The sequence below is a fragment of the Dromaius novaehollandiae genome, chromosome 3, assembly GCF_036370855.1.
Source record: "Dromaius novaehollandiae isolate bDroNov1 chromosome 3, bDroNov1.hap1, whole genome shotgun sequence".
NCBI lineage: Eukaryota > Metazoa > Chordata > Aves > Casuariiformes > Dromaiidae > Dromaius > Dromaius novaehollandiae.
The window spans coordinates 80,494,628-80,782,985 of NC_088100.1; the positions used below are offsets into that span (position 1 = coordinate 80,494,628).

Genomic DNA, 288,358 nt, shown 5'->3' on the forward strand with positions numbered 1-288,358 from the left:
AGTGAAAATGAGACCTTCTGAAAATCTTGGGTGGTGGAAGTGTGTGTGAGTGTGTGCCTGCATGTGTGTGTTTTTCTTAGTGGTTGACTTTTGCGAAATATCTTGATTTAGGCAGGAAAGAAAAAGGTTTTGCTAAATATGATATAACAGCTCTGGTGGGAGACATATTCCCTTTCTCCCTTCCCTTAGAGAAAAGTGGGAGCTGGAAGAGGCAGGCACAACCTCTTTTTCTCTGTTTATCCCACTGGGCAGGGGGAGAGAAGACACTTAAAAAGAGGAGATCCTCCCTGTGGAAGAAAGGAAGCCCAACTAGAGCAGAGTCTGTTTCCATCAGGTTCTGGTGCGGCTCATCTTTTGATTGGAAATGTTGAAGCAGCTTGAAGCCAAGAAGCAGCTGCTCTGGCTCCCCAACAGCTGAGCTTTCATCCTGATCAACCTGCATCTTCTTGCAGGGGTTGGGGGGGAAAGAGTGAGTTCTGTGGCATTGAGTCTCACCACCGCTCCTTTTGCCTGGCCCAGGAAAGATGGGGAGAGAATTCTGCTTTCCTTTTAGCAACAAGGACAGTGACACCATCATTTTCGCGTGCTCCCTTTCACCTCAGCCTCTGGGATCACCTGAATGTTTCTATGGTCTACATGCTCAGTGCCATTTTCTGTTTGCCACTTCTTGCTGAGGGTTATTTGGCAAATGCAAACTTGAAGCTTATGCAACCTTTGGCCTTCTCAGAAGGAAAAGAAGTAGGGCCTGAAAGTCCTGTTGCGGGACCTTGAAAATAGGGAAGGAAAATAGTACGCTGTAAAATGGGAGAATTTTCTGATCTTCTTTTTTAGTCTGTTTTCATTTAACTTGGCTGGATATAGCCTTGTTTGCCATTGTCCATATAAATTGAATCTACATAATTCAACTGTCACTCACTGAATTTGCCAAAAGGGAAGACGAAAGAGTATAATCTTCTAGGAATATCTCCTGGATAGGATGTGTCTATAGGAAAGCAAACTCCATCTTCCAAAGAATCGATCTCAACTTATCCAAGATATGAGAAAGTGATAGAAGTAGTTCATGAATGATGATAAGAAAGAGCTACTCTGAATAGATATCTCTGAGTTCATAACCTTGAGTTCTCTTTAAAATCAAGGAAGAGATGTTTTCCTCTCATGTATCCAAAACTGGTCAGATGACTTATTCCTGAAACTGTTGGTGTCTTTCCAGTGCCTGTGGAGAGGACCTAGGTCAGTTTAGCTCAGCTGTAAATGTATGTTGACAGATGTCTAAAGTAAGGTCTAATGAATCCCACCCTTGATAGCTCTAAAGCAAAGCGGAGTTGAGGAAAAAGGGAGTAACTGTTCATATTAGGCACAACTGATAAATCAGTCTTAATTCAGTGAACTGCCAGTAACATCACGCTCAGCACAAAAGGAACACATGATGTTTCCTGTTCTCTGCGCACTTTTTTTGACATGGGAAAAAATCTGATATACCATAAAATTGTCACAGAAGACTTCATATGGCTGATTCCTTATATAGGTTAAAAGGAAATTCCCATGACCACATTTGACCTTCCCATTTGTTTTAAAACACAATCTGCATCCATATTGTTGTGCACCTGTGTATCACCATGTGTTTTGCACATGACGAAGCTGCTGAGTTATGTTAAAATCGACAAGATGCAAGCTGATATACCTGCCAAGGCAAGAGAAAAATTAAGATGTCTGTAAAATTACTTGCTTTCACTTTTATGCAAACTTGTTTCAGTTATTGCATGAAACACTCATCAGACTGCTGGATAGAGTAGTCATTTTAATGAAAATGGAAAGAATATGCAGAGTGGGTTTTTGGAAATACACACTCTTGATGTAATTCCCTTGCTAGGGGATTTTCTCTGGGGAAAAACATTGTTCAAGTTCCATTTTGCTAGCACATCATCAGTGTATTCATCTGAGTTTCATGCAGTTAGCTCCATTTTTCTTCTGTGGAAGGAAAATCTTATTATATAAAGGATAGGCTCTAAGCCACTATTTGACTACACTAAAACCCATACTATAACTTGAAGCACAAAGTTTTGGGCACTTACTGGATGATTATTACCTTACTAATAGGAGTAGACTGCAGAAATACCTATGCTGATTGATTGATTGGGGCCAGAACACCCATAATCTTGCAGGATTTAGCTTTTGATACCCAAACCAGCAAAATTCATACCCACACTTAACATTAGGCACTGTGAACAATCTTCTTGACACTGCTGAAGACAGTCACCAAATATTTTTAAGCACCCATAGAAGTCTTTAAACAACTGGGATTTTAGCTTCCAGGTTAAGAAAAGTATATTTTAAATATAGCACTAAACCCACCAAAGGCTGAGTTCTAGTTTCCATTCAGCTCTGGACTAACTGGTATTTCACCTAGGAAATGAATCATATCTCAAAAGAGAGGTGTACTGTTTGACTGAATTGTGCAATTTGAATTCCCTGGTTACAAAGTACTCAGGATAAAACAGGCACTTCTATAAATGTTCTGAATTTAACTAGGATTTAGGAATCAAACTTGCCTTTCTTTTTTTGATTGACAGGATCATACCTTTGGTACTGAAGAGCATACATCCATGCAATCGATGCTGCACTTTATTTGCTCTGTCAGTCATTTTTCTTCTAAACATTTTACTGAGTTTTGCAGTCACAGAACTGGCTGAGCACTGGGGATGCATCTGGTCTCTGGCAACTGCAGTTAGTAGCACCACTGTCCCAAAAGAAAGAGTGGGCATTTACATATTGCCAATGTCAGGCTCACATCCAGGGATCTTTAATGGCATAAGATCAGGAAGAAAACTGTGGGACGGATTACTGGAGGCAAAAGTAGGATCAGAAACTATTTCAAGGAAAATACAAACGGCTTTGTTCCAGGCCTTTGCTTCAGAGATTTTTCCTGGGGGGAGGAAGAGGATATGTGATACCTCTGCAGTGTAGGTGCCTGCCTTTGAGCTAATCACCCTGAGCCCCCTTCACAAGGAGTGGAGAGAAAAAGGTGCCTAAAATTCATAATTGATTTGGCCTATCCTACCTAAGCGCACCTAGAAAAGCCTGTTTCTCCATTGACTACAGTGAGGCCTTACAGGATAGCTGAGGTGTACATGTCCACACTGCAATTATCTGCAGTTAAGGGAGGTGAATACTACCCCTATTGCATGAACACCTCTTGTCCCAGGAGCCCTCTCTATCCCTGCAATTGAGTCAGCAACCAGATAGCAATGTTCATTGGCTGTGAATTACTTTCCTATCATTCCTTTCCTAATCCTCATGCTGAATTTTCTTCAACCTCCAATTGACAAGGAAAAATGCTTTCAAGAGTCCCCCAAGTGAATCAGGTGAACAACTTCAAGTTAGGCATATACTTAAATTACTTTGTGAGTTGATATCTCATTGATTTAGACATGACTTATCCACCTTCAAGCAGGCAGTGGGGCAAAGCACTCAAACCCCAGCCCCATCAAACACTTACATGGATAAAATATTACATCATAGATGGAGTGATTTTAAATTGCTACAGGCAATAAGTAGCTGGTAGTTTTATCTACTGCTATGAAGAAACTGTTGGGACCAGCCTTCCAAAGCCTTCATTGTAACCACATTACAACATTATTATTTTCTCTGAGGGTGGTTATGAGAATGAATTAGGCAATAATGCAAATCCATTTGAAAAGGAAAAATAAAACATAGTATCATTGTTTCTGTGCCTTTTGTGTGGTAAAGCTAAAATAAAGACCCAAGTCTTCTTGCTCTTCTTTCCAATGGCCTGTCTCTTTCCACCCTTAGTTTTATGATATTCTCAAGCCCATAAATCTCATGCAAGGGGTAAGGATGGTAAGGAGAGAAAAATATCTCTATCAGTGGGTGAATTTACATCATTCCTCCTTGTTGCACTTGCATTCAATTATTTTCATCCTTAATGGTCTTGTTGTTTCCTCTGTATATAAATCAAGCTACAAAAACATGCAGAATTAAGTATAGGAAAATCTACTGCTTTCTCTATTGTCTGATGAGGATGGGCTGCAGAGATACGCGATACTACTAGCATCCAGGAAAAAGTACCTGAAAAAGAGTTGGCTTTTTGTGTGAAATCTTCTTGGTATCATCTGCACTTTCTAGCCTACATAGTTAAAAATAAGAAGACTGTGATCTTGTGCCTGTTTTATTGGCCTGTGGATCAGTGGGCACCTTGGCCATGCCACTGGACAGCTGACACACCTTAGGTACTAAGTTTCTTCACCTCTGTGACCCTTTTCTGTCTAAATACCTGCCTTTTAAAAGGTCCTAGTATTTTACAGCAGTAAGACTTTTTATTTGCAGCTACTTCAGTGAGGACAGGTCATACCTGAGCCCTAAATAATAATTCTTTTGCTATGGCACTCTTCATAAGAAGCTGAATGGACAATTCTGGAGAGAGGGAAGATTTTCACTTATCTTTTTCCCATGGGAGTTTTTTACTCAACAAGTTGAGTTACAGTGTAAAGTTCTGCTTTCTGGGTGAGCCCACAAGATTACTTAAAAGAGCTGGCAGAGTTTCCTGCCTCCTCTCCATTTTATCAACTAGAATGATGTCTCAAACTTAACATGAATTGTTGGAACATGTCCCAGTTCCCTCATTAGAACAAGCCTGATGATGTTGCTTCCTCATCTTCAATTGTAAGCTTTTCCCAAATGATTTCCTTTTCTTGTACATTTAAAAGCACTAAAGAGAACAGGATCCTTATTCAAGTGAAGGCCTTTGGGCATTGCCATATTCCAGTTGCAGCAACTTTTGAATTTCTGCAACCTTTCAAGCCACAACAGTGTAGGTCAGATATTTGAACGATGGTAGGAAATGTTAAATGCCATGTTGATTTGGAAATTGTATTTCATACCGTTTTGAAAGATGGGACTGCATTTCACCTGGTGTAAAAGTCATAGCTTTGTTGAAGTTAATGGATTTCATACTAATTTAACCATTTCTATCCATTCAACACACACTGACCTGGAATTAACATGTTAGCTAGAGATTTGTCCATTATAGATGATGTCTCTTCTACATGTCTTGAAAAAGACCAAAGCTTAGAAGGAAAGAAAAGACAGACACTATAAAATAACATTAGCCTGAGAAACCAAAGCATCTCAAAGGAAAAAGATGTTGAAGCTGCAGGAGTCAAGATTTCTGTTCAGGTTTGGGACAGTCTAATTGAGTAAGGAGTAGAAATGGATATTTTAGTCAGCTTTTTAAGAGGAAGACAAAATTCAATCTGTTCACCTTTGTGCAAATCAATTGCATATTTTGTATACAGAGATCTTGGCAGCAGCACTCTATGGGTCAAAGAACATTTGATTGCTTTCAAATGATTTTCAAGAAATGAATGTTATTTTGCTTTGCTAGTGCCTAGCTATCATTGCATGTAATTCTCTTAGGAAACATACTAGCTTTGTCACTGATTGGCTTTGCTTTGTCTTGTTTGGTTTGTTTCTTTTAATTTTTCAGTTCTTCAGTTCTTCTTTTTCTGCTGGGGTAGACTTTGTACTTGTGCTTCCCAGTCTGTGATACTGAAATCTTTTACTTATTCATAGAACATCTGTGACACAGGCCACATTTCCATGCTCCATCCTGGCATGTTTGTGATTACCACTTTACATCATCCACACACCTCTGGCCTCTCTAGCTGTCATTTGGCAGTGCCAACTATAGCCAGCTGTGATGGTAACTTTTGCATCATGACCACATATCTACTTTGTACTAGATTGGCACTACTGGTTTATTTAAGGCAGAGCTTCATATAGCCATGGGACAGTAAAAATATGATGAGTTTATTGTTCTGGAACTATGACACAGGATAAGAGAATCTGTAGCCCGTAAGGTCACCTGCTCCGTTCTACTTTGGCTGAGAGGTACCAGTACGGTCAACACCTGGGAGGCTGACTTACAATGTCCTAGCTCCATACGTTGTTGCCCCACTGTTTATTTACCAGAGTAAACAAGTTCTGTGGTTAAAACACTGGACTGAGATCCAGGAGAGACAAGGTAATTCTCGTTTCTGCCAGAGGTGTTCCTTCTGGACTTGGAGAAGTTGTTTAGTGTTTCTGTGTCTCAACCCTTGCCCCTCGCTACCACCAAAGGGGAATAATAGCTCTTCTCTGTCTTTCAGGAGTGTTGACAGAGGAGTAACTATCTTGTTTATGGCTAAGGCTGTGCATGCCTGAGATGCAAAAAGCAACAAACGAGAGAAGGTGGCAGTTTTCTGAAAGGGATAGGCTGAACACACAGGCCCAAGGCAATCAGCCTACGTCACTTGGTTCTGTAAAGATAAACTCGTTAATCCTTATGAGGTGTTGAGGTAAGTGAGAGCCATAAAAAAGCTCAAATATAAATACACTGACTAACAGGGTATCTACTTGCACTTCCATGAAAAACCCTGCCAGTTACTTTTTTGAAACTGGACCTAGTGCTTTCACCATTTGTGTTTTTATCTGCAGAATTACACAGCACAATGTTCAGAGCTGGGAAAAAATGTTAAATTGAAATAAACCTCAGGACTGAATTTTTGGCTTTAGGACAGACCTAACTGAAACTTAATTGTATCCTTGGAAGCTAATGTAATGGCCATTTGCAGTGTGAGGACACACTGGGTAGTTTTTTCTGTTCACAGCTTTCTTTTCTAATATATATTCAAATGTAAGAGCAGCTTCTCATTTTAGAAATACATCTAGGAGTAAATCCTACTCCACCAGTGCAGTAATAGAGCTGGTTCTGGGGGTGATGTGTTACACTTGCAGTTCTTCATTTACCACTTTTGAAGGTGTCACCTTCACACAAAACATCAAAATTTTTCACGGTACAGAGGCTGGAATGGCCTTTGCTACCTGCAGAATGTACCCCATTTCTCCTTCTCTACCACTTCCACATTAACCAAGGTTCTTGGCATTGATTTATTTAATTGCCCAGATGAGATTTGAATGAAAACTGAAATATTATGGGTTCCAATCTAACTGCATAAGCCTAAAACACTATTGCCTAGGTTTTGAAAAAGCTCAACTACCATTAGACTTTTAAATGAAATAGCCATGTTTTCATAAGTTCTCTTCATATATGATGCACAGTGATGAGGGAGGAGTGTCTGTGTTTTTCTGAATATCCACCCAGGGACATATATGAAAAGAGTCATATGTCTAGCTGACCAGGAAAGCACTCCCCTCTCCCCCTCCCCCCAAGTTTCGCCAGTATTTCTGGCAGCTGTTGGGTCTCCGTTCAGCCTGTCTTTCTCTCCCACTGTTTTCTCTTCTTTCTTTTTCTTTCCTTCTTTATTCTGTTCTCATTGTTTGCTCACCTCTGTCTTTTCCTCCCTCTGCTTGTGTTGTCACCTGCTAAAAAAGCTGCTTGCCTCAGGATGGCATCTATTGGCAACTCTGTGGGAATAATACACTTGTAAAAGCACAGACACAAAACTTGGCCTTACAGAGTGCTCTCTGTCCATGTACTCTGGTGTACTCCATGTCCATGAGCTATTGTTGCGATGCTATTAGAGCTTGCTACCCAAAGGAGCAGAATTAAGCAGGGAACCTGAAGATGCTCCCTTCTCTACTCTCATCAGGTGTGTTAGCAGAGAATGAAAACATGCCCTGTTTCTCTCATGTCCGGATCACGCTGGATTATCCCATCTACACCATGATTTCCCTACAGTGGAGGAAATTACCGTTGTTTATGAACTCTGCTTTGAAGAGACCAAGGAGTAGAATGGAAAGAAGTTCTATACAGAAATCAACACTTCCACCAAAGGTTAAGGGAAATAATCAGACAAGTAATCTGTCCCAGTGCATCATGTCCATTTTGCCTTAAGAAGAGCAGAAAATCACATATTTTTAGTCACATTGTTAACAGTCAAATTATACACAAAATAGCCAAAGCAGACCACAGTCCTTTGACTTCAGGTTGGGCTAAGATCCTAGTTTCTACCAATCTATTCTAGTTTGAGAATAATTCTTTTTATTTCTTTGCTATCTCACTGAAAAACTGTAAATTCTCAGTCAAAGACTTAACAAAGGCAGACAGAGGCATATTCATCCTAAATCTGTTGAATTTTGCAGCTTTGTAAAAATCAAAACATTTCAAAGTATTTTTCATCTTCATTCTTCTTTCATTTGCATTCATTCATTTTCAGATTTTCAGATGAGCATTCCTGAAGTGCAAGGCCTTATGGTCATTTCTGGAGAGAGGAAATAAGAACAAAACAACACAACAAGACTGAAAGGGGAAAAAAAGCCAAATCCCTCTTTAGCCTTAAAAAAGAAACCATTTTGATAAGATTGCTAGATTTGTGATGTTCTGCTTTTGAAATTGCTGATACATTTTGATACATCTTTTTCAGAAACAGTTGGTCCCAGGTAACTCTGCCTGAAACACTGGAAATGTTTTTGTTCATTTGTAAGGAAGTGCCTTACCTCTGTGGAAACAGGTAGCTCACAGAACATGAACACCTGTCACCAGAGGTAGATAAGCCCACCATACTTGTCCCATTTGTTTCTATCCTGATGATGCTGACATGATAATTCCGTGCATTTTTTAGTGAAAAGAGGTCAGTCTTAATTGTCACTTTGAATGTAGTTGCGAATTTCAGCTGAACATTTGAATTCCTGTTCCAGATCTGTGTTCTTAAGTGAAGAATATCTCATAGCCTTGATTTCTACAGTTTTGACACTTTCTTTTATGAAGGTGTCAGCCTCTGACTTGTAGTACAATCATAGCAATGACACTGACACCTATGTATTGGTGCTATTAACACTTCCATTTCATGTCCTCTAGATAAGAGCTGGCTGTTGGAAATCCTTTTGTTGAGCTATTTGCCCAAGGTGCCTACAATGCAAAAATAAGCAAACCATAGGACTTTCTGGCTTTTTAAAGCTGAAAAAAAATCTTGGCTGTCTTTATATGTGACAGATTCAATGTGTGCTAATTTTCAGTTGAAGCTGCATTTGTGATAGGTGTTACTTAATGTGGTGGTGGTGGTAAAGAAAAACAGAGGATTAGAATAGTTCATATTAAATTCCTGAAGGAAATTTCACTTTAAAAAGTAAGAGTCAGTTCAGACTGTCTCACTAGGTTTAGAATTTGGCAGTGGTTTCTTCTGGCTGACTAGCTGTTTGGACTTACGCTCCATCGACTGGAACGAGAAGGGAGGAGCTGGAAGCCTCTCATGGCATTCCTTGGCATTTCCACATGTGATATGGTATGGCTATGTTTAAGAGAAGATATTATTGCTGCTCTACACAAGAAGCTGTCCTGGGGGGGCAACAAAGAAGAAATGTTCTTACTGTGGAATTTGTTAGTGTCCCTAGAACACTAGTAAAACTATAACCATCCAAGTCTTATCAAAAGCTGATTAAAAAAAAAAGTTTGCATTTAATAAGCTTTTTGCTTTATATGATTGCTTTAATTTGACATAAGCTTGTGCTGCTACTTAAAAAGGTGTTTGTGTTCCCCATCCTAACCCTTACTATTTGTGCCTGCTGCTGCCTCTTCTGTGCTGGCGTGAACATTGATGTGATTCATGGTGAATCAGATGGGAGAACTGATCCAGCTGAAAAGTAATTTAGCTGAAAGTACGATCTGCTGGATCACTAGCGTGTACCTGCCCAACACTGGTCCAGGCACAAGGCAGATACCAAGAGCAAGGAGCTCACTGGCCATGGCATTAGTTTATGCATTGCAAAGAATAAAGAATGTGCACTTCGATCACAAGACTTCTCAAAAAGGGTTAAACTGGTCCGCCCACAGAGAGCAACTGGGTGCACAGGCTTGGTCTGTCTAGTCAGAAGGATGCATGAGGAAGAGTCAAGGATTCCCAGGCTGCAACCCTCATGCCAGTTCACATGACTCAAGTACACAGAGGTGTACCCAGATCAACACCAAGCTCAGACCTTTGCATGATGCTGATCACAGTGCTCACAAAGCACTTAGTTCAGTCTGAATCAGAAGCAGCTCTTTCATAGTCAGCACACTTAAGCTAACATGAAACCAGCATGACAGGAGAATCAGGTCTTATGTTGATAATTATCCAGTTTCTTCACTTTGAGCATTTCCTACTATTTTAGCAGTGCTTTCTGTATCTTCCATTCTTGTTGCTATCTCCTCTGGCAGCCTGGGGTTGTTTGATTTTCTTCTGGTGCCCACAGTGGCTCTCAAAATCCCTTTTGTGGCTTTGTTTGAGGAGCAAAAGGTTCCTTAAAAGGGTTGCCCAGTGCTGCTAGTTGGTTTGGCAGCCTCCCCTATCTGTATTCAGGGAGAACAGATAAACAATGCCTTAATGGCAATGTGGGAGAGGATGGATGCCTTGTGCTCATTCCTGTGCTCTGATCTGTACTCCAGCAAAAGTCTCTTAACATTGTTTAATCTGAGCTGACCTTTCAAACTGCTATTTCACTAGTTTGAAAATGGTTTCTGTATTAATTAATTGATCCCTCCTCTTGAATTTTTCAAATCAAACGGCTTACAACACACACACACACACACACACACACACACACACACACACACACACACAGAGTCTACCCTGCTTATTCACTGCTATTAATAGATTTATTATAAAGATCCTAGGTAGACTGCAGTTTATTAACCTACATCAGGTAGCATAAAAAGAGGATAAATTAGCAGTTCTAATGTGAATGTCTTTTGCAGGAAAATGCATTCCTTCATGCTGAAAGCTGCTGAAATAGCAAGTTTTCATAAGCTTGCATCCTCAATTCTTTTTTTGCATGTCTTTCTCTTTCCACAGTGCTAGTTGTGTGGTTTATTTAAGAAAATGTAGCACACATACCTTCTTCTCCTTGCAGCCTCCTGGCAAAAGAGTCAGTGTTCATCTCAGAAAATTCAAAGGTGCATGACTGGAGTTGCTAAAGGGCTTGACTCAACTTTTTTAAGAGTTCATTGAACAGGAATTTTTTTTAGCTGGAGGAACCGTCAGATGCAAGGTAGCAGATGTCCAGCTATCAGTGTCATCTGCTGCCTTGCCTCAGCAGATTTTTGAGACTAAATACAGTGCCTAGTTTTTTTCTCAGCTTTTCTTTTTCTTTTTTGGACCGCTTCATTTACATACCCACCATAGCTTTTCATTGCTGCCAGATGAATGAAAGTGAAAAGCCGAAGTTAAATCTAGGTGTACTGTCTCTTTTGGAATACGTTTAGTATGCAATCCCTTTTCTTTCTCAACTCAAGCATTGCTTCTAAGGCATATCTGTGAATCACTCTTGTAAGCATCAGCCACAGCCATTTCAAAGCATCATCTGCCTGACAAATTTAAAGTAGATTGACCTGCTTCCCCATGCTAAAACAGTTTCACTGATTTGTTCATTTTAGAGGATGTTTCCAGAAAGTAGCCTTCTTGTTTCTAAAGCCTGATGGATCTGATTTTGATGCCTGAAAGTCAGTAATAACTTCCCTCACATGCACTAACATATCATTAAGTGTGAATAAGAGTATCACCATTGAGAATTATGTAAACTTGTTTCAGGCTCACCCAGTACACTTTATTTTGTTCTTTCCTGGTTCTTCCCAATCTTCCCTTTGATTTTCTTATAATCTTGTCAGTTGTTTCAACAGCAGATCCTGTCCTGTGTCAGAGCTTTCTCCTTGACTTTCCGAATCATTCCAAACTGGATCCTATAGTAATGAAACCAGTTGTTAGTCTGCTGTAACATTTAGGCATTGTTAGAGAAGCAACAAATGCTGGTTTTTACATCACTCTGGGATTCCTCAGTGCTAGCTGATCCTCCAGAGCCTCCAGGTGTGAGGCTGGCAGAGAGCTGCAACAGGTTGGCCTATGCAACTCTACTATGATAGAAATATCCAAAAAACTATTCTGGATATTGAAAAGAAACATGGCTTGAAATAACGGCAACACAGATCTGGTCTGCTGCTGAGACCTGTAGGAAACTAGCTGGGCAGAGCACCATGGCTCAGCCGCCATGCCACCTTGGCTTTCTCTGCCTAGCACTGGCTGTATACTGTCACTGCAGGCTGAGAGAGGGGAAGCAGAGTGAGATACTCGAGACCTGCATTCATTTCTTGGATGTGTCAAGGATTTCCTGACATCTTGAATATGTCCCTTACTTATCTTGTGTCACTATTTCCAGCTGTAAAACAGGGAGAACCTGTTTCAACTGATTGGTAGAATAATTGTGAAGGTAAATCCAATAAAACATTCAAATGCTATTATGGTAGGTACCTGCATATTCATAATAATGCCACTAATACAATTTATGAATGGGGTGGATTTTTAAGTTTCTCTTTCTACAGAGGGCAGAGCTTATTCTCATTTCTTTTCCGAGTATTCTTTACTTTTTTTTAGAGATGCTTCTGATTTCCTAATGAAATAGTCTCAGAAAGACAGCTCTCCTCCCCCACTGCAAGCTCACTGGAACCTCACAGCAGAACGCAGACAGCTCGTGTGTAAAGTCTGTTGGTCACAGTATCTCTTGGGGTTTGGCTTAAGGCAAAATGTGCATGCAGCCATTTAAAAGAAGACCATGATATTTAAATAAAAAGTGGCGTTTTGGTGTCATGTGAGATTCAAAAGGTTATCTCTGTCCTGGGTTTGATCCTGTTCCTATTGGAGTTGATGAGAGGTTTGCTGCTGATTTCACAGGCAGCAGGGCAGGGGTGAGTAAGCTAGCAGTGAGATTTAAAGAGAAGCAATGCCAGGTAGGAAATCACTACCAGAGTGCTGGGGAAGGCAAGCACGTTTTTTACCTCTCTGTTTGAAAACATGAGAATCTGACTAGTCAACACAGCCAGGGCAGATTGCTGAAACTAATTAGTCCCCCTTGTTGGGGTTTGCTAAGCCATTTTGCAAGGAGACTTCACTCTCCCAAGGGTGCTTTTGTCCTCCTCTGCGTTCCCTGCCAAAGCACCACAGCTAGTCCCTTTGAAACCTCCTTCAGGGCTGCGTCCTTGCAGTATGGGGCTGCCAAGAGGCAGCAGCAGAGCTGGGGCAGCTTGCTGAGGAGTTGGGGGGTTGTGCTCCGTGCCACACATGAGACACTTGCTGGGCTGCTCATGAGCCCTGTATTAAACTGTTTCCAAGCGGTTCCCGGCACACACCTCCCAGTCCCGCTCTGGGGTAGCTTTGGGGAGAGAGTCTCTGCTTGCCAAGCCGTAGTATCTGCCTGCCCTGGCTAGGATGCCTTGTGCTGTGCTTGTCAGCAAGGCTGGCAAATGTGCTTCATTTCCTCAGGGGTGGCCCATGCACAAGAGGCTACTGGCTCCCACCTTTTCTCTGCCACTGTGCAAAGCAAGTCAGCAAACAAGTTGCCACGCTGAGTGCCATGAAAGTAGCTGTGTATAAGGAGCTAGGCAGAGACAACAGTGCCTAAGCAGGGTTGCTATATTTGGCAGTTAGCCAGAGTGAGCCCCAGTGTGCTCATAGGGTGGATCATCCTCACCACTCAGGACATATTTAACAGTATGCACAGCAGCACTATCTCATGTTACCATGTCTTCATTATTTCAACAGTGGCCTGTTTCAACTGGCTGTAAGACAGCACTTCAGGAGGTATTAGGTATAATTAAAATTAACCTTCAGCTGCCAACAAAAATAACTAGCCTAAATGCATTTTCCTCTCCTTTATGTTGAGTTGCCTTTGCTCCATTACTGAGTGGAGTTTTTTGATCCTTCCTGATTGTTTTCCCAAACCTCCTCAAGTTTGGAGCAACCTGAAATAACGAGCTCTTGATCAGTCCTGCAGTGAGCCTCTGGGCTTGGCTCCCTTCACAGCGAGAGCATATGCAAAAGGAGTTGGGAGTTCCTGCTTGGGGAAAGGTGAAAGGCACAGTGCAGAAACAAAAGCCAATTTACAACTTGTCTGTACCTCACCATGGAGTGACATTGTTTTGACAGGTAAGAGGCAGTATATCTCATTGTACTGAGGTAGAAATGTCTGGGTAGCCAGAATCTCCTTTTGTAATGTGTATGAGAAAGAAAGTAGGCCAGAGAAAGAAACAGTTCTCCCCCAGTACAGTCATGTTAGCCAACAAGATTTAGAATATAGCATCTACAGAAATACCAGCCTTTCAAAAGCAACAAGAATTAGGAGATTACCTGAGGGGCACTATCTCATTTACTGAATCTGTGGAAAACTCTCTGGAAACCTGATCCACATGCCTGTTCATTTTTGGCTATTATGCAAAGAATAACTACACTATCAACCAACCAGTAAAGCAGGTAAAAGCCGTGGTGAATGTTATCGTGTCCATTGCTCTGTTTAATGGATGAATGGTCTTTTCATTTCTTCTGCATCTGACTCCAGAATAATAGTGATAAAACCATGAAAACAAAAATGGGAATGTTCACATTGTTCTGTGAGTCATTATGCAAATACCTACTTTTGCCCAAGTTTGCAGTGATAAATCCATGTGAGTAAATTTAACACTGTGTGGACCCATGTGTCCAGGAAGCAGTAAAGCCCTGTGACTGTGACACCACCAGACCCCACAAACTTAGCCCCCCAACAAGGCTTACTATTTTGGGCATGGCAGTGCACAGTCTGGCTGAAACACCTCCTGCTCTGCTGCTGGGGCAGCCTCCCCAAGCTTAGGCCAATTCCACGGTGATTTGTAGATGTGCCCAAGCTCAGAACCATGTGACATTTTTCACGCAGGAAGGAGAAGACAGTGAAAGGAACAATGATCTCTCATGTTTGAAAGCTGTTTACCTTACCAGATCTCCCTTTGTACCAGATTCTTGCTGTAAGACTCTGATATAAGACCCACTGAAGAAAACTGAGAGACTCCTACAACATCAATAAGCTTTCAGTCAGGTCACAAGAGCAAGGTTATGTGGTTGCTTGGCTGCTCCAGTTTTCCTATGTGTGCTGTGGCAGGCTGTCAATTCCAGTAATTCAGCTAAAATAACCTTATAGCATAAAATGGAAAAAGCAACAACAACAAAAGGAAATGATAAAATAAAACTGAGAGAAAAAAAAGGCAGCTGAAGTGTTCTGAAGTTTCTCAAATACACAAGTATTTAAAGGATTAAATAGCTGCAACTGAAAATAACAGGGCTCAGATAATGCCATGGATGTCTGTCATAACCCTCCTGTGGTGCCCCACCAGTGTGATCGGCCAACCCTGAGGACCTGAAATGTCCCTCTTTTCCAGGGCTGGCAGTGTGAATGTGTCTCCTAGCGACTGGATCATTTTGCAAACTCTGGCCACCTAAGTAGCTGTGGGTAGCTTAGTTGCTCAAATTGACACCAGCTGGCTGAGCAATAAAGCCTCTCCTATAATATTCCCTCTTGGGTTGACTATCCCAGACGTTTCAAACCTGTGCTGTCCCTGTGCAAAAAGTCTGCCTGAGTGGGCACAAAACAGTTTAAAGCTGCCGTCACCCTGGCTCTGTTGGAATGCCAAGCCTTGCTGCAAAAGTCGTGTAAATGATGCTTTGGTGCAGAACAAAATCAGGTCAAAGAAAATCAGAATTTGGCCCGAATCATTTATAACTTAAAAAGTAGGAAACCGGAGGGTATTTAGACTGTATCTTTTGCGGTCTGCTCATTTCTGAAACGGAGTACTCAGAGAATTCACAGGTTTTATTGCAGCGTCAGAAGAAACATGGAAGTAATATTGTTATACTACTCAAAGTGCTGAGAGAAGAGCCATAGCAGAAAAATAAAACTCACTGAACTGTTAGATGTCTCATGACGGATGAGTCAGAAACCCTTTGTTTCCTGCAATGCTGTTACCAATTTAGCAGGCTTCAAAAGGAGAAAATGGAGCTGCGGATGACATAGAAGAGACAATTTGTGAAAAAATGCCCACAGCTTGTGGGGTAGATGAAAAACAAGATATAGCAATTACAAAATACCAGGAGACACACTATGTGGGTAAAGGGTGTGTCCAGGCTCTTCAAGCATTTGAGAAATTAAATTCCAAGTTACCATTCTTTCCAACAATTTCCAGTGAGCAGAAGCAGGGGCTTCCTCCAAAGACCACTATTAGATACATCAGATACATGTTGCCTCTGGCACCAAAAGAAAGATAAAGATACAGGCTCTGGTGATCCTACATAGCTTTGAAGCCTCAGTTCTCATCCTTTGTGAATTCCAGGGGGGAAAGCGTTTTCTGCTGGTAAAGTTTAGAAAGTAGTGCTATTGGTAGAATGTCACAACACAGAACAAGAGCAAAAGATCACAGGTTATTATGAGGCCGAGGTTCCATATTACTCACCCTCGTTTCTCTCATGTGAACCAGACTGAGTTTACCAGTGAAATTCATTTCATATATAAATGATCCAGGTAAGGCTTCATCATCTACCACTTAATCGCAAAGCAAAAAGAATTATATGCAGTTTTGGGCTGTGTTTGGACCAGTGCAGTTGCATTTTGATTACACTAAATATATTTTGGTGGGATAAAACAAATGACTTGTATAAGATTTGTGAATCCTGGAAAATGTTCTGGATTTCAACTCCAAACACTGGTCAGCTAAGTAGCTTTATATAATAGGTCCATGGAATAAGCCCTGACTGTTTCTTGTCATTCTGCTATTTCAAATTCAATGCCTTAAAAACAAGAACTGAAAGATGCAAGTGGGAGCCTAGATTCTATGGGAGAAAGTTGAAAAGTAATTAACAAACGTGTCCAATAGCTACTTAACAGAGATCCACACTTGAGGAAGACATCTCCATGGGGCGCTTGACAGTGTAGCATCTACATTCTCCTGTAGTTCTGGAAGGAATTAGAAAGAGCTCAGAGGACACCCTGTGCAGAGAAAGCCATTAGAACTGTTATGAGAAATGAAAAACCTGGTTCAGAATGAAAAACTTTGAGCGCGCTACTTATTTACTTTACAAAAAAATTGATGGAGGAATAACTCTGGTATGATCTGTATGTATGACTAGCACTGAGAACATGACATGAATGAACTTTTCAATATAGTGGACAAAAGTATAACAAGATCCATTAACTGAATGCCAGACAGTTCAAACTAGGAATAAGGCACACATTTTTGACTGTGGATGTAGCTGAAACAATTTGCCAAGGACTTCAGTGAATTCTCCATCACTGACAGTGCATGTAGCAAGACTGGAGATTTTTCTAGAAGACACCTAGTTGAAACAAGAATTAATTCACATAAATTCAATGGCATGTCATGTCAGACTAGATTATCACAAATGGGTCTTTAGAGCTTTAAAGTCTAAAAATCTATGGGATATTGAAGAGGTATTAACAAATTTTCTCCCAGCAGAATGTCCTTAACAAAGATCGATCTTTCTGTCTATCAGTGAATTTTCCATACTTCCATCATTGCCTTTCTCAAATAAATTAGATTAGTGTAGTGAGATCAACAGTAATTTCGTAGTGTCTTTTCTTTTTCATTCTGCCTTCCTTATTGGAATATTTATTCTGAATATATAAAATGTTATGTTTCATTTGAGAAACAACCTATCCAATTATATCTCATAAAAACACCTTAAAATAATACATAAGAAAGTTTTAACAAACATTGTAAAACTGCCAACTGAGAAATGTTACAACTTTAAAACTTCTTCAGGAATAAGTTTCAAACATTTTTTATCAAGAGCTAATGCATTTTACAAAATGATTATGTTTACAGTTTCCAATTTCAGAATTTTTGAGTTAGTTAAGTGCAAAAGTTCTGTCTGGACCATGTGGCAAAATAAACTTTACACACTTTAATAGCTCAGATGATTTTCTTCCGTCTTTCAAATACTCCAAACTTGTCATATGCTAAAATGAAGTCTGGAAAATGTCAGTCCCCCAAAACATGCTTGTCACAATTAAGAGTAACTGGAAAAGGAGTAGTTGTCTTAAAAAATGAACTTAGTGATAATTATAATGGAATTGTTGTGCACATTATCAGTTTTCCTAACTTAAGATGCAGACACTAAGAGACCTGCCAGTAAAAGTTGTCTGAGAGATGGGCTGAAACAGCCTGTCTTTCGATGCCTGAGCTGTCTTTTCTCCCTGGCTGACTTCATTCACATGCCTCATCACGCCAGTTTTCTCAGTCCTTTACCCCCTGCCCAGCAGAGTAGGATGTTGCAGCCTATTCACAGGGAGGAGATTGCCTTACTGAGTGAACTTTCTGTTACCTGGCACAGAAATTCCAAAGGAAAGAATGAAGTCTCACTATCTGTGAAGCAGCTAAGGGATTAGAGGTGTCTTTTCAAGTTACTGAAATGTTCCTGATAAAGGGCACAGCAGCACTCTGCAGGAAGTGCAGAAGAGTACTGACCCCAATAAAGATATGGGGGATTTTTTGCAAGTAGAAACTGATTTTCTATGTTTGATTTCGGCTATTTTTGCCCCTGCTCTGGTGAAAAGTGATATGATATATGGGACGGTTTCACAGGCATTAAGCAAGTCATCTGCACTGCCGCAAAGTGTCTATACGTTGCACTGCATGACAAAGTATAGAGAATTCTGACTGGGGGCATCCATGGTACAGTGAGATCAGTGGGGCCCAGGAGGAACCTGCCCTTTTCTGCTTCTGTCTGCTTCTTTTCTTGCACACCTTTGAGGCCTTGTGTCCACTGAAAGATCTTCAGGTGGAACCTGCAGCAGAAATGTATTGAGCCAGGCACACTCCTGTCCGGCCTCTGCTGGAAGGAAGCCATTTGGTCTTCCCAAGAACTCCTCAGCAGAGGAGAGTCTGCAGCTGCCTTGCTCTACCATAATCTTACCCTTGGGCATCTTTCCATTGCCAGGACACCCAGGTTCTGCATCCTACTACCACTGACTATGGTAGATCTAGACTATTGCATATCTGTGGGGGGGGGAAAAAAAATTGCCTGTCCTGAGTGAAATAGTTGGGGGTTGGGATGTGGAATTAAAAGTATGCCTTCTTGCCACAGTGAATTGAAGCCAGAATGGCTGTGAATCTCATTTCAGAGTCTAGCAAAAAGACTGCTAGCATGGTTATAGTAAAGATGATAACTGTATGTTGTCTAATGTTATCTGGATATGTCCCCTCTAGTGGTTTCCTGCTGGTAAACCACAGAGAAGAAAGGCAGTAGTAAGTAAACTAGAGGAAGTGAGATGAAATATTGTATGCCCCTTTGGTTAATAGAGGATTCATTTGAAGGATATTGCTAATTAAAACCAATAGTATTTTCCTCCATCTGGGCTTTCAAAACCAGCTTCAGGTGATAACAGAGGATGTTATGTTTCAGTGCATTGCTTATGTAGGGAAGCCACTAGAATGAAATATTAGCATTGCAGTAAACTGTGTACGTGCTTTAACAGCAATATGTGAAATAGACACTTTACAGAGTGTAAGCACATGATTTCACCCACATAAAGTCTAAATGAAAGGACAGCTTGGGGTTAGAGGAGCCAAATCCATCCTCAGACTACCCTGAGGTGCAAGAAACTGCTGAGCAGCTGTGGCTCCTGGAATAAGAGCCGCTGTGTCCCCAGGCTGTGTGTGTGGCTCCAGAGCTGCTGGATCTATAGAAGTACTCTGGGGATTCACCTCCAGTGTTGTCCTTAGCACCAGCCCACGAGTGGCATGGTGATTCCCAGCGAGTATGTGAAGCCAGCAGCTGCCTCCCTACTACCGCTCACAGCTTTCCTCTGGTGTGAGGTGATGGAGGGAGAGGAGGTTGCTCCAAAGGCCTAGTCAGGATTCCTTTACAGAGCACTTCCACTCATTAACTGCATCAGAAAATACCAAGCTATGTCAGCAAAAAGATTTGTGAGTGAGATTACGTCTTTATGCATTTGTGAGGTTTTACGCTGAGGTTTTACTTCACCCAGATTCTAGGCTGGTGCCTAAGGCTGAGGAAACAAACCTAAACTTTCTTCATCTTGCCTATTCATGAGTGCCTTGTGTCAGCAAAACATGCCTCATCATGCAGCTACCGGATGCTTCCTCCACCTCCTGCACCACTTCCAAGCATCCCACTCAGACCCACTTCCCCCAGAATGAATGGAAAAGTCCACTTTTGTTCTTAGAGTTGTTTTCATGTCACTGGAAACAAACAGCCTGTAGGAGATGTTGGAGCACCCTGTGTGCTAGCAGTATCTGAACACTGACTTCAGATGTGGCCCCTACTTTGAAATTAAATATGAAGGGGAGAGGTGAGGAGAAGATACTGCAGGAAAAAGTTGGTATCCCTCTAAATCAGAGCTGTCCAAACTGTGGGATGCCTTCTGTCTGGCTTCTGTTTATATGCTCTCTGACCCCTGGCTGAACTGCTTTAATATGTCTGAGTCCATATTGTCAAAGGTTGGACTGTTCTGCTCTAAGTGACATATCCCAAATCTGCAGTAGGTGAGTGTCCTTGACTAGAAATTTCAAGTAAAGTACAGGCATCCTGGAAGAATTAGGAGCTCAAAGAAAAATCAGTCTCCTCCCTGCTACCCACTCCTTTCAATTACATTTTTATGGTTTTTAGTTTTTAGTTTAGGTAGGGGATTCATCTTATCCCGTTTGCTTTTGTGCTCCAGAGGCCTGAAGAGCCCTTTATATTATTGCAAGAAGCTCCTGTTTGCCTCTTTTCACCTGTGTTCTGTTTTCTGGCCCTTGTTTTTCTCTTGTTGACTCCCTGAGGGTACACAGATGGTAGCCTGGAAGCCAAATGGAATGATGCTGGAGGAGTGAGAGAGAGAAAAAAAAGGGGGGGGGGGGGGGCGGGGAGCAGTAATCACAGCAAGCCTCCAGACTCTGCTCCTGACAACAAAACCCTAATACATATCAGTGTCCTGGATCTTGTGAAGATGCAGGTAATATAAAATTTTAGGAATGCCACCTACACACATTTAGTTTGTTAGCTGTAAACGTTCAGACCTATTAAGTAAGGTAGCGCAATTCCATCATAAAGTGCATTCAGTCAGTTGAGAAATATCTTTTCATTCACACACAGTGCCATAGTTAGTCTGTTCTTTAATGGTGGATTTCAGCCTCAGGCACCACATCCGCAGAATGCCTAAGCATTTCTCATGTTCAAATTAAGTAAGTCCTCTTAAACAGGTTGTGGGCACACTCTGCAGAGGGGTGAATTCACCCTACGTGCAGGAAGGAGTTAATTTTACCACTGCAGACTGAGAGGGATTTGACTAGCATTTCTTTAGAGGATAAGGAAATGCCAGAACTTACAGAAGACTTCAATCACTTTTCTTTAGTATCGTGTTCTTCGGGATAGTAGGTGAAACACCTGAATATTGTTGGAGAAATCTGATTTGCATCCAAAGTGCTTTATGAAATGAGTCTTTAAAAAGAAAACCCAGTAAGTAAATGCAAATATGGTTCTTAGCATGCAAAATATTACAGCGCTGTTACCTGTTAGTGCAGCGCTATACCAGCTTCATAAGTTTGCACATGGAACGTAGCCAAGCTTATAAAAGAACAATTTAGCTGCACTGCCGACACAGCCAGCAGAAAATCAGCCACAGTAGAGGTAGGTTAGTCATTAAACAGACAAGTTTAACAAAACGGAATAAAAAGAACAAAGTCCCTGCCCAGAGCTTGGAGCCAGCGCCACACCACTCAATTGATAGAGGACACCTAGTGGTGGTTGGCAGCGGGAGCGCCTTCCTCGAAGGGATGCTCGTAAATTGTTGCAGACACACACTCCTGCTGCTAGTCATCTTCCCTGTTTTGTCCAATAGTGAATTTGGGCTGTACTGTGGGGTACGCAGCAAAGCCACACTGCACGATGCCATGGGGAGAATTGGACAATGGGTTTTGGCAGGGCCTGCAGAAAACAGATGATCAGTCAAATTCTGCTCGGATATACAGCGTTGAAGGGGTAGTAATACCAAGAACAGAACTTGATCAAGAGTATTTTGCATAGCTTGATATTAATGCACATTTGTCAAGTGGGGGATATTAATGATGGTGCAGAGAGATGTTTTCAAACCTGAGCAGAAGGATCAAAAGGAGTAACATGATATAGAGGGGGTGAGGGTAGGCTGAAAAGAGGGAAAAAAAAGAGTGAAAAGGAGAAGAAAAGCCAGGAAGGACTTGTGAGAACTCTTTCTAAAAAAGATCTTGCAAGAGTCTGGAGAACAGTTTTTCTGGTGCTCCAGTTTTCCTGCAGAACAAGACATGTAGAGGAGAATGTGAATGACAGTAAGGAGAGAAAATTCAGTAACTGTTGCGAAGAGTCTGAACTCCAGAGAGGCAGCTGGTTTTCAGAGTGAAAGAGACTCATTGAAATAAGCAGCCAGAGCACTACAGTAATGAGAACTGGATAGTAAAGAAATTACAAACGAGTACTGACTACCATACTTTGTGTACACTTACATCTCCCTTAATCCCTTATCTTTCTATTGACATTTCCTGGGTTAGGTTTTAGAGGAATGGTCAATCCAAGAAGGACAGTGTTTATAGCATGGTCATAATGGAAAAATACATTGCTTCCTTCACTTGCGATATTTTTTTCTGAGGCTCCTTGTCCGGACGATAATAATATTATTCCTGTGGTCTTGTTTTAGTACAGGGATAGTCTATCTGTACTAGTGATTTTGGTTAGAAATAATAATATCCAAAAATGTTTTTTTTTAACTAAAACTATAACACTCAAGGAGGCATCCAAACACTCATAATGTGTGTGATGTGATGGAATTTACCAATGTGGACTGTATTTCGTGATTTAAAATGCATATTAAAGGAACAGTTAAGCCTGCACTGGGTGTTTTGGATCTTGGTGTACATGTGGCAGCTCCTTTCCACTACATCCTTCTTCTCTGTTTCCAGCAAAAGGTAGGCAGTGAGGAGACGTTTACAAGGCAGTGGAATAATTGTAAATGTCAACATGCAGCTTGCTCACCAGAGCTGAGCAAACTGGTACGACCAGAAGTTACATACTCATGAGAGGTGGGTGCGGGCGGAGGGGAAAGCAAGCAAGAGAGGACTAAAGAAAATAAAAGAATCATGAATTGTTTCTGTAGGGCTCTGTAGGAGTAGACTTTAATTCCAATGCTGTTGCAGGCCTCGTAATTTGGGGTAGCAGACGGGAGCAGCCACATCAGTCATGATAACATCTTTTATGTTGCAACCTCTGTGTAGAGGTGGGTCTTACGACTGCAGATGTGGCCCCTTGCAGAACTGTCCCACAGAGCAGAAACAGGGAAATTCAAATTTCAAAACCAGACTTTGGTTTGCTTACCAGAGCTCATGGAGGAGGCGGAGAAAATGCCGATACCTTGCCATGGCTTATTTGGCAGGCAAACTAAACATGCTCAGAGCTGTACAACATGGAAGGAAAGCACCGCTGTATATGTGACCATATGCAATTTAAAAGCCGCATGCAGGAGGCAGAACACATAGGGCAATTCAGAGGACTCGGCTGCCGTGCATTTACTTATTACAGGTATTTTTGGTTTGAAGTTATAGGTGAGAACAACAGACACTAAAGGACGGGAACAAAACCAAAGACTTGGCAGGAGTCGCTCCCCGCTGCGAGCCGAGGGTCTCGCACGGCAGTGCCGATTGAGTATGATTTGATTTTCAGGGCTTCCACTGGATAACGCAGAGCTTTTGAGGGTGACACAGGGGTCTCCTTGCTACTGGGCGGGTCCCGGGGAGGGGGGGGCGCCCGGCCCGCGCGCAGCGGCCGTTGGCGCTAACGGCCGCGGGGCAGGCGCCGGCGGTCGAGCGGCGGCCCGGGGCGCGGAGCCGGGCCGGGCCGGGCCGGGCGGCGTTGTCCAGGGTCTTGAAAGCGGGGACGACGAGCCGTGCGGGGTAGGGACGCGCCGCCGCGCTGCGGAGGGCACCGCTCTGCCCGGGCCGTCCGCGACGGCTCGGCTCCGGCACGGCGACGCCCGAGCGCCCGAGTCTGCCGAGGCACCGGGGCGGCAGCCCGCGCTCACTCTGGCTCGTTGCCGGGCAGGGCGCTTCCCGGGCTGTTCGCCCCAGCTCGCCCCACCTGTTGCTCCCTTCCGTTCATCAGCCGGCCGCCTCGCCCCGGACCCCACGGCGCACCGCGGAGCCCGGGCCGGCGCGAGGACCCCTCCCGCGCACCCGGCCTGGGTGGCTGAAAGCGGGGAGGGGGCCGGCGGCGGGCACGCTGCGGGGCGGGGCCTGGTGTTTTGGTTGTGCGACAGCGCGAGTGGCCAATGCGGAGTTCGTATTCCCCCGGGGCCGAGCCGACCGAGCCAATGGGAGGAGGGGCGGGAGAAGGGGTGGGGCCTCAGGGTGTGTGAGGGAAAGCGAGAGCGTGTGTGTGTGTCGGCGCCGCTCCCTCCCCTCCCCTCCCCTCCCCTCCCCTCCCCTCCCCTCCCCTCCCCTCCCCTCCGCCTCTCTTCCCTGTCCGGCGGCTGAGGCGCACTCGAGACCCAGCGCCGGGAAGAACGTGAGGGAGCGAGCGCGAGGAAGGGGGCGGGGGGAGCAGCGCGCGAGACCCCAACGGACGCTCCCGTTACGTTAACGGCTCCGCCGCCCCGCGGACAGTTCGTCCCGCGGGAGAGGCGAGGAGCGCGGCCGCTCGCAGGGAGCAGCGCGGGGAGAGGCGAGGCGAGGAGCGGGCGCGTGTGTGTGGAGAGGGGGGCGATGGGGATCCCGCGGCGAGAGCAGCCGCAGCGAGGGCAGCAGCAGGTAAGGAGCGGCGCCTGCCACCGCGTCCGTGCCCCGCGGGAGGAGTGCGTGCGGGGCGGAGCGGGGGACGAGACGGGACGGGACGGGTGGGCGAAGGAGAGCGGAGCGGGCGGGTGCTTTCCCTCCCGACAAGGGCTACAAGGGCTCGGGGGGCAGTTTGGAGAGGGGAGGCGGTGGGAGGGGACCCCTCTCCTGTCTCCTCTCCCCTACCTTTGGGGAACCGCCGGCTGTGGGGGAGGGAATCTCGGTTTCTCAGGCGCTCCGTGGGGCGCCCCAGCTGTGAGGACGGCGGTCTGCGGGGGGAAGCGGCGGGTCTGCCGCCCTGCGGAGCGGGAAGAGGAGCCCCCCGCACCGGCAGCGGCGCCCCCGCCTGGGCCACGGTGTCGCCCTCCCCCCTCTGCGCGCTCGCCCTAGCCCGCCGCCCCGCTCTCCCCGCCGCGCCGGAGCGGGATCGCTTGCTCCCGCACGTCGCCTTTATAAATAGCTTTGTGACCTGCCAACTAAATAATACTCGCGAGGGTGGCCGTGGGGGCGGCACGGGTGTAAATCGGGTCATCAGTCACTTAGAGAGTGCTCTCTGACCGTCTCTAACAGCTCTGCGCGTAGTCACGTTGTTTCGGTCTTTGAAGCCCACTTAAAGAATAATGGCAATTACAGAGTAAGTTTGTCGTCATAGGACATCTCTGGGATATGGCTTTGTTTTTCAGAGGGAAGGCAGTAGAATGGGGACCAGGCATATAAAATAACAGAGAGAAAGATTCTTTAGCCCGTGTCGTTTTCTTAAGTGATTTTAATGCAATTTACTTGTTTACTTGTGTCTGAGACCCAACCGTATTTTCAGCTGTATTCTTTGCACTCTTTGTTACATTGTAATGCTTTACTACGTGTTCGGTGATCCAGTCTCCAAACTGTTTGATTGATTAAATGATAGCCAGTTGAGATCAACTTTGCTTTAGATTTTCTCTTTTCTAGTTACATAGCTCATCTGTGGTGCTGCACAGCATTTTGCGTAGAAGGTACATGTCTGCGTGAATGAGGAACTAGCGTTTAGCCAGCTCTTGACAAAGACTACTCTGAAGTTGACAAATTTCAGATGTGGCTATTAACATTCACAAAATAGGTCAGTAAGCTAGTTTAGTACTTGATGCTGGATTATTTTAACACATTAGTAGTTTGGATATTCTGGCAGAAACTAGTTTTATTACTAATGATGCAGAAGACTTGCAAAGTTAAAGAGAATTGCTCATATAAATTCTCCCGAACTCTTTTGTGCGCAATTTTCACTTCTAAAAGTTAACACTAGATGGCTTTCTTATATCAGACATCCAACAGAGAAGGAAGGCCTCTAATCTGTCTCTGCAGCCTAGCATTCTGTATTTGTCTATTTTTTCCTTCCCATGAATACTAAACTACCTTCTTGATCAGTTCTGTGCCGATTAGACCAGAGCAGAATTTAAAGTTTGCCTGCTAGCTGACATAATTCATTGTTTTGATCAGTGCTTCTTACTGTTTGTAGACATCATTTTATATGTGTACTCTCAATATCCAAAGCAAGTTTAGTCAGAAGATAGTTCTGAAAAATATTTAGGTTGTTTTAAAGGAAGGCAGCTGGATGGGAAGGGATGTTTTAAAATGGAATGGAACAATAATTCAATCTGTTATTACTTAGTTTGACAGACTTGTCTTCATTTAAAAGAGGACCACAGTGTGTTAAAAATATGCTCATTCAGCTGTTTTTTCCCCTAGATTCTCTACCTGACTATTTTAGAGTGATGCATTTTGGGCTTGAATTGAGAAACCTAATGCATCACGGCCTGCTGGATATAAGAATGTACCCAGGCCTGATGCAATTTATTTTCCGTATTTTTCCCAAACTATGAGTGGACTGAGTGGAATACATTATTTGCTTCTGTATTTGCTTCTTGTGGTAGTATCTCTGGAATAATTGAATCTTAAATCTGATCTTTGAAATATCTTTTATTATTGATGCAAAAATGTTTAAATCATCAAGAGATATAATGCATTATGGATATTTAAACGTCACTTAGGCTCCACAACAGTTGATTTATAATTTATGTAGCATACAGATAAAGCAAGATCACGGGAGAGGTCTTTGAATCTATTGTCTTGGTTTTGCATGCCCAGTGAGTTACCTTTCCAGGTCATGCAGCACTTAGATGTAACAGGAAGGAATACTTGTAAGGATGCCAGACTGTTTCACCAATCATATTGGATCAGTTAAAGATCATGTCATCCATATATACCAAGGGTATAATGTGAAACCTAGAATTAAACAAAACCTCAATTCTTTGTAGCTGGTATTTGCTTACTATGCAAATCAGTATATTTTTAGAGGTTTCTGCTCTATTTTCCTGAAAGAAAGATAATATAGTCTTTTTTTGTAGACATGTAATGATCTACACCATTCCTTAAGCACATTGTGAAATATACTTGCAAATGTAGAGAGCCAAATGAGGAGCTAAGCAAACCAGCAGTGAAAGCAGCCAAAACCATCCATTTCTTCTGCAGTCTGATGACCTTTACAAGTGAACTGAGACAGTTCATTTTTTTCACTTTCAGCTTCATATTGGATGTATTAGTCGGGCATTGCACCTAGGATTTTTATGTGCAGATCAGCAGTTCTATCTGCAGGACAAAATAAATATTTTCTCCTTGCCTTGGCTGGGATTAAGATTATATTTAGATGGATGGATATTAATATATTTTCAGTCGATTCCTAGCTTTTACAGATGAGTGATCTAGTTTGTTAATAATGAGTGAGAAATGCTATGTTATTATGAAAATATAAGATCCAAGTTACAGATACAGTGATTGTGGAAAGAGGGTGGGGCACTGAGTTATCTAGTTTCTCATGTTAGTCATCCAAGATTACCAACAGTAGTTGTATTGACAGCTTGAAATGGAATCATGTTTTGATGAATGTGTCTTTCTCTTTGAACGTAATTTTTGCTTTGCAGTTTAAAAGGTTTTATTTCCATATTATGTTTACACTCAGACTTGACTAGTGATTGGTCAAGCTGGGTTTTGAGTCAGTGAACGAAAGAGGAGATGGCTGTGTTTATTTTATATACTGCAGTATTGTATTCAAAGTTAGATTTTCTGCTGTGTTAAGTAGCCTAATTTGTATCTGACTGTTTAGAACATTACTTCTAGCAAGCTTAAGAAAATTAAATGTTAGTGGGTCATTTAATTTATTTATTTTTAAGGGAGATTTCATTCTCTTGTGAATCTGAACAGATCAGACTGTTGAGGCTAGGGGTGCCCCTCACCACCTTTTTTATCCCATTTTTTTGCCTGGATTATTTGGGGAATTATTAGGAGAACTGACTACCAAATCCAGCTGCTCATAAGAATTCATGAAGACATTTATATAGCTCTGATTCTAGAATTTGCATTTTGTAGATGGAAAAGTAAGGTTCACTTTTTTGTACTTAAAAATACTAGTTTTTCACATAGCTTGTACCAAGAATAATATTAATTCCTTATGACATTCAGAGATATGATGCCCTATGACTGTTCATTTTTTTAAGAAATGTTTGATAATGTTAAAAAATTCATTTTTTGCCATAAACTAAAAAAGAAAAAAAGAAAGAGTTAACTGAATGTTAAATATCTGATTTATCCTCAATATAATTGGTAAAAACTAGAGACTCTGCCTCTTTGTTCCTTTATGATGAAGCAGTGACTCTAGATTTAAAACCATTTTTAGGCATAACTGAATGAATTGAAGATTGAGAAGATTATTGTAATTGGTGGTACTCTTCTATTTTTTTCAGCTAAAGATGGAACAGCAGTAGGTAGACGTGTCATTGTGATTATTTTGCACCGTGGTTCTTACTAGAACCTATGTAGACTCTTGTTTGGGTCATGAATATGAAATTACATCAGCAGTTAGCTACTCATGATCTGTAAGTGGATTTTTCTAGTTTCTGGAATTTTTAAAATAGTGATCAGTTCATACATAATTAAAGATCTTGTTTAAAATATGCCCTGAATCCTTGTGGAGATAATCTTCTGAACACTTAATAAATGTAAGCAGATGCTGTCCCATTGTTTGAATCTGCAAGCAGGCAGCTCTAATGAATCTGATGCTTTTTAAGAATAGTAGATGCTTGAAAGGAAGCAGGCATTTGTTTTAGTTACTGTTAATTGGGGATTCTGTGTTCCTTAGGAAACAGACATATTCACTTTACTCAAAAGGTTTTTTGGAAAGCTCTGAGAAGTAGCATAGGAAGATAGTGTATCTGTTTTGGAGGTAAAGGGGAACCAGAAGGAGGCTGGAGGAGAGGTAGGAAATTGTACTGTGTAGTAATCAGGAGGCTGGAAGTTGGGGGGAGTTGAAGTTGTCATGACTTTCCCTCCCCCTCAGCAGCTCTGCAAGTTTCAGATGTGCAAATAAAATTCTCAGCACAAGACTTGGAGTTTTGCCACTGACTTTGAATCTTTTCTTACATAATGTCTTTATTTGTTGTCCTGGTGCCTGAAGGGTGACATATCAAACTCTGCAGACTTTTGGATAATCCTCCTAATACTATTTGCCCTTTCTTCCTTCCTCTCTCCTTTCCTCAGTCTCCCTCTCCCCCCCGCCCCAATTCTCACTGGCACAGTGGCTGTGGATTGTGATAAAGGCTACCTGCTACCTTTTAGGTAGGCTTTTGAATAGTAGGTATTTTGAAATATAACTTTTGAGAAATTAAGTTATATGAAAAAGATTTGATGGAATCTGTGTTAGAGGACACATAATAGAAATATAAAGCTGTGAGGTGAATCAACAATTTGCACTTCCATTTTTCTCTTCCAACCTTTATTTTAAATCTCATATAATCCATGATAAAGTTATAGAATTGATTTGCAGATTACATAACAACAGATTACAAATACATTTTGTTAAGTACTGTAAGGAAAGATACTCTGAGAATACAAAAGGTTCTGTGGCAAATTAATTCAAATGGAATTAGAATATTTTTTTAAAACCTAGTATATGCTCTTGAACCCCTTCATAAATATCATCTAATTCTTTGGTCTTGTTTGTTCTGTGTATATGAGATGGAAAGGCAATTTTGGCTCACCTTTAGAATACTCTTAATTTGTATTTCATGTGGGATTTTACATTTGCTTCAGTCAAAACTCCTGGTAAATTGTTAAAGGGTATGAAAACGGAGTGGCAATTAAGGGAAGTAAAGACAGAACAAAGCTTTTTATAGATGTTAAATGTACATGTTGTTAAAATATTTACACTACTGTTTTTTCCTTTTGCTTGGAGGAATAAAAGGGAATCCTGCAATTAATGCATAGTTAGCAAAACTCTGCCACCGGAAAAGCAGTTCTGCTTTTTTCCTTTTATATTCTATGGAGAAGGCATTTTTTTCAGTGTATGTTTCTTTTTTTATTTTGTTTTTCACCACAAGTCACTTAATCAAACTTTTCCTGTCTGGTTGCTTTCATTTGTGCCTTTTGGTTCAAAAACAGTATTTCCTACTTTAGATATCTAGATATCAAGGGAACAACTACCCCTTAGTATTTTTATAGCCTCTCAACAGAAAGTGAATACTTGACATGTTTTAGCCAGAAATCTCATTGAAATACTAGTGTGGCACCAACTGAAGAAAAATTGTGTGGCTGTGTATGTGCATGCATGCTCATGCATAATGTGCGTATCATACCTAGTGTGTGGGCAAACACAAACAAAAATATTTGCTGTGCTTGCCTTGCTTAGTGCACGGCCAGCTGCTCTTGACAGATTAGAAGCATTTAAGGTGATGAGGTTATCCTTGCTGTTCTGTATAGTAAAGTAAGTCTTGTTTTTGCTCTGTGAGGTTGTCAGGACAACAGATTATTATTATTGTTCCTAGTGGTTTTTTTTTTCTTTATCAATGGAGGGAGCTGTTTAAAATGGTGAGTGACTGCCTTGCCACACTGGGGCTGCAAGGATTGCCAGCTGTGATTGGGGATGAGTGGTATGCTCTGGGTTTGTCATGTAAAAATTCTAATTGATGATGAATACAAACCCACTGTGAGAATAATTTTGTTCATTGGACTAATGCAAAACAACCCATTGTATTTACAAACCCATGCCCTATTTTCTCAGCAGTATTGTCATTATTCCCCTGTTCTCTTCCATCAGAGACTCAAAGAAAAATGTTTTATGTTTGATGGTATGGAACCTATGCTATGAGTTGAGACAAGATAGGAATTAGTTTAAGGGCTGTAGTATGTCAGTGTGTTCCAGTCGGACACTTGAAAGCTAACCAGTGAAACCACTGGGAATTTCTACTAGGGTATTTTGTTTTGTCTTCTGCAAAAATGTCTTATGAAGTTGGTGTCCAATGATAAATTACTGTTCTGTATTACATGGTAAATGGAAAAAGAATGCCTCTTACTACACAAAAAAGCTAAGTCACTAAAAAGGTGCTCTCTGCATGTGGTCATTATATACATAGGATGAAATAATTTCATCTGAAATATCTTTTAGTTTGGTATGTTCTGGGACAGGAGGATTGTTGGGATGCTCAGTAAGGAGTACTATATGAGGAAAGCTACCAAATAACTTTGAAGAAAATTTTTTAATTTTGTAAAATGTGCTAACACATGGAACTTGTTTTGACACTTCCACAGATTCCTTTATATTGCTGATATAAAGATGTCCCTTAGTCTGATCTTGAAGCTCTTTGATCTGGGTTGATCTGTATTTGTCAATGAAGTGATGTCCAGCTAGTTAAAATACTTCATCAAAATAGTAATCTTCTATTTCAAATTCCTTTTCCAGAGAACTGGAACAAATGTCCATTCACAGAGTATTTTAGCAGGGACACATAGGCATCTATGTTCAGTTGTGGAACCTGTCTGACAGAATTAGAAGCTATTGGGATAAGCTTGTAAATGCTCAAAATGTTTTCTCCTTTACCTGGCTGCCATTTTTTGAGATTGGCCAGTAAATTATCATCCAGAGGTTATCATCTTCCCCTTCTCAACTCCTCTGCTATTGCCTGTCCTTCACCACCCCCTGCCCCAGCTTTCTTTGTATATTTCTACATCTCTCTGAATCACACAAGCCTTGTTTGCATAGGAAAACATTTTAAAAGATTATTTTAAAGATCATGAGAAAAGACAGAGTGAATAGTCATCAGTATAATCTGTAACAATGCAGGAACCAGGCTGGCTTATTTCCCTTTATCTTCAAATGTAGAACTTGACCAGTTTGCTAAGAGAAAGAAACAGAATAGATGAGTTCCTTTGAGCTGGTCAGGAGCTGTAGATGTGGTTGCTGAGGGTGCTATACCAAAAACCAGCCTGTCAAATATCAGCTGAGCTTCAACCATGTTTTATAGATGAGATGAGATTGTTACTGTTAGAGCAGAGGGTTGCTGGGGTCCTCAGCTTTTGTTGATTTCTTACCCTGGACGCCTGAAATCCTTATTGTTAGTGGAGCTTTCTGAATGAAGGGCAAACAATACTTTGTTAATCCATGAGCTTCTGAGCTTTGATAACTTTGCTACTGTCAGTGCTTCTCCAACAGTAGGAATGCTTAGTGCCTCTTCTCTGTGGCTGTGTAATTTTTAATGATGTTTCTGTGAGCATAATTATCCTTGAAACTCTGTCTTTCTATCAAATTTTGCTGAGTCAAACAGCAGGCTCAAATCTTGAGAGGGAGGAAGTAGTTATACTGTATGATTACATAAGCCTTGTTTCCTTAGAAAATAATTCTTAAAAAAAGCTGATCTTTCTTTCCATCACACTGGTCTGTAGCAAATGGATACTGTATTCTGTAAAGTGTTTTGTTTTCACTTTAAGCTTTACTGCTGCATTTTTTGTCTTGTTAAATATGTAAGACTGTATTAATACTATAAATTATAGAATGTACTCTTGGACCAGGTAGTGTGCATTCAATCTCTGTATGCACAAATAGTCAGTTGAATAACTTGTGTAGACTGTACCCAACAATGTCACCATTCGTGTTCACTCATTTCACTACATTCAGCATGCCTGTAGGTCAGAGGTGTTCAAACTTGCAACTTAAAGAGATTCTCAAGAACCACTTTTCTTTTCTTTCCAGCTGTCTGAACCACATCTCTTACTACAATTGTATGAATTCTTTATGGCAGCTATAGAAATCACTGCGTGGAAAAGTAATAATAAGAGACTGCTAAAATATGTTAGATCCTTCTCTTTGCGACTTAGCAACAGGTTATGGAGTTGAAAAAACAACTTCAGGAAACTAACTATTCTTCATTGCATCTCAGCAAGTGCTCTCCAGACTCCTAGTCACCTATGGGTTACAGTGTGAAACTTTTGCTCATCCGGAAAACCATTAGTAAATCTCTTAAGCAGAAATCAACATTTCTGTTGCAGCCATCTATGAAATCCTAATCAATTAAAATGATAAAGAATTAACTTTTGTTTAAGTAATCCTGCTTTATCTGTTAAGTAATTCTGTTTTCCCATTGCATCATTCACGTATGAGTGAGAACTCCTTTGGGTTTCCCAGATTGGGTGGTGAAATTAGTATTTCTTCTAATATGGAAGATATATTCTAGTGGAATATATCTACAGCTTCTGCAATTGTAAACCTCTCTATTTTATGCATAAGCATATTCTTTATTTCTCGGTTTTGTTCCTCAAAAGGAAGAAATCTAGAGCAATTGTATTTTTGCCCAAATAGTAATTAAAAGGGTCTTGTATGGAGTCACTGATTGTTTTTTACATGTTGTGTATTGATAGTCTTGAGACCTTTCTGTATATTGCTGAAAGTGTAAATGCCATCGGATTAGATATAATGTTCCTTATCGCAGTTTGTATGCCATCTGCCATGACTTTTTTGAGGCTGTCAGCATGATTTTTCTTAGCATCCTTATAACCAAGTTGCAGTGTTATAGGTTGAATGAGAGGACTGCTAGGGGAGTGAAAAGGTGGCTGGATTGTCAGGCTCAAAAGGTAGTGGTTAATGGTTCGTACATATCTGGAGACCAGTTACAAGTTGAGCACTGTACTGAGATCTGTCCTGCTTAATACCTTTCTCAATAACTTGGAGAAGGAGAGGAAGTGTACCTTCATCAAATTTGGGGAGTTGTCGATAAGCTTGAGGGCACTGCTCTGCAGTTTAGAGAGGCTGGAGGAGTGGACCAATATGAACCTACCATGAAATTCAACAATGATAAATATTAAGTCTTGCACCTGGGACGGAAGAACCCCTTGCAGTGCTACAGGCTGGGAACTGACTGCCTGGGGAGCAGCTCTGCTGCAAAGGACCTGGGTGTCCTGCTGGACCTAAGTTAGCAGTGTGCCTGGACAGTGAAGAAGGCTAGCAACATGCTCTGCTTCATGAACAGAGGTGTAGCCAGTAGGTTGAGGGAAGTGATTATCTTCCTTTACTAGGCACTCATTATACCATATTAGGAATGTTGCATCCAGTTTTGGTTCCCCAAATACATGAGAAACATTGATTAAACTGTAGTGCATCCAGTGGAGAGCCACCAAGATAAGGGGGTTGGAGCACATGAGGAGATACTGAGGGAACTTGGCCTGCATAGCCTGGACAACAGAAGGCTTAGGGGAGACCTAATAACATCTTTGTGATACCTCAGAGGGGGTTATTAAGACAGAGACAAGACCTTTACAGAGGTACATGGCAGGAGGACAAGAAACAGTGGTCATAATCTAAAACAGGTAAGGTTCTCGGCATTAGGAGGGGAAAAAATCACTCTGAGGACAGTAAGAAATTGGAACAAGTAGCCCAGAGAGGCTGTGGAATCTCCATCCGTGAAAGTTTTAAACACCAGACTCGACAAAGCCTTAGTCTGCCTGGTCTGAATTCAGTGCTTTGAGCATGAGATTGGACTAGATGATGTCCTGAGGTATCGTCCAATATAAATTATTCTATGAAACATCATGATTTTTGATTGGTCTAATAACTGAGAATTTTAGTTGATATGTACTATATTTCTGTACTGTGTTTCTGCTTTATATTTATTCTAGTAAAAAAAAAACTTGTCATCATAATAGAAAAATATTCCTTATGTCTAAGAACTGGAATATTATGTACTCATATTGTATGTTCTTTGGTTGAACCAGTTGACAAGAATTCCTAAATAAATTACTGGCAGTTATAAAATATTTAACTATAATCCTTTACTCAACAAAAGAATAAGCACTTAAAGAAAATAGCATCTTTTCAGGTTTTGCTTCAGATATACTTTGCTCACCTTGTCACTGAATTCTAAAACATGAATAGCAATGCTAGAATTTGAATGTGTGAACATCTACTGAGCTACTTAGTTGACTTTCTTCCAAAAGATTGTTTTACTGTTAGAAAGAGCAGGACAATTTGAGTTTGAAATTGGCTCTCAGCCAGTCAAAGCTACATTTGTATTTAATTCTTTTGCACTGACTATTAATTTTAGTATTGTGAAACTTTTGATAATACATGCTAGAGTTATCCATATGGCTGGAAAAAATATGCTGAGGCTTGTCAAATTATTTTAAAATAGGAATTAAAGTGGTTCAGCTCTGTAAACAGCTTCTTCTTGCACCTTTTTATGTTTAGTCTTACCTGTTAACTTTATTGACTATAAACAAGAGCCAGCGGAACCTCAGAAGACTGAAGCAATACTTGTGCTTGCTCATCCAAATTCAGAGTAATTATACTATTAAATATTTCTATGCTTAGATGCTTAGTAGAGTGTGAACCAGAAGAACAACAGAAAAAAGAAAAAAACCAAAAACCTCCAAGCTTGATATTCAGGTCCCTGTTTTGGTTTTTATATACCATTTTATTAAGTGTTTAAAAATTCAGAGTTTTGTATAACATTCAGCTTCAATATGAAAAAGGTTGTAAATGCATGCTGAGCTAAGCGTAACAAACAGGAAAGGGAATGGAAATAATTTCCTTTAGGGTAAAATTCTTCAGAGCTGAAATAACCTCGACACTGCTTGTCAGTTGGCAGAGAGGTTTACTGCTTATGTTCTGAAGATTTTTTTGCTAGAGGTGAGAAGGGATCTCTTTTATTTGTCATCCTTTTCGATGGTTTTGGAGAGGATTTGGAGAAGCTCAGTCTGACCTCCTATCAAGTCATAGTTTCAAGAAAATGTGGTAAAATTTTAACTTTGTTAAACTGATGGATTTGCAGAAGTGCTGAATTTTGAGGCTGAAGATAGGTGCAGATTGGCAGCCCTAGCCTGAAACCTTTGTCCTAAATCAAACCAAATGTGGGAAGCAACAACATGCTAAACTCAATTACTTTGTTCCTTTCTAGTCATGTTGCTATAGAAAGAAACTACGTCATTGATCTCTTTCCTCAATCAGTTGCACTCCATTTTGAATTATGGATGGGATGGGTTCCTGGGTTTGTTTTCGTTTGTTTGTTTTGTTTTCTCCTGTCTCACACTTGTAAAGGAAGGCTGTTCCAGGGACTCATCTTACTGAGGAGCAGAATTTTCTACTAACTTGCATTGGAATACATGCTGAGATTGCTGCCCGTTTGTTCAGTTTTACCAATATCCGTATTTTGCTTAAATGCTTTATTCCTTCCTTCCTGATGCTTATAGACAACTTGGTTTCTGACCTTATTTTCATAGGTTAAGCTAGCCAGATATTTAGTCAAACTTCAAACAAGCTGAACATTTAGTTTTCCTCTTATAAAGTAACATGACTGGGGAGCAAAGACCCTTCTTTGCACTTGTTATGTTAGTGTGTTTCTGATATGACTAAGAAGAACTTATGCGATATGCTGAATCAGGTCTTGTCTGTGGCAGATACAATGACATCAAAGCTTTGTCTTTACTGGAAATATCTTGTTTGATGCCTCCTGAGATAAATGACACTGGTCTGTTACATAAAGGTTCAGTTGTGTCCTCATGTTGAGTACAATGTCATGTTCCATTGTTTTAAGCTGATGAGCTACTAGACTGATCAAAATTTTCTGCTATAGTCCCTGGGTGAATGACTTTGCACATAAGATAAATGTGGAATGGAATTGTTCCTGAAAGATCACTTTGTATTTTGACCTTCCTCTGCAGTGGCAGTGCTTCTCAACTTTGTGTTGTCTTCAGACTTCATTAGCAACTTCCACTTTTTGTGTCAAGGCCATTATTGAAAATACGAAGTAAGACTGATTCCAGGATTGATCTTTGACTTCATCTAGTGAATTGTTTTAGTTCTAGTTTCTTTTTCAGGACAGTCTACTGTTCCTCTATTTTCAGCATGGTCCTGTATCAGATACTTTGTTACTTCCAAGTTGGATCAACAAGTATTCGTTTTTTGTATGTTGTTGATGAGCTGATCTAGGGAATCTTGCTCCTGTGTAAAGCTGCAGCTCCAGATCCAGCCGCTCTGTGATGCTTGCAGGAACCCAGTTGGAGCAGCAGCTCTTGCTGACTTCCTAAATACATCCTAGTGTGGCTTATATGCCAAACAGTGACAGTATAGTAATTTAAAATAAAATAGTAGTGGTATGGCATACTGCCCAACCTCAACAGTAGTTATTGAAAGTAATCCGTGAAAAACACCTTTCTGAAATCAATGTGGAATCATTAAGTCTTTGGAAAGTTTGGATTTTACTGGTGGTTCTTTATTTTAAATATTCTTTCAGCTTCAACATGAAGAGATGTGTTAAACATGGGAGGGAGAATGACAAGGGAAATGAGATTGAGTATTTGTAAAAGAATATATAAGGGAAAACAACATGAGAGGGGGAAAAGACTGACTGTTATGGTCAGTCAGGAAGTATTGTTTGGGATGGTACTTCACATTTTATTAGAGTTGAAGGTGGCATTTCTAAGAAATACATATAATCCTTTATCTAGAAGATTACATTTAACATCACGTTATTTTTAGTAAACATCCATTAAAAAAATGGTAGGTTATGTATAGATATTGTTTCCTGGGTCATCTATTTTTTAGCTTAGCAGAGACTCATTGTATTGTTTTTATAAAGCACTTTTGGAAGGATTTTAAGCACTTCTTCAAATAAAAGTTGGACATTAAAGGATGTGCTCCAAATTAATGCCTTTTTTTTTTTTTTTTTTTTTTTTTTTTGTGCAGAGTAGCACCTTTAGTGCAGGCAGTGCATCAGGTTCTAATGAATTTCCTTGTCAACAGTGCAAAAAGGAGGTTTTTGCATACAGAGTAGCATCCAGGATTGTATAGGGCCCAATATATTTACATCGTCTGGGACTGAATGCTCAGAAAATGGCAGTATTGAATCCTGATTTCTTATGATGTATTTTGTAAACTAACTGTTTTGCCGGGCCTTTGCAGGACCTAATCCTAGCTGCTGATATCAGAATCAGTAACTGTCTGTCATAGCCTAATGTGTGCTCTCAAACCTTTACCTAAAGTATGGAAACAAGTAGAGTTAACAGCTTGAAAGCTGTAAAAGTACTTGCTCACTTTGTGATATTCTGCTTCCCATGTGTGACTGTATGTTTAAATATGTAAAGCAGTAACTGATACTTGGTAAGAGATGTAAAATGAAGTTGTCAAACTGGAGAACCAGAAAGTTATGGTAAACTATTGGTTCCCGCTTACTAAAATCCCCATTTTTTGAAGGTGGCTAAATTTAGTCCCAAGCTGTGTGTCACCTCAAAATTTATACAAACTGCCTAGAATTTTCATAGCTGTGAAATTGGAGCTGCTTTCATCCAAACTGTATTCTTTCATACAGCCCAGCTAAACTCTTGATTGTGTCAAAAGGCTGGTAGAAGTTTGGCTCACAATTGCTAGTGGAATACACAGGAGGAAAAGCAGACCTTCTCAGAACTTAATGTCAAGCCAAGATCTGCAGCTGGTGAGCTCACAAATGAGACCCTTCATGGTTACAGATAGTTATGGACAGACAAGCGAACCTTTAAAGAAAAATGCTGTCTCTTTACTATTATAAAAGTGGTGTTTGTAACCAATAATACAAAACCAAAACTCCTGTAAAGACTGTCAGGAGGTATAGTTTTAGGCTGTACAGTTGCCCAACTATTCTGGAGACTGTGATGTGACAGAAAGGGACAAAGATATTAAACCGTTAATGCTTCCTATTGACAGCTGACTAAGCTTTTAGTGACAAAATACTCTGTTTTCATGTATTGGTTCTACTAGTCTTCACCCATAACTTTTTTTTCCTCTGTATTTATGATAAAGTGTTGTCAGATATAACTCCATCTCGAGTCATGAAGGTGAGTTTTCTCGTTTGGTGGATGCTCTGAACAATATTACACTCAATTTGCACTTCTCTACCACATCAGAAGAGAATAACCTTATGTTGTCTATGCCCTGTTGTCTTTCATGTGTTACCTATATGAAGAAAAATGTCAGTCAGAACATCCTTGTGTTTATTTAAGCATGGAGGAAAAAAATAAAAATGTAGACACAAATAAAGTTACCAAAGCATTGAGCCTTTTGGAAATGTAAGTTGTGCCAAGAGCTGCATGAACAACTCCATGCTAGTTGTTCAGTATCTCAGAGGTATTTGTGTTCCGTTTTTCGGAACTTGAGTAGGATGGCGCTGCATTGTGCAAAGACTAATGACGAAAATACCAGCAGAAGCCTTTACATTGATGAAGATCAGTCCTCTAGTTTGTTGCTCCAAAAGGGTCAATATCGAATACTGAAGACCAGTCTGAAGATGGTGATTAATTCATGCCCACTAACATAGTTGCATTGTCATGGATGATAAGATGATTCAGACCTAGTTTTTAGTTAGTGCTCTAAAACTTCTGCTGGGGTGAGAAAAGAATGCCCGTCCCCTCCCTCGTTACAGCTAAGCATCATGCAGTGCTGCATTATGGGTGTGCTTTGTGACATCCCAGTTCTTTGGATGTGAGGTATTGCCAGAAACATGCTTATGCACTTTGTAGACTAATGGTCTGGTATAGAAAACCCTATATTTGTAGCATAAAAATCTCATACATAAAAATAAAGATAAAATAAAGACCTTGTTTCAGTGCAAAATAGAATAATTTCCTTTTACCATTTAAATTTTTTTAATATAAAAAGCCTGCAACAACTTAAAAATGAATAAAACTTGTGGACCAAATGTTCATCTTACATGTTCTATTTTAAATGGAACTGACTGATATGCTGTACCAAAATACATGGTTAAAAATTTGGAGGGTAATTCTGCTAATTCATTGATTCAGTTTATAAACTCATGTTACCAATTTGTTTTGGAAATATTAGAAAAATCATGTTTTATATGTAAATATGGATACAGTAAAAGACAGTGATTATGGAAGTGCTTTTGAAACTGTTTAAATTGGTATGGGTTTACAGTAAGGCTCTGTACTTATGTTTAACGTATGTGCATACAATAATTTAACTCAGGAAATATACAGCTACATATGGTACTTAGGGAGTTACTGTGACTTTGAGTTAGTGACTGAACTAAGAATTACAGCTAGTGGTTTTGCACAATCTTAAAGAGCAAATACTGTTTTCCACATTTTAGTCTTTTATTTTAAGTTGTAATGTGATGTCATTTTTTGCTATTTAAAAATTTTGGTTGTCCTTCTGGATTTAAAGAAGTGTTACTGATGGAGTGGGCTTATCATGCTAATTTTATGCTAATAACCTAAGCATCTGAAAGGTTTATGGAACTTTCTTAGTGATAAGAACATAGCTGTTTATGATAACTCTAAGAGTAGATAGGTGCGTTTTTGAACTTTGATCTAATTTGGGACTTCTTATAACTAAGAAGTTACAGACAATTCACTTTTAGCACCTGCTGTGGAAGTTTGGGAGGAGACCTCCTCAGCTTCCCCTAATCTCCTTTGTCTGAACATTGTGAAAGAGCTGTGGTGCTTGGTCAGATACCAAGTGCATCTTAGGATTCTCAACCTTTGCACATTTTTTTTTTCTTTCTTTTCCCTTTTAAACATCAAAATGTAATGTTAGTGTTTTGAGAGAGAGTAGAAGGACTGCATGAGGAATCTATAGTATTACATGGTTTATGCATCTTTTTAATAGATTCTCTTACCTACTGCCTGTACTGCAACACTTCTGTGAAATTTTATTTTGCCTCCAAATTCCACTGTACCTCAACTGACTGATTTACCATCCCCATTAAGTCTTCAGTGCAGCATAAATATGATACATCCAAAGCAAATCTTACCAACAGTTGCCTGTATGCAAATAATATATAAATTACAGAACAGTGAATACTGGAATTCATCTAGTGTACAACTAACTCCACAACTCCATTAGCTTTCTTGTTAGAAGAATAGAACTGCTCCTAAGACTTAACCTCAGTCCATAACCTTCATAAATGAGACCATGATGCCCCTGATTTTCAGTGCAGGGTCTTACAAGTCAACTGCTTACATAATGATTCTCCCAGGTTAAATGTATGTTCACTTGCAGAGCAAAGTTACCTAAGATCTGGTCTTTAATTTTGAGGGCATTATTTAGAATGAAAGGAGTGCAGCAAAAGTTAGTGTTACATTTATGTCAGAAACATTGTCCAAGAAGACACTCCTTGTCATCTTTTGCAGTGGAAACAGTGAAATAATTTCATTAAGAAATAAGAGTTGTTCCATAAAAAAAAATTCCTCTTCTGCTTTTTCACTTGGTGGTTGTAAAGAGCCCTTTCCATATTTTGTAGACCACTGACTGTTTATGAAGCAGCCTTTTTCTAGTCTACAGAGAAAAGATGTAAGGCATGGAGTTTTCTCCAAACATAACCTTGAACACTGCATTTATTAGATACTTTCAAGGCCCTGAGAGACATGTGTAGCACTGTGAGTGAATATGAGTCATATTCCCACTTCTAAGCTGGTAAATGTTTATGGAGAATGTCTAAGAACATTGCTCACAAAAGCTGATGCTTTCTTTAGGAGTATGTTTCTGAAAATTTTTAAAGAATATAGGAAAAAAATCCTTGATGCAGTACAGCTATTTTGTAAACTGTGAGGAAGTTTGTAATCTCTTTCTCACATGAAGCCTATTTTGCTTTAGCCATCAATTGCTGTTCAACAGTATCTTTTTGTGCTGCTGGCTTTCTGCCAGCTCATCTAAATTGTTGCCTATGTGAAGGAGATCAGGGAACATTAAGTAATTTGGAGAAAAACAACTATGGAAAAAAAAGGCAGATAGAGAAGTTAAGATTGTTCACCAAACAGAAGCCTTTCATTAAAGTATGAGAAAAGATAAAGTAATCATCAAACTTAATTAACACACTGTGATAAAATTCTGTTTTCAAAGTACTGCTCCACAGTACTTCAAAACTCTCACAGTATGAAGTAACATGGATAAACTTTTTTTATAGAACAAGAGAAATATATATTTAAGTTACTCTTCCTGCTTTTTTTCTCCTGTCTTCCTTTTTCATGGTACTGAACAAAAGAGCACAAAGGGGAAGATGGCTAAAGGGAAGGCTGTGTAGATAATTTTAAGTAATTTAAAATGTACAGAGCAGAGGGTTATAAAAATGGGAGACTATTCTCACTGCTACTAATATTAATTTTTATGGCAATAACTTTTTAAAAAAATCTTCATATAGAAGTGATTTCTTTCCTTAGCTCATAGATTGTTGGATGAGGTAGAGAGAGGCTGAGACACGGGATGGGGAACGAGGAAGGGTGGAGGGCACTTGCGTATAAGATCAGGGGTTGAACAGCGTCTCTCTGTTTAGCCAATGATAATTTCAGAGAATGGCCGTTAGTGAGATCTACACTTTTTATTCACTAGTTAAGAAGCTCTTTTTTCCACCTCTTCTTTGAAGCAGGAATTTTAACACCTACCTGCTCATCTAGCTTTCAAATGCTGTGTTTCATGTAACAAAAAAAATGTATCTTCCCCCTCCCCACTCAAATTTACTGTTAAATATTTAGTTATTTCAAATCTTAATGGGATTACTTATTTGGGAATAAGTTAATAGAAAATACTGTGCTGAGCCTTTTGGAAAGAGAATCTTAGGTAGAAACACTACGACACAATGGCAACTAATTGCTAGTAGCCCTGTTGATTTATAGCAATAATATAAAAATTCTCATAGTTGAGCTGACCACAGTAAAGCCCTGCAGTTATGAGATGTTATGAAACCTAAAACTTGAGCTTCTAATGAAATGTTTATGGCCTTCAACCTTTTTGGCAATAAATTGAAAAAAAATCTGCTTAGAATTCATTTTTTCTTAAACTACAATAACATAATTTCTGCTCTGATATTCTCCTCCCACATACAGTCTGTCTTTCTTCAATAAAACTCTTATTGTCTTTTGCTCTCTGCTCTTTTCTGTCTCTCATACCCCTCTATTGCCTTGCTCTTACCCACTTTTGGAACAAAAAATTGCTTTTCTTTATGGGCCTGTGGTACAACAGCATAATGCTGCTAAACCCTGGATGTTTTACTGTGCCCAGAGGGGCAGAGTGTGTCATTTGTCTGGCTGGAGGTTGGAATTAGTGCATACCTCCTGGTGAAAGATGGCTGACTGTCAGCTCATGTATACGTTCTGGCTTGGAAGTGAGTGCTAAGATTTGCTTGCTGCCTGTAGCGTTCCACGTTTGCTGCTGTCAAGAGGACATGCTCTCAGCCTCTGAGTAGGCCAACAGAGGTTGCCCCTTGACCACTGACAAATTAGTGAAATTCCTTTGCCAGCTCTGTATTGAGTGGATGGGTAGTATAGTGTATAATGCAAGAGAACTGAGAGCAGAGTGAGTTGCTTTGCTGCTTTGTTTTTAAATTCTCCTTCTTGTGATAGAATATTCTTTTAAAGATGAACAGATAGTAGGTTGTGTGGTTTTTTTGTTTGTTTGTTTGTTTTTTGTTTTTTGTTTTAATTTACAGAGAATGATCTGTCCTTTCAGGCTAGTTACACTTCAAGTGATTTTCTATCTCATTAGTCAGAGGAAATAAAACATTTCAAGAGGGTTCCAAAGATCAGGAAGTCCATCTGTGGTTCACCAAGACGACGATTCTTTTTTTTTTTTTTTTTTTTTTTTCTTGTTTATTCCTAAGTCAGTGGAATTTAAATACCTAAACACTTTTTAGGAAACAAATCTTGGATTCTTTGTGTTTCTGTTCATACCCACAAGATTAGCACCTTTTTCATGTGGATGAATCATTAAAATAAATAAATAGTCTGACATTCAGATATTATGGTGATAAAAGCTTCCTGGGCTCTGTATGTCATCAATATTTTGAATGATTTGAGGTTTTGTCTCCTGTAAAATCAGAGGGTTTGTGTGTGTGTAATTTTAACAAGCATCTTGTCTGGTCCTTGCAAAGTATGTAGTTGGTATGTATATTCTGCAGCTTATTCAAAAGCTTAATGAAAGCCCTGGTATCCTTGATAGAGATTTCTTTTTCCTTCACTTCACTTCACTTTTCTTTTTCATTTTTTTCCTCTCCCTCTTCCTATTGGACTGCTGTAGCCACTAGTATGTTTTGATAGTATTTTTATAATAAAAGATGAGCAATTTGTAAAGCTCACGCACCACTAACATGGAAAAGGCAAGTAAACAAGGCACCTTTATCTTACTAGAAGAGTTGAAAATATTCACATTCAAGAGCTAACAAGCTGTAAGGTTATGTTTTATGGGAAGTTAATGACAAACTAATAGGCTAATATGTTTAGTTCACCGTATTTATGTACATTGTACTAATATTTGTTGCCTTCAAGATGCCCTTAAATAGAGGCAGAATGAAAAAATCAAGTGAATGGAAAAGCATAGGGAATATGAAAATATTTATTAAGAATACTCATCAAATACACAACATATATATAATATATGTATATATATAATACACAACATATATATATATATATATATATGTATGTATGTATGTATGTATATGTATATACACACAGTTTCAGAATGCTCCCAATTTGTCTGTTAGATTAAAAGAATTGTCCCTCTGGGAAAAAAAAATCATGTCTGGTTTCATTTTTAGATGTTAAGATGAACCTTAAATTAGAGCTAATTATAACAACCAATATTTGGAAAACAAAGAAAAATTTCATGACTCAGAAAACACACATTGAAAGAATAAGTTGTTCTGTTTCTCTAACTTCAGTCATTTGCGTTCTGTTTCATTGAGAACTGATTTGAACATATTGAACTATAGTATCTTAATGTATTTGCCTAATTTTATATTTACATTTATTTTGAAGCTCTAAGCAAATATGATCAAAACTGCTTGTTATTGTTTTATCTAGAAATAAGTTGATATCAATCATGCTGAAATCTCTGTTAAAGCTTAAAGAATTGATGAAGTTGTAAATTGAGATAAGCTCCTTTTTTAATACTGGTGTTATTTCTGTGGTGCATGTTGATTTCCAAATAGTGTGTGTGCAAAAAATACAGAGAGTGAGAAGGAGGTTGGACTGCATGACCTCCAGGAACCTCTTTTAGCCAGCACTTTCATGATTCTTTGATTTAAATTCTAATAACTAAAATATATGCTTTCGGAGATGAGGTCCTCTGCATAGCTCAGTGAAGAGAGGCAGGCTCCTGATTTAAGCCCTTCCTTTGTAAACTTCTACCTCTGGGCACTCAATGCACCTAATTTACTTGCATAGTGTAAATGCCCTCTGGAAGTTCAATGCACTTGTGGGTTTAGATTCTTGAGACAAGCATTATAAAAGTCAAATTTCATAAAATAAATCTTTCAATATCTGGGCACAGCTTTTTTTCCAAAATGTTCCATATTTGTCCTAGTGTGTAGGTGTTGGTCACTCTTCCTCCTTTGCCTCCCGACAACCCTTAGGAAACTGAGCTCCAGTGGGCCTGTTCAGGTATTGGATTTCTTGCAAATGAAATGAATGGTAAAAATTGATAATACTAGCAATGATAGAAATGCTCTTTACACTGAATTGATAAAGTTATTTGCTTAGTAACTTTGAAAACTTTAGTATTTGCAAGAAACAGGTTAAAAACATGTGAATAATTATAATTTTTTTAATGGATGATTTAAGCTCTCAACCTTCTACTTAAATGGTTGTGCTGCCACCAGAACAGTAGTAGCAACTCTTAAAATGTTATCTACATATGTTTAGGTTTTGTTCAACCTCTATCCTCTTTGTTTTATTACCACATTCTAAAGTGACTGTGGCTTGCATGTTTATTTGAAAAAAATAAGAACTCTGTCAAAAAGGCATATTCTAAACATGCTGAGGCATTCTCAAACGGTATTCCCCAAACTCTGCTCTTGTTCTGAAGAGAAACCAATAATACAAAAAAAAAAAAAATTCATTGATATCATTTGAAAACCACTCTGCTTTCCACTCCTGAAGAGAACAGAGCTGATAAAGAAATGTTTTGGGGTTTTCTCTAGTACTTAACATCTCAGTTTTTCACTGGAAAAAATAACAAAAAATTTTCAGCCCAGGCAAAAGTTACTGGCAAATAAAATGTTGAGCAGTTCTATAGGAACAATACAGAAAATTTCTTCTTGTTTTTTATGTAAGTAATATTCACAACATTGCAATTTAGTTAAGTTTATTTCGTATTTGTTTTATGACTTCTGAATAATTTTGGTGTCTTTGCTGCTTTTAAGCAATTGCTCTAAGTTAGTTGCCTACAATCCTCTTATAGTTAATTGGAAATTGTCAGGTACTACCTGCTCGTCTTGCTGACTTTTTTCATTTGCTTTCCTGTGGATACTGTCAATGATTTCTGCCTTGGAACTTCAGTTCCAGGCTGGTAACTCATGTCTATCATTAATATTTTCAGCATTGATGCTTTCATGTTGTCTCCTTTTTTGTGTTTAGTTGCTATCAAAATCACTGCAAAACTCCTATTGCTATACACCGAAAACATAGGGAGGTTAGGAGTCCCTGTCTCCTTCATTTTGTGGTGTGATACTCAACTTTGCTGTGGTTATACCAAGCCACTCACATTTAAGTTGTTTACCTTGTCATTTCTGTAATGAAGTCTGGGAAAATGCGAAGTAAAAAAATATGAATGTGAGGACTAAACACTGAGCTATTTCTGGCAGAGAACGGAGACGCAGCAAAGATGCTCAAAACAAGGGGTGACAGAACAGATCAGAAGGTGGCTATATTATCAACTGCATTTTCTATAATTTGTGGTCAAAGCATGATATTTTGTAGTGCCAGAATTGATATGGTTTAATGCTGTCTTTGTTACCTTGATTATTATGTGCTATTGCTCTGTGGCCAGAATGAAGTGTTGTGAAAGCAGAAAGGCCTGAAACTGAACATTGTTTCACAGAAGAAAAGTAAAAAAGTTGGGAATGAAGATGATGATCACATTAAGTACATGAATGGCAATGTATGAGGCAGCATGTTGAAAATATAAATGATTAACATTTAGCTCTTTGTTTATTACCTTTTCTTGAGAATAATTTAATTCCATATTAATTGCAAATTTATTGTAGATAAGACATCTAGCTGAAATGATGAGCAACGTGGAGTGTTTTGTTCATTTTTGACAGAATGTTCTTGGTGTAATGCACAATCCCTTTTCCACTGGAGAAGTCCAGAGAGTAGACCACTCTCTAGCTTATATTCTCTGTTTTCATCATGTAGAATATTCTTTCTATGAGGTGATATTCTAAACGTAATAGAATTCCTCCATGTAAGAGTAGGGCTGGTTGATTTTGTATTCAGGATGTGGGTATGGTTCTATATTGAGTGTAAATTAAAAAAATATATATATATTTGTCTAAAGATAGCCTATTTACATTGCTACTTGTATTGGAGTGTGGGCCAACTGTATATTATACGCTGTCTACCTTATATGTTTCTTAACAAGTGTTCTTTATTCATCTCGGAGAAAGGATTGTCTGAAATTATACTTAGCTCAGCAGGTTCCATAAACAACTCTGCTCAGCAGTCAATCTGAGACTTAAGCAGACAAAAGCTTAATGGATATTGCTTTTGAAATTAGCACTACTGTGTAGTTAATTGCCCTTAATTAGCAAATCCTTTCTTTAAGTATTCATACTGCAATGATGTAACTTGTTTCCTCAGGTCACTGGTCATGTAACATGACACTTCAGAAAGCCCTTTTTAAACAAACTCCAAGTAATTGCATGTTTCAATAAAAATGTTTTGATTAAAACAGTGTGGTCCATCTGATGGCCCTCAAACTGTATTTGGCCCACCCAGTCCTGTCAGTTGTCTTCCTGTCACTTAGAGATATGAGATGGGTGTTTAGGCCACGTGTCCTCTGGTATTTAAATGCCATTCTCCATACTGCACTCAGCCAGTTACCTGGAGTCTGGCACTGCATCCATTAGGGAAGCATCCCTCTGTTGCTGCCTGCACAGGGGCTGGTGCAAAGAACTAGGAGCAATATTTACTGCATCAGTTCAGCCTGTGATGGCAGAATTTCCCCAAGCTGACCTGTAGCCAGTGAGGTTGGGCCAGCCTGGATCAAATAAGTATCATTTGCATAGAGAGGCATATTTAACTCTGTGATAGTCTTCACTCTCAAAATTTCTTTTTAAATGAAGTGGTACCTGTAGTCCACTACATGATTAGTGGTATTGTTTGCCTGACTTTTTTTAGAATTTTCATCTTCCAAACAGCAATGGGCAATAGAGAATTACTGATCTTACAGCAATGAATTCCTCCTATGACAGATGTTAGTATTTTTGAAACCCTCAGGTATATAAACTGAGGTGGCAGGCACCTTGAACCAACACAGTTTATTATGTTCTCTTCCTTGTGTTCATGACTTACAGCAGTTCAGGATAGGGAGTCCAAGCAAAATCTATGGCATGGGTTCCAGCATGAGTTTTAAATGGAAACAGCAACATTGAGACTGGAGTTTTTATTAATACAGCTTGTCAAATAAGGGAAGGGGTTTGTTTGTAGTCAGAAGTGGATCAGACCTTGATTTGTGCACTTGATATTGGCAGCATGAAATCAAAAAGAACTTACAGATTCAGAGGGAAAGTCCTGTTCACAAGTCAATGTATAAAAGAACTGCACTGTCCAAAGCAAGGTTTGTACAAGTTCTAATGCAAAGATGCTACCTTGTAGAGCTTACATTTTCAGACCTTGAAAAAACACTTGGTCTGATTGTGTTATAGCAGGAACTGCACAGAAAAGAAAGACGGAGGGTGGAGTTTGGGAGAGAGCTGGAATGCATACAAATGAAATGACTGCCTGATAAGGGATATTTGTTGCTTTCTTGAGTCCATACTTTTTTTACATTTTACTTGTTGCTTTTTGTTTTTCTGTGTCTCATACAGGACTAAGAAAAAATTACATTGAGCTTACTTATAGCATGTTTGCTGTATATTTTTTTTTTCTTCACTTCCTTAACCCTATTGTTTTATACTGCTTGGTCTGTGTTTTGAAAAGAAGCAGCATGTTTTCTCTCTGAAATAAGGAATTACAATAGATTTCATGTATGAAACACCTGCGCAGTAGGAAATGAAACAAAACTTTTTAGCTCTCACTGTTGCATGGCAAGATTTCTGTTGCCTTTCCTTCCTGTAAACAAAAGCAGTCACTTAGAGAGTGGGAAATAGGCTGTTTACAGGATGTTTTCTGTATGAAAGGAAGGAAAAGTGCCTTGACGGAGATCAGCCTATTGTGTTGGGAATATTGGAAGTTATATGGAGTTAAACTGAGTTTAGTTTTTGGAGGGGAAATAAACATCAAAATCCATGTAATCACTTTAGTCTTGACCCTGAGAAGTGCTGGGCAACTATATTAGTTGCTGAAATCAAAGCAAGGTGTTCCTTCAGTTTGGTCCCAAATCCTACCTTTAACTTCTGATCATTTTAAGAACTTGACTAGATACAGACTACACTTCAAAATAAAAGCTCAGTTTATGGAATATGAATCAATATTTTATTTGAAAACAAAACACTTCTGATATTTGTACTATATCATAACTGCATTTTCTTGAAAGTAATGGTTTCAAATATGCATACAGAATGTCCATATTCTCAAATTCTGCTTGACCTGTGAAATATATTAACTATAGCACTGGTGTGAATCGGGAGTCTTATTCTTGCCTGTGTTTATAAAATTAATTTTATGTGACTAGCTATTTGATTTTCATTTATATTCTGTAGCACCAGCAAGAACCGTTACCACCAGTAAGAACTGAGATTAGGTATTTAACTCTAGCAGAATTTAAAATATTGTAGAATAGTCTGGCTTTCTTGAAGCCTTAAGTGTACAGTATATATAAGCTGATAAGACAGACAACAGTATAAAACTGCCAATAAAACTGAGCAAGGTTGACATAAATATGCGTACACTAGATACAGTTAATGACAAGTAAAGTTCAATCTGCAGTTCTTTTACTCTAGTCACACTTCAAAATAGAATCTGCTGTAGCAATTTTTGTCCATTCTTTTACTCCATATGTTAAAGGCAGTTAATAGTTGAATACCAAGAAAAGGCAATTATAAGCATGGAAATGAAGAAAGTAAAATTCAGCCTGCTTAATACATACTAACTCCATCTTTGGCTTCAAAGTGTATACTTAAACATTGAATACCTAACTAGTAGTGCTTCATGTTACAGAAATGATTCTTTTTCCTGTATGATGGGTCTAGTTCCTCGAACAGAAGTCCTAATGTCTGGGTAGTTGAGTCCAATTTGGCAGATAAGATCAAAGCATGTGCGTGTGTGTATGTAAATGGAACTGAGAGTCTTTTGACATGTCTTGATGAACAGAGCATGTACCCTACCCCTGTCTTTTTCTTCATGCAAGAAATTCGATGATATATCCCTTGCTGGTTGTATTATTTCTGTTCCTTTAGGCCAGAAGTTTATTTCTTTTTCTATTTGTGTTTTTTGTTCTTTCTTTATTTTGAGAAGAGTGTAACCAGAAGGGCCTCTGGAAATGTGAATGAAACTGCCTAGGTGTGGAGGAAAGTAAAAGGATTTGTCTTAAAAGTTTGGAATGTTCATGAAACAGACGCCAACAATATCCCACAATCTAGAGTGAATGACTCAATGAGGCATCAGCCAAGCTTTATGGTGCTATGCAGAATTTACTTTATTTTGCTAGACTATTTATGATTTTGAACTTAACTTTTTTTCAAGGTCAGTGGGATCACGGAGATAATTATATTCTTGTTGTGAATGTTTTTTAATGAAGAAACCATTACATTTTTATTTCACATAAAAAAAAAAGTTCCTTTCTTTCTATGTCCTGCAAACATAATAAATTCTGCTCCTTTTGGTATATATGGGAGTTCCCTCTCTTCCCTCAAGTGTCTCAGCAGAAATATGGTTCATATCTATGAGTCAAGCATGTCCAGGAGTAATCAGACTTACTATGTAGACTGACTGTACAGAAAATGTGCAATAAGTTGGTATTCAGGATATACTGAACCTGCTGTAGAACTTATCTCTGCAGTGACCAGCTGTACAGGATTTCAGGACTTTAGGAAGCCTACTTGAAACTAGGCCCTTCTGACTAGTATGCTTCCTATCTCCCCAGTCTTTCTGGATAGCAGTCATTTTTTTCTGTGCAGAAAAAACTTTTGTGTAAATAAAGAAAACTTGGCTGGAGAAAATCAGATGTCTGGTACTGAGGCTCTTCTCTGTTTCCACCTTTTCTGTGATAGCAAAATAGGAACAGAAAATGTTGAAAGATCGGATACAAATAATACCAAAGATTTGTGCAGAAAGTGTTTTCATAAAGGTCAAGGACAGAGGGAATGTATGGTGGTTTAACGTGCAGCATTGAGCTTTGCACTCCATCCTCTTTATTTTTATTATTTTCTATATTTTTCTGCTTTGTACTTAAGAGTTGTAGTTTTAAAAATTTGAGAACAAGACCAGCATATTTCTTACAGTTGAAAGTGGGGTGCAGTGTATACTACGCAACAGTGTGAATGTCTGGTCTTCTGCCAAACAGGAGTCCTGAGAAAGACTGGCTTTCCTAGTCTACTCAGGAAATGCCGCGTCTACTTGCATTTCTCCTCCTTACTTACTACTTAGAAGAGACTCCTCTTTGCCTTGCCATTGGTCAATCTGGCTTCATCATAGACATTTCCTGTAGAAGCAAGGCCCTGGTTTTAAATTCCAGAGGACATTTAAAAAAACAAAACCAAAAACAACTAACAAACCAGATGCATGTATTACTTCCCCCCCCCCCCCCCAAAAAAAAAACAACCTGAGTGGGAGTCTGAGAATAGTAAAAGAGGAAATGTCCAGAAAAAATGGACGTATGATAGCCTTATACACAGGAGTCCTATGAAGTCTCATATTTTGTTACAAACAAGTTTTAAAGTACATTTAAGAAAACAGGCATAGTTTCTCCTCACTTCTGATTTTAACTTGTTATGTCTTGTGGAAGTTTTGAGTATTTCCTCTTTTGTAGATCTTCATGAATGTAGGGCAAGCTGTTACGAAGGAAACTCTTAGAATGCTGGTAGAACAAGAAATTATTTTTTAAAATATAATTGATAATTTTTCTTTTTAGTTGTAACCCCTTAAAGAGTTTTTTTTTTTTTTTAATGATACAGTGTTCTGTGTAAGAACTTTGGATTTAAAAAAAATATTAATATGCAGACAAAGCCTAGCATTTTCTCATTTGGCTGCCTCATGAAAGAACTCCATAATCCTCTAAATCCTACTTTACTGTGTGGATGAATTGATTCCACTTCCTATGCCTATATCTGGAATCAGGCAATTGTCTTCGAGAGATATTTTTTGAAGCTTGCTCTTTGGTATGGAGGGCATGAAGATATTTTAAATTTTTTTGAAAGACAAAATTCGTTAGGATGATGTTTTGGTATGTGTTATTTCTGCACAGAAAAATCAGTAGTTAAGCTTCATAAAATCATAGCAGTTTAGTTATAAGAATTTTTAAGTGGCTTCTTTTGTGTTCTGGGTTGGTTAATAGCTGCTGTTTGCTGTTACCTAGATAATACCTCTCCTGTTGGAGCATAAAGGTGGATTTTTTTCACATCCTTGATTTTGAATATTCTTACCTGTCTTACTGGGCTTATTTTATATACGTTCATACATAAATAAAAATATATTTATATTATATATATGTAAATAAGTATATATACTTAGTTTAGTTTATGATTCAATTTCAATTTTAGATTGAAACAAGTGTTATTCATCTCCCAGTGACACTGTGAGACTCCAGTTTGGGCTTGTGCAGATATAGAAGTGTATGTATCATTTATAAGCTTTAATAATCCTTGTTTTAAATTGCTGCCTCCATTTTGCCAGATCAGACTGAAATGCATGCCAGTTTAGAACTTGTGCACAGATATATAGTTTTGCTCACTGTAATCTAGATAAGAAAAGAAATATGTCCTGTTGGACATATTCCTTAGCTGTATAGTTTACCATATGCAAGTATTCTTTAAAGCTTGGAAAGTTTTGTTTTGTTTAGGACTCCCATAAAAACTATACTTGCAAAAGTATTTTGCATGAGCTCTAGGTTATGACTAAGCCAGGAGATTTTTGCTACTATAGGCATACTGGCAAAACTAAGCCTAAGTGGCCTAGTTTTGGCTAGGACTAGAATGAAGATAATAGTAAACTGCTCAGCGTTCCATCTATATGCTTATTTTTGTCTATGTTACGACTGTCTGTAATACCAAGATTTGCAGCTGAATTAGGATTTGGAGGCTTTTTACTCTTTTTCATTGTATACACTATTCTGTCAAATACTTATTAGAATTTTTTTTGTTCTTACAGTGGTGATTTAGTACAGGAAATAACATCTATTCCTGCTGTGTTCTTTTTCTTTTCTTTCAATAGGAATATAACACTGAATTTTCGGACTAAATTGTAATGTTTGAAGTTATACTAAAATTAACTAAAATTAATTCTATTCTGAAACTGTGTTAACAGGGATATTAGGATAGGATAGAAAGCCAGGTCACCTTACTGGAACTTGCAGTTTTATGTTCTAAACCTCTGTATGTTGATCAGATAGACCAATCTAAAATATTTTTACTTTATATATCTTTTTAATATTTTCTTTTATTTCATCCAGCAGTAACAATCTTTCCTTATGTGTGTGCTTGAGTCTTCTGCAGTTTAGGCATCTTTGTTAATATTTCAACAAATTTCTTTTTGTCAGTAGAATGTGAAGTTTCAACTGTTAGACATATTGTTGGCCGGAAAAAGTGACACAAATTTTAATAATGTTTTCTATACTTTTTGGATGAACAGACTACTATCTTTCCTCAAAATGTTTTATGGAACTACATGAATTTTTCTCAGATTCGTAATTGAAAATATTACACATCTACTTGCTTTTTAAAAATATGGTTCTAGGAATAGCTGTGGACCTTTGAAGCAGGGCCATGATGAAGCAGTCCGATGGTTCGGCTGCTTCTTGTTCATCATGTCTCCTCCCAGCCAAGCCTTTTCCAGTAATTGCTGGGAACCAGTGTAGATAACAGCTTTAAAATCTTGCAACACATGAATGTGATACGTACTATACTGTGCTGAGTTTTATAGCCTTTTCATATTTTTTGGTGTTTTATTGCCATATATGTTAGTAGATTCTAAATTTACACAAATGATCATTTAAGATTATTGTTTTGATTTCCACTTCAATACTGTAAGTGGGCATGTTCACCTAAAAAAAAATCTGAATCTTTCTCATTTGGCTTGCAGATATCTCCATTTTACTGATAGTAGAAAAAAGTGAATCAAGTTGGCATCCTTTGAAATCCTTCTAACCAAAGGTAAGAATAATTTTTAGCCTGTGGCAAATATATTTTAAGTGTATTTGTAGTACACCTTTCAAACAGACTGGCAGCTGACATTTTGCTGGGTTTGTTAAAATGCTTCTGGAAACCCTGAAGAGAATCATTTATGTAGTTAAGTGTACAAGTGAAGCTCAGTCTTTTTTGAAATCTGTTATTTGGGAGATTACCTTTCACTAAAATTTGAGAGTATGGTTCAATCACATGGAAGCAACTTTTGTTATATAGCTGTCATTATACAGGATGATTGCATTTCCTAGTGTGTTGGATAAAGTAAAAATAAGTTTGTAATTTTGGTGATTTATAAATCTTAGCTTGGTCTTTCTCTGGAAAAGAGCTGATATGACCAGAAATGGACACTAGCTTGATATTTTGAGTGTTCTTTGTAAGGGCTAATTACTCTGTTGAAAATCTTGAGAATGCAGTTACCAGCAGTGATGACACCTTGATATTTTCTGTAATAGGAATTAAGAGGTTCTTCTCCTCTAACTCTTAACTCTAAACTACTTGATCTATTCTGAATGAATTGCTTTGTAATTCTAACATATGGCTCAAGTTTAGAAGCACTTCATGTTGTCTGAACAGAGAATCTGGCTTTTGTCTAATGATGATGTGCTCCCTGCAGCACAGTGAACAAATTAGTAATTTACTGAGGATGAACACCTGCCTCTCTGTGTGTATATATGTGTTTATTTCTGGATAACTGACTGCTTTAATGGGAATTTATGGAGAAACCGTTTACTTTCAAAGATATGCAAACATTTAGGAATTATTTTAATACAAACTTGGACAACTTGATCAAATTCATCCCTTCTATTTTCATTCCACCTGTTCATCAAGAATAGTATAATCCAGAGAGAAATCTGCCGCATAACTATATTTTTTAGTTATTCTGATTTTAAGTTAATATATCTAGTAATCTGGCCACAGTCAGGTGTTGTAAATATACACTGTGACTACTCTCATTTGAAGAATGGAATATTATCATATTGATACTAATAAACAGTGGGAAGTGCATTTTGTATAGTTGTGTGAGACACGAATACAAGCCTTGGAACTGTGCTTAGTTGCTTGTGGTCCAGATAGATAAAACTTTCATAGTCTTTTACAAACTATGTGCGGAAAATTAACTTAAAACAAAAGCAGTAATATATGCAAAATTAGTTAACGTTAATAAAAATTCTGAGAAATTGGTCTATTTTAGCTTTTTTGGTGATTGTTATAATTGAAATGTTGGGTCATGTAAGAGTAAGTTAAGCTTATGTGTATATATAGAATTATAAAGAAATTATATCAAATAAATTACAAATAAAATAAATTACACTTAATATTCTTATTGTAGTCATTCTGGTCTCTTAATTTCCAGTTTTTTTAAGCACTATACTCCTCCAGTAAATGTAGTATTCCACTACTGTAGTTTGTGTTACACAAGAACAGTGGAAAAGATTTTTACTGAAGCTAGTTAGAAACTTCCATTTTCTGGCAAAAACTTATTTTGCATAATTCAATATTTTTTCTAATATATTCCTATTTTGCAGCATATAAAAAAAAAAGAAATATTTCAATTTGGAACAGTTTGCCTGGTAGGCAGACTAACCTTGTTTTTTTTTTTTTTAAAAAAATCATTTTAGAGTATCTAATGTCCATGCTGATGGCCAGCTTTTCTGGCTAAGGCTGGTGTCAGGCAAAAGTTTTCTTTCTGACTGAGCCAGTTATTGTCATGCAGTTCCCATAATGTACGTCTGCTTCATAGTTGAGATATCTGACTAGCAAGGCCAGCCAAACATGGGAGTCAGAGCAGAGCAAAGACAGAGTTTCTAACGACAGCTGCTTATGAGGTACTTGTCCATGTTGGAGATACAGGACAGGACTGTCCTTCCAGGATATCCCAGGTGTTCCGAATGAGGCTTGAAGATGATTTCTACTTTGCAATTGCAGTTTGTGCTTTTTTTCCAGTATGGTAGTTTCATATCTGTATCATAACTTTCATTTCTGACCACATGTTGTTTCCAGAAAAAAAAAATCTTCCAAAAGAAGAACTAATTTTTTCTTTTTTTCTTTTTTCTTTTTCTTTTTTTTTTTTTTTGTGGGTGTAAAACTCATTATACATTCAGAAATTTCTATGAGGATATCTACTTTTGAATTCTGTACAGGTTTGCCAGCCTAGAATCATAGAGTTAAGAGAATCTGAAAAATTGACCTCCCTTGCCGGTGGCTTAGCATGGTTGGCTTAGGCCTTGATGCAGGAAACAAAACTGAACTTTCAGTCCAGCCATCCGAGCCCCTCTGCCCTTTGTGCTCTACAGAGTTACCCTAGGTGGATGCTTAATAGCTACATGTCATAGCTTACCCAGTTTTAAATGGCTTCCTCTGCTCACATCAACTTAATAGTTTCTTTCCCCTTCTCAGCAAAGACTCCATTCTTAATAAATGGCCAGTTCTGTAGTATGAAATGAGATCACCAAACTCTTGTATTACCGGGCATGATAAAGCTCTGCTGTATTAATGGCATATTAATATAGTGTAGAATATACCTCTGAAAATCTTAACTACTACTTTTCAAATATGCAGACTGTTTTTATTTACATATATAAATACTGATCTGATGCTTTGGCTGAATAGAGCTATGCTTTTGCTTGGGAAATAGATTGAGAGGACAATAGTATTATAGGTTGTCAAAAATATCTGCATTTGAATAGTGCTAATTATGTAGGAAATGAGAACTTAAGCTGGTAAAGCTGCATTAGTATTGTGCAATGACTTGCTAGCATTGCACTTGCTTTACCTTTTGGCTATATAATTAGCAAAGACACAGTAGCTACTTGGACAAAATCAGAAGAAGCTGAAAAAACAGTTCAAGTGTTCCTCTGTTTTGTTCTCTTTGTGGTTTAGAGTAATAGTAGTTGTGATATAGTATTGCAGCAAAGAGAATAGAATACAGAACAGATGTCTAATCCTACATGCGCAGGTATATTAATTAAGCGCATTGTTTTTCTTTCATAACTTGCAAAATGTGTAACACAAGGAACATTGCTGGTTACAGCTGGGAGAAGAGACTTCTGGTTTGCTCATCCATGAGCTGATACACCTTGTTTTTTGTTAGTTTGGTTTTTTAATCCATGTATTCTGCTAAAATGTTTATGCCAAAATATTTCTCCAGGTATTACTTACAATCACATTACTGTACTTACATTATTAAATGTTTTGGTAATTCTGATTTTGAAATATGTAAACCTGGAGTATATTGTAGAACATAAGAACTTAGTCTTTTTCTGTCATAAAGAAGTAGGAACAAATTGTTGATGGCAGCTATTTTTCTTATTGTAGAAAATCAATAGTGGTATTGCAGGAGAAGAAAGTTAAGCAGTACTAGCCATTTATTAAAGAATAAAAAGACGAAAAAGTCATAAATATTTAAAGTTTGTTTGTGTTAAGAGGTATGTAAAAATGGTCATAATAAGATTAAATATTTGAGATTTGAAATTTATTTTATTTATTTTATTTTATTATTTGAAATTATTTATATTCCTATTATAATCCAAACTAGTTAAAAAGGAATCTCAGGTACTATTAGGTTGTATAGCCCTGGTAACTCTCCCCAAGCCTGCATTATGCTCTGTAGACATAAGGAGGAGCTAATAAAATTAGAGACTGTACATTCATTTAAAGCATGTGTGTGTCAGATTTAAATGATAAACTTACTCTTATCTGACTACATTATCATCTACTTCCTAGGTGAACTTTTGATTAGAAGTATGTGTCCAAACATTTTAACTTAATATTGAATCAGCAATGTGACTAAATGCAATGTCTGCTGTTTTTTTGCTGCCAGTGGCAAACTTCCTTTGGAAAAAGAAAACAAGTCTGCCCCTTTTCACCATTAGCTACTGACAGAGAACCGCTATTCAACTGGTATTTCTGATAGTCATTGCCACAGGAGCACACATATTTGGGAGAACTTATTCCATCTTGAAATTTTTGTAGATGGGGTGGTAAGTTTGGTATTCTGGTCATATATCTGTGACCTTGGAAGGAACCTGCCTCTAAAGGCTTATGTATTAATGTGAATTCATGAAAACATAAACTATTTACTGTTTGTATATGGTGTTGAGGGTCAGGGTATACAGGTAGATAAATAATGTAGTTTATGAGTAAACATACCATATTTTTCAGAAACTAATGCAAAGCAAAAATGTTTATACCAGTAAATTTGATCCAGTAATGTATGTAAAGTATTATGTGATACAACTGTTCATGGAAAACAAGCTGTGCATTTGTCTCAAATATCCCTGTTCAGTCTCCAAATTATTACTCTTTATTTCCTCTGTGAGAAGAACTAAGATATTTTATTTGTACCTGACTAATTATATCAAGCCACTTTGTTTTTCAAAGTATGCTGTGTTTGTCCTTCATTTTGGTGGTTGTACACGGTCCTATTAGTTCTTTCACCTGTGACCTGAGTGGAAAGGTCATGGACAAGTGATTCAATATTTTGTTGAAAAGTTATTAGATTACACACTACAAAATACTATTAATGCTCTGCTTTTTTTAAAGAAGAATTATATCTTAAAAGCAATCCTTGGAATATAGACAAAAGTGGAAACCAACAGTCTGTCACAGGATGGATTAAATTTTTGAAGTGGGTCATTGTGGCAGCCTTGTGTGATTCAAGAGAATGGAGGGAGGGAGAGGGAGAGCAGCTAAGTCATTTCATGCTGTAGAGCCTTGTGGCCCGAGGATATTCCCACCGATCTGGGAGCTGTGAGTTGGTATTGATGGGATTGGCAACAGTGTATTTCTGTGAACACAAGAGAAATTAATAACCGCAAAATATCATGTAACAGGGAAGGAACTAGCAGGCAAAGACTGGTGGTACAAAAACTGAACTCCCAAAATATCTAGGGAGATTTTTAGGCTGATTGCTGTTTGGAAAAATCTTGGTCAAGGAAGCTAACTTTAGTTTTGAATTGTATGGTTTTTATTTCATTAAACGAAGTGGTTTAAGGAGTGTTGTTAATATGTATGTTGAAATATACATGCTTGTATATTGAAAAATCTGTAGCAGCTAGTTTGTGAGTAGTCTTTTGTGGAATTTAAATGAGCTGTAAATGCAGAGGTGTTCTAGACAGAGTCCTTTAAATAGGACTAGCAGTAATTATGCTCTAGTCATGAGTGAGGATAAGAACTGTTCCTAGGGTCGCATGTCTTGTCACTGTGGAGATAGAGTTAATAAAGGTCAATAAGCCATGCTCATTAGGGAGTAAACTAAGTGTAAAGTCCTGATTCTGCTGTTTAATAATAATACCCCCAAAAAATTAAGAATAGTTAAAAACTGTTCTTTGAGGACTGGTATAGATTGGAAATATGCTTTTATACAAGGGCATTAAATAATCAAACATGAAATGGGAATAATAATTTTCCTAACAGAGGAACAAAGGCACTACGCTTACTTCATGTGTGGCGTGCTTTATTTCCTACATAAGCAGACACTGACTTTTCTGTTTTTACAGTAAAGACATCTTAAACATGTTTCCTTTGTGCGTGTAGTAACATATGATAAATACAGGCATGATGATATGATAAATACATACATGACAGATAAAATTGCTGGGAGAAATTAAAGAAGAGATAAATGAACTCTACAATCAATAATTGGAATAGAGAAAATATATTGAAACCACAGAAATGGAGTGGAAAAGACATGGAGGAACAAAGTAGAATTTTTTTTTTTTTAACCATCTTCCTAGGAACCACACATCTAGAGTCAGCTGTGTTATTTGTGAGTAGAATATTCAGTTTTCAGGCAACCTGTGCTGCAGAGATGGTCTTTCCAATCTGGTTCCATGATTCCATCCTGGCTCTTACAAATTGGGCAGGACTTACTAGATCAGGCACAGGGCCATTTTGGTTCTTAAAGCCACTGAGCTGGAGACTAGGTTAGACTAGCTCAGGTGTAAATACCTAAGCTATGTTAGATTGCTCAGCACTGTGCTCCACAAAGTCTCTGGTTCTGGGAACATTTGTTAGGCTGGGTGTAGTGTCATGAAATGTGAGTGTACTGCTTCCAATCTCAAGCTGGATCTGTCTGTTCAGCTCACTGAAGCTTGGAGAGTAGTAGGACTCTCTCATTTATTAAAATGCCATGTTACTCCGAATAATAAGGAAAGAGCAGTAATTCAACACCTTCTAAGGAATACCTTTCACCAAAATTAAGAGTCAGATGGAGTACCATGCAGGTTAATAAAACAGGAATGCTTATTTGTGTTTTGTGCTGGTCATTTTGGAGGGTTCATGGGAAAAAGAGGGAGTGTTGGGTATAAGAAAAGGCAATCAAGGATCAAGAGTTGCAGAGTGATGGATCTTAGACGGGAAGGGAGGATGAGAAAAAGGGGACTATTTTCACAAGTTGGGAGCAGCTAGTCTAAAGCATTCATTTCTTAGGCCTCAACAAATGCAGTAAGTGTTTTGCCATTGAGGAAGAGGCATATGAACCCCTGCTGTGTACTAAGAAGATCTGAGAAGAAAAAACAAATATGCAAGTAACCAAATAAAAATAATTGGAAGATAGTTCTCAGAAAAGAAGAAAAATGGATATACACCATCTTGATCTGTTACTTTATATAATCTTATTTATTTTAGTAAAATCAGAGTTGTATATTGTTCTTTCATACAAAGCAAAGGATTACAATGAATTATCTTAGCTGTAGTCCTTTTTCTGGCTCATGCAAAAAAAATCTCTAATTAAATTTTTGAGATAATTAAGAATTACTGGAAATACTTCTGAAGATAAACAAGAAGAATAGGTCAAAAACATATCTTAAGAGCTCGCTTCTGGTTGGTACCAGAACTGTGCAGGATGAGTGGGCATGTTAGAAAAGAGAGCTATGCAGCTAGGAAAGAGAGGCTTGTCATAGAAAATGAGAGAAACAGAACCTGTGACAGGATAGGAAAGGTGAGAAATTGAGAAAATACAAGAACTTTAAAATTTCTCTCCCCAAATCATTTTCTAGGGAAAGGGAAGAAATTGCTAGGTAGTTTCCAAGCAGGAAAAAAGCTAAAACAGATGGACAAATTGCATGAATTAAAATGATTAAGTCAAAGCCACTTGTAGTTCTTTCTTAATCAAGCTGTAGGGATGATGGTTAGGTCATTTTTTCCTAGGTTAGTGAGCTTAGCAGGGCAGTAGACATCAGGTATATTTTTCAGGCTCAGTTCATTACTTTTTGAATAGCAAAAATTTAATGAGGTTTTGGAGGCTTTTTTCAGGATGAAAATGTATTGACTGAAGTAACTGTCAGAGTGTACCAATGAAACTGGTTAAGCTATAATGTTTTTACCCTGTGTATGAAATGTCTAAGTGCTTGTTTTCAGTAAATTTTAGTCTTAAAATATCAATAATGTGATACAGATGACCTTTTGTTGTATTTGGTCTTTTCTGGGGTAGCCTGTTCCATCCACTCCCTATCTAAAAAATGCAGACAGCTTAAAATAATCTCCTGGACGCTGACCTGGTCTGGTTATTAACCCAGCACACTCCGAGCCCTGTCTATTTGCAAAGGCGGGGTGGGGGGGAAGGGAGAAGTATCTAGTTTCAAAAATAGCAGTATGAAAGTACTCAGTCTATCCTTGTTAGTCCTCTAATAAGTTATTGTTTTGCTCTTAATAATATGTAATAGTTCATACCTGTTAGATTTTTTTATATTTTTTCCCTGTTTTGTCTTTTCACTCTTGTCATTTAGCCTAGTCATTTGATCTGCTGCTTCGTCAAATTCCTTCTTATGAATGGACTGTGTACTCTGTGATGCATCTTGGTGCTGGTGGGGATACGAAATTTCCCCAGATCTTTCACTGCAGCTTGTTTCAGCCTGTATACAGTTCTCCTGTTTGGTCTTATTGCTACTGGAGGAAGGTAATATGAATGGTGAGGGATCATGCTTACAGAAAATAAGCAGGAAGATTTTTGTCTTGAAATTTCTTGGAATTTTTTTCTCATCTTTAAGACTAGTAAAATTAACTACCCTGGACAGCTTAAGGAAGGGCAGAGGTGCATGCCAGCAAATGCTGATCAAAGACCTGTGCGGTGGCAAAGTTTTCTCCAAAATATAAACTAAGTTTGTAAATATTTTTTGAAGTGGCTATTTCCAAGCGAGAGGCTTAGGAACACATGCTTCCATTTCATGTACCTTGTTAAGCCTATATACTAACAGTCTCAGAAGAAAGAAGAACTTTAGCCATTTCTTCCCTTTTGTTACATGTCTTTTGGAGATTTTAGAAAAGTGATCTTCATTACTGTTAATGATAATAACTGCTAATTATGTTTGGGGGACTGACAGCTTAGTTAGACCGTCTATTTCTGCTTTGCCTTGTCTTTATTTTTCAGTTGGCTCCAAAGCGCCATTCAGCAATACTTGATTTCTCTGACTTAGTGAAATTAAATCTTTCTCTTTTGTATCATGTTTAGAAGTCAGATACAAAGTATGTGATTTTGACTTTTGACTGATTTTTTTTTTTCATCTTTGCCTGAAAGAGGATTTTTTTTAGAAGAGAATGTTTACAAATAATTTTAAAATTTAGAATACACTTGTAAATGGATTGCTGTGGTCTTTGCTGTTTCTTTCTCTTTGGTAGGGCTTGTTTAGAATTTTGAAGGTCGGAGTAGGCTGTAGGTTTAATTCAAAACTGTTTTCTAAGAAGCAGATAAACTGATGTCATAGTCTAACCCTTTTGCTTTACATATGCTAATTTTTAGATTACATTTGGCAGTTGGTAGCTTGGAGGAGGAGGAGTGTAGATTATATGACAGCTGTATGCATTTCAGCTAGTTCGGTCTCCAGGGCAGCCAGCATTTATGTTACTTTAGGTTTAGCAAGGTAATGTTGGGTCTCTCTTATTTTGCATTTGGTATAGTTTGACCTTGAAACAGTGTTCTGAAACACTTATTTGTATTGAATAGTTTGATATACTTGTTTTTCTTGAAGGAGCAGATTAGAGTATATAATCCCAATAGATTTTAAGTGACTAAAATTTGCTTTTATTGGAAGAGGTAAAGGGAAACTTTTTCCTTCATGGGATTATTACTAGTATAGTAAGTTGTTGGGACCGATGCTTGATATCAAGGTACTGAAGTGATGTAGTTAAAATGAAAGCTATTTTCAGTTTAAGCTTTCTCTTTTTTGTTAGCAGAGTGCTTCTGTAAAGAACTCTGCTGTAACTATGAAAATATAAAAATTGACAGACTACAAACTGAGTTTATATTGTAGTTGAGAAGTGTGTTTTATGAAATTTGAAGATAGTTTTGCTCTTCAACTTTCCTGCTTATTTTCCGCTTGCCCTTGTATTTCTTTTTGTTACTAAGCTCACAAAGGAAAGTAAAATACTGTTCATTCAGTGAAGTAGTCTTCATTGTGTTTTTAAATGTGCTTTACTCTGAGGTATTGTGCACATGGCTTCTAGAATTACACACTGAAGTAATTATTTCATTGTTAGAAACTTCACCCTTCCTGGTTTGAGAAAATTGTGCTAAGGTACAATTTTTAAACCAGACACATACATGACATAGAGGAACATTGTGACACTTACCACTGTAACAGCTGCAAGTCTACAGAAAATATAAAGTCTATAGAAGTTATACCGATGGTTGTATTTCTGAAGCAAAAATTTAAAAACTTAGATACATATTTTGATGCTTTTCTGATACAGGCTATATTTAATAACTTTCTGCAGAGAAATAGTTTGTTAATTTCTAAATGTTTAAAACCATTATGCAGTAAATTTAAAATCTTCCTTTTAGTTCAAGGAGATTTAAATGTAGGTATTAGTTATAATATGAGAGTGAACAAAGGTAACTATTTTAGGAAGATCTTGTAGAAACAAATACCAGTGAATATTCTGGCAAGAAAAAATGTGTTTTGTTCAGGGTCACACAAGATTTAAACCTTTGCATGTAGAGCATTATCAGGAGATTGTGGTGTCTTGGAGTTTTGGGATGAAGGGGGAGTTTCATCCAGGGAAAATCTTTTATTTCGTAATATCTTCTCTTGTCTCTCAGTGAATATCCAGCCAAAACAGATGATGTAGTATTAAGGTTTCTCTCATTTGGTTGATTGGAAAAAAAAAAAAAAAAAAAAAAAAAACCAAAACACAACAACAAAAAAAACCCAAACCCTAATTTTAAATCTGCTTTGGTGCTGAGGGAAATATGAATAAATCTTAACTAAATAGAAAGCTTTTTAAATCTTTTTGGTAGAGAAATCAATCCCTCATACCAGCTCCAGTGCTAGCCACAGACTTGATGGACTATGATGAAAGATAGGTGATAGGGTGGAGTATTTCCCTCTACTCTCTGCTTTTTCCCCACTTTTGGAATCCTCCCTCCTGTCTCTTATCCCTTCCTTGAGATAATTGTCCAAGAGCTTCTTTTCCCTTTCCTCCAGTAAAACTAAAAGGCAACGTGTGCTTGATCCATGAAGCTGCTAAAGAGGTGGTCTTTGGCCAAGTGATACAGCTGGAACATGCAAACCGCCTGGCCATACTGGTATGTACATATGTATCTGGTGTATACATTTAGGCATATGTGTTCATATACTTGCCCAGCCGAGTGATCAAGCAATCATGTCTTGCTTGGTCCCTGGATAGGAGGACCACAAAATGGATTTTGGTGCTGTGTTGCGTGGGCATACAGGTAGAAGGAAGCAATGGTAAGGAAATCATAATTTTAGTTTAGAATGAATTGGTAGTGCTTAATTTAACTGTCTAATCTTATTAAAGGCATTTTCTTTTGCAGTTTTTAATGGTTAATTTACTTTCTTTTCCCTCTCTTTCCCTTTTCTCTCTCTTTTTTTCCCGCTTTTCCATACTCCATTGCTCTGGACCGTTAAAGCAGAATGTACTTTTTTAACTGACAGAGTTTTGGTTGCTCTTACTAATTTCTAAGTGTCAGAATGTACTTACTGTCTCCTTTCAGTCACTGAGAACTGTGTTGATTTGCATGCAGCCAGCAACCTCCATGATTTTGATTCAATGTTACTATCTTCATGCTACTTTATTGTTACACAGTAGGTTTCCCTTAAGTATTCCTCCCAGCAACTGGCCAGCTGTGTTGGGTATGCTGATCAGTGAAGATTTTACTAAAATAGTTTTGTATTACTTGTGTTTTCTTGTCTGGTTTGAAGAAGTAGTGCTAAGCACAAAATAAATAGATGTTTATTTATCTTGAAATTACAGACTGTTGCAAAATTGCCTTGTTTCATAGCATGGAAGAAGGCCTTATTGGGTATCCTGTGCTCTAAAAGCTATTATTATGATGGATTGGAGGTGAGGGGTTGCTTTTGTTTGAGCACTATCGGCTCCTGTACTCCATTCCAAACAGTACTCTGACAAGGGCAGGATAGATGTGTCTGCATGTATTCTATGGATAGATCTTTGCAGTGTATCATTCTCACTTAATTTACTGATTCTATAAAGTACATGATGCTGCCTTTTTTCAACCGTTTTGAAATCTGCTTATTAATTGAATCAGAAGACGTCTGTTTTTGATACTGATTCATGTTAAAAAATCTTGCAGTTAGCCACTTATGTGGTCTCTCTGGTGGTATTCATTCTTTCTCTGAAAGCGTTCATTTCTGGAGAAGTACTGTATACATGTCCATTGCCCAGACTTCTGTTCTGTCATCTCCTTCCTTGTCTCTCAACTCAGTCTGTCTTTCAGCCTATATGAATGTTCTGAACAGCTCACCTATTCCTGCTTCATTAAATTCTAATGCTTATCTTCTTTGCTTGCCCATTCTGTTCCTCTGTAGAGTTATATCCCTTTCTCAGCAGTGCAGTGTAAATTATATTTTTTCAGCTACCTGTAGAAACATGGCTATGCTCTCTCTACCATCTTCATCTTTAGATGTAGTCTAAGATCTACTTCTGCTGTAATGTCTGTGATTATTAGGTACTGCTGATGGCCAGAACTGGTAAGAAATCTTTTCTTTTCTCCCCCCCCATTATGTGAATACTTCACAATTTCTGAATGTTCATGTTTTGGGTAAGAATGAAACTAAGATCTGTCAAACTTTCTTCTTGCCTTCCCACTTCAGCGTAGCCAATAGCTTGGTAGTTCAGGCATTTTACTGAGGTGCTGATTTCGGGGGTTCAGTTTTGTAGACTTTTTGCAATAGTGAATTTATTTCCCTATCTAAATTAAATTCGTTCGTATTGTAATCTGAGTAACATTGCAACACAGTGGGAATACGTAGTTATAAATAATATTACTCAGAACACACACTGTATATTGGACAAAATACTCTTCCCCCCCCCCCCCCCCCACTTTAATAAAATGACTTTAAACAACCTTCAGATTCAATTCCTTATATGGTGTTTGACTTGCTCTATGAGTCAACCTTTTCTCAGAGTATTTCAGGGTAGGAAGTTTTCATTGTGTTGTACTCTGTAGCTGCTCTGGATAACCTTTCTTCAGTTCTGCATTTTTCCATAAAGCTGCTTTTCTCCAGTACACTCAGAATTTTTATGTTAATGGAAACTCTTTCCCCAGTCACTTCACAACTGTCACTGAGGTTGCAGAGAGTTCAAGGAAATAATGCCTGTCTTGTTTTGCTTAAGCACAATATGCTACTATTCTAGTTCTATCTAACTTTCTTATGTGCATATCAGCTTGCATGCTATATTGGATTCTGTCTCATTCTGACGTTGAGTCATTGGGAATGTCAGAAAAATTGAGTATCAGTAAAATGCATTGAATTTACATGCAAGTTTGTTTAATAACGGGAATTTTTAAAAATCGCTTACAAGTATTATTATTGAGATCTTTTTAAAAATTTTAAGTTTGTTTAAAATTTATTTAAAAATTAAAATAGGTTCAACAAATACTCATTCAAGGTGAACATTATTAGAACACCAAATACAAAAAGAACTGTTGCATTAAGCTGACCTAGTTTTTGTAGCTTCTAATTGCTCTTGCCTAACAGGAAAGTCAGTTCTAGTAACAGTTTAAGACAAACTTAAATTATCCGTATATTTTTAAAAAGTTAAACTTTTTTTCTTAAGTAGGTGGAAGGGAATTAGATGGACTCTTTGCTTTACCTTCAGATGAGTTGTCAAGTATCTCTGAAACAATGTGTGGTCTTGTGGCAGTCTTATTGTTAGCTGCTTGTAAAGACTTACAAGGAAATTACATTCCTAGACAAAAACACAGCAGGAGAGAACTATTCCCTTCTAAAATTCCCCACTGAGTAGTTCCTGTGTACAGGAGGATCACCTCTCATGTGCAGTTGGTACTATACTGTAGTTCTTTCATGAGAGTCTGTTTAAATAGGAGAGAGACCTTCATCTGAAATGGGGAGGAGGAGATTTGAACAAGACAACTGAGGAGCGGCCAGTGTTGTACCTGAAAAACATGACTTTAGATTTTCTTTTTAAATTTTCTGCAAAGACTAACAAATTGGAATCTTGTCTGCTGCCTGTTGCTATGACTAATGCTATTAGTTCTATCAAACTCACACTGATTGGAAGGGAATAATATTTGGCTTAGCTTCAAATATTTTAGGACTTCCAAATCTTTTATTAGAATGGCAGAGCTGATTGAATCATTGGTTAATAGGCCTTTATTTCTTTCAGTAAGAGTTTTATTAAGAGGGGAGAGCGCTCCACATTCATTCAATCAGTGGAAGAATTGTCTTGACTGGAACAATAAATCTAGTCTGTGACAGCTATTTTGAAGTGCCTTAGCAACAAAAAGCAAATTCCAGCTAACATATTATTCCTTTTATGAAACTCTGTTTTCCAGGAAGATGTGGCAAACTAATAGAGACTCACATTTTATCTTCAAGACGAACTCTTGTATTCATACAGCAGTTTGATCCAGAACAGTTATTTAAGTTTTTCTCTTAATACAGGTGGTGTTATTTTTTTTTCTTCATATAGGTGTTCCGTTTGTTCAAATTTTTTTGTGTCTTCAATATACATCTGTGAGCTTTTCACATAATGTCATTGTTTAAACTCAAAGATTATTCGAACCATCTTCAAATATCTGTCTTCAGTTTTGGAAGTCCTGAAATATTTTTTTAAAATCAAAGAATAAGTATTTCTATATTTCCTCTAGAAAGAGTAGCTGAAAATTGAGATATAAATTTTGTTTTGATACTTTTAATAAAATAAATTTGTATGGATATGGTGCTACAGGGCTACTATACATTGTTTTTCATGTTAATATCTCCCTCTAGTTTAGACAAACAATTTATAATTTATAATTATAATTTATAAGATCTTACTTTACGTATTTTCTTACTAGGCTAGTCTGTTTTTGTAGTTGGAAGAGTGTTGCTGACAGTTTTCTCTGAGGATCTTTGTTCTCTGGATTTCTCTCTAGACTGTTGTTTGAAATGGATCATTTGCTGACTTTAAGGACACACTGCACATACTCATTTTGCCCGGGTTTTGACAGGAGATGAATGGACTAAAGTGTAAGCCAACATATGCAAAGTATTAATTGTTGAGCAATGGGTTCAGACCATTCTTATTCAAAATAAAAGAAACAACATATATAAACATACGGTACAATTGAAAAAAAAATCTGATAGCTTCCCTCATCTCCTGGAAAGAAGGACAGAGGAAAGTAAGGTCAGAAGTTGTAATGGATGCTAGTGATGTACAGTGTGTCATCTGACTGTCTTGGATACCACAAAGATGGACCTGGGTAAAATAGAAAAGACTGATGGGTGATACTTTAGGAAGTTATTAATAAGAAGGAAAAAATATTGAGATAAAGGAAGGAGACAGTGGAGGAACAGTAGTGAGATCAAAGAGGACAAAATATTCAAAGGGAAAATTAGTAGTAAAACTGAAAAATGAAATAGAACCTGAAGTGAATGCTTTTAGATAAGACAGCTGAACTCAAATGCTAAGTTGGAAAGCTGGGCTTTTCTCGGGGTAGTAGACCATTGGAAAAATGAGGAGATGGATATTTATATAAGAGGAGGAAATGGGCTTGGGGAAAGAGTACGATGTAAGACATTTCTTTTGATTTCAAGATATTATAGGAGGCTGAACTTGCAGGGCCTCACTCACATGACTTTTGATAACAGATGTTTTCAAACATGAGATCTGATTGAGATCTGATGAGAAAAGAGGAAGCAAAGGGGCACACAGCATTCTCGACATGTGAGGTAAAAATGGGAGAGCCAAAGACTCTTTCATTACAGGGGAAATGATGGAGCAGAGATGGGAACTACATTATGAGAGGCAAACAGGGCATGCAAATGCACACCATCTCTCCTTATGGAAATTAATAAATCATTGGAATGGAGGGGAAAATGTACATATGCTATGTGTTTTGTAAATATGAATTTGCATTACTAAATCTTCCCACTGAAATATGGACAACTTAGTTTAAGTTTCAGAATGCTGCTAAAGGCTGGAAAAACAATTTGTGAGACTTTGTGGCACAGGTTTTTTTTCCTCAGAATTTTTGGATTAAAAATACAAGGAGATTCATAAATAAGACTGATAAATAAGTCTGAAAATATGCAAACTTCTTTTAAGCAGAATGGCATCCTTAAAACATAGTTTTAGCTGATTTTCCCCCTTGCCCTGCTGTTCACAGAGCAGTCTGCTGCAATTTACTAATGTAAATTTGTATAGGTACCACTGCAGGCTCCATGTAGTCAAACCTGCTGAAATACAAGTGGCCTTGAAGTTTTCTGAATATGGCTGTAGACAGTTAGCAGATTTGCACCTGTGTGCTTTGGCCCAGATTGCTGCCTGGGCTTTTTGTTTTGACATAGTTATATAGCAAGAGAAAAAACACAACTGGCTTGCTTTCTGTAAAACTGAAACTGTTGACCGAAAGTTTAGTCTGTGTTTTCAGAAGGGCATTTATCCTCTAGGGTAGAGAAGCTGTGTCCCACCCCTGATACTGCAGGTTTTGAAAATATTCTATAGATTTTATGGAATCTTTGCTTAGTTCAATTTAAATCTATTAAACATTGTTCAGAGTAGTAGAAGAATAAGATGAGAGAGAAGTTGTGATTAAAGTATTTTTTACTTTAAAGATATTACTAAAACTTTCATGTTCTGTTTTTTTCAAGATTAGTGATAACATGGACCTACAGACTAATGACAGTATGTATGCATGTGTATGTGAAAATATTTTTGCTTATATTATACATGCACTGTAATGTGAGCACCCATATTGAGGAATACTGCCTTGAACACGCACAAAAACTTGTTTGCATACAAGATCAGCTGGAATAAATTCAAGCAACTGGAGCATTGAGTACTGAACTGCATACTTACATAGAAACAGAAGTATTTATCAAAATTCCGGATATCTTTGAGTTTAGTTTTTTTAATTTAAAATTAATTGGATAGCAATTGAGAGTTAGTCAGTCTCTGACTATTTTGATTTTATTGCCTTTTGCCTTACAATAGCCTACTGATTGTATTTTATTCACACTGGTAGAAATTCCTTACCTTATTATATAGGTAATGTTTTTATACTTTTTCAAATTGTCCTTATTTTTTTATTCACATATGCATTTATTTAAAAAATGTGGAAAAGCTGTTTGAGCAGAATCTGTAGAAAATCCTTATTTCATTGCTGATATTCTGCATAAACTGTTTAAAAAAATCCTATAATTTCAACAGTTATACAGTGCATTTTTGTCTCAAACACTTGCCTTATAAATTGTCCTAGTAAAGATACTGTTCTTGAAGTGTCATACATAATGTTGGCACTGTAGTGTCGTTGACCTTTTAATTTATTGAAGAATATGCAAATGCAGTTTGGAGGAAAATGTTTCTCTAGGTTATCAAGAATTTTTTTTTTGATAATGTCCTGAATTTTTTGAAAAAAAAAAATCTGTGGATGTTCCAGGAAAAGATGGTGAGTATGGGTTGGGAAGAAGAAGGAATGCCATTTATTTAAATTATATGTCAAATGTATAATTTCTTGTATAATTAATATGAGCTTTCTAAGAGTCAGGAGCTTAACAATTTTGACTATTCCTTTCTAAGCTTCGATTTTGAAATCAACTGTGTAGTTTCTGTTTCTGTAATGTACATATGCTGCAAAAAAAAGAGGAAAGTACGCACTGACATCAAGTAAAAACATAGTTCCAGAAATGTGCAGTCTGTTTTAATGATATATGGTTTGTTGGCTGAGCAGAAACTTTATGCTAAATCAAGGCCAATAATAAAATTCAGAGGCAAATTTTTCACAGTGCTCACAGAGCATTACTATGCCAGTGCATTAACTGTTTAGATCAGATAATCACACCCAGCTATTTGAACACCTTAATTTACATAAGTGCCAGAACTTGGTTAGTCAAATACAAAATTCTGTTTCTGGGTTATTGGGTGGGGTGTTACATAATCAGTATTTAAAAAGCAAAAGTAAAAACAAAATTGGCCATAGTAAAAGCAAACTATCATCTTCCAGATGAATGTGACCCTGTAATTAGCATTCCCTGTGCTTACCAACACTTGACCATGCTTATATTATTCATACTTCCCAATGATGTTATTTCATCTCTGTCCAGATAAATGTTTAAAGGCAAATTACTGAAGCAATCAAATGTGAGTTTATTGGGACTGTTTTAGGCTTTTGATGTGTTCATTAGGTCACTCAGTGTCACTGATAGCTATTTTTTTTCCAGTATTTCAATAAGTCATATCGTAAAGTAAGTTTTCTTACTGCCGACCCCCAATTTTTGTCTTTTGACCCTATGTCATAAAGAAGGAAAGTTAGGGAGATGGAATCACACTTATGCTAGCCTGCAGTTGTCATACAGTGTCATCCCATACAGAGTTTTTGTGGAATCCAAAGAAAGAGATAAGGCTGGGAGTAAAAGGGCTGGGGGTGGAGAAAGAAGCAAGTTTCTTGAAATATTAAGAGCTTATCTTTAAGATTGTAGCTTCTAAAAGTCTGTTTTACTCCCTTGTCATTATGCTAAATATCAAGAAAAGCTTATGGAAAAAATTGTGATGCCTCTCTAACAAGGAGGAATATACCATTGAACCTGTATTCTGTAACCCATTCATGACTGGGGCTTTATCTGAGAAAGCATATGTACTGGGAGAAGTCAGTAAGATTCTGTTTTGGGTGGGAATTTTTGAAAGAAGTGTTACTTCCACACTGTAATTTTGAACACAGTTATTTTCTTCCTATTTGAAATGAAAATATATAGCATGCTTTCTCAGCAGGACACCTTAAGAGTTCCCTGCTATGTGCTTTAACATAACATAGTAGAGGCAAAACTGTAGAGTGATGATTACGCTATCTAAATTCTTTTTTGGGCAGGGGAGGGAGGAAGTGTTTAAAAAGCACTGTACTGCAACAAAGTTTTACATAAAACTAATTTTACCAAAGTTTTCTTCCCTTTACAGTGCTTTTAAGTCTCACTGAAAACAAGTTAGTTTCAGACAATGACTTGATTCTAGATAAGCCGTCGAATAATCACTGAACAGATGATAATGACTTTTCATCATTATGAAGTTGTGCTGAATTGAATGGACTGCTAAGAAATGAAGAACAATAATCTGCTGGCAACCTTCTCACTCTAGTTCCCCTACCTATAATTTTAAAGGAAAACAGATGAAAGGGTCCCCCTCCCCCAATTAAGAAAGAACCATGACTAACCTTATCAAGTTATTTGGTAACTACCAAGATATTCAAGGTATTTTGTTGATGTTATGAAATCAACTTTCCAAATTTACACTGTAAAACTAAGAACAATTTTTTTTTAATCTAATAAGACTGTGTGAATTAAGTGCATTGTATTCACCATAAATTTCAGCATATTTTCTATATATAATTTGTGTTCTTTTGATTCAGATAGGCCTTGTTAAAAGATGGAAGAAAAGAAGTGAAATCTCTCCTGTCAGAAAAGAGCTTATTTAAAAGATCTTGATGTGCAGTGATGTGGAATAACACTTCATCATAATAATACTTGTAAAATAAAAGTGATGCAGAAGTATACAAGAAATTACTTGCTGACATCTGAAACTGCAGAACTCCAGTCACTTTGTAAGCTACAGAAGATTGGCCAGTAATGTGTCAGTTTATGCTACCTCACAGTTCACACAGTCAGTAAATAGCCAAGGTCAAACTAAAGCAGCTTCCATAAAAAACAATGAAGATAAAGGGTAATGTTTCCTTTTTCTTTCTTAAAGCCTATTTCATTTTAATCAACCCCTTCCTTCTTTATTACCAAGAATAATTCAAAGCTCTGACATCAGAGGCATTTTACTGCCAAATGACATATCATAAAAAGTGTTTTATGTCTGTTTTACTCCCTCGAAAACACAGGAAGTAGAAGCAAAGCTAGTATTTCTAATTTTTCCATAAAATGTGCCCTTTCACAAGCACTCCGTACTCTTTTCTTAGTGAATATTTTAGATCTTGTCTACAGTAGGATGTTCTGATTCTTTCAACAGTCCATTTGTTGTCATAGGCAACATGGCAGGGTAGGAGGTGGAGGGTGGCCCTCTGCTGTTGCAGGATAAGTGGCCTGTACATGTAGCGGTTCTATTGGCCTGCTCCAGAGCATCATCAAAATAGTGTTTTTATGGATTTTTTTTTCCCCTCGCAGAAGAAGCTGAAACACTTAAATTTGTGGGAACCATTTTAGTAGACACACAAATTGGGCACCTGTGGTAGACCAAACTGAATAACCGATTCCCAAGCTTTATTACAGGATAATTCACAAAAAATATTAAAATGTCTTTTGTACTTCTTATATGGGGGGGGGGGGGGGGGAAATATGAGGACAACTCCACACAAAATCTATGTTTAGCCTAGCTTCTCAAGTTTTATTTTAATCATTGCAACATAGATTCCTGCTGCCATTACCTCATTTTTCTTCTGTTTCATGATGAAGGAGTGACTATTATTCCAAGAGCGTATAACATTTTTTTCCCATCTTGTTGAAAACTGAAAAGGCTTCTATCGTCTCTTAACAAGAGTCCTGTGTCACTTGGACTGTGTATTGTACTTTCTTTATTCAAATGAAGAGCACAAAACTAGTTATCAGACACAACTAGTCTGATAATCAGTTGTACCACCTCTGTCTGAGACACTTTAGTGTTGCCTCCTCTGAAGTTGTCTGTATCTGTCATTGCTCCTCCAAAGGTTTCCAACCAGTACTTGGGCTGAAAGAAAGGAACTTTCGCCTGCCTCTCAGTCTTCTGCATTTCAGTTTGTGCTGTCTTTATGTTGATGATGAAAGTAGAATTGCAAATAGGGCTATAAATACCTGCATTTGCTGCCCCTGCTACAAAGGAAATAATACACAGCAAAACAGTGAGGAAGACAGCTAGGAGCAATGAGAACCTGAAGCACTGTGAAAGTTCTCTGCAGTACGTAACAGTCGGTCCCCAAAGAAAGGGGCTTCAACTGCAACGGTGTTTGATCTTACTTGTAACTTCCCAGCAGTTGTCTGAAGTGCAAACTGAAGTAAGATTCAAATTAATCTAAACTCTGATATCATCTAGGTAGAAGCTTTTTTTCTTTTCTTTCTCCTACAGGTATGGCATACACCTCATTTGGCATTTGACAACTGGAAGGCTGAGATGGTTGGAAAGACTTAAATTGTTCTACAAAGTATTGATTTATTATGAAAATGAGAAATTTAACAAATTGTTATAGTTGTGAGAAAAGAGAATATAACCAATATTGACATGTCTGCCTGAATTTGAAAAGAGCTGGAATTAAGTCTTGAGTGGCAAAGTTTATTATTGGCATCAGTATCTATGAATTTAACTGTCTGTGATACTAAATACCAACCTAGCTACACACTATTGAGTACTGAAATACTTTAAGAAAGGAGAGAAAGCATATGACATCTATGCTAGCTTTCACTAACAGTAGGTGGGATATGTGTGTGTAAGGCTGTCATATATTGCATGCAATTCCTTTTGATTATTCGGAAAAAAACATTAAGAATATTAGCATGGGATCCTTCTGGGGTATCTGAAGAAATGGCTGTTATTGGAAGGTTGATAAAGAAATTTGGACCATTATTTCACAGTCGGAGGTAGAAATTTGGTAGCTGTACTGAAGCTGAATAAAGACTCAGGAGTTGGAAGAGGAGAGATTGTGCAGTAAGCAGAGAAGATTGCAAGCTTTTTCCCAATCAAAATCCATTGGGGAAAGTACTATGTCAAAAAGGGTCTTGTGGAGGAAATGCATTATTTTCTTTTCAGATAATATCCTTTGTAATTTGAACCTTTACAGAAAATTGCAATACATTTGTTCAATACATTGTACACTCTCATACAGACTATCTTTTAGCACTAAGTGCATTTGGACTTCAAAACAAGGCTTACAGCTAAGTCGATTTGAAGCCAGATCCGTAAACTCTGAGCTAAACAATGGGAAAATATGGTCATGACATATGTGAAATGACTTTTTCAGTCGTACTGGTTGTAAACCATGCAATGATAAGGAAATACAGACAACTTTCCTGCTTTAGAGGATCTCTTGTTCTCCCATCAAGATCATCGGGATACTGGTGTGAAACAGTGACTTGTGGGAGAAGCAGAATGAAAAATATAGCCTAACTTTCATAAAACTCACTCTAAAAATTGGCTTTTTATGGGCAGCATAGCAGTCACATTGCCTTGATTTATATAAGAAATATATATATGTACACATACATACACATATATTTTACACTTTTAAAAATCCATGTTAGTTGGATCTAGGTTTGGCATGCTACGTTGAACCATGTTTAGCTATTCCATATGAGAGCTTCTGCATTCAAAGGTACTGAATGTTAGCTCACCAGTTTTAGATCATGTCCTAACAATGAAAATGAAGCAAGTAGGAGAATATCATGCAGACTCAAGAAAGAAAGGATTTTAAAAGTGAAGCCTCCACTGATAGTGTTAATATGGGGGCACAGGGAAAAGAAAAAATGACCTCACCTTAGCCCTGAAAATCCAGCCTACTTTTCAGCTCTCCAACTGAAACTTCCTGTTAATTAAATGAAGATACGTGTGAAGGGTACTTCAGTTTGCAGTATCTCAATGTCTTCTTCCTTCTTCAAGCTGACAGGGTCATGCAGTTATCTTTGAAGTCTAATCTCTTAGAGACTGTCTAAAAGGAATGCTGTCTGCAAGTTGTGTTAGAATCATTAACTTGATTTATTAATGTACAATAATTATCGTTTCTCAGTCCTAATCTAAAACTATTCTCCAGATTGCTGTGCGGAGAACTGAAAATCCTATCATATGCTATTTTTATCTTCAAGAAAAATTCCTTCCTAACTTCAAAACTGGCAGTTGCACAAGCCTAGCAACAGCATTGGTGTTCTCTTCTTTCCATATTCTTATTGCTACTCTGATACATTCTCCTTTTATGTCTATGAGGGAGGAAGACCCCCAAGCAGCCAAACTTAACCTCCTTTCATTCCTAGTTTTCTCAGGACCTTTCAGTCTCTACTGTCAGTCTGCTTGAAGTCTTCCTCCTCAGGCCTGTGAAAATAGGGCATATAAGAGCGAGCAGTTACTTTTCTGTATATTCTGTCCAATTCGGGTCCTATCTTCAGCAATCTCATGAGGAAAGCATAAAATAGAAACGAAAAAATACTGAGCCCCCCCCCACCTTAGACTTCTCTGATAAGTATTTTTAGAAACTATGCAATGATGCAAGTGCATTTTCTTTTTTTTTACTAAACTGGACAGAACCTTTCTTAATATTCTGGGGTGTTTTGGTAGGTTTTCTCTGTGCTTACTCTTGAGCAGAGTGGTCTTCCCTTGGAATTTGAATAACTGTCCTATGCACTGAGCTAGAATGATAAAAAGAATGATAATTTCTGATGTTACTAACTCTGGGAGAATGTAGAATACGTTCTTTTCAGTGTTTTTATAAAACAGAATATACTTCATTATTTCTTCTAACCCACTGAATCACGTTTTGTTTCTGCCTGTATTTTACAAGAACTGTATTATTAACTTTTAGCATTTTTAGTGTTATAATATGCATTAACAACTTGAAAGTAAAATGTTTGCTTTGGTATTTAATATTATGTAGTACGTTCCTTTCTCATGTAGCATGCAATATGAATGTTCTCTCTGGGTAGTCTTCAGCTAGTCAGTCTACAGATGCTGAAGTTTTCCTTTGAATGGTACCCCAACCCATGCAGTTATCTGTCAAAACTCATTTTCATGCGACAGGTTATTCAGAAACTACTGATTTTTCCTTTTGGATTATGCAAATATGATTGCTTAGAATCAGTATAAGATAGTCCTTTTGCTTGTGCTCAAATGAGTTGAATATGCGGTGCAGAAATCCTCTCTTCACGTTTCTAAGCCTTGCCTCTGGAAGTGACTTGGTACAGTTGTTTACTAACTGGATTATCATAGTATTTAGCATTCTGTACAATGGAGTTGTCATATGGGGATGTTGACAGTTGTCCTGTTGAAACAGGACAAAGAAATAGTCCCTGCTTTGGAGATTATCCAATTTAAATGACAATATATGCATTCAAGCAGGAAGGAGCAATTTAAGAATCAGTGGACACATGAAAATTTCTGAGCTTGTAAACGCTACTGTTCTTACTGAGGATTCTGAGATTTTGCAAGTTGCTTGAGGAGGACATGGAAAATGACTATTTATTTATTTATTTGTTAAGTGGAAATTGCTTCAGTGTAATATTTCAGTATTGTGACTGAAAGTTCTAAGAGGAGATTCGATCCTGCTCTGTCTGACCTGACTTCTCTAGTGAATAGGTAGGTTCCAGTGGCTGAGGTGAAGTCCATGGCAGTTCTACAGATGTTCGCTTTGTCACCTTTCAGACCATGGAAACAGCTTTCGACTCCATACTTTGTAAGCTCTTGAACTATGTTGAATATGTAAAGCAGTATTAAAAATTTTCTTGTGTTTATCTACTGATTGGTATTTCTTTGTGGGTATCTTTTTGATGTCATACCCATATCATTCTGTGTTAAAGGCTCTTTGTTCTCAAAGGTAAAACTGGAATAAAAGTTCTGTATGATTAGTTGAGGATAAAGTTATTTACAAGGAAGTTATAGTTATAACAAAATATTGCAGGCACAGAGATAAGGACATCTAAATGCTTTGAGTCATCCAGTCTGCCATACTTCTGTCCTGAAGAGATAACATGCATAAATTATGTTCTGGATGTCATCCTAGTCTCACTGTAGCAAATAAATTATTTAATGCTAAATAAGTAGGGTCCCTTTTTTTTTTCTTTTGTTTTGACCTTTGACACCTGGATTCGTGAATGAAAAGAACGAAAGGCAACAAAGACACTTTTGTGGGTTCTGTTTATTTAAAACTGACTGATTCAAGAACTTGATGGACAGGCATATTGCCTTCATTTGCAATTAGTCAAGTGTCAGACTGCTGAAGAAAATGGCATTAGTTAACAATACTCTTGGAGGATTTGGAGTTTTTCTTTTGGTTTTGTTTTGTTTTTCTCCTGACAAAATAAGTGGTCAGTGCTTGCTTGATTTTTCGACCCTTTCCTGGAAAAAATCCTTGATCTGAGAATTTCATGTTCAGATATTTCTCCTTTACCTCATAAATTGCATTATGTTATAAGCATTAGTGTATTTTTTGTTAAGTTCCATAAATTCAGTTAAAAATAGCTGAACTGAATTGCAAGAGTACAAATGAAAGATGCTCTCAGTGTGTGTCAGTGGTAGTTTTTCTATCAGTTTCAACAGAACTAGGATTTCACTTTGCGTGGTTCAACCTGGGCAAGACAACTTCAGTTCCAGTTTTAATGTTAAGCTCTGCATAGGCTGCATAATTAAACTGTTTATGATAGAGTTGTAAGAATAGCAGGATATCCAGTTTGGTCTGGAAATTCAATTAGCCTTAATTTATCCAGGTGTCAAAACTTTTGCTCATGGAACAATAGAATATTGGTATTCATATTGTAAGAAAATACAATGCTAACAGAATTGGAAATTTATCTAAACTCTTTTTTGGGGGAAGTCACCTTCTGTTACTGAAGTTTTAAAAACAGAGATGGTAGTATTATACTAATTAATAGCTCTGGATAAAATATCAGTATTTCCTGAAAGATCATCCAAGTTGCTTAATGAAAAACTTCAACTGTATTTTTGATTAAACAAAATATGAATTGAGCTACAATATTTAACTGTGATAATTTAGTGAAAATAATAGAAAATATGCTAAAGAGAAGGTGACACAACTTTGTGATAGGCATTATTTTGTATGACAAGTTATACCCAACAAAGTATATATTTTATAACCATGTTTTTAGTTCTGTTTCAAAAGTGGCGGTAGGATATTTTGAAAAAATAATAACAATGAGTTTAGTATTTGGAAGGTATGGTTTATTACATTATTTTCTCTGGAAAATCAAAGATGACAGACAGAAATCTTGTCCATAAGACAAGCAGATGTCTAACATTTTTAAGGGTTTGGATTTTTTACTGTTAATTCCAGAAGATGATGATAAGATTCTTCTCATCCTATCCTCTCCCTTAAGCCTGAAAGAAAGCATGGTTCTGATTTCTGAAGGTGCTTTGATTTCTTAAAACACCTTTCAGTGAACAGTACCGAGCAGTTACGGATTTCAAGGTTCTGTTCTAAAGATCTATTGCTCCAAAATTAAATGTTGCATCTTTGTCTCAGTGTCTACATGGGTCTGCTACTTCTTTGTTGGAGAAGGGAACCATACTGGAAGAACAAACGAAATGCATTGTCATTCCCCCCTTCCGCCCCCCTCCCCCGCCCCGCCCAGCTCTTTCAGTTGCTCCAAACCAGTGTAATTCCACTGTTTTGGTAAAAATTGTAATGGTCTTACACCAGTTTTGAGAATCACGTAGACTGTTATCGCTCTTAGATATCTCTTTCTTCCCCCTCCCCCCTCCCAAATCATCTAAGCTGTGGTATAATACAGATGTGCTGCTAGACTGTTCTTTAGGTACATTTATGAAATTTTATTATTTCAACAGAGGGCTGTCTTCATTTTCTACTCTTATATTTCTCTTGTAACCAAAGACTATAAATGTGAAGAAGTAGAGCACAATTGAAGAAGTGTGTAACAAATACTCACTATGCAGCAGCTCATATGTGTTCCCATTAGTCAAATGAAGGGCTGCCCGTCTGTCTTCTGCCTCTCGTCTGTGTCTGCATATTAATCAAAAGTCTGAAATACGCATGTGAGAAGTAACCATTTATACTGTAGTAGTTATAGCTTTAATTGTAAATTTGATGTATAATAATTGGAATCATTTTTTCATGAACTGTGCTCATAATTTGTTCACTGTTACTATTTTCAATCCATTTTCTGCAGCTGCAATCTGAATAAGTGGCTCAATTATAGCTAGTGTTATCCTTTAATATTCACTATGTCTCATGGAAAACTTTGAAAGGAATATTCTATTTAAAGACAATTATGCTTAAATATCATGGTTTTCTAAAGACTTTTGCATGAAAACAAATCCTGAAAGACCTAATTTTTCCTCTTCCATACTCCAGTATAGGGTGATAATTCTCCGGTGTGACATCATAATCACCTGTCATAGAAAGGGCTGTGATATCATAGTTAAGTATGATCAAAATTTTATGGCTTGGACACACAAATAAGTAGCATGGTTTAAAGATCAGGCATAGCCCTCATTTTGTTTCTGAAAGTGGGGTAGCTTTGATTTAAGACTCCAATTTGGAAACATTCTCTACAGCTTTAAGAAATAAGTACTATTAATAGATATACTAAAAATGTTTGAATCTAAAAATATTTGCTGATATGGACTGTTTTTGAAAACAAGCAAAATGAAACAAGGCAATTTTGAACTTGCATAAAAACCACATTATTGTATATTTTACCCATAATTTTCCTCTTATTCAAGAATTACCTATTTCTTTTCAAGGGGAAAGCTTAGTTTTAGGAACTAAGATACTGTGTCAGATTTGTTCTATAGGTTGTCTGATATAGAAATTTGAAAATAAAAGTGATTTATAAACTATGTGCATTTCTACTTTGCACTGTTCTTTTTCATTGTACTTAAAAGTGTGGACCTGAAGGCAGAATTTTCCTGCACACTTTGTATTTCCCATAACATAGCCATTATGTAACTTCTACTCTTCTATACTGGCAAAGTACATAATACTACTCATTTTCAGCATGTTTCTCCGAAGAGTGGAAACTCTTTCAGCACACAGAAAATGCTGCATAGAATCAGTCGAATGCAAATTAAATGTCTGATCTTCAGCTTTTGGCCTTTTTTTTTATTATTCCTGCCTATGCTCATATTTTGTCAAATTGCATTTCCCATTTTTTAAGATTAGTAGAGCTTGAGAGTCACGATTTATAAAATTGTCATCTTGATAAATAGTATAGAGATGAATGCTTTCATCCAAATTACGCATTCTTTTTAGGATGATAGCATTACATAATAATAGGGGCAGATTTCCAACTTCTTGATCAACAAAATGATCACAGAAAGACTTCTTAAATAATTCATTTCCATCTATCAAGGCTGACATGAGGCAAGGTTACTAAACAGCCTCCTTTTGACAGGATAGTCCAATAGTACAGTTCTTATTCATTGCTCTGCTACTGGCACAGGAACATTTGTGGGCATACGTCCAGGTCCCCAGGAAACTTGGAAACATTCCATGTTAAAGAACTGTAACTGTGGCTAACAAACCAGCTGCTGTATTGAGCTCCGAAGGAAGTCTTTGTAGCTGTGTGGAAGGAACTTCAGTTATTTGCATAACATCCAGCAGCCTTAGTGGGAAGGATTGGCAGGAGCACAACAGCAGGGTAGGCATCCAGTTTTTATCTTCTGGCCATATCTGCCAGTGATTCCGTTCTTAAACGCTAGGATGAGATGAAAAAGAGAGAAGTGAAGAGTTTGACCAAAAGGATTTACAGGTCTCAAGGGAAGGATATTCGTGATTATATTGACAGCATTCTTTCTGGAAGTAATATTTCATTAAATTCAACAAAGAAAAGCCTTCTATAACAAATAGTATTAACGTAATCTGTAAGTGGGTGTGTGCAAGTTGCTAATTTCTTATTATAGAGAAAGAAAAACTATTCAAGAAAAACAACAAATACAGGAAAATAGAGTGCTATTTATCAGCATAGGTCAGCTGTCAACCAAAACACCCTGTTTTACTGAGTTACGGGAATTTATAGGAATGGCCAGTACCAAAACATACACATTTTATTTTAAAAATAGGCATATTTTGTCAGTTAGGCCAATTGCAGAAGTTTAAAAATCAACATAAAAAATGCAATGTTCTATTTACTAGTATAACTTAAATGTACTGCACAACTTCTTCAAATATTAGTATTTCCAATATAATGTCAATCTACAGTTTCATACCAGTCATTTCTTTCATCATCTTTCACACCGACCGTAGTATTGGCTGCTTTTTACATTGTAAAATAAAATAATTCTCTTTTAAATACTACCTTTTGCAATGTAGTTCTGCTTGAAAATGGTTATACCATAGTCTAGTGAAGTATTTAAACTAACACCACTTCCAAAAGAAGCAGTCCTGCTTTCCTGTGGCCTTCAGGCTGTCTCCTGCCTCGCACAAGTAAAGGTGTTTGTAAGGCTAAATGGTGCACCATATTGTGGATTTGGATTGCAAATAAACAAGGGGGAGGTATCCGTTTGCCCTTTCCTCTTGACTCGCAGCACCTCCTCCACAGTTTGATTTCAACCTGCATTATGTCTCTGATCCAGTTCACTACTTTTGCACAGATGCTTGTGATAGGAGGAGAATTAACACTAGGGAAGAACAGAATGGAATTGTTGCAGGATAGCTGTTCCTGGCCTTCTATGTATTTCCTCATTTTGTAAGAGATTAATTTTGATGTTAAAAAATAATAATAATTGTGTAGAGTAATGACTTCCATGAATGTTTTTTTGTGTAGGGATAGGTAAGAAGTATAGAAGATATAATTCACCATAACTTCAAAGAAAATTGAATTAATCTTCAATAAACAGTTAAATATCTTTCCAGACATGTGAAATTGATCTTTCTTTCCCCTCACTACTGCTTTATATTCTTGCAAAACCAGAAAGATGATTCTGGAATAGTTTAGTCTTACTTCAGTGTCAAAGTTTTCTTACATTATTGCTCTTATGTGAAGAAGACTCAGAGAGAATAAATAAAAAACCTACGTTTTATACTGTCAGTTGCTCATGTTAATATATAGCCCACAGAAGTTTTCTTATATTTTATCTCTATGATAGTATTCTATAATAGTATAATAATAGTGCCCCCCAAAATGCTAGGCGTATTGACTGATGTTTTCCTTTTTTGCATTATGTTTTTGTAAGTCCATGTTTAAAAAGCCTACATGCTCCTTTTGAAAGATTTTTTTTGAACAGGTCAATTGTTTAAACAGTTTTGGGGGGTATTTTAAGGAACCAACACCTTTGTTTTAACAGACAGCATTGGCTGTCAGATAGGAGTTGTGGGGAATTCATACATAGTGAAAATTAAATGTGATGATATGTTTTTATCAGTATTGTGATCCATTCTTGGTAATACAGTCACACAGAAACCATGTCAACCGTGACATTACTATACGTCTCTGAGTTGTGTTCATTAACCTGCATCCATAAAAAAGTCTTCAAGTTTGCTATATCAAGCACACCTCAAACTCATTTTTTCTGACAGGCAAATAAAATACTGCATGAAGTTTTAAGTTAAATTACTCCTTTGTTTCCTTAACACTGCCCTCCCCCTTTATTTTTGAAAGGGAATTTTTATAGCATTAAATGTATGGAAAAAAAACAGTTATTTTCTGAGCTCCTCTTGCTACCTGATGTCTTCACTGATATAAGCGGAGAATTCATATTTCAGTCTAATTTGACCTGGCTTCTTATAACTTTCATTATTGCACATTATGCTTATTTCCAGCATCTTAAAAGATCATCATGTTGCTGTTTTTGCTCAAGGAAGAAAAGCTGATAAGCAGATAACGTACAGTTGTGTCTCATTTTTAATCTAGTTTTATGCAATGGGGTAAAGCTCCGACTTTGTCTGCAAGTGCGTCTTCACAACACAAGTCATGGTCATGCTTAAAATCATTAAAAACAATTGAAGAATTTTCTAATGTCCAGGCAATTCCAGTTTTATAAGTGAGTTAATACTTATCAGTACGGCTACTTTTTTTTTTTTTAATATCTGGAAGACAGTAATCATATGAAAGTAATCATGTTCTCCAGCATTGTAAGTGGGTAATTGTCTAGGCTTCCAACCAGAGGAATATAATGTAATAGAAACAAGCTAAATAATAGTTTACATTGCAAGTAATGAAATGTAAAGAAAATTTTCTTTGAAAAAAGTGAAAAATACATTTATTCACTGAATTAATCACAATGGAGAGATTACTGTACACTAAAATGTTCTTTTTAAATGGGGCAAAGCATTTTTCTTCATCTAATGACCCATCTATTCCATATATTTTGCTTATGTTTTCTATAAGGTATCTGTCTTCTCCCAATAACTGCTGCATTTATTAGCCATTTTCAAGCAAACTTGAAAAAGATGTAGGAGCCTTAGAGATGATAAAGTTCTTTCATGTTATGGAAAAAATGGTGGTTAGATAGAGAACAGGCACCTAAGTTATTATCACCATTGAAGGAAAGGTAGACAGCATTGGATGATTATATATTCTGTCTGGCAAAATTTGATCTGCCATTCAGCATGCATGCACTGGCTGGCACATGAGCAAGTATGTAGGTCCAAACTGCTCACAGCCTGCAGGCATCATAGGGGAAACTGGGATAATTGCATTTGGGAGGATTTAGGAGACAAAGAATACAAAACCACAGAAAGCAAGTCTCATTGGTTCCAGTTTCATGGGGTATTGTGTATATATATGAGCAATATCGGAGGCTTACTGTTATTGAGTATAAATATTTTAATACTCTCTCTCTCTCTCTCTCTCTCTCTCTTTTATAAACAGATACAAGAAATTTGTCTGGATTACTGCTGAACTAAATGCTTCTGAACTGAAGGAAATGCTTTAAGATTGCTCTCCTGAGAGAAGTTGTACAAAAATGGTATACTGAGGGTTCTGCTTGCTCTTCTGGGAAGACTAACTGCACTTTAATATTGCAGTTTACTGCTCCATAAATGACAATGTAATAACAAAAGTAACAGTAATTTACGTAACATTAACAGTTTCCCTCTCACTGACTGGACATGAGTGATCAAAGGCCTTCGCAAGAAGAGAAGCACAAAGTAAGCAGGTCTTCCTCGAAGTTCAGGGAGTCTTCAAGAAGCATGCAATCTGATGATTATTTTGCTAGAAAACTTAAAGCTTTGAATGGTAGCATGGGTCCTCCTGTTTCTTCAAATGCACCTAGCAAAACTGAAAATAATCAAACAAATGGTACACCAGCTGTGCCTAAAATGGGTGTTCGAGCAAGGGTATCTGAATGGCCTCCTAAAAAGGATTGCTGTAAGGAGCTGAGTAAAGCTGCTTGGGAAAGTAGACCTCAAACCAGTTACGAAAGCGTTGGATCAATACTTCCAAATGGACAAAATGACCAAAGTGATGAGCAGCAAGAAGAGCTAGAATTGGAATTCACAGAGGGCAAATACACTATCGGAGATCTTTTTGTTCATTCTCCTCAAAGAGGACTTCATCCTATAAGGCAAAGGAGCAATAGTGATGTGACGATAAGTGATATTGATGCTGAAGATGTGTTAGATCAGAATGCTGTTAACCCAAATACTGGAGCAGCTCTCCATAGGGAATATGGCAGTACTTCTTCAATTGATAGACAGGGCTTGTCTGGAGAGAATTTTTTTGCAATGCTAAGAGGATATCGAGTGGAAAATTTTGAACATAAAACCCTTGCTCCGTTTGGATTTTCTGAGTTTTTCCACTGCGATCCTACAGTTTCTCCAAGTCTTCATGCTGCCGCACAGATTTCCAGGGGAGAATTTGTCAGGATTTCTGGCTTGGATTATATGGATAGTGCCCTGCTTATTGGTCGAGACAGGGAAAAATCTTTCAAGAGGAGACTAAAATCAGAAACAGTAGAAACTTCTCTATTTAGAAAATTGCGAACAGTTAAAAGTGAGCATGAAACTTTTAAGTTTTCATCTGATCTGGATGACAGGCTTGACAGAAATGTTCGTTCTTGGAACTGTCAGAAATGTTTTGCACATTATGATGTTCAGAGCGTTTTATTTAACATAAACGAAGCAATGGCTACCAGAGTAAATGTGGGAAAAAGAAAAAATATAACCACTGGGGCTTCAGCTGCATCACAAACTCAGATGCCAGCAGGCCAAATGGGAAACTGTGAATCTCCTTTGGGAAGCAAAGAGGATCTCAATTCAAAAGAGAATTTAGACGCTGATGAGGGTGATGGGAAAAGCAATGATTTAGTATTGAGTTGCCCTTACTTCAGGAATGAAACTGGTGGGGAAGGAGATAGACGGATTGCACTTTCTAGGGCAAATTCAGCATCTTTTTCTTCAGGTGAAAGCTGTTCTTTTGAGTCTTCTTTAAGTTCCCATTGTACAAATGCTGGTGTTTCAGTACTGGAAGTACCAAGAGAAAATCAGTCAATTCACAGAGAGAAAGTGAAGCGTTACATCATAGAACACATTGATCTTGGAGCGTATTATTACCGCAAGTTCTTCTATGGAAAAGGTAAATTTTCCTCATGCAATTATTCTGAGATACACATGCATTAGAATTAGCTTGCTTATTAAAGAATTTTTTCTTCTCTATAGAAAGACTTCAGTATTATTGAGGCTCTTGCAACATTGTATGAAAGTTGAGCCTCTTAATATCCCCCTGGAAGAGCAAGATTTAACAACCAGTGGATTATAAAGCTCCACAATGCCTCCCTAAAGTCACTAAACATGGGGTAGTTTAATGCAGAAAATAATTAACTTCTCTGTACCAAACTTTCTGGGAGGGCAGGGAAGGAGGAAGATGCTTGCATCCAGTAAATGCATTGTAAATACTGATACCCAGATTGGATATCAGTATTTCCTAAAAAATACCTCGAAAAGAGGAGCTTTTATTTTTGAGGCTTCTGAGTCCCTTTTCCAGATTCTGCTGTCTTCCAGTGTCTCTTGGGGCCTTTCATACTGTATACACATATATGTACTTCTGTCAGTACCTTAAACAGAGAGCTTCTGATGATACTTAGTTTTTTTCAGCTTAAGGAAGATTATTTTATGTCTTTCTCATATAAACCATTTGCCTGTTATTTTATGATATATTCACACTGCAAAGTGCAGGATACTCTTCTCAGCAGAGTAAACTAACTTACCTTGAATCCTTATTTAGATAAGCAATTTACATTTTGTGACTTGCTTTGGCTGGCTGTAACCTCTGTTTTTGTGGGTAGGGAGAGCCCCCAAATACTTCTCTCTAGCCTTTCTGTATTATAAGTTACAGCTTGGTCTTTCACTGTTATTAAAAGAAATTTGCTCTGTCCTTAAAAGATCGTTTGATACTGCCTGAGTCTTCCTCAGATCATACCTCTTCTGTTTTCTAACTATATCTGGACAGCAGGAAATACTACAGTAAGCACTGTATTGTACTGCTTCCTCTTGTGACACTTTACAAGGGACTCGAAAGAGGATCCAGTGCAATGCTTGTCTTCACCAGACTGTGGAAACCTAGAATAAATAGGTTGTAAAAACAGTGTGTTTAAAAGAAAAGGAAGAAAGAATCTGCATCTGTGATGGAGGAGGAAGAAAAAGACCCATAGTTAAGCAAGGAAGGGCAGTAAATTCAAAGACTCAATATGGTTTTTAAGCTGGATAAGTTGTAAATGATCAGAAGGTGTTGGCAGAGTTCAGGTGGAAGAGAGTGAAGGGAAGTTTGTGACACAGAGGCACCATATGTTTTGAGGGTTTGAGAGAAGAAAGGATTGGCTTTGATGTAAATGAAAGTTGTCAATGGACAAAGGTGGTAGTAGGGGAGAAGAAAAACAGAAAAAGACAGAAGTTAAGCCAAATAAAAGATAATTTGTTTGTGAAATGCTGTTAGAATGAATGAGTTACAGGTTCCAAAAGGGCTGTATACTTTAGTATACTGTAAACAAACCTAAAGACTTTTTTGGAACACTGATACAGATGTAGTTAGTTTTAATAAACTTCTGTTCTGGTGTTATGTATATATGATCTCCTAACTAGAAATAAAGCATGTTTATGTTATAGTATTAGAAACATAAGAAATATCTGAATTTTATCCCATATAGTAAAATATTGGGAAATTTGAACTGTTATTGTCCATGTTATCAATTATTCTGTGGGTAGAGTTCTTCAAGAGTAAGTATCATACATGACATGCAATGTTCAGTAATAAATACTCTCACTTTTACAATGATATGTAAGCCATTCCCTTTTTCATGTTATCTTCCTATAGAGCTGTAACAGCAGCTACATGAGAGAAATCTGCATTGGATGGCTCTTATGAGGGAAACAGCAAGTTAGGCAAATGTGTTGATGGAACCAAATACTTCATTTTCAGTATCTATTTCCAAAAGGAATAAAGCAGGCAGGGAATCTCCAGGTTACTTCCAAGTGAACATGGCTCTTTTCTAAGCAAAATTTATTTTGGGTAGAGGAGAGAAAACGGGCATTTTGCCTTGGGCACTAAAATGTCTTGCTACGGTGCTGATCTCCTGTATAAGACAGAGTAATATTTATATGCACACTGAGTCTTACTTGATGCTCTTCCATGACAGTGAACTCTCCTAGCTGATTGTTCATTGAATTGTAGATTTAATAGCACAATTGAATTTAGCAATAGAATTGTGGAAGGATGAAATAAAAATTTAGCAAACAATAGTCACTTGTTTATAAAGACATATGCAATGCCACTGATTTTCTTTGCCTTTAACAAGATATCTGTGAAAGAGAAATAACTTTCTGCATATTTGATTTAGTTCACAGTTTTATAATTGGCACTTGTCAATGTACAAGTTTTATTTCTGTTTTAAGATGCATGGAAGAAACACCCTGGCATGTGCAGCACTAATTATTCCCTCCCTTTCAAGAAATGAGAGATTTGGAATTCAGTGTCTTCTGAAATGAGCTGTAGTTTCTTACTGCACATTTATAAGCTTTGTAACTATTGTTAAAATCAAATCCCACACGACTGATGTAAAATATGTTACTGTTTATGGAAAATATCTTCTCATTTTTCAGTTAAGGTTTGCAAAAGCTAGAATGTTTTATTTTACCCCATAGTTTTGATTTATTAGTGGTGTCCTTTCCTGAACTATGTTTTTGTGGGATAAAAGAGGATGGGAGGGGAAAAAAGATATCTTAATTTTTAAAAGGATAATTGAAGCAAGTTTTTAGTATTACTGAGTTGTCTATTGCCCTTTTGCAATTATCCTCATAATACTCAAGACTGACTGTTAATACAATGCATTTTATTTGTGGGATGCTTGCAGCCACTTCTTAATATGTTACTGTATCTATCTGCTGATATGAAACTGAAGAAATTTCTTGAAAAGAACTTTAGAGGATTAGCAGGCTTACATTATTAACTCAGTTTTGTATTCTGCAGCTTTGAGACAGTCTCTTTTCCTTGCAGATTGAATCTTACAAATATGAGGTTTGCCCACTTATAAATAAGACCTTTTATTAGAAGGAAAGTTGTCCATTATTCTTCAAAATCAAAAAGTTAAAAATGAAGAATATTGTATTACCTGTCTTTAAAGAGCTAGGGAATAGCTTATTTTCCTCTTCTCTCCAATTCCTACTTTTAAATGAACATAAATACATCTAAATGAACTTAATGATTTTGTACTTTGACATTTAATTTTAAAAAGTACCTTGAATTAAAAATATTTTCCCTAAATCCTGAAATATCTGTAGCCATGTAGCCAACTGTTTAATTTACTTCAGCTTCTTATCTCCCATTCTTGAAACTGATTCACCAAGTATATTTCTAATATACATTAGTAACTTCTTTGGGTTTGTATCTCTTGTGTACCAAAGTCAGAAGTCTACCAAACTTGAATCTTTCTGTGCAGTAATGCTGTAGTCAAGAAATCTAGTAACAGTGGGATAACTGTCTAGACTTGTATCAATATGGAGGGCTATAGAAACCTTAACTAAGAAGTTTACCTTTCTCAAAGCTTGAATAGGCAGCTGTGAAGAATTTTTATATTGCTGAGAAGTGTTTGGCCTCTGAATATCGCAGAAGAAAACCCTCAATATATTGTCGTTGGTCTGTAAAATTCCATTCCCCTTGTTTGAAAAGTTTACCCATAAAGGCTCAAAATTTTAATTCAACACTGTGCCCCATTGACAGTCCATGAGATACAATTTATCCGTTCAGGCATAATACCCCTGGTGGGAAAGGAGGGAAGAAATATTTCCAGTGAGCATGAGCAAATAGTTTAGTGTCTGTGCTCGTTGCACCCCAAATGTTTCTTCCCAAAGAAGGATCGTGCTGTTATTCATTTTCTCTTCACTGAGGAATGGACTGTGACCACCAACATAGCTCTAGACAGATCCTTGAAAGGCCACTGAACACTTTATTTAAACTTGGGTTGAGAAATAAGACTGTCATTTGAATGGTTACTTAGAGATAACTTTGTCTTTTTGTATTCATTCTGAGAGTATGGATGGCTTCTCGGTGAAACACATTTTGTGAAAAATTCCTTCTGCATTTCTGTAAATACATTATAAGAAAAGTATCAAAACTAGTTTAAAAATACGACCAAAGTGTTTTTAACCAGTACAGTCTTAAAAAGAAGTCTATTACCTCATTGTTATCAAAACCATGAAATCATAGCATAATTCAGTTAGGTATTCGAAGGTACCTTTAATGTGAGAGCAGATTGCTCAGGACCTTGTACAATAGGCTGGTGAATATCTCCAGTGATGGACATATCACAGACTCTCCAGGCAACCTGTTGCTGTGTTAGATTCCCTCACTGAGAAGACTGCAACTTGTGGTGGTTACATCTTGTCTTTTCTCTCTGTACCTTGGAGAAGAGTCTGACTCTGCCTTTTCTATAACCCCCTATCAGGTAGTGGGACACTGCAGTTACTCCCCACCTTAACCTGCTCTTCTGCAGGCTAAACAAGCCTAACTCCTTCAGCCTCTCCTCATCTGCTATATGCTGCAGCCCCCTGGTTGTCCTGGTTGCTGTCTGCTGGACTTGTCCCGTTCTGTCCAAAACTGGACACTACTCCATATGTGGCCTCACAAGTGCCAAACAGAGAAGAATAATCTCTTCTCTCAGCCTTCGGGCTATGCTCTTGCTAATGCAGCCCAGTATGTGGCAAGCCTTCATCTCTGCCAGGGTGCAGTGCTGACTCCTGTGTCACCTGCTGCCCTAGAGGGTGCCACAGTCCTTTTCTGCAGAACTGGTCCTGAGACAGTTGGTCCCCAGCCTGTGCTGGTACGAGCTTGTCCTGTTCCAGCTACAGGACTTTGTTGCTGACATTTGTGAGTTTTCCGTCAGTCCCATTCTCCAAATTGTCAAGATCCTTCTCAACAGCAGCCCTACCCTCCAATGTACAACAATCCCCCAAGAATTTGATCTTCTACATGAACTTGCTATTCCACCCCATTGTTTGGATCAATATTAAGTAGTACTGTCCCCACTATCAACTTTTGATGAACCCTTTAGTTACTGGCCACTAATTAGAATTCCTTTTGCTGATCACACTCCTTTGAGGCCAGCTGTCCAGCCAGTTTATATCCATCTTGTAATCTGTGTGTCCAAACTATATCTTTTCAGTTTAGCTACAATGATGCTATGGAAGACTGTGTCAAAGGCATTGCTAAAGTACAAGTAGATGACATCTATTGCTTCTTCCTCATCCACGAGCCAGTCATCTCCTTATGGAAAGCAACTGGGTTGGTCAAGCATGATTTGCATTTGGTAAATCTGTGCAGGCTGTTCCTAATCAACTTTTTGTCCTTCATGTGCCTGGAAATGGCTTCCATGAGGATTTGTTCCTTAATCTCTGTGGGGACTAAAGGCATGAAAGGGACTGGTCTGTAGCTTCCCAGATTCTTTTTCTTGACCTTTTTAAAGATGAATACAATATTTGCCTTTTTTCCAGCCGTTAGAGACATTTGCCACTCACTAGCATCTTTCAAAGATGAAGAGTAGCCTTAACATGACATTGGCCAGTTCCTTCAGCACCCTTGGGTTTATCCCGTCTGGTCCCATGGGCTTGAGTATGTCCAGGTTGCTTGATCTTCCTCTTCTGTAGGTAATGCTTCACTCCCCCAAACTGTGTCAGTGGGCTCAAGGACCAACCTAACAACTCATCGAAGATTGAAAAGTTTCTATCCTCAATTCAGTTGTCAAAGTTGAATTGCTGCATGAAATGTTAAAGCTTTGAGTAAGAACAGCAATAAACGGAATGAAATGAAAGAAGGTAGCCCTACACGACACCGTATTTATTTGAAGACTCTTAAATACTGCAGCTAGATACAGTTGCTCACTGAACTAGTTTCTCACTGCATAAGAGAAAAAATGATTATTGCATAGTAGCAGTTTTTAAGCAGTTACAGTTTATTATGAATTATGTGATATGACTGACCATCCTGATCTCATCAAAATTAGCATGTTTTGATTTCCACACTTGCTGTGCAGTACAGAAGATCACAAGCCTGTGTATTGACAGACTCATAGCTCAATTAGAGAATCTGTGGTTTTTAGTCAAACCTAATTCAAATGCTCCAAAGCTGTTGTGTGATCCATGGAGATACAACTAATACTTTCCTTCTCACAGCAAAATTTTTTGATGAGATTTGATGGACATCATCTATGGGACTCATACTTCATTTTTCTCTTTTCTCTTCATTCCTTCTGTTTTTCAAAAGAGCATCAGAACTACTTTGGAATAGATGAAAATCTTGGACCTGTAGCAGTCAGCATCCGAAGGGAGAAGGTTGAAGACTCAAAGGAGAAAGAAGGATCTCAGTTCAACTATCGAATAGTTTTCAGGACAAGTGAGGTAAACTTCTTTCATTCATTGTGCAAAGGAATGGAAAAAGATAACTTAAAGCTTAGGATAATAGTTTCTCCTTTCATTTGTCTATGGATAGATTATTAACTTTAAAAGACCTCTGTGAATGGGAAAGGGATATTTCTTGTACCATTAATAAATATAGCTGGCCTCTGAAACAAAATTTCTTTCTTCTCTGCTACATAAAATTCTTCTCTTTTTGGGTGGACACCCAAAAGGAGGTAAATTGGATGAAGATGTATATATCTGCAAAGGTCAAGCAAAGAAACAGATGATAAGAACAAAGCGGAAGATAAGTTTGGATCCAGGTGCTTGATGTTTCTTGTGATAGGAAAAAAAGATTAAGAAGTTTAGGAGGAAAAAAAAAGAAGAGAGAAATATGAAAGCTAGTATTACCACTTAAGTGAATTTGTATGTGTTTGGTTTCCGAATACTCTGTATTAGCACTTGTATTTTCTGTGAGGAATTCCTTTTTTGTATATTTCTCTTGTACATACATAATTTGTGGATGGAATATTAATATGTTAATAAATAAATGTTGAAAGAACACTTTTCAAGTCTGACCACAACTTCTATTTCGGGTGAATTTGTATTCTTTGCAAAAGTAATTTCTTCTGTATCACAGCAATTAACTTTGATTTGTATGTAAATATACAATGTTACCGTTGTAGCAAGCAACCATAAACTTTCATAATCCATTGGAATTTTGCCTTCTGTTGTTGGTAGGAGACACAGAAGCACTAGCTAGACTTCTTGATATATCTGGGCTTATGTGTTTTTACTGAACGTATGTATACATAGGTTTTTCAGGCTAGATTTTTCGTTTTTTACCCAAAAAGGTGTGTCTATATGTATGTATGTGGGGAGTGGTGATTCAGCTGGCTGGCTTCTAAGCAGCATTTCTCTTGTTGCAGAATCCAATGAGGATAAAGCATGGTAGTTTTAAAAGAATAAGTGAATGGGATAAATAAAGTTGCTGTTAACTGTGGTTTACCTGGCCTAGCCAACCTGACATTCAAACTACTGTGTCTGCTGGGGTAGTATGGCATTATAACTAACAATTTTTAGTTATCCCAGTGCTTAAAATTTTTTTTTCAAAGAAGAAATAGTCTTAGAAATTAGAATAAGTTAAGATGATTATCAGTTAATTTTTTAAGCAAAAATCATACTTGTCACTGAGAAAATAAGAGCCTGTATCCTCTTTGTTTAAAAGTAATTTACTAATCTTTGTGCAAGTTTAAAAAAAAGTAGGATGTTTTTCTTCCCACTCATTCTCTCTTCCATACTTTTTTTATAGCCTGATGATCATATCTTTAAAAGTCATCACAGTATTAGAATTAAGAATATTTTATATGCTTTATCTTTACTGCAGCTTACTACACTTAGAGGAGCAATTTTAGAAGATGCTGTACCATCCACTGCTAGGCATGGCACAGCAAGAGGCCTGCCTCTCAAAGAGGTACTAGAATATGTAATACCGGAGCTGAGCATTCAGTGCCTGAGGCAGGCTTCCAACTCACCGAAAGTCCCTGAACAGCTGCTTAAACTGGATGAACAAGGGGTATGTAGTGTATGAGTCTCTTTAAAGACTGTTAACTTAAAAGATTAAACTTTATGTCTTAAATATTTTGCTGGTGATATTAATAAACATGGATCTATGATACAAACTGGTCACTTCCTTGATTTTGGAGATAATTACTCTCAGCTGTGTATCTTCATTGACAAAATGAGGTTTGCTTTTCAGCATGGCAGTATGTAAATGGTATTATGTTTACAGAAATCAACTTTTCTTCTTTAATTGTATTTAAAAATTAGAAATAATAGTCTTATTTTCTAAGCAAATTGTTTTTAAAATACATTGAAATGTAGGAAAAAAGGACTAGTCTATAAAGATTCTCTTTAGACCAGAGAGTGAGAAAAAGATTGTAACTAAACTTTTAATTTCTGTAAGTAGTAGTTTTTACAATTTGTATTTGCCCTTTTCTATGATGAAACACTGAGTGCAAATAAAATGCAAATGAAATGCAAATGAAAATAAATTTAATGTATTTTATTAATATTGATTTTAGGTAGAAGAGGCAAAATCCTGAGGATATAATGTGTTAAGTCTCTACATTGAAAGTTTCACAGTTTCTTTCTTTTTTTCTCTCTCTTTCTTTTTTTTCACCTCTTTCTTACATTAACGCTTTCTGATTCACTTGTAGCAGTCTTTGTTAGTAGACTGGAATGCTTCTGGGTTCAAACAGCTGAAATTCTAATTGGAACTATCTACTGAATTGACACTGCATCAGCAATGAAACATTAATACGCTTTAAATTCAGAGAGAAAAATGGTGAGGTCTACTGGGTGCAGTGACGTGAATCTGCCTCATTCAAAAACTAGTGAGGAAATTTATAGCTTCTGAATAGTTTGTGAAGGACAGGCATGTAAAGGCTTTTAATACAGTTTTAAAGGATGTTTTAAAAGATGTTCATTTAAAGGAAGTATTGTGTTTTCTATGCAAAAGTCAGTATTTGTCTGTTGAAGTTGAATCAGCTGATAGATCCAGCTGATTATAACCGTGGGATAATTATTTTTTGTGCTAATTCAGCTTCAAATGCAGTGATTGTGTCTTACATTTTGGTGTCTACCAGAATTCTTCTGTCTTGTTGTAACAGTTGCTGAAAACCAAGTAAATGTAGACAAAGGAAGAGAATTTATTTTTTTGTCAAGCTAGTTTTATATGTATATTTTATTCCTTTTGTTTGTGGTAGTCTTTGAGGAGAACTTTACTTTTAATTGAAATTTCATTTTGCCAAATGTCCCTATTTTTTCCTGTGTTTGTGCTTCTGATAAAACTTTAAGGGGAAATTAGAAGCAGTCAATCAGTCCTGAATCGAAGAACTCCTGATCTCCTGTCGCTGGAGCTCCAGAGTGAATTTAGATTCATCTAATAAATAATATTAAATGCTTAGAGAAGAACTATGCTCTAGGCAGTGTAGAGCACTTCTTTATTTGACCTGAATGTAATATTTGCCAAACTCACTATCTTTGCCCATAACCGGAAATGGAGTTTGTCCATTGAACTTACCAAAGTGATTTCATCACATCATCAGCTCTTAATTTTGAGAAACAGCAGTGCATAGCTCTTCTTTTTATTTTGGGTGTTCAATTTTGAAAATTCATCTCTGTTGTGAAATGGGCTGTCACCAGGTAGAATGTATCTTATGTGCTGCTTATTATGAGATAATCACTTGAACATAGACAGAAAGCTTGTGCATAGAACTGGCATGCAATCCATTTATGCTTTTAATTCCCTTATGTGCTTGATGCTTTGATTTTATTAATCAAGCAAATATAAAAAGAGTTATGCTTGGCAGATGAAGGTGATGACTGGCTGAAGTATCATGAATTTAAAAAATATGAATAATGACCTACAGGATTAATACTGTCAGCAGAATAATATTTATTTTAGATTTTGGTGTATTAAATATTTGCATAGTTCTTCAGCAGAATGAAGACAGTTTCTGTAGGTAGTGTTTTGATTTCATTTCTATATCAGTTTCATTGTTTTCAGTGAAATCCATGAATGGGCTGAGGAAGAAATGTGTGGCTAAAACTTTTTTCCTAAAATGACAGTAGAAAGTAGATGTAAACTGGATGGTTGACCTGATTTGAGAGTGTAAATAAAGAATCAGCATTTTCCCAGTTATTCTGGCATCTGATGATTAGCATTAGATTTCAACATAAATTTGCAGGAAAAGTCAGCTGTTTATCTAAAACAGTGGGAATGGATGGGAATATTTTTGCTCACTCTTAATTCTCCCCTTGTTCCACTTCCCTATTTCTGCTAATGGCAGAAATCAGGTTTAATCTGTGTATGTTTTTGGTCCCTCTCATATGCCTCTGGGAGTGTTCACTGTTTTCTAGGACAAAAATTGAAGTTCACAAAAAGTCCGGAGAAATTAAGAGCTTTGGTTGCAATGATATATAGTGTCTGTTGAGCATGTAATTTCTTGAAGTTCCTTGCCAGAAAAACTCAAAAATCTGCATGCGGTAAAAGTCATGAAGTTGTTATTGTATGGTAAAGGATGTACTCTAAAAGAAGCAGAAGAGCTGCCAAGATTTAGCAGTGAGTGATCCTGACTAGAGCATAGCCATTTTGAGTCAGGCAGGACTGCTATGCACTTTTAATACAAATCATAATACCTGAGTAGCTAAACAGTTTAGAAAATAGTTTCTACTGTCACATTACAGAATGATTCTCAGATTAAATGTGAGATTCCTCATTAGGAAATCATTAAATCAGAACCATGTCTGAAATTATTTGCTTAGGAAGACTTGGGGCAAACATGGAATACAATTTGAAAACTAGCAAAATTTATTAATTTTAGGTAATCTGTTTTTACGCAGGTTAAATGCCCTGTGTAGGATGCTGCCTAAGTTCATTTAGATGCTTCTTTCTTGGGTCCTAAGTTCTAAGGGTACATAGATGTCTGCTTCTGCACATGCCTATGCAGACGGACACAGGCTATTTCTGTGACCGAGAGTGTTCTGTTGCTCAAGTCTTCTGAAAGGCAGGGGTGTTCCTAGCACGCTGTGAGGGGATTAAGATTACTGCAAATGCACTTGCAGCTGCTGCCGTGTTCAGGAGGAGTGCTATTGGTAGAATCAGCTTTGTATGTAATTGCCTAGTGTTTATAGTACTTGTCCATGAAGTTAAAACCCGGATTAATTCTTTCCCTAGCTTCGGAAGTTTCAGATCCTTATCTTTGCTGTTTCTTAGGACAGTATTTTAACCATGAGGCGATAGGTTGTATTGGAAGGTAGAGATATATTCCACTTCTGCTTGAAATTGTACTGAGATTCAGGAGCTAGTTCAGGAGTCTCTTGAGAAAGGATGAAGGAAAGTGACTGAATATTTCGACATTGAATATTTTGCCCAGATGGTTTGCTAACTTGCCATTCATATTGTTGAAGTCTTAACCGACCTGTCTTCTCCTACTTCCTTCTGCTACTGAACTAGATGATCAAATCATTCCAGATTAACTTGAGTCACTGGACTCCCAGTACCCTAGGACAAGTTGGAGACCAGATTTTTGTGTAGTGTGACTAGACTATGAGATATGATGCTGGTAGTTGTTGCTCCAACTGCTGGTGGCTCAGCACCTTACTTCTCCAGTCCTTAATTGTAGTGTAAAGTCAAGTCAAGGAAATTAACTTAAACTCCCTATGGTTTAAGCTAAACTATTTGACACAGCTGGAACAGAAGTGGCAGTGTGCTCACAACCAATCTATGTCTCTGCTGGGAAGTGTGAAGTAGCAGCACCACTTTCTATAATCTAATGTTTATATAAGCAGTTCTGTTCCAGTCTACTCCATGAATTGTCCAAGCTATTTTTCCACTGAATAAAACAGTCTCCGGTGTAGAATCTGGAACCTTTGTTAGATGCCTACCTCTCTCCAGGCAGTGCTTCAAAATGGGGACCAAACTAGCAAGCACTCTGGATGAAGAATGTCTAATGCCAGTCAATAGGAAATATCAAGAACAAGCTGGTATCTTAATGCTGCTCTTCTCCAGAATTTAGAGGTCTGACTCAGGCACCTCCTACAGTGATCTGTAACCTAGAATCTTTTCTTATTTCTGTGGAAGGACCTCAGTTATTTGAAAGAACTTGCTTTTTTTTTTTTTTGGAAAAAAAAAAAAACCTATCATTGGAAGTTCAGGGTGCCCAAATCCTGTACTGAATCTGCATATGCTTAGGTAGGAAAAAAAGTTTTATTTGCTGTTGAAATGAAGAAATCTTTTTGTATTGGATATGTATTGTTCCGCAGATCTTTTTGTCCTCATAAATTAATTTGTTGGCCAGTTTCAATTATACTTGATGAAGGTCCTAAATGTATTGTATTCTGACATATGTCACGTAAATTTACTACTTGAATAAGGGGAAGAGAGCTCAAGGGAAAGGCAGTAGCATAAGTTCAACTGTATAGGGCATCAGAAAACTCAAATAGGAAAAAGGTGACATACGCTCTAACCACAGAAAGGATTGAATGAAAGCTGACATCTTATCAGAAACTGGGTAATCTAGCTACAGGAAGCACTTATAAGAACAGCCTTCTCATGGAGCTACCTTTTTTGTGTAACGGTGTATAGAAATTTCACTACAAGCAGAGGCTAACTTTGATCAAAATAGGTCTTCAAACCATTCTGTTCCTCCAGGACGTGAGTGTTTTTCTTTGTTTGGGCTTTTTTTTTTTTTTTTTTTTTTTTTGTCTCTTGGCAACTGCCTTACATGCTACCCTATTCTTGCAATGCAGAAATGCAGAATTTACTGAAGTGGGAAGATTAAACATTATTTGAAGTTCAGAATTATGTTTGTGATACTTTTTTCTTTCGTGTATGTATGTTTTTATGACTAGACCTTTCAGTGTTTCCGTCTTGCAGCCTTTCCTAGATATTGTTGTGATAAACAGTGCAATAGCAGGTCTATGAGTCTGAGTTTTGCATTATGCTTTACACTGAAGACCTTGTGTTATGTGTCTAAGGTGAAGCAGACTGTTCTTACCACCTTTGCTTTAATACAAGTGGTATTTCTACAGTCTTTACTTGGGACATTTTAGACGCTAATCCTGAAGTTTGATAAAGAGAAGACTGTACAGCTGGAGAGTTGATTTGAGTAGTGTATATAGTCTTAAGGGAATCTGATGTGACTGATAGTCTCTGCCAGTTTGCGAAGCTGTAGCATTTGGCAGTAAGAATAATAGGACTAATGTATTCACATGGAGGTTTCCTATTTGTCATCATAAATATGTATAAAGGCTAAGAAAAGAAGACAATATCTTGGTCCAGATATAATCACCTCATTTTATACTAATATTCTAGAGTTGACTTTAATTCATTTAACAAAACTATTCAACTGCAATCTGATTTCTAGTTTAAAGTTTACTGTATGTTGGTCAGATTGTGTTTACATGGTAAAACCTTTGAAAATGGGGAATGATTTTTTGCAGAAGACAGTTTTTTGGGGAGGAGAAAAGATGTATTGATGCATATAAGAGAAATTAGTGTTGTGAGAGTCTGTTCACAGTGCCTTGTGAGAAGCAGGTCTTCTGAATGGCTGCTTTTAGGTAATTGGAAAGGTTATTGGGTGGCGGGAGGGAACTTCACATGCAGGGACTGTCTGGCTGAATTTTAAAAAGTAAAAATAGATAATTTTATTTGCTCTCTGTGATGACTTAATTTTCCAAATCACAACACTTATTTCTGTCATCCTCAAGTTACTCCTGCCAGGCATTGTAACAGTGTTAATAATTAGTATTTGTTTTCGTATTTGCTTTCTTTTGCTTCTGTAATTTTCCTTTCTTTTTTTATTTCAGCTGAGTTTTCAACATAAGATTGGTATCCTTTACTGCAAAGCAGGCCAAAGTACAGAGGAAGAAATGTATAACAATGAGATGGCAGGGCCAGCATTTGAAGAGTTCCTTGACCTCCTGGGCCAGAGAGTACGGCTAAAAGGGTTTAGTAAATACAGAGCTCAGCTAGATAATAAAAGTAAGTTGTGTTTCTGATCTGTGGTAGAAACTGTAATTCTTCAGTGGTAAGCAACTTCTGCAGATCGTGTTTTGTCTGCTCATGCTCTTGACTTTGGGATAGACTAGCAAGATTATAGGCTAGATGAGGAAGATGAAGTACATGATAAGAACAGTATATGCATCACACCTTGTCTGAAAGATTATTTACTTTTCCTGTGACAGAAAAAAGATTGGAAAACCAAAACAACTTGTTTATTTCATTTTCTTGCACTTAATAAAGTACTACGAAGTATGTGATTCTTGTTTATTTCAGAATTTTGCAGCTACGTTTTACTATCTTATCTTTAAAAAGACATATTTTGAAATGTGCAGTCATAAGATGGGACTGTTTTCCTTATTCCTCTTAGACTTCTGCATTTCTGTTAATCAGTGTATACCTTAGTGTTTATGTTTGAGGAGAAATCAAGTTTTCAGCAGCACATTAAACATGTTACCATTCTCAGTTAACAAACATTCATCTACCTAACTCTTGTGTTATTTCTGCCTCTTCAGGACAGTGCGCTAGTATAAGAAATTATCTGTATAGTTTTTTTTTTTTTTTTTTTTAGCAAAAATAGAACCCGAAGTATTGCTGTTGGCAAAGTCAGTGGTATGGTTAATGGCTTCTTCATTTGCATTGTTGGTCACTGCCTTTCAGTTTTTTCTGAGCTTCATTTACAGCTGACCAATTAGTACATCATTAACTTAACTCATTCTCTTAGTTTACTGTGGTGTTAACAAAATTTTGACAACTGATTACTATGAGGTGTGATCTACAGATATCATCCACTCATCTACTTTATTGTAACATACTGTTTGAGTCATATGCTTATTTTTTCTGTAGCCTGTCTATTACATCCTGAAAATAGAGTTTTATTGCATACTATATGTGGCCTAAGTATAACAAAAATGGAATATTTTCATTAGCCAAGTACGTCTGTTTAGGTTACTAGATCCTGCTACTCATGTACATATTCTATTTACCCCTCTAATCGAATGGGAAAGTTGGATGAACTGCTAGAAATAAGCTGCCAAGAAGGCAGCTTTCTAAGCAAGAAGCTTAGAAAGAAGTACATAAAGGAAATTAAGGGAAGATCATCTTTTCTTGCAGTGGATGTTTGCCTTCTGGCTAGCCAGAGAGATGTAGGAATAGATATGTCATCTTTTTTTCTGCTTCTCTGTTCCTCGTGCCACTTATCCACCTGATTTAATCTGGTTCTTAGGAACATCTTGCATGTTTTGCTACTTCATCATTAGTCTTAATTAGTCTTAACTGGAATACCTTTTTTGTTTGTTTGTTTTTTGTTTTTTTGTTTTTTTTGGAAATAGTACATTTGAATGCTGACCAGTGTCATGTCATGGTCATAAAAGAATTTTCATTCTGGTATCAAACTGGTAGTACCCTTGATGGTCTGTCATCTGCTGTACAGCATTTGGAGTGAGACTTAATGAGTCTTATTAGAAATTTTTGGGGAATGTCTAGTGAGTGCAGCTTGTGGTTGTACTCAGTGCAGATAAACTGTCAATAGTCCGATCTCCAATGGGGAAAAAGTTCTGAGAGGTTGGTGATAAATCTCAGGCTTTTGGAATGAAGGGAAACCAGCTCTGCAACTCCAGAAATCTTTCACCTTCTCCATTCCCTGTACTCAGGGGGGAAATAGTGGAAAAGGTGAGCTGAATCCTAGGACGGACTTTTCCATTTTATGACTTACAAGGTGGAAAACCTGCAATTCTGTAGCCCTGTCAACCCACTTAAGCACCACATTTTTTTAAAGTTAAAGCCTCTTTGCTTAAATCTTGCTTGTTTCACTTTAATAATCCAGGCTTAATATTGAATATTGCATCCTGTTTCAGTACAGACTAATAATTCATTTTTTAAAATTATCTTGTAGAAACATTTATTAACTCACCATGGTTGTCTGTTCTTTAGGTTTGGTTCAAGATTACAGAAAGAAATGACACCTTGGTCTGAAAAATTTGAGGGGATGGGGGAGGTGTTTCTTTTTCCTTTTTCCCTCAGTCAGAGCATGACCAAATATCCCCTGGTAATTTCTGCATAGGAATATATATGCTGGCCTGTCAGCTGATGCACTTTCTATATTCGCTGTGCTTCAGTAAGAACATAAACTGCTGATTGGCTTTGCTTACACATCATTCAATAACACAGTTTTGGTGTTTTACTAATGCATAATTTTTTTCAGGTTTAGGGCAGCAGATACAGTATGGTTACTGCTGAGTTTTACATTTAAGTGTATGTTTGTATATTTTGAACAAGGGAACAAACACAGCCAAAAATTTGTTTTAGGAATACAGTTATTTAAAAAAAAATACAGTGTAGAGAAGAGTGCTGGAGAATGTTTGCTGGTGTGGAAAGTATGAAATTATTTAAAACAAATGAGCAAACATTGGAAAAGGGAAGAATAATTGATAGTTGCCTTGTCTCACTAGGGTCTTCCCAATCTCCTACTTTCAAGTTAAATGCGTTTACCTAAATAATCCAAACACATCAAAGAAGGTGAAGAAAAAGGATTAAGTTATGAATACAAAGTAAACCCCATCTAATTTGCTGTAAAAATTCTGAAATGCAAACTGTATTGCTAAACTTTCTAAATACAAATATTGAAAGTCGTATCATATTTGAAAATGTTCTTAATTCTAAAAGATCTGAAAATTCCCAGGAAAAATTATTTTACAGTATACCATAAGGTACAATGCATATATTTTATGTTTTTAGAGTGTCTCATCTGCAGTAAGTGTTTTAATGTGAGATCTGGAGTAACATTATCAGTAATTTATTTTTAGTAAGGTATAGGATAAGTCAATTGTTATTATTAACTTTTTAAATAACAGAAAATATACACTGTACAAAACTATACTTAAGTAGCTAAGTGAAAGTGACTTGTTCTTTTTCATAAGATACTAAGAGTTTATATGCTTGCCAGTGTACTCAAAATTAAGTCACTTCGGTCCTAATCTCATAGACAGCAAACTCTTTGGGCAACTTCTTGCAGAAACCATCTGTTATAATATGAAACTAAAGAGTAGATCTTTAGCTGATGAAAAATGTTATAGACCTGTTGAAATAAATTTTAAACTGCATTTGTAGATTTAAAATTGTTTCTTAGACATAGCATGCAAAGAGTGGTGTCCTAAAAAGTAGTATGAATGCTCTCTTTCACTGACGACCTTCTTGCAATTTAATTCATTTTCAGCTGATTCAACAGGAACTCATTCTCTCTATACTACCTATAAAGATTATGAGTTAATGTTTCATGTATCAACAATGCTTCCATATATGCCCAATAATAGGCAACAGGTATGTTTTTACCTTTCCCATTTTCATAGTAATTTTACGTTATAAATATTTGAATATACTTTTGTTTGAAATAATACTGATATAAATCTGAATTGTTTTATATGAAGTATGACTCTTAATTGGAATTGTTTGTTGAAATACTATAAGGTATTAAAAACCCATAGGATTTTTTAAAAACATCTTTATAATTCAGGAACTTATCCTATCTCCTCCATTTGATGATGCTATTAAACAGTATTGGTGCCTGTGGTGAATGAAGTATCTTTAATTTGAATTGAATTTATATCATTTGTATATTTTAAATATTAAATATTGACTGTAGTCTTATGGTTAAAATATATGTATAATAAGATTTTAAAATGATTCTGCATAATCCTCCTATTACAGATCTTGAAATTTTTATTAATGTACCAGCTCAGTCACAAATGCCTTACCATATCCTTCAAGGTGTCTGCTTGGGAAGACAGAAAACTGCAGTGTATTTATATTATTTCTGGAGAATTCGCTTTGCTTATGTAATAGTTCTGAATATCTTTAAAGCATGAAGGATGGCTAAAAAACAGCACAGCATCCAAAGTGTGCAGAGCACCAGTAAGGTTACATTGTCTTTGCCTGTCTCAGGTATTTCTTCTGACTGAATTAAAAACTACAGGCACATTTGGTATAGTATATCAAAACTGGCACTTAAAAAAGGTGGAAGATAGAGCTGCTCATAGATCAGAATGAAGATAAGTCTGTAACTTTCTGCCTTACTACTCTACATTTTTCTATTTCTGCAGAAATAAGCATTAAAGAGAATTTTTAAGAATATCCTCTCATTGCAATGCAAGATACAAAGATTTCTTGTATCTTGTATCTCAGTCATAGTGGAGGATTGTCATGAAATAAAGATGCTCTCCAATTTTATTTTTGAGCAGCATACAAAAGTTGTGGTTACTGTTTGTTAAACTGTATGTGATTTGCATCTTTCATGTCTACCCTATCAATAGGTGTTGTGGGAAGAAAAAGTGATGTGTCAAGGCAGCAACAAAAGATAAAGAAAACAATTAAAATTCTTGACAAAGGATAAATGAAAGTTGAAATGGAAGAATGTATATAATGTATTTATGTATTTTAAGTAGTTAGTGCATAATGTTCTGAACTGTTTGAAGAACTGTTCCGACTGAGCAGTTAAGATAACTGCAGAGTTTTAAGCCATTACACTTAGGCTTTAGATAAGGTTTAAAGAAACTGTGTTAGGAATCAAAAAGCAGAAATCCTCCACAGTACGAATAATATGAATGTTTTGACCAATCATGTCTTAAAATATATATGGCTTTCAGAGGAGAAAATGTTCAGCCTTATCACACACTAAACTGTGCTAATATCTAGTAATCAAGATACTGGATCATTTTCACTGATTTGAAATAGCTCCATTTCTCTGAACTTTCACTTATGTATTATTACTATACTGGATTAAATTATTAAACACACTAAGAGTTGCTCTGTTTAGTACTCAGTCAAAATGCTTTAGTTGTTAGTTTAAATGTATAATTTAATTTGATTTATACACAAGAATACTTTGTTTTTACACATAATTGAAAAATACTTCAGGTTTTCTTGAGATACGCTACCCTTTGAAAAAGAACTTGGTGGCTGAGGTTCTGAAATCACATGAGACAGTTCAAAATATTGTTATATTTTAAATCAGGTATAATTTGCATATTTATCTGAAAAAAACTTTACAAGTTTTCAAGGCACAGATGCAGAACCCATTGCAATAGTAGAATATTTCTGAATATATTGATCTTTGACTGGAAAACATATGTAAATAGGGAAAACTGTATACTATTAAGATATAATATACTGAATGAGCTTGCCTTATAATGAAAAATGAATATTTTCATAGCTAATCACAGGCACTGACAGTAAATATGACCTTATACGGAGTTTATTACCTTTGGCATTGTCTTTCACAACTTTCCCTTTTTTGTGAGAATAGGATATCCTCTCGCCATGATCCACTAATTCTTGTAAATGTTTGCTGTTTGTCTCCTTCGCTGCTGTGTTGCTCAGCCATTCCTTATTACTGTCCTTGCGCTTCTTTCTTTGCTTTCCTTTCATTCTTTTCATTTCCTTACGTGTCTTTCTTTATAGACAGGTGTCAATTCTTACATACTGCAAAATCTTCCAATGTTAATTCCATGATTTTGCCCAGCAACAAACACTCCTTTTCACAGTGTTTTAGCAGGCACTTATCAGTAATTGTCTGGTTAACAGTTTCAGTATTTACTAAGATAAGATTTACTAAGATGTTGTGATTCATGGCTTTCTTGGGATCAAAATAAGGTGGCAGTTTTCTAAGTTGAAGCAGTATGCCTGTCTGAAGACCCACCATATCATTATTTTTAGATGCCAGTATCCAGCCATATTTGCACAGCATGGACACTGTATAATGAAGTGTGACAAGCACAAATGACCAGAATTTAGCCAGCCTTAATGTGCAATAATCATTATTTAATTTTCTTCTATTACTGTTTAGTTTCAAAATACATATTGGAATATGAAATGAATCAACAGTGTTATCTCTCACAAGCTAGGATAAAATTGGATTAGGTCTTTTTCCTTGAGACTGTATCGATAATGAATACCACAGATGCACTTGCTCATGTCCTCAAGACAGAGAGAGACTTACAGGTGCCTTGGAATATGAACATTGCTTGTCTCTGCAGGACTTGGCTCAGTAACTCTACAAACCGAAATTAGGGGAACTTAGAGGCCACAGTAACTTTCCTTTTAGATCCTATTACTAATGAAGACTCCCATATCAATAGTTATTTTTTGCTGGCATATTGTGTATGTACTGGCAATGAGGTTATTGCATCCTATCCCTATGTCACTCCTTTAGTAATGACTGGGCAAGATAATGAGCCAATCTTCATCATCTAGGTACAAGACCTTCAATGAGCAAGTACCAAGCTTTTCTTAGATTCCAAATACCTGTTAGCCAGAAGTAGGCCACACCAGAATTGTTTATTGCTTCTTCCAGGACTTAACTACGCCCTGCTTGGTCACTGATCAGGACATCCCTCTAGTTTTAGAGCCAGCAGGAGATCCAAAGAGCAAGGTAATTTTCGCTTTGGCCGCAACATAGGCTGGAAACTTTCAAATCAGCTGCTCCTTCCCTAGGACAGAAAGCACGACCAGCCCTGGTGTGGCCAGTTCCTTCTCCTTTACTGGCCTTTTCTCGAAATTATAGTTCAAGGCTTTCCCCTTTAAACTTTACCTTTGCAAAGTCCCTTTCCAAATCATTCCCTTGCAAGTTTCCCATTCATGCATTTGCAGTCTGCTTGTGTGCACCTAGTCAGACCTGATTAATCCAAATCAGTCTAAATCATCAGTTTTCATCTGGTTTAGTGGAAACTTAAAAATAAAACAGATATGCAAGAGTGAAATAAACTTGTTGAAGCTAAGTTTCTGTTAAGATCTTTGAGATAACCAGACATATGGCTATACCAAACACAGTTTAACCAGGTCTGATGAAATATCTTTGACATTTGTTCTGTTTTTGGTACTGATTAATAACCCAAATTGAAATTAGAGCTTTTTAAAGCCACTTATTTTAGAAACATACTAAAATAAGTTTGAAGGGTTTTGTTTTTGTCTCTGAGCATCTCATCATTTAATTGAATGAAGAATATTTTTCCACTCCTATTTACAAGGAGAATTCCTTGTTGTTTTGCAGTTTGAATAGGCAATTAAAATTCCTCAAAAATGTGTAGATTTCTATGGCTCTGCACAGCCTGTAAATGTGCTAAGTTTTACGAGAACAAATATTTTTCCTTAGAGATGCATATCTGAAAATTAAGAATTGACTATCATAGTTAAGATCTCATATTTAATATAGTAACTGTTACCTTGTATAACTATTTTTAATTTAATGGATTCTGCTTTTCTAACATATTTACCTTACTGGACTTCCCTTTGTGTGTCTTGAATTCTTATATAAAATTTCTTTACTGATTTCCTGTTGACTGCCTGTCTTACTGTATTGGGTTCATGTGCATATTCTACTATACTGGTTTAGACTGATTCTAGAATGATGTTACGGAGTGTTTGTTATCTACTTACTGTAAGTAATTCTCTGTAATCTGTGCACCCTGTTGAGAATTCCTAATGTGCTCTGCATTGGCATGAGATTCTTTATATTATGTTAGAAAGGCAGATTTAAAAAAAAAAGAAGAAGGAAAAACCTGAGCAGACCTCAAAATGGGAGAGGAAGGGGAAGCTGAGAACCTGAAAAAAAACTAGGAGATGAAAGTTGGGAGGAAAATACAGGTCATAGCATGGAAACTAGAAAAGGGGTTGTTATAAATCTTTTGCTTAGTTCCAGTTTCCTTCAATTCCTCTTTCATTTTCAGAATGCAGTCTTTATTTACATTTTCTAGGGAAGTATGAGTTCCTTCTTTTTTCTCCATTCAATAGTTTCTTCTTCTCCTATTCCTTTTTCCTATCCAGAGCACTACTTTCCATCCTCCAGATCACTCCAATTTACTTCCCTCCCCTTTCCAGTTCTTTGCATTATGATTCCCTGTACACAGACACGACTGTGTTTTGCCGTTGCATTGTGTTGAAGTTCACTGACCACTTATGCATGACAGTTGTTTATAATGGTGTTACATTGATTTTATTTTAAAATGTTGAAGAAGTCACTCAGATCTCAGCAAGCTTGGTAAGGTTCTAATAAATGGTGACCTGGCTTCCCATTTGCTATTTTTTGTGCCTCTTCAGAGATTTAAGTTCTAAAAACAGGTGTTTAGGGAGAGGATATGAGAACTACCTTCATTTTTAAAAGACTGTTATTGCTAGTACAATTTCAAACACTTCTAAAACTTGTCTCTTAGTAAGTGACTGTTATTCCTGCTTAAGCAACCTGTAACTGTAAGTAGAACCTCCTAAAGATGTCTGCCAAACCAGAAAATGTTCTTGAAAACAGTGATTGTCTGGAGAAATAAATTTAATTTTAAAAAAGGTGTTGCTTTCTAATTTTCCAGTTTTGCTATATGAAGAGTTAGTTATATAACAAAGGCAGCAATGAATCAGCTTATACCTAATAATTGGAAGGTTTCTTACAAATTTAACTGCAGTTTAAATTCCAACCTGTAAGATAATAATAACCCCTAAACATGAACTTGTGCTTCACTACTACAATCTAATGGTTGTATAAACCAGCTTAACAAATTAAAGTATACCTGACATACCTAGTTCTGTTCCCCATAGTGGGCTTTTATTGTAATTGGTATGCAACAGGATGTACATCTTAAGTTGCTCAGAGAGTCGGTTATTTTGGGTTTAGTCTTAAAAAATCTGAAAACATGACTTAATCTCATGGCCTACACCAAATATTATTTTATTTCTCATATCTGCTCTGAAATTTCATCATTAGTCTAGTTTATTTAAATTGCATTTGGGATTTTGATTATGTATAAAATCATATAGATATGTTAACTGAGTGCTTTAAAATTGTGCTTTTGGCCATTTTCACTAGCTTTAGAATATAAACCTCTGTGTTGTTTTAGGACAAGTAATGAAAAATACTTATGGGTCTTAGGCTTTAATATGTGCAACTCTACCTCTTTTGTGGGTAGCTGAAATACTAGCTTTTAATGCAACTGAGAAAATACAAGTGAATACTCTTTTATTGGAAAGATTATATTCTGTAAAATCAACCTGGTATAGAAATTTTTCCTTATTCTGCCATGAAGTTTTCAATTAAACTTATTCTTGTATCCTTTTTAGTTGCACTAAAGCTAAAGAGCCAAGGTATAACTATGCTAATAGTTGACAAAGCAAATTCCTTCGCACACTTTAGGTGTATAAGACATTTGCAACCTAGCACATGCTAGACTACTTCTTTCCCTCTAGTGACATAAATGGGTGTTTTTCTAAGCAAAGTTATTTTAAAAAAGAGGTGTAAAAAATTTGAAAGATATTATTTACTTCCATAAGAAAATTAAGTATCATTTTATCATTTTTTTTTTTCTTTTTTGGTGAGAGTAGTGGTCCCTTATTGCTGGATGCATTTTGTAGTTTTTATTAGTTTTTTTAAACTGTAATAATTATATAGTACTTTACATTTTTTGTTAAATATGTTTTGATCATAAAGTAAAGTACATAAAGTACAAGAATGAGTTTTTAATTAATAAATGAGTTTCTAATAGCTGCTGTTCGTCCACAAGTCTTCTGTGTCTCAGCTTCATTCCCAAGTATACAGTATTTAAAAACTGTGATTAGTATTCACAATAGGCTATTTTTAAAAAGCGCTAAAATCACAATATTAAGGGCCAATGTTTAATAAAAATGCAATGTGCAAAAGGAATGTGTATTGGAAAAGAAAATCAATATTACATTTTTCATATAAAAGCAGGTATTACACTATAAAAAGGGAACTGATGTACAGAAGTATACACAGTGATAAAAGTGATGTAACATATATTTCTTATTACTACACTCATGCACTAAAATAAGAGAAATAAATAAAACCAGCAGAAACTGACCAGAACTAGTATGGGGATGTGAAAGAAGTCACTGGTATTTTTGTGATCTTAGTCCAATTTCATTTCCCTGTCTTTTTGCAGTTCAGCCTGATATTCTTTACCTGTAGCTATCCAGGATACGATTAATTAAATGATATTTTATGAAAAAAATAAGTTTCTTTTTTTTGTTTGTTTCTCTTTTGCTAAAATGAAAGAAAATATAATTTTTTTAATAACTAATTTTTCAATGCATGTTTCTTGTCCAGCTGCTAAGGAAAAGGCATATAGGAAATGACATAGTTACCATTGTCTTCCAAGAGCCAGGAGCACTTCCTTTTACTCCAAAAAATATTCGTTCCCACTTTCAACATGTATTTGTCATAGTCAAAGTGCATAATCCTTGCACTGAAAATGTGTGCTATAGGTGAGTAGAGCCTTATAACTATTTAAATTTGCTATTAACTCTACAATGAAATTGTCTGTTCCAACAGTTTTGTATTTCCTAGAGATATGTGTACAATTTTAAAATTTCTGCTTCATTTTCTGTAAGTCTGAGACTCCAGTGAATACCTTGCACACATTTGGAATTATGGGCATAATTTGTAGAGTCAAATAAGTAGGTATAGACCTCTAGGCACAAAAAGGGGCAATAATATTGTGAAAATAAAACTTACCGATACAACAATAGAAACTAATTTAGAATTTGTATTGCATGCTTCCTTTTTCATAGAATAAGAAGGTCATTTAAAATAAAGTATTTTAGAAGGCTATTAACATATATATAAATCCCTGGCTGACTATATGACACCAGGATGAGTCACAGCCTTTAAGCACTTGAATCAGGGCTTTTGAGGAGCACAAAAGCATCCCAAATTTCAGTTCGCCTTAGCTCTCACACTCAAATTAAGGCATCATGAGTTCTAGCAAGCCAACCTGGGTGGAAGAATAATTCTGAACTAGTTGGGAATTGTTCAAATAATGATCAGGACTTTAAGACTAATGCTGCCAATTCAGCAGGTATCATGCTGGATTTATGCTTTCTTTTAGAAGCTGGGTGTGTTTAAGTAACTGTTTTGTGTTTATTAAATAATACATGGCATATTTCATAAGTTACTTTTTTCTTATTACTTTATGATGGCTGTCTGTAATCCCAAATGTGACTGTACTTCAGTCAAACTACTAGTGGTTGTACATAGTTTCCACTGCATTTGGAAATCCTTTTTCATTTGAAATATGTTGTGTGTCACAACATATATATGTATATGTTGTGTGTGAAATATGTTATCAGTTGTAGGTATAACTGTGTATCAAATATTTCCACTTCCTTTATATCTTGCTATGAACTGTCTAGGTATTTTTGAAAATCCATCGTTTGAATTGCAGATATTTTGAAATTCCATTCACTTAGAGTAGGCAACTTAAACTGATGCAGAATGCAACTATTATAGATATGTTTGACACTGGTACTTTTTCCTCTGTTTTCATGCTTCATTCTTGCGAGATGTCTGAGGATTGAAATAAATTTTATTTCTGGTTATATATTTCTCAGTTGTAAGATCACGCAACTGAGCACAAGTTGAAAATGATAGGCAGATTTACATAAAGAAATCACTTTAAAAAATCCTTGATCTTGATGACAGTATCTTGCAAAGCATTTCTGTATTTATTCCAATAAAAGGAATGAGATACTGACTCTCCAAAAAGTCATTATTGATGTTCTTTGTCTTACTAAGATACACTTACAGTGTCTGTTATATACTCAAAACAAAAAAGCCAATTCTAAAACAGACTATCCCCTCAATTTTCTTTGATGTGTAAAAGAGAATATATTTAATAGGTTTCCTGAGTGTTCCACCTAACCTAATTATTGAAATTTCATTATTTAAAATGTCTAAAAATTGACATGTGAAAGCTAAACTCATCTGTGTAAATGGACTGTATAGGTAATAGTCCTGCTTATTGTCTAAACGCCTTTCTTTTTTAAAACAAATTATCTATTTAATTGTCTCTTTTTATTTCTAGTGTTGGTGTTTCAAGATCAAAAGATGTACCTCCATTTGGTCCACCCATTCCCAAAGGAGTAACTTTCCCCAAATCAGCAGTCTTTAGGGACTTCCTTTTAGCCAAAGTTATTAATGCTGAAAATGCAGCACATAAGTCAGAAAAATTTCGAGCCATGGCCACAAGGACACGTCAAGAATACTTGAAAGATCTGGCAGAAAATTTTGTTACCACCGCTACAGTGGATACTTCAGCAAAGTTTAGCTTTATTACTTTAGGGGCAAAAAAAAAAGAAAAAGTGAAGCCAAGGAAAGATGCACATTTATTCAGTGTTGGGGCAATTATGTGGAATGTGATTGCACGAGATTTTGGCCAGTCTGCTGACATTGAATGTCTCCTTGGGATCTCCAATGAATTTATCATGTTGATTGAAAAGGAATCAAAAAATGTTGTGTTTAACTGCTCCTGCAGAGATGTTATTGGATGGACATCTGGATTAATGAGCATCAAAGTATTTTATGAAAGAGGAGAATGTATTCTTCTGTCTGCAGCAGATAATTGTACTGAAGACATCAGAGAAATTGTTCAAAGACTTGAAGTAAGTACTGTTTCTAAATTGGAGTACCAAAATTTTTATCAACAGTTACTTGTATACATTTCCTTTGAAATGTAATTAAAAACGTCCTGTGTTTGTGCTTGAATAGTGTTTTCAATCTTCAGAGAGTTTTACAGACAATAATCCTCACAACAACACATGAGATAAGTGTTACCAACCCATTTTGAGGGATGAGGAATCTGATACTGATAGTTTGATAGACTTGCCCAAGGCTATGGCTGGTTTTAATGTTGAAATCGAGATTGAAAGGCTAAGCTCTTGTCTTCCGTTGCTGTAGTCTGTTCTTAAATCACACCTTTATAGGCAGAAATGTACCTTAATTAAAGAATATACAAAATCTTAATGTGTAAAATACATTCATTTTCACTTTTACAATAACGTATGTGAACTTTAGCAGAACAATTTATATAAGTGGTATTGCTGATTTGCTTCTCTGTGCTGAACAACTATAGGAAATGAAAGCAACTAGACCAATTAATTCCAGTTTTTACAGCTGACTGGATAAAGCTTTTCAGGCACTTGATGACCCAGCTAGCAAAACTGTCCTGTAACTACTCCAGTTAGTACAAATGAACTGACAGGAGCTCCAAGGTAAAAATGCTGATGTGTCTTCTTCATTTGGTTATACTTTTCCCTTTGGCCATAATTTCAGTCATCTTAATGGTGTCAGTTTTGTTTGTATTAGAAAGCTTTCTACTGAAAAGAAATCATTATGCTTACCATTTTCACATTGGAAGAGCTGGATTGCAGGACTAGAGCTAATGTTTTAGGGCCTTTTTGGTTCTGCAGTCACATTTAGCATTGCACAGTATCGTCCTTTAAATAATCACCTTTTTCTTCCAAAATACATTTAATCTTTCAATAGATTAATGTCTTTAGACCCCTTTTGTCACTGTTATATTATCCTTTTCATTATGGTCTTCACTTTCACTTTCCTTACACAGATGTTTTCCTTCTGAAAAACGGTGTACTCTTAGTCTACTGCTATAAAGGTATTGCTAAAATAAAACTATAAATTGCTTAAAGAAGATAAGGTTCAAAGCTTTAGTGAAAGCTTCTGCTGTCATCAGTGATGACAATTTATTTTGCTGTTTATCACTTCTTCTGTCTTACAAAATACGTAAAATTATTTAAATGTTTAAATTATTTAAAATTTTTAAATTTCTGAGGATAGATCTTTATAATTCAGCTGTTAGAAACATCAAACAAAGTGCTTATCTATAAAAATGATAACTTTGAGACAACTGTTATTGCAGTTTCACTCTTTGATTTGAATGGTCTCCTATTTTATTCAGAAGTAACCATCTGTTACAGTATAGTATTGTTTAATTGACTAAAATACTTCTTCTTTTTATGATCAGATTTTGGCCTAAATAATTTCAAATTGGCTTTAAACCTCAAAAATTTAGCATCAGCTATTGCTAAGTTTACAAGAATATTAACTTCAAGTATTTACTCTCATTAACCCTGACCACCTCCTATTTTACTCCTAGCCATCCAACTTTCACATTGCTTAAAAGAATTAGCTGTCATACTTGTTTAAAAACTTTGTTCTTCCCCTCTTTTCTTAGCTCATATTTTTCTCCTTTTCCTCTGTTTTTCCCTCTCTCTTTTGAAAGCTGAATATTAATATTTAGTCATTTTAGGATGTTGAATACTCTCTGGACAGTCCTTATATACATTTAGACACAGAAGCTCAGAGGTGACCTTTACAAACACTAAATGTTATGTAAAACTCTGATTCAACACTGCAGATGTATACTTTAAAACCCTTTTAACTGGCTCAGAACACAGCTAAGATCAACAAACACATATGCCAGTGGAGGCTAAAGATGAAAGCTCAAACTGTGATGTAATATCAGACTTCAGTGACCAGAAGATTAACCCTTTCCAGTCACTAGTAAGATAATTTCTTAAAGAAGAATATAAAGAGAATAAAGGGAATAAAAAAAGAGAATAAAATATTGTAGTTACTAAATGAGATTTTGAAAGAGATAACTACGTTTTATTCTCTGGCTTCAAATTGTGCTGATGAATAGGGAAGACTTTGTGAATATCTAGATTAAGAAAAGATGTGAAAAGCTGCAGAGTAGCAGATTGTGATTTTGGTTTGGACCAAAAGAATCAGTTCTGGGGTAGAAAAAAACAGCTGGGATTTGTCAAGCTGAAGTCAAATCTGCATTTGTGAGGGAGAATATCTAGTGATACAGAACAGAGAGAGAAAAGGAAAAGCAAACTGTAGACAAACTAGGCTGGCTCTGTTTGAGGACAGAAAAAGTCATGGATCTGAGCATTAGGATCATAGATACTGGCAGAGTGATTTAAGATTAAATAAAAATTCTGGATCTTTGGGTACACTAAAATACCTCACTTTCTTCATGGGATTTAAAGTACCTTCATCAATTTTAAGTTCATCTGTATTAAGGGCGTACAGAGAAGCCATGTCTTAGATTGTGCACAACCACATGTTCAGGAAAATAACCAAATAAACAAAAAAAACCTGTTTTGAAGTGGAGCAACACTATGTTTCATGTGACATTACTATGTAACTTACAATGTCACCTTTTAGGGGTTATACCTTTGGAGGACTTGAGGTCTCCTGGAATCCTTTTTACTTTGCTTTGGAAAGAGCTGAATCTATGGCAGGAATGTTTATCTTCCTTCTTCTTTAACTTTTGAATATTTAACTAACTTGAAGGAGTTCTGAAAGCTCTAAGTTGGGGAAATCCATATGTTTTGGCTAGTGTGTTTATCCTTGGCAATATCCTATAATCGTGACAAAACAGCAAAGAAGTGTCTGCCTCAGAAGAATTTTTGTGTGCTCTGGTAAAGATAAAATTCCGTCTCTCAGCTGGGCTCCTGAATCTCCATTTCACTGCATGACTAAATATTGTATATATTTTAGAAACTTGTGACAGAAGTGCAGGGAAACTTTTGAAGAGCTGAAAATTTTAACTTTTAACTTTTCTAGTTTACAAGTTTTGAGAGTCTGTTGAAAATTAGCCAAGACTGATAAAGGTCAGACCTGGAAAAAAAGAGTTAAAGCTTAAAGCTTTCAGCTTTTTGAATAACTCTAATCCTATATGCACAGTTATGTTAGAAACATCAGATTATCTTTATAATAATTTAAGGAAACTTTTTGATGTGGCATTAATATACATTGCACTTGCTTTAGTAAAAGTTAATGAAAGTTGTGTTTAAAATGGAAAGCTTCTAAAAGAAACCAGTAACTTAGAGCTGAATAATGACAAAGGAAACCGCTGTTGTTTTTAAAAAGAAAGACCCAGAACACTATTTGTAAACAAAAACTACAGAATATATTTTGGACATCTCAATAATGACTTTCACATTTCAACTTTGAAGCCCATATTTTCAAAAATAACTGGAGGCTTTAGGAACTCAACTTGCTACAGTTTAAGTAGCCTGAATTTGCCAAACAATGATTCTCAGAGTACCAGGCCCTTGCAAGTTGTCTAACTTCAGAACTCAATGAAGATTAGCCCTTAATGTATGAGTAACCGGATTTCATGATCTTGAGTTTACTGCAGGTTAAAAGTACGAGCATGGATCAACTCCTTCAGATCAGCAAATGTACAATAACTTATTGTCCTGTGGCACTTTATTCTCATATGTATTGTTTCTCATTTTTTCTGCTGGATGACAGATACCATGTGGAAAATATTCTGTAAAGGCAATAGTGGGAGTGCTTTAAAACTAAGACAGTAACTTACTGTCTTAGTGCTGTTACTTACAGAGTAACAGTGACTTTCTGCTGGCCAGGTTATGGGCATAAGTCATGTAAACACTCCAAAGCTTTTCCAGTCAGCCACTGGATTTGGGAAGGGAGTAGAAATTAGACCTCCTATCCCTGACACTAAAACAGACTTGGACAATGAAGGCTTGTCTAAATAGGGAGTGTACAAAGGAAACTACAAAAGTAACTTGCAGCTTAATGCTTACTGTATGTTCAATTTCCTTTGTGGGTGGTGGGGGACACTTTCACGACGGTTGCTGATGCTGTGCAGTCCTGAGTTAGGCTGGATAATGCCCCCGTGGGAAGTGCACAATAAGCTAGGGAGCTAGTCTCCCCAGATTCCTGCTCATAAAGTCAATGGAGAAGGAAAAAGACTGCTAAAAACAGGCTCCTGCATTTAACTCAAGCTCTAGAACAACCCTGGGAGAGACCTATCCTATACAGCTGATGAAACAGAGACACTAGCCTCCCAATTTAAGCACCTTAAATTAGATGCCTGAATTTGGGTAATGTATGTACCTTTGTAATGCATACTAAAAGCAATTGTAAGCAGCATGAGTAAGTGTGGAATAAGGTGTGCTGAAGAACTGCTCTTAATGCAGTGTAAACTTAAGAAGATCATTTGACCTGTGTTGTAACGGATGAATCTTTAAAGAGCAGATATTTGCCTTGCAGAAGTGTTGTCAAGGACTTTGAGATCTTTTGAGTAATACGCATTACGCACAAAGTTTTTTGATAATGTGATTGCTAAGTTTTAGTTTTAAGTGTAACAGTGGAACTAAAATAAGTACTGGTTTTGTGACATTGACTGGAGGGAATGTTAGTGTGACTCATAAACTTAGCTTGTAATGTGAACTAGAATTTGGTCTTCTGAGAGGTGAAAGACTGGTGCATACATATCCCAGCGTACACAGTTTTATGATTATGGTTTACTGGGTAAAATTTTTGAGGATTTGTTAGATAGTACATAAAAATAAACCTGCTTAGCAAAATCTGAATTTGAAGTTCTTGATTACTCTATATAATGACAGAATTACTTCTAATTGAATACGAAAAATCTCAGTTTTCTGGTTGTAAATTTCCCAGTGGCATGAGCAATCTTATCCCATTTTAATGATGTCTATATCTGGAGATGGTACTAGTTAGGAATCTGATTGCAAGGCAAAGTAGATCAATATGATCTTTGTTGCTAAGGGCTGGAGGAAGAAAAGCTGCTAGAACCGGAGCTTTTCATTCAGTGTGGCTTATCTTATCATCAAGTTTAATACTGTTAAATACTGAAGAAATAATGCCCGCACACCTGCACTCAGTCAGCCAACAAGAATGAAGTAACTGACAGGATTGCATTTTGCTTTGTTTCTGTTTTGAGGCTGAAGCAGCTGTTAAGATTTCTATAAGATATGAATGATCTTGTGTTGAGGGGGAGAGGAGGAATTTGACACAGGACAGCTGGTTGCTCCAGGGATGTCAGATTTTAGGATTGTGAAGTGTTTTGTTCATTTTGTTTTAAGCAGGAAACTTTATTCACCACAAATGTCAAAATAATTGTTAGCATTAGTATACTGAGGATATTTAATGTCAAGCTATACATGGCTTTATAATATTTGAAAATTGATCTGTTTGTGTGTCCAGAGAACTTAGTGTCCTGACAATAGCTTAACAATCTGATGCTTCTTTAGATAGTGACTAGAGGATGTGAAACCACAGAAATGACCCTTCGGAGGAATGGCTTGGGCCAGCTTGGATTCCACGTGAACTTTGAAGGAATTGTGGCAGATGTGGAGCCCTTTGGTTTTGCATGGAAGGCAGGCTTAAGGCAAGGGAGCCGCCTGGTTGAGATCTGTAAAGTGGCTGTGGCGACTTTGACTCACGAACAAATGATTGACCTTTTACGCACATCGGTCACAGTAAAGGTGGTAATTATTCAGCCACACGAGGATGGAGCACCTAGAAGGTAAGTAGTAACAGCCCTTAATGTGACATTTTCTTTTTTTTCTTTTTCCTTTGGTGCTGCTTTGCCTGTGGCTTTTTTATTAGAGGCACTCAGGAAATGAATATTGTGTCTTGTATTTGGTGATACTAGTATTTTGACTATTAAAGCAATTTTTTCCCCCCAAATCCATGTGGCCTTGAAATAGAAGATAAAATGGGATCCTCTAAGAAATTTAGTGAGAAACTTAGGTTTATACAGCTTGAAAGGGTAAGAAGTGAGCCTGAACTGCTGTAAAACCTGATGGGACTTCTTTTCTGCCACAGGATTTTTATTTTATTGTATCTTAATACTAATTTTGAAAATTGGGTATCCTTGTCTGAAAAATATATGTTTTCTTTCTTTGAAGTTTCTTTGACTCCCAACTATTGAAATTGAACTTTTCTATTCCTTATATTGAAATTTTAACAAAGCAACTAGTGAAACATTGGGTTCAGATTATCTATGGTATCAGGCCTTATACTCCTCCTCATTTTCTCTACATATATGATTTATTTATATTAAAGGTTGAATCACATCAATGAAATCATTAGTTAAAGCTAAGAAATCTTGCTGCAACATGAAATAAGTGAGCACACGCACTCAGGAAAACTGTAATAAAGATTATTGTAATGACTGTACTATCGCTTTCAGGGACAAAATGCAACACTCTTCTGTCAGTGTTCCTTTATTTTTTATGGTGACCAAAAGAATACATTTTGTTCTTTCCATTTTGAATATTATTGTGGTAGATAAGGAGGTGGTAACATTTAAAACTTTGTAACAGTCTGACTTTATTTCTCACATACTTTATCTAGGCGTTGTTAATTTGGTTCATTCTGAATGAGAACTATACCAGAGTAAATTGAATTACTTACTCGTTTCTTTTAGAAGGCCTTTTTTAAATCTCTTGTTGATTTTCAATTTAACAGAAAAAGCATTAGTGTGTTGCTCTTGGCAAGACAACAAGCCATAAAATTTTACATAGCATGCAGCACTATGAAGTTAGTGCCAGCTATACATGAATACTGGTGTGCTTCTATTTAGTTGGTGGCAATTCTCCAAGTAGTCATTGGCCTGACGAATGACACAGACGTGCCCTTACCTGTCTCAACCTGCATGTTGAAGCTTTGGGTTCCTTTTCGAAGAAAACATCTGTGAATATAGAATACTAACGTTTTGCTTAGTTGGGTAGAATTTGCAATTAAGCCTCTCTGTGCTTTGCTTTGCTCTGCTCACCATCTGCTTCTGGGTATGAGTTTTCACTGGCTTGTTTAGTATACATCTCCAAGCTGTTTACAATATATAAGCCTAATGACCTGATCCTATTATATTAAAGGTAAAACATGTATTTTATAGTCTGTGATAGAAAAATGCATATTGTATGAACTGTTTGTATCTTTTTGACGCATTTTTAGAAATAAAATGTTAAAATCCCAAATCAGTGTAAGATACACGGCACTCAATCTATGTGTAGGAAGAGTTCTAAGTGAGTGACACTGAACTGGGAAAAATCATCTGCAAAGCTGTTCTTGTTTATAAATTTTTTGTTTTTTCTAAAACTGTGAAACTAATTATTAAGACACAGGTATATATTATTTTTTAAAGTATGTTCTATTCTAAAATGCGAAAAACAATTCCTTCCAGCTTCACCTCTCTAATATAAAAATGCAATCTTCATTAATGCCTCTTTCTATCAAATATCAGCTTCTCAGTGAAACAAAAGGCCCCTCATCTGTTCCCCCTCACCAAGTATGACTAGTGTTTTTTTTTTTACCCAATCTGAAAGGGATATGATATCCCGAAAGTTTTGAGCTTGTCTTTCTTCAATGTTTACAATCTGAATAGAACAGACAGAAAGCAGTATACGTATCAAGTGATGAGACTGACAGTTTCAGATGACAAGCACCACCTACGATACTGTTTGTGTAAAATATATTAATGGGAGGTAGAGGAGAAGGCAGAAAGGCACAAGTTACCAGAGGTTTGAAGAAAGAGGTAGTCTTTTGAACTATAATTACAGCTACTTACTTACTAAAACCTGTGCAAATCCATGTTCCTGTCCTCAACTCAATTACTTGTCTCAGTCATCTGCTATGTCTTGTCTTTTATAATCATAGAATCACAGAGTGGCTGAGGTTGGAAGGGACCTCTGGAGATGATCTAATCCAACGGCCTTGGTAAAAGCAGGGTTAACTGTAGAAGGTTGCTCAGAGCTGTGTCCAGTTGGGTTTTGAATATTTCTAAGGATGGAGACTCCACAGCCTCTCTGGACAACGTGTTCTAGTGTTCAATCATCCTTAAAGTTAAAAAAACCAAACCCCCCCCAAAAAACACACTTCAATGTTTTAATGGAATTTCCTGTATTTCAGTTTGTGCCCACTGCCTCTTGTCCTTTTAGTGGATACCTACCAGTGAGAAGAGTCTGGCTCTGTCTTCTTTATATCCTCCCATCAGGTATTTACACACATTGATAAGATCCCCTCTGAGCCTTCTCTTCTCCAGACTAAACAGTCCCAGCTCTCCCAGCTGGCTTCTCCTCGTATGACAGGTGCTCCAGTCCTTTAATCACCTTAGTGGTCTTTATCCTGACTTGCTCCAGTACATCTATGTCTATCTTGTACTGGGGAACCTAGAACTGACCATGGCACTGCCAAAGTCCCCTCAAAATACTCCAGTATTCCAGTACTCTTAGTACTCCAGATGTGGTCTCTTCTAGGCTTTAGTCTCCTCTGGGTCTAACTGCTAATATAAATGGGTTCAGAACTGATTGGTTTTTGTTTTTACCACAGTTTAAATATTAAAGTTAATAGCAAAATTAAGTTGCTTCTGTTGCTTGTAAAACACAAAGAAGCAGAAAACTTAAGGAGTAGGTTCTCTGAATTCTTGAAATGATGGTACATTGCATTATTGGGTACCTCCAGAAAAATACTGGTGTGATATCATGATCAAGAAGTGCTTTTTTTTTTTAATAAGGTGTTTTAAAATGTCTTTCTCTTCTTCCTTTTTCTCCATTTTAACATGAATGAAAATCAGTAGAAGTTTAGTGACTCTCCAAGCTATTAAGAGAAAACTGGAAAATCTAAGTAAAAATAATCAAAGGTTGTAGTGAAATAGCTTGTTTGTTTTTAAAAATGAAACTTTTTGGTTAAGTAGACATGAGTTTCTTTAATAAAATGGCTGTGTATAAATTCCAGCCCAGCTTATTATTTCCACCTTTGCTTATGTTTAGTCTCTTGGATTTTTGTTTTACTGAATTTTTAATGTTCACTACATTGCTCACAAATTGAATTCATTAACATTTATCAAAACTATTTGAAGTGATATGTTCCCTTTTTGTAAATGAAAGCTTAAACATTGAACGAGTCTGATTTAACTATTGGTCACTCTGTCCCTTAAAGTAGCTGTGAAAACCTTTTGCAGATGATACTTTCCTCCTGAAAAGTTAATCCAGCTTTTCTTCTACTTGTATATTCATCAATGTTAGTAGTATTCACAGCATCACAGAATGGTTGAGGTGGGAAAGGACCTCTGCAGATTATCTAGTTCAATCCTCCTGCTCAAGCAGGGTCAGCTAGAGCAGGTTGCCCAGGACCCTATCCAGATGGCTTTTGAATATCTCCAAGTATGAAGGCTCCACAGCCTCTCTGGGCAACTTATTCCAGTTAAGGCAGGTGTGCCTGCTCATCAGGAGAGAACTTTTTCCACTGTCAAGTAGCTCTAGTAATTACCAAATAATACTCAAAACAGACATATTTCCTTCAAAGTTTGGGGTGTAGTCTAATCCTTGATCCCTACAGCCTGTACATGTGTGGAAGAAGAATGGTATAGAAATAGGAGAAAGCTTCACATGTATGTTCTAAGAATTCTTGCTTTCATTCACAGGTGGCTTTAGAGGTTTACTTGTAAGATGATACTTCATTCTGTCTGGCAGGTGTAGAATAGTGGATTTGGGGGCTGAAGTAAGCACCTTGAAAGTTTAACTCATTCTACAGAGCATATGGTCTTCTGACAGTGGGAATTTTCTTTTCTCTGTGTTTCAGTCTTATTCCTCAGGGTAAATATTGGTGACTATTACAAATTTTCTGTTCATGCGTAATTACTTTAAATGCCAAAATCTGGGATTTCAAGTTCAGCCACTAGCTTAAGCTTATCTTTTTGTCATCAGTGAGTAGATGTTGATTTACATCAGTTTTTATGTTTTTACAAGAGTCAGTTGAATTAAAAATTGGCACTCATTTATATTTATATTTTATTTTAGCCCCCCCAAAATGTAAGTTTCATGGAATATCCCCATTTATCACTTTAGTAATGCCTATCTTCTAATTACTGAGGTAATGAGTAGGTTTCCACTGCTTGAAAGAGAAGTAGTTGCTGCTCAACTCTGTTGAGTTTTAGGAATACAGGGCAGCGCGGACTTTCTCTTTGGGTTGCTTATTAGCTGTGGTTCCTTGCTGGGATCAAATTCTGAAGTGAGTTTACACAGATTGGATATGAGTGCCATGGAGTGTCTTGGGAATTATACCCTTCAAATGAAGATGATTTTCAAGTATTCAAGGGTGTTCCCAGAACAGTCTCAGTCCCTTGGAAAAATATCAGCTGAAGTGGAGATGTTTAATCAAGTTCTTAACTTGATCTTTTTATGAAAGCTTACTCACAATATAATCCTCAGTCCTTCACTCTTTATATGAAAGGATATATATATGTGTGCATACACTAAGAATATTAGCAATGAACTATTAACAATGAATTTAATTTATGTTGCTAAATACATGGTATTAATTTATTTCAGCGCAAAAATAAATTACTTGAAATGTTGAAGACAAATTAATGTTACAGAGTGATTAGGAAATTACTTCATGCAATATATCAGAGGAAAATTTGCTCAATAAATGTGTTCCATTACTTTCTTAGCACAGATCCTTCTGTATTCAGTCTTGATAGCAGTATATGCAAAAGCAATCATGGGATAAGGCCTTTCATTTGCTATCCTGCAAATTTAATGAACAAAGCTCCTACTGTTGTCAGTTTGCTCCAGCAGTTAAATAATCACACAAACTGAGAAATCATAGTTATTTGTATGGCACCAGGCTGATATTTAAATAGAAAGAAGAAATTGCTTTTTTAAAGCATAAATTCCTTCAATTACAGTGCAGTATTAGAACAAACATGCTGGTCAGTGTATTCAGATCTGAATAAGGTATCCTTGTGTCATATTTGTTTCTATGTTAAGTCTTTCTCTTTGGAATTTTTGACTTGTTCTTCTGTTGTTGTCACTGTTACCTCCTATCATAGAGTGTAAGCTGGGATTATACATATTTTAACAGGAAATTAATGGCATTAGTTCTAATTTTCTTTCACTGGTATTGTCACAGTAATGCTCAAAGATACTATATGCTTTAATCAGTCAAATCTCATCAAGGAATTCATGTAGTTCTAAAATCCTTTTTAAACTGTAAAGATGGGGCATTCCATTAGAGACTTACTTATTGCATGGAAGCTTATGTGTCTGTTTTAGTTCAACATCCATTATATGCTGAAAATGTTCTTAAGAAACAGTTTCCAGAAAGTTTAAAAAAATGAACAAAACTAAAAATGAATTTTCTAGTGATGGACAAGAAACAAAAGCTCAAGCACTATCACTGTAAGAGATGTGGCAGTAGTAGTTTCCCCCTGTTTGCTTGAGCAAGTAACTGTTCAAAAAGATTTTTTGGTTGTTTCTCTGCTGCTGCAGATAATTTTGAAAACTTAAATATTTTAAAACTATAATTGGAACTTCTTGCAGACTATATTAAGTACTACTGCATTTCTTTGAAGCTGTTTTATTCTCTTGAACTTTACAAATTCTTTTTTTAACAATTAAAATAAGTGTAATGGCATTCTGCATTTGCCATTTCTGAAGCTTGTTCCTCTTGAATGAGTGTGACCATATTAAACAATCTTGTTTCTAGGTGGTCTTTTTTGTTTTTGTTTTTTAAGAAAGAGATGACCAGCAGAGTATAGAATGTTTGGAAGAATGTTTTTTGGAAGTGGGAGGGCTTAATTAATGGAGGAGTCCAGATCTTTCAAGGGTGTTTGCCATAAGCTGGATTGTTCATAAGCCGTTCTTTGATCCCTAGACCTGAGAGCAGGTAGAATAGTTTCTTAAGATAAGCATTCCAGGCTAGAATGAACTTGCAGTCTAAAATCACTGGCATCATACTGCCAGACTGACAACATTTGAGGCAGGTTAAAGCAAAAAAACCTTTTTTAAAAATTTTTGGTTGTACAGGTTGAGTTTGGTTGTACAAGCAGAGTTTCAATGTACCAAATCTTTGAATTACAATCACTGCTACTAACCTGAGAAGGCTGAAAATACCTGAATTTTGTAATTTGAAAGCTCTAGAATATTTTTTTTTAGAGATAACTGAAAGAACCAACAGAAAGGAAATATAATGTTATTTATGTGAAGCCACTTGCAAAAGTAAATTCTCTGTACCAAACACAGCATAAATAAAGGTGGTAGAAAATGCTTAGCTTTCTTTCCTGTCAGAATTAGTGTTTGTTGTAGCATTATTAGATTCAGGGCATGCGATTTGCATGTGCTGTGATCTAGCCTGATGTAGAGAAACTCTTGGCGAAAAAGAATCCTCTTAGAACTCTGATTGGCACCAGAGATTTTAACCTTTAGCTGTTACATTTTAAGTGCAAGCCCTAATAAAGTGGTCAATGTCACAGTAAGATCTTTTGGCCTTCCCCCTCCCCTTTTCCACCATTCCTTCTGCCTTTGACAGGGTGGCAGCACCAGCAAACAACGGAGTTTAGGCATATGGGATGTGCTTACCTCTTTCTCCATCTTTAATATGTCTGTCATCAGGCTATAGAAAATGTTTGTCTTGTCTCTTCTCTAAAAAACCTAAACATGATGGTTTCATTCTGCAACAAGAAAAAACAAAGACTATTTTTTTAAGAAAACAAGAAATTGCTTTCTAACTGCCCTTTTTAAGCTTCATTTTCCTCATTATGATTTTTAAAGAAAAGGATGTGTGAAGCCGGCCTTGGCTGGTACATGCAATTTGCATTTGAAGATATTCTCTTAAATTCTTTGTACTTAAGAGAGTAAGAATAAGTATTATATAGAATAAGTATATAATCCTTGAGGAGCTGAACCTTTATTGTACTTGCAATATTTTTCTATTTTAATTTGTATTTAGCCTTTCAGGAAATCCTAGTGAATGTATATAACATATGCTCTTCTCCACCCAGAAATAATCTGATTCTAATAAACAACTAAAAGCTAAAAAGGTACAAAGTCGAAAGCAGTTGTCTGATGCTTATCATATTTCAGATCCAAACAAAAAATCTTTGAGTTTTCCTTACACTTGATTATGGATGATACTCCTAGCAGAGGCATTTATAACTATTAAAAGTTGATTATGTGTACTGTTATTGCAGTAAAGAAAAAAATAAAACTACGAGGAAAGTTCTGATTCTCTCTATGGAGACATGTACATTGGAGTTCCAGATTCTTTTTCTTCCTTTGCTCTATTATTCAACAGGATTTACACAATTCAGGAGAACCACATGCTTTTGGCATTTTGAAACCTGTTATTTTATTTACTCGATTCTGGGTCGGCAGAAAAAAAATTTATTTATCTTTGTATATATGCACCTAATATTATTTAAAAGATTTTTTTAGCACCCATTATTGATATGTCTGGGTTAGAATGTGTGATATTTTTGCAGCGATTGCAATGGATTTGATCTTTACCTCACTGAAAACTTTTTTTGGTTCATAGAATCATAGGATAATTCAGGTTGGAAGGGATCTCACAGGATTATCCAGCTCAACCTCTTTCTCAAAGCAGAGTCAGCTGTGAGGTCAGACCATGTCATTTAGGGCTTTATCCAGTCAGGGCTTCAAAGTCCAAGAACGGAGACTGCACAGCCTCTCTCTGGGAAGCTTATTCCACTTGGTTTCTGTTGATAAGGATCATTGTGTTTCCTTAAGAAATAATATTTAATATACTTTTAATTTTCTCCTTTCATCAGAAAGGAACAGAAAAGACGTGTGTGTGTGTGTGCGTGTATGTATGTGTGTGTGATTTATTCTATAAAATAAAGATAGCTGATCTGTTTTGGGCAACCCTAATGGCTATTTGGTGTTTGGTAACATTGACTAAGCAATTTTCCTCAATACTTAGCAACTCAAGTTAAAACAGTCTTCCACTGCTTATTTATATAACATCCCGTTTTAGTTGGTTTAAAGGTTTCCCACTTTGTTATCAGTGTGGAAAGAATATCCCAGGGTCTAGCTATATCAGAGAGTTTCATCTCTACTGGTAGGACATTTGCCAATTTGGAGTGATTTCTAGTTCCCCTTTCTTTATTTTTCATGTATCTGGAAAGTTTCTTGAAAAATCTGAATTTTAGGAGCTATAACAATGCAAATTGAATGAATCATTTACATTTCGTTCATATTGAGAGCAGAATTTCAAATCATGCAACATGCTGTTAAGTTTGTATGCATATTATCTTGTAAGGCAAAAATTGTATGTGTTTAAACAAACTTTCTTAAAGGGAAATGATTTATGTTAATTCCTTTAGAACTGTGCTTTTACTTTTAAGGGGCTACTTCAGCAGAAAAACATTGGTGAAATGATTATTATAAGTAAATGATCCTTACTTAAATTTTGAAAGAATGAAAGTAATTTCCAAGTATCATATGGGGTAGGATATTAAAAAGAAACTGCCATTGAATCACATCTGTGGTTTGATTTTACTTAATAAAGATAGTTTTTCTTCACTTTTCTTAAAGTAACAGAACCACAGTGACAAAGAACAATTGTATGAACAAATAGTTTGTTCCGTTATATGAATAAGTCAAACTTACAAATTGTAACCATTTATTCTGTATCGATAAAATAAGCTGTGTTTAACATCAGAAGATAGGGCAATTGCAGTTAGCACTTTATAGAGAGGATCCTGTACTTGAGAGTACAGAATTAAGTTCTAAAAAAATCAAGAAATTTGATTTCGTTTCTTCAAAATTCATATTCATTCAAATGAGAGATCTTTTCTTCATCCCTATGAAGATTCATTATGTTGATATATTTATGTGTGATTAATAAGAGATACAGCTGGCTTGCATCAGTGGAGAAAGTCTTCTGTCGTAAATATTCAGAGTGAGTTATAGCAAATTTGTGAAATAACATTCATAACAGAGGAATTTACATTGCTAAATCCTTTTGAAAGGCTTTGAAAACTGGGTGCTTCATCTTGTTTTCATAGTCCCATTTTAAATAATCACATCTTCCCTATTACTTTTTAAATATGTGACGATAGGTTTGGACATATAATTGGAAGTTCGACATTTATTTGTGCCTAGGTAAACAACTATATTTTTGTTTTTTAATTTTGTTTATCAAACAGAAATCTGTTGGGAAACCCATAAGAATCTTGTGCATTATAAAAGTTCACACAGGTTCCTGCTCATGGTTTTTTTTTGTTTGTTTGGGGTTTTTTTGTGGCAGTAGAGTAGTCTATTTTTTGGTGGAAATATCTGTTCTGAGAGAGGAATGTTTCCATCTTTGGCAGCCTACTGAGCTGATTACTATGTTCAGTTAATATGCAATGTTTCCCTCTGCTCTGCTTATGGAACTCCAATAGTGACTACAGGAGTCATTCTATATTCTTTAAGTGCTTTACCAGGACTCTTCAGAACAGATTATTCAACTGATGTTTTTTTCTCCTTAAATTTAGCACTTCTATTTCTGTCATTATGCAATATCTTGAAGAGTTAATTGCCTTCAATCTTTGAGCATTATTTCCTCCATGATGATTGAAAAATCCTTTAGGTAACACTGTATGTTAGTCATGTTTCTTTCCAAAATAGGCCAACTTTTAATACTGACTTTGAAATTTTGTGGTACCCTGTGACTCATTTATTGATTTATATTAGTGGACTTTAGGGTGTTTTCTACAAAATTACAAGGCAGACCAAATGTTTAGAGGGTAAATAAGATGTTTTTGTGGTACAGTGAGTCTCTACCCCTTTTAGTCTCCGTTCAGTGTTACCACTCTCAAGAATCTTACCACTGATCCTTTTTTTCCCCCCCTTTCCTTTGGATTGTGTCATCTCTAGCTGCCATCATTGAAATTGCCCTACTGACTCCTGCAAACAAACATTCTTTCAGTTGTTAAGCAGCTCTGGGTTTCATTGGGAAGGCTTTTACTATGCAGCATGTACATATACTGCTGAAGTGGAGAGAGATATTTAAAACACCTTTAATTTGACATCATCTATAGTGATGTGCAGAGAGAAGATTTTTGGACAAATTTTTTGTCATCCATCTCAATTACCTGCACTCATGATTCTAAACAATCTAAATGGAATTTTAGCTGACAGGCACTGCACTGTGGGCCTTGGAGCACACTTGGAGTATTCATACAGATGGACCCTGGTATATGGAACATGGCTTACAAGGACTGTACAGAGACTATCCATTGAGTTCAGGCTATTCATTATGACAATTTGGATACTAGATGCCAGGTCTCAGAAGCTCTTGAGCTCCAAATTGTTCATTTGGTCCATCAATTGAGGTAAAATCTTAACCATTTAGATTATGCTTGAGGAATTTCTATCTTTCTGCATCAGAACTACGGTTGATCTGTCATTTATTTTCTGTAAAAGAGGAATGGATGAAAGTTCTGCATAGCAAAATTCAATGCATCTCCAGAACTTCATTTCATTAAATTGATCTTGAGATTAGTCTATCAAGGTGATTATCGTGGTGTGTGTAATTGCTGAAATTTGCTGATGTCGTCATAGTCATGTCTTGATGTCCTTTTGCTGTCTCAAATAAAGAAGGCAGATAATGCAGATTGAGAGCCTTTTTACTGCTCTAGGGAGTTACTTGGAAGAATATGATAGATCCTCCCACTGAAGTAAGAGTGTAATGTTTCCAAGGACACTCAATATCAAGGATGCTTGAAATCTACAGCTGAAAAAGTCAGTTGCTCTCTAAAGCTGGTTGGTGGAGGGATGAAGAAAGGGTCTGTAGGTGTGCTTGGTGGTTCAGTCAGTCCATCCTCCTATTCTTTCCTTCCTTTTTAAAACTATTGCGGTTCCAAAGATGCCATTTCTGACCTAGAAAGATATTTTAGTGCATGCAGGTTAGTATTTAGCTTTGTTGTTGAGTCAAGTCAGCAGATTTGTTTCTGTTCATCAAAAAAGATACATTGGTAAGTAATTAAATGGCATATCTATGAAGCCAAGCTTTATAGTTGCCTTTATATTTTGGATTCAATTGATTAAATCATGTAAAATATCTTTAGCTACTACTTCTTTAGGAATGATCCCTATATCTCCTTCTGATATGTCATTTTCCTCCCAGTCTTGTCTCTCCAATGTCTTAAAGACTACTTCAAAATTAGGTTTCATTCTAAACTCAGTGCTTTTAGAGCTGAAGCATTTTTGGTACTGTTCTCCTACTTTATTTCTCTTCCTTGTTACTTTTCACTTCCATTTCTTACGCTGCAGCCTCATACAACTTTTTCTTCCTAACGTTTGCTTTTCCCAGCCCTGGGTCTTCCAACAGTCCCTTCTCTTACAATCTCATAATGGATTTTGAAGGTTTTTCTTGTTTGTCTCTCTCTTTTCCCAGTGGTTCTTCCTTCTTGTCAATAAATTCACAAGCCTTTATTCCTTATAATTGTTATCTTTTGATGTGGTTGCCTCGTCTGCCTATTCTTTGGGATTTTGAAATGTGACTTGCTCTGCTTCTGTCCTAGCTTCCATCAACACAGACTGCAGGGGTTGGTGCTGCCTCACAATCATACAATTTATCAACTATGATCAACTTGTAGCATTTTTTTTCCTGTTTCCTGGATAGCTATTTTCATCCAGTGCATGTGTCCTATCTATTTTTCCTGTCATTCTCATACAACAATGGAGATGCGGAGGCTTTAAGGAGGACTCCAAATTTTTTTCAGCTCACCAATGCAAAGATTCTGTTTAAAACTGAATAGGAACAAAGATCAGGAGGACAATGAATGTATTTTGGGAGTATCTTGTATCCAGGAGAGCTGACTTCGGCCTGTTTAGGGACCTGCTTGGAAGAATCCCATGGTACAGGGCCCTAGACGGAACAAGGGTCCAAGAAAGCTGGTTGATATTCAAGGACCACCTCCTCCAAGCTCAAGAATGGTCCATCGCAACATACAGGAAATCAAGCAAAGGCAGCAGGAGGCCTGCATGGATAAACAAGGAGCTCCTGGCAAAACTCAGTAAAAAGGAGGTGTACAGAAGGTGGAAGCAGGGACAGGTAACCTGGGAGGAATATAGGGACATTGTCTGAGCATGCAGGGACAGGGCTAGGAAAGCCAAAGCCCACCTGGATTTTAATATGGTGAGGGTTGTCAAGGACAACAGGAAAGGCTTCTGTAAGTCCATCAACAGCAAAAGGAAGGCTAGGGGAAATGTGGGCCCACTGCTGAATGGGGCAGGCGTCCTGGTGAAAAAGGACACAAAAAAGGCAGGGGTACTGAATGCCTTCTTTGCCTCAGTCTTTACTGGTTAAGACCAGCCCTGAGAAATCTCAAGCCCAGGAGACCAGAGGGGAAGTATGGAGCAAGGAAGACTTACCCTTGGTGGAGGAGGAACAGGTTAGGGAACACTTAAGCCAGACAAGTCCATGCACCCTGACTAGATGCACCCGTGACTGCTGAGCGAGCTGGCTGATGTCGTTGCAAAGCCACACTCAGTCATCTTTGAAAGGTCATGGTAATCAGGAGAAGTTCCTGAGGACTGGAAGACAGCAAATGTCTCTCCTATCTTCAAGAAGGGCAAGGAGGAGGATCCAGGGAACTGCAGGGCAGACAGCCTGTCCTCAATCCCTGTGAAGGTGATGGTGCAGCTAATCCTGGAAGCCATTTTGAGGCACATGAAGGACAGGAAGGTTAATGGGAGTAGTCAGCATGGATTCACTAACCAACCTGATAGCCTTATACAACAAGATGCCTGGCTTGATAGATGAGAGGAGAGCAGTGGATGATGTTAATTTCAACTTCAGTAAGGCTAGAAAGCAGCTTTGCAGAAAAAGACCTAGGGTCCTAGTGGACACCAAGTTGGACATAAGCCAGCAGTGTGCACTTGCAGCAAAGAAGGCCAACTGCATCCTGCACTGTGTTAGGAAGCATGTTGCCAGCAGGTCCTTTGGGGCCTTGAACTAAAGTTCAATTGTAAGCAATTCAGTTTGGTTACCGCAGTAACAAATCATTCATAACAATGTATGAAATCTGCAGATTAAAAGCCATGTTTTTATCAGCTCTCAGTAACCCCAAATGCTACAGGGACTTAAACATGTGAAAATAATTTTAACCAAAAATCTATTTTTTCAAATGAATAGATTGGTGTCTATATGATAGCTTTACCAGATCAAGCCATGCTTTTTGTATTCTTTCATTTCTAGAATTTTACAGTGTTGGAAACTATTTTCATAAAATTTACCCAATATCATTGGGTTCCAAATACAGAAGTCATACCAAATACCTGATAGTGGTGGGATATAACAGAAAAGACAAAGCTGTCATGTAGTCATCAAGGTGGCAAACTCCTGATCATAATACATGAAAGCTTCTAACTTTTCTCTAGAGATTAACATTTACCTTTTTAACTAGCATATTAGTCTAATGCAGCTCCTTCAGGGAGCCTTTTACAAAACCTATGTATGGAATCTTGAATTAATATTGAAAGGTTTGGTTTGCATATTTTTAAAAATTTAATAATGTATTGTTACAGACTGCTTGAAAGTCATTTCAGACCACAGTGTTCCTTGCAGTAACACTTGAATATTGCAGATTTTTATAGTGGCCTCTTACATTTTAAGATACAGTCATCATCTATTAGCTGTATCATAGAGGCATATTCTATGTAACTACAGAGTAATTTATGAATAAAATTGTTTATAGGATAGTATGGATCTTGAACTGAAGAGAGTAGGAGTCTGTGTCTTTATGTTGGAAGACTGATTTACTTACTTTACAAACTGTAGTGAAGGACAGGAAATGCTCTTATTTCAGATGTGCACTTGAGACTTGGTCACACTTGCTTCATAAATAACATGAGTCTTTTTGAGTCAGTTTTTCAAAAAGCATTATATCAAGTATAATTGGAAAAGCTGTTTTAAATCCTATACATAGTTAAGATAACTTTAAAATATCTTTGTAAGACCATAAGATCTAGATTTGTCTTTATATAGTTTTTAAATTGAGTTAAAAGCTTTTGTTCAATGTCAGTGCCAATATATATTCTTCATCCGGTAGAATAAGTTAAAACACTGTAAGTTAGTTAACATTTCAACTAAATATTAATGGGAAATTGTATTTAATTTCATCTATTGTTTTAAAAAAAAATTCTTATTGGCTTGCAGGCATACAGTAACTGATTCTGTTTTTTTCCAGTATAGGAAGTAGCTATAATTAAGATTTTACATATCTTTGTATGATGCAATATCTGTTCTATAGGCACTGCTTTTCTATTTAAATGTTCAACCTTTACCATTTTTAAAGGCTTGGCACTTTTAAACTAAAAAAAAAAAAATCTCTATGACAAGGGAAGCCATATAAAGTAGTTCCATTTTAACCATGGACTTTATTTTTTTGCAAGCTACAAGGGTCATGTTGAGGCTCCACTTGCACTATTACTTTAGCAACTTCATGTGTTTTTGAATGTAAAAGCAGCATTTTTAGATTTTTACAGTGATTTTAATAGGGTTCTTCTGTAAACCTTTTTTTACAGGAAGAATGCCCTGAGTTATTTTGTCATTTGTCAGTTAGAGGCATACGTTTTAGTGAAGGAAATACATACAAACTTGCACAAAATTTGAGATTATTATTCTTTGCTGGGAAGGTTTGTTGTTTGCTGGTTTTATATGATGCTTTAGTTATCCAGCTAGCAAGCTGAGTCAGTAGTAGTAATGATCACTTTGGGTTTCAAAACCCATGGCTACTCTTATAGCACTTTCAGTACTCAAGGGGGAGTATCTACTGAGAAATAGAATAACAATTACATGTTACATACGTTTCTCCAGCTACTAAGAAAAAACTGTAACATCAATATCCTGACAATTAAAGATGGCCCCGGGGGGGGGGGGGGGCGGGGGAATGTCTTTCTAACACTTAAGGTAAAAAGGTACAAGGTAACAAGGAGGGAATGGTAACAAGGGAGGGAATTAAGTGATACTAAGAATTCAGCAGAGGAATAATAGAGATACACAGCTGTTTAACTTCCTGATCAAATAAGGACCAACTGTATAGATGGCCACACAAAAAATTATACAGTACACAAAATAATGTTAACGTTGCTAAGTCCTCTGTGCATTCTTTGTTCTGTTCCTTTTGTATATAAAGCTTTATGAAAGGCTTTAATTGAATAATCAATCTTATGTGATTTTTTTCCTTTGTGAACCTTCTATGTTCACTTAACATTATGGACCTGCTCTGGAAATGAATCAAGGTTGTATTGCTAGAGGCTATTGTCTCTTAGACCTTGGTCTCATTTGTTGCAGACTTGGAAGATGTACAGCAAGTGAGGCATGGAACCTTAAGAAGAGAAGAATGGTCTTGGGTTATAAGCAGCTGAATAGTGCCCTGGAGAAGTGTATTCTAGTTATGCTTCTGCAGTAGAAATGTTTCTGTGATTCTATGCAATTTACTTAACTTGGCCTTTCCACAGTGTTCTTCTTTCTAAGAGCATACTATGTGTATTTCATGATTTTCAGAAGTGTAAAACAGTTTAAAAAAAGAAAAGATAAATGAACTGAAGTAGTTTGAAGCAGTGGTCTGAATAAATGTGGTATTGTCTGAAAAAAATAAGTCTATAGACATATCAAACTGATCTTCTGAAACTAAGTGATAATTCTGTAACATTGATTTCTCTATACCCTCGTTCTCTGTATGTGGAAGGAGACTGTTCCTGTCTTCTTACCTCCATAGAGAAGCTAAAGCCAGAAGATCATCCTTGTGAAATTCTCTGACGCTGTGTGATAAGAGGAGCTTGGAAGAAATGAGTTTTATACCCAGTGAAAGTAGGCAGCTATCAAATAATTTCTCATGAGAAATGAGTGCAGAAAAATGCAACTGAAATCTGACATACATCAAATGATAATGATAATTACGTATTGAATAGCATATCTTCAATGAATGCTGTCCTTTATATGCGTGGCATGAGGTAAAGAGTTCTTTGCTAAAAGTAAAAGAGGAAGTATAGAATTTTACTCCACTGACAGAAAGAGGACAAATTAAAGTTATGTGGGTAATGTTAATTTTGACACTTCTTACCTTCTGAGTTCTTAAGCTTGCAACCTTGATGTTCTTTTAATGTACAGTTTTAGTGTGATCTTCTAGGTTTTTTTAAAAAAAGAAGCAATCAAAAATAAGCAATTCCAGCAAATTCAGCTGTGCTTTATCAGCAGAGATTAGACATGTCAAATTTTACTGGTGAGTTTAATATTGATTTTTCTGATCACAGAAGAACCTTGAAGAATCAAGAATTTTCAGTTCTCTTTTGGAGTATACTAGTGACCTTTCATCAGGTTGTCTTCATCACAGCATCTTCTGCCCTACATTGACTGCTAATCTCCACTCTCAGTGCTTTATCCTGTGAATTTTGAAGTTCTTCCTTCACTTTTTTTATGTGTTTGAGTGCCAGCAGGGACTGGAGTTTAATGTTACAGGTTAACACTTTGCCTATTCCAGTGCCACAAAAATTCAGTAGCCTGAAGCAATTGGCTTGATCACACTGGGTATATACAGAAAATATAGAATATAGCTGCTACTTTTGCACAAAGATCTTCTTTCCAACAACCTTGAATAATGTAGTTACCATTTTTATAATACCTTCTTTTTTATCTGCCTACTGGAATACTGACAATGAAAATGTTCTTTTGGGGGTTGGTTCAGAAGCTTCAGGGCACAGTAATTTGACATACAGGAATCTATACAATTTAATTGAACTGCACATTCGTGTGAAGTCATTTGTGCTGAAGTATTTTCAGGATTAGAAGACTGTAAACACATTATACCCACTCTATTACACTTTCTCTAGGTGTTTTGAATTTAGTCAGCAATGATGAATGTTGAGTTTTCAACAAAAGCAAAGCTTGATTAAGATTAAGGGATAGAGCAGTGAATTTTAGTTGAGACAGAGAAGCACATTTTCACTATTTCTTACTTGCACTTAATGTGCTGTATTAGAATTAGTCAAGGTGTTTTTTCATAGAATTTAATTTAGTACGTGCTACCTGTCAGAAACAGATAAATAACCTTGCCGTATGTGAGAATATAAAGTATGTCTGCAACGATAGTTAGCACTTACTTAAAGTGGGCCTGAAACCTCTATTAACTAATTGCTTAGACAGTAGTCCTTAATTCAAGTCTGAGTCTGCCCATGTCCCACATGCAGACTGATCTTTTGGGGAACATTGTCACTGTGAGTTTACCCTTTCTGGGAATGTGTTAGAAGTTACCCACACTGTAGGCTTCAAGCAGACATCAGTCAGTCAGTTTTGGATTTGTCTCTTCCTTCCCCTTCACCATTTCTCTTCTGGGCAAAGAAGTCCTCAGAAAGAGAAAGTTTAGAAAGTGTCCTTTATAAATAAATAGAAAAATACTTAGCTGCCACTTAGCATATACACTGTGGTGCAAAGGTGTGTCATGTGTGATGCAAATGCTTCCATCATTTGGCAGGGACAGGACGGGACTCTAGAGGATAATTCTCAATACCACTTTTAAGATTGCTGGGAAGCAAAAAATATGTATAACTTCTGATATGGAATTTTATACATTAACAAATTATATGTATTTATGAAATTTGAGCAAAGTAAAAGTGTTACACAAGAACTTGACATTGGTGTTTCCTGATTTTTGAATGCTTTACTTTTATTAGTTATTGTTACGTAAAATTTAAGATGCAGATTAATTTATATAAGCTTAACATTTTCTCTTTTCAAAGAGCAGTGAGAAAGCTCCAAAACCTTTGACGGCATGACAGCAAATCCTTTATTTTGAATTGTTTCCTTCCTGACTGGCATTATAGTTTTGAAGCATTCAAATGGCAATATAATGCTGTATAAGCATCTTGAAGAAAAACATGCATATACTCCTGACTGTAGAAAACAAGATTTTTTTTCTGTCCCCTCCAGTGAGATTTATCATCTTTTTTATTTGTTCTGCAGGGGTTGTTCAGAACTTTGTCGTATACCCATGGTGGAATACAAACTTGACAGTGAAGGCACTCCATGTGAGTATAAAACCCCTTTCAGAAGGAATACTACTTGGCATCGGGTGCCGACTCCCGCTGGGCAGCCTCTCTCTCGTGCCTCTCCAATCCTAGGAACATCTGACAGACTGCAGTGCCAGCAGCTTCTCCAGCAGGCTCAGACAGCCATTCCTCGCAGCACTTCCTTTGATAGAAAACTGCCAGATGGTGCAAGGTAATATACTCTCCATTTAATTCCTGTCATTTTCCTAATGTGCCTTACTTAGATATCTCTGTTTGCTAGACCTTTGGTGCGCTTACTTTTTAAACCTTTTTTGAATGTTCATGTTATTTTGTTGAGTTTAAATAGAAATTTTTATTCTGAGGTCACGTGAAAGTAAATTCACTGATCATGGTTCCCTCTACTGGAAACAAGTGACTTTTGTTTGTGACAATAGTGTAGTGTACTCAGGATTCTAGTGATGAAGATAGCTAACCTTTCCCCTTTATTTCCAAATCAATGAAGAGGGAAACCAGCTTGTTACTTTTTGATCTAAACAGTGTACTGTCCCCCATCTTTTGGGACTATATTTAGATGAATAGTGAGTGTAAATAAAATGAACTCATCCCTTTAAAAATGAATGATTTAATCTCATTACCACACTACTGGCATAATTTCAAAGGGCTCTGTAACTTGTTACCAGTCCTTATGCTTTGCTTTGCTTTTAATTAAACAAAGAGGAGTTTGTGATTTGAATAAATAACACCTCTGAGATGATGGAACAGCAGGTCTGTTCTAATTTAATCATATTTCTTCATAAGGAAATTATTTTTTTTTAAGTTTAAAATTTCTATACATTTGAGCTCTGAATTATTTAGGAAAACTATGTGTCTTGAATAGAACTCTCTGTCCTTTAATTTACTCTTTATTGTTTGCAATTATTTCTGCTTATGCCCTTTTCTCTGAAATGATATAGTTCTTCTAATCTCTGAGGAAAAAGTATTGCTTATCTGAAATCCCTAATTGATACAAAATCCAAATATGAGTCTTAACTAATTTTAAAAAATTCTGCCTGAAATAGTGAAATACTGCCATTGCTAACTAACTACCTAATTTAGTAGAAAACAATTAGTGCTTTTTCATATTTTTATTGAAAAATATACAGTTACTAGTAACAAATCTTTGAAAATATGTCTATATCATGGTCTGGGGATGAGACACTCCCAGTTAAGATCACTTGTATTGCTCCCTTGCCCCTCCCCACACCCACAAGGAGAGGTGCATTTCTTAGCATTACAGGACTTCAGCATTTCCTAATGATTTGTTCCCAAAATTCTTGGTAAAATACTGGCAGAAGTAGATAATATATTGAACATCTAGAAATACTTCAGGATTTATGAAGCTCTGTTACACATATTACATGCTATCTATAGGAAAAAAAGAAAGCTTTCTGCCATGCTGTTCATTTAAAAAAAAATTATGAACATAATTTGCACATCTCCTAACACTGGGTGAAGCATGTGAAAAAACTTTAGAAGATAGAGACCATCCCTTGTCATGAAGAAATTTCTGTATCACTTAAACAAAACAAAGGCAACGCAAAAGTGCTATTCTGGGGAAGACATGGTATGGAGTACAAATAATGAAAAGGGAGGAGAATGATGTACTGTGACATGTGGGTCTTGAAACATGAAAGGCAAGGTATCTAATTGGCAAGCTCTTTCCACATGAGAAGAGGCATAGTAGACGGCTTAAAGTTTAAAATAAGGTTGATTACAGATAGTCTTGTGAGGGTGAAAATGTGTACTCAGACTAGGAAAATGATGAAGAGATTTTAGAAAGGTCAGAGACCCAATATCAATTTAGACAAACTAAAGAGGAGTGCAGGCAGAGAGAAGCAGGGAGATAAAACTAGGAAGTTACAGTAACTGATCTGAAAATGAACTAACCTTGAAGTCATTTTATAATGGGTATTTTCAGAGATAAAAAGAGGGAGAAGTAAGAGACCTGTGGGCTAGATAAACTATTGCTGCTCAGTCTTTTACTATAACTACTGTGATGCCTGTCAGTTAGGTGCCCAGTCCCTGGAGTGAAATCAAATCTGAGAGCTGAACACCTGAACTCCTAGTACAGCTCCGGGGGAGAGTTAAGGGCTTTGAGAATGCAAGCTGGATGTTCTTGTCCTCATCAAGGGGTTTCATATAATTAGTTAACAAGAAATGCAAGGATATCTTTGAACTCCTGTTTTTACAAAATGCCTAATTCTGTGACTGCTTCTCAGTGAATGCCTAAGAGCTAAGCTAGAGTTACATTCACTCTTCTGGCTTTTCACACTAAGAAGTCTCCATGTACTTTTGTGCTTGAGTCAGAGTTGTAGGCAAGTGTCTGTCCACCTGGAGTCCAGAATCCATTCCTGTGAGCAGGCAGCTGCAACTGTTCTGTAAAGGAACTGTGTGAGGCATTCTCTGACTAGCCTTCTGTGGCAGTGGTTTTAAAAGGAACTTTTTTAGCCGCATTTTATTTAGTAGGCTAATAGCTAGACACTTGTCTAGGAACTGGAAGGCTTGGAATTTAGACATTCCTCAGCCTAAAATAGTACAAACCAATATCTCAGTTTTGAGAACCATGTCCTAGTCTAGAGGCTGGATAGGGATGGGATCGTCTTTTACCCATTCCTTGAAGCTGGACGATTTAAGCTGTGCAGGAAGAGATGCAGAGTTCTTGGTGATTAGAAGCAGCAACTCACAACTGAATTCAGCTGTAGCCTATAGACTAATTCACTTGCCTGTGAGACACTCAGTCCTGTCCATCCTTATTAGAGAGGAACACACACAAGAATTAGGCCTTGCTCCTTCTACTTCATGTGTATGTGTTTGGCTGTTGGACAAAATATGATAGCAAGTGTCGTGGAGATTTTCAAGCAGAACAGTAAAAATGCTTATTGAATGTCATGTCCTTGGGCAAATGTTGTGCATAAATCCAAAACTACCTCTTTTCAAGTTTTGCCTGGGCACGCAAATTCATTTCTACTTTGCCTTTTATAGAAACATGAAAAAAAAAGAAGGAAATATGGGGAATTCAAGATAATATAGCTGAGGAGGGAAATTAGGTTGTAGAGTTCTGGAGTGATGTGCACAGAAGTGAAGAAAAGGAGGGCGATCAAGAACAAATTTGAACATTATATTTCAGCTGTCTGAAAATCCAGGAGGAATAATTGTGGAGACATTGTAAAGACATAAGACTCAAATTTTAAATAATAAGCACAAAATAACACTATTCATGAAACAGTTTTCATGTTATTCATCTATGTCAAAGATTATTAGAACAAAATATAATAAAAGTATCAGTTGTACCTTTTCTAAATTACTATGCTCAAAATCTGAATACATGCAAAGAGACTAATAATTACTTCTGATTCTCCACAAGAGATTCCCACATGTAAATTTTGAAGCCTAATCCAGTTGCTGTGACTCATGAGTAATCCTGCTTGTTCAGAAGTAAAGGTAGAAATAAGGAAAGTAGGATTTGGCTCTTAGTCTCTATCTTTTTGTCCTTTTTAAGTTTATGCCCTTTTAAAAGTTTTTATTTGGAGATATTTTGTTAATAATGAAATAAATAATATATTAAAAAACACTCATTTAAATGATAGGAAACTAAGATAAAACTATAATTTCCCCAAATTAATATACAGTAAGTATTCATACTGCATCTGTATAACTCATTTTTAATTGTAAACATGGATTTATATGTGTAAAAGAAACACAGCCCAGTTCAATTCTGAAACTTCACAAATACTTCAGTGCACTGTTAATGATTCTAGTCAACATTACAGAAGTTCACCAAGCAACCAGTCCTCCTCCAGTGACCCAGGACCCAGCGGGAGTAGCCAGTGGAGACAGCAAGTGGGATATGACGGGTATTGATGATTTTATATCTTTCTGCAGCTCCCATGCATAATCTGTCTGAAACAAAGTTATGTGCATGCTATATATCATAGACTGATTTGCAAAAGTTATTGGTAAACTTTAAGAAGCACAGATTTACCAATCTTTAATGTGATGTGTATGCCAATATAATTTTACAACTATACTACTTAACTCTTTAGGACCAAATAGTTATTTTGGATTCCAGATAAATAACATGAACTGCTTTCCCAGGAATGAGACATAAATCAGCTCAGTAACTCAGAATAGTTACTAGAGATAGAATAAATTTAGATTTAGATTTATAATTATAAAATTATGATTTCTCCTCCTTTTATACAGATGGTTCTTTCCAATCCCTGTTAATGCCTTGGTGCTAAAGGTTTCAGAAGTTAGCTATTCGTGAATAGAGACCACCCCAATATACTGTACATATTTTAAGAATATTATGTGAGAAATCTGTTCTTGATTACTTTAAATGTATCACTTTGTGGTACAAATCTAGCTGCTGAAAACACTTCTGTTATAAAATGCTGAAATATGGCAGTATCTACATAGCATCATCTAAAAGCACTCCAGATTTGCCACTTCGTTTTTTGAAGCTTTTATGAAGAAATATGAATACTGAAAACATCATTTTGACTCCTCGTCAAAGGAGTCATTGCTTTGGCATGTATTTTTTTATGTAAAATATCCCATGTAGCAGATGCAAGAAATATTTTGGATCCACCTCAAGGAATTTCAGATTATTCACTCAAATCTCTGGCAGCTAGATAGAGGTTAATAATTCAGATAAAACTGTAGCAATTTTTTGGAACAAGAAACGCATGAAAATTCATCTGGTTTCATTTTTCCAGCACAGTAATTACTAATAGCAAACTTGTTTTTAGTGTGTTGCTTTGTGAAATAATTTACCTTCTGCAACATGTACCTGATAATTCGGAGTTCAGATTATAGGATTTGAAGAATCTCACATAGTTTTTAAATCTGAAGTGAATAGAGGCATCTTCCATAATTTTAAGTAAAAATGGCAGAAAACCAAAACAACGGATTTAGTATCAGCTTGCAAACATGTTTTGAATGTGAAATTCTGCAATGACATGCACAGTCATTTTCAGTGGAGTTTGGTTTATGAAGCAGTTAAGCTTGCATTTCCAAAATTCACCCATTGCAAAAAACTTTGGCTTTATAACCCCAAGCTTAACAACTTCTTAAAATTTAGTGTCCTTTGGTCCGTTCACACTTAAGACATAACAGTGTGCTGTTGAGAAAATTGCATGTAAATATTTCTGTTCTATGTTTGGAAATGTTACTAGGTTGGTGGGTTGGTTGGTGTGGTTGTTTAATTACAGAATATTTGCTTTGAAGAGTAGAAAGTGGCAGTGTTCATCATGTAACTAGTTTCCTAGGGGAAAAAAAACAGCTTAATTTTCTGTTTATGTTAAAAGGTGCCAGTCCCCTTTACTTCATGAACACCAAGGTTCAGGTTCACTGGAGTGTGAAGGAGGCAGAGAACGAGAGGAAACTTTGGAAGGAACCAGACATTCTGGTAATAATAAATACGATATCTTAAAAATGTTTTTTACAATGCAGTACCAGTATCAGAAATGCAGCCACTTTCGATGTGGAGGTTTGATACCCAAACAGCACATAATATGACAGTGAAAGAAGGGACTGTTATGGACAGTCTAACAGAATATACTGTAGGATGTTTAGATAATACCTGAAAAAAGTACCTCTGAACTTCTGAAAGCCTCACGAATTATGGAAAGCAGGTTTAACTCTGTTTACTTATCATTGAAAAACTAACATCTTAGAAAATTCTGCAAAGATATTCATCTCTGATTCCAAAGAGTGTACAGGTTTAAAACCTGATGTTTAAAGCACTAAGCCATGTGCCTTTTTTCTTTGTACAGTATACTCATCTTTTTAGCAGTCAGAAATTAAAACACAATTATTTATGGCAGAAACCAAGTGGCATGCACCATCGACCAAAGTCCTGAGCTCCTACAAAGACCGGGCTTTACAAAAAGAAGGCAGTGGCAAGGACTCTCCAAACAAATTTTCACATGTAAGTCTTTTACTTTGATGTCATTCAAAACTCTTTAAAAAGTCTGGTCTTGAAGAAGCACATCTTAAAAATATATTTTGATAGTTTAGGAAAGCCAGTGCAGGTTTTGGGAGGCAAAGAGTATGCTCATCTGGACCTGGAGTGAATTTAACATGCTTAATCTGTGTTCATAAACTAAGAATTTTAAGAAGGCTTGGGTCTGGGGCATTGAGGAGATAAAAGCCTAGCTAATATAGGTTATATTCTGCTCTCTGTTTACAGCTTCATTTATGTTGGCTTGTTTAATCTCCAAAGTATTTCACATGCTAAATAAAGAAATTATATTCACCATGCCACTTCTTGTCATGTTGTATGAAATACACATGTACTGTAATTATAAGTAATCACTGTAAAAATGCAGTTTCTATATTGGGCATGGTGAACAGATTATTTATCCACCTAGATTAGAGGCTTGTCTTTAGTAGTGGCAAAATTCACGGTAACTTAGAGACAGAAAGTAATAATGATATGCTTTGTTCTTTTCTATTATTTTTGTGATTGTAACATGAAAATCCTGTTATACATAGTAGGAACCTGTATGCTATTTGTAAGCTTATACGGATAATATTATGGAGACAGATTCTCATCTGGTGTACATTGATACCTTATGAAAATCTAATCTGAGACTTATCGAAAAAAGTAGTATCATAAACAAAATCATGCTACATATTTATGCACATGAAGACGGAAGTACTTTTTTTCTCATTAAGTCAAGTTGACGTGAAGCTAGAATCAGTATGTGTACCAATAAACATTAAATACAGTATGGATACCAAAGTTAAATACTTGTTTCATGAACTTCAATCAGCTTTTTATGCCAGTGGCAGCCCTTATGCTTTCTAGATGGTGGGGAATCTCAATACAAATTTTTCTAATAGACTTAGCCTGTGTTTGCATACATATGCATATGTGCAGTGCACATGCAAGAGAACTATATTGTACAAAACACGACCACTTTCCTTATAAAGATAATACTAACAAGATGAGACTATTTAGTTGTTGTATGTTGTAAAGCAGAAAAAAAAGGTCGTTGCCTTGTAACATTCTCTTGTGCTTCCCTTTTTTTGCTCAGCCGAGTTTGCCATGTGACTCTTCCAGTTTTGGAATGGCCAGTGAAATTCAAACTAAGGGCTACTGCAAATGAACAAGAACTCTGCAATATGTTTAAGCATTAGAAAAACATCTCTGCCATCTTATTATCTGTTTTAACTTCTGGGGAGAGAGGGAGGAAATTTCACTGGCTATCCTCAAACTCTCTTTGTTCTCCTGATCCCCTGGATGAATATTATATTCCTGCTGATTTTACTTTTTTTTTTTTTTTTTTTTTTTTAATCTTGCTCCATGACATAATATTTAACAAGAAGTCACAATCAAGGCCAAACTGAGCCTTCATATAAAAATTTTTCTTGGCACAAGGAAATGTGTAAAATGATCTTGAGCTATGGCCATAATGAACTTTGAACAGTTGAGTATGTCTGTGTCGATAGATGTTGTCCAGCTTCTCTACTGGTTACAGGGTCAGGAAGGTGCCTAAGCATGTATGTTCAGCAGCATACAAGAAATTTTTTGAAAGGTTCATACACATGATATATGTTCCAAGGCAGATTTTATGCCTTTGAGCTTTTCTTTTTTTTTCCTATTTCATTCCACCTTGATTCCATTTTACATTTACAGTACAAAGTGATGCCCCTTTTCTTCAAACACCTTTTCATAAGTCCCTCTCCTTGGAAAAACTGCTCATTTTCATCAATTGGTTTATTGTTTTTAAGGTGACAACCATCTTGTACAAGGTTCAGAATGAATGCAAATGTAACCTTGTCCCTCTCCTCCCTTTTTTAAACAATTTCTCAAACTTTCAAACCTGTTGATTCCTACATGAAATAGAAATGTCACTTCTGGAAAGGCTGCCTTGTCTAACAGCTTTAATGTGTAAGCAACACTTATGTTCATATACATCTGCTAGAAGGAGGATCATGTAAAAGAGCTAGTCTCCCTTCCCACGCCCCTTCTGCCTAATAGAGGTCCATCTACCCTTCTTCTGGCTGCTTTGTCACATAGGTAAATTAATCCAACTCGCTGTAAAACCTCTTAAAAAGAACACCTTCTGACTCAAATGCCTGACAAAATTCTTCCACTTTAATAGCCATGCCTAGCTTAGAGCCCTGTGACTCAAGTTACTTTCATCTGGTACACATACATTGCACTTGGCTTCAATTCAAGTAGCCACACATCCAATTGGATTTGATGCAATAAACTGCATATTTCACCCACACTGAGGAAAGGCCAAAGGTAATTCAGTTTTCAGTGTTCTTCAGATTTTCTGTGGAACTTGTTTAAACAGATAATTACCAGTGCTTCTAGCTTTAACAAATGTTTATTTTAACTGTTCTGAAATACAATTTTATGGATGTTAAGCAAGACCTATAATCAGAAAATTCAAGTGTGATACTAGGATTTGCTACAAAAGATGTAACTGGAACCTAATATTCACTTTTATGTGGAGTGACATCAACCTCTAATGTGTGTAGCCAGTCATGTAATTCATTTCATAGAAACTGGTGGTATAATCAGCCTTTTTAGTATTTTGCAATTATAACATACTGTAACAAGAATTAAGTCATCTTTGAACAGCATAAATTCAGAAATTGATATGAAAATAAAGATTTTGCTATTTAACTTTGAGGTGGGTCTTTGTTTGTTTTGTTGTTGCTGTTAAGATTGGAGACAAAAGCTGTTCCAGCCACTCAAGCAGCAATACTCTATCCAGTAATACATCCAGCAACAGTGATGAAAAACACTTTGGTTCTGGAGATTTGATGGACCCTGAACTGCTTGGATTAACGTACATAAAAGGGGCCTCTACTGACAGTGGAATTGATACAGCTCCCTGTATGCCTGCTCCACTTCTGGCCCCTTTACACCTTGCTGGCAGCAGGTCTGGAGTACATTGTCGTACTGAGCAGTGGACTGAATCTTCTGAAACCCCTGGGCCAGATGATGAGCCGACTAAAATCTATGCTGTTCATAGCTATGCCTCTGCTATTTCTACCAGTCATACAGCTGAAGGCAGTATGGGAGACCTAAGTGAAATATCCTCTCATTCCAGGTATGTGTTTCTTACCAATCAAGGATTTTTGGTTATAGATTAGATTCAGAGAACTCTCTCTATTTCTTTCTTTTTTTTTCTGTTGTTCTTTTTACCTTTCTTTGTACGTGCACTTAACTGATCTCAATTTTTGCTGTATTTAAATACCTATAGAGAAACTGTAGCAATTTTCAAGCATTTTTGATGAGTCTACATAAAAAAGCATAGTTAGCTCTGCTCCCAAATCCAAAGGAGACTTTAAATGTGACCTTGTGCACATTTCTTAGATTTTCAAAGTTGGGAAACATCCCTAAGTCAAAGCAAAGTGGTACAATAAATTTTTCATTTCTGTTTTTCTTTATAATGTTTTTAAAATTTATTTTTCAGAATTTATTTCTTGGAGATGTTTTAAGAATAATTTCATTCATATTTGAGAAGTCACGCCATGTGACTATGATGGCATACATCATAGAAAAGTTTACTAAAACATATTACATTTAATATTTGAAAGTTCCAAGCTACTTTACCAGCAATAATCTGATAGCTAAAATATTAGAAAGCATACAACTTTACTTTCATCGCTGCAGAAGAAAACTGCAAATTAGCAGCCATCAGCATAACATGCTTTCATGATGCTTTGCATTATTAGCGTGAGCTTAGCGTATCTCCTCCTCCATTTCTCCATTATAGTGAGTTTAATAGGTCAAAACACCCCAGACATGTTATCTTGACACCAGTTAGCCTTATTAATGTCTTTTTTTGCCCCTGGAACTTGACTTTGCATACTTCTTAGTACAGTGCAAATAATGACCTGGGAGTTAAAGCAGAAAGAAATCAAAGAAATTGCAATGGAAATTTTTTCCTTGTTCTAAAGCAGCATTGCATACCATCACTCTTTATTTAAATTATTGTGATGTATTCTTTACAAGTTTGTTGAACTGAATTTATGGTTGATTTTGCACTCATCTTTTTTGTTACCAATGGAATGTGTGCATGGTACATCTGTTGTAAAGCAAACTGTGAAAGTACACTTTTACAGCTGGTTGCCTTTATCTCCTAATTCCCACTTTATGGTGACTTTGAAGTTGAAGCTTTGGTCTATGTGTTGAGGTTTTTGCTCTGTAAAGCATGGAATGAAATTGTTTGTTCTTCTTTCCCTCTGATTTTTCCATTTTCAATGTCAACCAGTATAGGAAAATAACCAAACAGCAAATTTATTATGTGACTCAACTGTTTTATTTAAACTCTGCTTACATGTCCTTCAAATTAGGCCAAAAGTGTGTGACATCTACAGCCAAATCCCATATATATTTTTCAACTGGTCAAACACTGAGTTTATATTTGTTTATAATCTATAACAATGGAGTTCTAACCTGACTGAGGCATTTATTCATAATTAGAAATGTTAAATAGTAAACTTCTGTAATAGCTAAACAGTGTAAAACCTCAAGAAATAAGCCCACAGACTGGTGGAAAATCATTGATCTATAAATGCAGCATTTCCTTACTAAAACTGTATTTTGTTTACTGAATAGATGAAGTGCAACACACAGGAAAGATGTTGATTGCAAATACTGGCCTGATTCTATAACTTCATCATGTAAAAGAACCCCCTGAAAGGACTAATGCTGTAGTATCTGAATAAGGGTTACACATTTAAAACTATTGTGTTGAAACAATATCTCACACTGCAGAACTGACCTGACAGATGCAAAATATTGTCTCACAGCTGTTTTATTAATGGTTTTGATCTCTCCTATTGTATATTCATTACACACATGAATTATCAAATACTGTCAGGTTACTGTAGCTGAAACAGCCTCATTGCCTTCAGTTTTGCATTGTTTCTTACATAGGTTGTCAATACTTTTTGCTTTCTAAAAATATGTATTGCTTGTTCAGGCAGTTGCATTGACCTTGCTAACTAAAACCAGGTTTCTGTAGGTATTCTATTTCTTTACTTTGAAAAACATTCCCTTATTTAAAGCCTGCAGATGAGACTGGCATGAGGAACACTAGATGCTCAATTTTTATTAAATTTAGTTACAAATAGATATCTAAAAATCCTCTGGATACTGTCCATGGTGTCAATCTGATATATATTCTACATTCTGCTTTGCTTGACCTTTAGACTTCAGGTTTTCATAACTAAATTATTTTCTTCATCATGATGTCTTTACATCATTTCTTCATGTATTTTGTAAGGAAAACAAGCAAAAGAGCAACCTTACTGCTTTTAATGTCAACCTTCCCAATAAAATTCTAATCTTGTTTTTACTTTTTTGGGAGGAAGAGAGATGAAGAGGGAGAGAGAAAATTAGTTGTTTTTAAGCTAAATGTTCATACCAACTATGATCCAAATTATTAATCTGCGGCCTTAAATGATGTAACTTTCTTCCATAGTAGGCATTTTAATTTGACCTAATGATATAGATAGCAAAGTAGACAAATGTGTTACACTTTCAGCAACACCTTCTTATCCCCTGTGAATGAATCCAACGCTCTTGGGATTAAAATAAAAGATAGCACTGTGTTTGGTATTTGGTGAACAACAGGGAACGCTAGGAGCTGCAGCTTCAGGTTCCAGCCTATGGTTTTAGGCAAGACACTTGGTTTATGAATACTGCAGTTACTTCACCTGTAAGATGAAAAGAAGAAATTTATTCTTCCAATAAGTCTTTGCTTAAGTTCATTTTAAAACATTTTTAGAGTCTTCAGTAAAAGGTTTCATTAGAGACTACCAGTGCTATTATTCATAATAAAAGACTGTATTAAAATCATCCAGGAAACTGCTTTTGTTTAACTAAAATTTACTTCTAGTAATATTAAATTCTCAACAGTACTGAATGAAGGACTGAGCTTAAACTGATGTGGACTGGCAAAACTAACATGAAGTGGAAAGGCACAGAAGTTTTAACATTAGAGAGATATTTGGGGCCAAAATAATTCCCTATGTAGTTCTTGACATAAATGGAATTATACCCTATATTGTGTGTGTACATATATACTGAAAACTGCACACATATACTCATCCCATATATATGTACTGAACTAAGTCCTTTAATCTTAATTCATATCAGTTTGCCTTGGCATTTCAGCAAAATTGAATTATGTACATTACTCATTTTAGAAACTCATCACAACTTTGTGCACACTTGTATGTACATGTATGTATTATCAGAGCTTTAATATATGTGCTGCTGGTATCCAGGAAATTACTGTATTGATATGGTTGCCTTGATTTTCACCTTAAGAAAAACTTAACATGAAAAATTATAGCTGACTATTAGGTGAAGAGTTTCTGATTTGTTGTTTTCTTGCAGATTTTATTTTTCCTTTTGTATGTTTTCTTTACTTTTTCAGTGGGTCACATCATTCAGGAAGCCCATCAACGCATTGCTCTAAGAAGAGTGGCTCCCTAGATACTTCCAAAGTCTATATAGTGTCGCAGAATAGTAGTCAACAGATTTCTGGGTCAGTTTCAAAACCATACCACAGACAAGGAGCAGTGAGTAAATACGTCATTGGATGGAAAAAAACAGAAGGTAGTCCTACACCTGAAGAATCTGAAGTTTCTGAATGCCATGAGTAAGAGCTCTGTTTAACTTTGTTGGAGAAGAAGGGTAAAGAAAATAAATTTTAAAATAGGATAGAAAGATGAAAAAATACAGATTTCCCTTTGACTTTTAAATGTATGAGGATTTTTATTTCTCATCTCAAAAAAGGTAAAAACTGCAGGATACTGTTTCTCCTCTGTGCTATGCAATTGTGTCTTTTTCGCATGTCTAAAATAAAGCAAGCTGAAAGAAATTATTGAAACTGCCGTGTAAGCAAAAAGTTATAGCTGTCTCAGACATTTTGATTTTCCTTCTTGAATTTCTAGAAAACAACTGGGAAGCCATAATTTTGTAAAGGTAATTTCTGGAAATCCCCAGGTACCTTACAGTTAATTGAAAAAAGTACCTGACTTACTTCCTGGTTTTCTTTGTTAAACCTTGTTATGTATTATACCAACTAATCCATTAGAGTTGAGAGAGATGACCAAAAACTTAGCAGCAGTCTATGGTAGGTAGTTTAAAAAAAATTAATGTCAGTTGGAAGTAGTTTGGTGGGTTCTTAGTATCTTTTTCAGACTTTGTTGTTTAAGAACAGATAGGAACTGGTGGTTAGGACGCAGGACTGATATTAGCTACCAGTTTTCAAATCCTTCCACTTCCAATTTCAAAGGAATTAACCAGATTACCCAGAATAGGAACTTGAACCCATATCATCTTTACTCCAGCCTGGTTTTCTAACCACCCCGCAAAAGAAAGATCAAGTGTGGGTTTATGTGACCCTCTCTTCAAGAGACTGCAAAATATGTAGGCTTCACCAAAACTACATTTTAAAATTTTTTTAGCAAGTGACACTTAGCCAAAAATTTTCTGATCAGCTCCAATGAACAACTATATTTTCCACTCGGCACAGGAATAGCTAATGAGGAATGTGTTGTTCTTGGGCAGAGGCAAAAGGCTTGGACTCAACAGAAAAGATGCAGTACCTCAGATACAGAGATGATGCTTTCCATCTTTCCCTGTGCTGTAGCAGTAATAAATAATGTTTGAATCTGCTGTTTAAAAATCAGCTTTTAAATTCCTGTTATCTTCAAAATCATCTCCTCTGATAATCTCATTGCTTTCTTATTGTGCATAAGCTATTTAGTTCTGCCTCTCAATAAATTGTAGTCAACCCTGTGTATCTTGATAAATTGGCAAGGTGGCAAGTAGTAACTGATTTTCGAATGTGTAATATGGGATTACTCTTTGTTTAAGGGGAATGAGATGTTTGCCTGTATTATCTTGTATTGCACATATGTGCATATTTATAGTAAGATTCATATTTAAAAATATAGACTAGAATATATGTACTAAAAAATAAGAGTCTAAAGTTAAGCTCTTGAATACCTAATTTTCAGAAGTAGTAGGTGCTACTACCCTCCAGTCCTGAGCATAGTGTTCTTTTTGTTATTGTACTATAGATTTTCCTTTTTTTTCCCCAGTATTTTCATCTGTTAAATTGTTCAGTCATTGTTCAGGCATAGCAGAAGCTGCCATAAAAAAGTGGCAGCTTCATTGGTCCCACAAGCTTCCGCATTATGAAGTTGATGAATTCCTGCAGCAATTTTTCTTTATTTTGGATGGAACCCTTAAAACAACATTGCATAATGAAGCATGGCATTTAAACTAAAACTGCAGCAATTTTGAAAAGCATCTTCAAGAACTAGCTCTATTCAAAAAATATTAATTGAAGATGGCAGCACTTCACATATCAGAAAACATTTTCATTTGTTTCCATGCCGTAGAGCATTGCTTCACCTCTTTCTTTCTAGGAAAGATTTCTATACATCCCAGAAAGGAAATCTCTATCTGTAGATAATTATGTTGAATAAAATAACATCTCCAATTAGCAATGGTGATGAAAATCAGGTCAATTGCTGAAGGCTGTGCCACTATAGGATATAATTCACTGAGAATTACAACTTACCGTAGCAAAGCCTGTTTCCTCTCTGCTGAGGATACAGTCGCTAATTATGCTGCACTTGGCAGTAAGTAATGGCTTCAAATGTATGTTCTGTGTGTTTCGGAATCTCTGCTTCCTTAAATTGCATTTCCAAAGTAAAACAGTTAAAATTCTCTCTCCCCCTTCTCACTGGAAGAAAGCTGAAAGATAACAATTCAGTTTGACAGTCTTTTGTTGACTGTAAATATATTTTTATCTGTTGATAATTAAAGATGGCGGCTGTTTTATTTATCTAAACAGCTTTGTGAAATTGTGGATAATAAAACACACTTGGCACATGGTACAATTGATTACAAATATACTTCAAATATTACCAGTGATGACTGTGGTAATTTTGTCAGATTGTAAAGCTGGATACAATGTCACACCACAAAATACTGATTTTTCTTATTTGCTAAAGAAGTAAAAGTTAAAATATTTTCATCTGTGATGAATGATTGAAAATGTAGCTCTAAATACAAGTTCAAAAATAAAATATAGTGTGCAAAAAAGAGAGAGGCAAGTTGGGAGGAACAAGCATTATGTTTTTTTAATTGTTCTGAAGAATTCCCAAGAAGTGATTTTTTTCAGTGGTTTAAGAATTTCATCTTGGATCCACAAGCAGTTTAATATGCTTAAAATGATTGGAAAATGTTCTGAATAACAGTGTGCTATGCCAGAAGATAATTCTAACAAATTTTATTTGGTGATTGAAAATAAATGCAGCAAATCCAATAGCACTTATCATGCTAATTTTCTCAACAGTGTGTATGGTGATATTGATACTGTGTCTGCATCAAGTCCACTTCAGACTTCTGTGAGGAATGCCATTGTTGAAAGCCAGCAAGTGTTGTCCAAAGAAGATTTTCTGAAGCTGATGTTGCCAGACAACCTCTCTGTGGAGGAGGGGAAAAGAAAGGTTAGCTACTTTCTTTGTCTCTGTATCTCTCAGACACAATTATCCGGAAATGATTTACTAGCATTCCCAAAATTAGTATAGAGAAGGCATTATCATTTTGTATAAACTAAATATATTCCATAGGGAGGCTATAAATACTGACCATAATTCCCATATATTATTTCCCACAATATGAAAATGATACTTATTTTGATGGTTATGTATTAAATCCAGTATTTGTTTGATCATGCCTCTGCTCAGCAGTGAACTTTGGGCTAGTTAATTATAATTTCAAAGGTTTACAGTAACATTTTCAAGGTTGGGTACCTAAATTGATATGCCTCAAACCATATTTAGGCATATGAATAAAAATAGCTTGCTTTCTCCTGCTCCATGATATTCAGTACCAGCAATTCTGCTAGAAGCCTGAATCACAATTTCATGTAAATACTAGCATTAACTGCTCAAAAGGCATAATTGTCTGTGCTAGTGGAGAGCATGGAGCTGATCTTCATCACATGAAGACAATCAGTAATATTAAAAAGTTCATGAAAAGTGCATACAGGACTTGAAATTTGATATTCTGCAAAGCATTCATTTTTCTGAATTCTCTGCCTAATGTGGAATAATGCACAAAGCAATTGAATTACCGGAGATAATCATTATAATTGGATATTAACCCAATGCTCTATTAACCTACCATGTTTATAATATGTTCTAAATAGCATAATCATAGCGTCTGAACAAAAGTAACACATAGGAATCCTCTAAGTGCAGAGCTGCATTCAAAATTCAGATTGTATTTTTTAACATATAGTATGTTAAGGATGCATTTTATGTGCTTGGATTCTTAGGAAGAATGTCTTAGAGGTCTTTATGATCTGTGCTTGATACAATAATTGGTTTTATGTGATAATTTCAAGAGCTGCCCATATTTCTGGTTACCCAAATAAGAAACATCAAGGAGTGAGGAAATATGACCATCCTGAGATAAATTACTGCTGTCCCCTTCCCCTCCCAAGACACCCAAACAAAAGTTGAGTAAGTAAAGCTGCAGGTAGGAGAGACCATAGACCCTGGTTCAGAGAAGATCTCTAAAGCCATGGAGTCAGCAGGGTCCAGTCTTCAATTATGTAGAGGGTAGTAGCCTTGGTACAGTTTGCACAGTTGCCTTTGACAGCAAAGCCAAAAAGGAATTTTTCTGAGTGAGGGAGATTGTACAGGACCAAATCACATCTTTGGTTTTGTTTTATTTTACCTTGTTCATAGCACCAGGGAATTATAAGCCTTCTAGAATAGGCACTGTTTAATTTCTGTCACACCCTGAAAGGAAACTGTATAGCTCCAACAATTAGCTTTTAACATGTTTAGATAGCTGTTGACCAACCTTCTTAGATAAAAGATGCACTATGAGGTTGGGAGACTTGAGTGAGAGACAAGAATTACAACAGGATGCTCACTGTGGATCTTGAGTGCAGGAAAAAGGATCAGAGATCCTTTCATTCAGAGGGTGAAGTTTTCTAACCCTTTGCCTGACATGGTCCCTAACAAGTCTAAGGGATTTTTGGTAATCTTCTACCTGCTTATAAAATGATACCCTATTTCCATTCATTTAGGGATGCTGCTTGTGTCTGTCATTGTGATTATTTTACGTATGTGTTAAAATAAAGTTTTGGTCTGATGTTAACTCCCATAACCCATATCTGTTTTGGTCAAATCTCTAAACCTGGTGGGTTTTTTTTTTTTTTCCTTATTAGTATTTTGATGCTTTCCTAGGTTAGAATCCAAGTAAGTGCCTCAATTTTCTTTTGGACAGAGCTAAGCATTCTAATAATTAAGCATGTACTTCTTTATTGTCCTCAAGATAGATGCTTTCCTGAAGTAGATCTATGATGTGTATTAAACCATTTTGTAAAGGCTATGTTTGCCTGTGCATGATTGAGTGTTTCTGTCTATTTCTTTTAAAAGTAATCACCAGTAAGCAAATTTTGTCAGAAATAATAACAATGTAGGTATTTTTAACTCTATGCTATATTCGATCTTTTAAAAAGCTACTGCTTCTAAGCATATATTCTGCACAGGGAGTGTGCAACTCATAATCAATTACAAGGACAATAGGATAGGATATTAACCTGTTATATGCAAGACAAACCAATTAAAATAATTTAGACAATAACTGACCTTGGCAGATGTGAAAAATAACTGGGTTTGCAGTGCTGAAGAATGAGCCATGAAGTGTAATGGGCTAGTTTTTCAATATAATAACTAGTTATTTTACTGTAGGTGTTTGGGTTGTCATTTAAGTAACTTTGAAATGCATAAACAATTTTCAGTGAGCCCTATCCTCTCTTCTCAGCCTATTTCATGTTTTCTGAAAGTGATGGGAGACATTGTAGCTCTCCATCGTCAAATGAATTATATTGCACTTTATATCAGCTCAAAATGCTTAATATTAAAGCAGAGTCATTTCAAGTCAAAATCAAGCACTTCTATGTATGGTCTTAAATAAATTTTGCCAGAGATGGTAACCTTATATATAGTTCTGGAAACCATTACTGTCATACAGTTATGGGGATTTTGTTTAACATTTCAGCATTAATAAATTTACACATTATCTGATTAATTCATGGTGATATTTTCCAAAATATCAAGAGGATGCATAAAAATCCAATTCAGTAACTCCTTTGAGGCCCCGGTAGAATACATCTCTGATCTTCTCTATTAGCTCAAGATTTCCAGAATGCCTGCCCAGAAAAATACTCTAAGAATTGACAATAGCATGTGATAGAATGTGGATTAATTTAATCAGTAATACATATTCTTACATGTTCATATTTTCATATTTAGTTTTCATTTTATGGGAACCTTTCTCCACGGAGGACGCTCTATCGAACCTTATCTGATGAGAGTATATGTAGCAATCGAAGAGGATCTTCATATGCTAGTTCTCGAAGTTCAATGCTAGACCAGGCCTTGCCAAATGATATTTTGTTCAGCACTACTCCACCATATCACAGCACATTGCCTCCCAGAATGAGCGTGACCCCTGCAATGGGGAATCTGAGAAGTAAGTGATTATTTCTGTTATTGTGAGTTTAGAATACTATTAATAAACTCAAATGAATTGCCAGCTATTAAAATAGAGGCAAAATTATGAAATTCCAAATCAGTGTTCCAGATAGCCTAGTAAAAAGCATATTTGGTCAGCAGAACATGCTTATGCTTGCCTTAGTGATCAAATCAGATTTATCATATTTGGGAACAGCATTCACTTTACTTCTCTTCCCAAAATTTTCATGATAAAAGTGATGGGTAGCGAACATTTGTCTGGAGATGTTTCGTCTTTTGATTTTATTTTCCTCTTTGCAACCAGTGGTGACCTCTTTAAGCCAAGCTGGCCTGCTTTGTCATAGTATATTTATTTCCTTAATTTTTTATGTGCATTTGAACTATTGAAATATGTACATATTCATTAATATTTTTAATGTATTTGATAAATGGGATATCTTCTATTTAGATGATCTTTTTGATCTTGAAAGGAAATTTGAAATAGCTGTCATCTCCAATTTCAAAACTGGATTTTCTGAGACTTTACATGTTAATAAAGCCTTTGCAAATAACACTTCATATTATTGGCAGAAAAAGTAATCTGAGGTGCTAAGTTAAAATTATTTTATGAAAGTGTCTCTTCATTTGTGATATCTTCATAAGTGAGACCTTTATTATATGCTTATCTTGCAATAATTCCAGCATGGAGTGATGGACTATAAAGTATGTAGTAATCTTATGGAAAATATGGAATGAAAATTACGAAAATCACAAATAGAAAAACAAAATAAAAGGCAATCATGGAAAATATGCATGCCTGTATACCACAGCCCAAATCTACCAACCCAGATACATGTATTTAGGCTATATATCCATATTTATATACTTAATAAGAGTGGAGTGTGTTTTGAAAAATGCTGAGTATGTTCACTTCTCAATTATTTTAGCTGGACATATAGGGGACATCAAATTTAGAAAAGCAGGACATTTTTGCTTAGCTACCTTAATACCATATCACAGCTGACCAGAATTTTCAAAAATAGAAGAGTAACTATGAACTCTAAAGCCCATATTAAGAAGCTGTGGGTAGAGTTTTTGAAAGCAAAAAGGATATTTATGAGCACCAGTTCAGAGAGAAGACAGACAGATGACTTAAAATGTTGGTCATGAACCAACAATCGCTTGTGAACTTTCAGAAGTAAGTTTTGTATGGAAAAATCATTTTTCTAGTTACAGTGGCTTCAGCTATGAGATTGAGCTTCATTCACTAATCACTGATTAATTTAAAACTGGTATCATAAAGAAGTGCTAAATTTGCTTCAGATGCAAATGCATGCTTGACATAACTTATGCCATCATAGTGAAACTCTTTTCCATAAATTTAATATGAAAAGATCTTTCTGTTTTTACTGATAGGGAATGAAAACACATTTTGTTTCATTTGAGACTAGTTCAGTAGATTCTGTAGGTTATGAAGGAGTTGTGTATAAATAGCTTCCTGATAGTATTTCTTCTTATACCATGTCAGGCCTGTGTTTTTAGAGCTATTTGATGTAAACATAAATCTTAGGTGGGATCGAACCTTCAGTGCGCTTTTATTCTGGAGATTGACACAAGGCAATTAATGCCGTACACTCAAGCTGTATAGTGGTCCTCTCTAGCAGTCAAATTTTAGTGTGTTTAATGTATTAGTTCTGTCTTACATATGTTATTTTCCATTCTTGCTTCTTAGTTAAAGAAGGATAATTAAGCAGGGGAAAAAACATCGCAGAAGAAAAACATGAAAACTAGTATCCTATCAGTCTAAATAAAACTGTTGATATTCAAGGTAGTTCATATTATTTTCATATTAAGTCTCTATTTTCTTCTTCTGGTTTTGTATTATAAAAGCACTAATGCCTTTCAGTGCCAGCGATACAGGATCTTTTAAGATGGCTGTCTCGAGGAAGATATAATTGCTTATCTGTAACTGTCCTCTGAAAATAAACACATCATGAGTTGCCCACTGTTATTTTCAAAATGAAGTTATGCAATATCTTTATATATGAAACTAACTTTGGCTCTAGTTGGGAAGGATCTTGCAATCAGTGCAAAGTGGATATTCCCATTGAATTGCAATGGGGATGAAAGTTTGTAATTTTAGCTTGAGGTTGCTGTTTCAAATAACAAGATTCTTAGCTGTCATAGTATTGTCTTTTGGAAAATACATACATTTGCATTCCTAAAACATTTAAATTTTAACAATATTTAATGCTTCCAGAAGTCAGTGGAGGTAGTGTGTTTTCTTTTTAGCTGGAATTCATTTAAGAAAGATACATTGTTGCCTGTTATTACCCAGCATGTGGTACACAGAATACTGCAGCAGCACCAAGTCTCACCAGACCCTCTCACAAGGAAAACATTGTGATTAATAGGGAAGTAAGGTAGCATCAAAAACAAAGCACAGTGGGCTACCTGAAGGGTTTCAGATTACGAGGAATTCTGAATTATCGAACAAAATGACCTTGCAAATATGGAAACAGGATCTTAAACTGTATGTGGTGTTCACTGTGGGAAGAAGATGAGAAAATGAAGCTACAGGATTTATTATTTTATTACTGGTGGAAAATAAGTGAGAAAAGAGTTTCTTTCAGTAGTGCCTGAAATGCTGCAAGTTCTCGTAGCTGAATACTGTTGATTGCACACAGTATGCAACTGTAGAAAGAGTTATTTCATTTTATCTTATTTTTAACTTAAAACAGAAAGCAAAATGTGTATAGCAGAGAACTCTGGAATTTCACCTTGGGGCCATTGAAGATACTCTAACTGAGACAGCACTGTTTGCGTTGAGTGATTCTAACATAGCATATACTCTTGCAGGTACAAATCTATCCCTGTCTTGCAAATTCACGGCAGCTGAACTAGAAAGTAAAGAATGAAAATGGTGAGAACCATCAGTACAGAACTAGTACACAAGCCAGAGAAACCCAGGAACACACATGGAGACAGTTTGACTGAGATTGCAGGCACCATGGTCCACCTGTATTGTGAAAAACAACACAAAGGGGGTAGGAAAAATGCTTAAGTGTGAGTGATAACCTGGCTTGATACTACAGCGTTGTGAAGAAAGAAGCAAGGTGAAGGATACTTGCAGTGAAGAGAGTCATAATGAAGGGAATGTTTTGCCGTGATACACTAGCAAATCTAAAAGGTTTCAGATTATATATGCTATATGAGAAGGCTGCTAGAAGTTCGACTGATATATCTGAAACTATGCTACTAGATGAATGGCTATCTGAATACTGGCTTACTACTCAGGTTAGCTGCAACCCAAAACCAGCCTGAGTGATAAGCAGCAATATTAAACTGAAAAATCATTACTGTGTATTAGCATTGTACAAGTTGAATGATTTGGAAGTCAGTTTGCCAGTGAGCAGGCTGTTGATTAAATGATCCACACAACCAAAGGAGTGTGTATGTTGACTCTTACAGACTCCCATACAGTGAATAATCCACCTTAGCAGAACACAAAAATATTTTCAACAGCACAAGAGAAGGGAAAAGCAGTTACTGGGACCATATGTCCGGTATTCTAACAGTAACATGAACATATTTCCATGAGAAAGTCTTCTAGCAGGTCAGCGTATTTGCACATCTTTGAAGGGAAACTTTGGGCAATGCTAGATAGTCCTGAAGAAGGGAAGGGCAGAAGCTGTTGTTTAGAAGGAGTTTAGAATTAGAATTGCTGATGGCAAGAGAGAAGAATTGGAAGTGGTCACCAGTTGTTCTGTCTGCATGTGTCTTGAAATATTCCTTAAGCTGCAGCATCTTTTGTGTATAATCTACTTACCAGTGGAAACCATATCTAATTTCTGAGTGCAGTAAGTGAGGAGTAGCTAAGAGATTTTTTTTCATGAGCTAAGATCTCTTTATAGAAGTAGCAGTTCCAGCTGAAGCAAAATACTTGTTTTACAAGTGGCATAGGCTAAGTCAGGTGAATCTTTCTTCTTTCTGTATAACTAGTTACTCTTTAAATACACAGGTATGGGAGACTGATGACAGTTAATTTAAGGAAATCCCTGTTTGAAACTGAGCTTACTATATAATTTTGGTGAAAAAAGCACTCTTAAAATTGCTTAATACTTTTGTGTAACAATAATAAAAATAAAAAAGAAAATTCCTATATACAGGAAGACAGTCGCATAAATGAAAGGACCAGAAACACAAAATCAATGATTTTGTGCCGAAAGGGAGTACAGAGAATAAAATCATCTTTAAAAATAAAAGATATCACTTACCTTTTTTCCTCAAAGGAAATAAAGGATATATTTGTATTGTTTCAACACCAGCCTCATCGGCAATGAAGACAGTGGCCTCTGACATTAGGCATACCCTCCTGAACATTCAGAGGTGTGCATGCTCAAGGATGACTTGCCACCTTTGCACAAATCAGAAAGGAAACAATAGGCAGCCTCCAAGCTGCTGTGTAGCAGTCATACAAAGAAAAAGTGGAGGCAACAGGGAGGTAAGAGGAGCAGGATGGAAATGCAAATACAGTACTATAGAAATAATTCCCCTCACCCGGAGCATTCCTGAAATACAGACACAAAGAGGCCTATATCATTAGAGAACCTTCTTTTTTTCTGTTGCCTAAGAACACACAATGTGGATCTTGAAAATGATTTATTTGGTAGTAGCATGCTGATGCCTGTTCAGTTATTCCAGCTACGTCAGCATGAGCACCTCAGTTTTTGGAGCTATCAGTATTCAAATCTTCTACTCTGGCAGGCTTTCTTGTAGTTGACTTGCTCTGTCAAAGCTTATACCGGGCCAAATAAGATCCACCCTAAAGTGAATTGAGGTTTTCACAAAGACAATGCATAATGAAGGATGACTACTGGTTAATATATCACTCCTACACTCTAATTTGGAAAGCCAGCAGAATCGTACCGGCAACAGACATCTTCCTGACAGATTTTGCAATCAGCCTCTGTAGGCTGATCACACAAAAGCAAGGGCTCTCCCTTAGGGCCTGCCTAATGGTCTAGAACCAAAAGCTGGCTCACCCACGTTCTGCAAGGAATTCTCTCTGTTTTCCATGAAAGGGATATATAAAAAATTTGTACTTGCATAAATAAGGTTCTTGCAAATCCCAGACTGTATAGAAAAGTTCAGAGAATGCTCTGTGGTTGAGCTTCCAATGTATTTTCACCTCAAGGTGACCTTAGATAAAGTTTTAGGTATGTTTATTAGGAGTTGAAAATAAAAGGTTAGTATAGAGGTATGAATAAAATATATTTGTATACTGCATTTTTTCAGTTCATATAACATCTACTTTTGCATACCGAGAGTGTCTATTGAGAAAGAGATTTTCAGATGTTTGTCAAACCACTTCCATTTGTAACATAACAATACTGCATCTTGCACATAAGTTGTAGAACACAAATTCCACAGTATACCTGAATTTCTACCTCTTCTGCACTGTTTTTGATTCGTGAGACTCCCAGTTTTTGACAGAGGATTGCAAACCTCCTTCACTGTCCTGTTCCTGATAAAAACTTTGTACAAAGAATGTGATTTGCTCCAATCATTGCTCTGTGCAATAGAATATGCTATAACTGGCTATTGGATTTTTAGGTATTCAAACTTTAATTCAAAAAGACTTTGCTGTTCTTTTTCACTGTTATCAGGACAGTGACAACATGCTGTTTTCTTACGATATAATGCGTCCTTCTCTTGTATGTGTGCATTGTTTCCTTCACTGATTTTGTGCTTGGTGTTTTGCTGGAAGAAACATTTGTCATACATATTATAGTTTGGATCACTAGAATAACTGGAGGGAAGAAAAAAGTCCTGTATATCTGAAATATTTGAGCAAAATATACTATTTTGACCTTGTTTAATTTAACACAAGTAGATACATCTGAAGCAAAATTACTTTTTTCCTGACTGTGGTATTTAATAAAGTGCAATATTGTATCACTAACTTTATGGTTAAAATGAAATTTGATTAAATATAATCTATTTATTTTAGATTCAGTTTTAAAAACATCTATGTGCCTACTCAACAGTATTCATTTTACTGTGTTCACATTGATCCAAGTAAAGATTCATATAGCTAGAAACGGAAAATGGAAAAAAATATTTAAGGTAGTTATAAAAATAATCTCCTCGGCTAAGATGTGCGTGCATAGTATCTCTCTAAAACACTGCATAACTGAAAGCTGTGTTTAAATTATCTTTAGATAGTGTACATTAATCAACACGTACGCAGTATCTTTAGTATACTGTGAGTTTGGAGATCAGTACACAAGTCTTACATCCTCAGATGTACAGTTACAAATATTAAACTGAGAGTAGTATTTTCAGTGTGAAAGTGAGTTTTGAGTATAGTCTAGAACTTACAAAGATATTAAGAGTAGGCAATATTTTTGAAATTGCTTCTGGAAGTGAAATGTCTCAGTTTCAATATAAAATTCTGCATGTAAATCTCAGGTGTTGTTTCACAGCCTTCTTAAAAATATGATTTTATGTATCTAGAAACTTGTTTGCTCAGTGCTCAGGTTTAATATGGTATACTTTACGAATGGATGCTGCTGACTAACACAGCATTCACAGAAAATGCAAAGAACACATCACGTCCAAAGTGGCACAAAAAGATCCCCATCTTATTCTGCCTGAGTTTAACAATTGTTCCACCCATATTGAGTATTGAACAAGAAAAGATGGAAACTAAGAAAATGAGGATAAGCATGCTTAGCTTATAAATTTTAACAGTTCATTATAATAGTTTCAAAATTAATTGTACATCACTATTATAGGAAGACTAATTATTGTGTTTATTGTTTAGATGAATTCTGGTTCTCAGATGGGTCCTTATCTGATAAAGCCAAATTCAATGATCCTGGCCTGATGCCCCTGCCAGACACTGCCACAGGGCTAGACTGGTCCCACCTGGTAGATGCTGCACGAGCGTTTGAAGGTAACAGGAAAACTTGAATAAAGATCACTGTTCCATATAGCAACTTTTTTTTTTAATATATTGTGTAGCCCCATTTTGAATTACCAAAATCCAGTGTTTGCCTCCATAGCCCTTTAGTGCTTCTGGCAGTATCACTTTTCAATGCAGAAGATTGTCACTGACAATTTGGGGTGATACTTTCAGTATCTATCTTAGCTGCAATCCATCCACTTAGGAGCCTAAGTTCCCTCTGTAATCAATTGGAAAAATCAAGTGCTTTGAGTGAGCAATTCAAAGCACCTAAGTTAGATACTTAAAATAAGACTGGGAATAGCACTTTTCTGGGTTTATTGTGTTGTGTTTATAAACTTTGAATGTGTTGTCTAAATGGTATTGCTGTCCCTCTCAGTTTTCATAATAAGCTCTCAAAAACCACCAAAAATGTTTGCTATATTTTCCAGTAGTAGAATTTCAGGTGCAGGACCAAATTTGCATTATTAAATTGTAAAACCAGGCTAACTAAAGAAAAAACCTCATTCAGCTTTCTGACAGCTAAACTTACATACACATACTTAATTTATAAACTGAGAGGGGCGGATGTTTGTTTGAATGTATATATGGATATATACAGTCATATGTTTAAGTGTTTTGTTGTTTCTGCGAGATGTTTTAGTTAGGTCACTGTGCTGTCCTAAAATCTGTGCCATTTGTTAACTGGTATTACTCTCATTACTGAAGGTATGAGAAGTCAAAGGGAACTGAGAATAATGATAGTGATGTTATCACAATCATATTACTATTTACTCATATGAGGAAAACTCTTGGTGGAGTTAGTGATGAGATGTTCTTATGTTTTTTCCAGCTAGAAGCAACCATGGTAATCAGGTTTCTGGTATGAGTTCTTCTCTAAGTATGAAGCGATTAAATTGCAATTTGATAAAAATCTGTTCAGATCACCTTACTATATTAATTTGAATGTCAATATTAACATTTCAAAAAAACTAATGAACAGTGATGATTAGCAATCTAAAATACTTCATTGTTTCTTAAACTGATTAACTTTATATTCATTAATCTCTGTTCAGTAATACTTAAGCATGTCTGTTGAGCATGTAGCTGGTAGGAAGTATTGGAAAGCTGAGAGTCTGACAACTGTTCCCATGTGTTTGTATGACTAATTGCTCAGGGAAAATGCTGGTATTTGTTATTGGCATCTTAAACAGCTGAAAATAAATTTGGATCCGTACAAGACAGACTTTGTAACTTTGTACATGAAGAATATTTTTAACTACTGTATATAAAAATTGTGAGTTCAGTTAACTAAAAGCTCTTGTTCTGCACTGGTTCTGCTCCTGTTTTCAAGACTTTTTTTTTTTTTTTAAAAAAAACCTTCAATACATTTTCTTTGGTTTTACTTCTTAATATTGGAATTGGAATGAAAGTATCCTTCATTTAATCAGTTTGCAGAATTTCACTTTGGAAGTGTTATGTGATTGTAATTACCATTTCAATTTATGAGAGATACAGTGCTCTATTTTAGGGAGGGAGTATTTGCTTGTTAGGTTGTAATTGCAAATATCTCAGATATATTTGTAACTAAAAACAAAGAACTGATGACCTGAGTCACAAGATAGAAACTGTGTTACTGGGTTTTTTTTCTGAATTCTTAGAAGAATTTGAAGAGTAAATAATACACTAATTTTGTATGCAGGAATAGAATTCTTCTCTGTTTAGGACTTTTCAGTGGAGACATCTGTGCATATGTTAGATAATCTATAAAATATTTTGACTAAGTTGTACTCCAATTTGACTCTTTTGACCAGGAATAGAATTTTTTTTACACTCTTGGTCAACATTCTGTGTACACTGTCTCACAATTAGAAAGTCATTTAAATAAGAATAACTGATTGGCATAATCATGAAGAATTCACTGGGAGGGAATATGGCTTATGATTTGTTTTTAAAATAATTGGATATGAATTGGCAGATGCTGTTTTCTTGTGTATTTTAATGTTGTTCTTTAAAACTGATGAGTCACTTGAAGTTGGTATTTAAAAATAGCTTGGAACTACTGAACTGCATTCTATCAATGTGAAAAAGAGCGGCTGATCCTAAAGACCATATACTTATGAATATAAAACTACTTCCATCTTCCTAATAAACTGGATGGAAATGTGATCACATTTTATATTGGACCATCTGAAAAAAAAATCCTAAAATAACCAAAAAAATCCATTCAATTAAATAGGATCAAAAAATGGATAGGGCTTAATACTGAGCTAATAAATTAATGTTAGCATTTATCTCCAGTTTGGCTTTACCAAGCTGATATTTAAATGTTGTGCTCTGTGCTGGAACCTAGACACAAAACTTCATTTTGACTTTTTCCTCAGGGGAAAAAAAAAAAAAAAAGTCTTTTCTTAATGTCAGCTCATTAGAATTACCAATCTGATTCCAATGTCAGGTTTTTTCCTCATGGGCTCTCCAGTCTGTATATAGGAAACCCGAACATTTTTATCAGTTCAAAATCCATAATGCAAACTTCACTAATCTTCTTTCATCTCTCTTAAAATGTAGTTGTACCCAGGTTCATATTATATATTATAAATAGTCTTTTTTTAGAGGTTTATAATATTGGAGTTAGTTGATTAAGAATTAAATACAGTAGCAAGGTTTTTGCAACCATCATCTGGACTAAGAATTTACTCATAGATGAAACAAGAAGAGGTCTCATTTTTAGCTATTTTTTTCCCAGCTGGACAGCTGGGAAAATTGTTTATTCATTAGTATTGACTTGCATCCTACTGAAGCTTTGGTCTTATGTAGAACAAGTTTCTAGACTGTGGTCCACAAGTGTAGAGTTAGTGGCTCAGAAAAAGCACAAGAAGCTGTGATGACATTTTTGCATTAAATGAGAATGCTGCTTTTAAATGCGTTTTTTAAATTTATTTTATTTTAAATGCGTTTGCTTCCAAGAACTTTTGTGGGGAGCTGAATGTTAACTTCAAACTCTTCCTGAAAGTTCTTTATTATTCGTAAGAGAGGTCTTCACAGTGCAATGGAGAGCTGTGCAGGGGTTTGCTCCACAAGCTCCAGAAGCTGCGTGAGTAAGGTTTTGTGTCTGAGCTGCTTCTGCTGAGGGTCAATGTGTATAAGCCGGAGCCTTGTGCAATGTTGTTTAAGTCTTTGCACCGCCTTCCATTGCAGGTCAGCAATTTGCCTCTACGGTTTACATAGATATCATCTTTATCATTCAGGCAGTCAAGAGCAACAGGTACCCTTCAATTTCTTTCACAGGTGGATAGGCTGCTTCCAGTTTCTTTATTTTTATTTTGGTGTGGACTACAGAGGGAGGGTAATCAGGGAGCAATTGACACACTAGTTCAATGTGCAAATACCTTTGTATCTATTCCTGAGGCAAACAATAAAAAGCAGGTGGAAAAGTGAGTGTGACTCTGCAGCAAAAGAGACAAGGCAGGGTTTGGGGAAGAGGAATTCGGGGCAAAAGGAGAGTTAAACAAAGAGAAAACAACATGCTGAACTGAATAAAGATAAAGATACGGAGATTTATGGAATAAATTGGAGAGCCAAATGAGAGCAGGGAGAACAAAGAATTCTCAGAAAAGAATAAGGGAGAAGGAGACAACTTTTTTTAATTCTCTTTTTGTGTTATCCTTCGCCTAGCTTTCCAACTTAGGAAAGAAAGACAGGCTTTGTGTTTTATGTTAAAGCTGATTGATAGCTAATTTTGGATCGCGTAGAAAAATTGGGGTGGGCAAAGGGAGAAGCCTTTCTAGATGTCCATAGCTGTTTCTGTCATTTGAGAAAGAGGATTGACACAAACAAATATATTATTATTATAAATAGATCTTAGTACTATTCATTTTACTTTAAAGTGGTTATAACCTGCTTAAAAAACTGTTAAGTATTTTGTAAATCATACTATGGGAATAAACAGCCTAAGAAAGTCCCTTTGTCCCTGATTTAATTCATTAGAATAGGTGGTTTCAGCCACTTTTTTTTTCCAGGTTATTTTTGTGATTGCCTACTAGTCATGCCAATCAGAATGCATCATTTCTTAATTCTAGTTTATCTTTGCAGAAACATCTGTGCTACTATAATTAATATTGTTTTAACACTTCCATTTAAAAACTTCATAGCATAATACAAATAATGCTACAGAAAACATGAGCAAGAAGTGAAGAATTCAACATAAGAGATAATTATTTTAATGAACTTAGGATGTTAAACTTCTAGAAAAATAAAAAATGAAAATACTTAGATAGCATTTGGTCATTTCAAATGCATACATGTGTAACTCTTGTTTGCTTCAGTGCATGTCAGTATATGCTTGTGGTAGACTTCGCCTTGATAACAAGAGGGCTACTTCATAAACCATACAGATTTTAGCATTTTCTGCTCTCCATTACCTGCAAATTTTTTGGCCTCTATTAGTAGGCTGAAACAATGCAAATCCAGGCTCAAATTCTGAGTGGTTACAACTATACAATTTTATTACCTTCAAGTGAGACAGATTTATCTCATCTTTGTGTCTTTCACAAGTCATCTGTTGCTCAAGCTTTTGATAAAAACACTAATATATTTTCTCAGATGGTTTTCTATGCATGGTTCCTACCTGTGGCTTGACAAGGACATTCTAGATAAAAACTAGAGCTCTGACATTATATGTATTTTCTTCAGTTTAGTTTGCACTTAATGACTTGAATTGAGGAGAAAATGTCCTGATAGGTTGCAGAAAACAGAGCTTATGTCTGTAATATCATAGTTGGAAACAGACTCGATTTCTTTAAAAAACTTAATGAAGGTAGCTTTGATTTCATGTGTAGAGCGTGAAGCCTATTCTGTTAAAAAACAAATAAAAACTCATGGAAAACTCATGCTCACGGAAGCACAAGTTCAACTTTAATCACAGTTCAGGTTTAAAAAAAGTTCTGATAGAAATGATAAATTGGTGAAACTATTACTAAATGTGAATATTTATAGGGAGATCAGTGGGATTTGATATAAGTATTGAAAATAAAAATGTGTCATTCAACTACATGCTTAGGAAAATTCCTATTTGGTTGCTCACTTTCCCGTTTTCCATAGCATGAAAAACTATTCAAAAGCAAAAATTTTTGCTACTCAAGATCTTGTTGATGTACTAGTTATTAAAGCAGTTTATTGTGTTACTAACTTGTTGAGGGAGCAGATTTGACACTAACCTGGCTTTTGAAAATTCAGTAACTGTTCTTGGAGGAGCATCACAAAAATGTATATAGTATGTTATATGATAGGAGACTCTTGTTTATTATATGACAGGAGACCATGTAGTGCCCTCACCTGATCATCAATGTTCCTCACCTGATGAATATGAGAATATAGTTTTATATTTTATAAAGAACTGAATACTGGAAAAATATTTTAAAGTTATACCATGAAATTAGAGAAAGAGTTTAATAGTAAATTTCATACTCTGTATGTTAAATTTTTTTTAATGATGTGCAGTTGGAATTTATTAGCAATTATGCAAGAAAGAAAAAGTGAATGCTTGCATTATACTTCATTGCAAGCACCTATGTTTTTATACTTTATTGTTATGCTTAGAAGTAATATGAAAATATTTTAAAATACTGTGTTTAAAAAATTTCATAATGTGATTTCATTAATGGCTGCATGTATCCCTTTATACACATGCTTTTATCCGTCAAGAAAAAGATACTTTCAAATACTGCTAGGAAGAACAAACTCACAAAACATTTTCTCAACTGACAGAGTAATTTCTTAACTGCAATAGGACAAATGAGTGACCATTCCCTTCAATTAAGCTTACTCAGCAGTGGGAGAAAAATTCAGATTTTTATATTGGAGTAGAATTGTCTCAGAGGCAGTGTCACACATGCCATTAATGAAATCATAATGTAGAAAAAATAGCAGCAGTGTAGTATTTGTTACTGACTGTTTTCTTCTATCAAGTGTAATGAAAATATGAACAAAGTAGAATAGTGAAATAGATAATTAGATGTGTACATCAAACTTATGCCCCATGCCTTTGTCAGTCTAACTGCTTATGCAGTCTTGTTTTGGGCCTACAAACTGCATTTGAGTAGAGAAACTAGTTTTGGCTTATTTGTACTATTTAAATCTATTCAAACTAAGGTGTTTCAGTTCTGAAAGTTATGTCATTGATAATAAGTTTAATATTATATTCATGCTTTATTGTCAACACATATGAAAAAGTCATGTTTATGTTTTCTGAGATCCATCGCTAGTCAGAAATAGGGATAAAATTAAGAGAACACCTGTGATCTTTAAAAATGGATTAGAAATGGCATGCAGCTTAACCTTATTATATAATGAGTTGTCAGCCTTTGCTAATTCTTGAAAGTGATCATTTAAAAATCCCTTTAAATAGCTCTTTAGTGATTTTTTTTCCTATTTTTATTTGAGAAAATCTTTAAAACAAAGTTTTCTTCCTAGTTAAAATGATCTGGCTTGCATTCACTTTTTTTTCTGGTGCTTAGAGTCTGGGGGGTTGTCATTTTGTGTGTTGAGCCAAGTTGTCATGCTGTGTGTTACAATACCGGGTATTAATATAAGAAACATGAGGCGTGAAATCTTTACTGTAATGCTGGTATTGTGTAAAAATTATTTTGAAAGGTGGACGGTGAGAGCCAGCATGAGCTGCCCTGAGAGCGTTCCATTATGTGAACTTAACATAAGGCCACAGCTACTTTAGTGGAGATGGTCTATCTTGTTTATAGGAACATTCTAAATCTTATTCCAGGTTTTGACTCAGATGAAGAACTTGGGCCGCTCTGTCATTACACGCCGTTTCTAGGTGATGATCTGGGATTGATGACTTTTACCTTTTGTAAACTTTCTTTAATATTTGCTATGTTTGCACGTTTGCATGGTAATGCAAGCTTTGGGCCTCTGGGGTGGCAGAGCAAGGGGAGAAAGGACAAGGCAGGCATGTTCTGGACAGAATTTATACAAACCTATAGGCATGGATTTTGTTGACAGAAATCAGTTAAATCAATCTCCACAGAATATTGATTATTCATAGAAGAAAATTTAAATCATAATGAATGCTTCATTTACTCCTGTTCTGTGCAATGATGATCTGCATGGCATAGTTTTATTATGTGGTGATTGGTGTATTTTGGCAACTGCACTGTATATCCATGGGTAATTATATTTGTGCTTGTTAGACTATGTTCCAGTGAAATGCAACAGAGAGAATGGTGTGTCGTAGTAAAATATATGACAAAAACTCAATTGATAAGAGCAGCATTAATTTATTGTTTTTCAAGTATGCAGATTACCAGGAGGTTCTGCAAATGCTTGAGACAGTAAAACAGTACAAACTGAACAGTGCAGATTTCTGAGGAATCTGATGGCTTTGAATCCATGGAAAATGCAAACCTTTTCACTGAATTGTATTTGTCATTGGTTGTGGCCCTGAATTCTCAAAAGATTTTCTGTGGATTTCATCAAGACCAAATTACTGTTTAAATCAGCATTAACTGATCCAAACAAACCTCTTTTACTCAGTTGATACATGCAAAATAATGGGCTTTGAGGTTGCCTTTGGATGCAGATGTTGGGAAACCAACTAACTGGAATGTACTTTATATTTGCTGATTATCTTCAAAGCTATAATGTAGAAACCTACATCCCTTTCTCTAACTGTGCCTGCAAAGCAACTATAATATAGCTTTTCATTTGGTATATTTGTCCATATTTACACATATCCTCACATTACTTTTTTTACAGATCAGAGAGTAGCATCGTTTTGTACCCTGAATGACATGCAGCAAGCTCAGGATTTGGAGGGAGCACAAGAGTTATCATTGGATGAGAGTCCTACAGATGGAAAAGACTTCCTTGAGGCTACTGGGTATGTCATAATTAGAGCAAATTCCTTAAAAAATAGAAAAAAATTACTTTCTCTTAATGTTGCACATTACATGATGGTGGGAGTTCTCTTCCCCTCCTGTTCATTGTGTTAGAGGTGGTACAGGAAAAATAGCTGCAGGAGAGGGCTCCCATTGCAGCTGGAAGATGGCAAATCCTGCTCTCAGAACAGCAGAAAGTAGATGGGCTATGTTTTTTCCCTGGATTAAATGCACCTAGACTGACTACAGTCTTTCCCTCCTGGGGAGAGGAAGAGAATATGTGACACCTCTGCCCTGTAGGTGCCTGCCTTTGAGCTAATCACCCTGAGCCCCCTTCACAAGGAGTGGAGAGAAAAAGGTGCCTAAAATTCACAGAAAGGACCCCAGAAAGGGAGGGGACAGGAAAGGAAATGGAGAGACAAAACTGGGAAAGATAGGTAATATGAGCAGACAAAAAAATCAAAACGAGAGGGGAGAGTCAACATGGCAATAATGTGAAAAAAAGAGGAAAGGAAGAAAAGCACTACTGCTCTGAAAATGTTCAGGTTTTAAAATTACATGTACTACCTAAAAAAAAAAAAGAAAGAAAGAAAAAAAAGCTCTAGTTTTCTGTTTTTTCTGTTTTCTGTATAATGAAAATTAGAAAGAGAAACAGCACACTGGAATATTGAAATTATCCTGACATCAGATTTGGCACTTGCAGGGTAGTAGTGAGCACAGCCTTTTCAGAATGTAACAGTATAGTTTATTGCATGACCTTTGATTATGATAAGTTTAGAATTTGATTAAAACTGTTCAGAAATTAGCACGATATCTATAAGACCTGAAGAACTGTCAAGAAAATAGAACATTGGGTAGAATTATTTTGGTCTAACTACTGCTTTATGAAAGTTAAGAATGATTTTTACAGCTAATCAGCTGATAGGCTTTATCCACAGGGGACTGCCAAATTGTTAGCTTCAAAAAAGCCACTTAATGAGAATGTCTTGCAAAATAGTTGCCGTAAGAATAAAAACCTTAAAACTTGCTTTCAAGGCAAGCAGATCATGAAGTTACATCATGAAGAAATCAGTTAGAATTAGATCATGAATTACTAGACAAACATATCTTGCTTGAATCCTGATGTACGGTAATAACCACATATCCCATAAATATTTTTGCCATCTACATAACCGTACCAGGAAGCTTTCTCTAGAAACTCTCTACGAAAGTGGGTCATAGGGTTTTATCTCCAAAAGCATGATGTCAAATTGTCTATATACATACTTCACTGTTATTTGTTGACAGACTTGTTACCTTGACTGAACATGCCTTTACATTGCTTCTGGAAAATGTCATCTCTTGCAACCAGCATCAGAGCAGTTCCATCTAGGAATTTTGCAGTATAGCCAGAAAAAGTGCTCTCTCTAAAATAGGCGTCTAATGCAGAGTAGTTAGGTATACAGAATTTTGGCTGGTCACTTTGCACTGATCTACTGCACTTCAGAGTTGAATTTCTCATTGTATGCCACCTATACAATAGTTTGTACTTGCTTTTTTCTATTTTCATCTGAATAGAACTGAAAACAGGAGCTATAACGCTGCAGTCAGTATACAATAACCTTATCTGTAGCAAATGGCTCAGACTGTGCAACAGGTGTTCCTACCTAACTTTTGCAACTGTTCAAGGAAATACATGTTCAAACAAAAATTACTACTTGCAAATCCATAATTTGCTGTTTATACAGAGAGAAGTGAATCAAGAGAACTTGTAACTGAGGGCTGAAGAAGACTTTAGTGTCATAACTGTCCTAGTTCCTCACATCCAGTGCTCTAGGAGAGAATTAGATTATACTCTTTTTTTTTTTTCCCCTGTCTTCTCTGCTGTGGAGAGTATACTTGTTTAAAGAATAGAGATTCAACAGTAGAGTCTCCATTAGCACACAGTAAAAGAAAAACACTTCTTTCGTTAGTTTTGCTTTTCAACTGCAGGATTGGAAGAAAAGGAAATGGAGGGAAAATAAAGCTTTTAGTCTTCATGCTTGTTAGACTGTCACATTTTAATTTGAACCAATTTTACACAGTTTAACTTACTTACATGGTAAAGCACATTTCTTTTAATGACTTTTAAGACCACATCTCTGCACCAGCTAGTGAGCAGTAAGGATTGCAAAAGGCTGTTAAAGATGTTCCACTTTTAACATTGGCAAATCCATCTCATTTACACACTTGCATGAAGCAGCTGATTCAGCTATGTGTATAAATAAATATTCTCTCTTCTAGACAAAATAATTTACATTATGTCTAATTTCATCTATAACGTATATGAAACTCTCTCCCAGAGCGCTCATTGTTATGCAGAAAGAGAAGCTCTTCTCAGTATTTTCCTTCAGTCATGTATTTGATTAACCTGTAGCAATATTTCATGTGTTTTGACCTTTAAACAAAATATTTGTCTTCACAAAGTCATAGGTTTATCTTTTACTGGAAATGGCACAACTGTAGAGTAGACAAAAGAACTCGAACAGCTCTTTCGATTTACCATAACTGCTGCTGCAGCTTGCTTCAGATTAGTACAGTCCTTATCAGAAAGCAGCTTGTTAACAAATGCACTGAGCGCACATTTAGCAGTGGGTTTGACTTGCTCTGTGAAAGTATGTGCAAATAATTCCTAAAACATTCCATCTTAAAATTATTTTAATTTCTCCCTGATTAGCATGAGAAGCAGCGTCATATTTTGGTTATTGCAGGAATGGTTTATGCTTCAGTAATAGCTTTCCACTGTTTCTGTTTTCATCTGTATTTTCCCAGCTATCCCTAAACTGCTTTGTTTCTCTTACTATCACTACAAGTATTATTCTGCAAAACTTGGGGGAGAAAATGTTTTTAACTCACCCAGAGTAAGGTAGTTGCTTACTTTACAGAGAACACGTTCCTACTACTCTGACTGGAAAAGTAAACCAGCTAGAGGTGATCCTCCGGCAGCTGCAAACTGACCTGAGAAAGGTAAAAAATCATTACCAGAATTGTTATTCTCCAGTTTTAATAGCTATATTTTTATGCAGAGTTTATCAAGGGCTTGAAAAAAATACATCAGTTAAACTAGATAACATGAGGATGATCAATGAGTTGTAGAGCTCAGTGGTTGATCAGTACATTGAGGCATGGAAGGTCCTGTGGAAATGGTTATGTACACAAGTCACTGCAAGGCTAACAGATTTACAAGTCATTAACTACTGCAGAATAGCTATCCCACATATAGTCATATTCCAGAGTGAATATGAGGTACTTTATCTCCATTTCATTTATGATATTTTGGATTTAACAATGGATAGGAATATGCGCACAGGCACTATTGCTAAGTAGTTAACATCAGATTTGTCGTCTGTGTTGCCTTGTGGTAAATGACCTGGATAAAGGGACAGAGTGCACCTTCAGCAAGTTTGCTGATGATACAAAACCGGGAGGAGTGGCTGATACACCAGAGGGCTGTGCTGCCGTGCAGAGGGACCTCAACAGACTGGAGAGATGGGCAAAAGGAACATCATGAAGTTCAATAAAGGGAAGTGCAGGGTCCTGCACCTAGGGAGAAATAACCCCGTGCACCAGCACATGCTGGGGACTGACCTGCTGGAAAGCAGCTCTGTGGAGAAGGACCTGGGAGTCCTGATGCACAACAAATTGACCATGAACCAGCAATGTGCCCTTGCGGCCAAGAAGGCCAATGGTATCCTGGGTTGCATTAGGCAGATCATGACCAGCAGGTTGAGGGAGGTGATCCTCCCCTCTACTCAGCCCTGTTGAGACCTCATCTGGAGTACTGTGTCCAGTTCTGGGCTCCCCAGTACAAGAGAGACATGGAGCTACTGAAGCGAGTTCAGTGGAGGGCTGCTAAGATGATTAGGAGACTGGAGCACCTCTCATATGAGGAGAGGCTGAGAGGGCTGGGCCTGTTCAGCCTGGAGAAGAGAAGCCTGAGGGGGGATCTTGTCAATGCCTATAAGTATCTGAAGGAAGAGTGTAGAGAGGATGGGGCCAGACTCTTTAGCAGTGCCCAGCGATAGGACGAGAGGCAACGAGCACATACTGAAACACAGGAAATTCCGTCTGAACATGAGGAAAAACTTCCTTACTGTGAGGGTGACAAAGCATTGAAAAAAGTTGCCCAGAGAGGCTGTGGAGTCTCCTTCCTTGGAGATATTCAAAAGCCATCTGGATACAATCCTGGGCAACATGCTGTAGGTGACCCTGCTTGAGCAGAGGGGTTGGACTAGGTGATCTCCAGAGGTCCCTTTCAACCTCAACCATTCTGTGATCTTGATCATTTAACAATGACTTGACTTGTCTCATTTGCTGTCTAATTCCTGAGCTGGAAACAGTACCAGGACTGCTAGAAGAGACCACTTTTGGTAAGAAAATAATCATGTAAGAAAAATTTCTGAAACTAGCTATATTTCTTACTTAATATGTGATTGAAATCAAATCCCTGTGACTTGACCTCTCAGGTGTCATTTGTGATACCTGAGAGCTTCTTATTCTTTTAGTGCTTGAGTCTTTTGTTAAATGAACTTCCAGAATTCTTGTATTGAAGTAAAATCTAGTTTTCTTTTCAGCTTGCAATATTTTCTTGTCAAAGCAACACTGGAACACATTTTGGAATTCAGATTATAGTTAGTAGCTGTCACAATGCATTAGGGAGCTCAATAAAATTTAGCTGTATGACTTGCACAGAAATATTAGCAACAAAAATAAATGTTGTCATCATGGCTACTCACTTGATTCAACTTACCTTTTATTAACCAGGAAAAACAGGACAAAGCAGTTCTCCAAGCAGAGGTACAGCATCTGAGACAAGATAACATGAGACTTCAAGAGGAGTCTCAAACGGCAGCTGCTCAACTGAGGAAATTTACAGAATGGTTTTTCAATACGATAGACAAAAAATCCTAATGTTTGGGCCCTTTAAAAATCCTTACTGCAACAGTGTAACAGCTGTATTTTTGAATTAGCGGGGTAATAATTTCACTGTGTTCACAATCCATTTTAGGTATTTCTGCTATATTCTCTATCCAGCTTTATTCATTTGAACAGGAGAGAGAACTGTGGTAATCTGTCTTTAAATTCATATGAAGAAAGCAGAGAATAGCAGATGTTTGTTTGTGTGAAGATGAATGTAAAAATTATTGGTGTCATTTTAGACATTTTTAGAAGATGCTCTGGCTGGGGCTTGCCTGAAGAGGAATATTTGGGGTTTTAGTTCCTGCATTTCAGGTGCATTGGTGAAGATGTTAAAGCAATTTACATTAGCTTGGGCTTCAGTATTGTAAGATAAAAAGAATAACCAGACATATACTTTAATGTTTAAAAGGTGCTCTATTTTTTGTATGTACAGTAGTTTTATTTCCACAGTCCACATTGTCATAGCAATAAGAATGGAGGTATAGTGAATAGTCACAAAGCTGTGTTTATAAAATGTTAGCACTGATGTGTTTAACACTAGTTTGGATGCAGATACATTAGAGATTATTTATTTGCAGGAACAAATGGTGCCTGAATATAAACAGTGTTCTGATTTTCTAAAGATGCATATGCCTTGTAAATGGCTCACAGGGGTTAGCCCGCTCCCAACTTCAGTTACTTTTGTATAGTTGATGTTCAGTTATACAGGTTTACTGCTTAACTATTGAAATCATGTATGGTGTGAGCCAGCCAATCAATTGTACAATGCCAAATTTGTTTATCCTTGTACAGAAGCTTTGATCAAGTGTCTTGTATTTAACACCTTTATTTAAGCTTATTTAACCTTAAATTGTTAATTTTATAAAGTTTGTTTTATCTGCACTATGGTGAGGTCAGTTGGTTGCAAGTTGTAATGTTTTTAGCTTGCCAAGACTGTACTGAGGAGTTCTAGAAAATTCTAACAATTGGATGCTGCTAGTACACAATTGATTTGTTTGTATGCTTTAACATTTTTAACTGTTTAATTTGAAATGAACATACATCTTGCTTTTTTAATAAATGTTAAAAATATCAATCTGAAAATTACTTTATCTTGTATTGTCGACAAGCAATGCCATCACTACTAGCTCAGGTTTCTGCTCAGTCCACTGTGACTATCACCTTCATCTGGAATCCCGATTACCTGACTTCTCAGTCCCGAGGGAGTCCAGCCCTCGAGAGCTCCTGTGGTCCCTTGTTCACATTATTAAAGCTGAGCTCTTTGATGTGTCCTGTCCTACAGCTGAGGAGGTAACTCTACAGGTCAAGGGACAAAAGCTATCTTCAGTGTTCACAGGCATTGATTAGTTACCTAGGAGAAAAACTGCTTTACCCAAAAATATGTCCTAAAGAAACCATTTTCAAAAGGTGTCAGATTTTCTCTTATTATTTTAAATTAATCATAACAGCAAATAGGTTGCCATCCACTTCTGTCTGCAATCAAAGATTTGATTACAGTGTTAGCATCTGTGAGATGTAAAAGAAGGTTGATACTAGCTTAGACTATTTTATATTCCTTTTATTTTGCTACAGTTTCATATATAGTAATATGCTTAAAATCTATGCCAAAAAGTATAGCTTTTACAAAATGAAGTGAAGCTAATGAGCACCTTTGAAGTTATGCTTCTGAGAGAAAAAAGAGTTAAAGATCATGGTCGGATCTCAGTTTCCTTTCAGTAGCTGAATGCATTCAGGCAAAGCTGAAGAAAATCATAGAATATTTCAAATATATATTCAGCTGATACAAATAATAGTCTGTATCCATTGTTACTATATATTGGCTAAGAAATATTTTTGTAAGTTGAACAAATGTCTGCCTCTGCTATAATAATTGTTTTGAATGACTTCTCTTAGGAAGAGTTATAAATAAACAGGGAATCAAGGTCTTGGTATCCTTATTTCCAAATGAAAAAGACTATTTTGTCTTTGTACTTTCCATCAAAAACTCTGACTCTCAAATACCAAATAATGTCCACTAAGCTATATTAACTTAGAGTAATTAAACATGGCAGTCATGTGTTCCACTAAAATCTGATTTAAACACCTTGCAAGAGTCATTAGCAAACCCATCTGGCTGGAGACCTTGCCAAATAAGAGTGCTGAACAACTTGCACAATTTGTCTATGAACGTGTGTCTCTGAGGATAGGTTTATCCTCTTTAAAAAGCTGGACTAACTGACATAAGCTTGAGAATAAGCTTTTTCTGAAGGGATGCTACTGAGTTTGTGTTAGAGTTTATTACTGCAGTGTTCATTTCATCATTAGTCTCTTTATCTTTTAGTAACTGAAAGCACATTACTATAATTACCTATGCAAAAAGGATTTTCAGTAGTTATCTTTCTTATCTTTCCATCCCATATTTTGAAATATTTTGTTTCCAAAAGTGACAGAAAACTTTGTCTACAAATCTCTTAGTCTCTTTGGTGAGCAGTTACTCACTAAAGCAGTTTTGTTGGAGGCAAGTGGTTCTTCCTTAAGTAACTTTCACCACAGTAAGGAGTTTTTAATCTGGCCTGTTACTGTTTTTATGACATGTGAATACAGTATTTATCAGAGACCATAACTGGATTTGACACAGATAATGTGCATTTTGTTGGGCCTTTCTGTTATCTGATTTTTCTAGAATAGTCCTCTCAGAGCAACTTATTGCTAACAAAAATGCCTCTTTTAGTGAAGTGGAGGCAAAGGCTGTCTACTTTAGCAACTAATGTGAAACACGAGGAAACTTTAGAGTGTTTAGGACCCAATTTTGGGGGGTGGGAGGAGTTCTTTCAGACCATCTTGTCCAGTCCCATGACTGAAAACCTTTTACTGGTTGCAGTGATTCATTAGGTAGGATCTGGTTTAATTTCATCTGAAAAGAATCTGGGCTCCAAAGCCAAATCACAGTATGAACCAAAGCATAGTAAGCAGAGGTGGCTGGGAAATTCACTGCAAAGACGTGTTCCTGATCTGAACTAAGAGAGTAACATGGAAGTATTTTAAATGTCAGCAAAGCCTTTCCAGCACAGCAGGCCATGCTGTGAAGTACTGAGATGCAGAAACCAAACATGCAAGCCACCTCGGGTGTTTACTTCTGTAAAAGGGACAAGTATAAATCATGGTAAGGTCACAAAACTCTCTGCTTCTGCCTTAAAAGTGAGACCTTTAATTTCCATGCAGATCTTTATTGAAATGGTTCACAGACACTTCTCACAATGTGGACCATATTTTAGTAAATGGTTTGTTTTCTGAGACTGCTATTACAAAGATCAGGGATAATTATTGGTGTTTTTCTATCTCTGAGAGCATAATCATATTGTAGATGCCTATTAGTAGGCATGTGATAGCTTTATACATCTTCTATGCCTTACTTAATATAAATTCCCAAATTAGTTTTTCATCTTTTTGTGCCCAAAATCCAGTTGTTTGAGAAAAAATGCTTAAAAGTATTTGTAATATAAACAAACTGGGTTATTGTAGGACAATTGTTTAGAAAGCAATTTTTAGCCTGCAAAAAAAGAAAAGGGTCATTACACGCATTATGTTGTTATTGCAGCATTTCTTGAGCTCTATGCTGTAATTTTGGTTCTAACATCTAAGAAGCTCAATGAAATGCAGGAGCTGCTGTATTTGAAAGCATCAGAAACATCAAATTATTGCCAAACAAGCTATTCTTTACTCCAGCTCCTCTCTTTCACTGCAAAGACTAGCAGGAAAAGAATGTCTTTCAACTCAGAAGCAACATTTTGCAGACAAAAGCTTGCTTCTGGATGTTTGGGAGCAGGTTATGCAAACTGAGAGGGAAATACATACTTTAGCAATCCTGGAAAAGAATTTGGCAGGAAAATACATCTTAATCTCTGCTCTGTTCTCTATGCACACAAGTTATGTTTTTCATTCTATTCCCTCTGCAACACACTTCCTTGGAGTGAAAAGAAAATTCTACCCCCCATCTCTTGTTTCCCTGCTTTTCTTCTGGGAAGAATCCAAGCATGAGAGCCAGAAGGAAAACATAGTGAGCTCTGAAAGATCCCTGATCTGAACAGCCAGCAACCAGGTCTGTGTGGGATTAGACAAATCCGTAAAGAGGCAGGACCTAAACATTTTGTAGTCTTTGCTCCTACATAATTCTCCGTGGTGGCTGTGGAACAGAAAGCGAGGCAGGTACAATTCAGTCTAACCTTGCAAAATGTAAATCTTTGCTATTTTGCAGACTCTTAAGTTACTGTCTTTTCATAGTGCTAGATTTCTGAATCAGGTTTTTAGTCACAAGTAAAGCCACCAGCCAAGAATGTGTTTTTCCAACCTTACTGTATCAAGCAGTTTTCTGAAATCTTTACCAGGGAAGCGATGAAAGGAAGAACAGGGGAGGAGGAAAGTGCAGAGAGCACATTTCTTAGGTTTTGTCTTGTTTCTCCTTTCAGACAGGCAAACAACATTGCTAGTTGTTGCAGAAAAATTATGGGGACATAGCAGGACCAGAAATTGGAATGAATGGGCCAAATTTCTTGTATCCTTCCATTTTAGAAAAACCTCAAAGATATGAAAAATTTCAGTGTTGGAATCCTATTTATTTTATTGACTTCTCTAGGGAAATAGTTTTATGTCCTTTACTCCATTTTTAAAAACATGAGCCTTTTTCCTCTGCTGAACAACAATATTAAAGGCTGCTTTGCTATGTAGCATCACAGAATTAATCTAGTTGTAGTCACATTGACCTTGTCCTAACTGGAACAAACTGAGGCTGATACATGAATAATATAAATGAGTTAGTTTTGCAAAAAAGGCTAGAAATTTGTTTCTATGATGTCCCTGCCATACAATAGCAAATTATTAAATCTCAAAAGGTGAAAAAAAGTGGATGGACTTTTTCTGAACAATATCATAAAAAACAATGCATTATTGAATATACTGTTGATATCAGTTCAGGTGTCCTTGTGTCTAGACATTAGTTGGAAGTGTTTAAAAAAATTGGAAGAAGGATGATGGAGATTAAGGAGGCAGGAATGTGTTATGTCAGAAAGGGGGGGACGTGAAATACACCACTAGTAATCATGGACAATATTGAGCTGTGCTTTTATTAATGAGGGATGACTCTATCTATACCCAAACACTAGAACTTTAATAAAATTGGACATATTAATGTAACTTGTTTATCTTTTGTAAACCCACTGTTTGGAACCCAGAATGCAATTGCAGGAATACGTCAGAAAAAGTTATTGTCATGAGTTAGCACTGACTAGAAATCTGACCAAATTTGGTTTCCAGAGAGCTGGGATTTAATAGCTAATCAGTCAGACTGAACTTGCATTTAAAGTGTTAGAAGTTTGCTGCTTACCAACTTTGTTTCCTATCTGAAGCTTATGAAAGTATGCAACTATTCGAGTGACTAACAGAAAAATAAGACACTGTATGGTGGTCCAGTACTAAGCACTAATTTAGCCAGCTGGGGTTCTTATTACCACTAGCACTGTAGTCTCACTTCCAGCTCAGAAGGAACTTTGGTAGATAACATTTTCTTAAGAAATCTTTGTGGAAACCTAAGATATCTGCATTCTGCACAATCCCATGTTTCTCCTTCTACATTGGCATTTTATTCAAGGTGATGGACGTTCCTTTCACAAACCCATTACGCAGTGTTTCTTTTCAACAAGAAATGTTTCTTCTGTGTGGAAAAGCACTGCTTCAGGAGCTATACCCTACCACTAGTGCAAAATGCATGCAACTTTAAGCTGTCTGTGCTCAAGGTAGGTTAGGTTGTTCCCTAATAGGTTTAAAAATGAATCTGTTTCTGAAATTTATGGCTGTTGACTATATTTTGCCACACGGCTCTCAGATTCTTGGTCTTCCTTTGTTAAGGGTTTCTTAGTAGGGGCTTCAGTAGGGGCAGCAAAAAGCTGCTTCACTTAAACTTGGAATGTCTTCACTGGGTGGACAATACAGTTTTTTGAGGGTATGAATATTTTTTTCTTTCCTATGCATTCTCCTGTCTTGAAGGTTAGAGAAGAACTTCAAAGTGGCTCAGCACTTCAACAAATCAAAGTCTATTTGCTTAAATACTTGTATATGAGTGGAGGACCTAAATATAGGCACTAATTAATATAAATATTTGTTCAACATTCTTTCAGTCAGCATACAGGCCAGAGCCAACCTTGTTTTCAGTGAGGAAAATGCCATTCTATCCATTCCAGTCCACTTTGGTTTGGACAATGAGGAATGAGGCATCAGCCATTCAAAGTGGAAAGCAAATGATGGGCTCATTAGTATGTATTTTAATGTCATGTAGTCAGCAGAAGCCGTATATCGTTTAGACAGAAATTGTCGCCTTCTGATGCGACAATCTCCCGTTCGCCTGAGACGGCACGGAGGCTCCCCCAGCCTCCGGGCCAATGAGCACTGACACCAATATGAGGATGCTGCAAATGGCGTTTATTGTACGCATGTATTCGCTTATGTACCTACAAGCATACTGCTATCTCTACGTCATATCCTTCCTCTTCCTTCCTCTTTCCGTGCCATCGCGAGATCTTCCGATCGCCGTTCCCTACAAGAAATACTCCAAATGGCACCATTGAATTGGACTGTGTTTTGTGACCCTGCATGTACAGGGTGGTTGCTTTCTTTGAACATGTAGGCAAATCCAATTCCCCTGTTGTATCCAATTTCTCTGTTGTAAATCAGGATTAATATCATTGAAATTACTGAAGAGAGTAAAACTGGTGCAAGTGAAAAAGAATCAGTCTCTTTGTGTGGGATGGTGAATTATATCCAAACTCTGCTTAAAAATGAGGTAAAATGATTAGTCCAAAAACAGGATATGAAAATAAAATTGAAGTCTTTCTTTATTAACCATGACCTCGGTAGTCCACAGTTTGTTGGCTCATTGATTTCTAGTGTTAATATGGTTTAAACCTCTTACTAAGCTCTGAAGAATGTTCTTTCAAGAGAACCATATCTATTAAATGAGTCATTTGCTCTTTAAAACTAGATAGCTTCACAGCACAGCATGCAGTAAGCCTCCTAACGTCTTGCCAATTGTCCGGCAAGATTGTTGATATTTATACTGAGAAACTTTAAAGGGATGCTGACAAGAGAGTTTCATCATCTCTAAATAGCCTTATTAAGGTTCATGCATAAAATCTTCTTGGAAACTCAAAGTGTGAATTCTTGCTAAGACTGTGTATAGGTACCTTCCTTTCAAGTCCGTCCTAGTTTGTTATTGCAGAGCAAACCTGCATAGTTCAGCTGCTGTTTTTTTCTTATAAAACAAACATGAAATAGAAGAGACTTTGAAAGAAAGCTAAGGAGAGAAAGTGAAATCAGTTTTCAGACTAGCACAGATGAACATCCATTTTAAATATTTTATAATATCACAGTAATGTTTTAATAATCCTCATAGAGAGAAAAAGGGAGAAAGAACTAGGCTTGCATATTTAACAGGCCAGTGATAATTCCTGAATGCACCACATGTTCTCCCAAGCCATGCAGACAGCAAACCACATTACAGTAAATGAGTAACAATATGGTACTAACGACTTGTCCACATGTTTTAGAAGAAATATATTTAAATTTCCCTCCATAATACCACTATTTTTCAGCTCAAGGAAACTTTTCAGAAATACCCAAGCTGCATTTTTTAAGTGATGTGCAAATGCTCACTTCTTGTTAGTGGTATAAAGTTCCTGAACCCCTTAGTCAGAGTCATGAATGAGACTTAGATTGCTAAGCTGTTCTGACAGGATCGTAAAATGCTCAGAGCTTAGAGGCAGATATTCCTACACCTTTTCCTTGAAGGGAGTATGCCTGAAATATCAAAAGGGCTTTCAGTCTCTAATGCTGGATTTAATTAGAATAGAGATGAGAGCAAGCTAAATTCTGACAGAGATACTCTGATCCTCTGAGGAACGGAGATTTTTTCAGTGTTCGAAAATAAATCTTTGCTCCCTGCCCATAAAGACTTTTTTTTTCTTCTTCTTCTTTTTTTTCTTCTGCTTGCTCTATGAAACCTTGAGCAGCTTCCTGGATTGCATGGTCCTGTTTGACATGCCAGGAAAGTGTCATTTTCCCTGGCTGGCAGCCTGAAGGTTGTTTATGAGTCTTTGTTACAAGCGAGCCGCCGGTTCATTTCAGAAGTCTCCAGTCAGCCTGCAGGTTCCCTGCTCTTTATCCCTTCCCTTCTTCCAGGGGTTTTCACCTACCCCATGTGAAGCAGGAAGCTCCTTGCTTGCATGCCAGAAAGTGTGCCAGCTGCTGCCTTCTTTTCTGCTGTCTAGGTGCAGTCTTTTAAACTGTATCTAGCACGCAATGCACATACAATAAACAGTGAACATGCAAATAAAACAGATACCACCTGCCCAGTTACCTAAGTGTCTGTGAAACATTTACTCATAGTCATATAGTGATAACTCTGGAAAATCTGGTGTTTCCAGTACTAAGCACAAGCTGTGGAATGCAGCTGGAAGTGCAGGAAATAAAGTGGGATTGAAAAAATGTAAACAGCTTGGTCTCATTAAATCCATCAACAGGGAGAAGGAGCTCAAGAAACTTCAGATATTTTGAGTAAAAAATATACTTCTCGGCCAGCCAGTCTTCCCAGGCTAAGTAGGACTATTTTTTAAATGTGGTTTTATTTTTTAACAAACTATCACAGAAGCATTGAGAGAGTTCAGAACTTGATTGTAGCAATTTACTTAGTGGCAAACAAATTGGTTCAGGCTTCTTAAGTTATTTTGGATGTAACCACAGGAGTTATGTTCAATGTGTGCTAAGTATCTTTTCTGGCATTCAAAAGCAGTCAACTGTACAGCTTCCATCCCCTTGAAGAAATCTTTAACCCCAATATGTATAAGGTATTATATTCTCTAAAAAAACTCTCTGGTATGACCCTTAGATTGGTGAGACTTCATATCCCAAATCAAAGCAGGAAATACAGAGAATTCCAGTTTTTAGTGAGACTGCTTTGTTTTATTCATCTTACATGGAGACTTTAAACTCCACTAACACAACTTTGCCAGAAACACAAACACTGTCCTTCATCTCTAAATACATGTTCTTCATTTCACCTGGATGGATTTGCAGGGTCCAGAGTCCATTTCTTGCACATGCATAGACTTTTTTTCTCCTTTGTGAGCAACTACATTTCTTTCTGAAGTTGTTTCAGTTACTATCAATTAACAAGGCTTAAATTCATCAAAGAAACCTTGGCTGGAAAGGATATCTGAGAGTCACCCTGTCCAACCTCCTGGACTATCACCAGCACTATATCAGGTAGAGCATGGCTTTGTCTAGTCAAGTCTCATAAACCTCCAAGCATGGTGATTCCACAGCCTACCTGGGTAACCTATATTCTACACTACCCCCCAGCGAAGACTTTTTTTCTAGTGTCCAACCTGAATCTCCCAAGCCACCATCTGTGGCCATTGCCCTTTGTTTTATCATCTAGCACTAACCAGAGTTTGGCTCTGTCATCTTTGTAAATACCCTACAAATAGTTGTAGGCTGCTATTAAATCATCCCTTAGTCTCCTCTTTATCAGCCTAAATGAGCCCAACCGTGTAAACTGTCCCTTGCTGCCAGATGCTTAAGGCCCCTGACTATCTCAGTAGTCCTCTGCTGTGCTCCCTCCAGTTTATTACCATCCATCTTGCATTGGAGAGTCCAATACTGGACACAATACTCCAGGTGACACCTCACCAGTACAGTTAATTACCCAATATAAGCAGGGCACAGCAGTTTCTGCCACTGTATGTGGTACTGTAGTTTCTGCAGTTTTCCCTCCATTTCCCACCAATCCTAATCCTCTTTGGCGATGTAGCAATGAGGGGGTTTTGTCACATCTGGGATTTTGCGTGGCTAGGGTTTGAGGAGAGGAGATGCTTTGCTATTTATGTCATCATTGAAGGTGGTGACAAGGGTAAAGACAAGCACAGATGCACACATGGTCCCAATACACACAGTCAGAAATGTTGGTGTCAGACAGACGTTGAAGTAAAAAAAAACCCACATACGTACACCCTCTGTGAGATGCACGTAAGCTAAAACTCCCCAAAGCAGTGTGGTTATTGGAAGGAATATAATCTTGTCTTTTGTTTAAGACAGTTCTCAAACACACCATAACTATTTGCTGCAAAGCCAAGTAGGATGCTGGGTAGCTATCAGCTCACTTACCTTTCTACTACAGATTCCCAAGGACAGAGACCTTCTGTCCAAATGAAGCCTTCTACATCTGAAGTAATCATGCATGTTCTCTTTATAGCTCAAGAAGAAAAGCAGATGTTTACAAGCTGTGCTTCAGCTGACCTATATCATGTAGCTTCTATGAGTCGAGTCACCCTTTGACATGCCCTATTTCTCTCTGCTCAATGTAAAAGCAGCATCAGATAAGGAACTCAGATGTAGATCTCTGCAGTATAGTCTGCTTTCTGGAGTTTTTACTTTTTCTTTTCTGCCGTTTTGTTTAATGTTTAGTTGTTATGAGCCTCTTGATTGAAATGAGAAGCACCCTGATCTCCCTAGGAAGTAAGATCAATGTTCAGATTATTTGAAGTCAGTCTTGTTTTGTGTTCTATACAAGTATTATCCCTCAAAAGTCATTTTTCATTTTGAATAAATGAAAACAGGAGATGTGAGATACAATCACCTAATTTATTTTCCTGAGACAAGTTTGGAGTGTAGCTGGATGCTTCAATTGATGCTATATGATCATCTGGAAACAGATTTTATAACACAGGCTTTATATCCTTTCTGGATAGTTATTGTGAGAAGCAGAAATCAGCAGGCTTCAGGTTGCTGTTAAAATAGAATCTAATAGAGGTATACAGTTTCCAATAGATAAAGAGTCTTTGAGCCTGAACTACTAGTATGTTATTGTAGTTTAATTCCAGAGTAACTCAATTCAGTTAATGTTAGCATGCTTTATATTAGCCTCAAACTAGAGCAGCTCATCATTGAATCAAGCCCTTTGTTTAGATTAAGATATAGAGCACTCCATTTTTAAAAGAGCCAAAGTCTTTGTTTGTTTGTTTTGGAAGGTGTTAAAACATGTTAAAGAAAATTATTTCTAAGATGAATATTTGTATGACATGTTCTGCCTACAGCAAATTTCTATGACTGAGCTACAGATCTCTATAAATAAGATTTAAAATGGAAATGTTGATGCAAGCCTTAACACTAGTGGTACCAGTGCATGTTGCCATAATAATAAATGGAATAACAGAATTTTGTCACATTACGTTGTATTTCTGACCTCTTTTTCATCTTGTGAGCCAAACTGATCCTTGAACATTAATTCCATGGAAGCTTGTCTGGATATAAATTCCTTCCAGATCATAGCAGTGAAACAATAGGTTACATGATTCAACTAGCCAATAAATAAATTCATTATTCTGATCATTTTTAAAATTACGCTCCACAACTGAAAGCTTTTAAAGAGCAAAAATAAACCCCAATAAGCCACATGGAAATTAATTACTGCTGTTTGAGAGAATGTTACTTCTAACACATTTGAATGTGAAACACTGCAATGTTTCTGGGTTTGCCTTTGCCAAATGGGACAGTTAGTGGCCAAATATAGTGACTGTAGAAAATATCTTAATGGGAGTTATACTTTCTAATAATGGTCCCCTCTGTTGTTGCAAGGGCAGCTGGTGCTTAGAAGCCCCTCTAGTGGCTCCTCCAGCTGTGTGGAAGGCAGGGGAGAAGGTGGAGGATGGAGACACATCAGTGTGTTTATGTCTTCATGTCAGCAACATCCTGAATCACCTCTGGGTCTTTTTTATACTCTTTTGATCATGCTGCTGGAGTTGTTTGGATTGTTCTTCAAGGTATGATAAATTATACTGCAAATGTACAGAGCCAGGCTATCAAGAGCCAGAGTAGCTGAAAGAGATAACTTTGCTTGCCTCTCCCTCTCCATGCTCTGGGCTCCCTTGCTGCAGCCTGGGATATGTGTCATAGATTTGAATCCTAAGAGGCTGGAGTGCCATAGCCACTGATCTGTGCAGAGGTTGAAGATGCCTGTAACTGAGCCACCCTCACCCATTTGAAAATGTAGAAGAGTTTGGCTGGGAATGTAGTTATTTTGATTTGCTAAGGTGGATCTGTCTTTGCGCAGGCCATGCTGCTGCACTTGCTGGGTTAAGGCTCCATACTTCAGAGCCTGGAGAGAAATACATGTACTTTTCAAACAGAAACAGCCATCAAAAGGCATTACCTTCAGTCTGGAGGGAGAGACCATCATGCCTATGATGCTGCAGTGATGCTGCAGCAGGGAAACTAGCCTAGCTCTAGGGAGCATAAAGTTTTCTCTCTCTAGAAACAGAGAACAGAGCATCTTTGTTTTCCTGACAGAGCCCACTAGCCCAGGATGAATGCACTGGTGACAGACACTGACTTGGGGAGTACAAATGACCCATAATCCAACTCTGATTATGGGAACAGTGTGTGAGATACCCACTGTGAAAGCAACCATATTTGTTTCTCCAAAATGACTTCCTTTCTGTGAGACGATGCTTAGCCACCTATAAGCATACCTTATTTTATATGTATTTCTCCAGTAACTTATCCAGGGCAGGGTTTAGGAACAGCAACATTCTGAGACAGTGTAATAGTTCATATGTTAAATCTCAGAGAAAAGTCTCCTCATTAGTTTCGGATTTGGCCTTCCTTCCATGTGCTCCACATACTCAAACGTGAAGGCCATTTTGGACTTGGTGGTCTCAGATCCTAGCTCAGATTATCAGTGCAGAGAGAGTAATCTTATACTAAGTGAATGTCTCAAGGAAAATCTTAAATTATTTTAAGCAATCACAACTCAACGGGCTTTTCAAAGAACTGGGGTTTCTGTTACTCCCTGTTTTCCTTGATAATCCCTAAGGGAAAGTTAGGGGTTTCAAAACTAGAGGGTTCTTCGTTTGCTTGTTCTGCTTGGTACTCCACAGAATAACTTTCACCTTTTATCCTTACCCCACAAATGAAATCCCGCTCTGCTCAGTCATGTGATCTACTTTGATTCAGTTGCAAAGTGAAATCAATAATCTCATTTGAAAAACTTGCTGAAGGCAGGGAATCTCCCTCATATTGAACATGCTATCAGAGTAGAATCTGCCACTCTGGATGCAACCTGACCTCCAGCCTTCAAGGATACGTTGCTTGAGAAAGCTTGAGGGATTTAGTAGCAAAATCAAATGAGCGGAGAGAAGATTGTGATAAGAGCTGTGTAAGGTTACCAAAGTGTTATTAGGATTATACTACATTTCAGTTTTTCGGTCACACACTTTTTCCGTAGATTTTCTAAATAACTGTGTTAGGGCCAATATATTTGGGATGATGTAAGGTGACTATATTGACACATTGAAAGTGTAAGTGACAGAAGAAATGCTGTTTCTATTACTTGCCTCATTATACACACGACAGGCAAAGTCACAATCTCTCCGTGAAATCACAAGTTTCTTTGATCATTGCTGAGCAAAGGTCCATCCCATTTTGAGAAGGCTGCTTCAAGCACTGCTGTGCTGTGGAAGAAGGCCAATGCAGCTGAAGCCTGAATGCTATATTTTGGGTTCCCATTGCAGAAAAAAGATTTTCTCGTGAAGTACAAATACGCAGTGTTGGTCTCATGACAGAGGTCCTATTTTCAGAATGGAAAACCAAGCCGTCCTTGATTTCCAGTCTATATTTGTTTTTCATCCTTTAGGGAACGAATGCAGGAGTTTACCAAGACTAGATTTGGGACAAAACATGTATGTTTTATTGCAATCTCTAAATTAACCATATTCAAGTGTACTTTTAGCTTTAAAGAGTGTAGGATTTCTCAGAGTGACTTCATCTCCCGAAGCCTTAAAAATGTTTGTCGACAGTCTTGGAGTGAGTGGTACCGCTGCTGGGGCAAATGGGATGTTCAAAGATGAGAGTGAAAATAATAATAAAAAAACTGCTTTACGAATCTGTAAATGATTAGACAGGGATTTACTGAGGAGAAATAGAAGATGCAATCTCCACTTCTCCTATTAACATATTGCGAGAGGGTGCACAGGGCCAATTATCATGCTGCAGTTGCAGCTCACAGCCCACCCAGTCAAAATGGAGTGGTGGCCACAGGTACATAACTTCACCTCATCTGTTGGCCAACAGATCTAAGGCACTCTGTGTCATACCTGAGGAGTCATGTGAAGCTATATTGCGCATGTTATAGCAGGAGCATTTGAGCTGCATGGTCCCCCCTTGTCTAACCCCCCTGAGTGTAGTGGAATTGGGTGCCTCCCTGGTTGCTGTGACTTTGAGATCCCTCACACACCACATCAGTTCTTGAGATATGGGGCCCAGCTGACAGCCCGTGTGAGCTGGTAGAGCCCACTAAAGACATGAACAGGCAATCATAGCAGATTCTCCAGCACAGATTCATGGTTACATATTGTCTGGATATTTTACAAGACAAAGACGCTGTCTCCACTTTGTCCGCCTGTAGGGTGCTCCTCTGTATCTGCTGAGCTGGTGTTGTGCTTGCTAGTAACTTACTTGAACTCTTCGCAGATGCAAGACAATTCTTTTGCGGATTTGAGGGGATATTTTGTGAAGACCCCATTGATTATCAGGGAGCGTGGGTTGGTAGAGGTCTGTTTTCATTTCAAAGCTAAATTGTGGGTACATCAAAAGGTACAGTTCAAACTGTGGATCCCACCCAAGGCTTGAAAACAGTGTGATGCCCTGTGATGTTGCTGTCAACTGTGAGAAATTAAAAGGTTACAAACTGAAGCCAACAGGAAGAACATAGCATGATATTCATTACCTTGAGCATGCTTTGGTTGAGTGTTGTTGTCCATGGTCTCCAACAAAAGCTGGAGAGCTGGGACATAAAGAGAAGCCAAGTGAGGAAAAAATACGGAGAATCCCTAGAAACATGCAGAGGCAATGATCTCCCTAAGGAGAGTGGGGAGGAATGACATTTTTCGGGGAGAAAGGTCATTTTCCTATTACTTCAACTAGAACTGCTGCAGTGAGGACTTCTGACCTGACTGTTCACACTGTAGACCATTGATTTCATCATTTTGGTTGCCAGCAAGAGCTGTGCATGCATGGGAAGGTCAGAGGAGTTTCAAAGTTGGCTGTGACCCGTTAGGGCACCCTGAAAAAGAGAAGGTGGCAGCTGCAAGGAGGTGAGCGCAGCTACAGCAGTAGGGAGCTGATGGAAAGTGAGGAGCGTGGGACCAACAGACTCTGTTCAGTTATTCTTCCTGGAGCACTGGGCTAATGTGCTTTTACATCTGCTGGTGGTCCCATGTGGCTTTCAGTCCCAAGTGGGGCAGGCTGTCATACTACCCCGGAGTGGCCAACACACAGATTGCTGTGGTCAGGTGTCTCCCAAGCACAATTTGCTCTATTTTAAGAATGAAAAACCAGTGACACAGCTCATTAGCATCTCACATCCGCCTTCCTTCCAGAGATATGTTTCCTACACAGCTGATTTATGCTGCCTCAAGCCACAAACAGCTGGGGTAGGATGGGTGGGAGTGATGGTGTTAAAACAAGTGTTGCCTCAGTGTTTTTTCTGCTTGTGCCATAGCCCTGGACAGCCAGGCTTGTTCTGCTGGGAGAGGGACTAGGATAAATTGAGCAGAAGGTGGGGAGACCCTCCTGGAAGCCAGAGTCACTGCCATCCTAATACGTATCCTGCTGACAGCTCACTCCAAGCCTGGTCTGTAGGGCTCTCTCTTGACTCCAGAGAAGCCTTGTGTCCACTTTAGGTGGTTCCATTAGTGTAAGTATGTCATTAAGCCACAGTCTGATAGCATGTTCAATAGCATTTTGATAAGAATTGGAGCCAGGAAAATGTTAAATTTAAATCCATATGTTTATTTTTCTTCCATGGTGATAAAAGATGAACAATGCATAGGGGTTTGCTCCCTCTGTAGTTCAGGAAGTCAACAACAAATTCAATTTCACCCGAGAGCAGTCAAGAAAAAGGAGCTGAATTTCTCTTTGAAGCATAAGTATTGATCATAAAATAAATTATATTAGTGCAGTGCATGCTTCCTCTGGGTGCATAGGAGGAGTCTCTGTAGCTGCAGTGTAAGGGACATCCTGTTGTTTCTTGGTTATTTCATGTTGTACAAGGCAGCTATTCCTATTTATAACGCATGAAATGTTCAACCATTGGAGTTTTCTGCCTGGCTGATTCTGCCTTAATTTACAATGAACATTAATCTTGTGATTTACAGAACTGCCAGAATCTCTGAGTAGAATAACTCCCTTGAAAAAAGCTTCTCCCCCACAGTGCAGCTCAGACAGAGAGTTTTGCTTGCCTCTGCCAGCGCCTGCTCTGAGAGAAAGCTTGGGATCTTACAAAGAGAGAAGAGCAGGCAGGCAGGACATGGCAGGTGAAGCAGCATTCTTGCCATGACAGATAGCTTTTGCTTTGGGGAAAATGTCTAACTCAGTTCACTCCCACCAGCCTCCTCTCTCCTGCTACCATGCTTCAAGGTGCCTCCCTTGAACAGAGGGGCTCTGGCCAGTCCCAAGGTGAAATTGCAGGGCTGTATTTATGTCTTTTGAAAATTATATATGTGAGAATTGATCACATGGTTTGCACTTTTATAGCTCAAGGGCTGGTGTCTGCTCCTTTTAGGAGCCAAGGTAGAATGTCTCCATTTGGGAGCCCTAGTCCAAGATCATTCACAGGTGCGCATTACCATTGATTTACAGAGTCAGATGTCAGATTCCCACAGCTTGCAAAGCCTTGGGAACTAGTTCTCCTATTTGTTTCCCTGGTGTGGTGTCAGCATTGTGCTTTGAGGAGGCAATGACTGCAGAGGAGCACCAGTCAAAGGAACTCCTTCTCCTGTGAGTAATTTGGCAGGCACAACACCTTTGATGACTTAACGTTGTGCTCAGAAAATGGCAACTATTTCTGGCTCAAGAATAAAGTGCAGGACAGAGGAAGAGGAGGATTCAGAGGTTTGGTTGTACTTTATGTCCTCCCTCCTCTTCCCCATCCCATTTCTTGGACTCTTCCCTGTGCTTCAGGGAGAGAAGAAAGCAGAAGGGTTTTGGTGGCCTAGATTTGGTGAGGCAGTATATTGTCATAGTTCAATTAGATACTTAGAAGTGTCTCTAATAGGTATTAATACCACAACTGGTGCTAGCAGACATTTTTGTTGTCAGTCTTGAAAGAGAGGCAAAAGGCTGCATTAAAGATGGGAGACTCAACCCAAATGTGCTTCCTCCCATTCAGATGTGAAATATGGCGATGGCACTGAGTGAGGGAATTTATACGCTAGCTGCTCAAGCTCCACGTCTTGTGTGAATGTGCACAGTGCTCCTGTGTCAGGGCTGGCAGCATGGAATAAGCTCCATATTCATGTCAACAAAGCAAAAGTGAAGTCTGCTGGTGTATTTAAAAACCTGAATTCAGATAGCACTGGGAACAGAAGGCTCTGATCAGATATTTATGATGGTTCATTGTAAATGCATGTGTAGAGGTGAACATTAGGTGTTTCAAGAGGAATTATCTGAGTAGCTTCTCTTACTAATTCAGCTGGATGCAACAAGCTTGTGAGTTCTTCTGAAGTAAATTGCCAGGACTGTAGCAGATGGCTGGGGTTCACTAGACTGCTTGGTGGATGAAAAGACCTTGCCCTTGTTGAACACTTCTGGAAGCTATGTCAGTTCCTTATGGTAATTTTCAGAGACTGTTACTGTTTCAAAGACTGTTACTCCTGCCACCTTACACATTCTCTATTTGCAGGTGTTTGAGCTTCTCATGAGATTCAGGCATACTGTCTGCCCAGCTCCCTATAGGGAAAACCTGTTCATGTTGGTCTTTTGTCTGATTCCTAAGAGCTTGGGGTCTGAGAAAAAGCAATTATGTTTCTGGATGCTGATCAGCTGACGAGCTGAAATGGGAGAACACCAAGAAGGGAGATGGAGATACTGAGATATACCAAACTCACTGTTGTGTTATTCAAATCAGGCCAAAAATGCTGTGAATCTTGTACAATATTCTATTTCTAGCAGATTTCCTAAACCAAGGTGATGGGCGTGGCTTGATGGGATTTTAGGTGACAACCTTTAGAAATTTCACCCATCTCTTTAGCTCACACTTTAACTGTGTTTGGATTGTCTGGGCAAGTTTCCACGTCACAGAAGCTGGGACAGCTGAGTAGTTGGCTCATTCATGTGATCCTGTAACTTTACTGGTTCATCTCCTGTCACTGGATTAGGCTTTGAAAAATATAAGAAATAAGCTGTTTTATAGAAGGAGCCCGAAGACAGTTCTCACATTGCCTATTACTAGGAGAAATTTCCTCAAAGTGTCAATTATTAGATTGTTTTCAGTAAGGTAAGAATGTCTTGATCAAAAATAATTTTAAAACAGGACTAGTGGCCTGAGCAAGTTAGTATCAGATGAACGGATCTGTGCGCAATGGCCTCTTCCTAGCTTATATATATAAAGCATCCGGAGGTTTGAAACAAAACCATCAACCACATACACAAACCTGTTTGATGAAATTCGCCCAGGCTATTAACATAACAAAGAATATATGTGCTTACTCAGATGCTATTCATAATCTCTTTCATAACTTCTAAAGAAGGAGTGGCTTAAATAACAGCAGTAAAAACAACTTAGTAAAGTTACTTGCTGTAATCTTCAATGCAATCTGACAACAACACAAAAATACTGTATATTGTTGAATATCTTAAAGTATGTGTATGTGTGTGTTGGGAGGGAGATATGCAGAAAGCAAGCTGACTGTCACAAATATACCATAGGAATCCTTGCTAAAAATACACTGTTAAATGTTTAGTGACATACAGTTCACAAGGGAGGTTTTTTTTTTTCTTTCCTTGCATTTATTTGTTTTTCTGGTCTTCTTCAGTGGCACCCTGAAGAGCTCATCTCCAGCTTTCTGGTTCAGTCCTGTGGATCCTGTCCTCAGTCATAACTGTGCACAACACAAGTTCTGGAGACCACAGGGTGGTTTTGCCAATGCTTGTGCAGGAGTACTGCCTATTTGAGGTTTGCACTGCCTGGCATTTAGCACATAGCTGTGGAGGTAACTCAAGAGAAGACCAGTGGGCTGCAATGAACGATTCAAATCCCCATGACAATGCCCTAGAATGTCTATATGCCAGCAAACCAAGACACTCACTAACTTGAGTTGTATTTTTCTTTTTAAATAAATGTCCAAATTACTTATCATTCACAGTTTTTTTTCCTGCCTGGTCTCAGCTGGAACTGGACAAGCAGGAACTAAAATAAAACAAGAGTTTTGTGTAGTGCTTTCCCCCTCAGCTGCCTGTATTTGGTTTTAAAAGGTATAGTCTGGGGGATGCTGGTATCAACCTATATATTTAGGCTGCTGCATGCTTTCCTGTGTAAGAGATATTTTAAAAGATTATGCTCTGCCATTGCCAGTAGCAGATGGTTAGAATTTGGCATCTGGAGAGAGGCTGATCTACAGATATACCTTGTCTTCGCCCACGAAAATCTGTTTTAGAATTAGCTCACTTATACACTGTTACGGTTGTTATTTTCCTTCGTTAACCTCCAATAAAATATTGGCAGCATTCCAAAATAAGAAGTGATCATGGCCATTGCGAGTTGCAGGTCTCAGCACCTGTGTGTATAGCAGGTGGTGAAGGATAGAGAAAGAGCAAAGCCCATCTGCTCTCTCCCAGACCTTCCAAGAAGGTGGGCTGTGGTATGAACATCTGGATCACCTTTCTGAGGCAGCAGCCTTTGCTGCGGTTGGGTATTACAGTCAGTGCAGGGCTCCGGAGGGTGCCTTCCTCTGCCACCACATAAGGGAGCTCAGTCCTACAGAAGCTGGTGGGGGCGGGGGGAGGGAGGTTCATTGCAATGTAATGTAATAGATTGTTTTAAGCCTCTTCTGTCTAAAAAGGTAGGAAACTGCATGTTTAAGCTAATGGGGTTCCCAGCAGTTAGGAATGGCCAGAGTTTTGATCACTTCTGCCCTGTTGGAAACATGGGTGCATTTGTGGTCTGATCACACACAATTTTGTCCCAGGACCTTTGCCTCCCTCCCACAGTGCAGTGGCTGGCCAGGTAAAACTGCAAAAATAACACTGGTAAGGACAGAATTTGTATTTTGTTTTAGCTTTTGCTGATTTTGTTGCGCAACATTAAAGATTTGCTTTAACATTGCTTAACAGCATGCAGTATGATAAGGTGGATGAAATAACCAGAATAAGCTCGAAATATAATCATCTCTCTTCCCAATCAAGTAGCTTCTTATGCAACACCTGAAGTGATACCAGCAGGACAACAGATATAATCACTGTGAATCCCTTGCAGGTACAATTAATCATGCATCTTAATAAATTTAAGGACCTTTATTTTGTTCTTTCGCTGATTCAGAATGTCTTTCTCTTTTTTCGGCTGCGAGGAGCTATTCACCCTTGTACATGGCACTGCTTCTCAGTCGGGCCAGATCCCAAGGACTACATCTTTCCCTGTTCCAGGAAAACTCCCCCAGGCAGCTCTGTCTGTTTTAGGTTGTTTGGGCTCTCCTCAATACTCCTTTTGGAAGAGAGGGAGGGGCAGAGTGTAGGACTGGGGAGGGAATTTTGCAATGGGGGTCAGGAAAGGGTTGTAGTTATGCAAATTGAGGGACCTAACAGCCCCGCTTAGAATTTGAAGCACCTCCAAATAAAAAGCAGCAGACTGTTTGCAGGACACTGCTGGCTACACTCCTTTGCCACCCTGAGTAACAGGCATGGCTAAAAAATGCTTGTTTTATTTTCAAAAAGAAAGTGATGACTCTAACATAATTATGTATCACAATCTGCTACCCACACTTGAGCATGTTGTAGCTCTGATCCAGCTCTACCCTAGATTACAGAGGCAGAAGACATTCAGTGATAGCTATACTGTAGGGGACGGCATTCCTCCTTAGGTGCTGCCATGTAACAAACTCTGGTGACCTCACAGCTTCTGGTTAGTGTAGTGCTGCCCACATCTCCATTAGGACACTTGCGTCCTCAGAGGGAGGAAGTCATCTCCTGTGAGTCACTAATGTGGCTTTATGGATGTTCTCCTTCTGCGTACTAATCAGGTCTGGTTCTCCTTAGAGAATGATAGCTGATTCATAAATGATCAGGCTCAAAAGGAGCACAGCACTTGCTGTGTCTGACCTCCTGTGTCAAACAGGGCCAAAGAATTTCTCTTGCCTTAGGCCCAATGACATGCAGTTGGTTGGAGTGTCTGCCACGTTCAGAGCCTGAGATGATGTGGCAACCTGACATCCCTTTTCCAGATTTGTACAGACATCTTCCATTTCTGATATGTGGTAAGACAAAATACGTTTATGAAGAGTCATGCAAAGAGGGCAGAGATACTGCAAGCATTGCATTTGAAGGCATGCCCCACCCAGAGAAATTTCTTAATTATTAGGGAAATTGTGTATACCAAATCCATATAATATACACTAAGAACTCTGGTTGGATTAGAACCATAAATAACGTAATCAACTCCATTAGAAAAGGCAAAACAAAGTCATGAAAAAAAATCAAGTCATCATTAAAAATGATAACTTGAGCCTAATAAGTTCATCAGAAAATGCTGGGTGCAAACAACAACCATTGTTGCTCTGGAAAGAGTCAACAGATTCCTGTGCACTCAGGGGTTTGATAAAGGGAACTCAGTATTCACAAAACCAAGTCCTGGGCTGGTTAGCTGGCTGCGTGCCAGCACCTTCCATTTTGTCCTAGCTACATTTAATGAAGAACAGGTTCAGAAATTCAATTTAGATTCCCCTTACATTCTATAGTTTGAATTAGGGCTATACATTGCTGATATTACTCAGTTCCCTGAATATTACAGTTGAGTGAGTGCATTAGAGTACAAGAAGAATCACATTCAGGCGCATGCTGTTCCTATCTAAATTGGACCGCATTTTGGAATATTACAACATGCTTCAAGCCAAAGATAATGGGCAGGATTAAAATGTTTAGTTACTGCAGCCTTAGTCGCAAAGCATCAGGGCATAGAATAACAAGGTTTTTTTCTACCTTCTAAGAAGCTCCCAGCTGCAGAGCTGATCCTCTGACCCTTGGGCAGGTGGGAATGGGAGGGCTGGACAGAGGAGTGATTGGATCCACTTCACTAAGCTTCAGTGGTGGAAGGCAGTGGGGACACGGCATCCCCAGATGCATGCTTTTGTCAATGACAGTAAGGGAAAAGAAGGACTGGGCACTACTTCGCACTCCAGAGGGTTTGCAAGACACCCAGCCTGACGGACAAAAACAAATCTACATGCAAACGAAGTATCTCCCCAAAGTGAAGGTCTGGATTTGTTCAACACTTCCCAAAAGACAAAGCAGCTGGCCATGCAGGGATGCAGAAATCCGTAAGCCTGATGTTCTCTTTACTGAGGTTGGCAGTCAATCCAGTATCAAGAAAAACAGGATGGGGTCTGTTCTTTCTAGCAGTATCTTTCTAGTGGTATTGGGTATATATAGCTCCATATGATGGCTACTGACCAACAAACAATAACGAAGTGTGTATTTTTATTGACCAATTCATTAATTGCACTCTTTTCTCTCAAAGGAGTTCTCTCAGAACTGGGTATGTGCAGCAGGCTGGCAAGTGAATTTGAGCTGGCTGAGGTTCAAACTGCAGCAGCTGCACCAGCATGCTGATACCTGCATTACTTTCCCTGCATCCCCTGGCACATTCTCCCCAGAGCCACTTACTTTTCAGTTTCCATCATGCCACATCAAAGCAGCCCAAAGCTGACACAGCTGAGGAGACAGTTATGTCTGAACATGTTCTTCTTCCACAGGGTAAGACGGGGCCCCACCAGCTGCAGAGCACTCCTCAGGGTGAAAACTGAGTGGCCCAGGTGTGGGGAGACTTTTGGATCTGTATTTCTTCTAGACATTTCTTCACCAGGGCGTATCTGGGTGAGGGGACTAGAATAAGGGGGCTTTTGCTAGTTCAAAATCAAATCACAGCATGAACTGAAAATTAGTCCCTCTAAGACTCCAATCTCAGCCTGGTGTAAATCAGGTGTATCTCTGCTGAGGAGAAGTTTGGGGAAGGAATAGAGTAAAATGGGTGTGCTTAACACCCCTGTGTTTTGCAGTTCAGAAGCGCAGTCATGGTAACTGTATATGGTAAAGAATTGCTGTATACAAATATATCAGACAAAGGTGGTGGGTTTTTCTCTCCATTAAGGCTCTGGATTTTACCATGACTCTGTCTTTGTCACTTTATGCTGACAGAAGGAGTCAGAGATACAGTATCACAGCCATCAGCTCAGGTTGCAGATGCACGTCTGGCAGCAGGTGGCTCAGATAGCCATCAGCGTGCCCAGCAAGACGTGCGTTGTACGTACGAATAGCACAAGTCAACATTTTAAACAGACAAGCAGTGATGAAGCCTCCGTCCTCATCACCGTGGACAGGTGTCCACATCAACCAGGCACTAATTGGCACCTTTGTTTTCACTTGCACTCTCCCTGGCTCTGGCTCACTTCACCACCATACCGAAGCACCTATTAACCACCCTAGCGGGGTATGCAGGACCCCGTGGGGCACAAAGCTGAATGCTTTACACAGCCCCTCGATGTCAGAGTTGAGACATGCTGGAAGGGATTTTCTGCTACCACTGGACATTTCTATCAATAAACAGTGATGTCATTCTTTGAGTCTCTTGGGCTGGATCTCTGTATGATCTGTGTACATAAGTTGATAAGAACTAATAACCAGCACCTTTTTGGCCTTAGCAATAGAAGAGAGTATGTGCAATGCATGTGGGGCCTGTGTCTGCTGAGACAACTGTCAAGTTTTTTGTATCTCTTAAGAATTCCAATGTCTTCTGCCAATAGTGCTAATAAACCGGAAGGGAATTATACAAGCAATGCTGCCAGACATACGGATGGAGATGTCACTCTAAAGGAAAAACGTGTGATGTTGGGATAAATTTTCACATTCTGTCAGTTATTTTCCTCATCTTCACATGCAACACTAACCAGGAAAAAGACTTCACAGGGAGGAAAATAGAAATTGAAAGAGTGGAGATAAGGGCATAAAGACAATATCTTCTGGCTGGACCATCAGGCTGAAACGGTAGTGGTAAATAGTTCAAAATCTAACTGGCAGCTGGTTATGAGTGGTGGTCCTCAAGGGCTGATACTGGGGTTGATACTGTTCAGACCTAATATTTAACATCTTCACTGGTGACCAGGATGAAAGGATGGCGTGCACCCTAAACAAATCTGTGGATGACACCAAACCAGGGCAAAGAGCAGTCAGTATATTGGAGGGTAGGGCTGCTGTTGAGAAGGATCTTGACAATTTGGAGAATGGGACTGACAGAAAACTCACAAATGTCAGCAACAAAGTCCTGTAGCTGGAACAGGACAAGCTCGTACCAGCACAGGCTGGGGACCAACTGTCTCAGGACCAGTTCTGCAGAAAAGGACTGTGGCACCCTCTAGGGCAGCAGGTGACACAGGAGTCAGCACTGCACCCTGGCAGAGATGAAGGCTTGCCACATACTGGGCTGCATTAGCAAGAGCATAGCCCGAAGGCTGAGAGAAGAGATTATTCTTCTCTGTTTGGCACTTGTGAGGCCACATATGGAGTAGTGTCCAGTTTTGGACAGAACGGGACAAGTCCAGCAGACAGCAACCAGGACAACCAGATGCATGTCTGACAGCAGGTGGCTCAGATAGCCATCAGCGTGCCCAGCAAGACGTGCGTTGTACGTACGAATAGCACAAGTCAACATTTTAAACAGACAAGCAGCGATGAAGCCTCCGTCCTTATCACCGTGGACAGGTGTCCACATCAGCCAGGCACTAATTGGCACCTTTGTTTTCACTTGCACTCTCCCTGGCTGCAGCATATAACAGATGAGGAGAGGCTGAAGGAGTTAGGCTTGTTTAGTCTGCAGAAGAGCAGGTTAAGGTGGGGAGTAACTGCAGTGTCCCACTACCTGATAGGGGGGTTATAGAAAAGGCAGAGTCAGACTCTTCTCCAAGGTACAGAGAGAAAGGACAAGATGAAACCAGCACAAATTGCAGCAAGGGATACTGGTTGGATATTGGGAAAAAACAATTCACAATGGGAGTGGTTCAGCACTGGGACATGCTGCTTATGGAGGCTGTGGCATCTACATCCCTGCAGGAGATGTTCAGAAGTCAACTTGTCAAGGCCTTGAACAACCTATTCTCATTTTGAAGTTTGCCCTGCTTTGAGTGGCAGCTTGGACTAGACAAGCTCCAGAGGCTCCTTTCAACCTGAATTATTGCTTGATGCTATGTTTCAGACTGTCACTTCCCATTCCCCTTGTAGCAGCTGGAATACCCTGCTTGTCTCTGTCCCTTTTCTTCCTCTTCCTCAGGGGCACCTTGGCTTGTATGCCTTGGCCTTGGGATGAAAAATGGTTTGGTCTATGTACCTGAGAAGCCTTGAGTCAGTTCTTGCCCATTTCACTCATGCACACATGTTCAGACATATGTGTAACGGAGCCAAATGTTTTTTGTTCATTTGCCACCATCACTGCGAAGGTAACTCCAAGCTGAAGAGCCATTTCTGATAGCCAGACTGTCACCATTGAGGGAAAACTGGTAGTGGTGGGGTAGCTGGGTCTTTGAGTTGCTTACAGAAACTGACTGCTGTGAGTCATAAAATGTGATTGATTTCGATCACTCTGTCCCTTAGAAGGCATCAACTGCTGTTCTCAAAGCCTAGATTCTCATTTCAGGTTCATTAACACGCTTTTCTGTCATCTTCAAGATAACATCAATAAACCAGCACCTGGCCCTGCTGGCAGAAAAGATAACAAATGTTCCTACCACCTTTCCAAACAGGACATCAACTGCTGTTGAAATTATTATTGTTTTTCTTCAGAATTGCTATTGCCTGTCCTTCTTCAGTCTAATTTCACTTCCTCCTTTCTCAGCATCTGTAAGAACCCTTGCCCTCTCTCCGTTGCCAAAGGCACTTTAATGTTACCCACTCTGGGATGAAGACGCACATAAATTTACAAATACACATGTGCATAGACAAAGGAATAACATCAGCCAGCCCCCTGTAGCCAGGTATCCTAGATTTGAGCCTCAGAGGCGTCACGAAGCAGCCACGCTGCAGGGAAGACTACAGAGGCACTTGCTGCAGCATTAAGTTCAGCCTGGGCCTCAGTCTGGGAGACCTTCAGAGTCCTTCCCAACAAGAAGAGGTACCGATGTTGAAAGGCACCAGGGATGGCAGGCCTGAAATCAGTCACTACTGCTCCAGCACGGCAATACCGAATGGGCTCTGCTGTCCCTCTGGGCTTGATCCAGCCCAGGAAGCTAACACAGCTCTATTCACTGCCTTCCTTGGGAGCTACATACAGCCCAGGCACAACCATGCTTATTCAGCCAGTGATGGGGGCTGCAATAATTACCCCACGCAAATGGTGTGAAGCTCATTAACAGCTTGCAAAGACCTCCACACTTTTCACATGTGATGCTACAGAGGCACCAAGTATCATTTAAACACTGTGAAAGAGTTTCAGCTCTTCCGACACCTCACACTCTTCCCATTCTCCTCTCCTTCCTACTGATGTTGCCCCTGTGTGAGTGCTGGGCACCTCTGAGGTCATTTGTCCTGCCCTATTCTGGTGTTTTCTGAGCTATTTCTTTCAAAGCAAGGTCCAGACGGATCTGTCCTCCTCCCCACTGATACTCGGCTGTGACTTGTACCTTTAGTCTGCTGTCTGCAAAACAAGACTCCTGTTCCCTGAGACCTGCCAGGCACTGTCTGTTCCTCTCTCCCAGAAAGCACAGCAGTCTTTATGCTCATAAGGAAACAAGGCTTCTAATACCAACAAAGAAAATCCTCAGGAAATGGAAGATATAAAACACTAATTCAGCAGAGTTCAGGGATGTGGAAGGGCTGTCTGTACCAGCAATTTGGTGCAGGTGAGCATCAGGCTTCAGTGGGGCTCTGCAGAGGATCCCTGGATCCTGTGAAGGACTAAGGCTGCTATTACTCAGAGCTGGAGGTAAAGGCCAGCTCCTCAGCTGATACGACTCACAGAGCACCATGGCTTTCAGCACAACTAAACACCATTGTAGCAGGCAAGGCTGCAGTTTCCTGCATCCCTGATATCCTGGCATCCTGGGAACTGCAGAAATAGGTGGTTTTGCCAGGTTACTTTTGTTTAAACCATCAGTAACTGACTATTCCACCTAAGAGCCCATTCATGCAATTTGCCCCTCTCGCCCCAGAGATGGGGGAGGCACATTAGGCACAGAGTTTGCTTGCAGCTACTCCCTGGCTGTACATGCTTTGTATGGGACTAGCGGGGAAACACTGCACCTGTCCTTAGAAACCCTGCATGTGCTCCTGCATTCCTCCCTCCGGTGCAATTCCCACGCCCAGCACTCTTTCTGAGCTCTGTTGTGGTGAGCTGGCCTTTCATTTATGGTGTTAAAAGCTTTCTAAATCTGTTTTTTCTTTGCAGTTTCCCCTAAGGTAAACCCCTCAATGTCAGACTGAGTCATATCTCCTTACACCACCTGTGCTGACATGCTGGTGTAAGTGGTGCGAAGTACCTGTCTCCTTGGCTAGATGATACAGCCCAGCATCCTGCAAGTACGAGTGCCATCAAAGTAATAAAACAGCCCAGGAGCTGAAGCCGTCCTGTATTTTCAAGACTGAGATACAAACACCAGCCAATCATTAGCAGTGCAGTCATGGTGAAATGCCTCATCAGTTCCCAAAATGCCATGCTGTAGGCACTCCTCTCCCAGCCTTCTCTTTCTGCCTGACAATGGGGACATCGCTCACAGGGCTTTCTTCTCTTTTGCAAGTAACAGGTTCTGTAGCTCCACGGGACTATTGGCAGCATGCAGGAAATTAGAGCAGCCTTCAGGTAGCTGTGATTTATGCCGGGGCATGGCCTGGTGTCCAGGTAGCATGGGATCTAGGGTGCACAAGTGAGGCGCCCTCTGACTGCAGAATGAACCTTGGTTGCTCTTCTCTATTTCACTGGCTGTATCCATGCATCAGCTCTTCCTCCCCTGACATTCCTTGCTTCAACTTGTCTTTCTTAGTCAAGTGCCTATTTGTCCCCTGCAAAGCAACCCTGTAACCATATTGCATGTGGAGCACCTCTTGGAGTGACATGGAGGAGAAGGGGGTGGCTCAGGACACAGGGGTTTCCTTGAGTGCAGCCCTACAGAGGGGGTGAGACACAGCACCTGCTGCTCCTGCCATTAAAGACCATGATGTCCTGGGCTACCAGGTCTTAGGTGTGGTGCAGAAGAAGGAAGTTCCCAGTGGAAGAAACACTGCAAAGAGGAGAGAAGACCATGACGCCACTGGGAAAGGCAGTCCTGCTCAGGGATTTGTATTCAGGGCCCAAAGGGAGCAAATGAGAGCAAAACCTGATGTAGCCAAATGGTGCTATCAGGGGAGCCTCATAGTTCCAAAGTTGGGGAAGCACATCAAGTAGCAACTTTTGCTGCCTTGCCACCTTCCAGGGGACAAGAAATTGCTCCCTCTGTATACACCAAGCCTTGCTTTTTCCCTTCTCCACTTCCTGAGCCAGCTCTTCACCAGAGCAGCTCAGTGCTGCACAGACCAGGAGCTTGTTCCTGCTTTGCCTTGTAACGGCTGCAGGCTCACAGCTCTTGGCCTGTGCAGCTCTTCTCTTGGCTTCCCCCTGCAAAGCCAGTCACCTCTGACTGTAGACTTGGGAGCAGCAATATTATTACATTAGATTAACATTACACAGATTAACTCTGTTCCCAAGGCCTTATTTAGAGAAGGGGCAAAGAGAAGATTTTCATACTGACCTGTGTTTCTCTTAGCTGATCCCTCACAGCCTGGTGTTTCTCTTGACATCTTCTCTTTCCTTGTACAGATGCTATTTTTTCTGGGCTACTTGAAAAGCTAATTTACCTGGATTTTATCTTTCTCTCCTTAAGCAGACTTGTTGATGGCTTTCTTCTCCTGCAGATGCCAGTGCGACTGCAATGCTAAGCCAGCATACTTTGTTCTCTTAAGTTTGTCTATCCTGTGATGCCATTTTCCGAAGGTGAACATAAAGCATTTTGGTCTGTCACAAACCCAACAAGTACCCCCAACACTTCTAGAGAGCAGAACAGCTTGAAATCTCTTTTCTTTTCCTTGTTGTTTATCTAATTTGCAGTCATCTCATTATTCTTGCTTCTTTTAGAGAAGATGAAGAGTGTCCAACGTACAGAGCTTATTTTATCGCTGTGTACTCACATTCCTATGACACTGCTGGTGATGACTAACAAACTGAGCTGCGGCCTCAGAGCCACAGGCCACGTTTGATCCTCCTTTCTCTGCAGAGACCCTCCTGACTCCCTGGACTTATTTTCTGAAGCTTGATCTCTCACCTCCTCACCCAGGGTCTCCTTCATAAAATAGGTTGTCACAAATAGGTGGCATAAATTGTCTTTTAGAAGTAAATATCTATCGTTCTCTATTGACTATTTAAGGGAGCTCATGTTGACCAACTAACACTCGGATGACTGAATTTTAGATCTCTAAGGGAAGTGAGGTGAATTCCAGCCTCAAGTGCTCAAACCTGAGTGTTACTTTTGGTCCAGGGTGAGTTGGCTGTGCTACCTCCAAGGTGCAGAGGGAAATATGGAAATATCCAGACCTGGTGGGGACCTGGAGTGCTCACCTCCTCTCATCCCTTTGTCCCTATTTGGTGACCCTATCAGTCCTCCCTTTGCTGTTATACTGAATATATAGCCTCAGGGGAGCTGTAGCCTAGGAACCTGAGGCTTCGAAACCTTTCACCCCAATGGACCAATTTTCCCAGCAGGAGCCTGCAGCCTGACTCCCATGAGATGCCTCCCTCTGGGGGCCCTGCTGGAGGAAGTGCCTCATTACAGGAGAAGGAAGGTCCTCCAGAGAATACAACCCTTCTATGAGCAAAGGTGGGGTCATACTCCATCCCCAGTGACCAGATCTGCTGACAGAGAAGTGCAGTCTAATATTTCATGGAACTATTGTGAAATCAAATATTTCAAGGCTCTTTAACAGCATTTTTTGCTGTTTCTTTAACAGGATTTTTTGACCTTGGGCCAACAAACCTAAAACAGCGTGTTCTGTTTCCTACTGGAAATCTGAACTTTTTCCATAAAATTTTACAGAAAATGTTAATTTGGAGGATATTGTTTTCAGGTTAAAAATCCACTATGACAGACAGTTCTTTCCCTCTCATACCAACTGATTACTTAGGGAAAAAGCTGCTTCCCTGTAAGCAAGGGTGGCTGCAGTAGTAAAATGCTGAACCAAAAAGAAGGCACACCACTGATGCAATGGCAAGGCTCCCTATCACTTCTCCAAGGCTCTTCACTCCTCCAGGCAAGTGAAAACAGCTATGTCATTTCAGCCACCGCTTTGTGAGACTGTGGTCCACACGTATATGCTGATATAAAGGAAAATGCAGCTAGCATTTGCACAGGGTATAATCTGAGCATGAGCCTTCGCTCATCCTTCTCACCCCTGCAATTTTCTTTTGTATTTTAACATAGTGATTATTCTGTGGTGTCATGTGGCAAAAAGGAAGAGACGCTACAGGCTTCAGGGACCTCAGGCCTGTTTGTAGCCAGGCATATACTTCACACAGCGGTTAAAGGGAAATTTGATAAGACTCTGGTGGACACTGATAGTGCATTATGACGAGTAGGATGGATATGAATCTAGGGAAGATTGTGCATAATTGGCAGTTCATTACTCAGAATGGAAGATGAGAAAGATTAGATAGTAATTTGATTTTACAAGGTTTCAGTAGCATTTTGTCTGAGGCCATAAGGAAGAGCTGTCGTTATCCAAAGGGCAGTTTTACATCCCCTTTACTGCATTACGCCTAGCACACAGTTGCTGAGCTGCCATTCTGCCTAGCAGTCACTCGGCCCTTCTGCTCTTCCTGGCTGCCTCTCATTGACCCATTTCTCATGCCCCAGCTGGGGTCTCGGCAGCCCTCCCGTGTGCCAGCAGCAGTCAGCCGGGCTTCCCGGGAGCCCGCAATGCATCTGGGACTGTGGTGGACGGTGGCACCCGAAAGCGGGGGTGAAGCTGGTAAGTCAGTGGGGGCTGGAAGCCAGTTTGCTGCAGCAGGAAGGGCAGTAGTACAGCTGAGGCAATACGCTAGCTGTAAAAAATGAATAAAACCTACATAGTAAAAATAAGTAAATGAAAAATAAAACTGAAAGCTTGTGCCAAGGAAGTGATATGACATAACACTGCTTTTATTCAGACTCCTTTCTCTTACACCACTCTGTGTTACACCTTAATTCCTTTGTCCTTATCCTGCCTGGACTGGAAGATGCATTTTTTGAAATAGTGAGCCAGGTCTAACAGTTCGTGTGTGCACAAGCCTACTGTCCCAGCTGTATGGGCATTCACACCTCCAGCAAGTAGAGGGAAGTATACCCCCCTTCCCTGGCCATCTTTCAGCACCTCTTCCAGGCCTGATCCTGTTCCACGCTGCACATCTGGGCACTCAGTGGGCAAAGGACACAGTCCCTACAGGACTGGCTTCAAAATAAAACGTTGATGTATGCCTTTAAAGAAAGGAGAGGCAGAGGTAGCACTTGCTAGGAATAGTTCTGTGATGCAGATTTTTGGTGTATATTTGGCTCATACCTGCCACAATAGTTTAATGGATATTTGTCATTAATATACTTCTGTCAAAAAGGAAAAAAAAAAAAAAAAAAAAGAAGTAGGAAGAAGAAAAGGAGATTATTCTTGGAATCAAACCTTATAGTTTTCTACCCTTCTCTGCCGGCCACTTTATTTTGATCCCGCTGAGCTAGTGATTTCACACCGGCCTTGCTGTTGGCCCCAGGCCAGCTCGAGAGGCTGGCTGCAGCTGCAGGCCTCCCATAAATGAACCCCTCTGGCTGCCCCTGACAGGTGGCGGGGACGGTCCTCCCCACCGTGCTGTGGCATGGTGTGCAGCACCTCGTGCAGGGTTCGTGTGCCACCTCAGAGCACAGCACTGTGGCAGCATCTCAAGGACATTTTTTCCGGCAAAGCCAGCGTCCTTATCGGTGGTCCCACAATGTGCCGAGCCCATAGCTCCATCTGAGGAGCAGAGATGTGCTGAAGAGGTGAACTCCCAGCAATGTCTGGCTCCTTGAAAAACAAGCCAAGGACCTCTGCACAGCAAGACCGCTCCATCAGGCCCGCAGAGGAGAAGTGACAGTTCGGAGATATGACTGGCTCCCTAGTTGCTCGCCAGTCTACAAAATGGACCTTCCTACTAACTCATTGTGTTCTGGGCCCTGCAATTGCTTTAGCGAAGATGAAAAGAAAGAGAAAAGTAGAACAAGACCTCATTGCATTGCATTGTGCAACACCAACCTTTCTGCTAAAGGCATAAGAAAGCAAAAACTCCCTTTTTTCTCTCCTTTCCAGTATTAAGGGATTCTGCTCCCCTTGCCTGACTTCCATTACCTCCTGTCTCTCCACTGGCTTAAAGCCGTAGGATTTTCCTGCTAAGAAACTCTGCTGTAATAGTACCTCTGGGAGGAACTGCATGCACAGCTGGATCCTGCCAGTGTTTTATGTGCAGGCATACATACACGTGCAGGTTTGGCTGGCCGTGTTTGTGGACAGGGTCTCTGGGTGGACATGTTTCTTGGCTTATTCCTGTTCTCCCCCACTGTCCCATATGAGACGTGTGACACATGGCAGGAACACCACTTCATTACATGATACTAATCCCTCCATATCATATCTCTCCCTTCTCCTGTTTCAACTTCACCACTGAAAATCTCTTAAAATACTCAGTCCAAAAAAAAAAAGTATTTTTTGTGCGAGATATACACAAATTTCAGCCTGTAACTAAAGGAGCAATTGCACATGTGCCATTTGCGCATGACCTAACCCCGAGTTTCTCTGTGTTGCCAAAACAGTCTTTGCTATAACTGATGTTCTCAGCTGCTGTTTTGTTTCCTTAAAAATCTGAGCCCAGGCAACGCAGAAATAAATGCATTTGGGAGCTGCCAAGGGTCACTTTGAGAAATGCCTGGAAGCTAGTTAGGGTGGTTTTTTTTGTTTAAATATCTTTAGGCCAATATGTTCAAATGTATTTAGAAACCTAAAGGTTTAGAACAGGTGCCTAGGGGGATTTGCAAGAAAGCTTGCGCTTCTTAAACGTGAATCTCAACCTTTAACCATTTCTGAAAGTCCACATCCCTAACTCTAGGGCTGTGTGTTCATATCTGAACGAAAACAGAGCTGTCAAGACGGACGTCTGCAGAGCTTTTAGTGGTGCCCAGATGCAGCAACATGCAGTACACTGGCAAATTCGTTTCTCTGCAGAGTAGCAAAGCAGACCTCACTTGCATTTGGACAGAGAAAGCACCACACCAGGGTGGCCTGAGAGCTGGGGATTGTGAGGGTAATTCAGAAGGGGAAAACTGTTTTTAATCAGATCAAAACTATTGCATTCCTTGAAATCAAGCTGGACAAGAAAGATATATGCATTTTTTTAAAGATAAACAGATAGCACCTTAACGGAGCAAGCATAGCTAACTGTAGGTAGTTGCGTGAGAGCAGCATTAGGATCCTTATGAGGGGAAGGGAGCCTGTTGCTGCTGGTGCTGTTTCTGACCTATGGCATAAAAAGTAATTTTCTGTCTCAGGTCTGCTTTCCATCAGGCTAACTGGTTCCCTCAAGGACAGGTGGTGGTAGGCTGGGGCTCTCCGCTGAGACTATTTTTCCTCAGGCCTTGGCTTATCTTTGTGACCTTCATCCTCAAGGTGGCATTTAATTATCCGCACTCCGCACCTGATGCCTGGACTCTGCCTCTCCTCTGCCATGGCAAGCCTCTCCTGGTAGGCTCTTGTGCTTCCCAACAGGCTGGCAGCTTCACCCGCAACACAAAACACAAACATTGACACCTCCCAGGGTGTTAGATTGGCACATGGCCACCACAGCCACAACGCTTGGCAGTCTCTGTCCCCTTCCGCCCAGTGCCTCTGCCCAAACTGTGACATTCCCGAGATCCTTCTGCCCCGCTGTGACCCATCGAGTCATCTCACCTGGTGATGATTCTCCTGCTTTTGGGAAAGGGTAGGAGCCACCTGGGTGCCTTGACTTACTCTCTTCTTTAATGTTAAAGCTTTCACACTGCTGCCCCCTGGAAACTGCTGACAAAATGTAGTTTCCACTTCAGAGCAGCTCTTGAAAGCCTCCCTGGCTGCTTGTCTGGGGTTCTGTTCAGAGGGGGCTCCTGGGATGTCAGGGAACATGGGAAGAAAAAATGACCTAAGGTGTTATGTGAAGAGCACCGAGCCTGGCTTTTGTGCTTGAGATGCACTCCACAAAATGAAAAATAATTTGGAAACGATTATCATTCCCAAAGGCCAAAATCCTGGACTCAGCACAGATGAGAAGCAGCCAAGCCATGTACTGAGGGGATTTTTCCAAGCCAAGGGGGAAGGAGTCTTGCTACTGAGTGGAAGAGAAATTGCTTCACTACCATTAGGTCAGCCTGAGGACTAGGGGAAAAAAAACAGGTGCCCTATTAAGTATTGCCAGCAAGATTTTTACATCTTGAAAAAGGAAAGCACTGTTTCAGATTACAGCACAGTTATTCAAGCCTGGTCCTCTGACGGCACCTCCAGGCCAGCAGGTCTCCAGCTGCAGAGGGCCAGAGGCACATCTGACATCCCTCAGCCATGGGCTTTCACTTGTCTGAAGCACAGCCTTGATAGACATTTCCACCTCTTCTTACTAAGGAGAGGCAAGGTTTCCCAGTGGGCAGCCCGAGAGCTAAGGCTTATCCTCAGTGCACTGTTGTGTGCTGGGTGTGTGGGCAAGGGAAGAAACCACTCTCCCCCTTGCAAACTGTTGGGTGCAAAATGAACAGAGCACGACATCTTACCCCACCCAAGCGAGAGTCCTGGGGAGCGTGCATCAAGGGATAAATCTGCTGCGTGGCATCTTTTTCCGTAAAGAAAGCTAATCCCTGTTGAGCTATCTGCAGCTGTCCCAGGCAGCGCTGGTGAGAGGCAGGCTGGGAGTAGGGAGCAGGAGGGCACTCTGCCCGGCGAGGAGATGGGGCATCACACACGGCATCAGCCCCAAAGCCTCAGGAGGGAAACGGGCTTGGAGAAACATTCCGCTCGCATGGACAGCGGGAAGGCAAGGTGGGAAAAAGCAGGTCATTAAAAGAGACAGGAATCAATCCAGGAAGTAGCAAGCAGCACGGGGTGTAAAAACCCAAAGCTGAGTGCTTTGATGTGAGCTGAGAAACCTCCCAGCAGTGTGTCCATGTTACACCCATGGGGAAGCCATTCCTGCTCCGCAGAGGGGTGGCTGAAGAGCCTCTAAAATTTAACAACACAGCTGGGAGCAGTTCATAAGGGTTGCTGTGGAAGGGGTTTGATAACTGCACCTTGCGTGGTTCGTGTTGCGCACATTGGTGAAGAAACCAATGTTTCTTCCAAACCATGCAAACCTGGCTGTGGGAACACCCCACCGGCCTCCTCCGCTTAACTCTGCTCTTCTCTGCGGGAGACAAGTGGTGGTGGCTCCTTCCCACCTCGCAGCCTTGGAGGGGGAACAGGCGCGCCCAAGAGGGGCAAAGCAGGCTGGCAAGGGCCAGAGCTCCCTGGGCCGCGGGGGTGTGAGCAAACCGCCAGGGCTGTGCTGACGGCGCTGCCGTGCACACAGTTGGCCTGCAACACGCTGCACAGCCCCGATGGACAAATATCCTCTGCGGGCTTCCCTAGCAACCCTGGACTATGAAAATAGCACAGTTCCCCAGCTACGCTGCAAGGGGTTACAATGCACTTGTTGCCCTGGCTTGGATATTTTTGGCATGCATGTTTTCCCATTCCCGGTGTCTTTTCAGCTGACCGAGGGGAGGGAGGTGGAAACGTGGCCGCTGTGCACAGCGCGAGCCCAGCGAGCCATTTCATTTACCTGGCTGCTGGGCCTGACGGCTGGTTTTATGCGTGAAGGTATGCACGCGCCAGGAAACAACTAGGTTCTGCTTTGCTGGTGCAACAGCTTGACGAGTGGCAGAGAGGAAACGCGTCAGTGACAAGGGCAGGGTGAGCCAAAGGCCAGAGGGCAGGCGTTTCACACCGCGGCAGCTCTCTGCCGTCAGCACTGCGCTTGCACAACAAGGCTCGGCACAGGACAGTGCTCAGGTGGTGGGGCCAGGGCCTCTCGGGGCGGGGGGCGGCTTGAGAAATGGGAAAGACTGCAGGAAAAAAGGCCTGGCAAGCTGGCCTGAGAAGGGACAAGTAACCCCTGGGAAGGATGGCACTGCTGCTTCCCTGTTTAAATCTGAGCTGGAAACAAAGACGAGCCAGTGCACTCTCAGACGCAATCTTCCATCAGAGAAAAGGAGGGACTGCCAAAGCCCTGGACTGGCAGCCAAAGACTCACATTTCAGGTCTGGAGCTGGATTCAGGTTCCTTCTGAAAATCTGGCTTGTGCTGAGGCATTTTAGGGGGAAACTAAACTCTTTGGAAACTCTAGCCCCAATTAAAAGTGCCCGTCTCTTCCAGCTCTGCTCCTACCAAGTCTTTAACTTTCCCACCCAACTCAGGGTGTTACTGTGATGGTGAAATCATTGACATTTATGAACTGCTTTGAAGATAAAAAGAGAAATTAAGTTTTACTGGGCCAATTTCTGAGGCTCACATGTAATGTTTCCCGAGCTGTCAGACACAAATCTCACACCAGGAGTTTACTGCATGCTGCTTATAAGCAGTGAAAAAAGCTGCCACCCATTCCCATACCCACCCCCCTGCGCTAGTCCCGTGCCCTGTCAGCTGTCCCATCACAACTCTTTCTTGGGCTGGCTGTAAGCCAGAGAGCTGAGATGATCGGAGTTAAAATACTGCAGAAATGCAGCCTCATTGGAACAAAGAGGGAAAACAGTTGGCAAAGAGGAAGCTACACAAGAAAAATGAGAAGACTGGCACAAAGTTTATGTAGATGTTCACGTTAAGCCAATTATTTAGCATATACATTGAAGTAGCTTCTGAAACTTGTTTTCTGCTGGGCACCTGTCGTACTCAGAGCTGTATCAACACAGAGCCAGCCGCTGCCCCCTTCCTTGCACTGGAGTGGCAGATGAGGCAGACGATGGATCCAAATACACGGGGGAGCAGGAGAAGAAAGCACCAGTCAATGAGGCAGGTCAGGAGCCTAGAGCATCAGCCTCCTTACCGCTGTCAAGTTTCCTGCAGGCGTCACAGGGAAAGGAAATTTTAAATTGCATTTACACACCCCTGCCTGCGTGAGTGCACAGAAAAGACAGAGCAGGCTTCAGACGTAACTGGCTGGTATTTTGTTCAGTATGTGACTCCATGGCTTATTTGCAGTTTGCCATGTAAGAACCATATTGAAGCTACAGCTATTCATTTCCTTGTGGGCTTTTCTATGGTGCTCATCACTATGACAGGGAAGGACTTTACAGGAATCAATTAATTTATTTCCAGAATAACCTCGTGAGACTGGGGGGGGGGGGGGGGGCAGGAGGAAAAGCCTTGCAGCTGCAAGGCCTCATCAGTGCTGCAAACCAAATCCCCAATTTCAGGTTAGACACACAGAAAACAAGAAACTGTGATGACCTCTGGGTTAAGTGACTCACTCAGCTTTGCATGGGGATCCTGGGCAAAGGCTGGACTAACACCTAGTGTTTCTGGACTGCAGCCAGTTGATTTAACTCACATGAAATTGATCTTTCTCTTCCCTTTCATTCATACAGCTTCTTCATCAAATGAGGCAGGACCTGAAAAACCAAGGGGCTCCTTCTCTACCCAACCATGTTTCATCCACAAGGTGTTCATATCCTGTGGGCTACTGAACAAACATGTCTAAAGGATGTATGTGAAGAATATACAAAGGAAAGGGAGAAACTGAGTTTGCACAGGTATTTTCTAGTCTTTGAGTACTTGGACTTTATGCTCTGAATCCCTCTTTTTCTGTACTTAGGGACATGTGCAGGGAACATGTGTGTGAGAGCAGCCGTTTGCTGTGGCTCAGTCAGGCCCCCTAGCTGCACACTGCCTTCAGCTGTCAGTGAGACCGCTGAAGCTTCGGCTCTGCAGCCCATGGATGTCCTCCTGCTCCTGAGGCCAAGAGACACGGCACAGCTTGTATCGCACCTGAAAACCCTCTCCTGCCCCAGACAGGCTTTTCCCATGGGGAGCCATCCCAGACTCCTGAACTGTGCCCAGGCATAGCTTGGGTGGCCCATTGGCCATGACCCAATGCCATGCTAGGGAGCACACACATTATTTAAGTGTGGATGCTCAAAGGCCGGTGGGCTCAAAGCCCACACCCTAGCCTTGTTTTATATACTAGAATAAAGGGAGCCTGCAAGGCCAGGAGAGACAGCCTTCTCATTTCTGGTGCCCATCGCCCAAGGAAGGATGCTGTGGGAGAGGTAAGGGGGGGACAGGTTTGCAGCAGATGAAGAGCCGCTGCTGCAGCTTGGCCCCATGTTTCCCTCCTGTGGCACCAGCCACCTGTTGCCAACAACGGAGCATGGTAGGATCCTGCAGGCTCCTTCTGAGCTGCAGAGAAGCTGGTGCTCTGCGACGAAAGCTGGTGCAGGGGGGTGTTCCCCCTGCTGCCCTCTCGGTGGGCACACGGAGTGGGGCAAAGGACTTGACGTGGGGGTAAAACGCTGGCCTGGGGCAGCTGGATATCACATTATGGGATGGGTCCTGCTGCCTCCTGCCGATGCCGCGGTGAGTGCAGAGCCAGCACCGTGGGAGTGCAGCGCTCTCCCTGAGCCAGACCCTGCCAGGGCTGGCAGAACCGCTGGCTGTGTTTAATGAGCATGGTCGCACTGATGTTATGGCCAAATCGAGGCAGGTTTTTGTGGGCATAATTAAATCAAAGCTGTCCCTGACACAAAGGCAACTTCTGTAGCACATTTCAGGCTTTGAACTAGGCTGCTGAGGGTTCTCTAGATCAAACCAAAAAATAAGTAATTTTTTAGCAGAGTATTTTTGCTTGTCTATGCTATTTTGTTTTGGGAGGTTCTTTATTCAAAACAGGTAAGCCTTTTTGGATGAAGGTCTCCCTCACTATGGGGAGGATACAGGGGCATGGACAATTTCTGGCCCTAAAGGGTTAAAGCATTTGTCAAAGTTATAACCAACTGACAGAAGTGTCTTATATCAGGAAGCATCAGGCAGTCTTAACAGTAAGTGATGCTATCAGTTCAGCTTATAATTATGTCTAAAATATGTTTTTACAAGACATCATATACTTTGTTAGATCCTGTTTCTACAGTATTAGTGTACATCTCCACTGAAACAACTGTGTGGGCTTCTGGCAGGAGAGGCAGCAAAAACTAGGAAGAAAAAACTTGAAAGAAGAGCTAGACAGCTTCTTGCTTTTCAGTCAGCCAGCTCTCTCTGATCCCTGAAGATGACAAGAACTTTAGTATTACAAAACCTGTTAAATATAGATTCAACTGAATTTAAATTAAGGAGAAACATCTATAGTAATCAAGGTTTGTTGGATACGTCTTGAATATGGCATTGTTCTTAATTATCAAGCCTCTGCACACCTGCAGCAGATATATTAAAAGAGAGGGGAAAAAAAAAAGTTTTCCAGCACACTGCTGCTTGCTAAGTGAAGGAAAGGCATGACAGCTCTGTGTGGTTTTGCATTTACAAAATCAAGCACTGAAACTTTACCAGTGCTGTCTCTAGCCATTTTCTTCCCAGACGCCAGATCAGTCATAAGTCTCCAACACTTTCCAGACTCCTTTGTACTCTATTTTTTAGAAAGCTTTATGAGAAGGGGCACAATGGCTTATCCAAATGCTTGTGAACTGTGACCATACAGGCTTATAACTAGAGCTGAAAAGATCTGAGAAGAAACAGACTCTTGATTTAATTTGGTGAATAACTACAGACAGTACTCAAAGCAGATTTTTCATTTGCAAAGCTCTGTGCATGCCTGAAACCCTTTCTCAGGGCTTCGCAGAGAGTACCACAAGGTGCTGAGGAGCTCCACTAGCACCGCTGGATCTCCCTACCATGGGCAGCACCTGGAGATTGTGGTGCTATTGGAGGATGGGGGGGGTGGAAATCCTTTGCGGGGCTATGTGCCTCCTGGACTCATCCGAAAGTCCCGGCACACACTCTTTCCTCACCCCAGGAAGGGCAGAGTGATGACTGTGCTTTTTCCCTGCTGCCATGGCAGCGTCTCCTGGAGACAACGCTACTCTCACCTTTGAATTCAGGCATCAGATGTGTGAGTGATCCCTGTGCTGATAAGCTGGACATTCCTGCAACAGCCGGCTGCGGTAGGCAATAGCTCAGGCTTAAATTACACAGGCATGCCCACAGTTTAGTGCAGAAGTGCCTGAACCAAGACTAATTTAACCAGCTCGGGCAGCGGTAACTGCAGCAGCACAGAGTTCAGAGTAGGCCGAATCAGCCCACAAGAAAGTCTCCTCTGTGACAGCAATGCAGACACGCTCTTACTTCAGGAGTTGCTTTCAGATATATTTTCAGAAAGAAAAATAAGAGTGCAATATTCTAAAGAGCAAAGGTTTACAGCAAGGTGTGCTCTTAAGGAGGCCCCTGAAACCAGCTTGAGAGAGCAAGACAGGCATGTGAACTTGTCACTCTTTATATTGCCACGGTTACTGTGCAGAGAAAATGCAGAGTAAAAATGAAGAAGCAATGCTCTAAGTAAAAAATCAGGTGTGCAAATACCCAGACTTGAAGCCACATTTAAATGCATGGCTTGCTTCACAGTGTGGTGTTGGGCATAAAAAGGCTTGGGTTTTGTTTTTTTTTTTTCCTTTTTTTTCACTTTAATTTTTGTGGCTGATGGTAATGATATTGCCCGAGTATTCACAGAAGCATGCTGGTATCACTATACACTGACGCTTCCCACAGAAAGGAGTTCCCTCACATCTGTAATGAGAGCGGCTCTGGTTTTAGTAACTGTGCAAATTGCTAGATGTGCTGGTTAATTTTTGCAACTCTCTCATGCAATGGGACTGGAGTGTAAGTCTTTACCCTGCTGCACGGGAGGAAAAAGCAAGCTGGAACGAACTGTGCCTTGGGGTCCTTTCTCCTGTGGAATAGCACCTGATTTGCCCCACAGCCAGTGGGAATCAGTAGCACTGCTTGTGCTCTGTGGGAGAAAGGGAACAAGAACAAGGCTTTCAATGACTTCTTTCAGCCTACTGTCCTCTTACAACAGACTTTTGACCTGCAATTGCCTCTTTTTTTTCCATCGCTATGCTAGCCCATCTTTTATTTTGCAACCATTTGATGCCAACAGCTTGGAATTCATGAGGAGAGCTCATGGGCAAAAGTACAAATAACTGCATAAAAGTATATCCTAGTGGTATCATGAAGGACTGCAAAGGTCTCCACTCTGCTGAGTGGGGAGCCAATACAGAGCAGTTTGGTATTTTCAGGTAATTTACAGCTGGTGCCAAAAAGCTTGTGCTGAGCTATGTTGTTAACCTGTTTGAATGCACTTATTGAGAAGAAATATGAAGACAGAGGCTGGCATGGCCGTTCTTTGTCTGACTTCTGTGTGTGGTTCCTGAAAATAGGGAAACTGAAATTTGTGTTCACAAGTACCCACCTTATGGTACTTTTGCACCTCCAGTGCAAAAAGTGCGTAGCTTCAATTACTTGCTCCCATCATTGGCACTGAAGGAAAGTGAAGTATGCAATGGATAGAGTTTTCCACCAGTTAAAAGGAGAGATGGTGATCACAGGTGGTGATCACACTGCTCTTCTCTACAATGAACCTATTCCCTGAGTCCCTCGGTAGAAATCTATAAGAAAGAACAAATTGTTTGCAGCTGTTGTGTTTGAACATGTTGTGAAACTGAGGCAGACAGAGTGGGCCAAATTCATCCAAGACAAAATGCCATTGCAGCCATCAGTGGTTCTGGTCCCAAGAGCTGACCTCTCAACTCCTGTTTGTTGTCCTGAATTTGGGAACAAAGCTATGTGAAGGAGGCTGTCAGGAAGGCTCTCAGGAGACAGAGCCTCTGAATAGCAAAACAATGAATTACAATATAAAACATGCCCACGGTCTCTTTTATAGCTGGACAAATGCTGAAAAAGGTGTGGCAGATTCGTGTGACCTTTTTCAAACTGCAACCCTTTGACACCTTCCTTGTCTTCCTCTCTCCCATTCTCTCTTCGTTATTCATCCACATTTCCTACTGGGCAGCGCAAGGGATGCAGAATGGTGTCACTCTTATTGACCTGATTATTAAAGACCATGATTAACCCACAACCCCTGTCCTAGTGGAATATTTGACCTTGTTGCTTATTAGCAGCTTGTTAGGAAAATGATAAAATACTGCCCCACTGGACCGAGATAGTGTACCTATGAGCTCAGATAGTGAGGGTGGCTCCCTCTCTGTGAGTATGACTTGGGTGACCTGTGGATATTTCTGATGTGCAGCTGGATGTCAAGCCAGCCAAACAGCAAGAGTCACCTTCCTTTTGTTTTGTTTAATTTCAGAAATGAAAGAATAGCCAAGATGTAAAAAGAGCTTGGAGCTATTGTTGCAACTGACAATTTATTTCACAAAGCAACATAACAAGTGGGGCTCCTCCCTAGTGCTAGCCATTTAAAACCCTTAGGATTGGAAATGTGTATGACTTTTAACCCCTTATGTTGTTACAGACAGTGACCCTGAATAGTTTAGTAAGGCAGCTCCACTCTCTGCTCCATCAGAAGGCTGCTCGCTGGAGATAAGAAGGCAGGATTCAGTCCCGGGCCTCACATTTGCTGTCAGTGATAGTGGACGGCAGCTGGGGCCTCTGGCCTTGGGGCCGTGTGGCTGCCGGGGAGGTGGGCTCGGGTCCATGGGTGCATGCGGCTGCATGTCCACCTCTTGCCGTGCTTAAATCCACCAGGCAGCATCACTGTCACCCTCGAAATCCCTGCCTGGCTGCAGGTCCCTTGTCGGCAATTCCTGGTGCGGTGGCTGCAGTCTGCTGGTACCAGGTACTGGAAGGAGCAGTAGCCACTGCAGGAGGCTCCCGCGGGGACTGCTGGGCCAACCTCAACACCTCCAGTGCTTTGTGGTGAACCTGAGGCCTGGCCCCAAATGGGAAAGAAGGGGGATGCGCACACAGACGTTTCCCACTCCAGTCGGTGCCCCAGTCATCATGTTATTTACCATTCAGGGAGTCTTACAAGGACTCCTGTGGTGAACATCCACCTAACCTCCTGACCTGGTACAGGGACCTACCTCCGGGAAGGATAATACTTCCCTGTCTTTGGCAAGAAAAAACAGCCCAGCCTTGTCTTCTTCCCTGTTTCCTCTGCATTTCATCCTGCCTTGATTAGGCAACTTCCTTCTCCCTTTTCTGGCTCTGAAGGGCCCCCAGACTTGGACCTTGGACACTGTGCCAGGGCCTCCCGTTCAGCCCTGAGGAGGCCATTGGCTGCAAAGCATTGCCTTGCCACACTGAGCACACACAACTACGTAAACACTGCTGGTGCACTGTGAATGAAGGAGGAGAGGAAAGACTGCAATTTCCATGCTTTTTTTTTCTTCTTCTAGCAGCTTTTTTCCAGACCTCGTACGAGCAGCAACCACTGCCTACCAGCAGCTCTGCCTGCTCAGTCCTGACCCCAGAGGGAGCCTGGCAGTCACAGGCTGCCACGGAGGCTAGGGACAGACCTGGCCAGCTGCCTCGGCGCTTCCTCCCTAAGCTGCATCAGCAGGTCCCAAACGCCAAAGCCCCTCATGCCACCATGGACCCACCTCATTGAAAAGTCCCATGTTGCAAGACAGCACGTGCTAGGCTTGGTGACACACAACTAGCGGGAGGGCGCGTGCCTCCTGGTGTACGTGGGCAGGTTATTTCACCCCATTTCCTGTCGCAGAAGTGGTGACAGTTGTGCCTCCGTGCCAGATAAATCTGGTGCCTGGTTTGAATTTTGAGGCCACAGGAAATTCCACAGCCTTGGAAAGAAAGAAGCCAGTTCTGCTCGGGAACAGCAAACAGCCGCCTCCACTGGTCATGGTGGCTCAGCCCCAGGAGCCCCAGCCCTGGGCGCCAAGCCGTGGCCTCAGGGCTCCCTGCTGCAGGTCTGAGCAGGCCAGCGCAGAGCCTCAGACCCTCAGCGCAAGGGCCTGGTACTAGGGGGCAGATTTGGAGCCGGTGCCTTGGCAAACCCCAGGGCTTGCAGAGGCCCCTTAGGTGAGCTGGCAGCCCACAGCTAGACCAGCTCTTCCACAGATTATTTGGGCTTGACACCTTCTGGCAGGATTTTTTTTTACTGGACAAACCTGGATCAATCTAATTTAGCACCTTTTTTGCATTGCTAAATAATGGTTTAAGTCTATTGAACTTTTCAAAGCTACCTTTGCAGGGAAAAGGACTAGAAATTTACCTTTTTTGCTTTATGTATATTTTTCAATAAAAGTAAGATGATTCTTTCTGGCATTCAACAATAAGCACATATTAAAAGGTGTTCCTCTCCTCTGTCCCACACATTCCTCTTCCTAGCACAGACTCTTCACCTTCTTGCCCGCTTGTAAGCTGACAGCAGTGAAGGCAGCATCACCAAAATGGCACAGGAAGAGAAACTGGGTTGTTACTAATCATGCTGTGTTCCTCATTGCAAAACCTGGGGCTTCAGTATTACTGATCCCTTCCTCCTTTCCCAGTCTGCACATTATCCTTCCTAGCCAGCCACAGTACAAAACGGCACCGCTTCCTGTGGTGCAAACCAGCTTCATTTAAATCACAGCCGCAAAGAGCGGTACACAAAAATCGAAAGCCACAGTGATGAGTAGTGGGGAAGCAGGGCTGAGGTCTGAAACAAGTAAAGGTCTGAGTGTGTTGCTGTGGCAGAAAAATACCAAACGCAATTATTTAAGGAGAAAAGGATGAGTTCTGACAGCTGATCTGAGCTCAGGCAGTGAGTCAGACTGCCTGTCGCTGGGGAGACAGAGCACCATATGACCAAAATCGATGTTCTGGACTTTGTGAGGTAGTTATTGGGATTATTAAGATGACTAGATTTGCCCATTGGACTGTACAGAGTAAAACATGTGGCATTAAACAAGCCTGCAAGACAGTCAAGGGGCTGCTACATGAAGGGATTTGTATATAGACATAGAGGGGCAAGGCAAAAGCCCTGCTCCTGTAAGTTAATTTAGCTGCGTTTGCTATAATGACAATGTGATTATAGGAGTGCAATTCAGGAGATTTATCTTTTTAATTAGTAAACTCCTGTGTCCTTCAAAAATCTCCTTTCACAGCTACAGTGCCACCTGCGTCAAAGTGCAGCAGGGAGCCCTAGCTTACTCATGATTTCTGTGCTCAGACTCACCCCACGCTGCAGAACTGCCACAGCTCCAAGCAGATGGTCCTGCATCCAACGTTTCCTTCCAGTGTCACTTACTATTAATTAATTGGCACAGTGTTAGCATGCATCATAATTTCCTTAGACATTTTCCTCATGTCAGTGTCTATATCCTTTCAGTGGTACCTTAAATATGTACACATATAAGCCTATATTGCCTGGCAGTATAAGTTTCCCATTGGTAATTCCAGCTGAAAGGATTTTGTCTTTTTTCCTGAGACAACTCAGCGTGTTAGCAACACTTCCTGAATTTGCTGTGCAGCAGCAAGCTGAGCTCCAGGAGTTTTGTCAAAAGCCAAAGCCCACTCCTACGAAAGAAGAGTTGTGCCCAAGCAGTACATCCATCCTCTCACAGAGAGGTGGTCACTGTTAGAGCGGCACTGTCAGTCGGACGCATGGGAAGTTGAGAGACGTGAAGTCTATCCCAGCTCTGTCCTGGGGGATGGTGTGACCTTGAGCCAGTGTGTATGCAGTCAGTTTGACTACATCGTAGGGCTATACAGGAAGAAAAGCCTAACGAAACCCTAAGTAGCATAACACTGTGAATGCATTTTCAAATAGCAGATACGAACTTTTCTTATTCCGGAGTTACAAAAAAATAAAGACTTGTGATGCCATAATTGCTGTATTTCTGTTAGCACCTCTACTAAGGTCACAGAGCAACCACAGCTCCTGGTAAAGCCCATAGGGACTAGGGACTGTGTCCGTGTGTGTGTCCGTGTGTGAATGTCCGATGCCCAGCCGAGCCGGTGCTGAGGGCCGCCTGCTGCAAGGAGGTCTAGGAGCTGGACGGGTTGGAGGGCTCCCATTTAAGGTGCCTGAACTACTGCTTCCCCTTGCTTCACTGCTTGCAGATATGCCTGGAAACACAACCCTGTATCGTTACCACCAGCTGCACCAAAATAGAAACCATGGCAAATGCTTCCTGACACTAACACCACCCACAGGGCAGCTGCTGGAGGTTTCCTACACGTGCCAGCCTGCTAACAGCACTTGGCCCTCGGGACACTGTCGGAGAGAAAGCGCTGCTTACACTGCTGGCGTTCATGCAGTCCCTGGACTAGCAGTGGGGGAACAGTAATGAGCTATAAGGATGAAGACATAGCAGGAAAAAACACACTCGCAAGGTTAAATAAGCTTTCAGGGAAAACCCCTAAGCCTCAACACACACAGACTGTGACACCACAAATGCAAATGACAGACCACTCCAGAAGGACTTCTGTGTTTCCTTGTGCAGCATCTTACTTGTGGCTGAGATCTCAAGGCAAACGGAGCTAACAACAGGAACGCTTATGAGTGTGCCAGAAGAGATACGTATTTTTTAAATGATGCAAGATTTTTCACTCCTGTTAATGGACTGTGGAGTTTCACACTGGTTTAAGCCCCAGATTTCCTCTAAAAGACTATTGTACAGAAGCTGCATCATAATAAGGGATGGGTAAGCTGATTTGACCATACACATACCTCCAGGAATCTCAAAGGCATTACAACATGAATGAACAGACAAATGGATGAATTAAATCTTACATAATTTTTGGGCGGTGGAGACAGGCAACATTACTTTCCCATTTTGAAGGTGGAAATTAAAGCAGTAGCTTGTCACTGAAGGTTTGTCTCAAAGCTGTCAACAGTGGGGTGCAGGGAAAACCTAACTAACCTCAAGTGGCTCCTTCTCTCCACAGGGCGTAAAGCAAGCTGAGGGCAACTAGCTCAGATGAATTCAACTCCAGCAATTTTTTTGACTGATTTTGGATCATGCCCTGAGCCTGCAGTAGGACCAGGAAAGAGCTAAGCTCATAAACACCCCATCCTGTTTTGACTAGAAGACTCTCTTCCTGGCCCAGCTGGGTAACAGCAGCTACGGATGAAGTGACTAAGGCCATTTGGGGTCTGTAATTAAACAGTTCAGCCCCTTGGGGCAAAACCAGCTCACCAGCTGGAGGGAGCTGGTAGCCTGCATGTATCTGTGGTACATTCACCTCCATCACTTGCAGCTCTCCCACCTATACATCGAACTGCTTACTGATTCATCAGCAACATCGACACAAGATCATTTCCTGCAACATATGGGAGCACAAGCAGAAGTTAGAAGTACAAGAGCCACCCAGTAACTGCTGTCAGCTTCTGCTCTGTGTCATATCAAAGATTTCCCCTTGGTCTAAAGCCCATGGAAATAACTCTGAGGAGCTATACAGGGAGCCAAAGCAGAGACAGAGTACGAGGCCATATTTCTGACTTGTCAGTCTTTTTAGTTTGCTTGTGTTTTAATAGTTAGGCTTTTTTCCTCCAAAAGACCTTACTAGGATACAGACACTCCTTTCATCAGAAATGCAGCTGACCTGAAGGCTATGCCTGGACATAAGAAGATCCACCTATCCTTAAGATGTTTATAAACTGTGCAAGTTTTGAAATGGAGCTGGGAGGAATACCTGCAGGATGCTTGTCCTGGCTTAGGGCACTCTTTTCAAGTGATCACCATTGAATAAGAGGGAGCCTGAACTAGACATAAACATCTCCTGTTTAACTATGAGTTATTTGAAACAATTTGAGCTATAGCCTACGACTGCCATGAGTTTTTAAAAAGGACTTCAAACAAAATGCCACTTATATTTGATATGCTTTTGATCTGGATTGGGATCCAGACTTTGTTTCCTTTTCTTTTTAGCTGTTTTAAATGGGACTTACATTTTGCTGTTTTGGTGCTGTACCTTGTCTTATGTTTAACTCTAATCAGGTCTCAGTGAGCAAATATTTATTTTAAATGTGGCATTCCTGAGGTCTGTGTATCTCTAATATCTAGAAAGAATTGCAATATACTGGATCACTGCAGGACACTGAGAAAAGCATTATTCATTGCTTCTAAAAAGGCTATTAAAAATATCCCAAAATAAGATACGTTGCTTAGTAGGTGCCTGTGTAGCAGAAGATTAAACATACCTCAGCCAGACAATGTTTCATGGTTAGACCAGCCAGGCACTGCCTCTTCTCTTCATAAACCCTAATCCACTATATCATTTCTTCTTTAATGTGCTTTACCTGGCTTCTTGCTGAGGATGATCTATATCCTTTGTGGAGGCAGAAACTAATATTATTCTGGGGAAGGGAAGAGGAAATAGAACTTAAGCTGATTGTTTAATTTTCGTACAGAAAATTTTGAAGACTGAGCAGTTTTTTTGCAGAAGAAATTGTGGTTTTTTTCTCTTTATTTTTACTGAGGATGTGATAAATATATCTTTTCTAAGCTATGTTTTGCATAAGGGAATATATCAAAGGATAAAAACCAGTGAACCAAATTTACTTCTGGGAAGGTCATGTATAACTCCAGGAAAGTATGTAGAGATAAAATACACCTGTGGTCAAATTATCTGGGGAGACAGTTGAAGTGCTTACTGAAATCAATGAAGCAGCCTTTTACAGTGGGAGAGGCTGAGGTCTGCAGGCTGAGTGAGTCACACAGCTCTTTGAGAGTGGTGAAGTAGTGGAGCTCCATCGCCAGGGTATCACTGTTATTTTTACATTGGCACCACGCTAGGTGGGAACCAGAGCAGCATGGCACTCAATCTGTCCTCTGCAGCTTGCACCATCCTCTCATCAGCTGTGATCAGCAAGGGTTCACAAAACAGCCGTAAGGAGTGAAGCTGAGGGAGTTTCAGAGCTTTGGCCAAGACAACAGAGGAAACCAGTGGCAGGGCTCAGGTAGCCCAACCTGTGTGTCTGCCCCTTTGCCACAAATCCAACCGCGACATGCAGCTCATAGTGGACAGTTTATAGGGTGGAGGTTCAAGCCTGTAGGCCTCCTGGAGTTACAATTCTCTGTGGCTTTTAGGCTGTGAGGCCAACAGTGCCTGACTCTTTCCCAGGTCTTTTTTATACATGTTATTAAAAAAGACCAGATTATGAAAAGAAAACCCTTTCTCTAAAGAAAAACACATATGGAAGAGAAAGAGGAAGGAGGAACTGTAGATATACACATTACCTTAATTTGTGTGCCAAAGCAGGAGACTAGTTCCTAGAGTCTGTCTATGGCCAATGGTGAGAGAATTTCCTCCAGAAATAGATGGGGAGCCCTCTCACGAGCACCTGCAGCTAGATGGTATGATCACCCTGCAGCACGTCACCCCTAGGACCATGCCAGGTCATGGTACATACTGCACCTTCCTTAAAAAGAGTCTTCCCTAAAAAGAGTCTCCCTGAGAGCCTTTGGGCATTTAGGGATTTGGGTGTAAGTAGGGTGCATCAGACATCTGCGGTCTATTAATTATTGTTATTCCTGTGTATCTTATTACTAGAATAACAATCTTACTAGGCCACCTGCATCCTTCAAGACTAGACTGTAAAGAAAAGCACTGTTATTTTGGCTGCTGTGATTAAGCATGTACATAAGCAAAAGCATGCACTAGCTTTCGCCAGCTTTGTCAGCTCTACACAGGGCAGTTTTGGTGCACTTCTGCTGGACTTCCGTGCATTCCCCTTTTTAGGTCCTGTCTTTGATTTACCTTCCCTTGATTAACGTGGGACAAGCAAGTCCCATTTGTAACAGATATTTCCACCCAGGGTCGGAAAGGTTATTTTTCAACCAGAAGTTGATTTCTTCTTTTGGGGGGCTGAAAGAGGGATGGGAAGTGAAGAAAAAGAGAAGGCACCAAAGAGATAGAGAATGATAGGCAGCTGGTAGATAAGAGAAGCAGTGAAATGGAAATGAAAGCTTCCATATCACTGAAAATGGATAAATTCATGCATTGCACTAGGATGTCACAGACTGTAATCATAAAAAAAATCAAAGATACATAATAGCACCATTACTGGAAAATATGAGAAAGACTTGAAAGATAAGGTATCATCAAAACGCTCTTACATTGAATATTTTGCCTCTGTTGTGTGCAAAGAGGCAAGGATATTGTTCTCTCTGCCCCTATAAAAGGCAAGTTATTGCCCTTTCTCCACACACCCTCTGCTTTAAAGCACAAATAAAGGTAGCACCTAAGATAAAACCCTATGACAAATGAAGTCATAAAATTCCATATCAAAACTCCAGCATTAGAGGAGCATTTAGATTTGCAAGGCTGCAAAGCCAGCTGCAGGGAAATTACTGTGACAAAGTTGCCCCAAGAGTTTGCACACCTGTAACCCTGCATGTGTGTGTATGTGTGTGCATGTGTAACCCTGTTACAATACAGACTTTCACTGCCCTCTCACATAATCATCTCATCAGGACCTTTACCTCTTCCGCTGGAAGGATGGACAGTATGCAGTGAACAGTCTACATGTTCCGGCTCTCTTTTTATCCTTATCAGAAAATACATAGCCCAATGTCTCATGCAGTGCCTGATAAAATGCCCATATCAGTCAGCAAGAACTTCATATGCAGCCTTGTACATAATCCAAGTTTTGTAATCTATTTTTATCCTGAGGATCCCCTTCTTTCTCTTTCCAGGACCTTACAAACCTTGAAGAGTTGCATATGTAGGCCTCAGGTCTCCATTTTCCAGCCACAGAACTGAAGCAGAGACATGAAGCAGCTTGCTCAGATCTGCCAAAATTCACCCAGAAAGTTTAACTACTGAAAAAGCTTTCAGCAAATAATATGATTTCTTCAAATGTAAATGCATGGACAATACTTTGTTCTATGTAGAAAGCTACACGTATATGTACACATATATGTATAACTCTGTGTGTGTAGATGTCTCTCTGTAATGATATATAAGCTACAAATTACACCCAAAAATTGACAAGTGACACAAGATGAGTTTTGAAATACTGTCTCCCCAAAGCATATAAACCAGTAGCAAAAGTAGGGGATTAACTGTGTACATAATCCTCCCAAATCTAGCAAAATACTTGCTTGCACTGAGTGGATCTACTTGTCCACAGCAGTAAAGCTTTTCTGCGTTGACAGATTAGCAAATTGTTTTACCTGAAAGTTATTAAAATATCTCTAACTGATTACTAACTCCTGAGTTTCCTGTGGACAGACCTAAATACCAAATGGACATCTGCACTATCAATCTTTCACATTTGCTTCATGTGTTTCCAAAATCCAGTTCTTTAAAGTAACTTAGTTCACAATATAAAAGTCATCTCTTTGATGGGCTGGTTTTAAACCTTCAGCAAATATTTGAAACAGTCTTGGAAACAGTCATAAGATGCTGAAATGAGAACTGCTGGGCCAACAGCTCCTTCCTTCCTGAAGCAGTGATCCAGGGTCATTTCCTGACTTTAAAGACTGCTCTGTGAAAGGGCACTAGCAACTCGATAGAGAAGCCAGATGGGCTGCTTGTTCCTTCCAGCAGTTCCCAGTTAAGGTAAGGACAAAGCCAGTCCTTGAATCTTCTCTGCACCCCTGGGTCTGCGGCTGGTCCCCAAAGGGACAGGCTGCAAGGGGGAAGAGGCTCAAGACTGCAGTGCAGTCCTCGGGACAGCAGCCAGCCTCCCCAAGACTGCTCCGTCAAAACCGTCCGCCCGCCGGCCCCGAGTGCTGGCTGCGCTCAGTGCGGAGGTGGAGGGCAGCGGCTCGCGCGGCAGAGGGGGTTACCACCTCCAGGCATAAGAAAGGGCACTTCCATTCTCCATTTCACGGCTTCATGACTCTCCGCAGACATCAAGCCGACTGACACTCCAGACGTTGCCTGGGTCCCAGACGTGCCCTCAAGGCTCCGTTTGGGTTTCTGCAAAATGCCAGGGCAAAAGATGAATGTTCCTCCACAGCAAAAATGTTGTAATGGATAAATAGCAAGGAAACAGTTAACAGTAAAGAAAACAAATGCTAGTGTTTTTGAAATTGGAGGCTAAATGGCAGGTAATGCTTAATTTCTACTTTCTAGATTACAAACAGCAGAATAAGAGACCCGTAACCCACATCATGAAAAATAATGTGGGTTTGGCAGTTCGTAGTTATAATTTAAGAAAGCTTAGCTCTTTATTCAGACCCAAAGATCTACAAGCATGAGACTTGGAACGATGCCCCTCACTGAGTATGGCAAGTCCTTCAGAAGAAAGTCCCTGTGTGCCATTAACGGGAATTTGTTTAATACCATGTGCCATGCACTGCTGTGCAGCAGGTGCATTTTCTACATTGCATTTGTCATGAGAAAACCTCAAAAACAAGCAGGTATTGGAGGAAAATGATCATGGTGATTCATGCTACTAAACCAGTAAGCCCAGTGGGTGTTAGGGAACACCGTGTTGCTGGTGTTGCTGTTTCTCACCAGAGCTACAGAGCAGTGATCTGGGAATGGCTATTAGTGGTTCTCTGGCACTCATTACAGCAATGTAACACTGTCATGGAGACCCAGCTGGACTCTCCAGAGATCTCACCTTAAAATCTTGCAAGACTGCTCCTACATTCCTGTCACCCACCTCACTCTCATGCGTCTGCCTCATGAGGGCTATAAAGTAGTCCTTTCCAAAATGAGTCCCAGAGCACTGCTACAGATTATCAGAGAGGTGAAATTAAAGCACTTCGAGATGTTCCCAAGAAAAAAGCAGGAGAAGTGCCAAGTATTGCTATTTTGGTGTCTCTGATGTATAGAAAGGTGCCTGCCCCAACACTATTTCATTGTATGAAAGTCTGTAAATTCATGTTCTCATTCACTCTTCTATTTCTCCCCTTGGTTTGATCTTTGGGATGAAATCCTCAGCTGGAGTTTTTTAACTGACCAAGGAGGAGCCAGGACTACTTGTGTCTGCCCTAATGACTTGCTGTACAAAACGATGCATAAGGACTGTACAGCTCAAATGAAAGAGAGACCAGCTGTCTGCACTACTGCAGTGCACTGAGCCCTCTGTAGTGACACAAGAAAATCTGTTCCTTCCTGAAAACAGTGACTGCTTCATCTAAGCCCCCTCTCTCCTCTTAATGCAAGACTCTGCAGCTTTTATGGTCCTCCCTATAAGATTCAGTAATTTTGGCTTTGCTGTATAACTATATATAAGTATACCCTGTTCAGAGCTTCTCACTCACTTCAAAAGAAATGTTTCATGCAGATAAGAAGAGCTAAAGAAGACTTGGCCAGTGACGTCACAGATCATAAATACATATCGCCCTAACTGTAACCTACCCATGAAAAGATAGAAAGTGATGCCTGTGAAAGCAAACTGCCTTCATTTTTTTTCACGTTTTTATGTCAGACTAAAACACCTTGCACACATATTGTAAGAACTGCCGGCATCACTGTGCTTAAGGTTGTGTCAGCAGCACTTCTGTTATGAAGTCTCCTGTCCCCCAGGAGACTATAGCTCAGCTGTGAAATTTCCTCCAGTCTCAAACTTCCTTCCAAAGCACTAGCTAAGAATTGATTTTATTTTCATTAGTTTTGACTATTTTTATAATATAAACAGGATGGTGAGTGTATATAAATTATACTGGAAGGAAAAAAGAAAGGCATGTGTTTTTGTTTTAATCCGCTTTATTTTTCTCACTTCCTAACACCTTGGAAGACTTACATTTAAAATACTATGTCACAGCAGCAGATCACATGTAACAAGGTCTTCTTGTCATAATACAGTGGGTGGAAAAAAGGTAAGAGTCTGAAAGATTAGATCCAGTTCTGAACTCATGGGTCTGACTTCAGATATTTGATTCAGTGGAGGTTCTCTCAGTAAATGAAGCCAGAACCAGACCTATCATCTTACAGAAAACAGTGGATCTCCTTTCCACAGCATATTTAACCTGAAGCCCCTAATTGGCCTGCTGATTAAGTAGCACATTATTTTTTAGACAACCAAGCTCTTACTGATAAATCTCAGAGAGACATTATTTGATTTAAAATCAGTATTACTGATTTGATGGCTAATGACATGCTATTAAGTTCCAGTGGCACAGACAATACAACCTGCCCCAATGACAAAGCGTGGTATATAGGAGTGTCTCATAGACTTTTAATTATGATTATCAATCTCTTTTTCTGTCTAATGCTCTCTCTCTCTCGAGTCCATGTGTTAATCTGCATGTTGCTCTCTAAATAATTGGGCTAAGCCAGATCTTGTCCTAAGAAAGCAGCTGTGATTTTCTGTGAAACTAAGGGTCCATATGGCCCAAATCACTTTTGAACTGGGGATGGGTGCTCTTTTGAATGTTTTGCCCAGGCTGGATGGCATCTCAGCGATGCCATAGGAATCAGGACATAATGCTGAAAATGAATGCAGGCCCAATTTCCCTGTTAGTCTCATTCCTGCCGTACAGCTCAGCCTCCCTGCAGCTGGTTCTCACCTGTGAGAGCGGGCAGCCCCATGGCCCGCGTAGTGTCCAGCAGGGTATGTGACAATGCCACATCTCTGGCTGATGCACGAGCCTTGCAAGCTCACCATCCTTTGCAGATGCTGCTCGGCATCATCCCCGGCCCCTCACAGGGGGTCACTGAACAATACTTCGGTGTGTTAGCACAGCATTGACGAATCTTAAGCAGTGTTTTGGGTGCTCCTAAAGAAATCCTGCAAAGCAAAATATCTTTTGGTAAATCTGGCAGATAACAGACGAGACAGATAAGGCAGGATTTTTCCTGCACATTTTGTGGGGTTCTTATGCGTCTCTTTACACTGCAGTCTTTACTGCTGCCTAATCACTTTTTTACTAAGTTGCACTCACAGGTATCTTTAGTGGAGACAGAAAAAGAACAGATGTTTAAAGATTCATTCGTAAAACGTATGTGCATTAGAATAGCATTTATTCACAGTGAATCACTAGATGTTGCAAATTAGGAAGTGACTAAATGCAGTATAAAAGCAAGAATCATGCATTATAAAAAGTACTCTTTTCATTTATTTGGACGGTTGTAGTTCAGTTTTTAATTATTGATGATAATACTCCTTAATGTGCTAGTAAATGTGCTGTTTTATATTTAGTAAAAAATGAAGTCTTAGTAAAACATGAAGTCATTACAGCAGTCAGCTGTTAATTATTGCTTAGGGATAGAAGGAAGACTACAAATTTTGTGCAGGTTAATGAAGCATGAATCAGCTGGCTTTTACTGCAAGAAATAGCTGAATATCTTTTGTGCGACTGCAGATACATGGATTCCTCAGTCTTTTTTTTTTTTTTTTTTTTTTTTTTGCACTAGTGTGAACATCAGCACCTGAAAAGAGGCCTTAGGAAATGCATTGCAGAACTGTGGAAGGCTGCCGATGGCAGGGAAAAGCTTCTGATTTGATCCTGCTCCCACTGAATTCAATGGGACTTCGATGCAGATTTCAAGAGGCCCGTGCAGGAGCATTAAAAGAGTCAGTGACATTTCACTGATGTTGTTTAGAGAAGTAAGAAGTGCGGATCACCCAAACTGAATTCAGATCAGTTTTACCAGCTGGATAGATGATGTGTTATGCAACCCTCTCCTCAATGCCTGTGTGCATGCATGGGGTTGGGGTGGAGGGTGGGGCTACTCATGCAAAGAGCAAGGAGGTGAAGCAACAAAGTTTGGAGCCCCTCTCTTGACCCATTCATTCCTTAGTCAGAGGACAGGAAGGCCTGAGAGACACTCACTTTGCAGTGCAATCTAAAACTATAGATTTCCTGCCAGATAAAATTTTGAGAATGCTGCTAACTTGGCCACTTCCTTGGAAGAATTTTTCATACAACCTCTGTGATCATATTTACTCTATCATACAACTTACCACCATTTCTTTAGTTGACAAGAGAGAGCCTTTGATTAATACAGCAAATGAGTACTCACAAATACGTGTACAAATAAAAGCTGCTTATTCACATCACTGGTACCTCTGGTCCCCTTCTTGCTTTTTACAGGCATGAATGAGTTCTGACTTGCAGAATTGTTTGTAGAACACAAAAACATCACAAATACCAGCAGTCAAAAAGGCTGTGCCCGGATAGCATTCCTCAGTCTATTTTTAAAAACCTCACATAACTCGCATGTTAGATTTATTCAGCAGTTACAAATGTTCAACAGTAAGTACCAAAGAGGAGAAAATACTAGTCCTGTTTATAATTCTTTGATTGTCCAACCAGAGAAGTAGTTGGATGGCAACTTTGGTCACAGGTTGTACAGCAAATGACTGCTAATGCTCAGAGCTATTAGCTCTAAAACACACCATGAGCTAATGCAAACTCTTGTAAAGAAAGGACATGCTTGTAAATGGCATTTCCTCTTTGTGGAGGTTTCATGAATGAGAACAAAAGTTACATTCATTATATAAATTAGTAACAGTAAATAATTCAAGATGCTCTAGTCCTGAGCATTCACTTTCATGAGAATCAATTTGGACCCTGCAGGAAGCTACAGATGGAGCCTTAATTTGCAGCCGGAGTCTGAAGGCAAAAAGGGTATGTGCTCGCTTTCCTCCCACTGAAACGAAAAGATAGGCAAGGGCCAGAGTGGGTAAAAGGACCAGTAGTGTGAAAGGTGTATAATACCATATTATTTTTTGTATAATAGTCTATTTTATTGCTGTATAATACTATCCTCTGGTATTAACAGGTACCTTTCAGCTATTGGTACTGTTTCAGACCAAGCTGTTCTTTAAAGATAACAGGTGTTGTTGTCTACCTACACAACTTTGCAGGAGTCAACAGGCTTCTGCCACAGGAGAGCTTGGCCATCACCATTTCATGGTGTCCCTTAAAGAAAAGCTGGTGTCTTCACTCAACCTACTAATAGTTAGGTTTGCACAGAAAGACAAACTGCTCTTTGTTACTGGTGATGTCAGCTGGCAATCTCCCTAGGTAGCCCTTGGTCTGAATAGAAAGGAAATAATTTTTTTCCTCTAAATTTTTTGTAAATTTCATTTTGTATAGTTTTAAAATAATTTGTGAGGGACAGTACCTCAGAAGAGAGGGTATCGTATGTGAGATCAAACAGCAGTGGTGCCACTGATGCCTGACCTGTGAAGGCAGTCCTGAGGGCTGTGGCCCAACAGCTTACCTGACCATGAGCATCCAGCTCCTGAGCTGCTGGGAGAGGTGGACAGTGATGAGGGGACCACACACCGCACAGCGAGGCATGGAGCCACAACGCAGCATGAAGACTGCGAGAGGAGCATGTGCTCAGTGGCTGTTCACCTCAGCAGAGCCCCTGAGGGCTGCAGCTGCCTCAGCACCCAGGTCTGGCTGTGATTCCCATCATGGGTTAGGTAAGAGTTTAGGTGCTGTAAAGACTCAGCTCCCATCAGGTTGGGAATGTCCTAGCTTCCCTCTTATTCTATCTTTCTTTTCTTTTGGTAGGTAGGTGACTAACCCTCATGACCATGGGGCAGTGCTTGAGAAGGAAGAACTCAGCCTGCATCAGTTGTGCAAGTCAAAACACAACGTTCCTTAAGGTTCTGTATTTAATCTGACAACTCCAGGGATGTTGCCTCTTATATACAGCAAGTCTGCCTTCTCCTGAGGATCAAGGGATTCCAATAGATAAAGATATGTTAAAATGGTGTCTGTTTCTGCACTTTTCAGAGACACCATCTGGCAGACATCAGTCATGGAGCTGTGACACATCTGGGACATCATCTTGAGTAATCAGCCTGGGCCAAATTGTGAAGCTTTCCTTCAGGTCTGACAAAATCCACCATCACATAAAACTCTGGGTGACTTCAGACATTATTTTCCAAATGAAAGGCAAAGTAAAACCTGAGTAAGAGCTCCAGCATCGGACCAGACCGGGAGTATTAACCGAGCTACTCCTTTTGGAATTGCCTGTGCCACACTAAAGAGGTGCTTAACTCATAAGGGAGACAGAGGCTGTGAGAAAGAAGACATGATTCCGGTCTCATGCTATTTATATACCAGTATTAGGTCACTTCAGCAGGGCGCAATTAGGCCTTCCAGGATCCTAAAGACAAGATTTGTAGAAGAACCACTGCACAGAGGCTGGCATTGCTAGCAACGAATCTGAGTGGGAGTCATCACAGGGTCTACATTCACAAATGAGAAGAGAGAGCGAAACATTTGGCTGGAATGTGTTCAGGGAGAAGCACAATGACAAAATAAGGTTTCTTCCCCCATCATTACCTCTGTATCAGGCAAGCAGTCAGGGTGTTGTCTGTGCTGCCTGCCACTGGCGCACAGAAGCTAATTCATCAGCCTCGCTGCAGATGGTGTCATCCCCCGGGACCGCAGTGGGCTCGTGATCAGTGCCAGCATCCTCACGGGGAGAGGGGAGGGAAAGGAGGGGGGCTGGGAGAAAGCCTGCAAGGCTGGGAGAAAGCCTGCAAATGCCTCTGACTTGAGATGCCCTGTACTGCTGTGATCACTCTTTGCCTTTCCTCTACACAGCCAAAAAGGGCAAAGCCAACGCTGCCATTCCCAAAGACTGTCAGGCAGCTGGACTTAAAATTAAAGTGAACTTTCAGACAACTGCTGCTGTGCCTTCCTCAGAGCAGGGAGATGCTCTGGAGACCAAGCCTGGGTGTTGTGAGCAGGGGCAGCCGCTTCTCTTTTGATAAAGTCTTTGTCTCCTGTAGTAGATCAGACAGCAGCCGTAATGGTGCTGGGCTACAGAAAAGCAAACAGCCCAGTTCTGGGTGAGCGTAAGAGCTGGAGCAGCAGCAGTGGTAGTACGGGCTTGTAGTCTGTGCCACTGCTGGTGGAGTAGTCATTTCCCCTTCAAGCTCACCGCGTAAAGAGGTTTATCTTTTATACGCCCTTACAAGGAGGACTGGGGGTTAGTGGAGGTCTACACATAAATATGAAAATAACAGTTGAAGTGAATGGTGGGGACTGTCAGGCAGATTTCCATGGGGCTGATGCGACCGGCAGGTCCCAGGGTGTCACAGAAGATCTGGGGTGCAGCGGGGACCAGGTCCTGCCATGGCTCTGACGTCCCTTCAGAGAACGGCTCTTCCTCAAATACACACGCTTCATACTGATCATAAGATCTATATATTTCTGGAAAAGAAGTAACCCCAAGTTTGCTTGCCTTGTAAGCTCCCATAAGAGAAAAGCACTGTGAAAAGAAAAGGAAGGAAGTTTCAACCAAGTTATTACATTTATGAAGGGAAAATAATGCCTCATGCCCATAAAGAAATATTTCCTCCGCCCCTTCCTCGCCTTCAAAAGGAATTAAATAGCTATTAAAAAGTACCTTCCTTTTAAAAAGGACAATGAGCGTTTTGATTAAAAAGAGCTTTTAAGTATTTATATGATTACCTCTTTTGTCCCCCTGGCAGCATCTGTCTTGTTGACTGCTCAGCATCTGGCATGTGCTGCCTCATGTCACGAAAGGCCTGATTTCTCATTCAGACAAGGGGGTGGGTGAGGGAACAGACGTATGTATATATGGAGAGACTTTTGCCAAAAGAATAAGGCCATTTCCCTGGCTGCCACGGCTGCTGGTTGTTCGGTCACAGTGCTCCTGGAAAACAACACTTCTGTCTTCCCCCTGAAGCACACTGTGTGTACCAGATGGCAGGCTCATCAGGGTCAGGTCTCTACCACTGTGCCTGTGCACAGCGTGGCCAGACAGTGCATCTCAGATAGGTATTCCTGAAATTTCCTCTGGCTGTGGATGGGATGCCTTTTTTTTCTTACTTCCAGACTTTCTTGTTTTTCCATGGAGATGTGGTGGGATTTCAAAGGCATTCAGCATTGGCCTGGCAGTCAGCACTCTCCCTCCTGTGGCTGGAGAAGCAGGCTGTCAGAGGGTGCTTGGGAAAATCCCATCACACTGTTTGGTGTGCTCACATCCACAGCATGCACAGCAAGAGATCTTTGGATTTTGCAGGATCAGCCTTATTTTCTGCGTATTAGTTTCTCTAAAACTATCTTTGGTAACACAGTTGATGACTCACAGAAACATTAGTCACACTTTGCACTGCATATAATTCCTTGCCTTGCAGGATTTCAGAATGTTTCAATGAGGATTTAAAATATCCACCATCCATGAAAAAGCAGAATAGGTCCAATATAAGTACAGCTACCTAAGGAAGGCTAAGAGAGTAGTGGCTTGTCCAAGTAAGACAGAAGGTGACAGTTAATGCGTGAGTCTTGAAACTCCAGCCACTGGGTAATATGACCACTCCTGCTACACCAGATCTCTTCCTAATTTCACTTTAAGATATCGTATGTACCAGTAAGCCTATTTAGAAGTCAGCAATACAGTAAAAAAAACCAAACACCTTCTTTACTCCTACTCCATCTTCCTCGTGCTTATGAAGTTTTGCTTCTGAGTTGAAAATTGCACTTTTAAATGCACTCCCTTTGCCAGTTCCCAGAGTGAAGAAAGTTACTTGTCATGAGGATGGTTGTGCCTGCTTGAATCATCCTTTAATATCTAAGACACACTGCTTGATTAGTTCTCATTATTAAAGCCTTACTTTTACTGGCTTCCTTAAGAGTTGGGCTGAACTCTAAATCACATCCTGAGACTCAACAGAGGGTTTTCTTGTTTCTGGAGGAAAAATGCTTTCACCTGTGGCAGATTAAAGGGGTCTTGAGGCCTGAAGGAATGGATAACTAATGAGGTAACAAGCCAAAGTAGGATTATTTTGTCTTGGCCCTCTGCTGTGTGACTCCTCTGTGTGATCTGGGACCTGTCTAACCTTGATTGCATCTGTTGCAGCACAGGGAAACAGAACAGACTAAGGAAGCTTTTTGAAATCTTCTCTGCTCTCACACCACAGCCCAATTAACAAGCAATGACCAGAGGTGGGCTCTTGGCTTTGCACATGGCCCCTGTGTGTGAAAGAAAATAGAATGAAAATACAGGAGCATCCAGCACATAAAGGGACAGGCAGAAAAGATAATGCCTTTAGTACCATTCATTGACCATGGTGTAATGGCTGCTATAGCTTGAAATCATTTTTTTAACCATAAGTTTGGAGGAAATCTTAGGGTTCATTATTCTCTGTTATAGATGAATGGATCATCAGTGTAACTGCTAGAAGCAAAAGTTAGAAAACCGTGGGTCAGTTTTGAATATGGGGTTAAAGTGAATGAGAGCTGGTTTTTTTTTTGTTTGTTTGTTTGTTTGTTTTTTTTTTTTAATATATCCTGGGACCTTTGATTTGCTTTTGACTCTTTTCTTGTTTCTATAGCACACTGATCACATTTTCATGCTTCTTCTCTGGATGACTAGAAGTATAAACTTCTAGTTTAAAAAGGAAGGTGGTAGCCTCATTTGTTCAATGCCCAAGGCTTCAAGAAACAGCATATATTGTGAGACACCATCTGTAAGACACAAGCAATTGGCAATACTGCATCAGTGATTTAGATGTCTCCTCTCATTTTACTTGCTGTATTAGAGAACAGTGATCCACTCATCAGAACTAATAGGTCAGCTGAGAAACAAATAACAAAGTGATTTTACTTTACTGAGCAGCAGAAAAGTATCTCTCTCCTAGTAATGTGCCATCATACTCATTGCAGTACAACACGGGGGGGGGGTTGCTCTTCTTACCCTAAGTGGGATTAATTTAACCTGATTTTGTCACTTAGAAATAAAGCATTTCACCTTAACTTGTTGCCTAATTCCTTTCACAGTCAATGGAGGCAGAGCGGCAGTGCCAGGCAGTGATTCATCCCACCTAGCCGTATACCTGGCTTAAGATGGGATGAATCAGCCAGAGCTGCCTCCCTCTGTTGCCGCTGGCTACAGAGGCAGTGCAGACATGAGCTCAGATGTGTGGCCCATCTTCTGGCCAGGTACATTTGGGGGAGGTGAACTCGTTTGCATGCTGGCTCAGTGGCCAGTCTCCCCTGGCTCTCAGGCAGGGTTCACGGCCTCTCCATGCAATATTAAGCCTGGGTGTCTCCTCTGACCAAAGATGTAGCAAGAGCTGACCCAGCCCATTTGGCCGTCTGATGCATAGGCTGACATGTGTCTCCCCATGACACACCAAGCCCGTTCCCTACATGTCTGGGAAGCATAGCTGGATCCTGACATGAAAAGCAAAACAGGCTTAAGAGCAATTCCTAGAGGAAGCATAGGCTACAAAGAAGCAGAAGCAACATCAGGCCTGCAGACAAAGAAGTACAGCATTACTGTTTAACAGAGGTAAACAGTTCCAAACTGTCAAAGCCCAAAGATCCTTGATGGTGAAGGATGCTGTCATATCTGCCACCTTGGTTTCAAGCACAATGGGGCCAGTACTTGTGCTCTGTGATTGAATTGTAACTACCCATCAGAGAAATTTCTTCCTAACTGTGCAGATGATTGCCTTACCCACAGAAGCATGAAGCTGTTTCTATTCTTTAAAGAAAATCTTACCTAAAGTAGCTGTGAGTAGTTTTATTGTCAATATACACATCTAAACTCTTTTTCATTACTCCAGAAATCATGGCCTCAGTGATATGGTGTAGCTAAGCAGTTAATTACGCTCAGTGCGAAACTAATGCTTTTGTTCAGCAGCATCAGATGTCTTGTTCATCCTATATCCTGGGAAAGTAAGTAGAAACACCAAATTTGCCTTCTGGTCATCGTTAATTAATTCCTAAGTTGTACTTCTACCATATCTATGCCCTGAGGATGAGATTTACCCCAGTTTACCCAAGTTTTGCCATTTGTGAGAAATTACAATGGGACATTTATGAAAATAGACACTATTCTGGAGCAAGAATGTGTAACAGAAGTGGTACCAAACTCTGCATGCTCCTCTGTACAGAAATCTTTGCCCAAATTGCACATTCTGATTGTCTCTGAACCTCATTGTCTTCTATTTCCTTTCAAAGCAGGCTAATATGGAAGTACAGAGTAGTTAAAGTAATAGTGATTTTCTCCATTTTAGCAGTGCAATTGTTTTATTGTACTGCTGGAGATTTCCTAGGCAAATACTAGCTAGACTCTTGTTTCCATTCCCATTGCTCTATGGACTGGAAGCAAGTTACTGAGTGAAGTGGACAGCAGCAGATGGGAAACAGCAAACATAAGAGATTCACAAAAGATGATAGTGGAAATAAAGGAGCAGTCCAAAGAACTGGCTGCAGAGGCTGAGAGACATGAACCCAAGGACCGTAATTAGATTATAGTACGGCAGACTCTGCAGAAGATGACCAGACAAGTGAATGCCAAAGAAAATCCTGAAAACTAAGGAATGTCCAGTGGAAAATCTGGTCACTGACTTGGTATCTGCACTTTATATGCAGGAATATAGCAAGTTCAGCTTATTAAGAAGAAAGCTCTCAGCAGGAATGGAGGGTAATGCTGCCTTGCTCCACTGGTCTGTGAGAATGCTCTAGGATGAAGAAAACAGGAGGAACCTCCTCTATTGGTATCAAACCTCACTCCAGGCAATGCTGCATATTTACTAGTGGTAATGTAAGTATGAGAAGGGAATACGTTGCCCTTCGAGCAATTAACAGGAAGCAAAAATACATCCAGAAAATACCTAACTCATGCTTATTTTGGAAGGAGGTGACTAGTTTGCACGGAAATAGTCATGGTTTCCGGCCAGTGAGACCCTTACCCAGGCAAACACAAATCAGTAACTCCTGCTTTTGGGATGGCATCTCCTCCAGAAAGGCATCGCCTAACTAGCTGGATCTTTTGGAGTGTAGCACTGGATTCACTTTGGTGCCCATTATCCTCTGGCTGACATTTGTCTAATGAAGAAGAGCTTTTTAATATATTTTCATGGGGTATTTCAATTCACACTCATAATTATTTCCAATATGATTCATTTACTGGCTCAGAAAGTTGGAATCCCAGTGCAGCAAGTTTTGCCTAGCTAGACTAGGAGGCGACCCTCATGAAAAAACAAGAGCTCAGACAGCTGTGAACAGAAGGCCTTTCATTTGCATAATGCCAGTTTAGGGATGGAGGCGGAGGAGTGGATGACATTATTTGGAATGAATTTCTATTTAAAAGCATAAATTGGCATTATGGAAGGTGACTTTCTGAAGGGTAAGAGACATAAAACGTACTCACAGCTTAGAAGCTTTTCATGCTCCAGAAAGAAAAAATAGCAGAAAAAAGAACAACCCTCCCCTCCCAGACACCCACCCACAACTGCTGGCTGGAATACTGATGCAATGACCATATCCTTGGAGCTAGCACGAGAGAATTTAAGCAGTAATAAAAGGAAATACAAGCAGTGGACTCTAACAAGCAAATCCACATTGCAACTTCATTATCCACAAATACAAGTGCAACTTGGAATTTGTGAACATAATACAGTCCAGTCCCATTTTAAGATATCCAGCCAGTATGAATAGTGTATGTTTGTTCCCTTTAGGACTTTGCCAAATTTTTAAATTAAGCTGTAAGAATTTCAGGCTTTTTGAAAAGATACTTTTTTCCTATTCTTTTTCAATTTTGTTTTGCTGTGCCCTTCTGGATTCCAACCCTGTGATAATTGAAGTGTAAATAATTACAGAGGAGATAAGTTTCAAAGCTCCTAACTCTGTTCTCACCAAGGGCTGGTACACACTTCAGTAGTTTTCCCAATTCATCAGCTCCATCAGCCAGGGGTGTTATTCTCCCATCTCCCCCAGCTCTCCTGCCAAAAGCTGACTAGACACCACTCCTCCAACAAAAACAATTCTGATAACATGGTAAGACTAAATGCTGGGAACTGGTTTAAGCTCTACCTGAGAAGGACCCTGTTTGTACTTGCATGTGAGTGTGTGTGTGTGTGTGTGTGTGTGTGTGTGTGCGCGCGCACATGTGTGTGTCTGTGTGTAAGGAGCCTGAATTAGGTTTTCTATTGACTTTGTCAGTCCATCAAGACATGCTATTCCATAATGGAGAGCTGGTCCAGGCCTACATCCAGACACTCTTCAATTTCAGGGAGACTAAATACAAATCTACCTTTTGGGGCTGTCTCTAACAGGTATTCACATTTGCTATTGCTAAAACAGAACCCAATTCTGTAGTCCCTCTGCGGGAGCAGAACTGCCTGATACAATTGCGTCCAGTGAAGCAAGTGGATCTAGCATGTACATTATACAGCAGCATGAGTAAGGGCTGCAGAAATAGTCTGTAATGATGGCTCAGCCACCTACTTTCTTAACCCTTTAAGGAATAACATTAAACACTCAGGGCCTAATGTCAGGTTTGGAGTAAAAAATGGTGAATGCACACAAAACACCTTACCATAGCCGCACAGCTATGAGATATAGCTTTAGACTCCTAAAAATGTCTTCCAGACTTCTTAAATCTTGATTTATCTTTTGAGGAAACACTGGATGTGGCAGTGGGAAAGTGGCATTAAAAAAGTAAAGCAGGAAACCTTCCGTATCTGCCTGGTACCACACAAGCTTTGAAAAAGCAACATGAGAATAAGTGACCTTCTGTTGCTCCTTAGCTCTAAGTTAAATTTGGAAAAGAACAGGGCATCCCACAAGCATGGGACGGGAGGCAGAGAAGCTTTCTGCATTCTGCCCTTATTTCTCCCTTTCTTCACCCTTTCTCCTCTGTGCTTACGTGGAGAGGATGTTGATTCCAGAAATGACAAAGACAACATAAGTCGAAGTTCCTCTTTTTTTTTTTTTTTTTTCTGTAGAGAAAAGGTCACCCTTGTTTCAAATCTAATGCTCCTGACGTGCTCTCATCCTCCTCCCATTGCTGGAGAAGTCACAGTTAGCTGCGGGTAGCATTTACATTAATGACTGTTTTTCTCCCCCCCTCCCCCCCCCAAGCTTACTAAGCTTTTCCTTTCAGCAAGACCAATAAAGCACGAATACAAATAGACCGGAGGGTTTCTTTCCCCTTTCATTTTTATTTCACCACTTTTAGAAGTAACTGAATAAAATAGTGTCATTCTGTTCCAGAAGAGCTTTTATACCAAGCTGACACTGTAAATTTAAATATGTATTGCTTCCTCTATCATTTGCATTTTAATGTTCCAAACCAATAATCATGAAGCCTTGTGTGAAAATGTAAAACAATAAGGATGTGGAGAAACTTGGATATGATTCTAAACCTCACTGAATTACACCTAGAGGTGGCAGCTCAGTGAGAGACCCCTTTAAGAAATTTATTTAGGCAAATGTAGTGCTTGTGAGAGAGGCTGTGCTGAATTGCAATGGCTATTTGTATTCTTCTCTTTATATACTGAGTAGGCACAATCTAGCAGGCCTGTTCATATGAAGCTTGTGCCTGTGGACAGGGCACAATGTGTCTTAACTCTGCTTTGGAAGAGCTACCCTCCAGGGGTACGAAGAGAGTACAGTCTCTGCGATCATTCATTATTTTGCCAATTAGTACCTGTAACATTAGACTGGTGATGTTTCATGTGTATGTAGCTATCCACCAGAAGCCGGACTGAAAGCAACATATTTGGTTAACTTCGAAAGAACAAGTAGCATGTAAGGTGCTAGTCATATTATTTTGTTATTTTGTTTCATTATTGTCATCATATAATTTTGCATTGTAGGAAAAAGCAGAATACGCACATCAGGACTCACCCTGTGGACTTGAGAATTTTGTCTTGTGTGCAAAGTCACCAACATGCAAAATATGTCTGTTGGAGGTATTGCGCAGTGTTACAAAAGGTTCTTTCTGTGCTGCTGTTGAATACCCTCTGCAGGTGAGAGCTTAGCTTGGAAGAAGTAACTACTGGTGGCCCAGTTCTAGCAAAACATTTTCTCTGCATTTTATTCTACTGTTTTTGCTTTTAAGGGGAAAAAATCCAACTTTAAAAGCAAAATACATTTCTGCTATCACAGCTGTCATGAATATAAATTCCCTTTTGGATCGTCTTCACTGCAACTTTTTCCTCCTTTTACAAATATCAGATGCCAAAGAACAATATACTGAAATAAATTTTGCAATCTAAATCTGACTTTTGTTCTCAGTCTTAGGATGGAAACAGAAACAAATGCAGAAGAGGTGAACCCCATCAGATAACATAGGAAACCCGTATGGATGTTTGTTTAGAGCTGGAATGAAGCACAAAATATTTTTGAGTTTAGAAAATGTCCACATATATACATGGATTTCTAAATATGACTCTTTACTTGTGGTTCCAGCTATGAAAATAAACTGGAAATACTGTAAGAAGATTATTTTCAGCAAATCCTCTATGTGACTGAAGTCTGAAAGCCTTGAAAAACACAAAAGAATCTGTTTGCATCAGCTTTTCATCTACAGGCTGGCTAGATAAGTCATTAAAAACTGAGGTAAATGTCTGAACAATTTGAGATCCATCCACTCCTCATGTACTCTCAGTTCAGCTTTTTTTTTTTACCAGTTCTTTGCCTGCTTTAGTCTGTTTTCATTTATTTTCCTTCCAGGCTGTCCTCCAGGTTGATGCAGTCTCAGATCAACACTTTCACCAAGACTAACTTTCATTTGGAGCTGAACAGACCTTGCCCTGATAACATGTACTTATGAATGATCTAGCTCTTCTTCAACATTTTCTCTCCTCTTCCTTTCATCTTGGTAATGATGCAATCAGGTTCAGGAGAAGATGAAAGTAAGAGCATAGCAAGTAAGGGGAAACATGAATAGAGAGAGAATAAAAAAAGGATGGATACCTGAAATTTTCCCCTTTTTATGCTTACAGATTTACTTTTCCTCCTCTTCAAATTGGTTTTCATTTCCAGGAAGGTTTCTCAGATATTTTGAAAAGCTGCTACATTCAAATTAAGTAAATTATGCCTCTGTGTTTGCTGCTAACAAGATATTATCTTCATCATTCTTGAAAACTTACGTTTGGTTAAGGGTTGATGTGGCTTTGTCACCGGCACAGAAACATTTCCTGCATGAACACAAATTGCTAAAGCTCCCCATTTCCTGGCTAAATGCAACAGACTGCTCAACTCCTTGCATTTAGGTAATAGGATTAAATGCACAGCTACATCAGATGGGCTGAGTTTTGGCTGATAGCTATCTCGGCAGCGAGGAAGGCTGAGATGCGAAGGGCGGTTGGGCTTGGCACGGTAACCTGAGGTGCCCTGCTGGAATTCACTGTGGGGATGCAGGGAGCTGGCAAGGGTTGGGCGCCGAACCAGAGCCTCGCTCAGCAGACTCCTGCCTCCTGCTCCCTGGTGCCTTTATCTGGGGTTATAACTCACCCCCATCTGCAGCACGGTGTTGTGGCCTGGCTCTTGCCTTGCGTCCACAGCACAACCTCTTGCATGGCAAAAGCGGAGAGGTGAGAGGCCTGAGCTCATGGGGTAAGGCAGGCACCTGCGAATGGGATTTGCAACAGCCAGCACGCCGAACAGGCACTGCCTAAAATAGCTGGTAGGAAATGCTAAGGAAAGGGGGCGGATCTGGCATAAAACTTATTCTTGAGCTCAGCCCTAGAGCTAGACCAGCCCTTTCTTGCAGAAAAGAGTGGTGTTTGTCTCCATGTGATACACTTGCTTCAGGAATGAATACACACTTTCCAATCTCCCAGTACCATGGGTCTCGCTTTTCCCAGAGAATCCTCTTCTGACTTGGGTGGTCAGAAGGGTGGGATTTCTTCAAGATCTCTCATTGAAGCTGTGCTAATTTAAACTGCATATCAGATACCGATGGGACCGGGCACAGACTGCTGATGTCCCTTGTGGATTCCCTGTGTCTCCCTTCTGGCCCAATGAATATCTGTGCAAAGAAACAGTGCTACTGCAGGAAATTTTCAGGGAGATGTAACTCAGTGAACTGTGCAGAGCTGTGGCTAGACAATTTTCTGGAAGTTAGGATGCACACATCCAAACCCCTGGTCTGACCCAGCCAAAGAGGCTGACAGTGTAAAAGGGACCCTCATCACTCCATGAGGGGTTTGGCCTCCCAGGGTCGTATATATATATTGGTCTGGCCTGTGCAGACACAATTGGTGGGGCGATATTAGCTTGCAAATCTGACAAGGGCTGAGACGTCAGGCAGGCAGTTAGACTCTCGCTGTGGGCTTCAGGTGCTGGAAGAGTCAGTGAGGCACCTGAGTCCTGCTTGAGAGCCAAGGCTCACACACTGCACGAACATGTCAGAGTTTTGCACCGCAGTCATATAATACCTTTTGCTGAAGATAAAGAATCCCTGCATTTTTTTCTGTCTCTTTTCAGTGGCCGCAAAGACATTCCCTGGCTTTCCACAGTTTGTGTGAAATGCATTCAGATCTTCTGCATTTATGGAGTCTTTCCATCCCACATGTTGGTCCACACTGAACTTACACCTCTCTAGAAAGTGGAGACAACATAATATTCTTAAGCTGAAAAGTGCTTCTGAAAATGCTTATTAAAAAGCTACCCTTGTAAATTCTGTGCCTGACTCAAAGCTATCTGAAATCAATGGAGAGTTTTCTGCTGCCATCCATGGGTTTTCGATCTGGCCCTGCAAGAGAGCTGGTAGGCAAATGTGCACCTAAGGATGTGCTTGCAGGAGCAAACCAAGCAATTAGACACACACATGCACACATCTTTATCTGTCCTGAGCAGTCAGCCATTCTGTGTACCTAGGAATATGTATTTGCATGCCTGCAAATGCTCCTGTCTGCATGGAATTCAGCCATACTCAGTGCAAGTCTGAAATGATCCAAAGTATTTGAAGGACACAGGAATCTGCCAAAAAGATATAACCCAGGAGAAACCGTAAGATGTCTGGGACTCAGCTGTGAACCAAGAACAGTCTGAGTACTCATATAAAAATAAGAAGTCATGCCTTGTTTGTCAAGGGCAGAAAGAGATGAACAAAAAGGATAGCGAATATGGGAAATATTTTTAGGCTTTAAGGACTTTGTCTTATTGCAAGGGTCAAAGGATGTGAGCATTGACTCTGCACAGGGCAGAAAGGTTCTTTGCACTTTCTAGTTGACTGTGCTGGTGATTATTACAAGAAAAATGAGTCTTGTTGCAGTACTATTGCTTGTTTGCCTTATGACTGTTGTGCTTACTTCTCATTTTCTTGTATATGCAAAAGACAGGAACCAAAAAAGCTAGTGATACCTTCCCCAGCCTGCTGCCTGTGAAGTATTGTGTCTGTTTTCTTCCCTGCCATTTCCACATAAATGTATTTGAAAGATGGTTCAAGCAGCACTACTCTGTTTTGTCACTGTTGCTATACCTAAAAAGGACCCATGGGATGCTTGCTGATCTCCCACGTCAAGGTGATTGCCCTGACCTGCCTCTATGTCAGGCAGCAACCAGGCAAGAGCCAGTTTGCTCCGTGTGGCAAACGCCAGTTCTCTCCATGCTTGCATCCCACACCAGAAAAGCCAAGGTACATGGACTGGACGAGGGACCAGTTGGCATCAGGGCCACCAGTCTGGACGACTGGGGACTCGGGGCCCAAGGGGCTCTGCTGTGTCTATCTGCGGGCCGATTAAGATGAAGCCGTACTGCCGTAAGCATGAAGGAGCTGCACTTTGACCAGCAATAAATAGCTGCTTATATCATCGAAGAAAAAAATGCAAGTAAGGGAGGTGGCTTTGCTTTGGAGGGAAAAGTCTTGGAAAGGGAGGAAATATGTGAAGAAATGTATTATATTCTGTTGCTCTTTCTTGGCTAGAGTTTCAGGGATAAGACCTGATGAAATTATTAATTTAGTAGGTTACGGATTTCATTCTGACACCCTTACCTGCATAAAACAGCACAAGAAGTCTCAGGGAGGATTTCTGTGGAATAACATATTTCTCAGTATGAGCTAGGATTGCATATCTTCCTATGCAAATTATATTTACCTTCTTTGAAGGTACACATATAAGATCAAAATCTTGTCCTTAGGGAAATCCATCAAGTAACAGAATACATGTCATTCCACAGTAATGCATTTGTAAAGTTATAATCAAAGACTAAACAGACCCAAGTAGGATAATTTAGAAAACTTCTATTCCAATTTTAGGCATTTTTATCTTTAGCTTTCCCTGAAATCTAGTTTACACTTTTCAGCTAGGAGTCAGTTCGAGTTGGAAAAAAATGCAGAATCTTTGCTTTAAAAATTATGCAATGCTGTATTTCTTATTTCAATATTTTGAAATCTCCCCTACCCTGGCCAATATTTTATCATGTATCAGTAGATACAGCATAACAGACCCTCAGTGTCAATTGGGGATTCAAGAAATCAGTGTCTTCAGTGAAAAATATTTCATTCTTGGCTTATTTTTGAACCATTATTAAAAAATACAGTGATTAAAAAGCCAAAAAATTACAAGAAGGTACTAACCCATTTTGTTGAGAACATAAATTCTGTAATACCTGTGTGATACCTAACCATTTATAGGATACAGAATTTGGGTAGTCTCTTTCCACGGTTAATGCAGAAGTCTAGCTATTCTGTAATTACTATAATATATAATAATGAAACAATAATTTCATTTCTGCTACGTAATGCACTCTACCAGCTTTAATTAAAGCTAACAACCTCATTAGTGAATATCATTATATTGGCTTTAGGGAGGCAATATTATCTAGTGAATAAAGGATTACTAAGTGACTATGGAGGTCTGGGTTACCAGATGTGCCACCGGGCTGCTGTATGTCCTTAGGTGATTCATTTAAGGTCTCCAGGCCTCTTTTTGTCCACCGGCCAAGTGAGGACTGTGGTGTTTACTGTCCTTTGTAAAACTTTCTAAATCACACGAGGCCACAGCGGAGGGCCTTGCCTGGGCTGCTGGGTGCTTATGTCAGGCAACACAAGAGACACCAAAAAACTGGAGAGGTTTGACCCGAAGGTGTTGCTAGGACTCCGGAGCTGGATTTGAGGCTGCCTCCCTGATGTGAGCAGCTCCAAAGTGGTTGCTTCCCAACAGAAGGGGCTTTTATATATTTTATAAAAAGCAAGTCGAACAGGGCTGGAGAGGGTCACGCCAAGCCGTCGGCAGGTGGCATGAGCAGCGGGGGGAAAGCATCAAGCCACCAGCAGGTGAGAAGGCCAGAGGGAGGGCAGCAGCAGGTGGGCAGAGCTGCAGCGGGTTATAATGCTTGAGTTACTGGAACTCACTTTTCCCTCAAATGTCACATATTTGGTATTGTTACCAGCAGCAGGGAGCCTGTTTTAACACAACTGATTTTTCTAGTTGCCTCTTCATTTCTCCTCCCTCCCTGCAGACTGCAAAAGTTACAGCTGGAGAGCTCTAGTTTGCTATGCTGCTTCTAACACAGAGGATGCTTCAAACCTGTGTTCGTGGGACACAAAACACTTGGCTCTGCTAAATACGGGCTCTGGCAAAGCAGGCTGCAAGTCAGGCCGGACAGGACTTCTGACACTCAGGGCTGACAGAGGTGCAGCACATTCAAAGACATGTACACATCCTCCTGCTCCTAACTGCTTTAAAGGGAGAGGAAAAGCAAGCTGAGCTATAAAAAGCATTGATAGGCCCTTAGCACACACCAGGGAGACGATACCCGGTTAGTGGGTGCAGCTGGCTGGTCGTTCACTGCTCCTTACTGGTTGTAACGCTAGGAGGGCACCACAGAAATATTCATTTGTCAAAAATGCACAGCCATAAAACTGCCGTTTACAAAAAGCAGCCTGTCACAGGTGAAATGTTGCATGGAGCAATTAAGGTGATATGTTTGTGCGTTAGTGTGTGTCAGATGCCGTGTGCCTGACTTTCTGCTCTCATTTACAGCAGTTTAAATCTCATAAGTACCCATTAAAGTAAAAGACTTGCCACCAGTGTGAAACTGCAGTGGATTTAAGGTTCATGCCTCCTATCTCAGGGGGTTTAGCAGTGGAAAAGTGTAGATGATTGCAAGTTGCAACGTGAACTTGCAATCTTTTCAGATTTACCCTCTAGTGATTTGAAGTGATTCATTCATCATGTTGGCTCAGTCCCTTGTTTCTCTCGAAGGTAGAGTGTGCCAAAGCAGGGGGTCATGTGAGCGTCTGCCTGCTCTCAAGCACTGACTGCCACGTTTTTCCAGTAAACTGGAAACCTGAACAAACTTTGTCCAGTTCTGACTTTGATAGGCAAGCTAGTTGTCTGTTATCTCAACTGAACCTATGAAATGCAGCTAAAAACATCATTGTTGCTATGATTAGATGTTATTAATATTTACATTTTGTGCAAAGTAGCTGTGACAGGTCAGGCTTGCCAAAGAGGCTGAGCAGAGGCAAGTTTCTGCTGGGGAATCCCAGCGTCCGACCCTTCCTCTTGTCGGGCCTCGTACGAAAAGGTCAGTACAACAAGGTGTAGAGGCAGCAAACCAAATGGCAGGATACACTTGCCGTGTAGCAACATGTCTAAGCATCAGCCTGGCTTTTGCAGGGCTGATTTCCAAAGTACCTCAGCCCCGGTGTGCGTGTCTGTCTGTGCCCCGTGTGAGGCTGTAAGCTTGTGTGCCGGCCCAGTGGCCCCTTCCCGGCGGCAGGACCCCCACCGTGGGCGCACATCTTGCAGGGCACAGGCTGTGAGCGCCGCGGGCCACGGCAGCCCATGGCTCAGACCCCTGGGGGCAGCAAGCAGGGTTTTGGGAGTGCAGACAAGTGCAAGGATTATCTCAGCTTCCTGCTGCCACCACTACATCCACAGACTGAACTGCCAGCATCAGCACTGTATTGGTGACAGTTATCTGTGGCAACTATTGACATACTAATGTGAAACTTGAGGGCTCACTCAGGGAAAGCCACAAGCCTTCATGCATTGCTTAACAGCTACCTGCACCGGCCATGCAGATATGGTGGCGCGCCATCACACGGCGTCGTCCTCTGCTTCCTGGGATGAGTCGCAAGGAGTTCATTGCCACCACATTCGTCACCGGCCTCTGCCAGCCTTGGCATAGTGCAGCTTCGCAGCGATGGTTTCTGAAGCTCCTGCTTTCAGGTAAGTATTCACTTGCTGATTTGACTGGTTGTTATGAAAGGCTTAGTCTCACCTTTAGCTTGGTTCCCTAAGAAAGCAAGATGAATGTGCTTGCGTCATCCATCTGTCTACCTGTCTGTCCACCTGTCTGTCCATCTGTTCAGCTGTGTGTAATTTACCCCTCACAAAAAGCTTTCCAGCCTGTTAGCCTTTTTTCAATTACATTTGATGAAGCCTTAGCAATCTCCAGGATATTGAATTCCTAACACTGTTGTGAAAATCAGTGGGAGAGGACCAGAGCAAGGCTGAATCCAGGCCCACTGGGGTTGTGAAGCTGTAAGTGGGGATCCCATCCCTCTGGAAGAGGAGCCGGCACCTGGCCACACCATGATGGCATCAACAGCACTGTAGGCACCACCATGGGCTGACCCTCACCCAGCCAAGGGTCCACTGCTGGGGAGGAGGGAAACACCGGGAGCAAGGGAGGCACTTGGGAATAAAAGCAATGGGTGGGGACATGTAGAACAAAAAATCTGTAGGAACTAGAGGCTTCTCTTGCTCCTCCGTGCAGAAGGCATTTTGACAGTTTTTAATTTTATCACATATTTCACTTCAAAGTAATAGAATGAATTGAATTAGCCTGTTAGATAGAAAGCAGTATTTGTTTAATGGTTTCCATAGAGTACTGAAATCCAGATGACTTTTCCTGGTAATGCTTTTACTGCCAGTACAAAGATTACTACTGTGTGTGTATGTATGAGATGCCTGGGTACATTATATATAATTAACGGTGAACTTAATTATTTATCTTTCTAAACCATAAACTTTGTTTGTCCCTGAGATATGTGGTTGACCACAGATGCCTCATATATCAGCACAACTCCAGCAGATGCAAATGCATTCACAGGCTGCCCACTCTGGGCAATGTCATGAGCAGGTCATCAGCAAATTATATAACAGGTATTTTCATTTAATGGATCTTGCACCTGGAGACAGTGTGGAGGTGCTTAGATAGCCCTTCAGTCTACAACATGTCCCAAAGCCCTGGAAATAGTAATGAAACCATACTCACAGCACATCTGCATTATTATCTCTTTTTTCAGGAGACAGAGGCAGAAAAAGAAGGAACCTTAAGCAAGACCATACAGAAAACCATCAGCAAGACTCATTGCATTCACTTATGAAGATCCTACTGTTTACCTTTAGCCATGAGATCAGATCATCCTCCCATAATTCAAGAACAGTTTCATCACAGATATCTAGGCAGTGAGAGAGAGACAGTCCACTATTAAGATTTCAGCTGTGACTGCAGCCTGAATTGGCCACAGTTTCTTGTGTTAGAGGTCATGAGTTTGACAGGTTCCTGCTGTACAAATCCCACAATAGTATAGAAGCAAAACGCAGATGATTTCCATCAACTTCTGATAATTGTAAACAAAAGACAATGAGAAACATCAGGGAGTCACATTTCACTAGAGCATAGAGACAGTTGGGGGTATAATTAGCATTGGAATCACATCTGCATCAAATTGAAAATTAGTAAAAATAAAGAAAACTCTTTGCTTTGCCACTTCTCAGATGAAAAGCAGCAATTCTTCTATGCATAGCATTTTTTATTAAAATTGCTTTCTTACTACTTGCAAGATTTAAATAAAAGGTCCATAAAAATAGACAATCCATTTATTCAGCCCTCTGAGGGTATGCTCCCTACATGTGCTATTCATACTTTTAACAAAGAAGTGGGGCTAGATTCCTAATTGTTGCTGGATGATCATCTTTCAGCAGCAGTCAGAGCAGCTTTTTTACTCCTTTCTATTAGATTATGATCCCTTTCAGAAAGCTGACGAAGGCACAAGTCACACCTGCAAGAGACAAGCCGCAATGTGGGAATTTCCATAGATCCACTGTTTCTCTTCCACCCTTTGCAGCCCAGGCAGATTAAGCAAGGCTTGGACATCTGCATTGACTCAGTTTAGTGGGGAGACATGATCTCCTGCACAGAGGCCTCCCCAGGGATTTAGGAGACCTGGAAGTGCTTCTGCCTCTGCCACAGGCTTGCTGGTGGCCTTGGGGAAGACTCCTTTCAGTTCTCAGACCTTGGTTTCCCTCAGCTGTAAAATGAGCTCATTGATTCCCCTGTGAAAATTAGGGTTGAAAAGATGATGTAAGAGCTAGCTGTGCGTTACTGCTGCACAAGATGAGAGGTGGCAGAAGGGAGTGAAGCCTACATGGCAGCTCAGGTCTCCTTCATCAAAGGTGTCTTGGCTCCTGGATGAGGTGCTGAGTGTCTCATTAGCAGCCTCCACCTTAGACACAGAAATACCTACACTGTTGGCCCCTGTCCCTGCAGGGGCTTAGGCTCTCAGGGGCAGTGTCCTGGGAGACCAAGATGTCCTGGCGGGAGAGCCCCAAAGCCCTGTACCCTGGGAGGGCTCTGCCTGGAGCCAGCCAGCAGGAGGCCCAAAGACACCTCTGGGTGCCTCTTTCCTGTCCCCGCCAGGTGCCTAACTCAAGGCAGTGCATTAGTGTCCTCTCTCCCTTGGAGATCAGGAGCATCAAGCACTCCCCTAAACCCAGGCATCGAGCTAAGGAGGGCTCAAATGTAAATTGTAATTTAGCATTTTTACCTAAGCACTGTTTGCTAGCACAGATCAAATGGTGGAAGCCAAGCTGACAGGTTAATCCCACTGTGAGGAGATTTCAGTATTTCTAAGGCTGGTTGTGTCTGGATCTGGACTGAAACCCCCGGACACTGCCATTCCTGCTGGGGGAAGAGAGCAGAGCGGAGCCCTTGTGCAGGGGAGCTGAATCCCCATTGGGGCAGCCAGAGCAGCCAGGGGCAGAGGAGCTGGCAGAAAATGAGGCCAGGTTCAGCCTGGCCCACGCTCTGTTTAGAGCTGCTTCTGAAACTAGCCATTTGCGGAATATTTTGACCTTGTCCACTGGCATTTCCAACAATAAAAATGCTTAGTCATATTTTTTTCTTCCCTGAGCAGCTCTATTTTGACACTGTGTAATATGCATTTATCCAAAAAGATATCTATAAACCACGAGGCTTGCAAATTGGACCATGAAGACTCAGAAACTCCAAGACCGCTATGAATATATGGGCCCTTCCTATCCTGCCTCTGTTCTGATGCCATAGAGAGAAGCCCAAATAACAGTATCTATTCTAAAGCAGCTCCCTATACAGATGGGGTGAGCTTTAAACTGCAGGTCAGCATCTATCCCCAATACTTTACTCTGATTCTAGGTCTGATCTGATACTCATATGAGGCCAAACTTCTGAGTATGATTTGAATGCCACTGAAAACCCTCAACAAATAATTGTTCTTACTGAATCAACTTCCCCAACTGGTGGAAATCATTTCATAATAGCTTATGAGATTATAATTTTTTACTTTCTGAGACCAAACAATACAAGAAACTAATAAATCTCACTGAAGAGTGAGGTGTGGCATAATTGACAGGAATATGTAGACAAAGAATATAAATTTAAGAGCGCATCTGAATAAGTGATATACGCACAGCAAACTGGGCATATTGTACTGACCTGACATTGTTAAAATTTGTTTGCCAAGCTTAATCATAAACAGAAACTCTAATCTCGCTTTTCCTTCATTTGTTTGAATGTAACCTGATTATTTCAGCAGAGCTACTGCTGATTTATGTGGCTGAAAAGTAACATTAATGTCACCATCCTGCTTTTTCAGTTTGGAACAAACATTAATAACATCTCCAGGTCATGTCCAGAGCACCTCTAGAAATCACTAGGTATGTGACATTGCAGAAGGTCTGTGTTGTCTCTCTGACACATACACAAATACACCCTAACTTGGAGATCATTTCACCTGCGTTAGCTGGAGAGAGGTTGCATTTATTCCTAGTCAACAAAACAGTGAGCTGTTTTTTCACAAAGATTTTAAAGTGAGTTAAAGAAGGTAAAAAACCCCCTCTGCTTATAATTAATGGTGAATAGTTGCTAGCAAATGCAGAAGCACTTCAGGATATTAGCACACATATAAATCATTAGAAAAAATAATTAAGCTTTCCATTGTGGGAAATGTTCTAAATCTCTCTGGTATTGAAAAATAATGTGCATTTTAACATATTTTCTTGTTTCAGAGCATATTATTAATTCTTGCTTACCAAAATATTATGTAAAAAAGCTATCATTTGTATCTGTAAATGAACAGCAAATCACAACTTAAATGAGATGGAAAAACAATCTGCTGTCTTTGTGAGTGTTTCTCTAAACATTACTTTTTATTTTAAAAATGGATTTAAAAAAAAATCCAATAGCAGCATGTTTTGCAGCTAGATGGGTTGATTTGCATACTGCAGCATGACAAAAATAAAACAATCTCATCTCCCTTGGCTGAAGGACTGACTGGAGATTGAATTCCTTAGTGATGCCAAGCCTTCTCTGCTTTTGCTTTCTGTCTTCAGATCCTGTTTTTCTTTAAAAAAAAAAAGTTTTCTATCCAGCCAGGCAAAAACTGTGTCTTGTGTAAGTTAGAATCTTCTGTTTGTCCTTCAGTCTCCTCTTCTCCAGTGCTGGAGGTCGAATCTAACACAGATGAAGAACTGTAATTTGCAATAATGTCTAAGAGACTGAGGCACATGGGCCCACAGAAATGTCACTGATTTGTGCTTTTTTCTTCCCTAGGCAATTCAGAAAACTCTGTTCAGTCATGCATAGTTCTACCAGCACTGGACAATTCATGAGGTGGAGCTTTAAAACACTGTACTTCACTTCCTAGTCTTCTTAGTAAGAAGAGTTGAAAATGTATCCACACATGTCTTATGACTTGAAAAAGTAAAGATTAAAATCTTTAAGCCTTTGGATTAATTATCTCCTGCGATGCTGCTTCTGTGGCTGATCTTTGGAGATTTCTGTTTTTTCTTCTTGTAGTTATATGCTGTCTTTTCTTACCTGAAGTTGTATACTGGGCAAACACATCATCAGCCACAGCTTTGGCAGCTACAGATTCAGCCTGCAGTTTAACAGCTGGGCCTCAAAATAATAAATCACACTAAGATCAAATAATCACTTAATTTCTTTGAAATGAAAAAAAAAGTTTACATGTGTCATGCTGTATTTGTAAAAGGAAGAGTCTTATAATTAATCATGGCATATAAACTGTATTAGATACAGAAGGTACTATTTGAAGGTGAGTATGTTGTCATGCTTTTAAGAAACTGAAGGAGTTTACAGTCTATCACAAATGTGCGAATCAGGTTTCTAAACACACATCCTTTGGTTTCACAGTTTTCTTTGCTTTAAAAAAATCCCCATTCAAACAGTTCATATTGCAACATCAAATTGTGGGAAATGGGTTTACAAATTGAGGTTGGTTTTCAAGGAGTTGTTTGCATGCTTCGTATTTGTGTTCATGCTTTTCATGGATTTTTAAAGCATAAAGCTACAATGGGGATTTTATCCCAATGCAATTGGGATAAAATGGCACATGATTAGATATTCTGAGGGCGTTTCACTTGCTGGAGAGGGGAAACCCTAGCTGAACACTACATCTTGCATTGAAAGCCATGGAAGACTTTGTGCAGGAGAGGAAGGAAAGTTGCTGTAGATAAACAAGCACAAGTGCTCAGCTCCTGGGGCTGGACTCCAACTGAACTGCAATGCTCAGTACTGCTGCCTGTGGCACTGGCGCCTGACTTCAGGGGAACACTATGATTTATGGAGGGAAACTTTCTATAAACAAGCAGGCGGCATTATTAACTGATTTATTACTTACTTGGGATGAAAGAAAAGAAATGGAAAGAACAGAAGTTAAGTCTCAATGAGAGAACACAGTGTGTCTCCACTGTAAGAAGGCTTCAGCAGCTCCAAGCACAAAATGGATGATTTGTGTGCAGCATGGTGGAGATCCTAGCAATATAATGATGCAGTACACAGAAAACAAAAGACATCACAGTTTGAAGCTACTGCTAATCTTAGAATCACAGGAAAGGCTTCTCACCTGGTATATGTCTGATCACAGGCATAACACTGCATCTAATTAAATGTGTTGGAAAAGAAAAGCTTGCAAAAATCATTTCACAACTGTTCTATTCTTTGAGGGGAAGAAATTCTTTCTTCAAGCGTATATGGTGCTTCTAAGGATGCAGCACATACAAAATGCCCTGCCTGGGAATTTTTAAGCTGGAGTGTTGTAATTTCCCTTTTATAGTATTCCCCTGTGGGTACAGCTGAACGGAGGGCAGTAACGGCAAACTCTAACACTGGAGTCAAGAAAAATGGAACTGTTGACCCTCCAGCTGGTTGGTAAATAGAAACCAAAGAGATCCCCCCTGGGCATAGCAGGGAAGCATATCCTCCACACAGACTTGGGTTCTTCAAGGGCATTAATGTGGGCTGATTTTCATGCAGTAACAGCTTTCTCTTGCCAGTGCATGTCTAACAGCTCACCCTGTGGCTCTGCTCTATTAGCAGTGATGAATTCCAGTCAAGGGAGACAAGTTAAGCTGCAGTATCTTGTGAACTTTAAAACAAGACAGAGCATTAGTGAGGAATATCACCAGCTTATTTCCATAGAGCGGTGTCAGAAGTTTACTTTGTTTTCATGCACCCTACCAATAGCAATTTGCAAGTGTCTCTAGATATCAAACCCTCCCTTCCACAGTCTTGTCCACCAGTCACAATACGTGTTTCTGGGAACAGCTTTTTGTCGACTGTACCTGTACTAATAGCCACTAAGAGTAAGGAGACTGCAGAGCATCCAGAGGGGAGCCTATGAGGACTGGCCATTAATTCAAAATAGCACATGCTGGTTTAACCATCCAAAGCTGCTCCCTTCAGGCTGCCCCTTACCGGAGATGATTCACTTGTACTCCGCTTTGAATGCTTTATCCGACTGCACTGGATACCTCCTGTTTCTAGTCTTGATCCTTACAAGAAATGTTTGAATAAGTTTTCTGGTTGGAGGATGAGCTGCAGTGTGTGTCTGTGTGTATGTGTGCACGTGTAGGGAGAGCTGCTGAGGAACAAAGGCATTCTGAAAACTCATTACTCTAAAAAAACCCAACATACCCGACATAAAAGCTAGCAGTAAAGTTTTAAACCCAACACAAAGGCTGAGAAATTGCATGTTAAGGCACAGCACCCTATGCTTAATCCACCTCATCCTGCCTTGGGGCTGCACGATGCAGCACATCAGAGCGCCGCAGCAGGCCTGTGGGAATGAACCAGCTCTGGTAACGTGATCTTCCAGGTCCCTTTGGGTGAGAGGCTGGAGGGGTTATGTTTTCTCCCATGCTTCCCCTCACACTGGGGAAACTATGTAAACATCTGCAAAGGTGCCTCATTTCTTCTCTTTCCAGTCTGCCTTCATGCCCCTGCTCAGGCCTGAGAGCAGCTGGGCTGGAGGGGAGCTTGGCAGCCCACCTGCCAGGCCGATCTGCAGGGTTTCAGCCTTTCCTCATGTGCCTTACTTAGCTGTTGTTTCTTTCCTTACAGTCCGTTGCCTGTTGGGGCTGGGGCTGTCTTTTGTTCTGTGTTTGTACAGTAGCTAACACGATAGGGTCCACGTACAGCACTTTTAGATACTATCACTCCAGGAATGAGAAGACATGTTCCCATTTACCTTCCAGTAGAGCAGCTGGTTTTAAGCCACCTCTGTGGTAAAACAGATAAATCGTCACGCTGTTCATACTTAGGCACTTGCTGTGAAGCGACTGAGCACTCCTGTGCAACTACCACATCTTCAGGAATATTGGCAAGGCAGAACAACTCAGACCAAGATGACAGGTTGTGCTGTTCCTCTGCTCCTCTTACCTGTGGTCAGAGAAGCAGGTATATAACACCAGACTTATTCAAGATGCCTGAACCAGTACAGTGAGAACAGGCAAGGCCATCGCTCAGAGCTTAACTGTAGCCATCTGGAGCATTAGAAGCGTTTGGCTACCCTTTTTCCTTTAATTTTTTACCAGTTTTGCTTTTGTAATCCCAGAGGGGCTAGAACCTTTAAAGCAATGTGAATGTGATTTCCAGGCTACCCAAGGATGGTGCATTTCCTGACTACTTCTAGCAGAAGGGCTCGTAATTGTGCTGTGGACCTGTGCTGCCAGAGCACTTGATGTGAATAACAATAAATGAACTCCCTATTCCAGCTGAGTGGATCTTTTGCAGTAATACTCATGTTTGGATGCCTTTTATTGCTACCCCCACAAAGATCTGAAGAAAGCTGGGAGTGGAAAAATGAATATCACCCATAGTCACTTGTGTCTTTAGCTGAAGTTTCTTTCCCTCTAGCACTGCCTATCTCTCCTCACATTGGGATTGATTCAAAATTCATAGAAATTAACTCAATTTTAATGAGGCTTGCATTCCTTTTTGGGGGACAAGGAACATAAGAAAGGGAGAGAATTAATTTTACCTGACATTAACTAAGTAGAATTGAGACAACCAGTCATTCAGGCCCTGCAATCACCAGTGGAGAGTCACCTCTGGAGAGTGATTAAGGTCAATACTACACCAGGTGTCCAGAACAGGATGGCTCATCCTCTGGATGTGCCTGTCTCCCTCCATGCACTGTGGTGGGAGCCTGGTTGACCTGATTAGATTAAGGACCTCGATTTTAGATGGCTGATGTCTCTCTTTAGGTCGCTGAATCCCACTCTCAGTGCTGTAGTGGAGCCAGAGAGGGCTGTTGGAGCTGTTGCCTGCTTCTGCTAAGGATGACTAGAAAAGAGTTATGTATCATGGTTTCTAGTAATGCTTAGTTAATGCACACTGATCCAGCAGAGTCTATGCACAGGGCCTGGGCTGAGCCAATCCCTCCAGATTTATGGGGTCAGGATTTCACTGAATTCCCACAAACTGCAGTTCACTGTTTAGCTCCTTTTGTTTGTTTTTCTAGCAAACAATTATAAACTGAACTCTGCCTCTAATATCCGATCAGCTCCAGTGAAGATGCTTGGATGTCACTGTAGTATATACACAGTGTAGTATATACTTGCTAGGTCCATGGAGCAACAGTAAGAGGGGGCTTTTGTGGTGAGTCTAATGCAAAGGCAGTTTACTAAGCAGACTGGGCTCTCGGTCCCTCAGCAGTCCTACCAGTGGAGTCTCCTTCAGGAAGAGCAGACTGCTGTTGGGCAGCCCTTTCATCCACATGAGGGCTACAACCACCCTAAAAATCCCACATTTTAATCAGAACACAGGTCTTACTTCCATGACTGGAAAATAGTCCTGTTCCTCATTGAGAGAAGCTTCATAAAAGAGACAGCTTATATTCTTACTGTCTCTGACAGTGCAACAGCATTCAGCTCACTAAGGTCTCTCATTCCAACGGATACTTCTCCCAGCTGGCTTGTTCCAGACACAGCAGAAATTAGCAGTGCAAAAAATTTCATGTCCTCTCCCTCATGACACCAGAATGGGATTATTCGCCTCTGTAATATACACATTTGGCCCTCTCAAAGACCAAAGATCCGGTAATACAGCTTTTGCAACTCCCTGAGCAAGCATTCAGCAATTTAATAGATTTCACTATTACTATATTTTCACTGACGTCTACGCTGCATTCTTTTCATGCCAATGGCTTACTTGGTTTCTTATGCCTGTTCTTTTTAGTGTAATCTTTTGACAGTAACAGTTTGTAACGGGTATCATGAGAGATGCAAAGCACTGAATACCTTTGCAGCGGAAGGAACGCAGTAGCAAATTCCTCTGCCCAGGCCAAAGCCTCAGCTGGCGTAAAACAGCATGGTTTCATTGCCAGGCATGAAGTTTGCACTTATGTATATCAGCAAAGGATATGTCCCTGAGAACTTAGTCCGTTGCATGACAAGGTTAAATTTTTCCTTCTTCTTGTTTCTGAAAGCACACCGAATTTTAAGCTTTCTGAAATCCAGCTCAGTAATCCTCGTTTCTTTGAGTCACACTTATTGACAATCAAATTAATCTAAAATGAACAAGAAGGGAGCTTGAAAAGAGGTTTTCAGTTTCTGATATTTTTTTCATGTCCTTTTCTGTGTCCTTCCTCAGTATCAGCTCCCTCCCTTCCCTGAAGCCTTTTATGCTGATGCTTCTGAAAAAATTGGAAACAGGGTATCTGCTTCTGTTTTGGTATTTTTTTCCCCTGGCCTTATTAGCTAGCACTGTACACATCGTAATAATTGCACTAAGATAAACTGCTGTCAGCATCACTGGCTAGTTTCACAGATCGCTCTGACTGCTTTCCAAGCATCACTAAGAATAGCTAGAGACAGTGATGTATGATGCTGAGTAGAAAGCTGTCACTGCAGTGGCTCCTCTCTTACCATGGACCTGTAGCAGGAATCACAAAAATGATAGACAGGAGAATTTCCTTTGAACATTTGAGGTGGAAGAGGTGGCAAGAAGAAGCTGAGATACATATCGTGAGTTGTTTATATCCTCTGACTTTGCAGCACGAAGTACAGATACCATCTAACAGTGATTAGCAGTGCACTGTTTGTGCATTCTGAGCAGGGATTTTGTTTGTAATTGTTAATCTGTGTTGTTGTACTACCTGAAAATCAAAGTGGAGGACATTTGCTCAAATAATGGCCTTGTGAAGAAAAGCAGCAGTTTAGAGCTGCTATTTATTGTGAAGGGTTCAGAAACGGATATTACATAAAATATTTTTGTCTTGCACTTCTTAGAGAGATGGATTCAGCAATAAGTGCTGCGTGGCTAGAAAAGACATACATATATGCACACTCTTAAAGGTCTGCTGTCAGCCAATTCATTTTTTAGAGCCACAGACAGTTCTTGAAAAGGGTGCAAATGCATGCTCTTTGTTCCTTTTGTTTGACTTTTATGCCTATTAGTAAGGACACAGCTAATTAACTGTAGACAAGCTGTCCCACTGATGAAATCTGCAAATCTGCCACATAGCTATTGTGAAAGCTAATGCCTCTGAGGACAAGAAAATATGGATTTTTTTCCCCCAAAATTCTTATTTTCTAAAAGCAAACAACCAAAGGTCATCCCTCCACTAAGGTTTGTGATCCCTTACTTATCTGTCCAAAATTTCTCCTATGACAACAGGCTGAAGCATTCATGACAGAGTTCAGATAACTATTTTTTTTACTGGTCTTTCTTTTACCTTTTGCATCCCCTGCCAGAATCCTACCCCAGTAGCTGTCCTGCTACTTGCTTGCCCTTGCTGGGTGGAGCAGAATGATAGGGAAAGGTCAGTATTAGCATACTCAGATGGTCTTTCTCTACATTTCTCCAAGCCTTGCAGAGTCTGTGCTAGGAAATGTTAACACCTATGGGAGGCCCATACCTTGAACAGCTGCAGGGAAGGTGACTGAGCGATGGTTAGTCCCTGACTGAGAGTAACTGGGCTCTATTCCCAGCTCTGCCATGCTCTTCTTCTGGCATGCATTTTTCTGAGCATCATTTTCCTCAGAAACTTTTAAGAGGAAGGGTTTGACTAAAGAGGTAAGCCCTGATCATAGGGAGTCATATCTACAAAACTTAGGTTGATCTACAGGCTAGGTCTGTGTTAGCATGCAGTGTGGGGCACTAGGAACAGACCTGCAGTGCGACAGTCAGAGTTAAGCAGTCTGTGCGCACACTGCTTCTGCGGGGTGCTGCAGAGAGGGATGAACTCCCATTAGCAACTGGGATACATCTTCTGGTTTCATTCCATCCCAAAGGACTCCAGTTTGTGCACTGGGAGAATGCTACATGATGTGAATCAAAGCACAGCACGGGGGAACAACAATTCGCTGCTGATCTAAGTCACTAATGTGGATGCATTAACCTAACCTGGCCAAAGCAGCTCTAGCTACATTTCAGTTCTTGTCATCTGGTTCTGGGAGAGCTTTTCCTTAACCATGCACCATACTTTGATTCCGAGGAAAAACCTCTCCTTGCAGAGAAAGCAAATATGGCTGGTTGCTCTATAGCAAGGCCTTAGGTTTCCAACATTGAGCTGAGATTCCCATCAAACAGCTGTGCAAGGAGGACAGGGATGTTTACCTGCTGCTAACTGCATGCATGCATGCTTGTAATATTGTTTGCGATCCCTGTGTCAAACCAACGCCTGCCACTTGGAAGTCCATGAAAGGAAATTGAGAAGGCAGAGAAGCCTCTTGGGGTTCCCATCACACTGCATCCATTCAAGAGCAGAGGCTTAGCTTGTTGTGAACGTTGGAGGGGGGAAAAGGCTCCTAGCCCACACATCTTGCAATAAGGAAGGATCATCTCCACCAGATCCCTGGAGGCAGGATGCTTTTCTGGAACAAAACTTGCAGGTTTCCCTAGTAAGCACTTCCAGTTGTAGCAGCAGTTCTTAACTCAGATCATGCTTTGCTAACTTTGCATGCTTTTTATACTGAGTTGTCATCAAAGGCATGCATATATACTGCGTCAGAATTATTAAAGATGTGGAGCTAACAGATTTTATCAATACAAAGGGATATGTTTAGGTACTTTTTTAAAAAAATGTATCTCTTAAAATGCATTTACAAAGGCACAGAGATGCTCAGATTTGTTTGGTTGCTTGGTTTAAATATCTGCAGCTTTAAAAATACTAAGCACCACTATCTTCAAAATTAGCTTTTGGTCTCTATGAAATCTACAAAAAACCAATCCAATCGAGCTTGAAGTTTCTAGCTGCAGCCATTGCGAATTAATGTGCCCACGATTTTCAGGCTGAAGTTGTAGAGGGAAGGCTACATCCTCTTCTGCCCCAGACTGGCATGGTTCAAGGCAACCTGAACTGGTTTGGTTTAGGCTCTCTAAAATGAATTGCATTTACAAGGAAAAAAGTCCCTCCTAGAACAGTTTCTTTGAGAAAGCTGTGTTTGCCTGAAAACTGTAAAGAGCTGGAGGGAGTCCACAGTCCTTTGCTAACGCTATCAGAGTCCAAACCCATCTCCTTCAGATGCACGTTTCACCAGGCAGCGTCAAACTATGGCTTCAAGGAGGAGTTGCTGGAGGAAGTGAGAGGAAAGTGTAGCTTCCTGGGGTGTCCAGAGGAGCAGCGGCTGGGGGTCCAGGGCTGCTGCATGTGAAGGGGTGCCCTCCGCGAGGGGCCAGAGACAGCTGGTGGCATGGCTGAGGCTGTGGCTTCAAGGGAGATGCAGCAATGCAGCTCAGTCCAGCGTAGGCATTCATGTGGCTCTTGGCACCACATCTGAGGTGAATGCTGCATGTCAATTATTTCACCTCAGGCATGGAATACATTTTGCACTTGAAACAGCCTAAATTTCAGCTGGTGCTGAACTAAAAATTCCCTGCTCTCATGAAACTGTAGCCCCTCTGCGAGATCCATTTACCTCAGAGCAGCAATGGTAAAGCACCAAGATCAAAACATTAGTTGGAGTCTAGGAGCATGCAGCAGATGAACTTTGCAGCCTGAGAACATCTTTTATTTTTGTAACTTATCTAAGATCCACCCTGTAAATCTAATGGAAGAATATAGCTCTAAGAAATGAAGCCAAGTGAATAAACGTGAAATGAAGGATAGCTTCATTTGATACTGTATAACAGCAGACCTGTGTGCAAAAATGTACTTTTGAGATAATCGTTTTTTCCCTCCCTATTCTGTTTTTACTTTGGAAAAATTCATATGTCCTGTCCAAGCTTACTGTATTTTTAAGAGATAAGCATGTTATTATGCAATATGCAATAAACAGTATGGGAGGGAGAAGAGTCAATATGTTTAATACAGCCTCACTAAAATGGACCCATTTTGTTCTTGATGAGAGTAATGTGTTTAATATCCTTATACAGTGAGGCATTTTGTACATGACCACCAGTAGCTTCGTAAATGTGAAACAGAAGCTTATGGCCAGGGCTGTAACTGTATAAAACAATCTGTCTCACACCCAGCCCCCCCCCAAACTTCCACAGCATTTAATATGCCCCTGACAAATACCGCTCTGGGCACCTGGTGCCAGGGACATAGGGGTACCAAGGAGCCCATGCACCTCCCTGCACCCAAGAAGGAAAGCAAGGACCGTGGTCCTGCAGAGCCTCCCCCTGCCATGTGGGCAGGCAGAGAATCACCAAGGAGAATGTGGATGGGGCCAGTCCACACTCCTAGCGTTTGACCTTTGTGGAGAAGACACATGTGGGTCAATTGCAAATACCACCCCTTAGATCAGAGGAAGGCAGTGTACCACTGCAGAGCTATACAATCCTCGCACACAGCTAGCTGCAAGGGCATGCACACAGCCTGATTTATTTGTTCACAGTGCAAGGAGCTGAGAAGATGGCTTTGGATGTGACATAATGAAATGGTAGGCAGAGAAGAGACAGAAATAGAGGAAAAACGAGTAAAAGGTGAGGTGTCTTAGATTATTCCACTCTGTGTGCAGCTGGTGAAGAGTACGGAAAAATAATCTATTTTCCTTTTCCAAGCAGAAGTTTTCCAAAGGCTTCCAAATCAACAGGCTTGTGCCTTATACAGTCCTGAAAATATTTAGCTGTAAATATCACTCAAATCTTTAGGTGTAAATACCATTCAAAAGAATGATGGCAAATGCACAGAACAACATAACTAGCTATTGTAGGGTGAAACTCATTCCATATGCTGTCAGCCCATCTAATATTGACCCAAGTTCTCAGATTACTGTAATTTTTTAAGTTTCGGGGAAAGAATGTGAGTCTCTAAAAGACTGCCTACAGCTCTGGGACAAAGACGGTGATTTAGATTCTGCTCCTCTGGCCCAAAGGAACTTGCTGTGGGAGACACAGCTTTCTCAAGGGTTAGCCCAGAACTGTGGTAAGGAACTTCCCCAGACACTAGAGGTATTCCCAGTCCTCATTCTTACAGGCAAGGCACATTTCTCTGATGTTGCCTTCTCTCATGTAAATATAATACATATGAACATATGTGCATGTGTATTTATTTATATGTATTTATATAAATATATATGTATATATACAGTTAACAAATCTCCAAAGAGAACACTTCACTGTGCACAATTCTTCCTATGGGGAGAGAATGAGAGAGCAAGTGTACGACAAATGTTGGGTTTATTGCTTAATGAACCACCGTGAAACACTACACTGTTTAGTGTGGTATAACCAGCATAGAATACAAGAAAATATAATAGGCAAGACTGGGTGCAGAGGAAGGAGAGAAGGGGTGTCTAGGGAGAAAGGCAGCTGCAGGGGTTTGGGTGTTGGCCGAGGGAGGCAAACAGCTGCGTGAAATGGTGTGAGCCGGAGCAGCTGGAGAGAGATTTGGGAATGCTTAGGGAGGAGGATAGGTAGGGCAGGAAGAGAGGGCAGTAGGGAAGTGTGATGTGGTATTTGAAAGAGATAATGTGGAGGTGGAGTATTTTTGGGGGTGGTTGGAAATGGGTGATTCAATGAAAAAGACTTTCATGTATAGAGAAGGTGAAGTGGAGGAAGGAAAGTTTTGCATATATTGTGCAATTTATGTCAGAACAGTATTTGTATCTGTTTCCTTTGAATCACTAGCTCTTAATCTCATGGCAGGGTTGCCCAACCATCTTGGAGATCCCATTTTTGATTCCTATTAGAGGTAACTATCAGCCTCGATGACTGCACGGAGAGGAGACCACCATCCACTCAGAAAAAGCTTGTCATTCTCCACCACCACATCCTCCACCTTCATTCTCACTCCAGGCTAAGCCATGAAACTGGATAAAATGTTTCCTGTCAACTGTTCAGTATTGGAAGCAAAGGAACTGCTAGTTTTAAGTGGAGCAGCACTTCTTTCTTCATCTACATGTTCACAGTACTGGAAACAACCAAGAGCTGAAGACATAGCTCTTGAAGCTGATGAGCAGACATCGTCATCTTTGTACATGACTATGGAGGAGGAATTAAATCATGGGCAGTGTGTGACATTTTAATCCAAGAACACAATTTGTCCAGAATATCTTCTTAAAGGTTAGTACTCAAGTTGATTCCTAAACCGTCATCCATCAGAATATTTGAATTTCTGCTCCAAGGAAACCAGAATAAACAGCATAAACTTGACAGGTCAGATCAGAACAACCTTCTTAATGTTTGCTCTCTGTCACGCAGTGGCCTGCTGTGTCATGTGAATTTCATTTTAGTGGCAGGCTATTTTGCTATTCATCACCAGGCATGATGAGTTACTCACCTCCAGAAAGAAGTCCTGATCATTTTATAAGCATCCCATAGAGTAATCAACTGTCTCCCGTAAGAAGTATTTGTTGTTGGTAGCAGCCTACTTTTATTTCCCATCGACAAGATTTACGGGCATGAAGAGCAAAGTGAGGGTGGAGCTCTAACAGCTTTTGTTTCCAGCTTCATACATGGCTAGGCAGGTGACAACATGCCACAAAGACAACGTAAAGAGAGGCTGCAGACTAATCAGGCCAGGTCTTGGAATGGCACAACTGGGGTGATAAAATACACTAAGTGTGACTTGCTGTGCATGAGATCATTAATTATATCAAAAGGCAGATGGAGATGAAAAAACGACTGTGGAAAAATGACACCATGGTGCTCCATACTGCTGCACTCACTTTCCCTGACTTTCAGGTGAAACTCAATGGCAAATCAAAAACCAATTTCATTCATCACTGGTAGCTCTGCAAACTAAAATAGGGATATGTAAGCCAGTGATTCCCGGGGAGTTTTGTCACTGGTTTCAGTCAAACCAGAATACCCCCAAAGCTTTCTGAAAACCTATAAATATTCTGATTTGGCAAAAAAAAGTGAGTTGATGCTGAAGACCAATGCGACCTCAGTCATCTTTGACCACATCACACAATGCAGAAGTGCATGGCCCATGGCCTCCCATGCGTTTGCACCCAGCTGATGTTAGTGCTAGTAACACCATAGGATCCAGGGGATCCAGTTAATGCCAAAGCCCAACATTTTAGGAACTGAATGCATAAATATGCTTGAAATTCAACATCCACAAGGAATGAGAGAAAGGTAGCGCTAATATCAACACCGTGGTGATGGAAAACGGCGACGAGGCTGCTCAAGGTCAGCCTGTCGCAGAGCAGGGACCAGCACCTGAGCTTCTGAATGCAGTCTTCAGGCTGCCTCATCTCCCTGTGCAGGAGCCTGCAGTACACGGAGAGACAACAAAGTTCACTGGGGCATTGTTTCCCCAGGCATTTTCTGAATGTAACTATAATTCAGACTGATGGGGTTCTGGAAATGTCTCACCACCCCATCTATCTAGGTCTGATTTGATTCCATCAACAAAGCAGCTGAGTTTTCTTTTTCTTTCTTTTTTTTCCCCAGCACAAATGCAAACTCTGTAAGTTGCAAGCGTCAGGAAAACTGAATATAATATAACAATGGGTCACAAAAGAAAATACATAGTTCCTAAGGACTTACACATTTAATAATAATAAAAAGGCTAGCACAAGACAGAGCAGATGATACTGACTTCCTGCAACCCTATCTGCATGTGCACATGAATATAAATATCTATACTTTTATTTGGACTTTATGATTTATTCATTATATACATAAAAAGATAATGAACAACACATCTACATGCTATGAGTCTGGGTTTCATTGAGAGTTTTCTGTTGACAAAACAGACCCCTGAGGATGAATCTTCTGCTCTCTCCTTAACTGTATTTGGGATGTCTGAAGCTTTTTAAGTCACATTTTTATTTAAAATAAGTACATAGACATTATGGGAGCAAGAACACTATCTATCTCTCTCACATACACACACTCCCCCCCCCCCCCCAATTATATCTTCAAATTAAGAAAACACTTTTGACAGGAATTATACACCTGCTTTGCTTTTCCTTCTAATTGAGATAATCCAACAAAACAGGAAGTCACTAATTAAAAATGACTGAAGCCATAGTTTTACAAATGCTTTTGCATGACAATGGTTTTATACATTTGTGTAAAATTCACGATCACAGCTGCTGAAAAGTTGTTCACAAAAAGTTGTGGTGCTATATAATTGGACTAGATAACTTTCACATCAATTTTAGTTTAATTTTTTTTAATTTTTGTAGTGCAAAAAAAATTTACAGGGTGTTTTACAACAATCAAAAATGGGAAAGTCTGTTGGTGTTTGGTTAAAAAAACCACATTCTTTCTCCCTTCCACCTCCAATATATTAGCTTTCTAAATTGTAAAATTGGAAAAAGCAATTAACTTAATTTCTTTTCAGTAAGAACTTACAATATCAAAGCCAGGTGTACAAGCATTGTTTCTGGACAAATATACACAAGTCACTCTGGCATAACCCAGGTGTGTGAACATTTTTTTCTATCTCATGAAAATATAAAAGGTAACCAGAGATTTCAGCACAGCTTTGAACTCCAGTGAATGTAACATCTGATTGCCCAACACTTTCAGCTACAAAGCTCCAGTAGGTTATTAACTATAATGCCTATACCAATGGATGCTATAATTTCCATGAACATGTTGAGTATGCCTGCAGAAGGTGTAGCTCTCAAGAGCATGCTCTCCCAGGTTATAAGATATGCCAAATGCAAAAGTGAGCAAAATCTCCTATGGTTTCAATGAACCTGTTTGCCCTATCCCCTTTCCCTGCAATTTGATAGGTAAAAGACCTATATTCCCCCTCAAATTTTATAATTTAGGCACAGATTTTGCATCAAAAAGTTGTAAATGTGCAATTTATTGTGTATATTTATTTGGAAACATGAGTTTAGTGCCTGGAACCTTGTGGTATTTGTAGCTGAAATAGTTTGTGCCCCATCTTTTGTGGAAGGTTTCCAGCTTACTTATGCAAAAGCAGCCCTCAGCATATTAAACTTAGTCCCATTGGCCCATGTTCCCGCTTTCAATAAAGTAAGGCTGCTGCAGTCTGCTCAAGAGTCTCAAATCAAAGCCAATGGAGTCAAGGAAAGGCACCTCTCTTATTCCAACAGACCTGTGCCAAGCTTGTGTTTTTATTGTGGCCCTGGGTATTCAGAAAATAAAATGGGAAAGGCATGTAGTTCAGTGAATACACTGGAAAATCTGTTAACTTTGAAGTAAATATATATATCAACAAATCCTTATCAAATTTTCCTAGGACTCAAAAAGACACATTTTGTTACAGAGTGTACTGTCTGTCAGCCCTGAATGACACGTAAACCCAACAGCAGGTCAGGTTCAACACATCCTAGAGGTCCATGGGTGGCTGAGAAATCAGACTGAGGAAAGAAAGCCTTTGCCTGCACAGACATACAGGCGCGGAAACCACAGAAACAGGTCAGATGCCCAGGCTACCCTTGCTGCCTCCCTTCACTTCTCTCTCAAACATCTTCCTTCAGCTTCCCTGCTCAAAAGGGGTTTCCTAGGTCTGGCTCTCCAAACCAGTACTGCTCATTATCTATATTGTTTCTTCTACATAAGGCCTTTTACACATCAACAGACAGTTTCTGCTCTCAGAAGAATATATCAGCCCCAGAAAACATGCCCAGACAGCCGAGGGAGAATACAGGCCCTAGCAGGGCGTTTCTTTTCTGCTCCCAGCTCAGTCCTGCCCTTTCAGGGACCGCAATCCCACAGACCTCAGGAGGAAAAGTGAAAAGCTTTAAGCCACCCTGCGCCTTTCATCCGGGTTCTCTTCTTGCAACCTTTTTCATTTCCAGTGCTAAGGTAATTTTTATGCATGGGGACCAGGGTGAAGGAACAGATGCAGCTCTTGTTTCCTCCCTGTTATCATCTCACTCCCAGTGATGCTCCCTGTAATCATTCCATTGTACGGCTGCATTTCCTGTAAAGCCAAACAATGAATAATGGATGCAAAAACTAAGTGGCGTTTCAGGTTCATTAGCATGCATATTGTTATAAATTCGTTTCAGTAGGTGCTGTGAAGCCATTCTTGTCTCTTTTGTATTTTGAGGTGTCATTGCTTCAGGCTCTGCTAATGTTCATTTTGTATTCATTCATTTATGTCTGTAGTTTTACCTGGATTGTAGGCTATTGTTCTTATTTGCAAAGCTTGGGTTTAATTTCCTGTAGGAAGCATTTCTTTTGTCTCTAGGGCTCATTCTCCTATTATCGTCCACCTTGAGAGTACTAAAGCACTGTCCTGCTGGTAGACTATAATTTGTTTGTGTTCTGCAGAAAATTTTACCACTTCTGTCCTCAAGAAATAAAGATCAAGATTTTCCTACTTTCTCAGCCTAGCTGCCAGTAGTCAAGGTTTCACATCTCTTCATTTCTATACCTGAATGCTAAATAGTCCGTGAGCTCCCCAGCCACAGTCATGCAAATCCTTGTTGCCTTTGGCCCGAGTCCAGCTGCAGTCAGAGTCTTTGCTGAATGCTGAGTTCCTGGAAAGGTTTCCTATTAGCCGTGTAAAAAGCAAGTTGTGTAATAACATTTTCTTACAACGTTGAACAGAAACTACTTTCTGCTCCATTTCCACCCCCCAGCAGTACATCTTTCAGTTATTCCTTTTATTTATATGACATAAATATTTTATTCATTCTCATTAGGCTGTTCAATAACAACCCATTATCTTTCAACAGACTCACAGCAGATAAAACATTCATATTATTGGCTCTATTTTTATTTCTGTTTTATGATGTTCCCCTTCACAGATGCAGACTCATGCTTCCTAACAACAGCGTATCATTAGGCCTTGCCTTCGCCTATTGTTAACAATGAGCTGATAAAATGTGGTAGGCTGCTACGAAAAGTACAGCTGATTGAAAGTCTTTTTTCCTCTCTGTGCTATCTATATTGGACCAATAATCTTATGGAGCTATCGGCTCAAGAAAGTATGAAATGAACTCCAGTGACAATGGAAGAAAGAGACAATAGTGAGCTATAGCTGTGCTCCCTCAGGACACTTTGCACAAAAGAACAATTGCCCACAGCAGTCTCTCTAAAATAGAATTTGCAGTGGATAATATTCAGTGTACGCACAGTGAATATAAAGTAATACAGTAGAAGCTGACAGCAGTTTCTCTGTGCATGAAGTGCCTCTCTTACTGAAACTGTTTCTTGTCTTTGATGGTGTACGTAAAGCCTTCTTAACAGTATATGCAGCACTGCCTGTTAAGCATAAAATATTCAGACTAGGGTGCCGAAGATAGATATCAAAACCCAGGTACTGAAATGAGTTGTCCTAACATTTGGTATCAGGAACCAGCGGCCACATTCGATAATGCTGGTGTAAGTGACTCTCTCAGGATGAAGCAGAGAACCTTATGGCAGAGAAAAGAATGAGTCTTTATTGCTTGGATTCTCCCTTTTTCCTCCCACAGCTGTCAAAAAAGTCCAGTTCTGTAGTTCTTTGGCCATATGAAGCCAAGGGTAAAAACAGACCTATTAACATAAGCAAAGGCTACGAAACCAGATGACTTGGTCTCACTGAGGTCTACAAAGCCAGGCGCTTCATTTGGAAGCTTATAATCTCGGCTATACCCAGGATGCCCGTTCTGCTGCGGTGACAGCAGGCGCGCGTGCACCGGAGTTTCCTTGCTGAGAGGGCTGGGCAGCACGTCCCTGAGCAGAGGGTGTGCACAGAGTTAAGCAGACAGCATGGGTGACTGTCAGATCTGAGATATGGAAGAGCATGACATGTAGACACACCACATGAGGAGAGAGGAATCAGTCATTAGCAGCTCATTTCCACTTTTATTATGGTAAATTGCCAGACATCGAGCAGATGCTGATCTCTGAAGTCTGAAATACGAAAAACTTGCATCTTACAAAAATGTCCTGTGTGTACAGTTCCACTACAGAGATAATCGTGACCACAGAAACAGGCCTCTTCATAAATATCAGGGTCTCATGCACTTTGTGTGTATGTTTCTATATAGATATATACATACATAATGGAAACACACAAATAAACACAGTATTATTCACATATAAATACATACACATATATATCTTTCTATATAAACATACTAGTCTCTCTAGACAAGCAGAAACACACATATGTATATAGACACACTAACAGAAATGCACATTTGTCATAGTTTTTTTTAACAGGTTTGCTCTTACGTACCTAAATATCCTCTCTTGCATTTGTTAAGACACTGTACGCAGCCACATTTTTGTAGGCAAGGGATGCCTCCAAGAACACTTGCTGTTAGCCTGGTTCATTTAGCTATTCTAAATAGGATTTTATTGTACAATTCTCTGGGAACTTGGCAGCGTTCAGTAGGAGATAATCAGCTCTGGTATAAACTGCATAACCTCTGTTGAAGGAAGTGGAGTGGTGACGCTGCTTAAAACCAGGGCTAGTTTTTTCAATTTGCTTCAAAGTCCACCACCCTTTGGGCACCCCATAACCTCAGTAGAGCCAAAGCGGAGTAACCAAGAACACAGTTTCTCGTGAGTGCCAGAATGATCCCCCCATAATCATAATTAACATGCCGCGTAGGTCAAAACCCCACAAATGTTTATCCTAACGTTACTTCCTCCCTTTGCGCAGCTTGGTGCATGATGACCACTCAGCCCACTGCCTCCCACCAACCACTGCTGACCACCACCAGAGCCATGTATTTCACCTGCACCACATGCATAAGAGGTGTCTATTTTACTGCTAGAGCCACCTGGCAGAGGTGCCGCGAGGACAAATGCATTTTGAGTTGCGGGTACTCCACTGTTATGGCAATGCAGGCCAAGTAACAGACCACAGACACTCAAGCTTCAGGCATGCTATTGCAAAGCTGGAAATGAGCATGGTGGTGTGTTCCCTTTTCTTCTGTTTTCTCTCTTGGCAAATTGTTCTTTGTTCTTGGCATCTACTTGATTCTGGGGATTTTTTCTTTCTTGTGAAACATTTAATTTTTCTTTTTAATACATGCCTTGGCACTGAGCACCTGCTGCAATTAAAATGCTGGTATTTGGCTCCTGTGAGGTCTATTCTATTATGAAGTCTTACCCATTGACTGTAGACTAATGAACCCATCAATTCATCACAGCACTTCTATTACCCTACTGCTGTTGTGGGATGTCGTATTGCTGAGCTGGGGTAAGTGCACTGGCTCTCTTGCTACTGCCCCAACCATTGTTAGGAATGTAAAAAAGGGTAAAGTAATCAGAATTTCAATACAGTTCAACTTTGTGGCCCTTCTGTGGCATGTTGGTTCCTTCCATAGCAGGACTTTCTCATTTAAAGCAAATCAATTTCAGCAATACTTGCTGTTCAGAAACAGTGGGTTTTGAGGGGGACTGAAGAGGGAAGGAGATTTGATATTTTGCTTGGAAACAGTGAGCGACAGACAAAATGGTAGTTTGCTTCACTTCTAGAAATTCACTTCTAGAAACTGTTTGGAGTGGGGCCTCAGCAAAGTGTAGATAAAGGCAGGTTAAGCTAAACAGAAACAGCACAAAATAGTTTCAACAGCAATAGCAACGGCAGCAATATGTTTTTCTTCCTGTGTCAGATGTTAGTAATGCTTTTTTTTAAGGCCACATCTCAGATTATATGTGGCAGATTTATTTATCATTCCATAGATTGTTTTCTGTTTTTTCCAGATTGTCTGATATTGTATTGATTCAGCACAGAAATGCAGAAATGCACAAAAGGAATTGGGAAGAAAATAAAAACCAGGATCACAACAGAAATTGTCTTTAAGGTATCACTTTAAAGTTTGAGCAATCAAAAACAAAATAAAATAAATTAAAATAAAAATTATATCTGGCAGTCTTTGTATTTTTCTTGAGAAGACATTTTGGTGTTGGATTTGGAGAGTGAAAACTATTAAAGGAGCGTACTGCAAAAAGAAAGACACCAGAATGTTCTTTGTAATTGTGTCATAGAAACCATAATGTCTATGTAAAAAGTATGTAAAGAAAGGGTCTGCAAGCACAAGCAAGAGAAATGGAGGTGTCTGAAAAAATGAGATGCCTATAGAGAAAGCTAATTAAAGCATAGGAATGAATATAACCTTTCCAAATTGTATTCCTTGCTGAAAACCTGCATCCAAATTTAACCACCAACTCATTCACTTGGCATTTTTTTAAGCCAGGTGTTAAAACACATACAGCACCCTGGTTATCCAAGCATTTCAATTCTAGGACTAGATTGTGTTTCTTAAGTGAGTAATCTGATGCCACAGTACAGACATGGGATGTAGGCAGCATAGGCATTTTAATACTATGTCCATCTGCTACACATGCCCTGACACAGGTTTTTCTGGATGTGGGAGATGGAGCATCTACAGCACTCAGTAACTAATTTTCTTTAAAAACAAGGCCAACAATTAGCTAGTAAAGAGTGGTGCTGCAAGTCTAATTAATTGGTGTTTGCAAGATGTTCTGAGATTCCCCAGGTATAATGTGTTACAGAAGTGAAAAATATTACAAGTAATCTTCACTGATATATTAATAATACAGAAGGTAGGAAATCAGCCGTGTTATAAACAAAAGACTCATAATAGGTTTCTCTTCAGTGGGTTTGTTAACAGACGCAATCGATTGCAAAGCAAGTACAAAGCACTGTTTCAAGCTGTGGCGCCTTAGGAAGCTAGCAAAACTAAGGTACCTCATCCACTTTTGTCACTGAGCGCACATGAGGGAGTGAGGTGGCTGTGGTGCTGCATCCACCTTCACCCGGGAGGTGTGCGAGCCTTTGGCTTCGTTGAGACTCTTTGCTCTGTGCCCATAGCAAGATCCCTCACTGCTCTGCTGCTGCAACCCACAAAATAAGCACATGACTTCCCGAATAAAAGAAGTGGTTTGACTGATGAAAATTCTGGATTAGAGTCTGACTTTTTCATCGCAGGGGGCACTGGAACAGCCGTAGAAAAATATCAGCCCCACAAGACCTGCTCCACTATGAACATATCACCATTCCCTCTCTGGCCTCTTTTGGAGTTATGTTTTGGCCTCTTCCACCTGCTGAAGCAGCATGCCTAGCAAAAAAAGGTTCATGGCCTCTCCACAAGCTTGCATGCTGCCCTTTGCAGGGAATATAGTCCAGGTACTCTCTTTCCTTCAGTTTAGCTGATCGAGGGGATGAGGGTGAGATGGGAGATGTGGTTCTAAAGTCCTTTCATCAGTTGGGAATCCAAAGCATGCCGAGGTGTATTTTAAGGGTTGATAGGCTCCCAATCTGCTCCCCTATGAGCCAGTAGCAAAGCTCACAAGGTCAGGTTTCCTTCTGGGGACTCAAAAAAGGATATCTACTTTTCTATACAAAAAGTATATGTCTGGGATTTACTCCAAGTTTTAGTCAGTGGCATGTGCTTTCTCCACGGACACATTTTTAGCCATTTCTGCTCCTGGCAGGGCCAGGAACACCCTGAGCCATATGGCAGTGCCAGACATCCTGCCTTGGGCTCTCTGCTGGGGTTCGGTATCCCTTGCTAGCCCACGCCAGTGCCCACACCTCTTCGCAGCTGGTTAGCACACATGTGGCCCCGCAGGGGTATTGCACTGTGCAGCTGAAGCTGTCAGGGATATGTGACATAGAAAAGGAGCAAGATAACTGTGTCAACAGGGGTCATGATTTTAAAGCACCTGATGCCTGGCTGGTTGAGCAGGGAGAGCGCATATGGGGACTCATCAGCCAAGCAAAGCCTCGGTAGGCCATCCCGCCCTACACTGGCACTCACTCCTCATTATTAAGAAATAACTGATTATTATAACTGATTCTGAATTATTATTCAGAAATAATAATTTCATAGAAAAATAAACCATCTGTGATTAACAAAGCTGTCTTAGAAAGGGCGTGCAGAAAGAGGGCAGGCGCCTTGGCTCAGGGCAGCGGCAGGGGTAGAGATGTGGGTAACCTCAGTGCAGAACAGGAGCAGGAAAGGGCAGGATATAGGAAGCCTCATTTCATGCTGTTATGAAGCAGAGATTTGGTAATGGAAGCAGGGACAGGGCATTCCTGTAAAAACCCACCCACCTGGAACCTGCAAGACCTCTAGTATGGAAATGTTCTGTTCTGTCTCTAGGCTGGTTTCCTTGTAAAGCTACTGTTCTGGGTGGCTACAACACACCCTCTATCTTCGCATCTAACAGTGCACCTGTAAACACGCTGGTGTTGCATACTGCATGTCATGCTTGATTACTTCATTATTGTGGTTGCCGCTGGTATGAATGAACACACACACCCAGTTTCTTCCTAAGATCTTCTGATAAGATACAGTCATGCAAGCTACTCCTTTAATGAAGGTTTGTGGGAAAGTCTGCAGGCATCCATGAGTGATATTCATCCACACTGAATGGAGGATGTGTAAGGCTTTACACCTGCTCTCCAGCTTCTTTGCCTCTGTCTGCAGTAGTTGGATTTGTCCAGCAGGTCCCCTGTAGCCTCCAGACAGATCAGTGAGGCTGCACAGCTGCAGAAGCAGCATGTAAGGTTGATGCACAGCTCCTCTCTCCCCCAGCACAGAGTGAGGCAGTAGGATAAAAGCAATTTATAAACTGGAGTCTGAGGTGACTGCAGTACTCAGGACTAATTACACAATTCTATTATCCCATCAAGCATTTCACATTTGTCACAGACCTGGCAAAACAAACCATGGGTTTTCATACTCTTACGCACTGCCATGGAGGAGGGGAATTAAAATCTTTGCTTAAGTCCTGTAGGCTGCAAAGTTATGGACAGTGACTGCAAAATGTGAGCAGTAGAGAGCAAATGAAGAATACCTTTTGCTCTTCCTTGGTTCAGCTCCAAAGCTCGTGAGACAGCCTGTGGGAAAGCTTCTTTTGTTGTGTTCACGTAGCAGCCCACGTTCTCTCATGAAGTCATCTTCTATCTACACGTCCTGTACCTCCCTCCCAAGGCTTTCTACCAGCTCAAACCTTTACGTCCTTCCTCCTCAGTTCTTACTGTCCCAGATCAGAAACTGCCATTCTGAGGGATTTCATTGTTTATGCTCTGTTTTGGGCAAGGTGGTGTTCACCTATGGCATGCTTTAGGGGAGATCACCTCAGGGAGTTAAAAACAAGTAATTTACTGTAGCTGTGGCAATATAACTGTACAAGAAGAAATTTTGTTGCATATCAAGCCCAGTTTGATGGTCCTGTTGTATGTTTTTGCACTTCATCATATTTTAAGACTTTTATTCCATCTTTCAGGTTTGCTGTGCCAATATAGCCCAAAAGGGCTATCACCTCAACTCATGCTCCCTTTTGTGCATCTCCGCACAAAGAAACCCTGAGAGTCGCATCGACCCTCTTCCTAGCTCTTACTCTTCTTAAGCTTTGCTAGGGTCACCACTGCCTTACAAAAATATAAATGCAATGATGAAGCCCTGCCTGTTCTCAGTTACAAATCTGATACCTAAAGAAACCCAGGGTCGTTTTGATATCTGTTTTTTCTCTCGCTTGTGTGCATGGGCCTCCCTGCCCTCTTTATGAGGCACCGCTTTTCCACTACATTCATAAGAACTGTCACATCCATCGTCACCACCAAAGTGTGATGCCCCTGGACTGAGCATGTCCGCTCCCACACGGCATTTCCTTTCCCTCGCCCTCAATCCCCATTTGTGTTTTACACAGAGACCTTGGAAGCAGCAAGCTGTTTTCAGGCTTTGCAGCCAGTTTTTGGGTGGAGCAGCTGATGAGCTCACTGGGGCTGCTCTGGCCCCAGAATGGTATGGTGTTCCCATCTGGAGGGAACAGCTGAGACACTTTAACCTTTGTGCACAGTTAGAGCCAGACGAGTGCTCAGCCGCTTTGGAAACTATGGGTAATTAAACTAATTGTTCTGTTCAAAAATAGTAAGCGGAGTGAGATCTACAGAAGTAATTAGAATTGCCACACCATTGCTATTAAGAAACAATAACATTTTCCTTATGCAGTCATCAATCTGGTAATTACCTCCTTTGATAGAGATCAAACATCATCAGTTATTTTTTTGATCTCCCTATGAATGAAGAGCCTAGAAGTGGGGCTACACCCCCTAGCATGCTCTTTTTGTGGGGCTTTTATGGCACCAGTCTTTTGGAGGGGTGTGAGTTCCCCTTCCCTTCCCTGAACCAAAATATCTCTAGATAGACAGACAGACAGACAGACAGACAGACAGACAGACAGACAGACAGACAGACAGACAGACAGACAGACACATGCAATATAGATGTGTGTGTCGCCAGGGCTTTCAGGGAAGCTGCTAGGCTCTTCAGGGCAGAGTACTTGTGTTGCGTTCCCTGCTCACCCTCAGCTGCTCTCCCATAACGGACAATCAATGGCAGCTTTGCAGAGTCCACACTTCTACCTCCCAGCTAATTCCTCCACGTCGGGAATTAGAAACACTCTGGGACAAGAGTTTTTGGAGAATTCTTAATTCACATTATAACTCGTGAAAAGTAGCCAACTTCTCCTACACTTAAGGACCAAAGACCAATCCAATATCCCAAAGCTTGGAGGAACTGCACAAGAAAATGAGGATGGGAATAAATATGCTCACAATGGAGGTGGGTGGAGTGCTAACAACTAGTCAACTTTTTTCAGATGAGATCAGCAAATGCAGGTGTGCCTTAATAACGCTATACCCAGGTGACTGACTATATTGGTCTTGGAAAGCTCTCAGACGAGTGGGTTTCCATAAAATGAAACTAATGACTGCTGTTCAAGAAGAGATTCAAAGATTAACTCGTGTCTCTCTTGTGTGGGATGTATTATACTAGAGAATGGACACAGAAGAGAGAGACCGTATGATGAATGTTGACAAAAAGATTTTCTTAACATAACCTTTTTATCCATATGGTACGTATGTCTCCACACTAAACCCAAAAGACAACTCCAGGCATCCTGACTTTGGAGGCAGTGTTGAATCTTTTTGACCAACAGAAAGTGCTGAACTTTCTTGCTCCTTGAGAAATAAAGACGTAAGAAAATGTCAGCACTTATTTTTCTGAAGCAGATATTCTCTGTTTTTAAAAAATTACCTGCTCTTCTCTGCTTTCATGTTGTATTATCATAGACTAATAAAACTAGCTGTGGTATGCTTTTATGGTGCTGTGCGCTTTTATGTAAACAAGAACTTATCCGAAACTGTAGAGCTTCAATTTATGAGGACTACTCTGTATGATTTTTGTGTAGAAATTTTTTCAGGAGAGGTACTTCTGTACCACCTCTGGGGGCTTTTTGTTTTCTCCCTCTGTAGTCATCCCCTCACAGCTTGGCTGAACTGAGATTCCTATAGTGCCTAGTAATATGACTCCAAACTGTACAGTGCTAAAATGCTCCACATAAAAGCAAACAACAAAATCAGTAAAAAATCCCCCAAATTTGCATTGCCTTCTCTCTCTGCAGCCAGGATCTTGCACTGAACATTCACTTATGCCTTAAACACGAGCTTAGATTTTCATTACAGGATTAATGAAGATTAGCTAAAATCTGATTCTTGAATCTGAAAACTTCTCAAAAAAATTTCCATAGTTTGGTTGTGACCATGTAAAGCTGAATCCACCCTCACAACTTTGACCCTCTATCGGATCCAGAAGTGGTGGCGAGGGTGAGGCTTGTGAACAGATGGGCCTTGGGGAGTAGATCATGTTGTTTTTCAGTTTAGAGCTGGATGCAGCTGCAGCCTAAGAAAAATAAAACAAAAAAGCCCCCGTGGTTTACACAAGATTTCCACCCAAGGTGAGGGAATTCTCATGAGGTTGTCTGGGTTTTCTGTTGTTTGGTATATTTTTTTAAGCATGAATTCCTGACTCCTTTTTTGCCCATTTTGATGTGACTTAAAAATCTGACTGATGATGTTTACTAAAGAGAAACAGCTTGATCAAAATCTAGCCAAAGCCATTAGTAGCTGAAAATCATTTCTCTGAAATCCGCCTGATATAGCCTATGATGTGAAATGAGTTTATCATCTTCATCCAACCCTTAAACTCTGGCATAACTGACATCAGTTTAATCTGGAAAACTTTCTGCTTACCCCAGAGAAAGGTTTTTACTGGAGGAAAGGGTAGAGAAGGGTAATTCTCATGATCAGGACAAGGAGACAAGAGGCTTTAAGAGCCTATCTTGGTTATCCCCAAAAAGTGAAAGCTGAAAGCGGAAGACTGCTTTCTATACTGTGGTGGGAAACACCAGCAAAAGAAAGATCATACGAGGCAAATGAATTGGTCAGCACTTGCTGCTAGTTAGTCATACATTTATGGAGGGAATAAGAGGGAAGTTGTTGACCACTACAGCAGTGGAGCAGCCATATAGGAATGAAAAATCCTAAGTAGTTTTAAGATGGTATTAGATCTGTTTCTGAAGGAGAGTCCATGACTTGTCTGTCTTCAGTGCATGCTGCATTTGGAGTGGAGCAGGCATGATAAATCTGAAATCACTCTCATCCTTAACGTGGAAGAAGTCACATATGAGCACTTTGCATTTAGTATAAAATAGATAAATCCCAGATTCCAGTGTTTTTCCTATATTAAATGGATCTCCTGCCAACCAGTACTTTTCTCCACTCTGATCATAGAGACTGAATACTGGTGCGGTATGATGGAAAGGACCACAGGAAGTGGCCAGCCTCATGTGCTCTTCCTAAGTAACATCTCCTAGTGCCACCATCAGAAACAGACTGCTAGGCAAGAGGGGCCATTGCTTTGACCCTCTGGGGCATTTCTTATGTTCTTTGATGTTTCTAATTGCCTTCTCACCCCTAATAGTAAATCCCAGAGATAAGTTTTGCAATCATGTTTGTGGCCTCAGGAAGACTGATGTCAGATTCTCCAGGTCAGGTACATCTTACCCTGAAACTTTTCCAAACTGCTTGCCACACTTCAGCAGAAGAACCCAGACAGGGATATATCATCAGAATAGGGTGACACGCACCAAAAAGGTAGCAGCAAGTAAGCAATGAAGACGGGGGCACATGTTCAGAATCACAGGTAGACACAGCTACATGCAAGGTAAGAAAGATATTGAGGATAATGAGACCTCCATACAGGCAAATAGATGCAAACCTGTTTTCAACAGGGCTATGCAAGAAAAAAGGAATAGACTAGGGATGTCTTGAGGCCCTTCCAGCTCTATTTTTTATGACTCAGTGATTTCTATGACTGTGGTTTGAAAGGGTAGCTGATGTCAGACAAGCCAGACTGCAGGGGAGCAAAGGATTTGGATACCAGTCATGCTATTCCCAAAAATAGAAAGCAAAGCACAATTGCACTCAGACACTGGGGTCTGTGGCTGCCGAAATGTCTGTGCAGATGAAGGCAAACAGATCGAATTAGGTTTGACTGGAACAAAATGTAGCAGCACTAGGGGTGGAAAAGGAAAGAAATATCAAGGATAGAAATGCTGGTATAAGGCATTAGAAATCACCATTGTCTTTGGGCAGAGCTGTGAGGCTACTAGTTATGGCAAACTGCAATATACAGATTGGAGCCCTCTGAGTCCAGTGAGCACAGTAACTCATACAGCTATTCCCATGACCCGTAAATACTGAGCCGGTGAATGTGATAGACAAGAACAACAGGGAGATGCTGCAGTCACTGCTGTGCCTCAATTCAGGCAGAAACATGTTTGCAAAGGGTGCAGTCCAGTCACAAACTCAGAAGCATGTTTGCACCCACGCTCATTTATTCATCAACAGTGTGTTGCAAACGATCATAAGAATGCCAGTTACTTGCCAACGCACAGAGATTTCTCACGTCTGTCACTTGAGCGAGGCACAGCAATAACAGTACCAGATTCCAGCTGTGTGCTACATACAGCTTAGTATTTACGAGTTTCACATTGTGGAAACATTTGTTGTGGTCCCATTCATCTGGGTACAGCTAATACATCAACAGCATGCCAAGCCCTGGGACAGCTCGCTGGCGTACTATCAAACAGACTTGTGGCAAACAGAGCCTTGCTGCCTCCATTGCAACGTGACACCTAAAGACAAACATGGGTCCTGAAAAGGATTAATTGGCACCCATGTTAAAGACACCCAAGAAGTAGTGGTACTATCTATGATGTAAGTTGTCATCTAAATGTATTCATACAGTTAATAGGAAATGCTATAACCAGCCCCTCCTGCTGTGGTTGTTGTTATCCATTTGTATCACAGCAGCACTTAGCCACATACATAAAAGCCCAAGATTTCAGTGTGCTAGAAAATGTACAAACACAGAGTGGAAAAGGTGACTTCTGTCCACAAATGCTTAGCACCTAACTGCCTGGTGAAATGACACCATCAATCTATAGCCATGTGCTGAGCTATCCATCTGTCATCTCCTCAGCCTGCCAGGCTACCTGACCGTCAGCTTTGCAATGCCCAAGTGCTCATGCTTTTAAATACAATGTCGAGGCAAGCTCTCTCATAGCTGCTGCTCTCTGCCATCCCTGTGTGGACCCAATCTACCAAGTTTGCTGTATACTAATGTTTTCATATGACTTTTTGTATTAATATTGATACCTTGTTGAAGTAGAAGCTGTGAATATTTTGCAGAACAAACTCTACAAGTGGTGTCTGTCATTTCAGCTGCTAAAGACTGACTAAACAACTCATATTATTTGACACCCCCAAGACAGGGTGGAAATCACAGTTTATGTTGAAAGAGTTGAGGAAAATGGTGTTGAAACTACGTCCATGCCAAAAGCCCCCTGACCCGCCCATTCATGAAAACTTCCACTTAAGCCTTTATTTTCCTTTTGATATCCAGAAGGTCCCATGTTTCCTCCCTTTTCTCCTTGGCACCTACCTCCTGGTAGACCAGCAGAGTTGAGGGACTCCTGCAAGAAGCACCAAAGGCAAATCCCAGGGCAGGAAGCAGGAGCACAAGGTGGTGGTTTCGAGACCTCAGTGGAGGAGCCAGCCCCACCAGGAGAGGCCATGAGCACTGGTTGGGTTCCTGCCTGCACGGGTAAACAGGGAACCTGAGAAAAGGCCCTCCCAGGAAGCTGTTAAAATTCACATGATAGTAAGTACTTAGTGGGGGAAGGAGGAAGAGAAAGGTGAGGGACAGGAAGGATCATGGCATGGTATCAAAGGCTTCACTAGAGTAGAACGCCATGTCCACAGAGCCCAGCTCACATCGTCACAGCTCTGCCCAATGTGGCAGGTTGTAGACCTGGAGCTTCACTTGTGGGATAGCAAAAGGTCAACAAGAAGGGAAAGAGGGGTTGGACAGGGAGGTACCCAGGAGAGTAGGAAGACAGGAACTTCAGGAATAACATGAGAGGAAGTCCTCAGTAAAGGCATCAGGCACAAGCACAACTGGAAAAAAAAAGGAGGAACACAAATAAATATATCAGTATATGCTGTCTATGATAAAGAGCATGGAACAGAAAGGCCCATTCAGCCATTGTCACAGAAAAATGCACAGAGGGGTACTTCCCCACCTATCCATAGGCTAGCCTGGCTTTGACAGTATCAGTATTTTTTTCCTACTCTGGACAGATTTCTGATTTTATCACTGAAGGCAATGCCAGTAAATTAATTCGAGTTGAATGGACTTAACACTACTGCGGCAGAAAATACACAGAGTCAGGGGGGCAGTGCTTTGAAGTTTGTATGTTGGACTCCAACCCTCCTTCCATTCAATTTAGGACTAAATCCTGCCACCCTTATTCATGCTAAATAATATTTTACTGCAAGAGTGGTCCTGTTGCAGCCAGCAGTCCTAAAGTGGAACACTTATTCCAGGCACCACAAAACTTGGCAAACGAAAATGATATTTTTTGCTAATGCAAATGAGAAAAACTCCTCTGAAATGAATAGTATTATACCGCTGCAACTTTAATAATGAAGCCAGACTGTTGTTTAAAATACAGACTTGCCTCTAAGTTCTTTTAGCCATTCGTCCCTAGAATATGACTCTGGACATTTCCTGGATGGTGTAGCCCAGTGGCAGTAACTGGGCCCTGGAAGCTGCATTTGACAAAGCAGTTAAACAGCCAAATAGAACATATTCAAATCTGTATAGTAGAAATGCTCCATCTCATCCTTTTCTCATGCTACAAGCTATGCAATTATCCTTTTTAATTGTCCCCCACACTTTCAATAAAAATAGCCATTAAAAAAATTAGCAAAACCAGAGAATTGCTTTGGAAAACACCTTAATTGATATGCAGAAGTTGATTTTCATTGTTTATTATTAAAACTGGTTTGAAGGAATTCTCTCCTGTGGTCAGTCACGGGGATTGGTAGGTTTTTGTATTATTTTTTCCTTCTCAAAAGACAGTTTTGAGTACTCTGAGATAATTGTTGGATCGGGTGACCATTCCAACCAATAATCACACAGGGATTGTAATTGATATTTTATAATTAAAGTCCAAAATGAGAAGGAATAATAATAATTAGTGGGGAGAACACATAATAAAATAAGGAACAACAATATAGCCAAGAGATTTCCTTTACGCAACGGAAACAAATTACCCTTGAGCTTTGTTAAAACAAAATCAGTTTCTTGCTTTTGGGGAGTGATTTTTGTTTTTTCATTTGAAGCACACTTCAGACTCTAATAACCACTAAAGGAACAGTTCATTTCTTTGAGGGAGAGATAATACTCTCATTTGAATTGCTTTATTCCCAAATGTCCCAAATGGGAGCTGTTCATCCTCACTGCTAAGTGCTGGGCAAATACAAAACAGGAGGGAGCATCTGCCTCTCCAGGCTTCCTAAGCAATCTGGCATCCCAAAACACAGAGCAGGCTGTGAGTGCTAATAAGAATTTTTCAACTTTTACCTCCATAGGTTTTACCTTTCCTTCCTTTCCCTTATAAAGAAAGCGAAATGAGACCAATTATGAAGCACTGAGGCAGAGCTGGTGACCTGAGAGGTTTCCTGTGGGGTGGGCCATACAGATGGGGCAGAAAGCCTGGCCTGGCATGGGGGAGTGCAGTGATCTCAAGCCAGTGGATACCTGGACAGAATTATATTCTGTACTTGAACATTTTGAGGTCCCTCAAGCTTTTTTCATGCATCTGGGGTTCTCCTTGCAAATCTGTTTCTGTGAAGATCTCCATGAACCATGAGAAAACACATTAAAAAGTCAAATTTTCCACCATCAGTTCTCCATCATCTTTCTGCCATGAGAATCAGTCCCACAGAGCAGTTATCCCATGTTTCCATCCCCCTGTCTGCTAGGGCCTTTGATACCACACAATGGTTCTACAGAGGGGTAGGAAAAGGCTTATATTGATGGCTATGTAGTGCCCTGGGAAAATGTCATTTCCACTTTGCAAGGTTCTTCAGAGGTTGCTGGTGTCATTTATTCACATTTACTTCTTGATATGCAGTGTGACAAAAGGAAAATACAACTTAAGTGTTCTCTCAAGAATGCATCTCAAAAATGGCCTCCCTTAATTCTTATTTTTTCCTTTGTAATTAATTTAAGCCATGCAGAATGGTAACAAAGAAACTCAAAAGAGATAAAAATGTAATATAAGAAAAATATTCTATTAAACCATTTTTAAGATGTTTCTTAGTTCTGATTTTTTGGACGCCGTCTGCTTTGTAGTCTCTCTTGTTTTCCTCCTACTTATCAGCAGGTTCCTCAGGAAGCCCTTGCTTACAGGTTTCTTCCTGTCACTTTAGGTTCAAGGCCCAAATAGATTTTGCTCTTTTGTCTGAGGATATTATATGCTTCCCCAATGTTTGAGAACTTGGGATAACCACCAATCCAATCCAAAGCCAATCTACTTCACCAATTAGGTCCCTTAATTTATCAGTGTTTGCCTTTTCAAAATAATAATGGTAATGTATTTAGAAAGGTACTTGGAGACTTTTTTTTTTAACCTATCCACTTAGAGAGACTGATTAAATGTAATCAAATCATGAGCATCATTATAGGATAATATAACAATAATATTAGTGTTATCTGGAAACAACATAGGATTATGAGTCACGTGCAGTCTAAGGCTGAATTGAAGAACTTATAGTCATCCTGCTATACCACACTATATTACCAAAGCTTCTGACTGTATTTCTCTCTGAAAATAATACTGAAATCTCTGTTCATGTCTAACTCTAAGGGTTCTCTACAGACCCTTAGCCCTATCCCACTAAAATCTCTTCAACTATCCTTCTCTGAAATGCGTTTGACTTAGATTCTGTTTTTTCCATATTTTGTCTCCATATTTCTTTCAGTTATATTTCTTGAATTATTACAGTGCTCCTCCATGACATTTTCCTTCATTTCCTCTGTTCCTAAGCAGTGCATACTTTTCAATATCTGTGTTACAATTTGGATGACAAGTGGGACAAGTTTCTATTACCTTAGTATTGCGAGTTTCATATCCTATGCTTTCATCCCTTTCTGTTAGTTTCTGGAATGGTCCCTTGCTGTTCTGCCCTCCAGCATCATCCTCTAGATTTATTTAGGCAACAGACCTCTCATTTCTTTTGACAAACAGTCCCCAGCCATATATACCTGCTTCTTTCAGGTATTGCATTTCTGAGGTTCTGTCTCCTCCATTCCTCCTTCCACTGGCAGTTCACACCAGTTTCTGCCTGCAGGTCACACTGATCTTGAATTAGTTTTCAATTTAAATAGACATGTGAGTAGTCAGAATTTTCTCATTCAGCATCCATATAGACGTGTATAGACAATGTGGGTGGGATTTCACAAGCATGTTCACAAGCAGGTGCCTGCATATGCTGAAGTCATCTGACCTCCTGTTGTGGCCAGTGGTAATCAAGTCAAAACAACCAGTTGAGCCTAAAGAATGATTCAGGTCATCCTAAAATAGCCATCTAAATATTTATGCAGTCGATCCAGTATAGACATCCAGCACCATTTTAGATGCTCTAGGGTCCCCTACATCACCTCCAATGGCTGTCCCAGAAGGGTGCATGTCCCTCATGCGTCCTGTGCCACATAAGGCACCATAGGACTAGATGCCTATGCTTAATCAACTGAACTGAGTCCTTAGTGGCTGATAGCTGAGTCACTCCCTAGGCATCATTGTCTGTAAGGACTAGTGCTCAGTTGCCCACATTTATCCATCCTGTGCCATTTTAGATGTTTAATACTAATGTTAATGTTCCTCTGTAAGGAAGTCTATAGGTCCTGTCTCATATGTGGTTGTCTTGGATGCCCTTTGGTGTCTCAGATATCACCAGATGCCTATGTTCAGCTCACTGAACCTCTGCCCTAGTTCTCCACTGACTATAATGGGACTTAAGCCACCTAGGATGCATGTTGACACCTATTCTAGGTGTCTTCATCTCAAATTGAGTCATGCCCTGAGTTTGATCTGTCACATTATCCGTTTCCATGGTTTGGTGAATGCCTCTAAAACTCTGGAAGTTTTGGACTTACTGAAATAGTTTTGATGACCCAGAAGCTTTGCCTCGCTGTTCACCTCCTTTTTCCTGATCAGTTTTTATTTTTTCTTTAACTAATACTAATATTAATACTAAAAAAGACTCTTATCCAAGCTTGCATCATTAAAAATACAGAAAAATTCCAACAGCATTACAGTGACTATTTCTAAAGGAAGTCAGCCAGCTGTGGAAACTACAGAGCCAAAGTGGTACCTTGTTCACAAATGGGGTTATACAAGGAAAACAGACAACTTTTCCAGCTTTTAAAGGGCCACAGTTCAGCTTTTGTCAAACACAAGGCACCAGTCAACAACCAATAAACTATTTATAGAAAGCAGGAGCTTCATATGGCCAATCTGTACTTTCAGAGCATACACATATGCCCAGGCAACTTTCCATGTCTGTCAGAAAGGAAGAAAACAGAACTGTGTGTAGTGTTGGAAGCAAGGTGTCTGCAAAACCTGCATCACCACAATCACACAGGGTGGCACAGTTGCTTTGCTCACTGGTGGGTCTGTCCTGCATCTCCTGCACCCCCAACACCTCTATCCCTTCATCCAGTCACCCCAGTTCCCTTTGTAGCTGCAGTCACTCACCTCCACCATTTGTAAAGGATAAACTACACAAACCAGCTAGATGATGTACCAACATCTCTGTGTGCAAAGAAGCACTTCAGATTTAGGTTGCTTTGAATATTCTGCACAAAATTAAAATGTTGATTTAACATGAAAGCAGTTATTAAGAATGTTTTTGTGACAAAGCTGAAATTTATCAAGAAGTTTTGCAGATGTATGCTAATTTTTATGGATTCTCATCTGCTTTCATTTAATTCCAAATTTTTTAAAATACAATTATCTAATTAGGAAGCAGAAATAATGCTAGCTAACCACTGTGTACCAAAAATAAGAAATAATTTATGGGCTAAAGAATGGATTCCAAATATACCACTGACCAAAATAAACACATTAAATTATCAGAGGAATATTTGGAAATAATGACAGATTTTTTTAGATGTTAAGTGCTGTACTGAAATATTGAAAAGAAAGCTGACCTTATCTGATAATTCATTTGCAATGAATAATTTCACTGGCTCTACTAATTCAACACTTCTGCAGGGCCAACGAGATCCATTAGACAGAAAAAAGGCTAAGCAACAGAAATGCATGTTTATCTAAATATCAGCTGAAGGAAAATGCTAAGATGGTAATTTAGCTATCCTTGAAAAAATATTCAAAAACTCATGTGCTAGTAAATGTCTCATATCAGGAAGGAGGGAAATGTAGCTATGATTAGGACTTCAAAGAGCAAGAAGCTTAACCAAAAGTGAACATATATTTTTGATGCCAGGTGAGTGACAAAACCAGTTTTTAAATACTGCCATGAGCACATTAGAAATTGTATGAAGAGATGCTGGGCTTTTTTTGAGATGGCAAGGGCTCCCAGGCACCTAATTCCCACTTCAACATCACTGAGGTCATCGCAACAGGATTTATTTGAGAATACAATAAATTCCCTAGAGCCTAAGTTTAATCTGATTCCAAGTGATTTTTGAGAGATTAGGTACCTAAATCCCTTTCAAATCTGTCCCTAAAGCCTTAATGCTGCTCTCAGTTACATTTTAAACTGACTCCAGTGTAGGCACTTTGGATTTACACCAAAGCAAGGGAGATTAGAATCGGAGCCAGAGGCACGTTCACACTGTGCGCAGTTCTCAAAAGCAGAAAGACAAAGGCTAAGGCACACTGTAGCTATGTGGGAATGTAAATAACTTGGATTTTCCATGGACTTTCATCCTACATAACTTAAATTATAGGCTATTTTGAATGAATGATCCATTCTACTTG

At 39.2% G+C, this 288,358-nt stretch overlaps 1 protein-coding gene across 12 annotated transcripts; it reads left to right on the top strand.

Moving 5' to 3' along the window:
* Positions 1-24,263: 24,263 nt before the first annotated feature.
* SIPA1L2 (signal induced proliferation associated 1 like 2) lies at positions 24,264-176,577 on the top strand. 12 transcript variants are annotated; one of them, XM_026117337.2, is made up of 25 exons: positions 24,264-24,568; positions 54,101-54,171; positions 61,932-62,101; positions 64,626-64,726; positions 85,134-86,837; positions 93,012-93,145; positions 94,530-94,718; positions 100,517-100,691; positions 103,924-104,027; positions 110,809-110,966; positions 112,565-113,141; positions 118,593-118,867; positions 137,098-137,355; positions 140,942-141,037; positions 142,493-142,593; positions 143,012-143,115; positions 145,872-146,260; positions 149,603-149,827; positions 152,543-152,696; positions 155,523-155,742; positions 162,553-162,684; positions 169,451-169,504; positions 170,443-170,566; positions 173,468-173,549; positions 175,347-176,577. In XM_026117337.2, the coding sequence occupies exons 5-25, from the start codon at positions 85,373-85,375 to the stop codon at positions 175,491-175,493; spliced, it is 5,163 nt and encodes a 1,720-aa protein (XP_025973122.1). In that variant the 5' UTR covers positions 24,264-24,568; positions 54,101-54,171; positions 61,932-62,101; positions 64,626-64,726; positions 85,134-85,372; the 3' UTR covers positions 175,494-176,577. The 12 variants fall into 12 exon arrangements, with proteins under 12 accessions (XP_025973122.1, XP_025973126.1, XP_064365320.1 ...); XM_064509249.1 differs by lacking the exon at positions 24,264-24,568 and adding an exon at positions 52,564-52,635; XM_026117341.2 differs by lacking the exon at positions 64,626-64,726.
* The last annotated feature ends 111,781 nt before the right edge of the window (positions 176,578-288,358 follow it).

What these genes read in the sequence shown, in the direction of transcription:
- SIPA1L2 (XM_026117337.2), top strand. Translation starts at nt 85,373, where the DNA reads ATGAGTGATCAAAGGCCTTCGCAAGAAGAGAAGCACAAAGTAAGCAGG. An exon ending in CTCCAAACAAATTTTCACAT is followed by an intron (nt 143,116 to 145,871) that starts GTAAGTCTTTTA and finishes GTTGCTGTTAAG; the next exon opens with ATTGGAGACAAAAGCTGTTC. An exon ending in TGCTGCACGAGCGTTTGAAG is followed by an intron (nt 162,685 to 169,450) that starts GTAACAGGAAAA and finishes ATCTTATTCCAG; the next exon opens with GTTTTGACTCAGATGAAGAA.